The sequence below is a fragment of the Mesoplodon bidens genome, assembly GCF_964165515.1.
Source record: "Mesoplodon bidens genome assembly, chromosome: 19".
In the NCBI taxonomy this organism is placed as follows: Eukaryota; Metazoa; Chordata; class Mammalia; order Artiodactyla; family Ziphiidae; genus Mesoplodon; species Mesoplodon bidens.
This window is the reverse complement of record NC_138179.1, coordinates 36361521-36649878: the sequence shown is the minus strand read 5'-3', so window position 1 is coordinate 36649878 and position 288358 is coordinate 36361521. Positions and strand designations below refer to the sequence as shown.

The 288358-nt window shown below is 43.0% G+C and overlaps 1 protein-coding gene across 1 annotated transcript; it reads right to left on the bottom strand.

Moving 5' to 3' along the window:
* Window positions 1-4936: 4936 nt before the first annotated feature.
* On the bottom strand, window positions 4937-10360 carry SOX9 (SRY-box transcription factor 9). The gene is made up of 3 exons (XM_081220283.1): window positions 9582-10360; window positions 8344-8597; window positions 4937-7803 (listed from the first exon to the last, which is right to left on the bottom strand). Exons 1-3 carry the CDS (start codon window positions 10010-10012, stop codon window positions 6959-6961), a joined length of 1530 nt encoding a protein of 509 aa, XP_081076409.1. The 5' UTR covers window positions 10013-10360; the 3' UTR covers window positions 4937-6958.
* Window positions 10361-288358: the final 277998 nt, after the last annotated feature.

Sequence of the window (288358 nt, the reverse complement as noted above, 5' to 3'; positions counted from 1 at the left end):
CTTAATTCTGCTATATTAGCATGAAAGTCGAGTTCATAGTATGTAAGCTAATGGGTGTGACTATGTTCTGATAAACCATTATTTGCAACAGTAGGTGGTGGGCCGAGTTTGGTCCGTGGGCTATAATTTGCAAACCCCTGGAGTAGGACATGATAGCCTATGGTAAGGAATTTGGATTTTATTCCAAGTGAATAGGTAGCCATTGGAAGGTTTTGAACTATGGCTGTGGGGATGTGTGTCATAGGTCAGATTTTGCTTTAAAAATATTCCCTGTGACATAATCTACAACAAAAGAATTTATTCTCCTTTCTCCATTAAAAACTCTATTTCAAATTCTCTTTTGAAAACAGGACTAGGTTGTGGGGCAGGGGAGACAGGCTGTGGGGTGGGGGAGTCCATGCTAATTGTCTATAATGTTCACTAGTTACGTGACCTTAGGTTCATTGCTTAATCTCTCTGAACCTCAGTTTCCTACTTAATAAAACTGTAACAATAACACCTGTCTCTAAGGGTTATTAAATGGATTAAATGAGATCATGTATATAAAACATCTGTCACAGTGCCTGGCAAAGTAGGGCCTCAATGATGTCAGTCCCTTTTCCTCTTTTTCCTTCCATTGGATCTGTATATGTTACTCTCCCGTCAAGACAGAGGTAAATGTAAAGCTTGGTAACTGAGTTCAAAAAATCAGTTGCACAATGACAGGATTGGTGAGGACTTTCTGGTGATTTGGCTACTACAACAACAAATACAATTTAAATTTAAATTAATAGAAGCACAATTTCCGATGACAAAAGGGGTGAATCTATTTGTATTCCATGTTAGTCAAACGATATTTGGAGTCCTGGAAATAATTCTGGGCATGCTAAATTGAGAGAAATTTTGGTAAGTGAAGTATACGCAAAGAAAAATGGCAAGATATGAAAGGGCTTGGGAACCATATCATAATGTAAAATGTATTGGAAATTCTAACACGGTAAAAAAGAAAAACTAAAAGAAAACTTGAAAACTGTACAAATAGTTGAAGGTCTGTCATTTGGAAGAAAGACAAGACTCATATCATGTACCTGGTGTAGAGGTGGGTCACCTTGGACCATTGGATGGAAACTGCAGAGATAAGATTTTCCAGCATCAAAAATCTCCCTGATAGGAGAAGTGAACTGTCAATCAATGCAAACCTAGGAAACACTGAGTAGTCATTCAACAACTGAGATGCTGATAAAGGACTTTTGCAATGAGAGTCCAGCCAAACTAAGAGACTTCTCAACATACCTTCCAAGTTTCTGATTCCATAAACCTGTGGGGGTGCAGTAACCAAGTCTCTGGAGATCAAGAGACCCTCTTGGATTCCAGGGACTGGATCCTTCTCTTGTTGTCTCTGGTGAAAAAGAAGATTGTGAGATACATGAATCTGTATTTTATCAAGAAGTAGAGAGACTAATACAAGATTATTCTTGGTGGGCAGGAGGGAATGGCTAAGATAGAGTGGGTCACCTCTGTGTAAATTGGGTCAGAGTGAATTTCATGTCAGTGAAAAATGGATGGAGATCAGGAGAGAAAAAGCAAGTTCATGAAGGTCCCACCAAAGTTATTCCTAAATCCATCATCTACCTTGACCCTCTGCCATCCTAGACCAGGCCACCATCATCTTTCACCTGGATGGCTACAATAACCTCCCAACTGGCCCTAATGAGTTGCATTTTTTTTTTCATAGCACGTGAACAAGAAAATATCAGGGAGTACTATTTGTTTTCTCCTGCCTTCTTCACTCCAAGATGGAAACCCCATGAGGGCATGGATTATGTCTGTCCTGTTCACTGCTGAATCCTAACCCACAGGAGATGTTCCAAAAATGTTTAGGAGAAGAATGAGGAGTATAAATCTTCCTAAAGTGCAATATGGCAGCATGAAATTACGGTAACTGGATTAAGTTCAGTATAAAGTCCTGAAATTTCAAGAAACGTATCTAGCAGTAAACTACAAGGGAATGTTCATATTGCCCCACATTTTGCCTGGTTGTTTTAAATAAATGCACATATGACATTGCCTGTCCCATGTTGTATTGGTCTAAAAATGATTCTTCTTCAGATATTCAGAGTCAGTCCTAGTCTGTGAGTGATGGAAAAAGAGTAGCCCAGTCAGGGCCCAGCAAACTTTTTTTTCAGCTGCAAGAAGCAATGGGAGATCCTAAGAAAGCACAGGGGAAAGGTGGTGTAAGAAAGGAAAAAAGAGAAATAAGTAGGAAGAGGGAAGTGAAAGAATGAGCAAGGACAGGTAATTAACATTTCTTGTGGGCGCTTTATTTCATTTAATCTCTATTATGCCCACGAGACAGTATCATTCGGGAAATGAGAATCATTTGAGTCTCAGAGGGATAAGAAAATTGTGTAAGGTCAAGGGGTAGAATGCTATGGTATAGGTTCCCAATAACCTATTCTGTGACATTGCCATCAGGTCTGTGGATATGATAAAAGGTTGGTATTTATTAATCACCTACTGTGTATCAGGCACTGCTGAGAACAGAAAGAAAAGCATCTTGTTTGCAGCCTCTGATGTCATGGTTTGCTGCCCAACAGCTGTAGTCAGGGGCAGACCTAGGTTTTGTGGGGCCTGAAGCTTTTTTTTTTTTTTTTTTTTTTGAGGGGTGAGCTCTTTAAGAACAGAATATAAATTTTAAAAATACAACTTTAAGTACAGGGCCTTCAAAGGAGCCTGTGCAAGCAATGAGTCCTGAAGCTTAAGCTTCTTTAGCAACATAGGAAATCCATCTCTGGTATAGCAATAGTTCATCAATTAATTTAATTTAAAAAGCGCACCATGGTGCCGCAAAAATGTTCATTTTGGAAATCAGGGGAAGGGGAGGGATGGGACGGCGTTGAGGTGGGAAAGTCAAACACACAGCTCAAACTAATCCATAAGCTCCATTTTAATAATAGTGCAAAAGACTGATTCTAAATGAGTTTTTTCAATTCCCTTTTGTTTATCCCATTTTGCTAAAAAATTCCCTTTTTGTTAAAATAGTTAAGAGAGAGAGAGATTTTATTTTGAGTACAAATAAACAAATAACCCCGGATCTGCATACAAGCTTTTTCTGGTCTGGAGGACTCTGCTGTTTCCAATCAAGATCTTGTTGTCAAGGTGATAAACTCTGCATTTCTGGGTTTAGAATAAAAATTCCTCTAACGTATTTTATAATCTGGTGATGTTGGGCTTTGACCAGATCCGGCGGACGGGGGTGAGCCGATTCAGAAGCATGCTCTGCACTCCAGTGTCTGTTGTGTTTTCCTGTGTATCAGACCCACCTGGGGAGCTTGTGAAAACCTTTCTGCCCTTTCCTTCTTGTTCTAATGTAGGAGGAATCCTGTAGAGACCGGTCAGTTCTGATGCAGTCAATTCCCAGATGGCTCCCTGCTAAAAACTGCTCTAAAAACAACCCTGTTTCATGAGGAGGGGGGGATTATAAACGTTCTTAACAAAAAGGGAAACCGAGGAACAGGAAAGTAAGAGACTTGCCCTAGGTCACCGAGCAAGTGTATGTCTCAGCAGAACATTCTGGCTCTAAGAAGGTCTGCCAAAGGTTACATACTGAGGAAGAGAGACATTTCTAGGAGAAGAGAGAGCAATCTGACAAACAGTAGAGGTTTGGGGAAAGGGGTGGTCGTGATGGGATGGAATGTGTTGATTTTAATTGACAACAGGCTTAGGGCACATAAGGGTGTACGAGAACTAATGAACAGCACGGAGACTTTTAAAAAGGACGCTGTGAGTTTTGGCAAGGGGGAAAAATAGAGATTTTGTACCCGTGCAGGATAGACTCTGGGCCTCAGTGAACGGATGCTATGGCACAAACAAGGAACAGAGTCTGCCATCGGGGGGGAGCGCAGGGAGGGATTTGCACAGCACCCCGCAGGTCACAGGCCCTCAATCAGTGTTTGTTGAAGGAATTTGCAAAGGAGGAGAGTATAATGTTGCCTCGATTTGATAACTACCATTTTCCTGGTTGCCATGATCCTCGCGTGGGACACAAGCCAGGAATCCAATAAGCAAAAACAGACAATGTGAGGTAATAACCAAGTTTGGACGCTGGTTAAGACTGTCAGAGACATGGGCCCATTAGTGAAACCAGCCTGAGATGAGAATGCAGACTCGCCCCCTTAAAATCACTTCCCCAATCAGCTGGGGTGTGTGTGTGGTGGGGGGAGGTGGGGTGTCTCAGTGTTGGGGGTGGGAGGGAAGGAGTGATTTCATCTGTTTAATGAAAAATGACCTGAACGATTCTCTGATCCTGGAAACTCCCATGTAACTGAGGCCAAGGAAAATAGGATTAGGTCTTATTATTTCTACAATGGCTTTGCATCTTCTCAGAATGAGTTAAACTGGAGGGAACAGAAAAAGAAGTGAATCTCATGTCATTGTGCCTGCAGATAAACCAGGAGACTTAATGGGACAGATTTCCCCCTGGTCTCCTTTGGATAGTTTTACTTTGGCTTCCTTTGCCTTTTCAGTGGACACCCTGTTTCTTTGCTATGTGTTCATAATCACAGAAGGTTTGCTCTAACCCCCTTTGGCATTCTGTCTTCTGACAAGCTACTGATTTCAGGGCTACTATTCCCCCTCTGACTTCTTCAAGGGAGCAGTTTTTGCCCTGAAGCATGAGGGTGTTAAAACCACAGCAAACATCTTTGCCAGAATGGCAACTACGGACATGTAATTCTCTATGTGACCTAATGGGGTGGCACTTTTCAAGATTTTTCTGCTTTGATTTTTGGGGACACAGTCTTTTCTTCAGAGCAGGTTTTAGGATTGCCAAAAGTGCGCATAAAAAATAAAAACATCACAATAATTGGGATGTCATGATCTCTTTGGTGCCCCAACTCTTCAAACCATCCTTTTTAACAGGAGAACCAGACGAGTAAGTCCACAGGCCATTGTCTTTTTAATGCAATGTATATTTATTGTAAACAATAATATACAAAAAAAAAAGAAAGGAAGAGAAAAAGGAAAGGTAAGTTTCACAGAGAAAACAAAAGGTTTGGGGGGGAAAACAAGCAAAACAAACAAAACACAAACACAAACCAAACCTTACCTAAAGACAAAATATGATTTAAATGCCAGGTTTCTTAAGTTACAGAAATATTTTTTAAAAAAAAGATCTGTTTTTATACAGAAATGGAAAGATGCCATATTATAAGAGTGCTTTAAGATTTTACTCTACTGAATTCTAAAACTGTTAATATATCTTTTTTTAAATAAAAAAAAAAAGTTTGCTGTCTTTTTTAAAAAGCAATCCTCACTCTCCAGCCACAGAATTAAGAATTAAGGTCTGTCAGTAGGCTGACCCCCCTCCCCGTTCCTCCCCCTCTCCAAGAGAACACGTAGGGGAACATCGATGACACACGCGTGCATTGTTTTGAGTCACCACACACACACACACACGCGCGCGCGCACGCACACACACACACACACATTTAGGCAGCCCAAAGATCTGTGGCAGAAAACACTGCAAATGACTCAGTGATACACTACATTTGCAAACTCTCATTTGTACAAAAAGAGAAACAAGTTTCCAGTTTGTTTTCAACAAAACAACAAAGAGGAAAAAAAAAGGACAGACAAAAAGGCATTTATACAAATCTAGGACAAGGAATCCAAAGAAACTTGCTTTTAATAAAAAAAAGATTAAAGAGATAAATAAAAAAAACTGGTTACAGTTAAGGACATAATTTAACAACAGCTGACCATACCCTTTGAGGACGGCTCCAACAACCTATTTTAAAGAAGGTAAATTTAAAAAATAAAAAAAAAGAGAAAGATTTTTTTTTTGTTTTTAATTAAAACCTCTCCTTACAAAATAAATAATTTTAGCACAAGGAATGTCTTGAAGTTAACTGCTGGTTTTCAGAGAGGCACAGGTGACAGTGTAAGTGAGAGGATTCTAGCATCTGTGTTCCACATGGGGCCCGGGCAGGCAACCAGGGGGCAGTGTGCTGGGGCACAGTATTGGCTGCTGAAACATTCCCCAAACAGATTTTGTCTCCTTTGCTTGCCTTTTGCTTCTTAAGGTTGCGGTGAGCTAGCAAACACAGGAGGAAATGCACTAAAAGAGGGCACAAGGATTTTCCAGCAGCATGGTTTTAAGGCTTTAAGGTGTTTTTCTCTTGTTTAAAAAACATACATATGATAAAGCTTACCAAATCATCTCTAGCCTATTGTTTACTTCCGTATTTGCAAAATAAGGCCTTGATTTTTCTAAGGCAACTCCTCCTTGAATCAGAAAGCCTGAGGAATTAAGCAAAGCTAACCCCCCAAACTGATCATGTAGCACAAATCTGTGGCTTCTGTAGGTTAATACAACACACACACTTTTTTTTTTTTGTCTGTTTGTCTGTAAGAGAAAGCAAATCTGTACAAAAATACTCTGGTTGCAAGAAAAGCTAGGGCACACTGTTCAACTAAGTAGTTTAGCTGTTGGAAAAATAAGAGCATTTAATTTTTTTATCTAAAAATATGTATAAATCCCCTCAAAATGGTAATGAATCATACACAGTACATACTAAAAATATTTAAAATAGAGAATATTCCTCACAGAGGACTTTTTTCTTTAATTACTGCTAAAAAATAATTACAAAGTCCAAACAGGCAGAGAGACTGAGCAAACTGGTCACACGAATCTCCATCACCCTCCACGCTTGCTTTGAAGGTTTCCAGTCCAGTTTCCCGTCGGTTCTGCTGGTCCATCTAGCCAAGAGTGGCCTGGCCACTGATTCGCAACAAGGTGGTAATGCGTTTGGATAGTCTATGTTTCTGTCCTGTAATCTGAGTTCGAGTTGCCTTCAGCGTACATGTCTTTAAAAATAAGAAAAAAAAAATGTCCAAAGGAAATTCTGGTTGGTTGCGTTATTTCTTGGGTTCTTTTTATGATCATCATGGCCATCGTCGCTCTCTGTCTAAGCGTTCCTCAAGGTCTGGTGAGCTGTGTGTAGACGGGCTGTTCCCAGTGCTGGGGGCTGTGGGTCTGCGGGATGGAAGGGACCCCGGAGGTGTCGGCGATGGGGGTGTACATGGGCCGCTGCGCCGGGTTCATGTAGGTGAAGGTGGAGTAGAGGCCGGAACCCTGGCCCGCCGCATGGCTGTAGTAGGAGCCGGAGTTCTGGTGGTCAGTGTAGTCGTACTGCGAGCGGGTGATGGGCGGGTAGGACGGGCTGTAGTGCGGGAGGCTGAAGGGGCTGTAGGCGATCTGCTGAGGCGAGTGCTGCTGCTGCTCGCTGTAGTGGCTGGGACTCAGCTGCTCCGTCTTGATGTGCGTTCGCTGGCCCTGGCCCGGCTCGCTGCTTAGCGTGGTCAGCGTGTGCGCCTGCGCAGGCGGCTGCGGGGGCGCCTGCGCGGACGGCTGGGGGGGCGCCTGCGCGGGTGGCTGCGGGGGCGCCGGTGGGGCCGGCGGGGGCGCCTGCGGGGGCGGCGGCGGCGCCTGCTGCTTGGACATCCACACGTGGCCAGCGCCCGCCGGGGTGGCGGCCGTGCTGCTGATGCCGTAGCTGCCCGTGTAGGTGACCTGGCCGTGCGTGGCCGGCACCCCCGGGTGGCCATTGGGCGGCAGGTACTGGTCGAACTCATTCACGTCGAAGGTCTCGATGTTGGAGATGACGTCGCTGCTCAGCTCGCCGATGTCCACGTCGCGGAAGTCGATGGGGGGCTGTCTGCCCCCCTCTGGCAGTGGGCGCCCCTCTCGCTTCAGGTCAGCCTTGCCCGGCTGCACGTCGGTTTTGGGGGTGGTGGGTGGCGTCGGTGGACCCTGCGATTGCCCTGAGGACGATAAAAGAGGAAGAAACAGAGAGCAATCAACCAGGGCTGTATGGAGGCTTTAGTCTCAGGAACCCTCCTGGGACCCCCTCCCCCCCCTCCGCTAAAGTGTCCCGTATCCGCGGGGGAGGCGCACTGCGCCCGAGAGAAATCGTTGAATGATTAACTCGCCGGTACACACTCGGCAGTCTCCTTTTATCAGGGGAGGGTCTGAGGCCCGGAGGGTCCGGAAGACCAAATTGCTACTTGTACAAGAGCCCTGTGTGTGCTTTTGGGCTGGGGGAGCAAAGAGAAAAAGGGAGAAGTCCTGTAAAGCTGTAAAGGCAATTTACCCCGCAATAAAAATTACTGTTAGGATGCAGGGATTAGGTTGGGGTGTGTGTGTGTGCGCGCGTGCACGCGTGTGTGTGTTTTCAGGGGCTTGGCGCAGGTGTTAGTGTGTTTCCCTCCCCAGGGAGCGCCAGATCCCTAAGCAGAGCCCACTAGGTGGCTGGGGACCCGGGGGTGTGCCAGACGGGGTGTGGGGGCCGGGAGGAGACTCACCGGAGTGCTCGCCGGGGGAGTGGACCTCGCTCATGCCGGAGGAGGAGTGCGGCGAGTCGGCCTGTAGCGCCTTGAAGATGGCGTTGGGGGAGATGTGCGTCTGCTCCGTGGCCTCCTCGGCCTCCGCCTGGCCGTTCTTCACCGACTTCCTCCGCCGCGGCTGGTACTTGTAATCCGGGTGGTCCTTCTTGTGCTGCACGCGCAGCCGCTCCGCCTCCTCCACGAAAGGCCGCTTCTCGCTCTCATTCAGCAGTCTGGGGGCGGGGTGGGGGTGGGCAGCAGACAAAAAGAAAGAGAGAGGGAGGGGGGCTCCGTGAAACCGGCTGAGCTGTCAGGTCGGCGGGAGGGGGAGGTGACTCCCACCCCTCGGCTTCTTCGAACACAGCCCCCCCCTTCCTCTCTCCTCCCTGCTTTCCAGCCACTACCGGAACTCGAAACTTTTCTTAAAAAAAAAAAAAAGTAAAAGAAAAGAAGAAAACAAAAATCTCCGTTCTTCTAGACCGACCTGAGCGGACCCTCCCCGCCCCGCCCTCTCCCCTTCTCTCCTATTTTGGAAACCCTGGAGATGAAAATAGCTTTCCGCGGCTCCCGCTCTCCGGGCTTTTGCTACTGGAGTTATACCCGCCCCCCTTCCGTCCGCAACACCCTTTAAAAACTTTCTGAAAAACCACTTAATCTGCAAGGAGCTCCTCCTGCCCCCCACCCCCGCCACCGCACGCACACACACTGCACCCACCTATTTCCAGCAGCCTCCCTTCTCCCCCCTCCTTCCTGCCACGGGGCCCTCTAGCCTCGGCTTCTCCCCCCACCCTGCATCCCATCTCCGTGGGCGAAGGGCTTCATGGGGGAGCGCAGTTCGAGGGAGGGGGAGGCAGACTTCAATTCCTTGGGATTGAACTTCACTGAGGCGGGAGATCCGGCCGGCAGCCCTCTCCAACCGAGTCTCCTGCTGGTGTTCTCCCCTCCTCTGGCCATCTCCCCCCACCACCCGCCCCGCCGCCCCTCCCCGCTCCACCTACCCCCTCCCCCTTTCCCCCAAGAGCAATCCAAGAACTTTGTCAAACTCTGAGCCAAGTTACACCTCGTCCCCATTCCTCCCCCTCGCCTCCCCCACCGCCCCACCCCGCCTGCTCCGGGACCGGCAACTCCCTCCTGCTGGGAGGCGGGGCGCGGAGAGACAGTCCCGGCCAGCGCCCCCCGCCGCCGCCGCGAAACCCACCCTGCCGCGCCCGCCCTACCTCCAGAGCTTGCCCAGCGTCTTGCTGAGCTCGGCGTTGTGCAGGTGTGGGTACTGGTCGGCGAGCTTCCTGCGCGCCGCCTGCGCCCACACCATGAAGGCGTTCATGGGCCGCTTGACGTGCGGCTTGTTCTTGCTCGAGCCGTTGACGCGCACCGGCATGGGTACCAGCGTCCAGTCGTAGCCCTTGAGCACCTGGCTGACGGCCTCGCGGATGCACACGGGGAACTTGTCCTCCTCGCTCTCCTTCTTCAGGTCCGGCTCGCCCTTGGGGAACGTGTTCTCCTGGGGCCGCGTGTTCTCGGTGTCGGAGCCGGAGCCCGAAGGGCAGGGCGAGCCCGCCGAGTCCTCGGACATGGAGGGGCTGGGGGCGCCGGACAGGCCCTTCTCCTGCTCGTCGGTCATCTTCATGAAGGGGTCCAGGAGATTCATACGCAGGCCCGGGGCAGGGGGCGGGTGGCCGGGAAAGGCGAGAAGCCGCGGCGGCTCGGGGGCTCGAGGCGCGGGCTACTCTCCTCTCGGCTGCCCGGACGCGGGGCGAGCGGCTCCCGGGGAGCCTGGCGCGTCACTCGGCCGCAGCGGCGAGCTTTTAGGAAGGCGCGCGGGGGCCAGCCCGCAGCTGCCCGCTTCAAGTGGGGGAAGGCGAATTGGAGAGGAGGGGGGGAAGAAAGCAAAAAGCGGGGGGCGATTGCACCCCTTCTCTCCGCCTCCAAAGAAAAGTTCCTGGAGTGAAACGCAAGTCGCGGCGCCACTCAAGTTCCCAGTCAGTTTCAAGCTCCGCACTCCGCTCTCTAACTCCCAGCCCAGCGGCTCTTTAATAAATACACCCCCTCACCTTAGAGACGTCAGCCAATCACAGCACGGCATTTCAGGTTTCAGGGCTTGGCAGGCAGCTGATTGGATCCACTTCGGGGGGGAGGAGGATTGTGGCGCTGGGCAGGGTGATGAGAGGGGAGGGGCGGAGCGGGGAGGGGAGCGCGGCCGCTGGTCCGCCGGTGGGGGGTTGGGGGGGAGTGCTGCGGGGAAGGCGGGGGACCCGGGACGTCCAAGAGTGTAAGTTTGCCGTGCTCTGGTAATGTCAGAATTCGATGCCGTCTCCGCGCGAATCTTTGCGCGCGCACGCGCGCGCGTGTGTGTGTGTGTGTGTGTAGACTAGGATCTCTCCCCACCCCCAAGCATTTCTGTTCGTTGTTTTCTCCGCGGTCCCGGGGACTTAGTCGGAGTTTGCCATATTCGAAAAGCTGTCGCTCCTGACTTAAATCATAGCCCAGTTTCCGCGCCTGGAGCCGGCCTCCGCCGAAAGCGCTTAGAAATTGTCTTGCGAAGCAAAAGTTTTAGTGACTCAACGCCCGCCGTTCCTCGGTAATAATCCATATAAATAGATTTAACATGCTCTGGTTCGCCGGGGCTGGTGCGGCTGGTCGGGATTCGGCTGCGCTCCTGCAAAGGGAATCAATGAAAACCACAGCGAGGTCCCCGCTCAGGCTGGCGGCCGCGGCGACGCCGCAGCCCCGCGCTCGCGGGAGCTGTCCCGCGCGCCTCACCCACCTTGAACTCTGACAAGTCCTTCTCCAGCCGCCCCCTCCCCAGCCCCCCACCCCGCTGACCCTCCTCCGTGACAGGGCGACTGCTCGGAGGTTCTGCTTTTCACTTCTGGTCGAATCAGAACGTCAGCAGAGTTACCCCTGGAAAGGGTTTGCATACTGCTCTGGCTTTGAGAAGTCGAACTTTGCGAATGTGGCTGTCCTGGGCCGCGAGGCTGAGGCCGGTCCCTTGGTTTGAAGAGGCCAAACCAACGGGCACCACTGCAGACAAAACACTCCACTTTGGTGGAGTCGTGCTGCTTGCCTGCTTTCGCCCTTTTTTTTTTTTTTTTTTTTTTTTTACAAAACACCTGGAGCATTGAAGCGCCTGTCGTCCTGACTTTAGTCGGGTCCTTTCTGACTTGCAGACGTTCGGGAGTTCTGGGGAGGGGGCTGGGGGTGTCTCTGATGTATTTCAAGTGTGATTTGAGCACAACCTTTGTGTTTACACGAACTGCTTAGAGCTTGGTTGGCTCTCTGTTCTGGGAGAGAAGAAAAATCTTAGTCGCCTGCGGGTTGCATGTCTCCAGAATCACAAATAAACGCACAACTGTGGAAAATTCAGTTTTAAATATTTCCCCCACCCTTTTCTGGCTCTCGCCAATGTTCGCCTCCAAATTAAATTTTTGTTAGTGTCCATCGGCCCGCATCATATCAAAGACTTATTTCTAATTTGCAAATTGCGGACACTATTGCAAGATTTCAAAGAATGTTTTCCTTGAAGAATTTTTTAAAATCTCGTTTTAAAAGAACGTCTTTCTGAAGAAGTCAGCATTTGTTACAGGAAATGGAACTCTTCAGAAGGTAGTCAGCTACAAACCTGTTAAACAATATTTACTTTTTAAACGAATGTAACTCACAAGTGGATGTCTTTAGTACCCTGTAGCTTGTTTACCCGTTTGAGAGACGTCATACAATAGCCTTGTATTCATGGCTCCGTGAATACGCTCGGAAAGTATAAGAACAACTTCGTCCTTTCTTAGGAGAAAAAAATCCCGGTTAGTATGGACTGATTTCTGTATCCTAGGGAGGGGACAGTTGTTAGTATAACTGTGCCTTCGCAGACACCTGACCCAAGAGGGGTCTCAGAGGCCAGAACTTCGGGCAGAAGTTTTAACCAGGCCATCTGTATTTAGTCGCATTTTATTGTAATTCCCATGTTTGCTGGCATAAAGGCAGTGAAGACGACTGTGACTTTAAGATATTTTGGAAGATTTCACTAAATATTTGTCAAGATAAATACGTACACATAATATATTCTTAGTACAATTACGTAATAGGAGATAAGTAATATATCGCATTTTAAATCATAAGTTACCGGGGTGTATCCCTTTTCTGTTCGTTTGATGCCAGCATTTTTGTATCTTTTTGAAAACCTGTGGTAAACAATCAGTTGACTTTAAAAACGGACTGCAATTTTTAGCTATATCCAGAGGGGGCGCCAAAAGCCCAGAAACTGTCTGACACAGAAACTGCGGAAAACTTAGATGGTGGTGGAGAGGGGGTGGTGTGTTCCATTCAGTCAGGACTGCGTGTTGCTGCTGAGATTTATTTCGGCAGAAATTCCTACTCGATATCCCCTCCCGTGCGGATCCACCTCTGGGCATCCCAGTTAGGGGAACTGGGAGGTGTGTGTCTATAGGGCACGGGGCGAAAAAAAAAAAAAAAAAAAAGCGTTCGACATGCCTGACGTTTCTGTTCTGCTCAGAACGGGGACACCGAGACCACAGTGACCCCGGGCTCCCAGGTGCTAAGCGTCGCCCTCTGCTCGGCGAGCCGAGACCAGGCCAATTCTGACCCGTGGGCACCGTCCATTAGCCAGTGGGGGCGATCCTGCCTTTCTGCAAGCGGTCGGGTGCCAACACTCCTCCACCTCTCTGCCGGGCCTCTTCTGCGTCGCCCTTGACCTCCCTAAACTGCCCAGGGAAGAACGCTCGCAGTCCCCGACCGGAGCACCTGAGTCAGAGAGAACCCGAGGGAAAGAAACCCGTGCCACAGTGTTCCGCTTACAGATCGGGAAACTGAGGCTGTCGGTCCAGTTTCAGCCAGAGCGCTCTGCCTGGTAGCTAAACAGTCTAGTGGGGCTGAGGGAGGAAAAGGACGCAGATCAAGAAAAGGGGCAGGCGATGGACCGCACTCCACGGATCCCGAGTCGCGCGCTTGGGTCCCGCTCCGCAGCCAGCGCCGCGAGGTCTGCCGCCGGAAGCGGAGCCTTGGAGGTGCGAGCGGATCCCAAGGGGAACCTCGGGAAACCGAGGTCTGGGATACCCCCATCCCCCCACCGCTTCTCTCCTTCTCGGCGTCGGGGGCCGGCGCCGGGCTCAATTTCCCCAGCCCGGGCGGCCAATCTCCCTCCGCGTCTACACGGGAGCCCCGGCAGGAGCCCAGGCAGGAGCCCAGGGGGTGCTGGCGCTGAGCAAGTTTCCCTGGCTCGGGGGGGGGGGAGGGGGGGCTGGCGCAAACGCCGGGGGTCTGTGGGGGGGTTCCGTCTCGGATGGGGGTGGACGGTGTGAGCGGATGGGGTTCCCTTTGCTTGGGGAATTAAGGACCACGACCTCCCTCTACAAAATTCCTTAGCAAAAGTGGGGACTGTGTCTAAATCCGTTTTCTGCCGGGAGGCAAGTCCTGGAAGAAATTGGTCGGGGTGAGAGCGGCAGCATCTCCCAAAGATCTCAGCCCCGGGCAACGTTTTCTACATAAGTGCTCAGGACGAGGGATGCCCCTTCTCTGTGCCAGTTCCCCTGGCCCGGTTCCCTTGAGGTCAAAGACCCCAGTCCCTGGCGGGACACTCAGGTCCCTGGCCCTCCCTCCGCTGCCAACCGCTCCTCGGTAATTAGCACTTTTCACTGGGCGTGGAGGCTGTTTGCCTGTCGCTCTTCGCGCCGGACACCAGTTCTCTTTGAAAAGGAGCGGCAGGTAAGCTTGTCCCAGGACAAGCGTTGGGCCGGACGGCAACAGCACGAGGGCAGAGGAAAGTCCCAGGTCGCTTCGTTAGATACGCAATAAATATCTGTTGACCGGCCAAATAAATGTGATCTTTGGACATCGCAGGCCTCCAGACCTCCCAGCAACGCGTTCCATAAACGCACGTGACTGTATGTTTCTCCATGTAAATTTCTCCCCAAACGGGCGCCCTACTCTGGGAGATTAACCGACCAGTGTCACCCAAGACTATATAATTCCAGCGCCCCTAAAACTGCAGGCCGAGAGGGGCATTTCAGTTTTCTTCCCCTCTCTGTTTTCGAAGAGAAGAGGGGGTGAAGTGGACGGGAGGAGGTGTCGGGTGAAGGGGGCACGAACCGTCAGTGTGCTCCCTAGTGACCCGGCCGGGCAGGGGCCGCGGACCCGAGCCAAAGCAAGAGACTGGATGAGCTAGTCCAGGGCTGGCCGGCTATCCGAGGGGGAACGGAGGGGTGGGAGTGGGGAAGTCCCAGTCCCGGTCCCAAAGGGACTTGGCTTCCAAAGGGAGTGTGCTCTCTTTTTTTTAACCTTACTTTTTCGAAAATATCTGTTTTTAGTCAAGGTACAAGGGAGTCGCGCGTCATTCGGATTGCCTTCACGCATGCATCCCTAGAACGGCCTGCGGGAAATTTCCTGGGCCAAGTTTTTTGCTTTTTTTTTTTTTTTTTCGTCCCACCACAATTTTCCTCTTTTAAAAATCTCTCAGGCATTTTCAGCTGAAGGTGCTTTTGCCTTGATGTTTCAAAAATACAAATAAAATAAGCGCTCGACGCAGCGGTGCCTCGGTTGCCAAGAGCTCCACAGGGTCAGGGCGCTCACTTCAGCCCCCAGGAGTTTCCTCTGTAGACCAGATTCCCACCTGCCTCCCCTCGGGTCCCCTTTCGGTTCAGGGTGTGTTCGGTCCCAGGGGAGGAACCGACAGAAAAGAGCTGAGATTCTCAGGAGTTTTGTGCCGATTCCCCAAAGGGACGGCGGGTTCTAGAGCGAGGACTTAATCTCAGCCTGAGGGGACTCTAACAGTTGCTCCCTCTAAGATGTCCTCAAGGGTGGGCGATTATTTCGGATCTTTATGAATCTGGGAAATGTTTCCATCCAACTACGAAAAGGGAGAAATGCTATTATTGAACAATCACGCAGGTAACTGTCAGAATTAAAGACAAATTATCCTGTGTCTTTCTCGCAGTCCTTTTCTATCCCTGGGGCAGAGCGCATCTCCCTGTACGTTCTCAGGGCCAAGCCGGGCATCCTTCCTGCCGAGACTTGGGCCCCCGCTTCGGAGCGGCGTGAGCGAGGCTCCAGGGCAGAGAGCGCAGCTGGGTCGCCTGCCCTCCGGTCGGAGCTCAGGCGGCAGCGGTAGCGCGTTCTGCCCCGAGGGCCCCGGGAAGGCCAAGGCCATGAGGTCAGCCCCCAACTTTCGAGCTTCCCCGGAGTGAAGTCTTAAGGCGGAGGGTTCTCAGAGCTGTGACGTCGTAAAAACTGCAGCGTGTAGGCGGACCAAGAGTCTGGTTAAACAGCCTTGGGGATTCTCCAAGTGGGGGCCACAGGGAACCTGGGGGACCCCGCTGGGCTTCCTGCCTTGTCATTGTTTACTTTAAGTTAACTTCTTGGTCCCCGTCGCTTTCTGCAATCCTGCAGGAAAGACAGGCAGCATGACTACCTGATTCCCTCCCAGGGTTGCTTCAAGGGAGAAGCAAGGAGTGCCTCTGGTTCTCTCCCAGCTTCCAATAGGCAGATGAGGCATTTTGAGAAAGCAGGTTCTTTCTTTTCTTTTCCTTTTTCTTTTTTCCTTTTTTCTCTCCGTGACATTTTCCTCCCAAGGCCCTTTCACTGATGTAAAAGGAGTAAGTAAACTCTTAAATGCCCCCCCCCGACCCGCCCTTTTTGACAAGCGTGAGATTTGCCCTGGCATAGATGAGAAGAACAGGGTTTTTGTTGTGTTGTTGCTGTCGTGGTTGTTTTTTGTACCCTCACCTTTACATCGTTAAGACCCAGAAAACTCTCACAGTGTCCACGTCTCCATCTTTAGGACAACACGTGTGTACTTGCAACAGGAAAGTGCAGATTGCTTCTGTCTCACTGAGTTCTCGGGCTGGAACCTGCTGCTCCCCGTTTCCTGGTGGGAGGAAACATGAGAGAAGGCCCAGCAGCCTGGACAAGGCAGGAGTGGTGGCAGAAACGACTTCCCTCCCCGGTGCCCCTAAAGCTCACAAAACTGCCAGCTTCTGTTGACAGACGAGGACTGTCCTTTTAGTCTCACCTGCCTTCATAACCACGCGCAACGCAGAGACAAATAGCAGTTCTCCGTATACTTTAAGGGTAGGGTCACTAGAGATTCGGACCTCAGGGCATTTATTATTCTTCAAAAGGGACAGGTAGTCTAAGACAGCCCTAAACGGAGGCACCTTTTCCTTAAATACTCCCTTTCTGGGAGCAGTGGCGACGTCTTACAGGCTGGGAGGTTGTCCTCAGAAAAGTGGTGTCTGATGGAAGGAGGGTTCTATCTCCAGTAGGAAAGGAAGGTAGGGTGGGTAGTCTTGGCTCACGTGCTCTGTCCTGGCTTTCACCCCCTGCCTCCAGGGTCTGCTCCCCCACCAGAGGCCTGGCCTGTGAAGGAGCCCCGAATCCAGCTGTTGTTTGAACCTCAACTGCCCTAAACGCATGAGGTATCCTGGGCAGCAAACCAGGTGCCTCCGGTGCTTGCAGATTTCCAAGATGTGGGTGACCCCAGACGGCTGTGCGGGAACGGGCTCCATAGGTCTGAGTGTTGTCTCCAGGACCCCAGATAGCGGAGTACAGCTCTGGGTGGAGGAAGTACAGCCTAGTGGGGACATCTTGTTCTCTTCATTCCCATACCCTTTCCTGTCATTCTTTCCCTGTCATCTCTGTCCCAGAGACCCCAACCATAGTCATCCTCAGCTCCCACATAAATCAGTTCAGTGGACGCTGCTTGATGGGCCTGCTATGTGCCTGAACATCCAAAGGGGACAAGATTGGGTCCCTGCTGTTGTTGTCTCCTGTTCTGGTTTCCATCAGAATTCAGCCTCTGAATTCCACCCTTTCCCTGCTTTGTCCTCTGGCCTCACTATGTTCTGAGATCTGCTCTCTCTGCCTCTGCCATGATTTCCCCTCTTCCTGCCCTGAAAGAATGCATGGGTCACAGAGAGCTACTTCCCATCCTCGCTGCTCCATCAAAGTGCTGAGGGAGAAGTGGTCCTGAGCTCCGGGCTCAGTGTCCCATCCCTTTCCATCTCCTCCCTCTTGCCCCCAGAGCTCACCTCTCTCCTTCTGTCCCCGCTGATGCTGTTCTGCCCTGTGCCTCAGCCATCATTTTCCCCGCCCCGCACCCCCCTTTCTTGGTCCAAGCCCAGAAATGCCTTGTAGTGTGGGGTATATGCTTCACTCTCTCTTTGGAGGACATCTGCCAACCAGCACAGTGGTGATGACAGTTTCCAGATGATTTTCCAGGAGCAAAGAAATCTTCTGAGGGAGGAGAGGGTGGCATTGGCCAAACGCTGAGTGGGCTGAATGCTGTGGTTCCGGAGAGGCCCAGGAAGGTGGGGTTTTGTGAGGCTCCAAGATTTCTTTTTCCCCTTTCGATTCTGCCGAAAGCAAAAGTCACTAATTGCTTTATAGTTTCCTGGCACGGGGGAGGCTCTCTTGATTCTGACTCTCCTCCAGGAGCTTAGATCTGAGGAAAGCGGGGTTTCAGGGTGATATCGGTGGAGGTGTTTGCCTCCAAGCTCACTTCCTCAGCTCAGCAAGGCCTGAGACCTGCTTTAGCCAAGTCTTGGGTTAGTATCAGCCAAGAGGACTGGACAGGTTCGGTAGAGGACGGCAAGAATGGTCACCGACCCCTTCCTTTGTCCCCAGGCTTCGCCAGCCCACTTCTGCCAAGGGCACTTTGATTTTTAGTCAAACAAACCAGGAAGTGAGGGTGAGGCTGCTTTTGAGACTTAAGAATGGGTTCAGAGAAAAGACCAGGTTCTCTTTTGATTCTAAGAAATCCCAAGCGAAGCTTCCTTGGAATTTCCTTAGAAAGAATTATTGATTTGCCTTCATTTGCTCATTCCTGACAGTAGTCCTAATGCCTTAGGGCTTTTCCATTTTTTTTGGTTGTTTCTCAATGACTCATGTATTGAAGCGGCCCAGCCTTCCTGGATTTATGTACTGGCTCATCCCTCATCTTCAAGAGTTTCGTTTCTCATGGACTGGGGAGCCTTCCTTACAACCCTTGCTGGCAGCACACCTCTCCCTTTTCAGGGAAGGGTGTCTCTCTCAGATAAAAGCGGCCCTCGTCTACTGTTCTCTTGGGAAAGATGTGAGCCTTATTCAAACTATGGAGTAAATGACTATATACTTAGTATATTCTTGGTCTCAGAGGTAGCCAGACGTTAACAGGAGATAGAGATCGGAGGTCTTCACATATCTAACCCCTCTGTGAAGACTTGAGGTCTCCCCAGGAATGGATATTTGCTCTTATCTCTCTGTTTTTATAACATTTTGTTCATGCCTCTTTGTGTTGTCATTTGTCCTTTGTGCGGATATGCTCACCGTTAATCTGTGATCTCCTTGAGGACAAGTACAGAATGTTATTCTCTTTGTATCCCCAGTCTATATGCCACAAAGACTCTGCCGAATAAAGATTCATTTAGAGAATGAATGACCAAAATTTAGCCACAGCAATGAATACCTAATGGTAGTTTCTGCTAGTCATGCGGTGAGACACCTTCGCTGGTTGGATGAGATATCTTTACGGCTCCTCTCCAAAATGTGTCCCGTAGACGGCTGCCTATGCCACTCACAAGGAAGTATGTCCTTGTTCTGGTATCCTCTTTTAAATTTCCTACCCTCTGACTTCTTCCTGTAGGAAAGAGTGTTGGAGACATGCCTTTGGAGAATTTTTGGAGTGATGGATGTAAAGCTTTTAGATTACAATCTTTGTACATTTCTGGCCTGGATTTACAGGTTCTGAGAAAACAAACCACAAACTGAAATCATTATTAACATATCAGAACCTCTAAAACCCCCAGACCTTGCTACCCAAATATACAAGGATAATAAATATTTTTTTCTTCCTGGTTTTCTTGCTTGCTTTTCTAAGCATGAGGTACAGTCCTTTCATGGATGAGCCGCGCGCACTGTGTGGCTGCCTGTCGAATGAATGGTGGGCGGGGATAGTGGGGAAGGGGGGTGGTCCAGAGCAGAGTAGACAGTTATGACCTGGCTTTCCTCTGCAGCTCCCCTAAGAAAGGCATTTTCTTTCCGCTGCCAAGGGCGCTGCTGTTTGTTTGGAGAAGGAGGGCTGTGGGTATGGAATTAGGGGTGTCATGTGGGCTGCACATGTGGCTGGAGCTACCTGAAATCTGCAGGCTAATCAGTCCCAGGAGCCCCAGAAGCACAAACCCCTCCCCTACTCCTCTTTGGGGGCGGGGGGGATTTAAAGGGAAAGAGAGAATGAAAGTGTGTGTAACGTGGATGTTCTATGTCTAAGGACTTGGGGGACTCTTGTAGTAATGTTTGGACCCAACACCCTACATCCTCTCCAACCAAAGGCACTTGAAAAACAGAATCACCCATCTCCACCCCTGCCCCTCATTCCAAACGGTGCCTAACGTGGAGGAAGAAGAAAGAAGGGGAGAAGGAGAGGTAGAAGCAAGGAGAAACAGGAGGAGGAGAGAAACTGGAGCTTCGGGAACTGTTGCCCTGGCTTGAGGGTGGGGTGGGGCGGGGTGGGAGGAGTTAATTTCAACATGTATTTATTTAGGTATTAGGTGTCAAAGCGTCACGGCTCTTTGCTCTTCCTGGGTGAAACTTGGTGCCATACGGGTGGGGTGATGCAGTGAGGGGGTCGAGGACGGGCATTCTCTTCCAGCCAATGGGCGGCCACCCCGGGTAGGAAATGTGGGGTTCCCGGCTTGGGGAAGAGAAGCCTCCAGTCTTTTTAGAGCCTGTATTCTCCCTACTCAGTGCACTGTGTCCATTTCCATCCACACTGTGATTTCCGTCACTCCGCCCCATAAAACCAGCAACTACCCGGACACGGTTCCCTCCGAACGCCTATTCACACGCTGCGGAATCACTCGCTCCGGGGCAGGAATCCTGGGGGTTCACACTCTATCCCCTCTCTTTTTCTCCCATGCGCATGTGTACATGCGCACACACGCGCACACGTGCACACGCGCACACACGCATCACTCTAAAGAATCGGCTCTTGTGCCTTCTCGCCTATTACTGAAAAATAATTTCACCGCTAATGAATACTCCTTGCGGCTGCTTCCTGCTTCTGCTTTTGAAGTGCCCTTACATCCACTCATCAGCTTTATTCCCTGGACATGTTTAGGACGCTGTGAGGGGAAGAAATTATTCTCCCTGCTTTTTCGTGTTCAGAAACAGAAGCCCTGAAAAGAGCGTGTGGCTTGCTCAAGGTCACGCAGTTAAGGGGAGAGGCAGGTCCCTGGATCCCGTGTCGCCAGGGTCGCATCTGCCTCCCCTGGCGCGTCCCACACACGCAGAATGCCACACACTGCTGTTTCCACGGAACTCTGGCTCCCAGGCCCGCAGGCCTCCTCGTCCAAGCAGACCACTCCCCCACGTTCTCACTGTTTCCCCGGAGATCTCCTTGGGCTCTGGCTGTTTTCTGGGTCACACGGAGATACGGGGTGGGGGCTCTACCCTTTTGTGAAATGTGTCTCTGATCTTATCTCCTCCCTTCTCCCCTAATCAGGGTTTGGCCACCTTTGTCTCAGAGGAGCAGAGAACAAAGTGTGACTTGAACCATGCACATCTGACGTGTCTTTCCTCCTCTTCATTTCCTTTTCAGGAGAACCTCTCTGGGTTTGCAGAAGTGGTGCCTTGGTTGACTTTGTTTCACAGCCATCATTTCACTCTGACATGTGTTGGGGTTTCTTTCTTCTCTGGGTGGGTGGCAGCTTTTTTACATCTTGATCCAGGCTTGTCCAGGTTTTCAAAATCATTTTATTCAACATAGCAGAAATGGGAGGTCACTGTCCCCCTAATCCTGGAGAAGTCCTCATCATTCTGGAAGGCAGGACCCTGTGTCATCACCCTGTCCCTTTTTGCTCCACTGGGTCATTTATTAATAAGAGGAAGTGTTTGCAGAGCCCTTACCATGTGCTTGGTAATCTGCTAAGGGCTTTACCTGGATATGTCACCTGTATCCCCCCAAGAAAACCTTTCATGGTATTTCTTCCTTTCCCCCATTTAATAGATAAGAAAGAAAAGGTTTAGAATGGTTAAGTCACTTGTCCAAACTTTTACAGCTTTAAGGGTAAAGGGCTAAAAACCCACACTAACAGCAACAGTGAAACAAGAAAACAATAGCCACCAACGCTTGGATGCTTATTGTGTAAAAACTCAGAAGACCAGATGGGCTACAGCATTGTCATCTCTCTTCTCCAGTGGGGGGAAATTTTACCCATAGCCTTGTTTCTTTTTGGCCTTGCCTTATTTCCTTTGGACTCTGTGTTTTATGAAGCAACCCAGCCTTGTTTGGGAACCCAAAAGTTCCCAAACAAGGGCTGTCAGTGGAAGAGAAGGGTTTGGGAGGGAAGAGGGGCTGCTGGGATTTCTGACTCTCAAATGGCTGTCTTGCGTTTTGCATAAGTCACGACTGATTCAGTAAACCTGGTGAGCTCACTTCCCATCGGTACTCGCTGTTTGCCTTATAGCCATTCTCCCCTCCTGCCCAGACCCTGGAGAAGCACAGTGTAAGAGAAGAGCGCGTTCTTTGGGGGAGGAATCAAGATTAGAATCCTCTGGTTCAAACTTGGTCTGTAGGAGAAAACATTCCATTTGTACAGCAAAGATTGATGTTTGAGACTTGATGGTGTACAGCACGTGGGGAGAGGGTTGTGATGCTGGTTTAAGGAAAGAGGAAGCTGATGCTCCAAAGAGGGGGGCGGGCAGATGCTGCGGAGACTTGGAGCTCAGATTCCCTGATGATGTCCTTTCCACCATTCTCTAGTGTTTTCTCTATGGAGGAGCCAGATTAGAATTCAGCTGGGCTCAGTCTTCATTTCTGGCAATCATTCCGGTATAATTGGTTGGAAAAAAAAAGGAAAGGTGGGTAAAGGTGATTGCACAGGACTATCTCCAGAGAGTATACAGAAAGGGACAGAGACCTCCAGAGAAGAACAAAGATCAGTTATTTTAGTAGCACATTTTATTTATTTATTTTTTAAAACATTTATTTATTTATCTATTTATCTATTTATTTATTCGTATGGCTGCACCGGGTCTTAGTTGCAGCAGGCAGGATCTAGTTCCCTGACCAGGGATCGAACCCCGACCCCCTTAACCGCTGGACCACCAGAGAAGTCCCTAGTAGCACATTTTATTGATGTTTCCTGAGCTCAGATCCTTCTCAGGGGAGCCAGGGAGTCTAGTGGGGATGAGAACAATGACAAATTCAAACGTTAGGACTCCTGCCTCTGGGAAGCATCCAGTACATTCTAACAATGACACAGAGCCCTTTAAAAAAGCATCGCACATTCACTCCACAAACATTTCACGAATGTCTAAGAGAGGCCTGGCTTGTGCTACACAACTACCCAAATGGACCAACTCAAGGCAACTTCATTTCTTAATCCATCACGTCAGGCTGTGCTGCTCTCTTAGCTGAAGCCTTTGCCCGTCCAGCCTTTCGCAAAGAAATGCCACTTTGGGGACCTGATTTTTTTTAAAAAAGCAACACATCCGTGCCACATAACTGGACACTGCCCTCTGCCTTCCCCATGTGTGTTGGATGCTCGTCATAGTCTTTTTCTAGTCTGTGGCCACAGGGGTTTCCATGGATGGTATAAAGTGCTTTGTGTATTGGAAACTGTGAATAAAAAGGTAGGGGGGAAGAAAAAAAAAGACTAACCCTCAAGCTCACCCAAACCCTAAACCTCAGACTCTTGGAAGGAACCAGTGGTGTAAAACTGTCCCAGACTGCAAACATACAGTCAGCAGGGAGCCGTTTCCGAAGAGACTGGTGTTTCTGCCACTATGGAGGCCTCGGCTGGCCGGTCCACACCAAGGAGTTGGGATCCTTTTTTAAGTTTCTGAAAGCAAGACGCTCTCTTCCTGCCACAACCCTCACCCCGCCCCCCACCCCTCCAGCCCCGCCCCCAACCTCCCTGCCTCCCAGGAGGATGGCCCTCTCCTCCAGGGGCTCCTGGCTGCCCCCCAGCAAGAGCTGACACCAGCCTCCACTTGGTAGCACTCACGGCTCTTGCCAGCCCTTATCTGGGAGAGCAGAAGCCCTACCTTTCAGATTCCCCCCAGTTTCTAAAAGAAGGTACTGTTATTTTCTCAAAACTGCCCAGGTTAGGAACAAAGGCAGACTCTGGATCTTCTTTGAGCAGGAGTGAGTTGAATTGGCATTCCTTTAAAATGGCTTGTTATTACAGCCGATTTCTGCTAACAATTACCTGACAATATAGAAAGGGATCTGACTCCTTTAGGGTCCTGTTGGGTTTTGCCTTTTCTCTTTTTCTTTTTGTGGAGCCTTAAAAAAAAATGCATACTCGCAGCTTAGACGGGCCTAGTGTATTTTCATCCATGACGTCTGGGGAGATCTTACTGACAAATAATTATTTTATACAGATGTGTGTGCATGGCTATGTATCTGTGTATGCGCATTCTCCGAAAAAAGAAAATAGGGATAATTTCTTTCTTTTTATAATCAAGTTGTTGCTTCTTGAGAACAGGATGGTAGGAAAAAAAAAAAGAAAGGAGTGAGGTGCTGAATTTTGGAAACAGCGAGAGAGTGTGGTAAGGGATGGTTTGCTTCACAAGGGGGTTTAGCATTTTTTATCTGATTTGAGCAAATGCCTTGAAGGTAATTGGTGCTCAACAAATATTTGTTGAAGGGAATTGCACCTGCTATGCTTGATATGTTTAAGTGAAAGGAAGTCCAGATTGTGTGCTGGAATTGGTTAAGTAGGAGAAAAAATGTTTCACTGACGATTTGGGAGATAGGAGAGTTCTGAAGATTCTAATGCAACAGAGCTTGAGGGGATGGTCAGCATATTTGGTTAAACCTAAAAACTAACTTCTGCCAACACAGTGCAACCTCCATATACCTTTCCGTTAATAATCCAAAATCCAGGGTTCCTTAGACCAAAAATGTGACCTCCATGTTCCTGTAAATATATTGTGTGACCTTTTGAGAAACACTTTCCTTCTCAAGGAGCCTGTTTTCTCCTGTTAGAAATGAGAAGTTGCCTTGTCTGAGTTTCCATAGATATTTAAGCAGCGTTGCCTCAGGCTTACTAGGGACTTTGACCTCTGAGATAAGAGCTGGATTTAAAAAGCCTGGATCCAAACAAGCACCTGGCATGATGAGCATTGTTATTCCATTAGATCTATTTGTTTGACAGAGAAGCTTGGGGTGGAATTGGTGGGTGCCCTAAATGCCCTCGCCTGGTGAGAGGTAAGATACTCCATAAATATCTCTTGCAGCCCAACCAACCTCCCAACTCAGTAGACAACTAAACAGAAAATTCCGTGAATACCAGGAGACTGGGTTGTTTGGGGATGGATGGAAGCTCTCTTGAGACTTCTGACTGATACTAGCCCTTTCAGAGGCAATACGTGTCTAGAGGGGGTCAAGTCCCTGTAAGACTCTTTGTAATATGAGCCTCATCCCAAACGCTCAGAATCCTTTTTGATGAGGATGGATTTGATCGCAGATAGAGGGTTGTGTTTGTTTGTCTCAACCAAAACCAACGTGTCACCTTCCCCTCTCACCCCTTTGTTCCCACCTTCCTGGCTCCCTCTGGCGGGGCCCACACATTGATTTTCATTTTCAACACTGAGAGCCTGACTTAGTGATCTAAGATCACTGACTCAGAAAATGGGAAAGGTCAGTCTGACTAACACCTCACCCAGCGTCCTGGGATTAGCATCCAAAACAAACAGATCTGAGATGGCCTGTAGGCTCCCAAGAGATGATTCCCATGTGTGAGACAGCCTGGGAGAAACGGAAGGCGTTTCTCAAGCTCACTGACATCACTCAAGTTCATGATCCAGGGATTCACCTTATTGAGGTTGGGGGTTGGGATCCTACTGGAAGAACGGAAGAACTGGGCTGGTGGATTAAAAAAAAAAAAAAAAAGGAGGGTAGGGAGAGGAGTTCTTCCTGCTCATCAAAGGAGAAACCAAATAAAACGTAGGAAGTCCAAGAAAAATACAACACTGTTGTTTTGGGGGCATAAGATGCTGGCTCGGAGGCTTCATGGAGTAATCCAAGTCACACCCTTTCTCTGTGGGACTGAAGGAATGTTGGCTGTTTCTCTGAGGCAGGTGGGAGGTGGGTAGACAGGTCTATGGAGATGAGAATTTCTTGGAGCCAGAGCTCTCTGAACACCTCGTGGCCTTGTAGCTGGGAGGCTGGGACACAAAGAAGCAGGAATGTGATGCTGAATTAGAGCCAGGGAGAAGCAACCATGGTCAGAGATGAGGGGGAGCATAAAAAGGTAGAAGAAAACTAGGAAGCAGCAGGGGAAATGACCTTGTTCTTTTTTGTTCTCATCTGAACAGGGCTCCTATGTCCTCAAGAGCCCCTTGGCTCCCTTTCACAAAACCATAGGGCGGCTACCCAGGGAGAGGTAGCGTGTCTGGGTCTGGGGTGCGACGGGAAGCAGGAAGTACCAGTCATTTCACAAGAAGGCTTGACAGTGGAGAGAGAGCCAGCAAAAACTGGCAGACCCCCAAGGTGGGGTAAGAACGTCTGGCCCGGCCTGAAGAACATTTGGCTTCACGTAGTTCTGTGAGTATGTTAAAAAACACAGCAGTCCACAAAGTTGTTGGGCCAGCCCACCTAAAACATCACTTTCTCTTGCCCATCCTTGATTGTTTCTCTGCGAGGCCATGTCAGCTGCTGGCGGTGAACTTCCACGGCCCAAAGAAGGATTAATGTGCCCAGATGACTTGTCAGGAGAATCCTTCCCAAAGCAAGTTCTTAAATATAATTCTCATAAATGTGTGTAGGCTCCTGATGGCCACTGCTACCCCACTGCATCCCTCCTCCCCCCCTCACTCCTTCTCCTTCTCTTTAGATTTTAGCAAGAACCCTTGTATGGTTGTAGATACAGCTCTGGAGTTGCTTGTGACTCTACTTTGGGGAGAGTTTCACGGTTTGATCAGTTGGTGGTCCCTTTCCTTCTGAACATGTCCATCTGTTCTGTGGACCTTTGTCTCTCTCCTGGGCTGGGCATCTTTTAGTCAAACTCTAACTTTTCTTCTTCAACTACTAATGACAAAGACTCAGAAGATGCCCCTTCTTTTTCATCTGATGCAAAATGTATCAGATTCATCAACAGTGTCCTATCTTGGTGCATCTGAAACTGCACTCTTTGATGTCATTAGCATGCTTTCAATTATTTCCAAAATGCTTGTTCTCCAAGGATTTGTTTCAGTACTCGAGTCTCTGGACTTATGCAAATGGGCATTATTCCTTATCTAAGGCACAGCAGTACTCTGGATTCAGAATTCATAAATTCTCTCTCTCTCTCTCTCTTTTTTTTGTTTTTTGTTTGATTGACTTGCTCTGTGACTTTAGAAAAGCTATACCACATCTCTGGGCTTCAGTTGCATCTCTCACTCAAAGGCAATTCTTCATCAAAAGTTAGCATGCACTCACTCTTCTTTTGCCTTTCCCAAGGCCAGAAGACTGACCTTAGCAATCTCTGACATGCTCCCTTATGGAGGAATCTGGTTAGAGTTGTGTGTGAAGGAGCTTAGAAGGAGGGAAGGGTTGGAAACTGTCAAGAGCTTTTTGGCCTGAAAGATGGCAATCCATTTGCTTAAGGAATCCCATGCCTTCCCCTAGAATCAGAGAAGAGCTAATCATCTGTGGGGCATGAGCCTCAGAACTCTCAGGGTTTCAAATTTGTATGGCAGCCACCACGGAAAATATCTTTGGGCTGAAGAGATGAGGGATGAGTCCGTCTGGAAATATTTCCACAATGTAAATAGCCATGTTTACAGTACGGCATATGGACAGAGTTTAGATTTGATAAATTTCCATCACTTAGAAAAAGAAAAAAAGGTGATCCAGCCAATAAAAGGTATACCTTAACAAGTGCTGGTGTCTGAATTCTATTTGTCCAATACAGCATGGCCTTACCCAACTATGGCATTTTAACATTCTCTGGTTCCTATCACAACCATACTGTTCAGTTTTCTGAATTTAAAATCTGAGCACTCAAAGCAGTTCTTTGCACAAAGGTCTTTGCCAGCTAGACAGAAAACAGCTCTCCAGGGGACCCTGGGTTTGGGGGGTGGGTAGCATCCCTAGTGATCCAGCAATAGTAATGGCCTCAATTGTTAAAAGAATGGAGTATGGGAATCTAGGGCAATGAGAAGCATTAATTGTTGGCTATGTTCTCATCTATAACCAGGTGCTGATTGGGGACCCTTTCTAAAAATACTACTGCTGCTAATACTAATCCTTGAATTATTCATTGAAAAGCCACAGTGAGTAAAAACTTTGTACTAAACATGCCACGCTCACGATGGCTCCTTTTACAAGGGCACCACAAGGTAGAGGACCTGGGTGTCCAGCCTGATTCTCTACAACGGGAGGCAACACTAGGGCCCCTCTCACGAGGCCACTTGAGCATTTGAGCTAGCGGATGTCACATGGAAGGGTTCCTGGAGTCTAATAAATGCTCAGCATAGGTTCATTGGGTGAGCTCTCTGCTCATTATAAATTGAAGGCAAACTGAGGCTCAGAGCAATACAATAACACATCCTGGTTCACATAGCTGGTAAGTGGAAGGGTTGAGATCAAAACCCAGATCTGTGTATAATGGTAACCCAGTTTCTTCTTGTTTTTGAAAGAGGATGGCCAGAAGCCCTGGAGATCACCTTGAAGAACTATGGAGTACTGATTTCCTGTGTCATAGGTTTCCCATGACAAGTCTCTTGAAAAAAGTGGCTTGGAGAAGAGGGTAGGAATACAAGAGCCATGCAGGAGAAGGGCAATAACTTAAAAATGTGTCTCATGGGTTGTTACTGGGTGATTCTTTCAAATTTTCTGGATATTTGAGATTTTCTTAATAGAATGTAGGGGAAAACAGGGTGCATTAGAAGCAAGATGAGCTTTGTGCAGAAGGCAACAGGGCCTTTGCCCAGCAATAAAAACTGTAATCTCAGCATTTTCTAGAGGCAAGAAAGAACAGCAGTGACCTGGGGCCCTGAGCACCTTTTCTGGGGGCTCAGCTCCTGAGACTTGCTTGGCCTGATTCAGAAGACATCTGCCCGAGTGGGTAGATAGGTTCTAAGGAACAAAAAGCCTCTTTTCCCAGAACCTTGCTGCTCTCCACATTACATAATGTAGAGTTATGTGCCTGCTGTGAGGTTGGCAGGAACCTGAACATGATATGTTGACAATACATGGAGTCTTGCATGCAAACTTTGTTTATATGCTGGGCCCTCCCTCTGAGTCTGGGGGCAGGTAGCTGCCTGCACCGGCCTCCATCAGAGCCGGGAAGAGTCGGTATTTTATGGGCAATCATGTTTATTTTGCTAACTATGTTGGCCATTGTTAGTTTGGTTAAAGCAAAGCCCTGTAAAGGGATGGAGAAAGCATCCTTTGATAGAGAGGCAACTGCGTTTCCATATGTATCTTCCTTGTCAGATGGCATCCCTGTCCACGGAGGAGGGCCCACCTATGTCAGAAAGGAGACTAGAGCTCTCTTTTGAGGCTTTAACTCATTGCTTAGATGTTTTGTTTTTATGCCGACGCCCACTGAAATATTTAACCAAGTTTTCCGGCAAAGTTGGCTGCTGGCGTCGGAGAACTGAGAAGTGGAATTCCGTCCTGAAGGAATAGCAGAAAGACGCAGTCCAATCTCTCACGTCGAAGCCATCGGATCTGAGTGGGAAAAGAGATCAGCCCTTCTCAAGAAGCCTTCCCCATCCCAGCCAAGAGGGAGTTCAGGCCTCAGGTCAGGGCAGGTCCCCATGAAGCAGCCAAACGTTTGCAAAACAAGCAGCAGGATGAAGAGACTCAGTCTCCAGAGACATCCCAAGGTTGGGACAGTCTTGGGAGGGGCCATGGGAGCTGGGGCCAGGAGGCGGACCTGCCTGGGAAGAGCATGGTCCCCTCCGCTCACCGCCTGGGATGCCGTGTGCCGAGCAAGGAAGGGCTAACTGGCTGGGATAATTGTCCAGTGTTTATATTTGAAAAGGGATACTACACTTCCAGGATAATTCCCTCCAGCCTCCTCTTGGGCTAAGATTTCCAACTGGTCTAGAATCTTGAAGAGAAATCAGGGGCTGATTACCTGGCTGAGTGGGCTGCAATCACACCTTTCAATACTAATTATCTGCTCCTTGAGCTCAATGACATTGAGCGTCCGGGCTCTGGCTGGGGCCAGCCTTGCTCAGTGGTTTGCATCACTGGCTTAAGACAATGATTTGAACAGACAAAGTGCCCGCACGATGCCTTGATAAGCAGGAAATGAACGCTTGTTTGCAAATAAGATTGGGAAATGTGATCAGCTTCTTGTTCTGCTTCGGTCTTTGGGTAACTAGCCTGATAGTACTCATGTAGAAATAATATGTTAGAAGACACCAAGAAAGGGAGCCTTTTTGTATGACCCTCCCCTGAAACTTTCTGTACCTGAAGCCAGGCAGAAGTAAATGAAATTGTTGTTTTGTGCGCTTTTTATCCCCCTGAAATGATTCTAGCTTGAATGTTTCTTTGTGGGGATTTGGGGAAACGTGTCACGATTTGTTATAAAACTTTTTCAGCGTTGGGCCTTATTCACATACATGTCTTTTCCTAGATGCCTGTTTCTGTTCTCAGCCTTCTGTGACCACTTCCACCAGGAAGCCTTCCTTTGCTGAAGAGAATAAAATGTTTATTTCTACTTGGATGCAGCTACACCAAGGCTCCTTAGTGTTACATAAGCAGCTTTGGTGTGGGATTATTTGAGGGGTGTATTACTCTGTAACTGAAGTGCATTATGAGTGTCTGGAAGCTCATGGAGGTTTAAGATGTGGGTTGGGTGAAGGGAGAGAGATTATGGGCCAGTTACCCATTGGAGGTGCCTGCATTGGTGTCCATTTTAATGTATCATTCCTCATGAAGGAGTATTGGGTGCAAAAAGTAGATGTTCACGGCCTTTCATCTTTGGGGAATGTTACTTTCAAATCTTGGCCTCTTGATCATAAGTTAGAGAAGTCTAGTGTTATGGGTTGAATTGGGTCCTCCTAAAAGATGTTGAAGCCCTAAGCCCTGGTACCTCAGAATCTGGCCTTATTTGGAAATAGGGTCATTGCAGATGTAACTAGTTAAGATGACGTCACACTGGAGTAGGGTGGGCCTGAGATCCTATAGGACTGGTGTCTTTTTAAAAAGGGAAAATTTGGACACAGACATATATATACAAAAGGAAGGGGCTTCCCTGGTGGCGCAGTGGTTGAGAGTCCGTCTGTGGATGCAGGGGACACGGGTTCGTGCCCCAGTCCGGGAAGATCCCACATGCCGCAGAGCGGCTGGGCCCGTGAGCCATGGCCGCTGATCCTGTGCGTCCAGAGCCTGTGCTCTGCAACGGGAGAGACCACAATAGTGAGAGGCCCGTGTACCGCAAAAAAAAAAAAAAAAAAAAAAAAGGAAGATACAGGGAGGAGAAAGCAGAGGATTGGATTGATGCATCTGTCAGCCACGGAACACCAGAGGCTACAAAGGCTGGGAGAATGACATGGAGCATACCCTTTCCTAGTGCATTCGGAGGTACCATGGCCCTGCTCAGACAATGACTTTGGACTTCTAGCCTCCTGAACTACTAGACAATACATTTCTGTTGTTTTAATCCATCCAGTTTGTGGCACTTCATTACGGCAGCCCAAGGAAACTGATACACCCAGCTTCTACAGATCCAAATACTTCGGATGGGAATAGCAATGTCAGCCTCCCCAGACCAAAGAACAGATACGTCCTTTGATTTTCCAACTTGGGAAGTGGGAGGTTCTCAGTCGGTGACGACTGACAGTCTCTGGCCTACCTTGAGGGTGTTTGCGTTTCAGGGGACTGAATCAACTTGAAGCGAGCCTCAGGCCACATTACTAACAGGGTCAGGATGCAGCTGAGATGGCCGTATGGGAGGATGGATTTCCACTTTGAATCTCTCCTTCATCCTCTTATCATTACTCCCTTCACCCTGGAAGGGCAGCCAAGAGATAAACGCTCAGGACTGGGGCTCACTTTACAGTCAAGGATGGTTAAAGCCACAGACGGTTTTCATGGATTTTTCTTACCTACTTGACCAATCTTACAGCCCTTTGAAATAGATTAGAGTGTTCCCTTTAGCAATCCTCCCATGCAACTGCCCCCCAAAGTAACTGGAACTCAGGGGAAGTGGAGACCCTCTGGGCTGAAATAGCGAGTGTATTTCACCTTCATCTTTTGGTTACTATCCTTAGATAGTCCTGATGTGTTTCTTTGTCTACTTAGATTCTGCTCTGTGATGGGGAGGACAACCATGGAGGAGATTTCTCTTGCCCAGGCCCTTGCTTTTTGCCATCTTAGTGTTTAAAACCTTTGAACCATAGAGCTCTAAGGACCCTCAGAGCTTAATATTAAAGCTTCCTTATTTTTACTTGAGAAGCTGAGTTCCAAAGAGTGAATCAAACTTGTCCAAGATGCTCTTGCCTTAAAGTGGACTTTGAATCCACGTATTCGGAACCTTTCTCTTTGTTTCATACCATGTCTCTATTCCTTCCTTTTCTCTGGAAGGTTCAAGGCTTGCCTCATGATTTGAGAATTCCTCAGTATTCTCTCTTCCCCAAGCTCCCATCTTTCTGCCACCAGACCACACAAGTTTGTCCTCTTTCTCTGTGCAGCCCGCCCTCTCTCCCTGGAGGGAAAGGAGAACTTGTGTCTCCTGGACACCTGCTCTTTGCCATGCATCATGCTGAGTGCTTTACCTGTGTTAGCAAATGAGGGGACTGTGGCTCAAAGGGGTGAACGTCATGCCCCAAATTTTACAGGTATTCAAAAGTGGAGCTGGAATCCACAGTTCTCTGGGGAGTTTCTTTCTCCAGCTAGAGAAAGGGGACTACACCCACGTGGCCCTGCTTGGGTGTAGTTGTGATCAGCAGAGGGAGGGTGAAAATGGTACCTTCCTGCTACATTTCCATTCTCTGCCACATTCTTCCAGCTCAACTGTTTCTTGTTTCAAGTCAACGAGAGCATTTTGATTCAATAGGAGCAATGCCTGCTATCAGTAATGAGGTGACTTATTTTTTCCTGCTCTGAACCTTCCCAAGATAAACAGGACACTCTATGGTCATGGCACATGCAGACTCTCCCGTGGCACGCTTCTAGGTCTAGCATCATGGTCAAAGCAAATCAACAAATATTTGGTGGGTACCCACGATGCTCAAGGTGAAAGGCGTGATGTATGAGCTCTGTTTGAGTTGGTTCCTAGCCTCGAGAGGGATGACTCAGGAGCCACTTAGCAAGTCAACATGCCCAAAATAAGGATGTTCTATGAGCCACTGGCCAGCCCCCAGTTCACCTCCAAACCTTTCCTGTCACGTCTCTCCATTCCTAGCCTAGTCCTGTTGCTATGGCCACGGCCACATCCTGCTCACTCAGTTTGGTGCCTGAGCCGAGGGTTTGCCCCACCTCCTCCTAAAGTGGCCAGAATGATGCAGTGGAAAGACTGGGCACCTGGGCTCCTTGCTTCCTGAGCCTCCTCTGCTACAGGAACCAGGTAGGGGGAAAATCTCACCGAGCCTCATTTTCTACACTTGTAAATAAGGGGTTCTCCCAAAGGAAATGAAAACAGGATATTGAAAGGAGATCTGCAGCATTATTCATAATAGCCAAGAGAGGGAAACAATCTCAGTGCCCTCACCCATCAATTCAATGAATGAACAGATAAAGGAGATGTGAGATGTACGTACACATACATATATGTGGGGGGGGGGGCTGAACAATGGAATATTACTCAGCCATAAGAAAGAAGGAAACCCTGCCATTTGTGACAACATGGTTAGTACCTGAAGACATTATGCTAAGTGAGATAAGTCAGACAGAGGACAAACCCTGTTTGATATCACTTATATGTTTAAAGAAGTCAGATTTGTAAAAACAGAGGAAAGTGGTGGTTACCAAGGGCTGGGAGGTGGGGGGATAGGAGAGATGTTTTTTTAAGGTTACCAACTTGCAACTAGTAGATAAATAAGTCCTGGAGTTGTAATGCACAGTATAATGAGTATAGATGACAATATTGTATTATAAGCATCAGACTTGCTTAAGAGACTAGGTCTAAATTATTCCCAACATAAAAAAAGAAATGATAATCATGTGACATGATCGAGGTGCTACTGCTACAACGGCAGTCATATTACAATATATAAATATATCAAATCAACACGTTGTACCTCTTAAATTTACACAACGTTACATGTCAAATATATTTCGCTTAAAAAACACTTATACTGGGCTTCCCTGGTGGCGCAGTGGTTGAGAGTCCTCCTGCCAATTCAGGGGACAGGGGTTCGTGCCCCGGTCCGGGAAGATCCCACATGCCGCGGAGCGGCTGGGCCCGTGAGCCATGGCCACTGAGCCTGTGCATCCGGAGCCTGTGCTCCGCAACGGGAGAGGCCACAACAGTGAGAGGCCCGTGTACCGCAAAAAAAAAAAAAACAAACCCCCCAAAACCCCCACTTGTACTAATGAAAACCTATCGTATAGCACAGGGAAGTCTGTGGTGACCTAAATGAGAAGGACATCCAAAAAAGAGGGGATATATGTATAAGTATAGCTGATTCACTTTGCTGTACAGTATAAACTAACCCAATATTGTAAAGCACCTATAGCCCAATAAAAAAATAATAAAAAACACACTTGTAATAAGGGGATTCTATTTACTAATAAAACAAATCCTTCTTCCAGTTCTAAAACTTTATACTTTTTCTGTGCCAATCCCTATTCAATCACTCTTTTCAAGACTTTAGCCAAAACTCTTTTCTTTTCATTTTTTCCTGATTCTAACTCAAAGCATTTAACTAAATAGTTTCATTATACTATTTTATGCTTTGTAATTGGCTCCTAGAATAGTTTCATAAGTATATATTTCGTTTTCTGAGCAAGTTTATTAGCTATTGAGTGTAGAACTGCATCAATCATTTATTTATAATCTCAGGCACTTGACAAATCTGTATCATATAAATAGAACTTAAGTGTAAATTCCCATGTATTAGCTTGTCACTGATAATATTTTTTCATCCAGCCTTCTGTTAAATTCTTCGATGATTTATTGATAGATATTTTTATAAACACACTTCCATACTTATGCAGGTAGAGAGGATTCCCAAGCAGATGTGGGAAAAAAGTTATACAATTGGTATAGTACCCAAATTATAGAACACACAACAAAGAGTTTGTGATGTCTTTTCTGGCAACAAGATCATTAGTCTCCTTGGCCTTTTGGGCTACACATCTTTCTGCCACTGTTATTTATCATTCACATGAGTTCAGTTGGAGATAAAATTGCCCACAGGATCAAGGATTCTGGGTTCTGGTGGCTGTTATTGATCTTTCCTTTGAACTAATTAAGCCTGGACAAAGCAAGGACATTTATTATGATTTAAACAGATATTGATTGAGTCCTCATCACATTCCAGGTACTGTGCTCGCACAGCAGAAAGCAGCTCCCAAGGAGCTTCAAGTTTGAACAGGAAGACAGAGCAAATAAAGGGTATTCGATATTGTGACAAATACTTGAAGAAAACCAATGAATGCCCAAGATAGGCAATAATTGGTGTGGGGTGGGTGGAGGATGACCTCCTTTAGACAGGGTAGCTGGGGAAAGGCTCTTTGAGAAGATGGTGTTTAAGCTGAAGCCTGAAGTATTAGGGATGCCATTCATGAGAGTCAGGGGACGTGGGGAGAGCATCACAGGCAGAGACAAGAGTACTTTCAAAGGCCCTGGGGTGGGGAAGACTCTGGTATGTTGGAGGAACCAAAAGAATGCTGACTGGCTTTCAAATGTGGAGCCTCTGGTGTAGAGAGTAAGTAACTTTTTCAAGCCCACCCTGCTAGAAAGTGGAGAATCCAAGTTTGTCCTCTTTCCCACCCGCCATGCTTCAAGGCGTGCAGTTGGCTGGGTGTGTGTCTCTAAGGAAGTCAGAATGGATCACCTGTCAGGACTAGGAGGCCGGGGCTTGGCTGGCAGGATGTGGAGTGTGTGTGTTTTCTGTTTATTCTTGAAGTTTACTTCCCCGCAAACACATGCCTAACTGCTGTGCACCTCTCACGAGGAAGCCAAGGCCAGCACTCCATCGCTCATGAGCAATCCTGAAAAAACAAATCCGTGTCCTCCATGCAACTCTAGTGCCAGCCTGTCAGGCCTGCACTGGCCAGGCAGCCTGGAGCTTAGGAACAATCTGGTCCTTAGGAAGGGAGGGAAGAAAAACAATTTCGAATTCCAGGCGCTGAGGGCCGCTCACAGACGGCCATTGTCAGGGGCAGGAAAGTTAAACTGTGGAAAGGAGCACGGTGGCGCCTCTGAGAAGGGCAGAGGATATTGAGTTTAGGGGCTGCTGCCCTGGGCGTGTGGGCAATGGGGATGGGGATGGGGGAGAGTTTACTCCTGTGAGCTTGCCTAAAGGGACTCAGTTTCCTCATTTAAAATTATAAGAGTGATATCTGCCCCGCCTCCGTCAGGTTGGACGAAGGAAGGAGGATAGCCTTAGGAAAGGGCAACGTGCTTTTTAGGGATTGCAAAAGGGGGCTGCTTCCCTCTTTAATTCGGTGGTTGGCTAGACCCTCCAGAATGTCCTAGGGATTTCCCCCCTCCTGGGCATAACCACGGGGGAAGACTCCTGCAGTTTCCTTTTTCCAAATGTGAAGGTGGTGGGTGGAGGTCTTTGGAGTGATCTAGGCTAGGTTTACGCCCCACATGGTTTTGGTAGCTGCAAAATGGTACCAACTCAAGTTTTACAGCACCAGGAGCTGCCACAGAGAGATGCGGCAGGGCTGTTTTAACATTTTGATGAGAATGAGGATGGTGACGTTGATGATGGTGACTGTTGTCATTAAGTTGGTTGAATGCTACTGCATGCCTGGTGTCTTAGTCTGCTCAGGCTACGTAAACAAAAATACCATAGACTGGGTGGCTTATAAATACCAGGAATTTATTTCTCACACTTCTGGAAGCTGGAAATCCAAGATCAAGGGACTGGTAGATTCAGTGGTGAGGGCTGGTTTCCTCATAGCTTTCGTCTGTGTCCTCACATGATGGGGAGGTAGAGGGTTCTCTCTAGGGTCTCCTTTATCAGGGCACTAATCCCATTCGTGAGGGCTCTGCCCTGATGACCTAATCTCCTCCCAAAGGCCCCACCTCCAAATACCATCACATTGGGAATTAGGATTTCAACATACGAATTTGGGGAGATATGAACATTCAGTTCACTGCACCTGGTAAATAGCACTAAGCACTTTATCCTTATTATCTCACTTGAGCCTCACCACAACTCTATCAGGCAGGTGCTAAAGTCATCCCCACTTTGCAGATGAGAAGACGGAGCCAAAAGGGGGTAGATAATTTTCCAAGGTCATACTGCTAATGAGTGGCAGAGCTGAACTGCAAAGCCATGTGTATCTGACTTCAAAAAGGATGATCTACCAATTACATATGGATCAGTTTTTACAAATGCACCTTAAAATTTGAGTAATTGATGTTCATGTTTTTAACAAGCTTGTACAAGTACTTGTAAACTGTATTTAACATTTATTGCTTAAAAAGTATTTCTTATATGGCATTGCTTGATTTGTGGCTTTGCACATTCTTTAGTTCTGGGAGCTTTCAGAGAAACGAAGTATTAATCTAACGTAAAAACTCAGCTGAGAGCTGGTACTATTTGTTTTCTGCCCTTTGTTTTCTAGTCCAGTAGATGTTAGCCAGAGAAAGAGAAGGTGGGGCAAATAAGTTCCAGACAGAGGGGAAAACATGGGCAAGACCCAGATATCAAGAGAAAAGCTGGCAGGTTCTGGGAACGCAGGGTGGATCAAATGTAGAGAGTTACTGGGGGTGAGGGCTGCAGTGAGAGATAAATCTGGAAAAATAGGCTGATGTCAGATCAGAAAAGGTCTTAGATGCAGTGTTAAGGACTTTGGAATTTATCCAAAACCAATGAAGGCTATGCAGCTGGAGACCTATATGATCCGATTTACATTTTAGAACGAGGATGCTTGATGTATCAGTAATAGACCACGTCCCATGCTGCAGACCTAGATTCCCTTCCCTCCCCAGCCCTCACTCAGATAGTGAGAACAATGGAATTTTTTTTCATGATGTGGTTCAATACTCCGGGGATTAGTCCTAAGGGTGATACCATTTTCCTCTTTTAGGAGTTGAGCTACCACAGAGGGTGGGGCAGCCCTGCCCTAACCCCATGAGAACACATGCTCCCTTCCAGACTTTCAGTCCAGGCCTGTGCTTCCCCCTTTTTTCAGTTATGGGACACTAAAAAGACAGGTGCTGAGTTTTAGGACTTTCAGCCCATTGACTGTTAGCCTTGATGCTGTGTTTTGGAGAATGTATAGCTGAAGCCATTTGGATGCAGATACCGATGTGAGACCCTGAGTGATTTTTCACCACAGTTATAACTCCTGCACATCAGGAAGGAGAAGGTTGAACGGAACCATGGCACCTCAGTACTTAACAACAAAATAGAAATGTTTCTTCATCTCCTACTGGCACTTACATCCCTAAATGGGTTCTCCACCACCACCACAGCAGAATATACAGTTAAGTGACAGATTTATGGGCATTTAATAAATTGGGTACATTAGACTTGAAATGGGTCAAGTCTGCTGACTTCGCTTCTTGACTTTGCTCTTCCCTGAAGTCAGTCTCACCAGCTCCTCTTTGTTTGGTCAACTCCAGAGACTGCAGGTCAGTGTAGAGGCAGAAAGAGAGGCAAGATTGATGCTTTTTCTGATCCAATTGTCCAATTCACTCAGATCACTAACTACAAATTTCCTGAGGCTCAGTTGTGAAGATCCACTAATCAGAATAAAAGATCCTGGCTCATGACTGTGCCAGGAAGCAGAGCCAGAAAATTCCTTCCTTGCTGCTTCATAGGGGTCAGGTCTCAGAAGGTAAAGGACTGTTGTTTGCAGGGTGGACCTTCGTCACCTGAATGGAGCTTGGGAAAGTTCACAGCTCCACTTCGAACTGGCCTGTAAGAAGTCAGAGCAAACACTGGAGGTCAATGACTAAATCGTGTCTCAAACTCTTTCCATGAGAGTCAAATTCCACTCCCAGCTGTTTAACCAGGACACCTAGGACCTGAATGTGAACATTTTGACATCCGTGTTTGAAGGGACAGTTCATGACAACCTACCGCCACGTTTTGGCCAAAGGAAAAGGGGGAAGGAATAAAAATGGTGGAATATGCTGTGCTGCCTTGAATTTTACCAGATGGTTTCACAGCCCCAGTGGTATATTTGAAAGTTGGTCACTAAAAGATGGATCGTAATTACGGATTTCTCTTCCATTTTATTTTCTCAGTTTCAATGTATTTCAAGACCTAAATCTTATCTGTGTTAAAAGTCATGGTTAACTTAGGCTGAGAGCAATATAATGAGATTAAGCAAACCTATGGAGTTGCAGTTTTGTACAGCAAAAAATTTACTTTGTAACTCTGAGCTCCAGTTCTCTTACAAACACAGTGGAGAAATAATTGAAAAGGTGGAGGCATCATGAATATCACGGTAGGTATCTTTACATTAACTTCTTAAAAACCAGTAATCTGTTTGGAAGGACATGACGACAGATGTATTTGTTCTTGGTATTTCAGCCTTTTTTGTCCTTCCCTTTGATAGCTGTATTGTTACTGAGGTGTATTAAACCATTTGGAGATTATGCGTGAGGCTTTGTGTCCATCTCTGCGAGACCCCTGACAGTTTACCTGCAGCAAGGGGGATGAATTACAAGAGTTGGTGTGTGTTCAGGGCAGAAAGAGATGCTCTCCCTTCCATCATGGCGTCTGCCTGGATCTTAGTAGACCCAGAACTGTGAGGTATGTCAACCCTCACATAGAACTGGACTTCAGAGACTAGTCTTCTCTTTGTTTGCCTAACAGTTGTACTTCCTGAAAGAAAGGATTTGATTGGGCTCGTGTGCCACCATCCTACTTAGACAGCCTTATGGGGCAGAACTGGGGAACAATGGGCTCCAGAGACATTCAGACTTCTTCATGCCCTGTCCGTATGTGGCTGTCTTTGACTTCTTTTTTTTTTTTTTTTTTTTTTTTGCGGTACGCGGGCCTCTCACCGTTGTGGCCTCTCCCATTGCGAAGCACAGGCTCCGGACGCGCAGGCCCAGCGGCCATGGCTCACGGGCCCAGCCGCTCCGCCGCACGTGGGATCTTCCCAGACCGGGGCACGAACCCGCGTCCCCTGCCTCGGCAGGCGGACTCCCAACCACTGCGCCACCAGGGAAGCCCTGTCTTTGACTTCTTGACCATTCAAAGGAGCAGTTGGATGTGGTTAGAGAACAGGGTTGGTTTATCCACACAACATGGTAGCACCTACAGCATATCATGACATAGGGTAGAAATGAACCCTTTTAGCCATTTTCCTTATATGTGTATGGGGAACGTGGGCATCTGATGGCTTGGGGCTCCCCCCAAAGTCCCCCCCACCAGTACTATTCTCATCTTGTCCACAGTCTTGGAGTATAGTGTCATTGGCCTGCCATTCACCAATGCATTTTGATGTCATGATAAAATTTGGTCTTTATAGGTATATCTAAAAGACCTTTCTTTGTACAATGTGTATGGACTAGTCTATAGATATACCAGGTAGAAGCCCATGGGAATGCAACTAAGTCTGAAGATTAGCTCTGAGAACCAGCAGTCTCATTGTCAATGAGGATTTTGTCCAGAGACCTCAGGGAAACCCTAAATTTGCCAAAACATGAATGTTGCTCCTACTGTTGTATGGACCCTGTTCTTCTCTTGAATCACGTTTCCTCTGAGAGTTATGCATGTTCTGTAAACATCATTGCAGCATGAGACAAACTGCATCTAACCTTCTTTCTACACTAGTTTTTTTTTTGTTTTTTTGCGGTACGCAGGCCTCTCACTGTTGTGGCCTCTCCCGTTGCGGAGCACAGGCTCCGGACATGCAGGCTCAGCGGCCATGGCTCACGGGCCCAGCCGCTCCACGGCACGTGGGATGTTCCCGGACGAGGGCACGAACCCGCGTCCCCTGCCTTGGCAGGCGGACTCTCAACCACTGCGCCACCAGAGAAGCCCAGCATAGTGTTTTTATTAATTTTTCAAATAACAAAATTAACAATAACTAGTACCTATTGAGTGTTCCCTTTGTGTAAGAAATATAACTTACATGTACTTGTTTATTTCTCCTTGCATAAAACCCTATGAAGTATCTTCATTCCTGTTTTACATACAAGGAAACTAAGAACATGGAGATGTTAAAATACACATCCCAAGGTGACTCATCTAGGAAATGCCAAATCCAGGAGTTGGACTTGGGCAATCTGATTTTCAACTATTGATCTCTAAATTTCAACTGGATACTTCTTCAAGGGCAGTTGTGTCCACATGACACACAGAAAGCTTCCACGGCTGGTTTTCTAAGCAGCTAAGTCAGATACTCCCTAGCATTAGCCTAATCATAACCCATGGGATTTGCAGCTATGAGTTGCCAAAGGTAAGAATTTTCAGGGTTGCTCTCCAACAAGAGAATTTCAAATAACAAGCTCCAAGACTGCTCATTCTCAGCATGGCCTTTTAAGTGAGTGATCCATTGATCGATTCATTCAACAAATATTTATCTAGCCCCTCGTATCTCTTGTGTGCTGAATACTGTTGAGGACGCTGGAAACACAGCTGTGATTAAATTAATTAATGACTCAGTGCTCATAGAGCTTACATTCTAGCAGGGGAGATAGATCATAAGGAAACAAACAAATATATGATATGATGCCAGGAAGAAAAATAAAGCAGAACTAGAGGGTTTGGAGTGTTGGGTGGTAGAGGGTGTCATTTTAGAGAGGGTGACCGGGAACGATCTCTCTGAGAAAGTGGCATTTGAGTAGGAAGTTGAGTGACACGAAGGAGGGAGACAAAATGCAAGCCTCACATAGTAGAAGTGCTGTAGTTATTTTGTAAAATAAATTCTTCCTACTGTGCATTTGACTTTATATGAAAAAAGAACACAAGATCAACAGGGGCAACAATGTTAATAACGAAAATGTCACTCACCAAGGCAAGGCTTTGTGAGTTATTTTAATCTACTTGCTGTGGCAAGAGGGAATAGATGGGGTAGATGGTACATAAAACTATGGGCTCCAAGGGCGTGTTCTTCTGACTGGCGACTTGAGGTCTGCTGAGTGATACCCTGTTTTTTTGTTCTTCTGAATTAAGCTAGAATCAGGCAGCCTCCGTTTTGTGGTTTGGTTCTGCAGTCTCTGGTGGACCAGAGCATCAGCCCGTTTTCATTTGTGTGGATTCACTCGGAGGAAAAAGTTGTGGCAGAAACTGCCCGACGTGCGTGAAATAAAACCGTTCTTGGTTGATTGCTGCGGACTCTGTTTCCATTATTCTTTCCCAGGGGCAGTGTTTTCAGGTCTCTGATTTTGAGCATCGCACCAGACAGTAGGACTCATGCAGTGAATGTGTAAGTCCTGCCTAAGGCTGGGTGAGGAGAAGAGCTGCAAAGACAGTCTTATATGTAATTTACTGGGAAGGCAGATAGGTTAGCCTGGGTGTGGACTCTTCTTCCGTGAAGATCTAGAAGAAGACAGAGATTGAGTTGGGCAGTATATTTTGGCCTCTTCTGGCCTGGGACTGGGAGGAAGTTGACATCACACTGTGATCTGGGTAAGTGGACTGTGAATGAAGGTAGATGCTCCCAGGGCATCTTTGGCCCGAGGCAACATTTTAGCTCTGTTCAGAGCCAAATTTTAAGTTTTGGCAAAAACATGTTTTGCAACTCAAAACGTCTCTTCCTGCTTTACCCTGATGAGTTGTTGGTTGAAAACTCTCAGCATCTCAGCTCTGCCACCCCTCCCTTTAGTCCCCCCACCCACACACCAGACAGCTGCAAATTTCCAAGAGAAGGGCTATGCCCAGAGTAGACATTTAAGACAATTGTAGGAAGGTAGATGGGATGAAAGCAGGGAAAGAGGGGCGGGCAAAAGGGAAGGAGGAAAGAAGAAAATCCCTAATCCATCCAGTTCTGGTCTTGGAGATCCTGCTCTACGGGGCATGTGAGATGCAGGAGTTAGCACAGTCCTGTTCAAATCTTGATCGTCCATATAGGTGTGTTGGCGTACAGTGTTTGTTTTTCTCTTTCTGACTTACCTCACTCTGTGTGACAGACTCTAGGTCCACCCACCTCACTGCAAATAACTCAGTTTCGTTTCTTTTTATGGCTGAGTAATATTCCATTGTAAAAAAAATGGTACTGATGAACCTAGTGGCAGGGCAGGAATAAAGAGGTAGACATAGAGAATGGACTTGAGGACACGGGGAGGGGGTGGGAGGGGGAAGCTGGGACGAAGTGAGAGAGTGGCACGGACATATATACACGACCAAATGTAAAATAGATAGCTAGTGGGAAGCAGCCGCATAGCACAGGGAGATCAGCTCGGTGCTCTGTGACCACCTAGAGGGGTGGGATAGGGAGGGTGGGAGGGAGGCTCAAGAGGGAGGGGATATGGGGATATATGTACACATATGGCTGATTCACTTTGTTGTACAACAGAAACTAACACAGTATTGTGAAGCAACCATACTCCAATAAAGAGCTATTAAGAAAAAAATATTGATCCTCCACTGAAAGCACTGTGTGACCTCAGACAAGTGTCTTAACCTTTCTGAGCTCTGAATTTTCCTCATCTGCAAAGGAATAACGTGAGGATTCATTTCAGTGAAATAACTTTAGTCAAATGATGCTGTTAAACTACTTAGCAAATTGCCTAACACATAATAAGCATGAAACTTACTATGAAATAATTTCATAGGTTCATTATGACTTGATTGAGACAGTGAGACCCCCATTTCCAGGGTGGCACTGCCTGGCTTGGGGTAAAGTTGCAGCCGTGAATCCCAGGTCCACAAAATCTTTGGCTTTCCATAGCCAAGAGGTTTGAATAACCCCAAAGCTTCTTAGGATACAAGAACTTCATAGAAGTTCAGATGCCAGCAAAGTCGTCAGAAGCTGTGATAGTTAATTCTAGGTGTCCACTTGGTGAAGCTAGAGCACCTAGCTATTTAATCAAACATTCATCTAAATATTGCTGAGAAGGTACTGTGTAGGTGTGGTTAACACTCAAAACCTGTTGGCTTTAAGGAAAGGAGATTACCTCAATAATGTGGGCGGACTTCATTCAGGCTGTTGAAGGACTTGGCAGCAAAAACTGTTTCCCAGAGAAGAAGAAATTCTGCTTCTAGAATGCAGAATCAGTCCACAACTGAGTTTCCAGTTTGCTGGGCTGCCCTATGAATTTGGGGCTTTCCAGTCACCATAATTACATGAGCCAATCCCTGAAACAAATTTCTTCATATATATATGAAGAAATATATATATAAATGTATGTATTGCTATATATGTATATATATGTATTTTGTATATAATATGTACATATGTGTATATAATTATAAAATTATATATCTTTAAATTTATATATTTATATATCATATATAATACATTTAAATATGTATGTATATTTAAAGTATGTATATGAAATATATATAAACATATATAATAAAATAACATATAATAAAAATAATATATAATAAATATAATATTTGTACATTATATAATTATTATATAATAATATATGGTGAATATATTATATATAAAATGTCCTATTCCTTCTGTTTCTCTGAAACACTGACTGACATAAAAACCCATGACTTAAACATGTATGCAAACAATTTTTAGCAGGAAGCTTTTTTTGGCTTATCTATGATAGGAATCCAGACTTGAGTTCTTAATGAAAGCAACCAAAAGGGATGAAGGCAGGAGCTTCTGGCTCAGTGGAGACTGGTGTGGGGAAGGATTTCCTAATCTTAACCTGAAAAGGGAATTTCGGGGTAGGATGGACAGCATCCCAAACCCCAGCCCTGTATTCCATCCCTGAAAGGCTCAGGAGAAGTAAACAATCTGGGTGGGGCGTGCAGTTTTGCCGGCTCCATTGCTTTGTGAACCTGGCCTTTCCCCCAGGCTCGGTCATGGTGGTTTGTTTAAAATTAGTTCTTGTTTGGCCTGTGGGGAAGAGTGAACTGCAGAGTCTGGGATTTACTCTGAGCCTTTGCATTTCAGGTTCTGAGGCCAGATCACTTGTCTATTTTAAAAGTGGAGAGACGTGGGCCCAAGACCGTCCTGTGACCAAACCTCCATCCTCATGATCAGAACTGGCTAGAAACCCTAAACTGAATCAGAGGCCGTCACCTGGGTCTGATCTTCTCTGTCCCAACTAGAACTCCCTATCTCCCAAGCTGAGATGCCTCCAAACTTCTGGGAGAATTGTCCCTTTTAGGAATGAACTGTCAGCTGCCCCACTGCAAAAGTGTCCTCTCAAGGCCGTCACCGGCCATAAGCACTCACCATCATTTCATTTCACCTTTAGGGGTAACTCATATCCCCTCAAGCAGGGTCACCTTGGAACAAGACGCAGGATGGGTAAGCTTGGAGGAAGGAAGGTGGAGATACCAATTGCATATAATAGCCTATTTGGAAAAGAAGTGCGGGCTCTCTGGAACTCAGCATACAATCACTAGGGGCTAGGAAGGGGAGGACACAGATAGAGCCAGTTCTATAAAGGGACAAAGGAGTATGAGAGCTGACATTCATTCACTTCACAAATTTGTTTGCAGTTGGCATGAAACCTTCTTTGATTCTGGAGTGTTTTCTCTAAATATATTTGCTTTCCCCTTTTCTGTGAAGTTGGTTTTGATTCCAATGTCAAAATAAGGCCACACATTGTTGACTACACACATTGCCTGGTCCTTGGGAAGATATCTAAACTATTCTTGAGCTGAGGGGTACCGCTGATGGCTGTCCTTAGGGGACTAACATGGTGCAGCTCTATTTGAATCAAGAACCATATCGACCAGCCATACTGCGAACATGTGTTGTCAACTCGGGAAGTTGAAGACTCATACTACACATCCTCACACACACTCGCTCCCCGTATGTTGATAGATATGCATACACACAGAACATTTTACTACACGGTAAGTTGAGCTTAGTTATATTCATTTCAAACTCAGCAATGCCTGGTTTCTTTGCCAGATATCAATGGTAAAAACTGAGGTGAAGAAAGGTGATTGGACCCCTAGTCACATGACGGTACATATTTAAATCTTTGGTTGGCAATTCAGTCTCACGGCCCCCCAAAAAGAGTGATCCTTAGGGTAAAGATCAGCTTGGTCAGAATGGTAGGATTTTAATACTCTAGATATGATAAATAAACAAAGAAGTTAGAAATAATTGGAAAATTTGCTGCAAATTCACTTTAAGTTATAATAAAAGACTTCCACATACCTGTCATATAGATAGTTGATTTCTGTTCAAATTACAGATAACTATGTCATCTGTTATTGAGTTAAGAAAGTTTATATAGTTTCTGTTCAAATAGACAGATTTGAGCAATGAAAGAAATATTGTAACTGGGCATCTATTGGTTACAACAACAGCTCAGGCCCCAATCCCTGCTATGTCTTCCCAACAGAACCCTGATTTGGTTGAGGTTTAGGGAAGCAATGTGTCAGGGAGGGTGGAGTAGGAGGTTTTCAAGGGAGACAACTTGATTGATCTTAGCCAATCATGAGATTCCTAAATTTCCCTTTGCTAGTGATTGGCTTAGAGGTGGGCATCTGAAAGATGATAGGAATCTGTTAGATGCTCTGGGAAAATACTGCACAACAAGATTCATCAAAATAGGTCTTTCCTTTTTGCTTTGAATGTTGTCAGGTAGGAAGTAATGCTTGAAGCTGCTATAAGTTGCAATTATTAGGGAAAGCCAAGACACTCTGAAAGAGACCATTGATTGAGCCGCTGAATTAACCCCTCCTGGAGACAACCTACCCCACGTCTTTTGATGTGTCCTTACCATTTAAACCACTTTTAGTGGGGTGTTTGCAGCCAAAAGCATTCCACTGATACACTGTGCCCTATCAATTCAGAAGAAAAATAAACATGGGTAAGATTTAGTCTTTATATCTTTTTTGGTCCCAAGTAAAAGGTAAAGTAGTGGACAGAAAGTTGATTGCACTTTTTGTAGCTCTAGTAGCCATTACATAAGAATAAAGCAGTTTGGGGGAATTCCCTGGCAGTCCAGTGGATAAGACTCAGCGTTTTCACTGACGCAGGCCCGGGTTTGATCCCTGGTCAGGGAGCTAAGATCCCACAAACCGAGTGGCACAGCCAAAAAGAAAAAAAAAAAGAATAAAGCAATTTGGAAAGCATGTGTACACTTGTGTGTGCACACACACACAGTCCATACTTGAGGTTGATGTATTGGAGTTTCCAGGCATAGATTGTTTCATCATTTCCATGAATAAAACATTGATGAAGGATCCTAAATACCCAGATCTAGTATTTGTATAGCTCCTTGTATGTGAGTGTGATAAGGTGGGAACGCATAAATGGACAGGGAAAGAAAGCAAGGGGTACTGGGACCAGCTGAGGTGAATAATGACCAGGGGGGAAGCAAAGCTCAGCCTTGTTGGGGTCCCCCTCTACCCACATCACTTCCCAAGCTCAGAAGTCATGTTTGCTAAGTGTGCTTTGCAGACAGAAAATTCCAGGTGTAGAGAAGTTAGGACCTGCTCACAGGAACGGAATGATCCAAGTTCCTAATGCTTCCAGAGAATTTTCATTACTGCCCATTACCTCTGGCTCATCTTATGAACAAGGAAATGCATGCATGCTCAGCCCTCTGAAGATCTGTTGCCTCTTTATAAGCTTGAGTAGAAAAGAGGTCAAGTCTGCTGGGTCTGCTCGACTTGAAACTATGAGTTTGTCCCAAGAAAAATGGTTTTCATTTCAATTAACCCAGCCATCTTGGCCGCTTGGGCCTTAATAGCCAAATGTAAGGAACTGCATTTGGAAGAGATTTACTTTTGTAGTTTAGCCAGGGGGTCACAGGGGTCCCTCTCAGGACCTTACCAACACCAGACCAGCCACTGATGGAGATCCTAACTGTGTGTGACAGGTCTGTACATCATGCTTCCAGGTTGCTGCAGAGACACACTTCCTGAAAATCACCCCTGATTTAAAACTTTCCCTGACAATCCAGCTATGAAAGCACAGTATCCATACCATCCACCGAAGGAGCTAAAGAAAACATCCACAGGTTATCATGCACATTCCTAGTCCAGCTGTCATTGGATGATTCCTCAAGGACAAGGAAATGTATGGAGACCAAGATGGTTCGGGTACCACTGCTGCCTGGGGTTGGGCACTTCTGTGGAGCAAGAGAATCAGAGTTAGGGACCGTCACGAACAAGGCCCCCCCTCAGTTGACGAGGGACAAGAAATTAGAAGCTTGTGATGGAGACAGCAAAATTAAGAGCCTCCTGCTTTCTACCGCTTACATTCTGCCTTCCTCTTGGCGGCTGCTGGGGTGGTCACAGCCCATGGCGATGATGTTCCCTCTTCCTTGGAGGAGTTGGGGAGGGTGAGGAGACTTTTTCCATCTTTCTTCAAAACCAAGACAGTCTAAAAATTTTCAAAATATCACTATTTTTAAAGTAGATTTTTATCAGAAGAAAAAATGTAAACATATGAATAATAAATAACAAGGTCCTACTGTATAGCACAGGAAAGGATATTCAGTATCCCATGATAAACCATAATGGTAAAGAATATGAAAAAGAAAATAGTGAGATATATATAGATATATATATATATATATACACACACATACACACGCACATATATATATAAAACGGAGTCACTTTGCTGTACAGAAGAAATTAACACAGCATTGTAAATCAACTATACTTCAATAAATTTTCTTTTAAATTAATTTCTTTATATATTAATTTATGGCTGCGTTGGGTCTTTGTTGCTGCGCGCAGGCTTTCTCTAGTTGCGTCGAGCGGGGGCTACTCTTCGTTGCGGTGCGCGGGCTTCTCATTGCGGTGGCTTCTCTTGTTGCAGAGCACAGGCTCTAGGTGCGCAGGCTTCAGTAGTTGTGGCGCACGGACTCAGTAGTTGTGGCACACGGACTCAGTAGCGTAGGCTCAGTAGTTGTGGTGCATGGGCTTAGTTGCTCTGCAGCATGTGGGATCTTCCCGGACCAGGGCTTGAACCCCTGTCTCCTGCATTGGCAGGCGGATTTTTAACCACTGTGCCACTAGGGAAGCCCCCAAATTTTTAAAATATATATGAATAACACGAATTGGTTGAGTCTCCAAAAATAATTCTTAGAAAACTAAAATATCACCACAGAATAGCTCATGTGACCAATAGTTTTTGTCCTCATTTCTCTGGCTTCCTGCTTCTATCCCATCTGGTCTGGGACTTTTTTACTCCTTGGAAACCAGTCAGCCTAAATTTCCTGCTCTGATTAAAGTTACATGTGACTGTTTCTTTTTGTTTGTTTCAAATATATGTATTCCTCGGCATCTATCCTCTGAGGACAGGGTTATGATCCTGAGGAAGCAACTTGTTCTCTGTGTATTGATACAGCATCTGTAATTAACATATTTTTATTTTTGCTTCTCACTTCCACTGCTATCTGGATCGTTCTTCAGATACCTTAGTCCCCTCCTTCTGGGAATATTCTGTCTTGAGTCTAAAGGAATTTAGTAACTGCTGCAGTGAAGTATCATCTCCCAAAATGTATTCCATGGAACACAATCCCCTGTAAACTGGTATTTCACATTCCACCTAATAACACCTTCCAGGATTCACGTTCTCAGGGAAGTACTTTTGGAAATGTTGAAGTGATGCAATATTCTGGCAGCACTGACTAAAATTGCCTTGGAATATTGGAGGTTTCCAAGAGGAGGTGACCTTTCATCTTGATCCTGAAGACTTAGTAAGAACTCAACCAGGAATTTGACCGGAGAAAGAGGCTAATGGCACACTACTCTAGACTGTGTTAAAATAAGGACTACTTAGAGAACTTGGCATATTTGGGAAGTTTGGAATGTCCATCATGGAGGGTATCTGTGAGTGAGGGGTAGAGAAGGAAGGACGAACAGTTTGGATCAGAGCTTGAAACGTCTTCAATACTCTGTTGATTTCTTCTGTTTGTCCCACCACATCACCTTCCACCCTTGCCCTCCTTGTTCTTGGAAAGATATCAACGGGTTGCTTTGCCTTCTGGCTTCTGGTTGGATTCCCCCCATGGAGAGCCTTGGCAGGAGATTGGGAAAAGGGAGGAGAGTGAGGTCAGAGTTTTTGCTCCATTGGCTCCCTCCATGAGTATGGAGGCATCCTCCATCCTCCATCTTGGGATGGATGCTTTTCCCAATGGAAAGTCATTGGCCCTCTAAACCTGGTCAACTCAGCTTGTCTTTGAAAGGTCAGGTAACTGCTGCTTCTCCTCATCTTTTTGGGTCTAGAAATGGTAAACCCTAGGCTTCTGCACTGTCTCTTGTGATTCTCCTATATGCACACCTTTGTAAATGGTCGCTGTGTAGATAAAGCCTTCTTAAATTGTCCTTTTTCAAATGTGTCATCTACTTCCTGTTGTGCATAAATGTGATGCTAAAGACTTAGAATATAATGTAGACAAAAGAGAACAATGAGAATTTTTAGTAAGGGTATGGTATTACCTGATTTACATTAGCAAGAAATCATTAGTAGTCCCAGAGTCAGATCCTGTTTATCTTGTTAATAAAGAAGTGTATATACCACATATCACAAATTTGTTTTCTAAATAGCTGGATAACTGCATTTCAATATAATTTATTTTTTATAATTATATATATTCAAGTAATGTATTTAAACATACAATTCTTAGAAAAAGCCATCAACAAATTTCCAAAAGGGCTAATGGTACACAAATTGTTAACCTCTGTTCATTCACAGATACTCAGTCAAGAAAATATAGCAATAGCTGGATCTCAGGGATATCCCTTTCTAGAAAAAAATCCCCAGTTACAAGAAAGTCTGAACAGTTTCTATATTGTGCAGTTTCTGGACTAAATCTCTTTAGTTCAATGTGTTGACTATATCTAAATTATCTTAAATATTTGATCTACTTCTGTTTTTCTCTAATTCTTTGTGTGTTTCCTAAATGTATTTCCTATTTACTGTTTGTTTCTCAAGGGTTAAGGGCAAAACTTGATATCTGTGGCCTAATTTTAATTTTCATTAGGTAAACTTATAAGAAGTAACTCACAGCTTGGTGTCTCATAACTCACTTCTGAAATATCCAATGAGAAACTGCCAACTTCTTCATGGTTGTTTATTTTGGTCCCAATACACTGTCCATGCTCTGGTTGAATATCTTGCCAAATTTCCTCCAATTTATTGCAAAACCAGTTGGCAGAATAATGAGGAAACATGTTTGGGCCAATTTTAGGGAATTGATGGTGCTGCCTCTTTCCCCCTCCCCCACTTTCCACTAATCCCTCAAGTTTCTTCCAGATCTAACCATTCTTCACAGGAATATGACACCTTGGCATGACTCCAAACATGAAAGAAATACATTCTCTCATCCTCATCCCACTTCTCCCCTCCCTTCTGCTTCCTATCCTTTCCTCAAAACCCACATCTCCCAATATTTACTTCTCTCAGCACAGAAACTGGTCAACCTGTCATTGCAACATCCAGAATAAATCTTATTTTGAAAATGGGTGATTATGATCTTATCAACAAAGGAACAAGAGATTTCAACCTCTTTCTGTCAAGGTGAGTCTTTCACAAAGCAGCAAACCTGGACTATTTCCTATGTGTTTGATGTAGGTGGGAGGAGCTGTCTAGGAGAGCCTATTGAGATCAAAACTAGCAAGTGTCTTTACAGCCTGTTGATATTCAAAGTCGTTTTGTACAGACGATGATGCCTTTCTAACATAGACCTTAAAGCTCTTTCAAATAGACTCCCTGTAGTTCTCACTGCGTTTCTAGGACAAAGCAAGAGGCTAAGATTATTTGCCCCCATTTATGGTCTGAAGGCTAGAGCCTCAAGAAGATTACGTGACTTGTTGAAGGTTATTCAGACAATTAGTATCAAACGTATAGTAACATTTTTTTCTTCTCTTAGACTCTGCTGTCATTTTGAGCAAAGAATCTGATTCTCAGATTTTCCCTAGGTGACAAGCAGAAAGAATCCTTGGATATTGTATTAGTTGAGGGTGTGGACAGAAAAACAGAAAGCACACTAGGTATTTCAACAGAGGGAATTTAATATAGGGGACTGGTTATATAGGTGTTGGAGGACTGAAAAAGTGAAATAGGAACAGAGAGGTAACACAGTAGCTGATGGAAGAGGCTCCCCGCCAAAGGCTGGGGGAATATGGGAAGAGATTCAGTCTATGGATCCTAAGAAATCAGAGGAAGGGCCCTGAGAAGGTAGAGCCTAAAGCTCTGAGGGGGAGATTCTGTCTGGCTGCTGATGGCATCTGCAAAGCTTGGAGGAAGGGACCTATGGAGCTGGAATTCAGATCTCTGAGGAAGGAGTACTGTTGCCTTGTGGGGACTTGTACTTCTGAGAAAGCACTTGGGGCTGGCTCTGGGAGATGGAGGCCACGTCCAGCTGTTGCTGTGGGGACAGAGAAAACACTGCTGCTAGGCGGCATTGGCAAGAACGGCAAGTAAAAAGGAAATGGGGGTGCATTCTGCTTTGTCCTGCTTTCAGTCTCTCTCTAGTGTCCCCTATTGCCAGACCCTCTCAAGAAGCAGCCAGCAGCAGTGAAAAAACATTTGCAGAGTACCCCTTAGCACCCTAAGCGATGTACAGGAGTTTTGGAGCTGAGAAACAGTAGTGGACTACCTCACACAGGTACGTAGGACTCTTTCAGATTACCAGAGGGTGCGCCAGTCACCTGTAGGGACATTTGGTATCCGGAAGAGGCTGATTTAATATGAAGTCTTTGGGTCCTGCAGGCATGGGAGTCCCTGGGACTTCAGATTTCCTAGGTCCTCTCTCTTGTCTGTGCAGTCCTGTTGCTTGGGGAAGAGAGTGTGGTTGGTGTGAGACGAAGGAGACTGCAGCACCCAGAGCTGCATGTGGTGGTGCCAGTGCCTTTTGTCCAGCCATGCAGGTACTAGAGACTCTATAGCAGTTGGGCTGAGCTGCAGCCAGGTCTTAGGTGGAGAGGAGACTGACAGAATATCTGAAGGACCACACCAATATCATTTTCATGTAGCACAATCAGCGTATTGGTCTACAGAAGCACTCACGCCCACTTATGGCTCAGGTTTCTGGAACTGTAAGGAATTGAAAGACTCTTAACAATATAAATATACAGATGCATGTGCTCATCAGATAATTATGGGGCATCTACTCTATGCTACTCACCATGCTAGGGTCTGGGGATATGAAGATGAATTAGATAAAGAAGAATCTGTCTCCAAGGGAACGCAAATATTAGTAAGTGTGTACAATAGAGCATTATAGCCACTTTTTTTTCCTGGCAAAGTGGGAACAAAGCTGAGGGAGAGGTACCTTAACTAGGACACATCAGGGAGACACATCACTAAGTGCTGATATAAGGATGGGAGCTCAGTAGGTGTCAAGGGGGTGGGGGAAGAGGAAGCAACATGACTCGAAGCCCAGAGGGATAGAACAGCCTGGTGCACATGAGAAAGTGGGAAGAAGAGGTGGAGAAGCTTAGGGTCTTCGTTAAGGTAGCAGCTTCATCCTCCTTCTCTGCTCAAATGTGCTACCAGGGAGCAGCCTGACCGGCTTGCGTTTCCTCTTCTGCTCACCTCTGATGACAGCAATAATCATCACTATCCCAGAGAGCAACCAAAGAGAGAGGAAATGCAGATTTGGAAAACACACCATTGGGTTAATCAGCTCTTGGTTAATTGAGAGAAGATGGATACATGAACAGTCCTGATTTACTTATGAAGGGCAGGACCCAGTACCCTTGGCATTTGCCTTTTTCTGGAATCAATCCATATTTCCTTGTGGCTTTCCAAGGTAGAGAGGGTCTGTTGGGAACTTTGGGGCCTTTTTCACATTTTAGAGGGAAGGAGGAACCCACAGCATCTCCATAGGTGGAGTGTGAGAGGCGGTCCCTTCTGAATGAGCTGGCCGCTAGAGCCAGCTACTTCCAGGAAGCTGTCCTATGATTGAAGCCACAGCAGCAACCTTCTCTCAGCCTCCCTCCCCCACAGAACCTTTGGCTTCCATCTGACCAGCCTTGACACCCAGTGTCCAAACGCCGATAAAACTGATCCCCCCAAGTGTGGGAAAGTCCTCGAGCATCGATTGTTTCCTCCTCATCACCCCCGTGCCCTGGTGTTAGCGCTCTCCCAGCATGTACCTTGCTTGTTTGGTTGGACGAGGTCAAAGACCTGATGAAAAATGAGAGGAATTCCACAGGATCAGGCCAGTCTTGATAAATGACAGCAGGGGACGGTGTGGGGAGGGGGAAAGGGTCAGGGAAGCAGGGAGGACTGATTGGCTCCCAGACAATCAACCCGTTGCCTCCCCTTGTGCCATCCGTAGGCCTAGTGCTTTTAGAGTGACTGAAGGCTTGCCCTTCTAAATATTTGGAGTTTCAAAAAATGACCTATGGAATATGGGTTTTTTAAGGTGAAAATTTTTTTATTTGAATTTTATTTTTTTATTTTCATACAGCAGGTTCTTATTAGTTATCTATTTTATACATATCAGTGTATATATGACAATCCCAATCTCCCAATTCAACCCACCACCACCCCCTCTGCCCCGCTTTCCCCCCTTGGTGTCCAAACGTTTGTCCTCTACATTTGTGTCTCTGTTTCTGCCTTGCAAACCAGTTCTTCTGTACCGTTTTTCTAGGTTCCACATATATGCGTTAATATACGATATTTGTTTTTCTCTTTCTGACTTCACTCTGTATGACAGTCTCTATGTCCATCCACGCCTCTACAAATGACCCAATTTTGTTCCTTTTTAAGGCTGAGTAATATTCCATTGTGTATATATACCACATCTTCTTTATCCATTCATCTTTCAATGGGCATTTAGGTTGCTTCCATTACCTGGCTGTTGTAAACAGTGCTGCAATGAATATTGGGGTGCATGTGTCTTTTTGAATTATGGTTTTCTCTGGGTATATGCCCAGTAGTGGGATTGCTGGGTCGTATGGTAATTCTATTTTTAGTTTTTTAAGGAACCTCCATACTGTTCTCCATAGTGGCTGTATCAGTTTACATTCCCACCAGCAGTGCAAGAGGGTTCCCTTTTCTCCACATCCTCTCCAGCATTTGTTGTTTGTAGATTTTCTGATGATGCCCATTAAGGTGAAACTATTTTTAAAAATAGTTTTGAGAGTATTGTTGTTATACTTCAGGGAACTAGAACCTAACCAAGCAGGATTGACTATCATTAGTTTGAGGCTACTGTTTGCTCTGACACTTTTTTTTTTCTTTATTGCCATGAACCTGATCAGTCCATTTGAAGCTGTGACTAGACCATTGTACTGTGTCTTTAAGTAGCTCATGACTGTCTGCAACTCGCTATAAAATGAGGAGTTGGTTGGTGGTCTCTTATGCTGTTTCCAGCTTTGACTTTTATGGTCTCTAACTTCAAGATACCTCATCGAGTCTGCGGAATTAGACATAGGTGTGTTCTAACACCAGATGAGCCATCTGGAAAGTGGTACAAGGACAAGATGGAGAGTTCTTGCACTATCCTTTACATCTTCTCAAACCCAGCCAGGGATCACAGTGGCAACACACCATGGAAACCATGGAGATGTTTTTGGTTATTCTTCCATGGGATGTCCCTTAAGAAGAAGATAACTGCCCACACTATCAGGCCGTCAGACTAAGATATAGATACCTTGATTATAGACACTACTCAGATCTCCTAGTTAGGATCAAAGATGCAGAGAACCTGATGGCTTTTGAACATGTGGCCAGTAGGCTTCTCGGGAAGGCCCAAGCCTGGGAAATGTCATTTTATTGTTTAAGCTTCTGCACAGACCAAGAAAGAACATCCATTTCTGTTACCCCTGTTTTTTTTTTTTGCTTGTTTGTTTTTTGCGGTGCGCGAGCCTCTCACTGCTGTGGCCTCTCCCGTTGCGGAGCACAGGCTCCGGACGCACAGGTTCAGTGGCCATGGCTCACGGGCCCAGCTGCTCTGCGGCACGTGGGATCCTCCCGGACCGGGGCACGAACCCACGTCCCCTGCATCGGCAGGCGGACTCTCAACCACTGCGCCACCAGGGAAGCCCCTACCCCTGGGTTTAAAGTCATGCTGAAAGTTCAACGAGGCGCTTTGGCATATAAGATAGAATAAAATGGGATTGTACTTACCTACCCTCCTTTAATTGAGGATGAAGATTCCTGTCTATTTAGTGCAGGGGTTCTCATCTGGGACAATTTTAATCTGGGGACATTTGCAATATTCATAGATATGTTTGATTGTCAAAGGGGGCGATGGGTGCTACTGGCACCTAGTGAATAGAGGCCAGGGATGCTACTAAACATCCCACAAGACAGACTTATCTGGTCCCCAATGTGCTATAATTGAGGAGTTCTGGTTTATTGATTCCAGGTGCCAGAGCAGCAGGCTGGTGGTGGTGGATGGGCTAAAGCTTTCCTGTTGTCTGGTGGGAAGACTCAAATTCAATCATTTATACCATATTCGGTTTTGCTTAAGGCTGACAAGACTGGCTGGCTGTGGAGTGAAGGGAAACCCCTCCTTGATCAAAAGTGGCTTCAAAATATGTCTGCCCCCCCTTTTCTGGTGAGTCTTCTGTCCATTCATGAGTGGGAGGTAGGAAGGAGGCCACTGAGAGGCTCCCCAAGGATACGATAGGAAACAATGGATATGATACGATAACTGGATGAGGAAACTCTGGAAATGACGGCTCCACTAATGACCGTTTCATCCATGCCTCTGCTTTGAAGCACCAACCCAGGGACCATCCAAGGCGAGACTATGAATTATGCAATTTTCAACATTGCCGTTCAGTCTGTCTACACTTCCCTCCATCATTTGCACTATTTTTGGTGCCTTCTTTGCTTTTCTTAATGTTTAAAAAAATTTTTTTTATTGAAGTATAGTTGCTTTACAATATTGTGTAAGTTTCAGGTGCACAGCACAGTGATTCAGTTATACACACACACACACACACACACACATACACACACACATACACATACATACTAATTCAGGTTCTTTTCCCTTATAGGTTATTACTTAATATTGAGTATAGTTCCCTATGCTGTACAGTAGGTCTTGCTGGTTATCTATTTATAAAATAGTGTGTATATGTTAATCCCAGCCTCCTAATTTATCCCTCCCCATGCCTTCTTTTCTTCTGGACCCTTCTTCCTCTACTCTGAGCGGTATTCTGGCTAATTTGGATCCCTACATCTACGGGAGAACACAATCTAATTGGTTATCTCATGCACGACTGTCAGCAACTCATCCTGCTCTCACTAGCAACTCTATTAGCCTTTGGAAATGGAGTTCATGAAGAAAAAATACAGCTTAGCCCACTTTCCAGTAGTGGAGCCCTAAGTGTGATAATACCCAAAGGAAGAAAACATTTTTGATTACGGGCCTCTTATACCTCTCTTCAAATTGCAGTGTATAGGCAGTTACCCACTCTTAATAGCGACTTTATTGATGCTAACATTCTGAGCAAGATATTCTATAATCTCCCTTGGAAACACACCTGAATATTTAATAGGATGGAGTCTGCAAGATAACATCACCACATTTGCCTAACTCTAAACTCTTGAATGTAATGGAAAAATATCTCATTTGGACTGACTGGGAATATCTATGGTTTAGAGGTGCTAAACTACAAACCAGTTGAGTCTCCTGGAATTAAACATGATTTGCCTTCCTGGGTGCCTTCTTAGCACTCTTCCAGCCCTCTCTGATGTAGAGTTACAGGCTATAGATGAGGTGGACTGCTTTCTGGCTTTGAACTCAGCAGAGGGAAGGAAGGCAGCACCTTCCTGATTAGGGAATGGAAAGTCTAATGAAGTTCAAGAGCCTGTCTCCCCCACACCCCCGAATTCCCTAAGAAAAGGACTAGGACTGGGGTTCTCGGTGATGAATCAAAGTCCGTTTCCATCTCTCCAGCCCTCCCTCCATCCTTTATGGCGTTGTTTTAGAGAAAGAAAACCACCCTACAAAAGCTCTGCTCTAGGGCTTCCCTGGTAGCACAGTGGTTAAGAATCCGCCTGCCAATTCAGGGGACACAGGTTTGATTCCTGGTCTGGGAAGATCCCACATGCCGCGGAGCAACTAAGCCCGTGTGCCACAACTACTGAGCCTGCGCTCTAGAGCCCGTGAGCCACAACTACCGAGCCCGTGAGCCACAACTACTGAAGCCCGCGTGCCTAGAGCCAGTGCTCCGCAACAAGAGAAGCCACCACAATAAGAAGCCTGCGCACCACAACAAAGAGTAGCCCCTGCTCGCCGCAACTAGAGAAAGCCTGCGTGCAGCAACGAAGACTGAACACAGCCAAACATAAATAATAAATAAATACATTTTTTAAAAAGCTCTGCTCTATCAGTTTCCCCTACCTACTGTGTGTTCTTAGATGTTTATAACACTCTTTAGCTTAGGATTATGATGTTAGGACTGTCACCGATTAATAAAACATATGGTAAACTATAACTTACCATTTTGATTTTTTTAAAACCTGGGAATAACATACATGGTTCTAATCGTTTTCTAAGACAGCCCAAAGTATTCTCAACATCAGTAAAGAATGTTAGCAGGTCATGCTATTTTCAGGCTAGAAATACATTGACTATATATTTGCTGGTGTTGGGGTCACACACCTTGCTTGTTGTGAGAACATGTGAAGTATTTTCTGAGACTTATAGCGGGACAGCAGTTACGGACGTATTTTAGATGTTTTCCAATTGTCTGTAATTTGTCCTTGTTAGACAAATATGGCCACTTGAATTCCTTTACTGACAGTATTCTAGCAGAGGAGTAATATATGTTCAGAGATCTGCATGAAAAGCATATGATAAATAAGCTATTTCCATGAAATATTTTGACTATCTTATAATTAATTATGCTCATTGTAAAAACTGGAGGAAACATTGGAAATGTGAAGAAGAAAATAAATACAACTGATGATCCCATCACCCATTTGTAACACTGTTGACTTTCAGATATACACGTGGATATGTGAATATGTAACTATATCATATACACACACACACATAAACAAGGAAACTAGAAGTGCTTTGGTAATTCTATTGCATATACAGTTCTGTATACTTCTGTTAACATTATGCTCTGAGCATTGTCTCCGGTCAGTACAGAATTTTTTATAAACAGTTTTAAGGGTCTGGTGGTAAAGCATTACGTGGCCACAGCATTATGTTACTCTCAGCAGTTATACAAGAAGGCTGTTTTCAATTTTTCATGATTATAAACAAGGCTACAATGAGCATCGTTGTCCCAATCCTGTAGATTTTGTGAGGATGAAATGAGATGATCCATGTAAAGTTTCTAATATAATAGTGATAAACTTTCAAACTGTTGTCCTTTCCAACTCTCTCGTTTCACCTACTTTTCTCCTGCTGTCATTAGTGCATTTTCCCCCGAGAATAAGACCTCAGAATTGTGGCTATTTAGTTAAAGCAAATACACATCTTTTAAGATCTCAGTATGGGTCACTAGGTTACTTTCCAGAGAGTTCGTACCGATTTTTCTTCTACCTTGAGTGCTGTTATTTGAATCAGATTTTGGTTGGTTTGTGCAGCTTCTTATCCCCTGCTGCAGTCTTAGCCTCATTTGTAAAAGAATGGATACATGTCTATAACTGAATCACTTGGTTGTACACCTGAAACGAACACAACATCGTTAATCAACTATACTCCAATATAAAATAAAAAGTTAAAATATTAGAGGGCGGGGGGAGGGTGTCAGTCGTCTGAGTGAGGAAGCTTGTGAGCTGGCCGCCATGTCAAATCCTCGCCCACTTCTAGCTTTATCCAACCCAAACCACCGGAGGTTCCTGAGCCAATCTTCATGAGTCTGGCTGTACATCAGGAGTCCCACCTGCTCTGGGGGTCTAGAATCAGGTTCATTGTGGGTGGTGTCACCCAAACACCCTCCTGTCCACCAAACCCATTTTATGTCACCGTATTTATTGGACCTTTGCTCCCCCAATTCCTGGCTTAACACTTTACTTCCCTCCTTGCAATGGAAACCCTGTCCTAAACGTTAGCACACTTCTCTGGGGCCTGGAGACCCTGTCTGGTCCCTGCTGATCCCTTACCCCTGGGGAAATGCAGTCTGTTTCCAACTGGATCGGCCACATGGAAACACATTGCTGTCATTCTGTCACATTAACTTAGAAACTTGTGTTCCTCCGTCCCACCCACAAGGACCAAGCTCCTTGAGTCTGTACTGTATTCCAGATCGAGGTCGAATTTTCTATTCCTCTTTGGAGTTTTGGTCAGCTCCCTTCCCAAAGCCTTGGCCCTGGGGCTGATTTGCTCCAACTGTCTTGAGCCCACTGTTCCCAGCATCCTTCTTGCATCCTCAGCCAGTGCTGCCGAGTTCTTACTCTGCTCATGACCAAGCCAGCTCACAAAACAACAGCCTCTGGTGTACTTCTGGCTATTTCATGGCTACGAGGAGAAGCAGCAGCTGGCAGAAAACATGTTAAATAGACCTGGCTCCTATGGGAATCACAGAGTTAAGCGTTCTCATCCCTTTAAGCCACCTTTCACATTTGATTGATTTTTTTCTATTGGTTGTTTGCCTGATCTGATCAGAGAGTTTGGGCAGCAGTTTCTGTTGACACTTTATTTCACTTTGGGTAAACTTTAAACATGACTTATCACAACTCTGACACATCTGGAAGGCCATGGTTTGCTCCCCTCCTGTTTTCTACCTCTTTTGGTTATGAGAACACGGGGTATAAAGGCATTTTAAAAAATATATATACATAAGAAGCAAACTCATTGCTTTGGATCTCTTTGGAGAAAGGTCTTAGACATTCCAGGTTATAAGCATGGCTAGACAATGCTTCTTTTTTACTCTAGAGTTTAAAACTTTCATATTTATTTCATTTCCCACAGGTGAAAAACATCCATTTCCTAGAGAAGCACCTGTGGGATAGCAAAGTCCCAGGACCAAGACTTCTGTATGTCTCTTTCCAGTGAAGTGGCTGCAGGTCTGGAGCTGAAGTTGCAAATTCCATAGTGTCCTTGATTCTCAAGTCTAAATTGATAAATTTCCTAAAGGCCCTCTGGTTCAACCTTCTCCTTCATATGGAAATCTCTTCTACAGCATCCTTGTATGGGAATCATAGGTCTCTGTACCCATCTAGCATAGCTTATTTGGGGGCTTATTCTCATAATTAAAACATCTCTCTCTCACTAAATGGGAAATTACCTCCAATTTTTATTTATTCCCTACTTGTTCAGTACCTATTATGTGCCAGGCATGCTGCTAGGCTCATGGGATGTCAAGCTGGGTAAATCCCAGGATGTGTCTTTAAGGGGTTCAGAGTGGAACGATGGACATGGTTACAGAGTACAATGCACAAAGTTCCTGGGGGGACACAGGTGGAAGAGTACTTAGTTTTGCTAGGGAAGGTGGGAGAAGACTTTGCAGGTGATGTGACCTCAGAAATGAGCCTTGAGAGACTGGGTCAGATTTCATTAACCTGAAAAAGTGGCAGAAGAATCCACTGGGGAGGAAGGAAAACATAATCGCCTTTCCCCAAACTAGAATCATCCACTGCATAGCACACCTGAAACAGAGCAGGGGTGCGAAGGGATTGGATGACTCTGGAAAGGTGGGGCTGGAGTGAGGCTGATGTGGACCTTGAGTGCCGTGTCGAGAGGTCTGAACCTTAGGCTGCTGAGGAGAGGAGCTGTAAAAGTGAGGAATGTGCCAGCATTAGCAGGATGACAACCAAGAGAACCTGGGATCTGGGGCCGAGGTAGTGTTGAATTCAAGAAATATGTGGGGCTTCCCTGGTGGCTCAGTGGTTGAGAGTCTGCCTGCCGATGCAGGGGACACGGGTTCGTGCCCTGGTCCGGGAAGATCCCACATGCCACGGAGCGGCTGGGCCCGTGAGCCATGGCCGCTGAGCCTGCGCGTCAGGAGCCTGCGCTCCACAACGGGAGAGGCCACAGCAGTGAGAGGCCCGCGTACCGCAAAAAAAAAAAAAAAAAAAAAGATATGTTTGGAAGCAGGATCACAGAACACAGCAACCGTTGCATCTGGAAGGTGACAGAGAACATGGTTCCCGATTCCGCAGCACCCTGAGCATCGTTCTCCTGCTTCTCCAGGAGCCTCCTCTTCTAAGGCACTCAGTTTACCACATACCACGTGTGTTCCAGAATCTTCAACATCCTCATCACCTCCCTTAAAACACAGTGGTTTGCTGGGGTCCCTCTTGTGGTCCTCAAGAGTCAAAAACATGCAACAAAAGATACATAACTGGGGCGGGGTGGGTGGGGGGATATAGTTTCTTTTTACGTGAACAGGAAATTTCTTCTCCTCTCAATTCCACATCTTGTCCTTCCCTGCCTCCTGATCAGGGAGAACATTCCTCCCTAAGTCTCTGCTTGTTCATCAACACAATCTATGAAACAGAGCACATAACCACTTAAAGGAAAAGTGAATAAAAGTCATTTTTGAACATTCATTTGTCTGCTCAGTAAGAATTTTGTGATACTTATAACATGCCAGGCTTCATACGCATTGTAATTAAACACTATGTACCAGACACATGGCTGGGTCCATGGGGTGTAATGATGGCTAAAGTCAACGATTTGCCTTTAATGAGTTCAGTCTATCTAAATATGTAAAAAGGTGTCTAAAACAAGTGTTCTACTAACAAGTAACTTAGTCTAAAAGGCAAAGAATGATGGCCACCCTTTCATTTGTGTGGTGACATGTGACATGCATTGAATGCTTTCTCTGTGCAGGTATCCTTCTTTTTTTTTTTTTTTAAACATCTTTATTGGTGTATAATTGCTTTACAATGGTGTGTTCGTTTCTGCTTTATAACAAAGTGAATCACTTATACATATACATATGTCCCCATATCTCCTCCGTCTTGCGTCTCCCTCCTACCCTCCCTATCCCACCCCTCTAGGTGGTCACAAAGCACCGAGCTAATCTCCCTGTGTTAAGTGGCTGCTTCCCACTAGCTACTTATTTTACATTTGTTAGTGTGTATATGTCCATGCCACTCTCTCACTTCGTCCCAGCTTACCCTTCCCCCTCCCCGTGTGCTCAAGTCCATTCTCTACATCTGTGTTTTTATTCCTGTCCTGCCCCTAGGTTCTTCAGAATTTTTTTTTTTTTTTTAGATTCCATATATATGTGTTAGCATATGGTATTTGTTTAGGGCATCCTTCTAATTGCTTGGCATGAATTAACTTACTTGGTCCTCATAATAACACTGTGAGGTAGGTGGTAACTCTTACTACCATTCCCATTTAGCAGAGCAGGAAACTGAAGCACAGTTGCTCAAGGTCATACAGCCAAGAATAAGAGGGAGTCAGCATTCAAACACAACAATTTTGCCTACTGGGTCTGCACTCTTTACCCGTATGTTGTAATATCTTGCAAATAACTAACATAAAAGATAGAAAGAGAGAAGTGCGATGAGAGAGAAAGTTCAGACTCTTGTGCCTGGCAAAGGTGGCCAGTTTTGATCCCTTTGTGAATGATTCATCCCTGGTGTGGGTTTCTCTCAGGCACGTTTCCGGGTATGGGGGAGGGAGGGAGGGCATAACTGCCTTACCTCATGCGTCTATCTGCTGCCGCCTGTAATTTACAGCGGGAGGGCTCACACCCAACTGGACCTTGGTGTTAAAGTAATCATGTTCTATGCGTTTGCTTTTAGCAGGTGACAATAAAAAATCAATGGATTATAATTATAGGACCTTGAAGTTTAGCGTTGCCCCAGACTGTAATGAAAATTCATTTATGGTGTGACAAACACAGATTGGCAATTTATCTCTCCCCACATAGCAGGCGGTTTATTATGTTGCTGGTTTGCTACCTCTTACAGAAGGGACCAGATCATGTGCCAGGTTGCCCCAGTGAGTAATAGCCTGGTTTTATTATAAGGGATAAATCAATCTCATTGACTTCTTACATTGGCTTAATGAGGTTAGATCAGCAAAAGCCGAGCTTGGGAAACAGTTGTTGGTCAACAGCCTCCGAGTGCTCACAGAGGGCCCTCGAAGGGTTGAATCTGGAGTGAAAACCCAGCAGTTTGCCTGCAGGTGGGTGGGAAGAATCTGAGGTTTGGTTTGGGGATTGGCTTTCAAGTGGACAAGAGTTCTAAAACACAGCTGAACCCGCAGAGAGTTTTTGCACATTAGTAGATAAGTGACTAAATAAATGAAACAAAACAAAGACACAATTTAAAAAGGAGTCTTTATTTTTTTAAGCTGGTAGTTCTTGTCATTTGCCCATGCAGTGATGGCTTTAAATTCCAGCAGGGAGGGGTGGGGAGCAATGCATAGAAGGGGGTGGATTACAGAACACCACAGTGACCTTCCAGAAGAATGCATCCTGCTTCTCTATGGCTACATGGGTTGGGGTGTGGGGAGTTGCTTTGGCACAATGTGTAGTGACTCCCTGCCTTCCAAGTTCCGAGATGTTGCAAGAGCCTGCCTTCACTGCTTGAGCTAGGGTCATGGCAGGGGAAAGGCATTAAAGTTTCCCTCTGCCCTTGTACCCTGGTTTAGCTCTAGGTGAGTGAGAAGAGTCCTCTGAATATCTCCCAGGCATTTGCCAACAGGGACAGACCAAATGAACCTTCCTCTCTGTTGGGTGAACCCTCCTGCCTAAATGTCCCATGAAGCTATTTCATTTGCCTCCCTGTATGTGTACATTTAATGAGAATACCATGCTCTAGAGATTAAAGTAACCACAGAAGCCATGTTGAGGGCACTAGAGCAGAGAAAAGTGGAGCCAGAGAGAAGCTTCAGGTGATGTCCACATTTTGCGTTCTCTGTTTCAGAGCTGATCATGTCTTGCCTTTTGGAATGCAGCCATAATCCCTAAGGAAATTACGGATGAGAACTTTAAAGGCTTTCTGCCCCAGCTAATCCATTCCATGTTTAATTTTATGTTTCTAACTTTGTCCTTTTCATTGAAAAACGTTGACTTACCAGAAAAAACAAAACAAAAACAACAACAAAGGTTTCAGTTCTCATTTCATAAGATAGAAATTTCTTGACATCTAAGCAGAAGGGGGACCATTGAGACATAAGAAAGCACTTTATAACAGGGACCATGATGGTGATTCAGTCAGGGCTGGCTGCATTGTATCAGTCAGGGCTGTTAGGATGTGGTAACAAACACCCCTCAGATATTTTTTAACCTCGTAGTGTAAAATAAAAACACTGATACAGAGACCCACAGGAAACAAATATTTATCATATTATTATAAAGCTAACATCCTTCTAACCAGCACTCAATTTAGGAAATGGAGCTTAGACAGGCACCCCAGAAATCTCTTCCCACATCCTGTTCCTTCTCACCCTCCAAAACTAACCACCTTCCTTGCTTTCATAGTACTAATCCCCAAACCTTAATGGATTAAAACAATTAACGTTTATTTCTTATTCATACTACGTATCTATCACCAGAAGCCGCTCCCTTGTCTTTGTACTCGTATTGTGGGACCCAGGCTGACAGAACTTTCTGGAACATTGCCAGGGAGGGTGGCAGAGGATACAATGCATTCTGGGGAGATGCAGATGGGCTCAACCTGGAAGTGATCCACATTATCTACTTTCACAACTCATTGGCCAGGGCCCGTCATGAGGCCCCATCCCATCTCAGAGCTCAGGAAATGTAATCCCACCGGGTGCCCAGAAGGGGGAGCTGAGGAGGGGTTGGGAATATTCGGCAAATAGCACTCAAGTTGACAGCAGTTCTGGATTTGGACTCTGGTTCATTTGCTAGTTCTACCAGTGGCTAGACATGTGCTTTGGACAAACAACTTTTTAAACACTCGGTTACCTTAAAATGAGGGACATTCGTAAGGTTCTTGTGAGAATGAAATAAAGTAATGCTTTAAAGCCTTAGGACAGTGCCTGGCAATCATACTCTTAAGTATTATATTATTATTATGAAACCTGTTTAAACCTCCCCTATTGAGTTACGATGCTCAAGATGGAAAGAGCTTCCCTCCAACCACTGTCTCAGATGGGGTTGGGGAAAGGATCGGATGACCTTAGTGGCTTGAGTTTCTCTAACCCCGTGTGTAAACACGAAGGAACAGAGCTGTGGACCACCTTTGGAAGCACTTTGGAGTCTGTCTGTCTTCCACTCCACGACCTATTAGTTTGCAGCGGGGGATGGAGGAAGAGAAGGAAAGACGAGACACCCCCCTTGCTAGATACGTCTGGGGTTTCTATTTTGTTGTTATTGCTCCAGGATGTTGATCTTTTCCCCTTTTTTGGATGAAAAGAAAGTGATTCATGGTCAGGGGAGGGGTCCCATCCCCTCTCTCACTGACAGCAAAACTGTCAAAAAGCCCATCCCTATAAACACTAACCTGGCAAAGGAGACCAAACCTCCATATGGAAAATCAAAGTAAGGGATCTGGCAGGGAGTTGCAAAGATGGTTTGAATCAGAGGCAGAGACAGCCCATGATATTGGGGTGGGGGCTTGGGGGGCTGTCTGCACCCTCGTGCCAAGATGGCTGGGAACCTGGGCCAGTGAGTTTCCATTCACTGGGGAAGGCAGGCCCTGTCTGCACTGGAAGCCAGATCATGGCAGGTCTCTGGTTTAAATTCGGCTCATCGGAGGGTCCTCTGAGCTAATTGGGAAGGAGCCGGGCTGTGTTTTCTTTCCTGCTTAATAACAAGGGGAATTGCTTACAGCTCTGGACTTTATTAGGGGGGAAATTTGACATTGTTTTGTTGGACAGAGGCTCCGTCCAGGGAGCTAATCTCTCACACCTGTTTGGCCTTGTTAAGGATCCAAGGGGCCCCGGACTGCTGGCTATTGGTTACTGCAGAGACTGATACAAGGGGAAGAAAGTATGGGCTGAGAGAGGATGGGGATTTTCCTTCTCAGTCCTAATTCCAAAAATCCAATGCTAAAGAGGATACAAATGCCAGCGACAGAGTTAATCCATAGGATCTTTACACCTGGATTAGATCCACCCAGCAGGACTGATTCCCTAGATACTTATGAAGCATCTCCAATCTGCAAGGCCCTGTCCTGTGCCAGCAGCAAGCCAGACAGGCAGAGCTCCTGCCCTTTGGGAATTTAAATGCTGGTCATCTCAAGGGAAGATTAGCACATCTCTCATGATTCTAGCTAGGAAGCCGGGGTGCTGGTGGAGGGGGAAGGGGGTACCTCTAAGAACTGCTGCTGACTCCTTGCCTATGCTTTTCCTTTCACTGGAGTAACTCTTAACATTATAGGCTATTTCATAAGCCCGGGGAACCTTGCCCTTTATCCTCTGGGGGAAACTTTATCCTTGTTAGTGGTCTTGAAATAATGGTCCATGGAACCTTCAGGAACTCTTCAGAGGATACATGTGGGCATAGATTCCTGCAAGAGAATGGAAAGTCCTTCATCCTATGGGATGAGCAGAGGGCAAACCCAGGGCCTTTTGGTTGCCAGTCACACACATTCCCCTTTTTCCATACAAGGGCGCTGGCAAAGGAGGAGGCTCTTAATGCCAGTTGAACAGCTGAGGGAATAAGAAACAGATGCTGACCCTCACGGATAGAAGAGGGAGACATCTGCACAGTGATCAACAGCTCCATCTCTTGGGTTTGAATCTTAGCAGGGCCAGCTGCATAGCGCATGGGGCCAAGTGCAAAATGAAAATGCAAGGCCTTGGCCAGGGGAAGGGAAGTCACAGGCCCATAGCCCAGACCCACCGTGGACACGCAACCTCCTTTCCAGGACATGATTAGAATCTGGATCGGGGGAGTCCAAGAAGACCCCCTCCTTCCCCCAGATGGGAATGGCTCAGCTTTCCTTGTGTACCTGCCTCTGCCTCTCTGAGTGTTTGTGCCATACGGGTACTTTTCCTTGTCTGCAGGACCCAGGCGCGCCCCACGTGGTGGGCAGTGGTCAGGGGCAGGGCTGGCAAAGGGGGGGACAAGGAGGTCGTGGAGCGTCAGAGGTGGGAAGCAGGTGGCCGAGAAGCCATCCCAGGAGGCCAACAGGCAGCAGGAGACTAGACCACACGTGAGCAGAGGCCCCAAGCCTCCAGGAAATGCTCCATCCGACTTGACTTACAAAACACAGATTCAAAGATAAAATTATTAAGAATTTTAAGACAGCATCTGCAGAGCATTAAACCCCAAGCAGGGGCCCTTGGAGTTCCCCTGGGCGACTGCACAGGTTGCATGCCCGGGAAGCCAGCCCTGATCTCAGCTCCACTGCTTATAAGCAGTGAAAGCTTGAGAATGTTAGCCGCTCAAAGCATGAATGTCTCCATCTACAAAGCCGTGATGACGAGAGCACTTGTCTCAAAGGGATGCTGTAAAACATTTAAAATGATAATACATTTGAAGTGTTCAGAGCAGTGCCTGGCACTTAACAAGCACTCTTAGCCATTATTATGATTATAGATTCACCTGCTTTGCTCTTCTGTAGTATGATGTGTGATTGGAGTTTTACTTTTTTACTTTTTTCTACCTAGTTCTACTGAGAGGCCCTCACTTTTTCATTTTGGCCTTTTGTTGCCAGTGGCAGGAGATTTCAAGGTATCTAGCTGAGCTTCCGGAGACCTACAGGGAAGAGTATGGAATCCTCTGCCCCTGCCGATACACATACACACAGCACTCACACACACAGAGACACACAGAGAGGCACACACAAACAGACACAAACACTGCCCTCATTAATTGTTAATGTGGATTTTTTTTAAAAAGCTCTTCAAGGAGACTAGGGTTCTTTTTTTTTTTGCGGTACACGGGCCTCTCACTGTTGTGGCCTCTCCCGTTGCGGAGCACAGGCTCCGGACGCGCAGGCCCAGTGGCCATGGCTCACGGGCCCAGCCGCTTTGCGGCATGTGGGATCTTTCCGGACCAGGGCACGAACCCGTGTCCCCTGCATCGGCAGGCGGCCTCCCAACCCCTGTGCCACCAGGGAAGCCCTAGGGTTCTTTTCTGATGCTTTAAGGGTCCCCGTGAGCAGACAGCTGCTATAACCATAAAATAGCCATCCCCCTCCCACTATCCCCACAGAAAGGTGCCTTTTGGTCTGAATTATACTTTGCTATTTCAGATAGGATTTTGCTTGAAAAAATAAAAACAAGTTTCTGTGATTCTAAAAAACAGAATGTGTGAAAACCAGGGCTCTAATGAACGGAGCTGTAGAACCTGGATTCTGCAGCTATCTGTCTGCTGAGTTTGAGTCTCTGGCCAGGTGGCTGCCTACCTGGGGAGCAGGGGGCTGTATGTGGGCCTAGAGATCCAAACCTGGACTCTGACATCTAGGTTCCTTGCCCAAGGAAATACAGTTAGGAAGTGTGGTTGAGTTGACAGCAGGATTTTCAGATTCCCAAGTGCCTTCGTTCCCCACTGCACTGGCTCCTCATTTAAACTCATGTTCAAGAGTGAGGTAGCTTTGTAGAAGAGCTAATCCAAAGTGGGTATTTTGATCCTCCCTTGAGAAACACTAGGCTGGGCATCAGAAGACCTATGTTTTAGTCTCATCTTAGCCACCCACAGTCATGTGACAGTAGGCGAACTACATAAGCCTTTGGAGCCCTGATACGCTCATCTGTTAGGTGAGAATACTCTCTGTCTTGCTTTTTTCACAAAGCCCTTATGAGGCTCCCATGATATAGGTTGTGCAAAAGTCCCTTTGGAAACTATAAAACACGACCCAGAGGTAGGAAAATATTAAGAGTGGGCTCTTGCCGGCTTTGCCTGTCCTTTGATGAGCTTTGTTCTTGGTGGCCTCAATGAAAGAGTAGGGCAGGTAGAACTAGCTCGTACTGTGTCATTTTTCTAGCAATAGTTTTCTTTTACTGTTTTGTGATCCGCCTCCATTAAACCAAAGTTAAGTGACATATATGCAAAGATGCACACATATTCATATACTTCTATTTAATTATCATCCTTTAAGTCATTAAAATTACCCCCTTTCCTTACATGTAGTTATGCTATTGGATAGTCATGTGCTGATAACTATTTAACCACCAGCTCTCTGAAGAAAATGTATTCATGTTTACACACACAGATGCTGATTATAAATCTTACTGATATAAAGGTGTAGCATATGATTTGCAAATAATTATAAAATATGCAATACCCTTCATCGTAAATTCCATATAGCTAATTGACTCTTGAAAAACATTTCACTGACATTTGCAGTTGACAAAGGAGTGTAATTCCAACATGAGCACTGGTCGATATTTTCATTTTTGTTAAGGAATACGATGAAAGAAGGAAGACATTCATTGGAACCTCACTTCCTTGTCGATGATGTGATTTCTTCACGGGATCAGAGAATGGTTTTTGAATCCTGGAAGAATGTTTCCTTGATGCATATTTGTTGGCCACTCGCAAGGGAACAACTAAAGACGTGATATACTTTCATGTTTAATCTGCATTAACATTTTCTTCATCACTCAAGTCTAGACAATTGTAAAACCATAAATCGAACCCTGTTTCATAGCATTTTTAGATTTTCATGGTGTTCAAGTTCCCATTATGGCTAACTCAGCTAAAAAAGTGACATCACTGAACACAGAGTTGGGGAGAGATATGCAGTCATCAGCCATCAGACAGTATTTCCACTATATGGGCACAAGAAATAGAAATAACGTCAAGGGCATGGTCAATAGTGAAACATTACAAAATAGTAAGGAAGTGATATGCTTATTTACCTTTCATTAAGATATAATTTATTTAATTGTAAGTTTGTAGAATTTAACTTTTACTAGTGGCTGTGTTTAACAACCGACTTGAAAAATTCTTGTAGATTTAACAATCGGCACCCGTGAGTGGGTACAAGCTGGCTCCAGCATGTGACTGCATGTTTGTTTTTCTCTTCCTTGTGAATCTGGAATTTTTCAGCATTCAGAAAGAGTTATTGAGTGCTTATATGTGCTAGATGCTGGGGATTCAGTGCTACGGTCCCTATTCTCCTGGAGTTTACAGTCTTCTTAAAAAAGCAAATAAATAGAGCCGTGATTTAGAGCCATTTTCTAAGTATGTGTTTTATAAAAATTTTTATTTAAATTTTTATGTTATATTGGGGTATAATTGACTTACAATGTTGTGTTAGTTTCAGGTGTACAGCATAGTGGTTCAGTTATACATAGACATGTATCCATTCTTTTTCAGGTTCCTTTCCCATATAGGTTATTATAGAATATTGAGTAGAGTTCCCTGTGCTATACAGTAGGTCCTGGTTGATTATCTATTTTATATACGGTAGTATGTATATGTCAATCCCAAACTCCTAATTTATCCCTCTATGCCTTTCCCCTTTGGTAACCATAAGTTTGTTTTCTATGTCCATGAGTCTGTTTCTGTTTTGTAAATAAGTTCATTTGTATCATCTTTTCTAGATTCCACATATAAGTGCTATCATATGATATTTGTCTTTGATTTATTTCACTTAGTATGATAATCTCTAGGTCCATCCATGTTGCTGCAAATGGCATTATTTCATTCTTTTTTATGGCTGACTAATGTTTTTGAATTACGAGATAGAAAAATCGTGTTTGACGTTCAAGGGCATATTTGTCCCTCTATTTCCCAGTTACGTTCCAGGCCTGGCTTTTTCTCTTTGCTCTCCAGACCTCTGGTAAAAATTCATTTTCTTAATGAAGAACTTTGGGTAAGGCCGCGGAGCTAAGGACAGTGAGGCGTTGTCTCCAAGTTGGCCTTTGAAGTCTGACTATCATGGGCAGGGAACCCGCTCCATTTAGAGAAGGGGTCCTCTAAACTCCTTATGATTTGTTTAGATTTCACTTACCCCCTTCCTTTACCCTCAGAACGTATTCCTGAGACTTCCACCCTCTTCCACGGGCAAGTGCAAATTCTGGATCCCAAGCAGAAATGGATCCAGAAACACATGAATAAAAATTATAAAGTGCCCACTTACCCTTCGTTAAGAATAATATAGGCTTCGTCATTTTGTAGATTCCCTTCAAATCAGGGACTTTCCAAGCCGTGGTGACACCTTTGCTTATGTGAGGTGGTACAGGGCTCTGGTCATTTAACTCAGGGATGGATGCTCGTATGTGTGCATATACACTCACATGCACACACACAGACACATATGCAAAGAGAGAAAAGCTCTCATCACATACTGAGAAGAGACTGTTCACCCAAAAGCGCCAGCAGTGAGTTCTCTGTCATCATTTGTAATAGCTCCTGAAATGACTTGGAAAACTTTAATTATGTGAGGGCTTTATTTTCAACTCCTGTTATCTTTTGAACTCCCGGAGGGAGGGGGAGTGGGTTACCCCGCAGCCCAGGCTTTTTCTAAAGAGCCTTTGTCTCTCTGCCCAGGTATTAAGTTGGCGGTGCAACCATCCTAGGTATATTTGGTTCACTTTTCTCCCTCCCACTGCCCACCCCCTGCAAGCACCATCCTGGGGCTGAATGTGTGCCTGTGTTCTCCAGGTCCACCGTCCCCGGTCCTGCACAGGGGACTGAAAGAGAATGGGCCGCAGGAATGCACCCAGAACAGAGCCAAATTGTTCAAGCTGCGTGAAGAAGAAAGAAAAAACGGACAGGGAGGGGGGCAGTGGCGGCTGGGAGAAGAAGAAAAGCTTTTCTTGTCGGTTCAATTTCGGTGGAGATATTTGGAGGATAACACAGCCATTTTGTCGGGGGGGACACCACGGGAGCAAACAAAAAAAAACAAAAAAAACCAAAAAAAACCCCCAAAAACGAGAGAGCCGAGTTTTATCTGCACAGTGGCCTATACAGAAAGGTGACATTTGAGAGAACAATTGCTAGGTTGTTTGGCCACGTTTGCTGCTATGAATGAAGCTTAAGAAACGCTGACTTTGGATTGCTGCGAATAGTCATCTTCATCATTCCTGCGAGCGCTCTCTCTCTCTCTCTCAGTTCCCTTATGAAATAAGGGCACACAGGTAATAAACAAAGCACTATAAAAGATCAGATCGAGGTATTCCGTGGGCTCATTCAATGTCGGAAGCAGGCATTCTGCACACCACCGCCGGGGCTTTCAGCTCAAAACTGAGGAGAGGCAGGATTAGGCGGGACCCCTGGCTCTCCTTCTACAACCTGGCTGAATTTATCGGGGCCGTGTCCTCGGTCAGCTAACCCACGCCTGAGGACGGAGGGACAGAGGAAAGCATGGCAGAGTAGATCCCCTTGGATTTTGCTCATTTGGAGTTTGGATTTTGACCTGACTTTGTCAATCCTCATGCCAGATCCAGGTGAGTAAGCTGCCTGGATTAAAAAGCTGTTTGTCAGTCGAATCTGACTTATTTTCCCTCTACATGGACAGATGATTTGATGGTGATTCTTATTTCCCTCCTTTTGCCATGGTTTAGGTACTGGTGGTGATTGCAGTCTCCCAGCTGAGTCCTGTCTGGCTGCCTGCTGCAGGAGAAGCAGGCCAAACTCTGCAAAGGAATTGCGTTGATGTGTACGAATGAGCAGGGTGGGGTCCTTTGATTTGGGGGGATAATCAGCAAGGGGTGTGTGGACAGAGCTATAAAGGATCCTCCTCCTGACAAGCAAGCTTTCTTGCCCTGAGTCCTGGCTGGGCCTCTGCCTCCTACTTTCACCTCCTCTGTAATTCTCCTCTGCTTTCAATTTGCAAGATTCACCAGAAGTGAACATGGGAACACTTGGCCTTGTCTGGTTTCAAAGGTATGTAGCTCAGGCACCAGTGAGCAATGGGCACTAGCTGTGGATCTAGTTTCCTCCCATGAGTTGGTACCCAGGGAGTGCCCTTGTCTGGAAAGTTCATCCACATGCAGGTGCTCGTGAGCTGGGCCCCTATAGGCCGGACCTCTGGGTCGACAAGTAACTCTGTGCCTAACTGGAGCCTAGTTATTCTTTGCTCTGCTATTTGTTCTCCTTTTCCTGGATCACAATCACCATCACAGGGAACATAATCTAGTAATAAAACAGAACGAAATGCTATCAGTTTTTCAGAGAGGAGTATAAAGTTTGGATAGGTTTGTGGCTGTGTTTGTGTGTGGACAGGCCCAACTGAATGTGATGGGCATATTTCAAATATTTGCTTAACAAAGCCTCGAAAATGCCCATCTTGCTTATGGACAGTGTAATAGCATCAGGTGTTCAGTTCCAGGCATCCTAAGGAGAAAATTGTTTTAGCAGCTGTGTCTTCGCATCTGTCTTGTCATTAGTGAACAGTACCGAAGAGTGGTTCAGTGTATACATTCTATAAGATTAGGCTCTTTTCTGTTTATCCATTTAGCCTCAGGATTTTAGGTACTTTCCAAATGACCCGTTTAGTATTCTTAATTCTTTTTAACCTCCATTTTGTGACACTGATTCATCTGGGATCTCAGCTGTATTCCAATTATTACAAAAGAAGGCTTTCTGGAGTTTAACTAAGATCTTAGACTTCCCATATGGGAAAGACCATGTGTGTGTGTGTATGGGTGGTGTATCAGAACACACACTATAAAAGTTATATACCAACAGTGATATACTGCTTGTTCTGTTCAGGTGTGTGCATATGAGTATAAAACAATCATACTGGAGAATACTGAGTCATTGTGGCTCAGTAATTTAGATGCAGGCTCTAGATCTTTCAGTGGAGGCTTTTCTGATAGCCTGCTGCATGAGAAATGAGGCTGAATGCTGCAAAGACATGGTATAAATTCGTAGGAACGGGGTTATACTTAATACTTTATAAATGTATTTCATAGATATGTGCAGGTCTTCTCAACAATGAACCATAGATGCTTGAAATCTTTCCCAATTTGCCATTGCATAGCAAATGTCCTCTTCTTTGCTCAACCTTGAGGCTTCCTTTCCCAGGACTGTGTTTTCCAAATGGTACTGATTTCTCTGGAAATAACAGGATTTTTAACATGGCTGCTCTAAGAGAAACCTGCCTAATGGAGTAGGGAATCACTAACTGTTTGAAGAATAAAGGAACGATTGAATCGTCCCTGAACTGCAGGTAAGGGTCACCTCTATATTTATTTACACACATATGTACTCTCTTGGGTAGAATATTCACAGAGTTATTGGACTAGCAGTCTGGACTCACTTGGCAAATTCTTTTAATGTCTCATTTCATTTATCAGTAACTTAAATTCAGTTAATCAGTTAATTGGTATTAGGTAAATATATCACCACTGTTTCCATCCTCCAACTTTCCTTCTTTGTAGATCTCCCATCGTCACCTATATAATCAATATATTGGGTAGGCTAACATTAAAGACCTCATTTTCTCGGAGATTACGGTTTGAAGTATGTCTGCAGTATTAAGTACGTGTGTACCAAGTTTTGGAACAATTTAATTTCCTTTCCAAGACATACCCATAACTCCTGAATGGAGGCTAGAACAGCCAGCAGAGTGGTAGCACAGGGGTCAATGATTGTTATTCACATAAGATGCAAGGGGGAGGGGACTTCCCTGGAGGTCCAGTGGTTAAGACTCTGTGCTTCCAGTGCAGGGGGCTCGGGTTCATCCCTGGTCGGGGAACTAAGATCCCACATGCCCTCTGGCCAAAAAAAAAAAAAAAAAAAGGTGCAAGGGGAGAAAGCACATCATTGAACATTAACTACAAACTGTAATCTACAGCAGCATCCTAATAAGCATTTTGCCCAAACAACATTGGGCACAGCAGTTGTCAGTGATGTCCGGCCCCGGACATCTGCCTCTTACAGACTTACGGGGGCATGGGGACCCAGGGCTCAGACACATGCATTATTCACTGCTTTTTTCCTCTGCTTATTAGCCTTGTGGGTGAGGGTGGCATTAAGCACTGGCCCAGTCATGGCAAAATGCAGGAGAACACATAGTCTTGTGTTTGGGGCTTTAAGGGACTCTGAGATGACCTGGTGCTCGGGAGGATTTGAGAGCAGATTGGCTTATAGCCATCACTGTTGGCTAATAATCGCACTAATCTTTTCGAAGGAAGTTTTGTGTGCGTGCGTGTACCCCCTTTCCTCAATCCCCAAGTCAGAGAACAATAGAGGAATTGTGTTTCTGCACTATTCCATGAGATAGGTCAGGGGGCAGGGTGCATAAGGTCTGCAATGGATGACCCACCAGGCATTAGCCTCGAGCCATCCCAAAGGCACCCGAGACCTGGGCGATATGGCTTTGGCCAAATTATAGGGAAACATTTCACTGGCTGAGCCGTTTGGAAAGCAGCTGTTTTGGGGATAGCAGATCCCGTACCCTTTGGGGAGACCTCAGAAGCAAGTGTAAGGTTTGCTGGAGGAGAGGAGAGGATGTGTGTGCATGTGTGTATGTGTGTGTGTGTGTGTGTGTGTGTAAGGGGGGTGACAAGCATGTTTATCCTTAATGTCAAGTTGTCAGTTCTATGAGGAGTTAAAATAATCTACAAGGTTAATCTTTGATGTGGACATGCCCTCGGATGTAGAAAACTGTTACTTAAACGTTCAATCATGATGAGAATACTTAGAAAGTAAGTGCTTAGTAACTACTTCTGCCTAGAAGTTCAGAACAAGAGGCCGAGGGCCCTAAGATCCAAGGGGCAAGTTAATGTCCCAGGACGTCTGTCACAGTGTGTGCTAATTTCCTACACTCTCCCCGAAACGGGGCACAAGATCATGTCAAACATCCTGCGTTCACCATTTGCTTTTCATGAACTTCCACGGGCTGGCTGTTCGCGTCAGCATTGTGGAGCAGGGTCCTTGCTTCCATATCAGCTGGGATAAGCACAGAGTATCTTAATTCTCCTCTGCCACTCGGCCGTGGGTTTCCCTCATGCCCACTTTGGGGGTGCCAGTCACCTCTCTCCACCTGCTCCTTGTTTAGTAGCAAGGCGGCTGGTGGGGCTGGTGGGGGGAGGATGCTGTTCGTGTCGTCTGGCAGGGGTTTCACACTGCTGGCGTCAAAGGGCAGTGAGAATGAGAGGAGGTGAGGATGTTTCCACGGGGCGGGGGGCGGTGGCAGGGCTAGGTAACCTAGCTGCCCTGGCGGTGGATGCCCTTGGGGAGCTGCTGATCTGAATTAGACTGAGAGCCACGCAGGGACACAGTTTCCCCCCTCTCAGCCCCCGGGAGTTCTCCAGCCTGCGTTTTCCTGCTCCCCACGAACATTTCCAAATTTAGAAAAAAAAAAAAAAAAGTGTGGAAAAATACAGTAAAAGTGACAGCGCCTTCCAGTTTCCGACAGTTCTGTTTTGACTTCGCAATCAGCCAAACTGGAGCCCCCGAGTTGCTGGCTTAATTTGTCACCGTGAGTTATTAACCATTTTCCTGCCTCGCTGGCTCCTGGTCCCCGGCTGGCCGGCTCAGTGACCTGTTAATCCTGTGTCCTTCCTTTCTCTCGGGCTTGTGGCTCTGCCCAAAGGGCTCGTTTTTTCTTCCTGGAGTCAAGTTTGAGTTCACTTCATTGTCACCTCCCTGTTGGTTTTTGCCAAGTAGTAGCTGAAACAGAAGGGTGATGGGTCAGGGCAGGAAGGAATGGCCCCAGAGTCAGCTCTCATATGGTCCGGAGTGCCCTTCAGAAGTCCAACAGTTCAGTACATTTTTCTTGCTTATGGGTCAGAGCAGAGAAAGGCTCGTTTTAGAACTGGGATGATATAGGATCTAGTCTATTGGGAAGCCGAAGGAGAGTTGATCTCATGTGTGTTTCATGTCAGCAAAGTTAGTCTTTGTGGCATCCAGTCACCCTCTCTGGCCATCTTCTCTATTTCCCACCATCCCTTTGGTACCAGGTACCTTCATCTTTTCCCAAGGGTGCTCAGAATCTTCTTAGGCAATTACCCAAGGCTTTACCGAAGGCTTTCTTTCCCCTCAACCCTTGCATATACCCGATACCAATGTCCTTGAAGACCTGTAATTTGGGACCATCCAACCTATTAATATGAGAAATTAATTCAAATTAATTAATTCCTTGGGGGATGATTTGGTGGGTTACGAAATCTGATTTGATGGGTTACTAAAAAAAGAGTGGATCTCAAAACTAATGTGTCTTTTAGAAGCAACTTGGATTAAAAATTCCGTTTTATTTTTGTAAAATGCAAATTTTATTATTTTTTAAATGGTAATAAATTTGCATGATTCATAATTCAAAATATAAAAGTGCATGTAGTGAAACCTTCCCCTCCAATAACTCAGATCCTTCTTTGGAGGCAGCTGAAATTATCAGTTTATGGCCGGTTCTTCCACAAATGTTTTACGTGCATGTGAGCCATTGTATAATCTCTACCCCCTTTTAATTTTTATGCGTTTTATTTTAGAAAATTTAAAGTTGCAAAGCTATTACAGAGTTCCTATATATGCCACCATGCAGTTTCCCCTTGTTAACATCGTATATTCCTGTGGTACATTTGTCACAGCTAAGGAACCAACATCGGTACGTTATCAATAACTAAAACCATAGCTAATCAGATTTTACTAGTTTCATCTTATTGTCCCTTCTCTGCTCTGGGATCTCATCCAGGGTACCACCTTGCCTTTAAGTGTCGTGTCTCCTCAGCTTCCTCTAGTCTGTGATAGTTTCTCAGACTTACCTTCTTTTGATGACCTTGACAGTTTTGAAGAGGGCTGGTCAAAGATTTTGTAGAACATTCCTCAATTTGAGTTGGGCTAATATTTTTCTTGTGGTTTGCCAGGGTTATGGGTTTTGAGGAGGATGACCAAAGAGATGAAGGGCTCTTCTCCTCATCATATCAAAGGTTCATAGTATCCACATGACTTACCACCGATGGTATGAACCTGACTGCCTCGCTGAGGTAGTGGTAGTGTTTGCTAAGTCTCAACCCTGTAGTCTCAACTCTTTCTCCCTTCTATACTATGACTCATTGGAATAATGGCATTAAATTCAACCCATACTTACTGGGGAGGGGGTTATATTCTACCTCCTTGAAGCCCCTTTAATTTTTAACAATGTGGCACCATATTTTACAGGCTTTCCTGTGCCTTGCCTTTTTTTTAAAAAAACAATACATTTTAGAGATTCTTCTATATCAGTATTGAAAGTTTCCACATTCATTATTAATTTGCATTTATTCTATGAATATATTAATAGCATAACAGATTTAACTAGTCCCCTTGTGATGGGCATTTAGGTTGCTTCAATATTTTGATCTCATAAACAATGCCAGAGTAAATAACCTGGCTCATGTTCAAGTATTCCTGCAGGATAAACTCCTGAAAGTTGAATTTACTACTTAAAGAGAACGTGATTTGTAATTGCTCAAGCTATTGCCAAATTGCCTTCCAAAGACAGTGAACCAACTTATACTCCCTTAAGAATGTATAATCAAAATGATTCAGTGCATGGAATTTCAGGTTGGTGGAGGAAATGTTTTTAAATTGGTGGACCATTCAATGTTTTTGAAAATCTTCTTAAATCATAGTACAATAGGAAAAAACATTAAGAAATCCAATTATTTCGGTGCAATCTGGTTTGTGGGTTAATTTAATGAGTCTAGAGTGCAGCCAACCTGGTGGAGACTTCACCTATCACCCACCTAGGTCCTTCATTAGGCTCCCCTTCATGCTGATTTTCTGGCATGTCCTCAAAACCTTCCTATCTTTGCATAGAACGTTATTTACTCTTGCAAGATTCTTGCCTTCTTCCCCAACTTTCCATGTACCCATTGAAAGCTCACATCTTGGTCAGGCCCATGTGGCCCATTCTCTGTCACTGTAGCACAAATGAACTCCATCTGCCTCATATTTATTTGCACGTGTATGTGGTTATGCTCAGCCTCTTAAGTCATTGCCTTATTGAAGAATGATTTTGCCTTCTAGGTGTATTGTGAATATTCTGGGGTAGGGAACTGTGTCTTTATTGCATCATTCCCCAAAGGCTTCTGAATCCAACATGGTGAGTCCATATTGTTAGTAGAATTACTGATGGACCCTCTGATCCTTCATCTGTTTCCATCAGCTGGTACAGGAAAGAGCCACGTGGGAGGAAGCCACTGCTGGGAGGGTGTCTGCCTATCCCTGGCTTCTTGGTGTCCATACTCTTTCCTCAGAAGAACATGAGAGGGACAAATATTTTCTTTGTGGCTAAATGATTATCTCCCACAGGTGGTGAGAAATAGCTATAAAGGTCACTAGTGAGATTTAAAATTATCTGGAAATGTTGCAAATCACCAAAGACTAACTCTAGGTCCCCAAAGTCTTCGTGGATGGCGGGGACTGTGGCCTCTCTGATGTGTCGGCTCCAGGATGCCGTGAATTTATTTACTGCAACTAAATTGGCTGCCAACTGGGAAGATTCTCCCACTTAGCCTTCCTTAGGCTCCTTTTGGTGCAAATCCAAGTTGAGGCAGAAACACTCTGCTCTCACGTCAGTTTTGTCTAAGTCTCTAAAACCCAGGCTTCGTAAGATCAGAGCATTGAGAAGACCAGAGTCTCCTGCGGTACGTGGGCCTCTCACTGTTGTGGCCTCTCCCATTGCGGAGCACAGGCTCCAGATGCGCAGGCTCAGCGGCATGCGGGATCCTCCCGGACCGGGGCACGAACCCGTGTCCCCTGCATTGGCAGGCGGACTCTCAACCACCGCGCCACCAGGGAAGCCCTGGAGCAGCCTTTTTTGTCTACTGAAACATCCTCCACTGCACTTCTGCTTTAACTCCCTTACACATTTCCACTGACACGGTTTTTATTCCATTTGGTTCTCATCCATTCAATCTATTTAAGCTGTGAGATTTTAGAATTGGAAGGAAGCTTGGAACCCCAAGGAAAAGACGTTCAGAAAGATGAAGTCTCTCTCAAGGTCACAAAGTTGGTGGAAGAAGCTCAGTGGTCAGCTCAGGGAGGTCTCTAACAGCCATGAGCTTGTTTCTTTCTATCACATCCCCTTATTTATAAAGTATCCAATAATAATAATAGTGATAAGAATAGCTAATATTTATTGAGTACTTTCCATGAGCCTAGGATAGAGTAAGTGCTTTACCTGTACTGTTTCCTTATACCGCCTCTCTGAGGCAGGCAGCTAACATTTTTTCCCATTTAGTAAGATGAGAAAATCCAGGAAACAGTGGTTAAGTTACTTGCCCAAGATCACGTGACTCATAATAGGTGAAGGCAGGATAGTCAGATTGCAAAGTGTGCACTCTTATCCCAGTGATTACGCCTTCTGTATTGCATTCTGTGGCAAAGTAGCACATGGAATGGGCAACATTAGGTTTTGCAGAGAGAACCTGGCAGAAACAGTTTCTGCCCTTGAGGGTTTTCACTCTGGTTGAGGGGGCAAGACGTGGATGGCAATAGGGTTGCTGATAAAACACAGAACACACAGTTACATTTGAGTTCCAGGTAAACACCAATTTTTTGGGGTATAATTACGTCTCAAATGTTGCAAGAGACATATTTATACCAAAAATCACTGTTTATCTAAAAGTCTAATTTAGTTAAATTTCCAATAAAAAAATAATTTTAAAAAATATAAGGGCTTCCCTGGTGGCGCAGTGGTTGAGGGTCCACCTGCCGATGCAGGGGACGCGGGTTCGTGCCCCGGTCCCGGAAGATCCCACATGCCGCGGAGCAGCTAGGCCCGTGAGCCATGACTGCTGAGCCTGCGCGTCCAGAGCCTGTGCTCCGCAATGGGAGAGGCCACAACAGTGAGAGGCCCATGTACCGCAAAAAACAAACAAACAAACAAACAAACAAACAAAATATATATAGGTGTATGCAAACACCTCAGGGGACATACTTATCCTAAAAAATTTAACTGTTGTTGATCTGAAATTCAAAGTTAGCTTGGTATCTTGCATTTTTTTATTTGCTGAATCTGGCAACTTAACACATAGAGCACTTAGGAAATATTATGCTGATGCAGCATATAATACTAGACAGTCTTCCTTCTCCTCACCCCAGATCACCTTCTCCCTGACTTTCTGCTCTCTATGTACATCTCTTCCTGGTGGGCCCCCTCCGCACTGCACACACGCCATCAGGAATACACAGCCTTACGACCCAGCAGCAAGTTCTAGTGCTACGGCCCAGGGTCTCCAATGGTCAGTATGGAGGCGCTTTTCTTTCTGCCTGGGGTGCCCAGCCCTGGGGAGTGTCCTTCAACTCCCCAAGCTTCCACTCTCCTCCAAGAAGGCTCTTGGCTCTGCCCCCGTGCTCTGTCGAAGCCTCCACCCCACCGCAGAGGTACCTTTCACTAAGGTCCCCACCCAGCCCAGGGGTGCGCACCGCTTTGCATTGATCAGGTCACTTCGTGTTCATTAATATTCACCGAAGTCATGGGGTGGGAGTGGGCGTGGGCCGAGGGGATGCGGCAGCAAAGCCTACGTCCCTGTCCGCTCTGACACAGGCTTTCACGGGGACTGGGGCGAGCTGGTGGGGCAGGCGGGCGGGCGCGCTGAACACACTAGTTAACAGTCACTGCCTGTGTACCCGCTGGGATGGGGGCGTTCCGCCGGCTATTTTAAGGCCAGACTGGTGAATGTTGGGTTCCCCTTCGTTTACCTAGGCTCTCAATATTTTCCCTGGCATGCTCCAAGGTGGTCACAGAATGTGGGAAACCAGGCAAGGGAAAAAATGAATGCTCTGTGATGACGCCCCTGGTAGCTGCTGCTAAGTTCCACGGAAAAGAGGGGCTGGGGGAGTGGGGGGCTCGCTATCTGTGTCTATGGGCGTCTGCGAAAGCTTTCAACCATCTTGGCACATACTCAACTCTAGAGATGGTGGAAAAGGAAAACTGGCTGCACACTCGGTCCAAGGACCGCCTGGCAGCCCCGACCCCACCCACCCTGTGGAGTGCCTGTGCCCACAGTGAATGCCCCTTTATCGTCGGCAAGCGATACTGAACTTTTCAAAAATACTGTGTAGGTCCTTGTGTCCCAGATGCCTGTGGCATGCAGGCTCTGCTTCCTTTCAAGGGTGTTGGCTTAAAAACCCACCCAGAAACCTGAGAAAAACTTCTCCACTTGGCATCTCGGGAGGCTGACACCAACTGCCTTCTGTTTCTTGGCCCACTGGCCACAAGCTACCTAGCAGACAGTTATTATAAGGAAAGGAAGCAGCTTCAGGCCTGGGAATTATGCCGTGGGCACATCACAGTTATTTAAATGTCCTGCAGGGAGCATCCCTGCCCGTCACTTAGGCGCACATGGCAAAGATTTAGTTCATCACCTTCCATGGGCTGGAGACTGGCTTTGCAAGAATGTTCCCCTTGTCCTTCGGCAGACTTGGCCCTCTTGGTTCGTGCTGTTTCATCAGAGCCAACAGTGGAGGCTGCGTCTGAGTGTAGGTCTGAAGCTGGGTGTCTTGTCGGGTCCAGCATTTGTAAATGCTTTCTGTACACCAGATACGTGATCCATCACACTGAGTACCTTATGTCATTTGACCATTACAGCAACACCATGTGGTAGGTATCACTGGATCTGCTTTACAGATGCCAGGTTAAGTGCAGCTTGACTGTAGCCACCAGACAAGATCAGCCTGGACTACCTCCTGTGCTGTATGTTTCTTTACGCTAAATCTCACGAATAGAAGAACTTTTCTCTTGAGTACTTGTCTATCCAATTGCAGCTTTGTTTCACTCTTTCCGGAAAAATTGATCATACCCGAAGTCGAGAGGTCCACCGGAAGATTTTTCAGTCATTTATCAAATATTTGTAACTGAGCTCTGTTCAGATACAGGTGATGTATTCTTACTGCTCTTTCATCAAGTAGAGTAACAGATGCCCCACTCCAAAGCTGGTGTCTTTCTGTCCTACCTGGATGGGCTCTGTTGAATGGAGGACCACTTGTGTCTTTAACTGGTCAGAAGATAGACTGTTAAGTGTGGTCTCCGGTTGATTCACACTGGACTTCAAGACGTCACAAGCAACTTACATGAGACTAGTAAGAGTGCATCCAGAAGGTCCACGAAACAACATTTCACGTGAACTCTTGTTCCTGTAACGTCCAGCATACAAGTTCTAAGGGTTGCTTTCAAACTTCCTAGTTAGATGTGAGTGCGCAAAAGTGCTCAGAGTCCTTGGTATTTGACTAAGTCTGGACAAAGTCATAATTCCAGTTTCGATTGATCACTAGGTCTGCATCATGATCCCAGTGCCCACCATTTCTTCTATCAGTCAGCACACTCTGCCTTCAGTAGATGCTGCCACTTCTAATTGTGGTGGCTGCTGGCTTATCTTCATTTTGAAAGTACTGATAGCATATAAGTGAAAAAACCCACAGGCCACATTCATTATTAATACAAGTTATGATTTTTAATTAAGTTCTTAACAACCCCAAAGGCCATAGCCTCCTCATAATAGGCAGACCTTCCCCTGGCCTGGAGGACAGGAGTTAATAAAAACCTAAAACATCTGGAAAAAAAAAATCACACTTCAGTTCTTACTCCAGAAGACATTGACCCAGCACTGTGGAAAGTAAGGAGGGGGGACAGGGTTTACAGAGCCAGTCTCGGTCCTGGTCCCCGGATCCCCAAACCTGCCCATCATTCTTCATCAGATGGTTTTCCCTCCCTCTAGGAACATTTAATCTAACCTTATACATATGTGGGGGACAAGTTGGCTGTTATTTACTTTAACCGATTAGCTTTTCTCCAAATTCTTTTGCTTATGCTCTCTGTATTATGCTGCAAATGACATTCATTCCATAACATTTCTCAAGTAACTACTACAGGCAAAACTCTATGCTTGGGGCTTTGAAGGACACGGATGAGGTCAAGTATAAACAAGGGAGACTCAAAGACCATGCCTCCAACTAGCCTATAACTGCAAGACAATGAACAGACTGCACAAGCCTGATACCGACAAGGTCTCCTAAGCATGAGCACTTTGCCCAAGTATGCAGATCACCTAAAGCTCATGGAAATGAATTTTACAAATGCAATCACTCATTCATTCTTAGGTTCATTCAACATATATTTTTTGAAGGTCTGAAATGTCCAAACCTTTGAGTTAAATACTAAGAGGAAAACAGAATGGAAAACAGACATTTCTTACCCTCAAGGAAATCATAATTAGGCCATTAGAAGAGATTATAAGTAGCTCCTGTTTATAACTTTATTGAAAAACATAAATATGGAGTCTTATTTCTCAGGAAATATGTGATTTGTGACATGCAAATTTAAACAGACATCACTTGTTTCTAGCCATCAGATTTTAAAATTATAAAAATTTAAAATAAGAGGGAAGAAAGCTTGGCTCTAAAGTGAATTTTTAAAAAAGATTTATTATTTATTTATTTTTTTGGCTGCCTCAGGTCTTAGCTGCGGCACATGGGATCTTCGTTGAGGTATGTGGGATCTTTTGTTGTGACATGCGGGCTCTTCATTGTGGTGATGAGGCTTCCCTCTCGTTGTGGCATGCAGGTTTTCTCTGTCTAGTTGTGGTGTGCGGGCTCCAGGGCACGTGGGCTCTTTACCACTGGACCACCAGGAAAGTCCCTAAAGTGAATTTTTTTAAAGCATTTCTTTGTGTGGACAAGGCAGGTACAGGAGGAGAGGCTGTCACGGAGGATAATTCATCAGGGAAACCCTCATAGGTGGTTTGATTTCGAGACTGCGTTTGAAGAACTTCAAGGTCACAGAGAGGCCTCCAGGAAGTGGAAATGCCCAGGTTTGTGCAGAATGTACAGGGTGTGAGGAAGTTGGCATGGTGGTGGGTGGTGGGAATGGGAACTAGAAAAAGACTCACTTATCATGATGGGAAGAGCCAGGCTTTGTGGTAAGTAAGGGGAAGAATAAAAAAGCAACAAATGTAGGATCTGAGTGCTTGCTAGGCTGACAATTTTCTTTATTAAAACAAATTTTTGTGTAGGTCTATCAGATTGCAAGGTTGTGATCTTTCCTTTGCAAATGCATCATGCGTACTTTCAAAAGGGAAGTATGAAAAGCCACCGGATATACAGGGCCCAACATGGAGAGTCCAGTTACACATTTTGAAACAAGTGAAAAAACATTTTAGCGTAGAAAGTAAAATGCGCATATATTCTAAAGATACAACTAACAGGTGGAGAGAAATTTCATATTTTCAGCTTGCCACTCCCAGACCCCTAGAACCCTTTTCACTTTTCTCTACTGTTAGCAGTTATTTTGTTAAAGACTTTGAGGAATACTGTCAGTCACCAGCACTTACCTCTCAGTTTGTACACTTAACACAAGACATGCCATGAAAAACATTAGTACCTTCAAAACAGCGTGGTATCAAAACACCTAAAGCAAACACTGTTAGAAGATGCAAGAACAATTTGGGCAAAAGAACACACTTGTAAACCCAAACAAGCACAAAACCACTAAAAGCAGCAAAGGGAGGAAGTCCTGTCTAAGAGTTCTCCTTCTGGGCATCTCTTTGCTTCCTTTCTCAGGTGGTGGTACTCTTGGAAATCTCCAAAAGCAGCTTCAAGAGCCAACCAAACCAGTAGTGCCTACAGCTGGAAAATGTATGCCAGTGGAAGAATCTGCAGCATCTCACAAACTCTGAGCCTGAGAAATGTACCTAATTTCTAGAGCTGAACAAAAGGGCGGCTCTTTTTCCTTCCAGGAAAGGAGACATCTCAGGGGATTGTAGGTTTCCTGTCAGACTGCTGTCAAATTAATGACCTTGCCCCTTTTCAGCTCTTTCTATTGAAAGGATGCAGAAATGCAGCATTATTTTAAAAAATTCAGTGAGAGAAAGGAGCTGTCATCACAGCCGGGTGATGCTGCTGTTAGTAGTAATTTTAACGATAATAAAAATAACATCTGGGGACTTCCCTGGAAGTCCAGTGGTTAAGCTGCTGCACTTCCACTCAGGGGGTGTGGGTTTGATCCCTGGTGGGGGAACTAGGATCCCACACGCTGCGAGGCACAGCCAATAAATAAATAAATAATAACATCTAATATTTATGGAACAATTACTATATGCCAAGCACTAGAATAGCAGTTCTCAACCAGGGGTATTTTGGCCCCCTGGGGACATTTGGAAATGTATGGAGACATTTTTGATTGTGACAATGGAGGTGTGGTGGCACGTGGGTGGCTTGCTACTGGCATCTAGCCGGTAGAAGCTAGGATACTGCTAAACATCCTACGATGCACAGGACAGGCCCTCACAACAAAAAATTATGCCACCTGAAATGTCGATAGTGTTAAAGTTAATCAACCTTGCAGTAGATTGAGGCTTTTACACATATTTAACCTTCAAAATAACCCTATTATTGTCCCCATTTTACAGATAAGAACATCTAAGCTTAAGGTAACTAACAAATTCTAACAACTTGTTTTGACTTTTGAACTTTTAGATTTCTTTTTCTGTTTTTAGGGCAAACACAGGATTTTATCCATTGTTTTTGCAACCAAGCACAGTCTTATATTGGGATCTACACACCACTTACTGAGTTCTGATGCTCTTTAAAGGCACATTTAGTATTAAATATTATTAAGTATTAATAATTATTAAAATATTTCTAGAACAAACGTGAATGAGATCATTTTGGTGGTTAACAGTCACTGCCTTGTTTTTTGAAATCTTTGCCTTGTTTATTTATTACAACGAATGCTAAAAATTGGAGACACATTATCCTACAGAAAGTTTTTATCAGCTTACATTCCTATGAATCATGCTTATGTCTCACTGAGAATGAGACACAGATTTCTTTCTTGAGATCGATTTGGTTCTACAATAATTGTAGAACATTTAGGTTTGTTCCATCGCTGGGAATTGGTTCTTTCAAATGTCAGCATGAAAGTTATTCAGCTGAAGCTGACCCAACCCCCATCCCATTCTGGGATGAGACTGGGTAACAGCTGGTGACTGGGGAAGGGGAAGAAGATATTATATAATGTCTACAAAAGTAATGAAAAGTTGACAACTGCTAAGATAAGCAACCAGTAAGATACAGAATGAGAATCTACAGTCATTTAAAAATAGGTTTTCTAAGCATAGTATCCAGACTTTCCTTCATATCCTCTGTTCTTCATGCCTGACCTTTGATAGTGGTGTGGCATGGGCTGTTGAGAAAACAGTGGTCCTGATGCCATGAGATTTCAGACAAGAGAGGCAATCTCTCCCTGCAAACCTTGTACGGAATTAGGTCATTGAATTCCAACAGTGTTGGGCCCTTAGGAAGATGACTGCTGTTTTTCTTGTTTTCCTTTCTGATAAATGCCAAGCGCCTTGTCAAAATCTTTATGACTAGAGATGGGAAAAACAGACATTTTCTTTTGAAATCATTTCTCTACGTCTGGCTTGGGTGTTCTGATCACTTCTCTTTCCTCTGTTCTTTTTTCTTTCCTCTTCTCCATTTTTTTCAACCTTTTCACAGTTCTATTTCCATTTTTTCCTCTCTCCTTACATACTATAAGGACCGTGTAAAATATGAAGCAAGGAAAGGGAGGAGAATTGCCTAAATAATTAGACTGACCATCCAATGGGAAAGTTTATATGCATATGTGCTTTTTCTCCCCCTAGGGAGACGGTCCATCTCTTTCAACAGGTTTTTAACAGTTTAAGAATCACTATTGTGGGCAGACATGGCAGCCCATGCAAAGCCAGAGACATGTAAAGAGAACAATACACTTACAGGAGTCAACAGCAAGAACACAACATAGGTTTCTATGCAGTGTAGGTGGAAATGAGGCTAAACAATGTCAACCATGATCAAAGGGATAACCCAGGGCCTGGATGGAGAAGAGGTCTGAGGCTGACTCAGTACAGTTTAAAGAACTAACTGGAACAAGGATACTGAACAAAATTCAGTGGCTCTCAAGTAGCTGATCCATCGAAAACAGCTGATGGGTAGGCCAGCAAAACCCAGCCACCCTACAGAGGGACTGTGAATTCCCAGTTCACTGTGTTAAAGCTGGATGAGTGGGCTAGATGTCCGACTGTTTTATCAATCCTTGATCAAATCTCATCCTCTATCCCCCTCCAAACCAAAATAACATCGACTACATCTGCCTCTGGCCCTGAGAAGGTCTGGCCAACTGGCAAGAGGCTGGCACAAGACTCAGCTCCCTCTTCAAGAGCTGTCTTTATACTTGATTGTATCGTGGGCACATAAAACAACATCGAACTCCCCAGTACTGGGAGAGAAAGTTCTTAGGACCGAAAGGGGTGGAAGCTCTGGACCTGAGGTGTGTTGGGAGGAGGTAATGGTTTTCACTGAATTCCTTTTTATATTTTATTTAGATTAAGTTCTGCTCAGCAGGGTGATTTCTTAATTAGAGCCGCCCGGCCAGGCAGACCTCCAGCTCAGACCCCTATGCTGCCTTCTAAGGTTTCATGAGGAATCTTGTCCTGCCTTATTTCCTGAGTTCTAATATTTGAATAGTATGCAGTGGATTTCAATGGGAGGAAAAGACATGTAATTTAATCATCTTTATTAGATTTTGCCCATGGATGGGGAGAGGGCAAGGAAAGAGGAGGGATGTGTGTCCTCTCTTTGTTAACTTTTTTTTTCTTTTTCTCTACCTTTCTTCCAGTGGTCAAAGGAGGAGGAGACTCAACGGCCTTCTCCTTTCCCTGCATTTTTGAAACAAAAAAGCGAAATAAGAACCTTAAGCCCCCAAAAGAAGTGTGCTCATTTCAGAACTTTTCAAGACTTGGTGGAGAGATTTACATAAACAAATTACTCAGTTCCTTTGGTAACCTCGATCTGATCCTGAGATCCTGAGTGTAAATGTGAGGCTCCCATAGCTTTTTGTTCTCTCCATCACTATAGAAGTTGCAGACTGTGCTCAGCAAGACCTCAGCCATAAAAAAGAATGAAATAATGCCATTTGCAGCGACGTGGATGGACGTAGACATTGTCATACTGAGTGAAGTCAGACAAAGACAAATATCATATGATATTGCTTATATGTGGAATCTAAAAAAAGTTCATAAGTAAATGAACTTATTTACAAAACAGAAATAGAGTCAGTCACAGATGTAGAAAACAAACTTATGGTTACCAAGGGGGAAAAGGGGGGGTGGGGGAGGGATAAACTGGGAAATGGGGGTTTACATATACACACCATTATATACAAAATAGATAACTAATAAGAATCTACTGTATAGCACAGGGAACTCTACTCAGTACTCTGTAATGACCTATATGGGAAAAGAATCTAAAAAAGAGTGGATATATGTATATGTATAACTAATTCACTTTGCTGCACAGCAGAAACTAACATAACATTGTAAATCAACGATACCTGGTGGCTCAGTGGTTAAGAATCCACCTGCCAATGCAGGGGACTCGGGTTCGAGCCCTGGTCCTGGAAGATCCCATATGCCGCGGAGCAACTAAGCCTGTGCACCACAACCACTGAGCCTGTGCTCTAGAGCCTGTGAGCCACAACTACTGAGCCCATGCGCCTAGAGCCCGTGCTCCGCAACAAGAGAAGCCACCGCAATGAGAAGCCTGCGCACCGCAACGAAGAGTAGCCCCTGCTCGCCGCAACTAGAGAAAGCTCGCACGCAGCAACGAAGACCCAACGCAGCCAAAATAAATAAATAAATTTATTAAAATAACCCAATACTCCAATAAAAATGAATTTAACAAACGAAGACCTCACAAAATGGAGGAAAATTAAAGAGGGAAATGGTCCACAGTGCATTCTCTTACCAGCCCTAAATTGGTGTCATTTTGCCCACCATCCAGGGGAGAAAAACCAGCCTATAGAAACAGAGAGAGAAGATGTGAAGCCAATGCAAGGAAGGGAGGTTTGTCATGCTGCTGTCCTCAGGATGGGATAGGAAAACTGAGTAGGAATTAACATGAGCAAAGAGTCAGCAGGAGCTCTTTCAGAGGAAATAAATCTACTGGAGTTTTCCAAGAGAGACAGAATTCAGCATGGCACGTCAAAAAGAGAAAGAAAAATGTTGTGTCCACAACTCTCCCAACTGTCCTGCTAAATGCAAAGAAATGCACACCCTTCTTGGTTTTGGACTCCCACATCGATGGGCACATTTGATGAGGGTCTGCATTCTTTCATTTACATTTTATTACCCCAAATCCACCCGGACGTGTGCTCATGTGTGTACACACACATGCACACACACGCACAGACACATACACCCTGCAGCCTGTAACCCTCTCTCATGCCCCTATCCTGTTGATCTTTCTTCACTTAAAAGTTATCGGCAAAGAATTTATTCATTTGGGAGAATTCCAGGCACTACATTTACGTACAGTTCCAATGAAATGGGATCCAGACTTTTCAAACCGTGCTGTTTGCAGATAAAACACAAAGGCGGGACCTCATTATCTGGAGACATGGCCCCTTCTTTTGCCTCCTGCCTTTTGTTTCTGAGCAATTTTAAGCTTGTTTGGAAAGTCTCATAACAGGGGCAGAACGTTTTTCACCACATCTATTTCAGGCGGGTCTTTAGTTAAGAATAATGAATTTATCTCTAAACCGATAGAAGAGTTTTACCAAAGCTAGAAAAGACACTTTTGCTAATATCCCATATAGGCTGATCTTAATCCTCTCATTGTTCAAAATGCTTGGTCTATGAGAGTCTTATTTATGTGCCAAATGTCTTTATTAAATCATTATATTAACACAGAAAAAAAATCCCAATACAATGTGTTTCTCTGTGTGATCAAATGTTATCCACAGTCCTGTTGATACCCTATTTATTCTGAAATTTGAAAAGGTAAAATTCTGATAGAGCCCACTGTTTGGCTAAGTTTTTCAAAATTCATTGTAATATGGCTGGAGGGGTTACTAGGTCCTAGCCAGGAAAAGGCCTAAATTGTATCAAGGCAGTAGTCCCTAGCACAAAGAAAACTGAAAAATAGGCCTTGCATTCACCCACAGAAATGGATTCTTGGCAACACTGTACTGTGATTTGACCTGTAGAGACACAATGCATCTGTCATATCCACTTTGATTTAAAAAACCCAAGTGGCAAATTTGAAGACAAATTGCACTACTGAATCCAGAGTTGTGGGATGGGAAAAGAGTTTAAAAAGTCAAGAGAAGCAAAGTTTGGTGTGTTTGGATATTGGAATTTGAAAGTGAACTAAAAAAATAATAATAGCAAGATTTTTGAATGCAAATTTAATGCACGTTCATTGTAAGGGGGCAAAGTCACTCATAACCCTACCACTGAGAAAGTACATTTGTTGTGGATTCCTAGACTTGATTTCTGCCTTCAGGTGGAAGTGAGTTTGAAACAGTCAGTGTTAGGATGTAGTCTAGAATCATGGGCCTTATAGGCATTAAGAGAACCTAAAAAGAGAAGAGACCAGGCTCATAGGGTCCCAGGACTCTGGTCTGTCAGGCAGAATTGGAGGGCTAGGTGGATGAAGTAAAGAAGTCAGCAGGAGGGTCCAGATGAAGCAGTAGATACAGTGGGACCATGCATGACTGGGTAGCAACAAGACGTAGCAACAGCGGTGGGATGGATGTGGCTGACGTCAGAGAGAGAAAGGGGAGCATGCAAAGAGCTTGGCCCTGGAGATACATTTCAAATTCTTTAGCCTTTCAAAGATGATTAACCTGAACCACCTTTCTTGCTTCTTCCAGATGCCTTAGTATCTCATATTATTACAAGTACCTGCCATGTTAAAAATACATGTTTGGGAAGCAAGGGTGATTTTTCTCTTTTCTTTTTAATTGCAATTGTGATGTACTCACGGGCTGGCATTCTACGAGGTCTGGCTTAGATTAGTCTCTGGCTGAGAGATGCATGCTAATTTAGTGACTGCAATTATGTCTGTCTCTACCCGTGGCCTGCTCTATGTGGGACATGCCCTTTGAGTTGTTTTTCTCCAGCAGAAGTAGTGGTTAGGATGGGCCATCTATAAGTTTTTGCCCCAGGCCCCTTATGACACATATTGGTGAGACAACTGGCCAGGATTAGAGGTATTATCTGTGATACTGAAATTAATTGGCAATAAGGGGGTTGATTCCACGAAAATCATAAGCATTGGAAGCATGTACTCTAATAGAAGTCCCCAACCATCACAGGTGTGTACCTGTCTCCCAGCCATTATAATTCTTCCAATAAAATAAGCAAAAGGGAAGAAACAAACTTTCTCTACATACCAGTGCTTTTGCCTGGGGTGTGTCCCACCAGCCACAGGCTGCAGGTAGAGGTGTGCACGTCGGCTGAAACTCCAGCACCATCACCAGCCTTTGCTGTTAGTCTGCGGAGATTGACAAAGAGGAAACAAGCTGTATCACCCTGTGCTGGAAAAACTGACAAGTGGGGCAGTGGGGCAGTGGGTGGGTCCCCCTTCCTGCTGTATTAAAAAACTGCAGAAGCCCCAAGTTTGGAGTTTGGACTCTTTGACCCCAGGGCAAGATAGACTATATATTAAAAACATATGAACCTATTTGCAGGGCAGGAATAGAGACGCAGACGTGTGGACACTGGGGTGGGGGGAGAGTGGGATCAGCTGGGAGATTGGGATTGACATATATACACTACCATGTGTAAAACAGATAGCTAGTGAGAACCTGCTGTAGAGCACAGGGAGCTCAGCTCGGTGCTCTGTGATGACCTAGATGGGTGGGAAGGGGGGAGGGGGGAGGGAGGTCCCAGAGGGAGGGGATATATGTATACATATAGCTGATTCATATGGTTGTACGCCAGAAACTAACACAACATTGTAAAGCAGTTATACTCCAATAAAAACAAACAAAAAAACAAACCAATTCTAAATTAGTTTTAAAATACACATTAAGAAGCCCTTTCCCCCTAGCACACCTGGATATTATTCATCAACAGAAAAAAGAATAAGCTACCTGCTCTCTTTAAAACCACCCTCACGCTTCTAGATTCACAAATGATTCCAGGAAACCAACTGCTTGAGTCTGCGGCGTTTGGGGGTGAGGGTGATGCCTAGAGTGAAGGGTGGAAAGCTCACTGTTACAAAGTTCCATCTGCTGCTTCCTGAGATGGGGAGCTTGGCTGTGAAGCCACAGGAGGCTGGAGGGGTGGAGGTTGGGGACAGGAAGAGGAGGAAGTGAGCGAGGGGGCGATGCCTGGGAGGGCTCCGGGAGAGTAACCAATTCCTTCGCTGGGGGCAGGTGGAAGTCTCCAGGGTCATTATCGGGCAACCTGCAAAGGCAAGGGAGGAAAGAGATTTCCGGAAGTCTCCCGCTCTCCCTCCTGCCTGCTTCCCTCCTTCTCCTAGTGGTTGATTGCAAGGAACAGAGGAAGGAAGCATGTATCAAACCCAAAGAAGAAAGGACCCCTGCCATGCCCCGCCACGACACCGACCCTGAATTTCAGCAATATTGTGGCAGCGGTGCTTTGCAGAGTAACAGCAGCCAGGGCAGGACGCAAATCCGATTCCAAAAGGGCTGTTTTCTTTAGCGCTAAGAGAGCAGCATAGGTACAGGTTTCATATCAAAGGAAAAGGGATCAGGTCTGTGCAACCTCACATCAGGTCCTGGACTGGGCGGGGTGGGGATGGGTGGGGAAGGCAGGTTCAAACCCCAGAGACTTCAAACACCAGCTATGTTTCTAGACCTCATTTCAGTGGCTCTTCTTTTGAGCAAACATGCAAATCAGAATACAATCTGGCTCCCAGGCTACAACTGGTACAGGGGAGGGCTGAGCAATGGGGACGGGCTCCCACTCTTCACAGGCTTATCTTCTAGGTCTTGAAAGGTCATTTTGTTTTATTCTGCTAGCTTCCCACCTGCAAGGAATCCCCCTGGGGAGAGGTGGGTCTTAACTAGCATTAAAAGGAGTTTCACTCCCTGAACACAGAATGTAAAGGCCTGGGAGAAAATTCCAGGAACCGGCATCAGAGGTTTTTTTTGTGGATAAAGTAGGGGCCTCCAAATTTGCATATAATCAAGGGGCACCTGGTCACACCAGTGACTTGTGTCTCTAGCCTCTTCACCTACCAGAGCAAACCTAAAGCAGGCAAGCATCTTGAGTCTGAATTTTCAGGTGGAACGAGAGAAACCCGGCCAGGGGGGAGTGATTTGCTCTCAGTTACTTAGGATGAAAAGGGATCACTTTGGGTGAGGAACACTTGCCTATACCTGCACGTTCTTGAGGTTTGCCTGGGAAAGGAGAGTGAGAGAATGTGCTGGGCTTGGTCGTTTCTGATGTCTGTCCTAGTCTCTATTGCTAATATTTTTTCCAGTCCCCAGATCTCACTGAGAGGAAATCAAGCTTTTTAATCAGACCTTCCAGCACCTCCATATTTTTCTGGATTTTTCTGGGTCTGCAAGGTTCCCATGAAGCTGTTACTATTATTGCTTTCCCTCTTTCTTACATTTTCTGCGATAAGGGTTAGGAGCTTTTAAGAACTGGTGGCCACCGGGAAGGTGTACAGAAAAGACAAAGGAACTTTTAGTTTGCTCCTTAGGGGTTGTTTCATTGCTATACAGTTTTGTTACCTACCCTTTCGAGTCAGGCCCCAACAAAGGTCCCGCTGCCCCGTGTCCTTGGAGCTAGTAGAATGACACTGAGTTCGGTTGAGAAGCAAAGCCAAGCTTCAGTCTTCGATCAAAGAACGGAGACGGAGGAACTCCCACCTTAGAACACCAGCTCTCCAGACAGGCCCTGGGCGGGGCTGCTTTATAGGGTTCTTGACCTGGGGAAGGAGGAGGAAGTCTCGCGAGAAGCGGAAGCAGTTCTCGCGGGGAGGACCGGAGTTCTCGCGGGCCTGACCGGAGTTCTCGCGGGTCTGACCGGAGTTCTCGCGGCGCTGCTCACAGCTCCAGATCTCGTCCGGGCGCAGCGTCTCTGCACACGGCCTGCTGTAGCTGCCTCCATCTTGAATTGGGAAGTTGTGCAGCTGCTTTGAGCTAGAAACTCTGGTCTGAAGGTGCTGGGTTTGAGGCCTCTGCCCGCCGCAGCGTATGAGCCAGTGAAACTAGACTAAGTGCAGAAGAAAAGAAAAGAAAAAAAGGTTAGTCTTTGTTTTATTACCCAGATTCTATTTTTATTTCCCGGGAATTGTTAATGGGCTTTGCGGTGACAGCTTTTCCTCTTTGCTCCTTCTCTTTTGTGTGGAGGAGGGGTCTGGTGAGGGGACAGCTGTTGAGGTGGAGGGAATCTGCACTATGCCTGCCTTTGACCATCTTTTATCCGTCCATCATTTATGCGTTTCCTGTGAAAGGCCTGTCCTTTGACCGTTCACTCATTTATTCAACAAACATGTATTCAGCACTTGCTTAGAGTGGAATAAGGCTAAACCCTGTCTTGAAAAGGTATGTTTGGGACTTCCCTGGCGGTCCAGTGGTTAGGACTCCGTGCTTTCAATGCAGGGGGCGCCGGTTCGATCCCTGGTCGGGGAACTAAGATCCCATATGCCGCAAGGCGCGGCCAAAAAATAAAATAAAAATAAAATACAGTAGCAGTAGTAAAATAATTAAGAAAAATAAGAGGTATATGTCTCTAAATATCACCTCCCCATCTCAAGGCCCTGCCGAGCTTTTGAGAGAGCGCTTCTTTGAGAACGGATGAGCAAGGCACAGATCATCCTAAGCAAGCTCTCCGTTGCATCTCCACTCCTCCTGAGCTAGAGCTCATCACAGGCCTCCTCTGAAACCCTGGGGGCCGAAAAACCTAACCGAGGTGGAGGGTGTGAAGTTTGAAAATAACAGTGAAAACAGCTGTGTGGCTGTAGCTCATTGAGGTTCACAGACAGCTTTCACGTGCTTTAGCTGAACGAGAGGTAATTTGGGCGTTTGTCAGGCGTGAGCTCAAAGGCATGATCCCTCCTTGCTGGCCCCTGAGGTTACTGCTGGGGAGGAAGATGCCCAAGGCAGGCCCCCTGACTCCTCGGCAGCACGACCATGCTTGAGGGGCACTGGGCAGATGGCACGTTTCACCAGAAAGTTAGCCACCGCTCCCAATTGTAGTATTTGGGCCCCGCGCCCCCAAATGATCAGATTACAGAAGGACAGCATTGAAATCTCATTCACCTGGCTCAGTCTTTCTAGTCAACTGCTCCGCTAGCGTGGTCACCCATTCACAAAACAAAAACAAAAGTGACGAAAACCTAATTTTAAAAAAATCGGAGGAGGATGATTTTAGAGACCCAGTCTGGTTTCAGGATTTGGGGTTGTTGGTGTTTCTGTGGGTGTTTTCTTGGACCCCCAGTAAGCATTAAAACAAAACAAAACACCCAAACTAGACTGGTTCTCAAGTTTTCACCCTGTGCCATTTCTTATCATACGTCATGGGATCTACAATTATAGGACCCAGAACCTAGTTAATCTTTTCAGGGACAAATTGTGGCACATTCTGTTTTCGAGGGCTGTTTCAAGTCTAAATATCTTTGTCAGTGATTTATGATCTTCCCTGATTGTTTATTTAGTTTCCTTCGTCTTGAAAAAAAAAAAAAAAAAGGGGCACCTTTTAGGGTCAGCCCTCAGAGAACAGCAGCTGGACATCTCTCCAGTGTCAGCCCAGTCTCTGGCTTCTGCTGCTACCCAGGCGTAAGGACCAGGACTATGACATGTCTCCAGGCATTTGGTCACCCTCCCGAGATGCTCCTCCCTGCATTACAGCTAGGGTTCTGCGAGTTGTGGTTGGGGGGGAATCAGCAAACCTGGCTGATTCAAATGCAATTCCGTTCTTCACTTTCAAGCATTTTGGGTTTGAGAAAACCCCATACACTTTGAGCCCCGGGCACTTTTTCCATTAATTTTTTTAAACTGATGTGTATGTCAAGGGAAATTTAATATGTAGGTTTCTGATTCATTTACACTTAACTCATCAAAATATTGTTCTATAAGAGGCATTCGGTGTCCAAGAAATCTTAAGAGCCTTTTTATAAGCTTTTAAACTTCTTTTAAACGTTAAGAAACAGAAGTTGCAGTCTCCCCAAAGTAAACAGGAGTGAATCCCTGGTGGGGGGGAGGGAAGGAGAGAGGGGGAAAGGGGGGTGGAGGGTAGGCGCCAATACACGCTGACCTCCACCCCCCGAGACACCAACGCGGAGCCCAGGATTTTCCAATCCCCTCCTGGTGCTCAGGGTCTCACCCACAATCAGGGAATCAGGGGAACAATGGGTGGTTCTACCTTTTTGAATTCTGAAGGCAAAGACAAGCTCTTTTAGGCGCCCTGCTGCTGGCAGAGAAATCTCCCAAGTGTTCTCCAGAGAAGAAGGATATAGACTCCAAAATTTTACTTCCAGGCAAGACCTTTTTTTTTTCCCCTTCAAAGAAAGTGCTCATAATGTGTCCTTTCATTTATAATTTTATGAAGGTCTCAATTGAACATGTAAAGAAAGTGGAAAAATTCTAAGTTGCCATGCATGTTTGGCATTTTTCCCACTCTTCTAAAATCTACTTTCTCCCCCAAGCAAAATGGTTTCAGAGACTCTAGTAAAAGGGGGAGGAGGACAGTGAGGGAAGCTTTCTGGAATCAGGAGTCTTCATGAAGTACATCTGTACTTTAATTGTTTGAGTGTTTTCACCTTGTTTCACTGGGCTTCCTGTGTTACAAGGAGACTCTTGCATTTCATAATGCCTGTAACTTCTGCAAACAACACTCATGTGTTTTATCTCCTTTTGCTGATTAATCTGCAAAGTAGTAGATGTCACAGAATCTAGCATCTCTTGTTTAGGTTTGTTGTGCATTGTTTTCATGTTTCTAAAAAGAGGAAGAAACTGAATGAAATGAATGAAATGAAATTATCCGTGATAAAAAATTTTGTTCTGTTTTTGGATTAAAAAAAATCCTTATAGACTTGAGCAAATACAGAAAGCATTCATATTCAGAAAAGGAGCCAAGGAAAAATGTTAGACAACACCTCTCAGGTTCATCGAGTATATTATGTATTAAGTGGAGGCTTTTTAACTTGGTCTAAGTTTCAAGTTACTTATATTAGCAATATCTGTTTTCCTCCTGCCTTGTTTAAACAGATTCAGGTCTTCTAAAAACTGATATTTTACTCAGATTGAAATATATTTTCTACTATTATCTTACATGATTTCAGGTGCAGAGACCAAGATCTTTTACACACTGTAGAAGTTGGTGATAAAAGAGCAGGTCAAGAAATAAGAGAAGCTGGAGGCTAAGCCAGGCAAGACCCTTGTCACAGAAGTACAGGGGGAATGTATTTTGTGAATTCAGTGCCTTACCTGTGGGTCCAAAGCCAATATAGATTCTAGGTGCTCATCCTTTGCAAGGACTTTTCCAGTAGAGTTTCTTGGGACACATTTTTTGTAACCTGGTCAAATGTTGCTCTACTGCCAGCCTATTGGGTAAGGAATGCCTGACACTTCTGTGTTGCCTGATATAGATGTGGAGATTTTTGAATAAGTGGATTTAGAAATTCTTCCAGGAGTTCCAAAAGGAAGATGAAAAACAACCTTCTGAAAAACAGGGTAGACTTGTGGGTACTTTAAGATACTCGTCTTTCAGTTATTATTTAAATGTCTCTTTTTTTTTTTAGTAAATTTCAAATAGCATTATTATCATATTCCCAACTATATTATAGTTTACGTCACTGTTAAATTCTTTGTATTCTTTTAATTTTTCTCCTTTTGATAAAAAACTAATATGACTTACATAACTGCTTTTGCTTTTTTTTAGAACTCTTTTTGAATGTTTAATTTTACAGCATTCCCTAAATCGTAGGTGTAGGCTGTGCTTCTTACTATCCTGAAATATCGGTATTATGATTTCCAGTATTGCTTTTGTGCTACTTGAATTATCAGTTGGCAAAGGATATCCTTGTCCATGGAAGGTAAGGCTACCTTTATTTTCAGCAAGTTTTTAAATTTTTTCTTTCTTGAATTGAAGTTCCTATAAAAAAACAACTGATGTGAATACAGTGGACATTTATTGCATAGTTTCTTTCTGTTAGGTTTACTATCATTCCATTTAACTGTGGCAGCTGCCTCATTTCATAACTGAGAAAATTGTGGCTTAAAGAAGTCACTTGATGCAGATTTTTTTTTTTTTTTTTTTTGGCTGTACCTTGCGGCATGGCTCGTGGGATCTTTGTTCCCTAACTAGGGATCGAACCCTTGCCCCCCTGCAGTGGAAGCATGGATTCTTAACCACTGGACCACCAGGGAATTCCTCTGATGCAGATATTGATTAGGTAAACCAATACAGCTGCTTTGGTGCCAAGTTACTTGAGAATGTTGTCTGGGCAATCTCCTTGTGGTGATGTTTGGGTTAATGACCCAGCATCAGAACAGGGCCTTCTGAATTGAGAACATGTGACAGAGCTGGTTACATTTTCTTTGACATAATATTTTTTTAAGTTCATAGGAATAATTCTCATACCCAGAAGCATATTTGCTCATCTGAGTTGTATAGGTATATTTCTAGTTTTTATTTGTTCATTGATCGACTCAGTTAATGAATACCGACTAATGGCTGGATAAGGCTAGAAGCAGATATAGAAAGATTATACACCCAAATACCTGGCTTTGGGTGTATGATCTAGTAGGGGAAATATAGAGAGAATTAATTAGAAAGCGATGTCGGAAGGTCTGATGCTGGTACTTTGCAAAACACTTAGCTTTATCTGATGACTTCCACCTTGGCCATGATATCCTACTTAGGAAACTAGTATCCTATTTTACTAAGAGGACAGAAGCACCTTCATAACATGTACAAACACCCCCCAGAATTAACCTCTTTTCTGCTCTGTAAACTTCACCTCGGGTAGGTCTTTGGATTTGCCACGAAACATCAGATTAGCCCGATTCAAACTATGATTCCTAACTCTGGAAATATGCATATGATGCCGAAAGCTATGCTTGATTTTTGGTTCCCTATGTCTCTTAGTCACCAGGAAAGGAGAGAGTCAATTTCCAGTTTATATCTAATTGTAAAAGCTTTATTGAACATTAAATAAATACTTCTCATTCCAGTTAGAACTGCAATCCTAAACCTTTCTTATAACAATGGCAGAAGCCCCTTCCCCAAATTGCCTTTTTCTTTATGGACCATTAAACCAGCAGAAAATACTAATTAAATGATCATTAGTTTGAAGACAAATAATTATACTTAGATTTACATGTTGCCTTTTATGTTCAAAGAGCTGCTTAGGCATCAACTAATTAATCTACAAATGAAGAGTACTTCCAGCATTACTCTGTAATTAGACAATCTCAGGGGGCCAGCAGAGGATTGCCAAGGGGGAGTTAAACAGTTTTGCAGGCCTCTATGGCATTTGTTTTTTTCATTGCTCAGGTAAAATGGCCAGACCTAAATTCAGTTGCCAACTCATTACTCTCATTTACAAATAGATTCGTTTTTTAAAAGACCAAAGTTACATAACTGATGAGGAACTGGAAATAAAAACAAATGAATAACGAAAAATATTGCCTTTAATCTGAACCGTTTGGGTTATTTTTTAAAAATTTTATTCCACCATGAACAGTGAACTTAAATGAGTCTGTTTCATGATATGTGGTAGACTGTACTTACTCTCTTTTCTTTATTAGCGTACTCTTTTGCAAAAGCTGTTGCACTCTGTGTGTGTGTGTGTGTGTGTGTATGGTTAGGTGGTAGAGAATTAATACTTCTTTCAGGCCTTGGTTTTCTGAGTGTTAAGGTTTTGAGATAAGACAGCTCCTAAATATATATTGAGAAACAGAATTTTGCAAGTGTTTTTGGGAAGCAAATGCTTGTGACCATAAAATTATTATTTTTTGTTTATTGATTAGATGTTAGAAATCTCTTTGGTGTAATGATGGATATAATAAGGTGAAATAGGTCTTTATAAACTCATGACCAAATTGTAACAAAATGAGGATCATTAGTAGTAACAAAAGATAGTCCTGTGTTCTCACCTGTATGTGAGGTTAGGTGGTATGTGATATTAAAATGTTCAGTTTCTGTGACCAAATGGCTACGAACTCTTCCTGAAATACAATCAGTCATCTCAGCTTCAAGAAATAGAGGGATGTAACAGTAAGTGAATTCAGTTCAAGTTTCTGGATTTGGTTGGTTTCGAATGAGCTTGTGTTGAATGCTGACCTTTCTCCAATTCAGTAACTAGCTTGTATATGAAAATGAAACATTTGGGGGAAAGCTTTCCCCATTAATTTTGGGACTTGTAGCTCAGCACTTACTTGTATTAACTTCTCTTCCCTCCCCCTTCACTTACTTGCAGTAAATTAAAATGATGATCTGCTTTTAAATTAGTTTGGTAAGTGGGTGTCTTTGGGAGTAGCAGCTTAATTTTCTCACTATGAACATAACAGTTTCCAACCTGTCAAGACAAGCATAGATTTACCATGCCACACAGGCATTCTGATACGAAATTTGGAAAGTTGGGATTGCTAGAAGAACTAGAAAGCACAGATTGCACTCAGTTTGGACAAAGATAAACAGAAAACATGCTTTTTTATGAAATCAGAGATTAAATGAGTTGATGGACTCAAGCCTAGACATTCACATAAGCCAGAGTGGAAAATTATAGACTAAAATACATCTGATATCAAAGAGAATGACTCTCTCCAAAAGCCCTCACTTTTTACTGGAACCAAGGATTTTTTTTTTTATAAGCTCAGCAACTCCCAGGATTTTAAAAAGAAAAATAAAATCCTCAAAACAGCATGGCTTTTATCCAACACTTTTGTGATTTTTCAAATGACCAGATTTGAAACTTAAATCACCTCACACCTAGGGATTTTTTATGTGTGTTTTAATTTGTGAGGCATGTCCACAGACAAAATGACTCATGAAAAACAGAATCAGCCTAATCTCCCAGTTGGCCCTCTTCCTCCATCAAATCAAGAAAGTCAATTTTGCCTTGGGATTTTAGAGTGTCCCCAAGTAGCCTTTAAATGTATGCAGTGTTCATCTTACAGCTATGATCACTGGTTTCTTTTGAAATGTACTTTAGCTCTTGCTTAAGTAAATCCATTCATGGACAGTTATTTGGGAAATCGGAAAATCCTTTTCCATGTGGCACTTTCTTCCTGGGCCTCCTCCTAACTTGAGATGATGACTGTTTTGGTTCACACAACCCATGGATCCCACTCTGTGAGCTTGTTTTATAGTCAGTGAAATGTAACTTTGAAATACACTTGGAAAGTGTGTAGGAGCTAAGATAATGCCTTTTGAGAGTTACTGGTGGCCTCTGAAATTATAATTCACAGAAAGTCACTGCTGGCTAAGATCTCCCTTGAAGGGAGAAATAGAAGGGGAAATAGATGGATTCTATCATATACTGAAGGGGAAATAGATGGATTCTATCATATATTTTTTTCTCTTAGGGAATCAAGTCTTGATTCTTTTGGAGTTGGTAACGCTAATGTCACTGTTCTTTTTCCTCAAAGATAGAATGGCACTGGTTAAGAAACAAAAGTCTGTTAATTAACATTTCAGATTGTGTCCCAAATCACTTGGAAGTCTAACAACAGTAGAAAGAAAAAGAACAACACCAACAATAGAGAAACACAGTCTTGGAGAATACTAACCCTTTTCTAATAAAGGGAGCAACAGCTCATTTCGCTCCTTTGCTGATGTGCTACAACTCTGCCCTACAGGAAGAGGCTTTTTCTAGCTAGTATCTTATAATGGTTTAAAAATCCCAACTAGACTGGCTAGCTGTGTGACCTTGGGACTCCTCAAGCTTCCATTCTTTCACCTGCAGAATGGGATAGATAGAGTACTTGCCTTGTATTTGGTGATCAGTGGTCCTGCCTTGCATAGGCTTCTCTCAGTTTTAGTTCTGAAAACCCCAGGTTTTAAGTAACTCCTCAGTTCTGCACAAACCAGTACAGTTGGTCACCCTATTTATGAGAAACAAATGAGAAGATGTGTGCAACATATATGGCATGGTACGTGGCACACAAAATATTTATTTTAGCCAATGGATTGGAAGGGATCAAACTTTATCTTTTTTTTTCTTTTCCCCTCCCATATATTTTGGATGTGCTTTTGTAAAACAAGAGGGAAATACGATTTCCCATAACCAGCTCTGAGATTTGGTCAGTCTTCCTGGGGACCATGAGGAACTTGTGTCATCTCTTTTTGAGGACATTCCAGGAGGGAATGTGGGGTATAGAGGAGTTAGGTATTGAACAGCTCTACGAATAAGGGCGTTTTGTTGTCTTTGTTTCCTCTGTGCCATCATGATGGGGATTTCATCTCGGCTCAAGTCTTGTTCCCATGGACATTTTCAGCCCTAATCCTCTTGGGTCCCCAGATTTTCAACTTTATACCTTTCCTCATAATCACAACAGCCATCATATATTCAACCCTTGCCATGTCACAAATGATCTTTAAGTCCTTTTACATATATTAACTCATTAAACCTAACAGCAACTCAAGAAGTAGCAACTGTTGTTTCCCCCCCATTTCACAGGTGAAGACACACTGACACAGAGAGATGGAGAAACTAGCCTGGGGTTTAAGAGTTAGCTGGGTGGAGCTGAGACGCAAATCAAGGTGGGCTGTCCTCCTTCAGTCCTTCTCTCCTCACTTGTAAAATGGGCTAATAGTAACTTCTCACTTAACTTGCAGGGCTGTTGACAGAATCAGATGATTTTGTACATGTTGAAAACACGTCAGCTTCCAAATATTAGATACATGTGCCCTCATTATCCTTTCATCACTTTTATTTGCTCACTTGTGCTGCACACTCTGAAACTGCAAACATTTCGAGCCGTAACAGGACTACCCTAAGTAGGTCCCCTCTGTAATCAAGGACACAAAGCCTTATTTCCTTGGAGTCATCCCCTTGGGGATGAAATTTAGAGCAAAGAACTGTCCCAACTCCTCAGGTCTGTGATGCCTCCGCCTCTACCCCCCTTTTCAATAGCACCGTTGCTATGAGACACAAAACACAAAACGAGGTCCCTGGCATCACTGTTGCACAGGACAAAAGTGGACCGTGCAGCTTTGAAGATGGGAAACAGATGATAAAGTTTAGGTGAGGATTGAATTACCATTATGCAGCCTCTAACTGCAAACTAATTAGAATTCAGGCCAGTTTCTAAGAAGCCGACCAAACAACGAAGTCCTTAGAACACAAAATAAAAGGAGCACGACATTGGAGCTTGGGTTTGCTTTGGATTAGAACGCTCAGCAGGGACGGTATGGTGCACACAGTGCAGAATATTCACTATTCCCCCGTCTCTGTTTAGCACGCACACACACCACACTCACTCTGATTAATGAAGGCTATATATGCACAGTGACATCAGCATTGGAGCTTCAGAATATTGGGAATCTCACCCAATATTGGCTAGTTTATTTTCAGGTGTGGACAAGATAGATGGTCATTAAAAACAGAGCCAGATTTGGTGTCCTACCTAAACTTGGCACCTCTGCTGCCGTGCCCCTGGCAGCATTCTGCAGAGCCTGCCTTTTCCTTGTTGGGCATGCAAACCTTTCACTCATCAGAAGCCCAGAGTACTTTGGAAGCTTTGGATGTGTCAGTATCAGTCAACTAATGGAAGCCATGTGTTTGCAGAATGGAAAAAACCTGGCATCTTAAGGGTGCAGACATGTCTTGCTGTAAATGGGTCTAAAGCAGAGACTTTTTGAGTCCTTTTCTTAGTAGATTGTCGGCCACCCTGCTGATTAACTATTGATAATGCTATTCCGGATAACCCCACTCCTAAACAGGAAGGGCCCTTTCTCCAAGGGCAAGGGAAGCAGCTGAGATTTATTGAGTGCATAGTAGGCCCTATGCAATTTATTACTATAATGATGATCACAGAGATTACATCCACCGCTACGTACTTAGTGCTTATACCCGCTAAGAGCTCTAGCTTGACTGATTTCTTTAATCCTGACCCTAGGTGGGGAAGTAGGTATTGTCATCCTCCTTTTATGGAAACACTTCCTCAGGAGAATCAGGTAACATTTCTGCTGATGGAGAGGAACTGGGGCGAGTCACTACCATTTGTATACTTTTCCTCATGGCACAGCAAATTGGAAAGACAGAGATTATGATGCTAAGTTTATAGCTAAGAAAGCTGAGATTTAGGGAGTTTGAGCAAATTTTCCAAGGACATGTGGCTGGTAAATGACAGTGGGGGAGTCTCAGCACAGTATTGAAAATAGTCCAGTTAGTCTGCTGTGCTTTACCACAGGGCAGAGTTTCTGTGATGAGAAGGATTAGATTTCCTGATAGACAGATGAGGCACATGCTTCATGCACCCCTGTAACAGCATAAACATAAGAAGAGGGAGGCATTTTTGAAAGAATTCGGTTATTTCATGGAAATGGCAAACTATCCAAGCAGTCATTAAGGAAAGAAATCTTTTGGACTTACTGTTATTTTACATTTTTGTATCTTCAGTAAAAAACCAATGTCAAAATCTCAGTGGCTGAAAATAACAAAGGCATATTATTTATTTGTATGACGTAGTCACTGTGGGTCGGCCTGCAGGGCCGGGGTGGGGGATGGCTCTGGACCACTTTGTCTTCACTCAGGGAAGTGGCCTGGCGGGCCTGCCACCTGCTGGAACAGCCTGGCTGCAGTGGTACAGGGCAGGCAGCATGGGCTTCTGTTCATCTTCCACCTGAAGGCCCTTCTCCTATGCTCGTATGCCAATGGGCCAAAGCAGATCTCACGGCATACCTGACTTCAAGGATGTAAGGATTGGCAGTTCCACCATGTGCAGTGCAAGGAGAAAACCCAGTGTCCTGGGGAACAAACAGCCTGGCAATCACAGTTTTATAGACAGACAGATAGATGGACAGAGGGATATGGAGGACAGTAATCTTTTCAGTGCTTGGGTCCCCCAAATGTCTTAATCCTTCCCAGAAGGGAAGGAGGAAAGGCTGGTAGCCCCTCCCTCTATTTGGATACATGCAAATAGTAAGATCCCACAGTCCCCATTTCTCTTCCAGACACTGATTCCCACTTCTCCTTTTCTTTCTTTTTTTTTTTTTTTTTTTTTTTTTTTTTTTTGCGGTACGCGGGCCTCTCACTGTTGTGGCCTCTCCCCTTGCAGAGCACAGGCTCCGGATGCGCAGGCTCAGCAGCCATGGCTCACGGGCCTAGCCGCTCTGCGGCATGTGGGATCTTCCCAGACCGGGGCACGAACCCGTGTCCCCTGCATCGGCAGGCGGACTCTCAACCACTGCGCCACCAGGGAAGCCCTCTTTTTTTTTTTTTAATCAGTTGTTTTTGTTGTTGAAGTATAGTTGATTTACAGTGTTGTGTTAATTTCTGCTGTACAGCAAAGTGATTCAGTTATATATGTATACGTTTTTTTCATACTCTTTTCCATAATGGTTTGTCTCAGGATATTGAATTTAGTTCCCTGTGCTCTACAGTAGGACCTTGTTGTTTGTCCAGCCTAAATATTTATTAAAGCCCACATCTGCTGACCCCAACCTCCCGTCCACCCTACTTCTCCTTTTCTGCCTCCCTCTCAGTCCCAACTGATGAGGGCCTGTCTTCTCTCTGGAGGAGATGGGCTGACGACTTCTTCCACAGATAGTCTCCAGGCTGCTTTCTTGGGCAGCTTTGTAAGCAACGTTGACATCTGTATTGTCTCCATTTCAGAGTGAAGCTAAATAAATGGTCTTGCTTGTGGCTACAAGCAAGGGCTGGTACTTTGCAGGGAGATGCTCTTGGCTTCCCTTTTTCTCATCCCTTTCCCAGCCCTTCCTGTTGACCATCTCGTTTCATATTAGCATCTGAGTCCTGGAGAGTGAGATGAAGGTGACCACCCTGGGGGCCAAGGGGTTCTAAGACATCCAGTTAAAAGGGCAAGTGGACCTTGGGACATCTGTGGGTTTCATTCTTTTCCCCTCGCCTGTGGGACATCCCCCTTCCTTCAGATGTATAATTGTAAGGAACAAAATGCCTTCCCAAGGAGCAGCGGCCCCCCAAGTCCCCCCAGCTCAGTTACCCCACAGTGCAGTCTGGCTCCCAGGCTCTAAGGCCCCTCCGTTTGCTCCATATCACTGGCTCTTACCAGCTTCATCCTTTTTGGAGATGAAAGGCTGTGTCTGAAAGGTCAGTTCTGATGATCCTGGACCCTTTAATTAAAGTCACCTGAATTGCTCACTTCTTTATTGCAGTCATCTGAAGGCCTGGTTTAGCTCTGACATAGCTCCCAAAGGAATAACTCTGACGTTTCTTCAAAAATTGGTTGCAAACTGAGCTGTTTTCAAAAGTGAGGTCTCATTTAAAAAATACTTCCTTCTTTTTCTTTTGTGGTTCATTAGCATCTTCTAAAAAATTTTTTTCTCTCTCTCTTTCTATTGGAAACCAGAAGTATTTCACCCTGGCTTGCCAAATGATTTCTATCTCAGTAGAAAAAGAACTTGCTATTTCCTGAAAATCTACCACCACTACCCTCCCCCCCCCTTTTTAATACGTTTTGTACTGGGAATCTAAGTAACTTGATAACGAGTTAATGAAAACAAATTAATTCTGTCTGCATTTAAGAGAGAGACAGCTTGGCCTCACAAAGTTATCTTATTTGCTCTCTGGACTTGGCACTTTCTGGGTGTAACACTGTTAGAAAGTCTAGGTATTTAGGGGAAATAAACCAGGGTATACTATTTTCCCACTGGAGTAAGGTGATTATGTATGTGTAACTTATTCAGATAATTTTGGGGGTGGGTGGGAGAAATTTCATTCCAACACATCTGGCTAATGGCATCTCAATTATCATTTTGACCCTCTGTTATGTGAACAATTTGCATTAAATCCTGGGATACAGAATAGGAATTTTAAGAAGCGTTTGCGTGACAGCTGCACAAACAGTATTTTAATCATCCTAGGTCTCTCCTTCTGGAATGGGAGTGTATAGCCTTTGGAGAGGTGTCCTGCCCTCTCTCCCCCCTCCCCTTCCTAAGGCCTCGTGCACCCAAGGACAGAACATGCCCACGCCATACCCCTTCTGGACGTGGAGGAGGACTTGCACTTTGAGTAAATGTGTGCCTTTCAAATCTGGCAGCTTTCTATAATCTCTCACTTTAGGAGCGACATTTTTCAGAGTCACTGAAAAATGTCGCTCCTAAAGTGACATAGAAAGGACGTAGTATAGGGCACAAGAGGCTACACTTTTATTTCCAGGCATGTCAATTCCCGTAGCTGTGTGTCTCTGAGACGGGACGAGTGGCGGTAACGCGTTGGAGATAATCACTGGGTGGTGTATGATGGGGAGTGAGGGCTGGAGGTCTAAGCCAGCCAATGACGTTGCTTGAGGGTGTGCTCCTACTCCTGCTTTCCAGAGACTGTCAGATCATAACGTAGAGAGGACCGGAGGGTAATAAATAGTGGCATCCCTGTAGCCTTATGCGGCTTCCGCTGGACAAGAATAAATACCAAGACACCCTTCTTTCCCCTCCCCTTTTCCCTCCATGAGCAGCTCTTTCTAAACTGATAGAGTGAATGACGTTCAGAATTGGAGAGTGTAGGGGGAAGTCTGAATCCACTCCCCTTGATCCATGTACCTTCTCTCTGTTCCTTATAAAAATCTCCAATGAGGCTATACTTTTTTCTTCATCAGTTTAAGGATTTACCTTAAGCTCAGCTAGAGATGTAAGGCTCTCATAGCCCGAGATGCAGTTCTTAGGCTAAAGCTTAAATATTTACAGAAATGCCTAAAGTGGACATTTCACATCCATTTAATTTCAAGGATGTTTTCCAGATCATTTTGCTTCTTTATGGATCTCATTCCAAAAAGTGGGGGGAGGGGCATTCCACTTGTTTATGATCTCAGCCAAGATGTTGTATAAACCTTTCCACCCGCCTCTTTTTAGGGGTCCTTCCATGTGCTGGATAGCTTTTAGCCAGGAGATTCATGAGCAGCTCCAGCCGAAACCACCTGAATTTTCCTCCGGCTCTGGATGTTTTGATGAGGTGACTTGGAATAGGGGTGGATCTGTGGTCGGGTTCTGAAACCCAGCAGACAGGAGCAGTTATTTGCCTCAGGATTCTGGGGTTTGAGGTGTTTGGCTGTTGGTTGAGAATGACAGAGAGGGAGAAACCCAGTCGAGCAAAGGGAGGATGCTAGCAATGCCAATGGAATTAAGAGAGGCGGGGAAGGGGGTAAGGACTGACAACCTCCAGATAAGGCTCCCTTCCAGTAACTGGGCCTTTGCATCTTGAGTTTCTGGATTCCATTCTCAACATGCATGCTGAGTCATTCCATTTTCTTCCTAGGGCTTTTCAATTTGCCTTCCAGGATTACAAATTGATATTATCTGCTAAGGCAAACTCAGGCTTGTTAGTAACAGGGCTATTTAGTGTTGAGAGTGGTCATGAGATCTTGCGAAAAGTGCAGTAGCGAATTATTGAAGCATCAGTTTAGGTAATCTAAACCAAACCCTCCTCGTCCCAAGCATCTGGATGCTTCGGTAATTTTTTGTCTGAGTTATCAATGAGCCAGACAACCAGCATTGCATTTTGATGATGGGACTTGAGCTGCAAATGATCCAGGTAAATGCCTATATTCCCTTTACATGTACTAACACAACATACTTTCTTGTGGCCTATTAAATGTGTTCTTTTAAAATTTCAGCCAGTTTTCATAATAAGTAGGGAATCAGGGAAATGATATGGGAAACTTAGGGTAAGACATTAGAGGACTTGAACTCAGGTTTCTGACCAGCTATATGATCGTAGTAAAGCCATTTAACTTCTCTGAGAGTCAGAGATCTTCAGTGGGAAATGCACTGGCTAAGATGCTATGACCAAATATGTAAGAAAACCGACAGGAGGCACCACTAATTTCTATTACCTATATGTCACGCTTGCATAGTGCTTCTTTTTGCCAACATTAGAAGAGTTAACCACACTCTAGCCAGGATATTGAGGTGAGGAGCTATAGTTTTTTTTTTTTAAATGGAAGTATAGTTGATTTACAATATTGTGTTAGTTTCAGTAGCATTTCTTAAAAGCAGTTGTAAATACAGGTAGACTTAGAGATGGGACTTAGGAATGCTCTATCTACAATTATCTTTCTCTCCCCCCAACACTTATTCCCTTCCCAGTCTATTCTGGAGCGCAGTTGAGATTTATTCATTTGGATGAATAAAGTTTCCTATCAAGAGTCTTTGGTGATTGCCTGTATGAGGTTTCCATTCCTGCCGTAACAGATTACCATAACCTAGGTGGTTTAAGGCAGCACAAATTTATTATCGCATAGTTTCTATAGGTCAGAAGTCTAACATGGGTCTCACCAGGCTAAAATCAAGGCGTTGGCAGGGCTGTGTTCCTTACCGGAGGCTCTGGGGAAGAACCCCTTTCAAGTTCATGCGGCAATTTCCTTGCAGTCGCAGAAGAGAGGCCCCGTTTCCTTGCTGGCTGTCAGCATGGCGTCACTGGCATTCGTTGGCTCATGGCTCTCTTCCTCTTTCCTCCAAGCCAGCAGCATCAAGACAAGTCAAAATTCAAGTTCTGACCTCCCCTTTGGCCTCCTTTCTTGGGCCTCCTTCTTCCACTGCATCCTTTCTGTTGGACTGGTCTGCCTTCCTTGTCTTTAAGGGCTCAGGTGATTACATTGGGCCCATCTGGATAATTCAGCCTATTCTCCCTACATTAAGGTGAACTGATTAGTAACCTTAACTTTCTCTTCAAAGTCACTTCACAACGGTACCTAGATTAGTGTTTGACTGAGTGATCGAGGTATAGAAATCATGGGGGAGAAAAGAAAGCACCTTTAGAACTTCTGCCTAAGAAATTGTCCTGCGTGGTGACAGAAAGCTATTATCAGTCATCAGCATCTCTATGGAAGTAGCCTAATGGGTGGGTTTCTAGTGTCACTACCAGCTAAGGGGAGTAGAATACTTTTTGCTATTTCCGTGCTAAGTGGATATTATGCAGGAGGTTACTTCAGTATTAGAGATCAAGGATTCGAATTTTTTTGGCAGAGAGCATATGAGAGCCGTGGGGATCTAAGCTCAGTGGTACTGTCAGAGAAAGGGTCACCTGTTGGAAAAAGAAATAAAATGAGAGAGATCATCAAGCGGGAAAATAATTTACTTAACACTACTCTGGTATTTTTGAGGTTGAGAGGTACCTACTGACTTATAAATAATATCATAGAAATACACACTACCCTCATTTGACGTATTACTTTGAAAATTTTGAAAATTTGAGTATTTGAGAATATATTTGAGGAAAAATTTGAAGAGATTTTGCATGAGCTGGGTATGGAAGAAATCCTTCCTGTTTTTATCTTCCTTAGATTTTTAAATTGAGCCCAATTGCCCCTTAAGTCTAGCCACACAAAATATGTTCTTTATAGTACTATAAATAGTTTTAGAGACATAGACACATAATGTTTAAATGTAATATGTTTCAAAATATCTTCAAAAGATAAGAATTCATTGCCTTCTTTGGTGAGATAATATATACTACATATGTATTTCTATTTGTTTATATATAGAGATATGGATTAATATAGATATAGATAGATAAGGGTAAATGTAGAAATTGATATACATATGCTATGTTATCATTAAATAGCCATAAACGCAAGACTTTCCATTCTCGAACAGAAGCAAATGCAATATTGCATAAGAAAAAAGGAGTATTACAGGTTTTGTTTTCACCCAGATTCCATTATTACGTGACTTTCTTTTTTTAATCCTTCTTGGGGTAGATGTAGATCTCATCCAAATATCCAAACAGAATCAATCATTCCCCAATTGCAAGTCCTTTCCAGGGCAATGGGAAATGTATTCCTTTTACATGTTCATTTTGTGGTCATCAGGGTTTCCTGTCCATGGTCTTTCTTTGAATTCCCTTTGGGCTAAGTTTGGCCCGTGTTTGCAGGAGTGGCTGAAAGACAGCCTTGCTTTTGATAAAGGCATATCAATTTCATCAGGTCCCACACATTCACAGAGTCTGACTTACCCATGGTACCTGGGGTTTTCAAATCATACATTAATCCAGGTCAACTTGACCATTGTCCGGTGTTCAGTCCTTGAGTGGAAGTAACAGGGCTAAGGAAGAAAAGAAATCATATCCTGTCAATAAGCGCTGCAAATATTTAGTGTGGCAAGCTCTGTGTTTTCTTTCTTATGAAAAGCTGATTAATATTCAGTGGTTGAAGGTTAATACCCCATTCATTTTATTCACTTTACATCCTGCACACAGCAGTGACTGTTCCAATTTCAACTCCTAATTCATACAAATCTGGTTCCAATCACGAGATTAGTAACTTACTGCCTAAGCAGAAACAAATCACACAATTGCTAAGCTTATCTTTCTACCCATGCACAGACACATACGTGAGCTTGAAATGGACTTATTCACGGACAGATGCAAATGCATCAAGACCAGCAAAGTCCAATCAATGTGGATATATCTAGGAAGTTTTATTTGCTTACGCAAGCATGTGATAGGGATAGATGAAACTGACACCAAGATAGCATCATCTAAATATATTCATATATGCAGAGGTCTTCAACCTGAATCAGTAGTTGTCTCTGTGAAGTTTTCTATATCACAGATATTCCTGTATTGAATCATACTTTAAAGATATTAGGATGAGGTATCATTTAAAAACTCTCTATTCTGTGTCCTTCTGTAAAATATGGTATTACTTGGTACATTATCCGCGACAACTTCGTCTATTTTTCTACAAATTCATTTTTATGTTTGAGAGGTTTTCATGAAGTTGGACACACCACTTGTTTAAGAAGGGGAAATTGTAACAGGATGAACCTGAGAGTAATGATAATGAAGGTTTTTCTGATCATAGGAGTAAAGCTTCAAAACAGGTCACCAAAGAGGGAGGGGAATTTGCATTTCCTGAAGATCTTTTGAAATTGTATCTCATTTGTCTGGAAAGGATTAAGGACAGACCTGCAGGGGTCTGTTTTTAGGTTCCTTCCAGCTGAGTGAGCCTGTGACTTGGGAATATCTGTCTGTAGTCACTCTGTAGGAAAGATAAGTTTAGGTGGACATCTGCACTCAGGACAGGAAGGAGAAGAGGGGAAGGACATGATGTTTGCGTTCTTCAGATGATGGCACACACCAGTTGAGCAGCCATCACAGTGATTGGTCATCCAGTGGTGGGGATAACGGGGGCTACGTCTCCTTTTGTATTTACTTCTGCTCAATATAACACAACAGTTACACTGCTGAAAGCTGATACAGTGGGAGTAAGAAGAACATCTTAGTATTCAATACCGTGAGTACTTTGGTTGGGGGCCTTGGTTTTGGTGGTGATTTTTTTTACCAAAAGGATATTTCCCAAAGCGTTGGAGTGATGGGAATCAATGAAATCACATTCCAGCTTATTTGAAGGCCTAAAATCCATTTATCACCTAGAGTCCTATGAATCTATCCTTCCCTTTGCTCTTTGACACTTATGTTAGAGAAAAAGGCAAAACACAGAGTTTGGGGCTAAAGAAACACTGCTACCACAAGCAAACAAACAATCCTGTCAGAATCGTGTCCCGTCCACTTACTAGGCCGAATGATCTTGGCCTCTTTAAACCTCTTAATCTAGGCTGAAGATGAAATAATGCAGTTGATGAAGATGGCAGTTGGCACGTTGCAGGCCTTCAGTGGTGGCAATTAATCATGGATTTGTTGTGACGATTATGTGATTTATGTTTGTGAAAATATCTGGAAATCTGTACATTGATAAACAAATTATGCATCATTTTTATTTCTTGGTGCAGTTATATTTCAGATGGTCTGGGCGTTTTTTATCTGCCTGTGTCTGTCTGCTCACCAACCAAACGCCAGCTCCAGTCAGCTGCCAGCTGTGTTCTCTTTGAATTGTAGGAAACACACCACCATAACTTTTCAGCTAAGTCTTCAACATCTTCTAGCCTGCTGCTGGAGGCCTGTGTTGGCAACAGTCTGAGGAACTGGAGAAGCTTCTATCAGCAAGAACTGCACTTCTAATAACATTTATAACATCGCTGTCAAAAGTGCTTAAGAATATGAAGACCCAGATCTCAGATGAATATCCCTGAAAACTACATTTCATTTGTGGATGAAATTCACACTTACCTGGGGAAGAACTGGGAGTCTTAACTGGGACTTTCCTAGCCACATTCTGACCTGCATCATCCTTGTAAATTGTGGTGAAATACACATGACATAAAATTTACCATCTTAACCATTTTTAAGTGTATGGTTCCGTGGCATTAAATACACTCACACTGTTGTGCAACCATCACCGCCATCCATCTCCAGAACTCTTATCATCTTGCAAAACTGCAGCCCCCTCTCCATTGAGTAGAATCATACATGTTCGTCCTTTAGTGACTCGCTTATTTCTCTTAACATCACGTCCTCAGGGTTCATCCATGTGGTATGTGTCCTCCCTTTCTGCATGAGGCGGAAGTGGTAGTGATGACCCTCAGAGACATTTGGGCGGGTACCAAGGACCCCACTAGTTTAGAGTCTCCATGACGTCACTGGGTACTGACAGCAATCCAGGGTGATAGCAACATTAGCCTCACACCTGACTGGTGATGATAAACCACGATCAGCAGCTCCAGACTTTCCAGGGGTTCTGAAAAGAGTTCTAGGAGACAAGGACTCCAGGCAGAAAAGCACATGCCCTGCACAGTTCAGAGGTGATCCCGTGCGGACTTGGAGGTTGGTTGTGCCAGGATTTCTCCCTGCAGAGGGGGAGTTCCATTTAGCGCTTTCTTTTAATTTCGCAGATGCCATCAGGAGCGACTCTTTGGCTGGTGGAACTACTGCCTTCTCTTCCCTGCCTTCGGGTGACTGTACAAACTTACAGAAAAAGAAAAAAAAGTTCAAGCTCCAACATAGCTTCACACAGGGTGTCTAGCCAAAATGCAAAGTTTTACCACAGCGCACAAGCAGACAGTGTTTTTCAAGTGCGGGAACAGAGTGAGGTGCCTTTCAGCACCTTTTCCGGCACTTCTTTAAAAATGATTTAAATTGGAAGCAATAGCATCGAATGCTGAACATCTGACACTCAGACAAGACTTAATGAATCATACACTTTAACAACATCACTCCTCTCCAGCCACTTCACTTGGCGTCCATGGTGGTTGTTTTTTTTCCCACAAAAACATTTGTTCTGCAGACCATTTGCTTGTTAGAGTATCCTGGGCAACTCTTGGTTCATGGCAGGGAGAACTGGCCCAAGGGAGACTGCAAAGCCTAGTTACTCCTGCATGCAGTCTCTCTGGGTCTGAATTTCAGAGGAAGAAGACAACAGTGTTCCTTAGGAACCCGACTGAGAAACTGGTCTCTCCCCAATTCACAATCTCATGCAAAAAATATAAGCTACACAATCAAATGTTGATCTTAATCCCACAATATCCAGCATTGCCATTTGACTGATTTGAATCGAAATAACAAAAAAGTGAATGATTTTGCAGGGAGGAAAATTCCAGTGCTGGGAAAAAGACACCCATTCTGAATCGCTGTGTTAAAGGAAGTTGTTATCTTTGTTGTCATAAATTAAATGTCTCCCGGTGGCGTCTGGCAGTATAGCTCACAGCTTGTCTGGCAGTTGTTAAGGATGCAGGCAGAGTGGACAGAGGCTGCCCAGCTTCACCAAGGACCATGAGTTGGTGTCTCACCCACCTCTCAGATGGGTCACTGTCTGATGCAGCGCCGTTGGCAGGGAGAGTGGTGGGGCCGTTCCCCCTGACGCTGGAACGTATGCAAACAATTTCATCTTCCAATCCAATCCTTAATGTAAATGTTTAATATAATCCTGATGTTAACATGATGTACATGAATTTACTGGCAGGCAGAGCTGGGATTTACATCGTTCTGAAAATCAGATGTTCTTTGCATCAGGGGTTAGGAAAACCTTTAAAGATGGCAAGGTTTTCCTTCTGAATGGCAGGTGCATCGCTAAAACACACACACCCAGTGCACCATTGGGGAACCAACTGCTCGCAGATGCCAGATTCCAGTGTGTAATCATTTCTTTGCAGACTGTTCCATCAATGGGGAGTTAGGCTCTAACCCAGTGGCCACAGTAAACTAGAGTCTGTGGGCCAAATTGAGCCCACTGTCTCTGTTTCTCTTTAACAGCTTTAGTGGGATATAATTGATATACAAAAAATAGTACATGTTTAATATAAAGTCATACCTCATTTTATTGAACTTTGCTTTCTTATGCTTCACAGTTATTTCGTTTTTTACAAATTGAAGGTCTGTAGCAACCCTGTGTCAAGGAGGTCTGTTGGAGCCATTTCTCCAACAGCATTTGCTCACGTTGCGTCTCTGGGTCACATTTTGAAAATTCTCACAATATTGCAAACACTCCACCAGCAAAAAGATTACAACTCCTCAGATGATGATTAGCATTTTTTTAGCAAGAAAGTATTTTTTATGAAGGTATGTGTATTGTTTTTATAGGTATAATGTTATTGTACACTTAAAAGACTACAATATAGTGTCAACATCGCTTTTATATGCACTGGGAAACCAGAAAATTTGTGTGACTCACATTATTGTGCTTTTGCCTTATTGCAGTGGCCTGGAACCGAACCAGCAATATCTTCGAGGTCTGCCTGTATACAACTTGATGAATTTGGACATCTGCAGACACTCATGAAACCATCACCATGATCAAGGTAATAGATATATTCATCACTTGCAAAATTTTCCTTATGTCACTTTGGTTTTTTGGTGGTGTTGCTGTTTTTGGTGTTTTTGTGTGTGTGTGTTTGTAGTTTGGAGTAAGAACACCTAACATGAGTTCTGCCCTTTAAAAAGATATTTAAGTGAAGTGGTTCAACTGATAACAGAATTTTGGACATACAAGATAAGTATGTTTTAGAGCTCTGTTGTACAACAGAGAGTCTATAAGTAATAGTTGTGTACTTTCCATAGCCTGTTTTTTTTTATGGCCCACAAGCCAAGAATGATTTTTACATTTTTACATGGTTGAAAAGAAAAATAATATTTTATGACACCTGAAAATTATATAAAATTCAAATTCCAGTTGCCATGAATAAAGTTTTATTGGAACACAGCCATGCTTATTCATTTATGTGCTGTCTATGGCTGCTTTTGTGATCCAGACCAACTATCAGCAGAGCTGAATAGTTGTGACGGTGACATTATGGCCCACGGAGCCTAAAATATTTACTCTTTGGCTCTTGGCAGATAAAGCTTGCCATACCCTGCCCTAGAAAGTTCATAAGCAATGATACCACTGGTGATAATGATAATGATAATGGTGGCTAGCAATTATTGATTGCTTCGTTACACCAGGTATATGTATTATATATTACTGCTCTTTTAACATGTGGCATGTAGTATATTAATTTTCACTTAAAAATTATATTTGCTAAGTGTTTATGGGATTGTCACCCATGTGGACCCTACCTTTGTCTCCTCCTCTAGATTTGGGCTTTTTTACATGTTAATGATTATCTGGAAGGATTTTTTTTTAATCTTTCAAATTTTACCGTATTCGTAGATGTTTGATGCTTTATAAATTAGGTAAACATTTCACAAAACTGGTTGATCATCAGTATTATCAGGAAACCTTAAAGATGCCCCGGCTTAATGAAGCAGGATCTGGGGATGGAACTCAGAACTTCTGTTTGTTTGGCTTTCATTTTTAAGTTCTACTGGTGATGCTAAGAATCAGCCTGCCAAGATAATTATTTTATTTATACTTTTCGAAGGGATGCATATTGTAGATACTACCTGACTTGGAACTCTTTGACAGTGAAACTGCCTTCCCTATTTCTTTTACCTTCCAGCTCCCAAAGCTCCCCCATCTCCACCGTTGTCATGGGAACAGGACTTTGTCCCTAGGGGATACCCAACCCTAGTTACTTGACTGACTAGGTAGCACAGCTCCTGATAACATGTATTGACTTCCTTCTGCTCCGTAGGAAAGCAGAATTCTGTTTTCCCTATGAAAATAGACTTGTACCCACAGAACACTGAATTCTTATGTGAAAATATTTAGAGTCTGGGACTGGCCCAGTTTAGCGCAATCCTTTTGTCCCTATCCAGATTTTCACAAAAGTTAGATTGACCTTAATTGGAACTGAAAATCTCCACCTGGCCTTATGTAACCTCCCAGAAAGATGAGGAGAAATTATCAGCAGATTTAATATCTGTGCTTTTATGTTGGTGTTCTAATTTTTTTCCTTCAAGCTTTTAGGATTAATTTCCCTAGTTTATAGGCTGAATGGAAATGTCCCAAGGTCCCTTTGGCTCCTCTGGATGAAATAATTAGCAGCACATGCTATCCAACACGCTTCTATACCTCGGCCCCTCATTAGTTTCAAATCTCAATTTAATTTCCAGGAGAAATAGTTCAGGGTTTCCTGAGACTTAGCAATTGAATCTGACCAACTGCAGGGGGTCTCATACTCAGACTGCTTTTTCCTGGTCCCCTGTCCACCTCTCACCCCACACCCCCCAACCAGATCTCTGTAAGATTCAGTTTTGCTGCCTCTGTGCTTGCAAACGGGACAGACCAGGAATTGTTTCCTGAAAACCAAATGCCTCTATTTGCTCTCTTCCTAACTGCTCCCGGAGTTTCATTTGAAACCAGTAGCTTTCGGGAACAGGTTTTCTTAAGTCGATCTGTGGTAGATTGATGCAACCCTAGAATCAAGCGTTTGAGCTGTTAACTCAAAAAAAAAAAAAAAAAAAAAAAAAGGATGCTGATCTGTGCTGTTAGTTCATTTGATGGTAACTGTATATAAACACCAGTTTTGTCCCCATTGCAGTATCTCTCGTACTATTCCTCAAAATGTGAAGCCCACGGCTAGTCCTTGTTCGGTTTTAACTTTCATATGTGTGCTGTGGGTTTGACCAACATACAGGAACATGACTGGTTGGATCTCATCAGGGTGCTCTGAGTCCCATTTGCAGCACCAAGTCAAGTAGTAGTAGTTTTTTTTTTTTTTTTTTTTGGCGGTACGCGGGCCTCTCACTGCTGTGGCCTCTCCCGTTGCGGAGCACAGGCTCCGGACGCGCAGGCTCAGCGGCCATGGCTCATGGGCCCAGCCGCTCCGCAGCATGTGGGATCCTCCCGGACCGGGGCACGAACCCGCGTCCCCTGCATTGGCAAGCGGACTCTCAACCACTGTATATTCTGTATATTCTATTACTCTGAATAAAAGTTCTCAAAGTGTTTCCTTTGATGGTTCGTTGGCTTGGATGTTAGGTCAATTTAGGTTTTTTTTGTTTTAATTAAAAAAATGTTTTTTAAATTTATTTATTCATTTTTGGCTGCGTTGGGTCTTCGTTGCTGCGTGCAGGCTTTCTCTAGTTGCAGTGAGCTGGGGCTACTCTTTGTTGCAGTGCCCGGGCTTCTTATTGCGGTGGCTTCTCTTGTTGTGGAACTCTAGGCACGCGGGCTTCAGTAGTTGTGGCTAATGGGCTCTAGAGCGCAGGCTCAGTAGTTGTAGTGCACAGGCTTAGTTGCTCCGTGGCATGTGGGATCTTCCCAGACCAGGGCTCGAACCTGTGTCCCCTGCATTGGCAGGCGGATTCTTAACCACTGCGCCACCAGGGAGGCCCCCAATTTAGGTGTTTTTTTTTTTTGCGGTACGCGGGCCTCTCACTGCTGTGGCCTCTCCCATTGCGGAGCACAGGCTCCGGACGCGCAGGCTCAGTGGCCATGGCTCACGGGCCCAGCCGCTCCGCGGCATGTGGGATCTTCCCGGACTGGGGCACGAACCTGTGTCCCCTGCATCGGCAGGCGGACTCTCAACCACTGCACCACCAGGGAAGCCCCCAATTTAGGTTTTAATCCATGACCTTGGACAAATTATTTAACCTCTTTGATACTTATTTTTTTCCTCTGTAAAATGGGTGTGATAATACCATAACTAAAAGGTTGGAATGAGCAGAAAATGAAAAAGCTATTAAAATACAGAGTTTCAGGGCTCCCCTGGTGGTACAGTGGTTGAGAGTCCACCTGCTGATGCAGGGGACACAGGTTCGTGCCCCGGTCCGGGAGGATCCCACATGCCTCAGAGCAGCTAGGCCCGTGAGCCATGGCCGCTGAGCCTGTGCGTCCGGAGCCTGTGCTCCACAACGGGAGAGGCCACAACAGTGAGAGGCCTGCGTACCGCAAAAAATAAAAATAAATAAAAAATAAAAACAGAGTTTCACACACAAATATCAGTAACCACTCTTCTATACCCCGAATTCCCTCCATCTCATGTCTTCCTTCCAGAAAAACAAATACTTTTAATGGGTAGGTTCTAGGCAAACTTTATCCTAAGTTACATGTTGAATTCTGTGACATCAGCTGTCTTCCAATATTATTCCAATTCATGTTTTTATAATGGCTTGAAGAATTATAACAACTGTGCCTTTGCAGACAACCCTTAATATTAGATGGCTTGAGGCCAGAACTCAGATAACCTGGGCTGAGTTCCCCTGCATGTTTTCATCAGCCATGCTGTCTTCATCAACATACTGACAAATCTTCCTTTAAATTATTAAAAACGTGTTATGATGGCTGATTCCAGATGGCGTTAAGATAACTGACTTTTCCTCTCAGCCTACAAAAAAAAAAAAATGAAAATTTTGAGATGTTAAGAAGCCATGAGGAAGAAATAGCACATAAGGAGGACAAGATATAAGGAATGGTCTTACACTGCCTTGCAAAATGCTGAGAGGAAACTAGCCATCTGTCATGTCTGGGAAAGTAGTTACACATCTAAAGTGCAGTGCTTTGTGTGTACAGTTCACATGGAAATGGGGAGGCAAACTGGGTGAGACGTCTCCACTTAGTACTACCTATGGAAATTTCTTTGGCATCATTGATCAAATAGAGTTGTTGTTTTTCTTCTTTCCTCCTGTCGTTTGAGGCCCTTGATAACTGTGTACCTTGCCAGGCAGAGGTCCTATGGAAAAAAGCATAAATTTTAGTGTCTGAGAGAAATAAATTGGATTCTGAGATTTACCTGTTATCAACAATGCCCAATTGGGCAAGGACCTCAGCCTCACTAAGCCCCAGTTTCCTCATGGCTGAATTTTTCCTATATGTTTGTATTGAGAGTTGATGAGATAAGGTAGATATAAACTTAGCATACAATATGCTAGTAAATATTAGTCCAAAATCAAGACTCATATTTCAGTATTTCAAAATGTGGCCACTTTTGTTTTAGGCACTTAAGTCCTCTTTACCATTCCCTGCATATATTGAGTTTCTGGTTTTTGGGTGGTTTTTTTTTTTTGCTTCATAGCTGATCACTTACTGGAACTGATTTTTCTTATCCAGGCTAGTGTCTTTAATCTATATTCATTACTTCATTTGAAATATGGTTCAACAGTTAACTCCTTCAAAAAGCTTTCCCTCGCCAACTACATTTTATGACCCATCACTTACTCATAGTTCTGTTCACACTTAAGTATATAGTATGAACTGTATAACACTTTTGCTTTCTTTCTACTTATAATTATTTGTCACACACCTATTTTCTCTTTCCTTATAGACAATACAAATTCTAAAGGCAGGGATTATGTTCAAATGTTATATTAATCAAAGGAATAATAGGACTGGAACCACACTGATCACATAATAGGCCATTTTGTAATGCCTGTTGAAGCGAATTTGCTTGATTTTATATTTAAAATGACTACAGAATTACTTGTTGGTCTCATCCTTACATTGCTTGGTTCACAAGTAACTTTATTGCTTTAGATATTAGCTGAGAATGGAGGATCTTGATTAAAAATTGCCATTATTATACATTAAGGCCAGCAAAGCAATTATTTCTCAAATATCAGGCTTATTTGTGAACTGTAGTTTGGCTTATTGAAGCTGAAAGAGATGAAAGTGGGATGTGGATACTCCAGAAGTTTGAACAAGCTCTTGGTCCACTGATTTGCAAAAAAAAAAAAAAAAAAAAAAAAAGACGTGGCTTTAGGATTAAACGCCTGTGCTCTATTCTTGCCTAGTAACCTGTGGGTTATGATGAAAACTGGAGGATGCTAACTTGGTGGAATATCCCCAAATGAACAAAGTAATTCAGGGGTGATATCACACCTGGATTTCAGTTCACATGGTAACTCAAGTCCTTTTCCCTCCATATATTATTCTCCAGTGCCCCTTTTCATCTTTGGTCTTCTGCAATCCTGAATCAGTGATCACCCTAGAAGTGGAAAAAAAAGAGAGACATATCAGGTTCCCTTTGGGTTCAGGAAAAAGAAAATTATGACACAACTATCTTAATAAGAAAGATTTATAAAGTCATATAATAAAATGTCCTGTGATAGGGAAATGCAGGTTTGATGAATTCTTCTGCTCAGGGATGCTCTTCATGGGTTTGGGTTCCTTCTGACTGTTTATCATCCTTAGCTTATTATCTTTGTCACATTTGAAAGATGGCTGTGGCAGCTGTCAGATATCACAGACAGACACATCACCATGCTGCAGAAAGGGCTTTTGCAGAATGGTTCTTTTTAGTGACAAAGAAACCTTTCCTTGAAGCCTTTCCCTTTTCAGACTTTTCTTACATCTCATTGGTGAGAAATGGGTCACATGACCTTTTTCAAACCAGTCACTCTCAAGGAGAAAAAGGGTTACCACGACTGAGTAGGAATAATAAGTATTCATACCCTTTGAGTCACATGTTGGAGGAATGCATAGTTGAACAAACTCTAAGGGCAGGCTGGCATGGAAGGGTGGTGGATGGGTGGGTACTTGGGTGAGGCAATCAGTAAAGTACAGTATCTGTCCTACAGATCACTGTACCATGTAAGCGGCTTATAGAATGTTTTCATTGAGATAAGGTATGAACAGTTCTGCTGGAAGATGACAAAGCTAATTGGCTTCTTAAAGTCAATTAATTGACCCTTCCTGAAATACTCAAGACTGTGTGTTCAGATGAGTGGATTCCAAATTCCATATTATTTGATTGCCTTGGTCTCTCTCTTATAAAGCTATGATGTTGGTTCCCTGGGTCCTTTTACAGGAGGTGACATTGAATTCTTGCTATCTGGTCACTGCCAGAGCCTATCGTGGTGAATCGATGTTCTTTCAAGTTTTTTGCTCGATTCCTACACTAACATGAACAACAGTAGCAGTACTATGTAAGACTTGCTTTTAGACTTCAGTTTGATTTAACGCCAAATACTCCAAAAAAAATTAAAAAATAAAACCTAGAATTAGGGGAAATGAAGATAATCAGAAGTTTAGACCTCATATTGAGTTGTTTTTATTGGCTGGCATAATACATGGATTATTTTCCTCTTCATGGAACAGAATGTGATAGTACATTTCTTTACAATTAAATTAAGGCTAAAGAACAACAAAGGCATTATGGTTCATGTGATGCATTGGAAAGATATTGTTTGTGCTCCACTTGAGCAGAGGGTAGAATGCCTTTACTTTGTTGCTTTATGAAATGCCAGGTTTTCAGGGCAAATCCTATTAAGGGGTTTTAGTTCCTGCCTGATATTTTGCTTTCTTCTCTGCCAGCTGCCACTGCGTTGGAGATGCCTCAGGATTGTTCAGCTCTTGGTTGGACTTGATTTAGAAATTAAAACTACCAAATTGGGGGAATGTGTCCATTCATTCTTTCTCATCTATTTATCCATCCAATATCTATCATATCTATAATAAGCTTATTATAATCGTCGGCTTACTTGTCATTTCCCTCCACTAGTCTGTAAGCATCTGGTGAAACTGGTTCCTAGGTATATCTTCAATGCCTGATATATGTACTGAATAAACAGTAAACATTTATTCAGTGTTTGAACTCTCAATGAGCTTTTAGTCGAGGAGAGAAGATAAGACATGTAAATTAAAAAAAAAGAATATGTTGGGCTGGGTGTGTGTTTGGAGGCCATAAGAGATTTATTGGAAGTTTGAACATAGAGATCCTAAATAGTACACTCATTAATGTTTTCGGGGGAATTGATCTGTCTACCTACCATCTATCTCTTCATCTACCTATCTAGTTACTTAGGTAGCACTTTAGTTCTTTATTCATAAGCGGTAAACAAACCAAGCAAATCATTAAAGAAGTGTTTACAGATATAAATGTTGAATATGTGTATTTGGTGGTGTTTACTCCAACTTTTTGTTTAAAATGTAGGAGAACTACATGAGTTTCTTGTAGATAGAAAACAGTTGGGTCTTGGTTTTCTATCCAGTTTAATAAGCATTCTAATTTGAGTGTTTAGTCCATTCACATTCTACATTATTATTAATTTTGTTGCAGATAAGTCGATCATCTTGCTATTTGCTTCCAAATTGTCCCATATGTTGTTTCTTTCTGTGTTCTTTTCCCTTCTTTTTTCTGGGGGGGGGAACTAATTGAATATTTTTATCTTCCATTTTATTTCCTCTGTTGGCTTTTATATTTAGAATTAGTGTTGTACCACCTCATTTATGGTAAAACTCTAAGAACTGTATTAGTCAGGGTTCTCCAGAGAAACCAAGCCTCATTTTATTGTGCTTCACAGATACTGCGTTTTTTACAGATTGAAGGTCTGTGGCAACCATGTGTCAAGCAGGTCTACTGGTGCCATTTTGCCAGCAGTATTTGCTCACTTCCTATCTCTGTGTCACATTTTGGTAATAATTTGGTAATATTTAAAACTTTTTCATTATTATTATGTTGTCATAGTGATCTATGATCAGTGGTATTTGATGTTACTATTGCAAAAAGATTATGACTTGCTGAAGGCTCAGATGACGGCTAGCATTTTTTAGCAGTAAAGTATTTTTTAATTAAGGTATGTACATTGTTTCTTCAGACATAATGCTACTGCACACTTAATAGATTACAATATAGTAAAAACATAACTTTTATATGCACTGGGAAAGCAAAAAAATTTGTGGGACTCTCTTTATTGCGATATTTTCTTTATTGTGGTGGGCTGGAACTGAATCCATGGTATCTCCAAGGTGTGCCTGTATATACATATATATGTATATATTTATGTCTACATATAAGTATATATGTGTGTGTGTATATATATATATATATAGAGAGAGAGAGAGACAGACAGACAGACAGACAAACAGAGGCAGGGAGAGAGAGACTGATTTATTATGAGGAATTGGCTAATGCAATTATGAAGGCTGAGAAGTCCTATGATGTGCCGTCTATCAGCCGGAGACCCAGGAAAGCCAGTGAGGTAATTCCAGCCTGCATCCAAAGGCCTGAGAACCAGGCGAGCCAGTGGTGTAAATCCCAGTCCAAGGGCAGGAGAAGACCAACATCCCAGTTCAAACAGCAGTCAAGAAATGAAAAGAGGAAATTTCCTCCTTCCTTTGCCTTTTTTTTTGTTCTACTCAGGCCCTGAATGGATTGAATTATGCCCACCCACACTGCAAGGGCAATCTGCTTTTTTTTTTTTTTTCCCCTGATTTTGAGTCACATTCTTCTACTTTGCACATTTAGTATTTTTTTAATCATCTGATGAATATTATAGATAATACATTGTAAGGAGCCTGGATTATATTCTCTTCCTTTAAAGCATGTTAGGGTATGTCCTGGTAGGCAAATAATGCACTAGAGGTTCTCCTTGATCCTGTTGGTTTTTGGCTTTGATAGGGCAATCTAGGGTAGTCCTCACTCTGCTGCTAGGGTTGGCAAAGTTTTCTTTAAAAGCCTGATGATAAACATTTTAGGCATATGATTTATATTGTCTCCATTGCAACTATTCAACTCTGCCATTGTAGCATGAAAGCAGTCATAAAAATATGTAACAAATAGGTATGACTGTGTTTTAGTAGAAGTTTATTAACAAAAATATGTGGTCAGTCCATGGGCCATAGTTTGCTGATCCCTGCTCTAAATCATGGGCTTTGTATCTAAGGAATGGACCCACTGGTGTCCAGTTGCATGCCTGAGACTTTAGTAGTGTCTCTCTATTCTGGATGGGATCATAATCCAGTGTCTCCACGTACTCTGTGACCTCTAGGATCTCCATTCCATTCTCAACCCTAAAGCAGCTTCTCTCTACAAGCCCTCATGGAATCTCATCATACACATTTGCAGCCCAGCCCCTGGCTAAGGTCTTGCAGAGAACCCTACACAGACCTCTCACACCACTCCTCACTCCCTGCTGACCCATGTACTTCTACCCTTTCCAGTACCCTGCCCTGAAATTGGTACTTGTGTTAGCATTCCTAAACTTTGATTTCTGCTTCCTCAGCTCAGCAGGACTGCCATTCTCTTTGGGTTCTAACTGCCTGTGCCATGGTTGGGAAATGTACCCCGGCAGAGAGCCCAGGTGAACGTGGGGTTTACCTCATGCATTTCCCTTGTCTCAGGAATCTCAATCCCAGGTCACCTATTTGCCAAATGCCTGAAAACAAGTGCCTTATATATTTTGGCCAATTTTATCATTGTTTACAGGGAAGAACAACTTCAGTACCAGCAACTCCATCAGGGCTTGAAGCAGAAGTCTTCTCTCATTGTTTAAAAAACAAAAAGTGCATGAATGGCTATGTTATAGAAGAAACTGGGAAAATGAAACCCATTCAAATGGTATTTCACGTGGTTGAAGTAAGGAGGGCTCAGATCCAGCAGGGCTTGGGTGTGGCTCCTCTATCACATTCTGCAGTGCTTACTGGAGACCTCTATACCTTCCCAGCCTGAAACAGATACTCTTACGGGAGTTGATATCTTTTCAGCATTTGAATAATGGCTCCTTGTCAGCAGCCAGTAGTCAACAAGAAATTCCAGAGGATTATAGTTGATTAAAACTCACCACAAGAATTTACTTCTGTAGACTGACTGACATCTCTCTACCTATTAATTCAACAAGGACAAAAAGTTCAAAGTGCTAGGCCCTATGCTAGGTGCTAAGAATACGAACGTGAAGAAGACACAGCCCCTCAAAGACCTCATCACCTAAGACAACAGACATGTAAAAAGAGTGTCCTAACAGTGCGAAAAACCCTATAATGGAGGCGAGATTGAGTGAGGTGCACCTAGATTTATCCAGACAAGTTGGAAAATGCTTGAGCTAGGCCTTTGCTAGTTAGGGTCAATTTGTCACACAGCAGGTCCATGCATTTTAGGCAAATCAGAGCACCTGATAACATCCACCAGGTGGTGGAGGGAGAGCGTGTGCTTTATGCTTGAACTTAATACGCAGATGGTAGGAGAAGAGGCTGGTCTGGCAAATAGAACCCGGTTCATGAAATATCTTGCAGGACATAATAGGGAACTCACATCGTATCCTTAGGCAAAGAGAAGCCACTGAAGGATTGGGAAGAGCAGTGATATGATCAAAATCGGGGTTTAGAAAGATCTAGGGGTAAATGGGAAAGGTGCAGTTGCGGGGGTCGGGGGGAGGCGGTGAACCAGAGGGTGATAGTTGTGTAAACACAGAGCAGTCCCTCTGCCCTGGCAGGGCCCAGCGGCAGTGAGGAGGGCTTAGGGCTGAGAAGTACTTCAGAAGGTATATGTTTTTTCTTTTGGTGATTTTAATGGGAATAAGAAGGAGGGAAGGATCTAGGATGATATTTTGGTTTGAGTAATTAGGTGAATGGCCATGATGTTTGCAAGGAAGAGGAAAAGATGAAGGAACAGGTCCTTGGGGGATGATGATTCATGGTGTCACTTATTGAACAGATATTTAGGGAATGCCTACTGTGTGCCAGATGCTCTTCCAGGGAAGTAATGACCAAGGCAGCAGAGATCCTGCACACATGGTTGGGGGAATAAAACATTTAAAGAAAGAATAAGAAGTTTAGATATTGAAGGCCAGAATGCAGGATCCAGTGAGTGATAGAGAATGGAAATGAGAAAAAAGGAGCTTTTTAGGTCAGAAAAATCCTCTTGAAGGATTCGCCATTTGAGCTGAGCTGTGTATGCTTATCAGACCTTAGATATGCCAAGATCAGAGAAGCATCTAGGAAGAGTGAACTGCAAGTGTGAAGCCCCTGTGGTTGAAATGAGCTGGGCAGTAAACAAACAGAAAGGCCCACATGCCTGGAGAGTAATGAGTGGGAGATGGAAACCGACCTTGTAGAGCATGGTTGGAGAGGGTAAGGATTTGGATGTTTTTCAAACTGCAGACTTTCCCTTAATATATACGTCATGGGGCCCTCATTTCCCTTGTTGTGGAGCAGCCTTCATTTTGGCTTTAGAGATCAGTGATTCGGAAGTGCTTGTCAGACACCTAACTGGAGATGTTTACCAGACGGTCAGATGTAGCCCTGGAACTCTGCAGAGATACAGAGACTGGAAAAGCATCAATAGATTTGAGAGTTGTCGGCCAACAGCATACAGATGACAGTTAATGCTGAGGATATGGCTACATTTTCCTAGTAAGAGTGTTAGAAGCAGAGTCTCAAATGAGCTGAGTGTTAGAAGCAGAGAGTCTCAAATGAGCTGCCCCACGTTTGCTGTGAACACAGGCTTTTTTTTTTTTTTTTTTTTTTTTGCTGTACGCAGGCCTCTCACTGCTGTGGCCTCTCCTGTTGCGGAGCACAGGCTCCGGACGCGCAGGCTCAGCAGCCATGGCTCGCGGGCCCAGCCGCTCTGTGGCGTGTGGGATCCTCTCGGACCAGGGCACAAACCCGTGTCCCCTGCATCAGCAGGCGGACCCTCAACCACTGTGCCACCAGGGAAGCCCAAGACGGGCATTTTTAAGTGTTAAAAGGCAATGCAAAGTGGCAACGTCATTCGTAGTTGCAACATAAGTAACCAGGCGCCTCTCTTTATACCTGGCTTGCTCTGCGCATTTCAAAAAAGTGCATATCATCTCTAGGCACTCTAGTTTGGTGAAAAGTAAGAAAGAGAAATGGGTTAGTAATGGAATCCTGGAGAACACAGAGTTTTTTTAGATTGGCCATGCTGTGCATGATGATTAGGTATAAAAAGTAAGCAATTAATACATTCTACAATCTGTTTTACTCATTATTTTACTAAAATAATTAACATCTTATTCTACTATCTTACCCTGCCAAATCTAGCACCACTTAGGTAAGCAAAGAAGCTATTTGTGTGTTCTAGGAAGCTGCAGGCTGTGGTCTTACACCTGTGAATACCTCTGCAGTTACTGGTTCTTAACTCTTGTGAGCAGTGAGTTCAGGATGGATTCCAACCGTCTCTGTTGTCTTTTAAGACTTTAGCCAAGTTTGTTAACTTCTGTGAAGCCATCTTCCATTTATCTTCAATGTCTCAACTGTCTGGAGTACTAATCATCTGTTTGTATCACTTATAGGAATCTCCTTCCTCGTGTAAAAATTATCAAAGTCCCCCAAATTAGATAATTTGGGTTTTGAGATTATAAAAAACAATTGAAGATTATTTAAAAAAAAAAGAAGTTCTGCTTAGTGCTGTCTTTCTATGTCTTTCTGCCAATTCAGTGATGCTTTAGTCTAAACTAAACAGTAAAGCCTATCTGTGAGCCCAGTCACTTGGAAGGGCCTGGAAGGCAACCTGGTTTCTCCATCAGTCCTCTGATTGATTTCTTTCTGCAACTCATTCCATGCTTCTCACCCAGTAAATTGATGTAACACACCAAATTAAATCAAGCTTTCCTGTCTTAAAACTTGCCTAGGATTCTGTGATGTTGATACTTTTGGTTTCTGTGTACTTTCGTGAAGACAGTGTCAAGTAGAATAAGTAGGACGTCAGTAAACAAACACCCTTAATAAAGGAGGAGGTTATTAAAAGTGACTATTTCAAACAGTGTTATGGACTAGAGAGATGGGTTCCTCAAACTTAAAATAAGAAGTGAGAGAATTAATGTAAGCATCTTGCCATCGGGGGTGGCAGATTCTGACAGAGAGAGCATGTCCAGGGTCCCTTCGTTGATATCCACAGCATCTTTCTGCAAGAAGCAGGCTGGGAGAGCAGTCTGTAGGAAATCTTGAGCTTTCCACTGGGAGTTCTGTTATGATTGGTTCTGGCCTTTAGGCAAATTCCAGTGGCATCTCCGGGTCCCCAAGTTTGAGAACAGGATTCCTGTATGGACCCTAACTGCCTTTGGCTACAACACACCCTTTGGCAGATGCCCCCAGAAGTTGTTAGTTGCAGTTTCAGTGTGGAAATAAGTGATGTATCATCCACAGAACATTGGTGGTGGTGGTGGTGAGAGAGACTCTGATGAGACAATTCCCTGCCACTTTAGAGACTGAGAGCGGGCTTGGAGAGTAAGGAAGCTTGCCTTTTGCTTGCTCTTTTTTTTAATATTCCCTTTTAAAATAATAACTTTTGGGGGGGGCTAGAAGACAGAGGAAATATTAAAGTATTGTGGAAAAAATCTATAAGGCAAAATTTTGCTTTGAGCCCACCCAGTAGGTAGGTGATCAGTGTTTGTTATTTCTGATACAGGGATTTGAACATGGGTAGGAATCACCTCTACAAGGCAAAGACTGCTTTTCTCTTTGAAAACCTGCACCTTCTCTGATAGATTCAATGTAGCTAAAAGTGTATCTGCATAGAAATGCCTTCTCTTAGCACACAATGTTGTAGGTAATGGGGGCTCCACCTGTAAAACCAACTGGCAGAAAGTTCAGGAAGGAAATATGATGGAACTCCTTACTGACTGACACTAGAGGCAGCCAGTGGAAAAGCCTTATTGGATCAATGGAAGCTGGTTACCTGGGATTTTTAAATGATTTTCTATGAATTATAGAAACCCATTTCAGGGGTTTAACCCTAGATAAACAGTATTAACAAGGAAGAATCAAGTTGCTTTTATCTTTGAGATGAGCTTTTATCTTTGGGAAGTCAGGGAGAAATGTCAAATGGCTAATTGCTAGTTTGTGACCTACAAATACAGATGATCCTAATATCATTTAAATCCAGGGTTACAGACTTTTAGACCTAGAAGGTAAATTAGAGCCCATCAATTACTATTTTATATCTTTTAGCTTCTTGGAGGCAATATGGGTGAGGTAAGAAAATGAGGATTTCGAAGATAAACAAAAGTAGATCGTCCTCATTCTACTTTCCCAGGATAGTTCTGGACTTCCTTGTGAGGCTAATGGAGGACTGAGTCCCTAAAGTAGGAACTAGGTTGAGCTGTGTCCTTTTAGATGTCCCCAAATTAATGTAGTGTTAGTCTACGTTCTTTCAGTGGAGGAAGAAAAACAACTAGGAGGAGCCTGAGAGGCCATCGAGAAGTACACATGTATCCAGTGACTCTCTTTCTTCTCTACCCTGCTGTCCTAGGCTTACAGGCTCGAGGTCTCCGCAGCTGGGGACTTACCAGTCTTGACTGATGAGGTTTTCTAACTCGGTCCAGACTGCTGGCACAAGTCATCCTTTTCTCTCTACCTTTGACAAAGGAGAGAGGAGTAGAGTGACACATATCTACAAGAGTCACAAAGTGTAGACAGAGGGCAGGAGTGGGGACAGGGTCTTCAGATTAGCCTCCAGCACCAGTATTTATAGAATCAGGGCGATAGTACCATTTATCCAGTTTTTGTGGAGAGTCTAAAAAAGTGTTGCTCCCTTTGAAGTCATGTTGAAAAAAACTGCCTGGGATTCAACAGTTGCATTTTTGGCTCAGCCACTTTGAAAGACCTACAAATACAGGCTTTGCACACTGCACACGACACACAACACGTGCACACACACCACCCCTCTGTCGCCAGTGTCCAGTGCATCCACCAATGTCATATGCAAATGGCTTTCCTCCCAGCTCTGCAAGTAGGCTTTGTCTTTGATCCTTGAGGTGAGTCGTCCTTGGATGTTCACTCACTGGAAAAAAATTTCAGGACCAGTGAGACTAGGCTGGTACAGGGGAGGATGTTGACAAGCCAACCTGGATGGAAATGGGAGGTTGTGTGTTTTTCTGGAGGGCTGGATGTGTGTTTAGAGAGAATTGGTCTTGGTTTTATTATCCCCACCAGAGAAGGGGTTTGGATTCTGAGTTTGACCAACCTTGCTGGCTTCAAAGGACTGCATAATTGTCTTGAGACACTGGTGATCCCACTACGTGATTGTATTTGGGACGAGCTTGAACAACACCTGTTGAGAAGCTGGCTCTCCTGAGTGTGATGCTGGGGCAGGAGCCTCAGTGCGAGGCCTCCCCTTGCTTTGTGTTGGGATGTTTTGTGGCCCTTTGCCACCATATCTGACTTGTGATGGTGTCAGTCCTCATCCAAGAAGCCTGCTTGAGCCAGCGGGATATTTGAGTAGGAGACCGTCAAGGAATTGCTTGGAGAAAGGTGGTTTAATTGAAGGTAGATTGTTCTTGGAAGATGTATCCAACAGTCTATTGGGGGAGACAGTGGAGGATGCTAAATATACCCCCATCATTCTGCCACTGCACAATCCTGTTTATGGGAGTTTGGGTCATATGAGGCTTGGCCAAGAAGATGCCCCTTTGGGTGGAGTGATACTCACCTAACCACACCTCTGGAATGCTGAGACACCCCAAGGAGAATGTGTGTGGAGAAGGTGCCACACCCTGAGTCAGCTTCCCTCCCTGCTGTGAGAAAATCAGAGCCTCTAGAAATCAATCCTGCTTTCCCAGAGGTCTGCCACTACCATCCTGGGACATAATGAAGAGGAAGATAAATGTAAATGACATGTGGGAATGTTGTCCTGGGGAGTTTGAACCTTTACTCTCCTTAGATGTTTATCTTTAAAGAGCTCAAGTAGCTCAAATCTCATGGAACCTTGAACACACTGGCATGTGGGACTTGGACAATAAAGTGTTGGTTGTTTGGATGAGGATCCCATTAATTTTTCTGTAAATGAGATATGTTTCCAAAGTTCTCTCTCTCTCTCTCTTTCCCTTTTCACATGTAAACCGAGATGCTTTTACAGAAGAATACTCATTTTACTTTCTGTCTCCTGGAGAATCAAATAAGGCTAAGAGGTGACATTTGTGAGGCACTTGTTATATGCTAGACACATTGGTTAGCACTTTGCAGACAGTACATATTTTAATCTCTTTGCTAAGGCAAATGCTGCAGTTTTCTCCATTTGATAGCTGAAGAAATCAGTAGACACGCAGAGATGTTCAGAGAGTTGCTCATGATCACTCAGTTAATAAGAGAATATATTTGTCAAAATAATCGAGGTTATGCCATGGTCCTCAGTAACCCTCAAAGCCCACCAAATAGCTTAAATTCCATACCTTAAAGTAACAAACATTTATTTCTCATGTATACTACAGACCCTTATAATTACTCAGAGCCCCAGACTGAAGGAGGCTTCACCGTCTTGAAATGTCATAATCTGGGACATTCCCTCCAGATTGCCATGACAGTGAAGGGGATGCTGAAGAGTCTCTCAACAGCAGTTTTATATTCACATCACTTCTGCTCACAGCACATTGGCCAAAACTAGTCACATGACCCTGCCTAGTGACAAGCAGGCGAGCTGGTCCTCCTCCCCAAGCCTTGATGAAGAGGTGAACCAAGATGGCTGAATAATAGAAGTTACTACATCAGAGGCAGACCTTGAGCTCTTCACCACACTGTGATCCTGCCCTTCAGAAGGATGATTTAATGCTGGATAAGAGGATCAGAGTGGTTGTGTGGTGCTTCATCATTCATTCCCTCCCATCCATCTTAACCGTCCCATGCCTGTCACTGGATCCCCAAGAGACCTCCTCTCAGGAGTCCTTGCCCTCTTCCCAAGCACCTGTGCTGTTCAGACCAATCCTCAGTGCCCTGTGGCCCGTGTCTAACCTTGGGATTCAGGTGATCATCACCCACACAGCTGGGAATCACTGAGTCACAGGCTGCGTTGCTGCTTGCACCGATTGTGCTTGGAAACAAGATTTGCAGGGCAGAGTGTATATGCCTCCTACAGTTCTGGCAGGCTCCTGTGGCTCTGTGAATTCCTGCTGTAAAGCCTTGTGGAACTTATCTTTGACATCTCAGAGAAGCCTTTAACAAATGCACCTATCTGTGGCTGACAGGGCTCAGTAGTCTTAGAACCGGAGGTCTCAGCTGTGGACATCTTGGCGGGAATCTCCATCATGTTTCTGGATATGGGATTTGAGGAATGTGTTCATTTGCCTTCCCATTTATAATCCATTGATTTATGGATTCATTTACTTTTTCAACTTGTCCTCCAGGTAAGATACAGTTTCAGTGAGCTCAGAAGTGAACAGCATGAGAGGCTAAGAAGAGTCCAAATGTGGAAGCTGTTTGCAAATGTTCCTTTTGGATAAAACTCTCCTCCTTCTAGGAGAAGTAGAGAGAGAGAGAGAGAGAGAGAGAGAGAGAGAGAGAGAGAGAGAGAGAGAGAGAGGGAAGTCAACATTATACCCATGGGAGAAGAACAGTCAACACTAAGAAAGCAGAACTTTATCCTAAAAACTAAAAGAAAAGCATGCCTCTGAAAATTACCTTCTGTAAGAAGCAGAATTAAAAATAAACAAATAAAACCAACTTTTTTTCTGTTAACCTTTTCATTCCAACCTGTTCTCTCCTCCTGGTTTTTTCCTTTTTGTTTCAGAGTCCAAGTCATTTTTGTATCTTTTGAGTAAAACAAAGTAAATGAACAGAGGATATAAAGGAAGGATATGAAGAGAAATAGAATTACTGTAGAGAAACAGAACATGTAGTTTTAAAAAATGTCTGTCCTGGACATGGTAAGTAATAGACTTGATGCTGTAGGAAATAGCATCAGTGACGTGGAACAAACTTAAGAAACTCCCAGAAAGAAGAAAAAAAGTTAAAGAGAGTGAGAAAAGCCAAAAAGGAAAATGACTGATATGGAGGAGAGAGAACAAAGACCCATTAAAGAATTACAGACAGTTTTTATAGAAGGAAATGAAAGATCCATTCACAAATGATTATTGATGTAAAAATCACACATGAAAATACTAGTAAACTGTGCTCCTAGATCATCAATTGTGAGTTAATAGCATTTTCAAAATTCTCAATTCAAATAAGACATTAAGAAATTTTTTGATACTAATTAGGATAAATACTAAAGAAAATTTCCTACAGAGGTGCCAAATAAGATTTGGATAGATATTCCTGGTCAGAAGATCAGATGGTATAAAGATATACATTATTCTGATATGATATTATGATTTAAATAATTTTAATAAAAATCCTAATAATATGGGCTAAAAGACCCTTGAAAAAGTGAATGTAGCATTTATTTGGAAGCAGGAATGGTACAAGTAGCCGAGAGATTTTTTTTAAGAGCTATTAGAATAGATTGTAATTACAACAGCCTGGTGGTTGTAGAAGAACTGATAGGCAGAGAGGAGGCGCAGAGAAGATGTCCCAGCATTATTTAGTGATTCTTTTTCCTATAATCTTAAATGCCAAATTTAATCATAAACTCACTCTTCTATATATACCAAAGTCTATTTTGGGGATAAGTGGTTAACTATTTGAAATAAAGTTGGCATGATTTCTTAAAGCATACACCACAATCTAAAGACCAAAAGGACTAGATCGTCAGAGGCACAAAAAGAAGCCAAAATAAAATAGAGATGGATAGATCTCTGATGGAGAGCTTGGGTTGTTTGTCTGTGTATAATGAGATGGGGAAAATTTTATTCACCACAGTTGCACTTATGAATGGAACTCATTTGTTGGAGAAAGTTCATGAAGCAGGAAGGGAGGCAGTAAAGGGGGCTGGGTAATAAACACTGCTCTTTGGGGGACAAGAGAATTCCCTTGACAACAAGGCAGGGAGAAGGGAGACCCAGAAGAAGCAAAAGGAAGCAAAGCCAAGGAAGACATCATGACCTATGTGGAGGGGAAGATAAAAGGAGTGCCTAGGGGGAGCAAGCTGTTGAACTGTTACCAACTTCCAAACCAGAGTTTGGGTGGGTTTTTGGCAGTCTCTACAGGGCAGGAGGTGCCTATCAAGTATCTGTGTTATGAGTATAAAAGGAATGAAGGAAATCTCAAAGACGAGCAATGGAGGATTTCCTAACATAATATTAGACATATTTTTACACCAGGAGTCTGCAAACTACAACCCATGAACCAAATCTGGCCAGGTCGTAAGTTTATATAACATCTATCCCTGTTTTCTGGCTACCACAGCAGCGGTGAGTAGTTGCCACAGAGAACATACGACCCACAAAGTCTAAAATATTTACTCTCTGCCACTTTATAGAAAAAATTTGCTAATCTAGCTCTACATGAAAAAAAAAAGAAACCCACAATTAAACAGGCAAATTGAGAAAAAAAAATGAGACCCTCGACACAAATATGCCAAAGCAAAAATAATACTGTAAGTATGCAAAAGGTCCTTCCAAATTTATTGAAAAACTCCCAGTTGACAACAGACATAGGACATGGATAGGCAGTTCAATGAAGAAGAATACAAAAGTATCAACATACGAAAAAATGGAAGTTCAGCCTCACTAGGTGAGCAATCGAAGAACAGCAAAATTAACCACGATCATGTAACAATGTTTGGAGTAAGGATGTCATGATGTGGACAGCTTCATATACTGTTGGTTGGGGGTGATGCTCTAAAGTGATTTAGTACTGTACATTAGAACCTTAAAAAAAGAAAAGCACAGGTTACACCCTTAGATCCAGAAATTCCACCTCTGAGATGGGATCTTGAGAAACTGTTTGCAGATACAAATACATAAAGGTGAGAATATTCCCTGAAGTAATAGTATTCCTGGCTCTACTTCTTACTAGCTGGGATGATTTTGTGCAGGCCACCAAACCTCAGTAAGCCTCAGTTTCTTCATCTGTAAAATGGGAATTAAAAATAGTACCCAACTAATTGTATGGCTGTTGTGACAATTCAACCTGAGAGTACGTGTAAATTTTTATAAAGACCATTACATAGTAATAACATGTATCAAATCCCAACTACTTTTTAAAAGTGAAATAATAAGGACATAGTTAAATTAATACTGGTATGACCTTACAAAGGAATATTATCAGCCATTGAGTTAATGAGTTTAAGGCATATTCATGTAGAAAAAAATAAAAGTTCATGGGGAAAAGAATATGCAATATTATTCCAACGATGACAGAAAATACATAAATGTATGCATTTGCCCATAAAAGGACTGGAAATAAATGTATCAAATACGAAGAATACTCTGACCGGAAGGAGTAATATTGGCTTTATTATTCCCGTTTTTAAAAATTGTTTTAGATATTATTTTTTCATAATCAACCGACAAACTTAACATTTTCTAATATAAATTAGAATCGGTAAGGAATACCTAGAAAATTGCATATGTTGAGGTAAGAAAAAAATACAAGCACATGTTGACTCTTTTAACTAGGAAAGAGTTGATGAGAAAAGCAAGGTCGGGGGAAATGAGTCTCTAGTCTAAGGTCAAGCCAGTCTCCTATGTGTAAGGTCTGTATGAGGAGTGGAAAAGATGGGAGGTGAGGTCTTTGTTGATCCTAATTCTCTCATGTGACAAACTTCTCATCCTCTATTTCAGAAACCAGGGGTCCCCAGCCTACTCCCCTCTTTATCCCCACCAGAGTCCCTCCATTCCTCTGGTGTCTTCCCAGGCACATTTACCTATCTCCTCCTGTGTTCCCTTATCTCACTCCTTCACCCGAGCACACCTTGAGCCTAGTGCATCCTTCACTCTGGCTCATCAGCCTCCCCCCATTTCATCAGTGGGACACATCCTCCAGTCTCAGGCCTCTGAGGCCGACTTGCCGAATTAACTTGGAATGAGGTTTCTGTCTACTAAACATCCACCACACGCTTCCTATGGATTACCACTGAGCTGCGGTGATAAATTATTTTACTTTATCTACACTTAGGATTGCATGGACTCTTCTGGAGTTCAGTAGCTCAATTCACATCACTGAAGTCTGCAAAACCCTTCAAATTAAAATTAATCTCCTAATCCTCACCAACAAGGCCTTCGTGATCTGGCCCTTGCTAATCTTTCTGAATTCCTTCTGGCCTCTCAAAGACATCAAGCCTGAGCACTTCTGTTCCTTCTTCTTGGAACGCTCCTTCCTTTCCATCTGCTCTTCACATGGCCCCTTCTTAAAGGGCCTTTCTCTGTTCCCCCAGCCTGGCTGTGGTATCGGAACAGCACGAAAACATTGACCAGCTTAAGCTGGTTTTGCTTCCTTAAATACGTTGTTGATTAATCAAACCTTGAGTTGTTTTACAGGGGCAGCACCGTACATGTGTAAGATAGAAACCCCCATCTCCAGGATGACCCTGGAACCAAAATCTTCAGCTTAAGGAACCCAAAGAATAGAAATGTTGCCACCATAGCTTTTGACTAAGGGAGAAGTTCTTCAGTAAGGAAAATCTGGCTTCCAGCAGGCCGAGAGTAGCTTGATTACCGGATTTGACACTAGTCAGTCAATCAGCTTCAGCCCCCCTAACCTCTTAAATTTCACCGTGAACCCTGGATCGGGGAGACAGATTTGGGAGCCTTGCCTCCTGTCTCCTTGCTGGCCCACCTCGCAATATAGCTCTTTTCTCAAAAGCTGCTGCCATAGTATTGGCTTCTGTGCCTGTCAGGCAGTGAGCCCTTGCTCTTAACAGTACCTCCCCAGTCAACCCAATTTTCTCTTCCCTAGAGCACTTCATTATGTTATTCTTATTTCCATGTTTACTTTCTGTCTGCTCCCATTAGGATATAAACTCCTTGAGGGAGAGGCTCTGTCTGCCTTTTGTCCTCTGCCCAAGGACCCAGCCCAGAGTAGCACTTAATAAATGTTCACTGACTGACTAATCGTCATTATTTCTAATGACTTCAGTTTCCCTGAAGAAGTAATTCCATATAAACAGGGGAACAGCTAGCACCGAAAAATAAAACACATTTAATAATATGCCAAAAATATTTTTCTAGGTACTGTTGCAGTGCCATTCACAGCCTGGGATAAAAAGGTGTCACCATAGCATTGAAAATGGGAGAAAGGAAACAGAGTCTTGACAGCTTGACTAGACCATTGGGATCATTGGGTCCTGCTCTTGTCACTTCACGGAGGAGAAACCAAGGCCCAGAAAAGGCCCCACAGATGACTGAGCAGAGCCAGACCAGGGACCAAGCTGATGGCAGATCTTACCTCAAGAACCCACACCAGTTCCAGAGCCTTCAGGAAGTCCTTCCCGTCTGCTCACTTTTTCCTACTTCTGGTGGGTCCGGGAGAGTTCAGGGCATGGGTGAAAAGAAGTCTATGCAGGCTTCTGTTCCTGTTCTGGGGACTGGGGCCCCAACAAGAGTCATCTCTACCCCCAGGAAGAAGGTTTATTGGGCAAGTAAACACAACAGAATGGAATGCCTGCCCTGGGCCTGGCCAAGAATTTGGCTTTCTGCCTCCTAGAAATTGGTTTCACCTAAGCCAAGACACCAGTTATCAGATGGGAATGGCCTTCCGTGTTCCCAGGCTTGGGTTACCAGAAGCCTAGAGGTGAAGGTCTTTGGGATATATTTCCCTTATTAAAGGCATCATGGCATCCTTTCGACATGAAAGTGTGGAGGGAAGGACTGTGTTATGGAGACCCGGTGAACTAATCTTCATAGCACAACAGTGGATGTGAGGATGTGGATGTGTGAACACTAACAACACTTCAGTCAAGAAATATGTTCAGTGAGGAGCCTCCCAGATGCCATCCATGGGACACAGAGGGAACAGTCTGAAGAAACTGCAAGGAGCTGCATTATTTGTAAACAGAAAGTGGGAACCAGTTTGTGTCACTGCTGCTGAGGACAGAATAAAAACAAGTGGGCTTGAGAAGATCAGAAGGAAATACCGGAGGAGGGAGACTGTAGAACCTCTACCTCTCACTGTAGACTTTTAAAACATGGTGATTTCTGCTGCTTTAGGAACTATTTAAGTGTGGTCATTTTTGAAAGCAGAAACCTAGTCCCCAGTTGGGGAATCAGGACCAATGTGGATAATATCACTTAATCTGAGGCAGTCAAGAAGGGGTAAAGCAAGGAAATCAATATATATTGATTGTCTATAATGTGCTACTCATTTTTCTGTTTTTCTCTCTCATTTTTATTTATTTATTTATTTTTTTGTGGTACGCGGGCCTCTCACTGTTGTGGCCTCTCCCGTTGCAGAGCACAGGCTCCGGATGCGCAGGCTCAGCGGCCATGGCTCACGGGCCCAGCCGCTCCGCGGCAAGTGGGATCCTCCTGGACCGGGGCACGAACCCATGTCCTCTGCATCAGCAGGCGGACTCGTAACCACTGTGCCACCAGGGAAGCCCTCTCTCATTTTTTAAATTAATTTTTATTGGAGTATAGTTGCTTTACAATGCTGTGTTAGTTTCTGTTGTACAGCAAAGTGAATCAGTTATATGTATACATATATCCCTTCTTTTTTGGATTTCCTTCCATTTAGGTCACCACAGATCCTTGAGTAGAGTTCCCTGTGCTATACGGTAGGTTCTCATTAGTTATCTAAATATTTTATACATAGTAGTGTATATACGTCAAACCCAATCATTTTTCAACCATTCACTCATTTAATCTTCCTATAACCATGCTGTGAGGTTGCTATTATTATCTCCCCTTTTCGAGGTAAGAAGATGGAGCTCAGAGTGAGAACATACAACCAGGGAGAGGTGGGAAGCAAATCAGGGCTTTGAACTCTTCTAATAAGTTATGCTGAGAGCAAGGACAATCCCCACCCTCAGAACCCATCAGTACAATTATGTCATGAAATTGAATGTCTTCTTAAAAGGAAACAGTAAGCAAGGAGCCCCCCTCTGGTGTACAGTTTATCTGCCAAGTGCCTTTCCATGGTTCTGACTCACAGACTCACAGTCCCTTCTGGCTTACAGAGCTTCTGCTGAAAGATCAGCTGTTAACCTTATGGGGATTCCCTTGTGTGTTATTTTTCCCTTGCTGCTTTTAATATGTATTCTTTGTATTTAATTTTTGACAGTTTGATTAATATGTGTCTTGGCGTATTTCTCCTTGGATTTATCCTGTATGGGACTCTCTGTGCCTCCTGGACTTGATTAACTATTTCCTTTCCCATATTAGGGAAGTTTTCAACTATAATCTCTTCAAATATTTTCTCAGTCCCTTTCTTTTTCTCTTCTTCTTCTGGAACCCCTATAATTCGAATGTTGGTGCATTTAATGTTGTCCCAGAGGTCTCTGAGACTGTCCTCAGTTCTTTTCATTCTTTTTTCTTTCTTCTGCTCTGCAGTAGTTATTTCCACTATTTTATCTTCCACGTCACTTATCCGTTCTTCTGCCTCAGTTATTCTGCTATTGATCCCATCTAGAGTATTTTTAATTTCATTTATTGTGTTGCTCATCGTTGCTTGTTTCATCTTTAGTTCTTCTAGGTCCTTGTTAACTGTTTCTTGCATTTTGTCTATTCTATTTCCAAGATTTTGGATCATCTGTACTATCATTATTCTGAATTCTTTTTCAGGTAGACTGCCTATTTCCTCTTCATTTGTTAGGTTTGGTGGGTTTTTATCTTGCTCCTTCACCTGCTGTGTGTTTTTCTGTCTTCTCATTTTGCTTATCTTACTGTGTTTGTGGTCTCCTTTTTGCAGGCTGCAGGTTCGTAGTTCCCGTTGTTTTTGGTGTCTGTCCCCAGTGGCTAAGGTTGGTTCAGTGGGTTGTGTAAGCTTCCTGGTGGAGGGGACTAGTGCCTGTGTTCTGGTGGATGTGGCTGGATCCTGTCTTTCTGGTGGGCAGGTCCACGTCTGGTGGTGTGTTTTGGGGTGTCTGTGGACTTTTTATGATTTTAGGCAGCCTCTCTGCTAATGCGTGGCATTGTGTTCCTGTCTTGCTAGTTGTTTGGCATAGTGTGCCCAGCACTGTAGCTTGCTGGTCGTTGAGTGAAGCTGGGTGCTGGTGTTGAGATGGAGACCTCTGGGAGATTTTCGCCGTTTGATATTATGTGGAGCTGGGAGGTCTCTTGTGGACCAGTGTCCTGAAGTTGGCTCTCCCACCTCAGAGGCACAGCACTGACTCCTGGCTGCAGCACCAAGAACCTTTCATCCACATGGCTCAGAATAAAAAGGAGAAAAAGTAGAAAGAAAGAATTAGTAGAAGAAAGAAAGAAAGAAAGGAAGAAAGGGAGGGAGGGAGGGAGGAAGGAGGGAAGGAAGGAAAAAAGGAAAAAAGATAAAGTAAAATAAAGTATGATAAAATATAATAAATTTATTAAAATAAAAAATAATTATTAAGAAAAAAAACGGACAGATAGAACCCTGGGACAAATGGTGGAAGCAAAGCTATACAGACAAAATCTCACACAGAAGCATACACATGCACACTCAGAAAAAGAGGAAAAGGGGAAAATATCATAAATCTTGCTCTCAAAGTCAACCTCCTCAATTTGGGATGATTCGTTGTCTATTCATGTATTGCACAGATGCAGTGTACATCAAGTTGATTGTGGAGCTTTAATCTGCTGCTTCTGAGGCTGCTGGGAGAGATTTCCCTTTCTCTTCTTTGTTCTCACAGCTGCCGGGTCTCAGCTTTGGTTTTGGCCCCACCTCTGCGTGTAGGTCGCCAGAGGGCGTCTGTTCTTCACTCAGGACAGGGTTAAAGGAGCAGCCGCTTCGGGGACTCTGGCTCACTCAGGTCGGGGGGGGTAGGGAGGGGCACGGAGTGCGGGGCGAGCCTGCGGCAGCAGAGCCCTACTTGACGTTGCACCAGCCCGAGGCGCATGGTGCACTCTCCCGGGGAAGCCGTCCCTGCAACCCGGGACCCCGGCAGTGGCGGGCTGCCCAGGCTCCCCGGAATGGGGGCATGGACAGTGACCTGTGCTCACACACGGGCCTCTTGGCGGTGGCAGCAGCAGCCCCAGCATCCCACGCCCGTCTCTGGGGTCCGCACTTTCAGCCACGGCTCACGCCCATCTCTGGAGCTCCCTTAAGCAGTGCTCTTAATCCCCTCTCCTTGCACACCAGGAAACAAAGAGGGAAGAAAAAGTCTCTTGCCTCTTCGGCAGGTCCAGAAAAATCCCGGACTCCCTCCCGGCTAGCTGTGGCGCATTAGCCCCTTCAGGCTGTGTTCACGCCGCCAGCCCCAGTCCTCTCCCTGCGCTCCGACCAAAGCCTGAGCCTCAGCTTCCAGCCCCGCCTGCCCCGGCAGGCGAGCAGACAAGTGTCTCGGGCTGGTGAGTGCTGGTTGGCACCGATCCTCTGTGCGGGAATCTCTCCGCTTTGCCCTCTGCACCCCTGTGGCTGCGCTCTTCTCCGCGGCTCTGGAGCTTCCTCCCTCCGCCACCCGCAGTCTCCGCCCTCAAAGGGGCTCCTAGTGTGTGGAAACCTTTCCTCCTTCACGGCTCCCTCCCACTGGTGCAGGTCCCGTCCCTATCCTTTTGTCTCTGTTTTTTCTTTTGCCCTGCCCAGGTACGTGGGGAGTTTCTTGCCTTTTGGGAGGTCTGAGGTCTTCTGCCAGCGTTCGGTAGGTGTTCTGTAGGAGTAGTTCCACGTGTAGATGTATTTCTGGTGTATCTCTCCCTCCATCTTTTTAAACAGTGGTTCCCCACTGAGGCTGGTGCCATGTGATAGGGCCTAGCTGTGGGGCATAGAGATAGCCTAACAGCTGTGCACAGGTGACCTCACTCATACTTATTGGCAAAATGTAGCTTCAACAAGTCACCACTAGTAAGAAAAAAAAAACCCCACAAAGCCCAGGGCTTCCCTAGGAGGTCATGACCACAAACATCAAAAAGGAAAGGTTGGTTGGACCTGAACAAGCTCATGCCAAGACTTCTCCATGTACCCGTGGGCAGAGGTTATCCTGATGTGATGCTAATTTGGACAGTCAAGTAGCAACTATAGGTAATCATGGCCCCATCGTTGAAACTCACGGGAAAAGGCTCCGTGGAGATGGGGATGTGGAAAAGTCTAAGTTCTTTGTCTGAAGGGCCATGGAAGTACTGTGAAGGACTCACAACGCTATGAGACTAGATATCAATTATAAGAAAAGATCTGTAAAAAATACAAACATGGAGGCTAAACAGTACACTACTTAATAACGAAGTGATCACTGAAGAAATCAAAGAGGAAGTAAAAAAATACCTAGAAACAAATGACAATGGAGGCACGACGACCCAAAACCTATGCGATGCAGCAAAAGCAGTTCTAAGAGGGAAGTTTATAGCAATACAGTCCCACCTTAAGAAACAGGAAACATCTCGAATAAACAACCTAACCTTGCACCTAAAGCAATTAGAGAAAGAAGAACAAAAACACCCCAAAGTTAGCAGAAGGAAAGAAATCATAAAAATCAGATCAGAAATAAATGAAAAAGAATGAAACGATAGCAAAGATCAATAAAACTAAAAGCTGGTTCTTTGAGAAGATAAAATTGATAAACCATTAGCCAGACTCATCAAGAAAGAAAGGGAGAAGACTCAAATCAATAGAATTAGAAATAAAAAAGGAGAAGTAACAACTGACACTGCAGAAATACAAAAGATCATGAGAGATTACTACAAGCAACTCTATGCCCATAAAATGGACAACCTGGAAGAAATGGACAAATTCTTAGAAATGCACAACCTGCCAAGACTGAATCAGGAAGAAATAGAAAATATGAACAGACCAATCACAAGCACTGAAATTGAAACTGTGATAAAAAATCTTCCAACAAACAAAAGCCCAGGACCAGATGGCTTCACAGGCGAATTCTATCAAGCATTTAGAGAAGAGCTAACACCTATCCTTCTCAAACTCTTCCAAAATATAGCAGAGGGAGGAACACTCCCAAACTCATTCTATGAGGTCACCATCACCTTGATATGAAAACCAGACAAGGATGTCACAAAGAAAGAAAACTACAGGCCAATATCACTGATGAACATAGATGTAAAAATCCTCAACAAAATACTAGCATACAGAATCCAACAGTACATTAAAAGGATCATACACCATGATCAAGTGGGGTTTATTCCAAGAATGCAAGGATTCTTCAATATACGCAAATCAATTAACGTGATTCACCATATTAACAAATTGAGGGAGAAAAACCATATGATCATCTCAATAGATGCAGAGAAAGCTTTTGACAAAATTCAACACCCATTTATGATAAAAACCCTGCAGAAAGTAGGTATAGAGGGAACTTTCCTCAACACAATAAAGGCCATATATGACAAACCCACAGCCAATATCATCCTCAATGGTGAAAAACTGAAACCATTTCCACTATGATCAGGAACAAGACAAGGTTGCCTACTCTCACCACTCTTATTCAACATAGTTTTGGAAGTTTTAGCCACAGCAATCAGAGAAGAAAAGGAAATAAAAGGAATCCAAATTGGAAAAGAAGAAGTAAAGCTGTCACTGTTTGCAGATGACATGATACTATACATAGAGAATCCTAAAGATGCTACCAGAAAAGTACTAGAGCTAATCAATGAATTTGGAAAAGTAGCAGGATACAAAATTAATGCACAGAAATCTCTGGCATTCCTATATACTAATGATGAAAAATCTGAAAGTGAAATCAAGAAAACACTCCCATTTACCATTGCAACAAAAAGAATAAAACATCTAGGAATAAACCTCCTAAGGAGACAAAAGACCTGTATGCAGAAAATTATAAGACCCTGATGAAAGAAATTAAAGATGATACAAATAGATGGTGAGATATACCATGTTCTTGGATTGGAAGAATCAACATTGTGAAAATGACTCTACTACCCAAAGCAATCTACAGATTCAATGCAATCCCTATCAAACTACCACTGGCATTTTTCACAGAACAAGAACAAAAAATCTCACAATTTGTATGGAAACACAAAAGACCCCGAATAGCCAAAGCAATCTTGAGAACGAAAAATGGAGCTGGAGGAATCAGGCTCCCTGACTTCAGACTATACTACAAAGCTACAGTAATCAAGACACTATGGTACTGGCACAAAAACAAAGATAGATCAATGGAACAGGATAGAAAGCCCAGAGATAAACCCACGCACATATGGTCACCTTATCTTTGATAAAGGAGGCAGGAATGTACAGTGGAGAAAGGACATCCTCTTCAATAAGTGGTACTGGGAAAACTGGACAGGGACATGTAAAAGTATGAGGTTAGATCATTCCCTAACACCATACACAAAAATAAGCTCAAAATGGATTAAAGACCTTAATGTAAGGCCAGAAACTATCAAACTCTTAGAGGAAAACATAGGCAGAACACTCTATGACATAAATCACAGCAAGATCCTTTTGGACCCACCTCCTAGAGAAATGGAAATAAAGACAAAAATAAACACATGGGACCTAATGAAACTTCAAAGCTTTTGCACAGCAAAGGAAACTATAAACAAGACCAAAAGACAACCCTCAGAATGGGAGAAAATATTTGCAAATGAAGCAACTGACAAAGGATTAATCTCCAAAATTTATAAGCAGCTCATGCCGCTCAATAACAAAAAAGCAACCCAATCCAAAAATGGGTAGAAGACCTAAATAGACATTTCTCCAAAGAAGATACACAGATTGCCAACAAACACATGAAAGGATGCTCAACATCATTAATCATTAGAGAAATGCAAATCAAAACTACAATGAGATATCATCTCACACCAGTCAGAATGGCCATCATCAAAAAATCTACAAACAGTAAATGCTGGAGAGGGTGTGGAAAAAAAAGGGAACACTCTTGCACTGCTGGTGGGAATGTGAATTGGTACAGCCACTATGGAGAACAGTATGGAGGTTCCTTAAAAAACTACAAATAGAACTACCATATGACCCAGCAATCCCACTACTGGGCATATACCCTGAGAAAACCATAATTCAAAAAGAGTCATGTACCAAAATGTTCATTGCAGCCCTATTTACAATAGCCCGGGGATGGAAACAACCTAAGTGTCCATCATCGGATGAATGGATGAAGAAGAGGTGGCACATATATACAATGGAATATTACTCAGCCATAAAAAGAAACTAAATTGAGCTATTTGTAGTGAGGTGGATAGACCTAGAGTCTGTCATACCTAGAGTCTGTCATACAGAGTGAAGTAAGTCAGAAAGAGAAAGACAAATACCGTATGCTAACACATATATATGGAATGTAAGAAGAAAAAAATGTCATGAAGAACCTAGGTGTAAGACAAGAATAAAGACACAGACCTACTAGTGAATGGACTTGAGGATATGGGGAGGGGGAAGGGTAAGCTGTGACAAAGCAAAAGAGAGGCATGGACATATATACACTACCAAACGTAAGGAAGATAGCTAGTGGGAAGCAGCCGCATAGCACAGGGAGATCAGCTCGGTGCTTTGTGACCTCCTGGAGGCGTGGGATAGGGAGGGTGGGAGGGAGGCGCAAGAGGGAGGGTATATGGGAACATATGTATATGTATAAGTGATGCACTTTGTTATAAAGCAGAAACTAACACACCATTGTTGAGCAATTATGCTCCAATAAAGATGTAAAAAAAAAAAAAGCAGGGGGGGCAGGTTCACTGATGTTGGTGTCAGCATGGCAAAGGGAGACTCCGTTAAGTAGCCTGAGGGAATTAGCTAGACAGAGAAATCCTCAGAGCCCTCATAGCCATTTTTTTGTTTGGTGGTTCATGTACACAATACAATAACACACGTTCATGCTGACGATGTGACCAGTGGGGACTTAACCAGTCATCCAAACTGAAGGTTGGCTATCTGTATTAGTTTCACGTGTCTGCTGTAACAGATTATCACAAATTTAGAGGCTTAAAACAACACAGATTTAGTATCTTACAGTCCTGAAAGTCAGAAGTATAAAATGGGTATTGCTGGGCTAACGTCAAGGTGCTGGCAGGCCTGAGTTCCTTCCTGACTCTCTGTGGGAGAAGCCAATTCCTTGCTTCTTCCGACTTAGAGGTTGCCTGTGTTCCTCAGGTTATGGTCTTTCTCCATCTTGAAAGCCAGCAATGGTGGGATAAGTCTTCATGCTGCCATCTCTCTGACTTCAAATCCAGGCAACATGAAGGTTTGGACCAGCTAGAATGATATTTTCAGTTTTATCTGTTTGTACTTGTTAGGGACTGGATATTTATATTCCCTCCTCCAAATTCGTATGTTGAAATCTTAACCCCTAGTATGATGCTATTACGAGGTGGTGCCTTTGGCTGACAAATGGGTCATGAGAGTGGATCCCTTGTGAATGGGATTAGTGCCCTTATAAGAAGAGACATGGCAGAGCTGCTTCCTCTCTCTCTGCTCTCCCCCAGGTGAGGGCAAAATGAGAAGACAAATGTCTATAAGTCAGGAAGTTGGCTATCACCATACACCATATCTGCTGGCACCTTGACTTTGGACTAACCAGCCTTCAGAACTGTGGGAAAGGACTTCAGTGCTTGTGCAGTGGTTAAGAATCTGCCTGCTGGGACTTCCCTGGTGGTGCAGTGGTTAAGAATCTGCCTGCCAATGCAGGGGACACGGGTTCAAACCCTGGTCTGGGAAGGTCCCACATGCTGCAGAGCAGCTAAGCCCGTGTGCCACAACTACTGAAGCCCACACACCTAGAACCCCTGCTCCGCAACAAGAGAAGCCACTGCAATGAGAAGCCTGCGCACCGCAACGAAGAGTAGCCCCCGTTTGCCACAACTAGAGGATACCCATGCTCAGCAAGGAAGACCCAACGCAGCCAAAAAAACCAAAAACTGTGGGAAATGTTTAAGTCACCTGGTCTATGGTAATTTGTTGTAGCAGCCTGAGCTAAGACACTAACCAAGGTATGAATTAAGAAAAAAGAAAACCACTCCTTGATGAAGCTATATGTATCTGTTCTGATATAGGTGCTTGAGTCCTTGGATAGTAACTCTTAAGTTGTGGGGTCAGGTTCCTTTTCTTCTAGTAAGTAAATATTTGGCCTAAAGAGTCCACTTACTTAACTGCAGGCCCCAGGTTATTCATCTTTGTAATGGGCACGAATTCCATGGTCCTATCCTCTAGGACTGTTGTAAGGGTCCATGAGATAATGAAAAAGTGCTTTGCAAAGGATGTTACCTAAGCAAGCAGCTTCTGTGGCCCCACCAAGATCGCCGAAGAGAGAGGTCCATGCCTGCTCCCACCCACGGCACACCCACCCCACAACTCACCTCACCTCCTTCCCCAAGCCCATGGGTTGCTCTCTTGCTGTAGATTACTTTCTTTTTGGCATTACATATTTGATTCGATTTACATACTTATCATACAGTAGTGTCTTGTAAGAAGGAGGATACCAATCGGTCCAGAGCAGGCGCTCAATAAATATTTGATGAGTAATAAATGAGTAGGAGAAAGCAAAAAGAAGAAAAGGGTGGAATACGAATAAGGAATGTGCGGCAGGTGACAGTGTCCTTCCTCCCTGCCTCAAGTAGGAGAAGCTTCATTTTTACTCTTTGGGAGAGATTTCTTTACATTTATCTCCTGTTGGGGCCCTCTCTATCAGGGAGAAGGGTACCGTCTTGGGAACTTCTGCATCCTCAGGCACAGGCCATGAGGACCAGGGGCCATCCTCATGCTGGTCCCTCATGGTACAGAGGAAACCACCTTCCCTCTAATACCTTTGCCCCCCGGGGCAGCTTTGTTCAGAGAGCCCTGGTCTTTGGGGCATCAGTGAGCCAACGAAGCACCGTGTGATGTCAGCTCCCTCACCGGCTGTCTTTTTGCGGCGCACTGGTATCCAGGTGGTAATAGGTCCTGACCATAACATCTGACACTGTGTGTCAATGGGTGCAGGCATAACGTGTGGCTGGATGGCACAAAGGAAAGCTGAGGAAACATGGAACATGTTTAAATTGCACAGCATGAGAATTGTTGCTGGAGGTGGGTGGTCTTAGTACTTCAAGCCACTGGGCAGTGCTACGTGGAGTTTGGCTCTAACCTTGCTCTCCTGCCCTTGCTGCCAGGCCTCGCAGGGTGAATCTGAGCTGCCGCCAAAGGAAAATGCTGAGTGCGCAGATTGCAAATTTGACCCATGGTGGGACCTGTGAGCTGCCAGAGCCCCTCCGCTGCTCCTGCCCCCTTTTGAGAATCGAGAACCCTCAAGTAAGCACTCAGTGCCCCTTGCGACCGCTCTTTTTGGCTCCCTCCTGCCCTCCCTCCTCCAGGGTCTTCCTGGAGCTGGGCAGCGGCTTCTCCTGGCTGGGGAGAAAGAACGTCCTAGGAGTCAGGGCTCAGTGAGTAGCTGTTGCTTCACCCCCAGCCCCTGAGGGCTTGGAGAGCCGACCTGCTTTGTCCACAGGAAATTGTAGGGCTCGGGCCAGTGCAACAGAGTGGTTTGATGTGAATAAGCAAAAAAAAGGCTTCCTTCATTTCTCCAGATTGGACTTTGTAAAAAATCCCACCCCCAGCACTCCTCCCTCTGGGCAGTGCTATTGTCCAGCGTCTGCCCCTGCGTCAGAGGGGGAGGCCAAGGCTGGCTCCCCAAATCTAGACGTGGGGGGCCTGGGGTCTCAGAGCAGCCAGCCCCGAAGTGAATCCGCTGCTGAAGTGAAAGCAGAGAGCAGGGCCGAGCCTGGACGGGAGGTAGCCGGGGGCCAGAGAGGGAGACTCTAGGCTCTCCTGCCCCAGCAGACACCCACAGGCTGAGCGAGGGAGCTTCCCTTCCAAACTCTGCAGCGTCTCGGAGGAGGAAAAAGCTCTTGCAGACGTGCCAGGAAGGCAGCATTGGAAACTGCTGCTGGCACGGGGCAGGGTGTGGGCTGGGGCGGTCTGCTCTCCCACCCTCTGGCTCACTGGGAACCCCGTGCCTCTCTGACATCATGGATGAAAATCAGGCCTGGCTTTCAAATATTGGGGCTGCCTCGCCCAGCTCAGCCCAGCCAGCTGGACCCTCCCAAAACGGGATCTCTTTTGTCAGCTGCCTTTTATAGAACTATAAAACCAAAAGTTCAAGTAAGAAGCCCTAGACCAGTCATCAGAAAAGGCAGGCTTTGCCTCCCGTACTCTTCCTGCCTTTTTCCTACTGCGGAGCTTCCCATCCGGCAGAGCTGCTTGGCTGCGGGCTTCCACCTCTCAGCCTCATAAAGATCCTATGACCCCAAAAGGCACATTAACCTGTCTAGGAGGGGCTTCTGGTGGAATTCAGGGGAAGGAAGGGAAAAGGGGAGGTTAGGCTGCAGTGACTTGGGGTGAAGAAAGATACCCCTGTTGTGCAGTGAAGTGGAACACAGAAATGAAAGAGGAAACGGAAAGAGGAAACATAGGACCACAGGCAGTGAGGGCGAGACTTTTGCCAAATAACTGTGACCTTTGTTATTTTGAACGACCTCTTCAGGCATTTGAATCCTTTGGCCAAAGAATAAGTGAATAGGATGGTGGGACACCAGATGACCTATGCTCAGTTACTGACTTTGGAAGGGAGGGAATATTAAACATTTAGAGCTTGAAAGAGGGGTTGAATTCCCACCTCCTTAGGGCAAGACCTGGGCCCTAAATTAATAATGGCTGCAGAAAGAAGCAAATGGATGAAATTGGTTCTTTTTAACTTCTTAACAAAAAATTGGACTAAGATCAATTGACAAAGGTCTCTGTGACTAGAATGAGACTACTTCTGCAGCTTAGGAAGGCCCATTCATGTAGTCTAAGCATATGAGAAGAAAAATCAAAACCAAATGGAACTCACCCCAAGGTCCAAGATGGTGGTTAAGTCAGCACAGCTGCACCTGTGGGACCATCTTTTTCCTGGCCTTACCTTTTAAGCACATAGTTGAGCTGTAGCTTAAAGGATTAATGTGAAGTGGAAGAAAAGGTGTCAGTAAAACCATTCTTTGCTCATATTAGATCAGTTATCTTGACCTGATAAAAGATACTTTTTTTTCAAGGGATAATGCATGGAACCTTTCTTCTCTTGGCCTTGAGACATTAGCATGTACATTGGGTATTAACATTCCTGTGGGTCTTTCTGATTATGTCAGGCTGTTATATAACTGGCATTATAAGATTGGAAAGGATCTTAAAGATAAGACCTAGGTCAAAGTCTTTAATTTATGAATGAGGTTGAGGGAGGTTAAATGACTTATGCTTCGTGTACACTTACATTTATCATCAGTCAAATATTATTGTTCTTCTTATTCTTGCCGTTGTTATTCTGACTTAGCACCTACACACACTAAGCATTGTTCTGCACCCTGGGGAGTCATTGGTGGACAAAAATGGACAATATTCTTGTTTTATGAAGTCTACAGACTAGTTGGGGAAACAACATTAAACAGTGAATAATGTGAAGATGGTACTTTTTCAGAAAATGCTGAAGAAAATAGTGAAGGAGGTGACGGTATTTTAGGTATGATGGCCAGGGAGGGCCTCTCTAAGCAGGTGGCCTCTGAGATGATCTCTCTGTGATGAGACAGCCAGCCATGAGAAGATCCAAGACGAGTTTCCAGGCAATGGGATGGCAAGTGCAAAGGCCCTGAGGCTGGGACAATCTAGGTATTTTTTTGGAGACAGAGAGAGAGCACTGAAGCTGAAATATAGTAAGCAGAGTGAACAGGGAGAGGAGCAGTATAAGACCCACTGCCTACCACCAGCCCACTCACAGCTGTCTTTAAGGAAGTCCCAGCGACCTTTGTGTAGTTCTGGGATTAATGTGTCCTTGGTGATCCTACAACTCCCCTGTTGTGCTAACCACCAATCTTGTCCTATAAACTCTCAGAGAGCAACCCCAGGAAGAAGGCTGCTGACCCACCCAAGAAACCATCAAAATTCCTTCCATCATGCATCCCATTGCAGTTTACCGTCAAAAGTCCATGCCTATAAGAAAATCCAGTTGCTCAGACTTTGAGACCTTGTTATGGGTTGAATTCTGTCTCCCCCAAAAGATATGAAGTCCAAACCCTCAGTACCTCAGGATGTGACCTTATTTGGAAATAGGGTTTTGCAGATTTAATCAAGTTAAGATGAAGTCATTAGGATGAGTGTTAATTCAATACAACCGGTATCTTTTTTTTTTTTTTTTTTCCTTTTTTCTCTTTTGGCTGCGGCGGGTCTACATTGCTGCACGCAGGCTTTCTCTAGTTGCAGCCAGTGGGGGCTGCTCTTCGTTGAGGTGCGCGGGCTTTTCATTTTGGTGGCTTCTCGTTGCGGAGCACGGGCTCTAGGTGTGCAGGCTTCAGTAGTTGTGGCACGTGGGCTCAGTAGTTGTTCACGGGCTCAGTAGTTGTGGCTCCCGTGCTCTAGAGCTCAGGCTTAGTAGTTGTGGTGCATGAGCTTAGTTGCTCCGCGGCATGTGGGGTCTTCCCAGACCACTGCTCGAACCCATGTTCCCTGCATTGGCAGGCGGTTTCTTAACCACTGCACCACCAGGGAGGCCCCCTGGTATCTTTCAAAAAAAAACGGATAAATTCGAACAGTCCCTCAAAATCCTTACACTGTGCCCTGTAACTGCAGGTCTCTTGTTGTCAAAATACCCCATATCCTTACCGTTTTCTAAGAACGTTCTCCTTGAATGCTTGATGCGATTGAAACCAGCCTCCCCTCCAGGTCACGGCTTCCTTTTCAGCCTTCTCCAGTAGCGGCTCTTCATTTCTCCCCATGGACACAGGGCCTAGAAGGGGCTTTTGTGTTTGACTTGCTCCACATTCCAAGCTCCAGATATTTCTTCATCGTCTCCATCACTCTCTCCATCCCTGCTCCTTTGATGCCTATCGTATCAGACGATGTGCCCTTAACCCCCCCCTCCCTTGGTGAGCTAACCACTGCTTTTCTCTCATCACCCCCTCACCTGCAGGAAGCTTTGCACCTGGTTCACCTTTACCTTACCATACTTGGTGCTTTCAATCATCATGTAGCTAAGCTTTCACTACTCAGGTCTCTAGGGTTTGGGGTTTATTCTCTTCCAATGATCTCATCCTCTATGCCTCCTCAGCCCCTCCCTGCAGGGCCACGTCCAGCCAGTCAGTAACTCCTCTTTTTCCTGAATCTCATTTTTAAGGATTCACTTTCCAGCCAGCACCTGCTATCTTCCAGCTGATTCCCTCTCCTACCCTGACCACAGCAATTCGTGGACCCTACTGAGACCTTTAACCCAAGGACTCTTCCATCTGGCACAGTTCCTTCAGTCTTTCGTGCCCTTCATTCCCTTCTTTCCATCTTTATCATCACTGCCTTGCATAAACTCTTAACTCCCATCTTTCCCTCCAGCCTATTGACCCGAAAATCTCCTACTCTGCTTCCACCCAGCTGTCCATGGACTCTGAGCCTGCACCAGAATGTTTGAATATGGCAGGAGGGAAATATAAAGTAGAGCTGTCACGTGTTCGTTTTTGACCACAGACCTCACCCGGGCCCTCAGCACTGCTTGGTAACCATGCTCCATTCCCCCGGTCACACCCCAATCCCACTCTCCAAGGCCACGATTTCACATCTCCTCTCTTCTTGCAGCCAGCCCTCACTCTCAGTTGATGAACTCATCTTTTATTCACTGAGAAAGAGAAGCAGGTAGAAGAGAACTTCCTCATCCATCTCCAGATGGGTTACCTGCCACTTCCTTTAGTACCCATGGATTCTGCTTTCCCTTCAGACCGTCACCTGCTCCCCTCGGAGACTTGCTCCATTGCTGGGGCACCAGATGCCATCTTGAATTACCTACGAAGAGACTTCTCTCCAGGATGATCTGTCCGTCCCTTAATATTGTCTTTACTCTCCAGTGTCTCATCCACATCAGCCTGTAAATGTTTCGCGTATCTCCCGTTCTAGATAATCTCCATCTTCCTTGGTAACAACATCTTTGAGCTGTCTGTTTTGTCTTCTTTTGTCATATAGCAGAACTCTTTGAAATTGTTATCTATACTCCACTTTATCTTCACCTTATAAATTCTTCTCAATCCTATCCCACAAGCCTTTTGTCCTCATTTTCCTGCTCTTGTCTCAGCCCTTGGCTGCATTTAAAGATGAATTCTCAATCCTCACCTGGAGATTATAGCAGCATTTGGAATAGCAGTCTTTCTTCACTTGGCTTCTTGGATATTATACTCTCCTGCTTTTCCTGTTTCCTCAGTTGATTCTTTTTTTTTTTTTAATCTCCTTTCCTTTGTCCCACCTCTTTTTTTCTACCCTCTAGATATTTATTTGCTCTAGGGCTTAGCCCTTGGCCCTCTTGTGTGTCTATACTACCTTTGCAGATCTCATTCAAGACCATGGCTTCCAATATCAATATGTGGCTGACCTACAAATTTCTATCTTCAGACCCCATCTCTCCTTTGAATTCCAGACTTATATATCCAACTGCCTACTAGACATCTCCACTCTGACATCTGATAGATATGTTTAATATAATATGTCCAAAATGGACATCTTGATCTTCCCCTCCCTCACTTTTCCCAAAATATGATCCTCTCACAGGTTTTCCCATCTCAATAAATGGTGTCACCATTCTCCAGCTGTTCATGAAGTCAGCATGATATAGGAGTCATCCTTGAACCCTTTCTTTTCTTCTTGTTGCACATACAAATCCATCAGCATGTCTCTCTGCAACTCATATTAATGGAAGGAACTAATCAATGCTATGAGAAAAATAAAGGGTGTAGGGATAGGATGTACCAGAGGGAGGGGAAGGATGGAAGTATTATTTGTTAGTCATGATCAAGGACAGACTTTCTAAGAAAGTGACAGTAAAGCAAAGACTTTCCTGAAATATAGGAAGGCCTGTGCTCCAGCAGGATCTGAGGAGAAAGCCTTCCAGCAGAGAAAAGAGCAAGCGCAAAGGTCATGAGGTGGTCAGGAACTTGTCAGGTCTGAGGAGGACGAGCGAGTTCAGAGCACCCAAAATAGACCGAGGAGTTACGACTGCAGACAGAGGCCAGATGATGAAGGCTCTTCTCAGCCTGGGTGAGCCTGAAATTTGCATTTTAGTCTCACTGTTATGGGAAACAAGCAGCCAGTTTTGAGCAGGAGAGTATCATGATATGATCTATGTTTTATAGGTAACATTGGCTCCCTGGTGAATGGGTTGTAATCAACCAAGAGAAGATGCAACGGGTCCAGCTAGCAGCTCATTGCACTATTCCAGAGCAAGGGTTGGGCAAACGTCGTCTATAAAGAGCCATGCTAGGGACTTAATGTTCCTGTGACCCCACCCCCAAATTCATACACTGAAACCCTCATCTCCCTTGTGATGATACTCAGAGATGGGGACTTTGGGGAGTAATTAGGTCGTGAGAGTGCAGCCCACATGAAGGGATTCGTACCCTTATAAGAAGCGACACAAAAGAGAGCTCTCTTCCCCTCTCTCTGTCATGTGAGAATACAATGAGAGGACAGCCACCTGTAAAGCAAGAAGGGGGCCTTCATCAACAATCTACCCCTGCTGGCATCCTGATCTTGGAGTCCCTAGCGTCCAGAACCATGAGAGATACATGTTCATTGTGTAAGCCCCCTGTTCTATGGCATGCTTGTTACAAAGCACTTTGAACTGCCTAAAACAGGAACGATAGTATTTTAGATTCTGAGGGTCACTTGGGTCTCTGTTGCAACTACTGAATTCTGCTGTTACAGCGCTAATTCAGCTACAGATAATATTTGAATTAATTAACACATTAACAGTGCCTGGGCTGGATTTGGCTTGTGGGCCATAGTTTGCAGACCTTTCTTCTAAACTGGGCATGGCAATGCCTTGGTCTGGGCTTAAGCATAAGCATTGTTTTAGCAGTAACTTTAGACAGTCTTGCTGCTACTGGATTAAATGTGGGAGCTGAGATCCACCTTTTAATCTTTCCACTTTGTCACACTGCTTGTGCGGATATTTTTTTTTTTTACTCATCATTCCTCAATGCTGTTTATATTCCTGTTAGGGTGAACAGATAAAATAAGGTTGCCATCCATGAAAAAATAAGTACTGATTCCCCTTATTGGAAAAGAAGAACTCCATCCAGAGGTCCCTGGTTTTCTGCTGAAATAAAATACTCTCCCCCAAACCAATCTTCTATCTTCCTGGTACTCAGTAGCTCACCAAAGGGTGGTGGTGGGGAGTGATGGTGGGAGTGGTCTTCTCAGATGGGGAGGAGTCTTTTACCACTGAAATTGTTTAGAATCACCAGTGCAAGGTGCCAATGAAAAGCAGATTGACTGTCACTTGTTTTCTCTGTTGCCTTTAAATTCTCTACCGTCAGTTCAACTTTTTACTGTCTGTGTCCAAGGGCAGACACACCCACTGCCCCCCCCCCCCGCCCCGGTATATCATTGTCCTACCTGCCCGAAGGAAATGGTGAGGACCTTGGTGACTAACACTTCTGCACATAAGCGGTGAGACACAGAAACTTAGTCCTAATTCTACCATAAGCTTTATGTGTGATGTTGGGGAAAAAAACTCCCATTAGGAAAAAGAGGGAGAACAAGAGAGTGAAAAAAGAAATAGCCATTTAAGGAATCAGGTGTCACTAAATATACGAATATCTAGAATTTCCCCAAGGACAGCAACTGTGGGATAGAGAGTATCAAAAAAAGCAGTAGGACGCTTCATACCCTACTGAGCATGAACTGAAGGCACAGAGCGGGAACCCAAGAGGGCAGCTGGTGTCTCCAGCAACTCTCTGCTCCCCCTTCCTGCGCCCGTCCGGGCTGCCATCCCCTCGCTGGGAACAGGCTGTGCTGGGCTAGGCTGCAGAGCATTCTCTGTGCAGTAATAAAGTGCACACTTATAATGCTGGGCTGAGTGACAAGAACAACATGAAGTAACACTCTCCCCACCCACTGAGAAAGCCGAGTGTGTCACACTCCTCTGTGTCATGCTTTTAAAAATATCTCCACTGACGATCCAAGTCTCAGGTTGGGTTTGAGGGGTATTTAATGCCTAACTGTACCAGGTGGAAAATGTTTTCATCAGAATCCCAAGGACCTGGGTGATGGACGTCTCCTGGCTTCTGCGTGGATGTGTGCGCATGAATGCATGTTTCAGAAAAATGGGGGTGGGTGGCTCACTTTTCCCTCTTTTCCCCCCCTTTTCTTCTTTCTTTTTTAATTACATCTTCCTGACAAAGAGTGTGGTCCCTGGCACTGCAGCCCAGACTCTCCTCCACCTCTAACCCACGAGGAGAAGGATACAGAGGGCTTCTCAGCACCCAGCATGATTCTCAGCATCAGTGGAAACATAAACCGAGGGGCCAGCAAGGAGCGAAGGATTCTTGTGAATGAGGGGTCTAAAAGCCAGGGGAATGTCTGGGGAGTGAGACAGGCTCTTCCAAAGGGTCCATCCCTTGGTTTCCCCCTACTTTGCTTCCTTGCTTAAGAAGAGCACAGCCAAGCCTAAGTCTACTGGAATTTTGTCTCAGAGTAGGGGGTTTCAAACAGAAGGGTGAGCCTTATAACCTCTTTGTGGTTTATTCGTGTTTACTTTGGAATCTCTAGCACTTACCAGCAGGGCAGCTCTGGCAAACTGTCTAACCTTTAAGCCTAAATTTCCTGACTTGTAAAAGGGGATAATAATAGCACCTACGTCTTAAGGTGGTAGTGAAGAGTGAATGATGTGACTCCAGGCAAGCACTCGGACAGGACTTGGCACAGAGCAAGCACTCAAGAAATGTTAGCTCTGCTTGCAGCTTCAGAGCTTTATGGGTTACCAACACATGGAAATGAAGTCTTTCACTTGAATATCACAGAGGAAAAATATATGTGAGGCTCCATGGGCTCTGGTCCCCACGTGCACTCTGACCTTGGACACTGGCTCATTCTGCTCCACTGACCTGGAATTTCTTCCTACACATCCAGCATCCAAACCTTTATGTTTGCTGTTTCTTCTGCCTGGGACTTTCTACTCCCAGATATCATCATGACCTCTCTATCACTATTTTGATGCTTGCTTGAATTTCATTTATTGGAGAGAGAATTTGTTCTTCAAACTATCTAAAATGGCATTCCTACCCCCCAATCTCTATCCTTCTTCCCTGTGTTATTTGCCTTTTTACCACTACTTGCATATTATATATTGACTTAATATATTTATTATCTAGTTCCCCTATGAGAATGTAAGACCCATGAAATCTTTTGTTGCTGCTGTTCATTGCACCATTTCTAACATCATAAACAGTGCCCCAAATACAAAAGGCATACACTAAATATCAATTAAATGAATGAACAAATAAAATGTATGTATATATAATTCCTATTTAACAGAGGAAGACTTGCATAGTCACAGAGTCAATAAATTGCTGAATCAAAGCTCATACCAGGATCTGTTTGTCTCTCTGGTTTACCCCAAAAATGAGGAATAATGAAAGCACTCAGGCAATCAAGAATATTCTGGGCCCTGGGGCTTACCTTTATAACTTTCGACATGAGATAACTTTCAGCTTAAATCCATGAAGTTCACATCTGAATCATTGCAATCTGTCCTATCCAGGGTATTCTCAGCCCATGTGAGAATATTTGATTGGAAATATTACATGCATATATATATATATGGGAAACTTCAGGGTTTTTTTTTTTCCTATTGATTCTTCTTGTGATTTATATACTTCGCCACAGTCTCATGACTTTTACAAGCTCCGGGTGATAAAGATGCAATCCCGCTCCCTCGGACTTCCTGAAGTTCCCTCCTCTGAAATAGAAGGCCTCCTCTCTATGACTAGGTGTTTGTACAATATACTTCATGCTACAGGGAAGGTATCTCTCTCATCCTGGCAATGTAGCATCCCCCAAGTTACATGCAGAAATATTCCTCCTGGCCTTTTAGGATTTCTGTGTAATGGAGCAAACCACGTCAGTCTTGGAAACTGCATTTGAATGAACCTATGAATGTTGTCAGGCAAGATACTGAGGGACCAGACAAGTGAATGAAGCCATCTGCTTAAAGTTCTGAAGACACAGAAGATTATTATCCTACTTCCCTTTTGTTTCTACGCAGTTTGAGGAAGCTGAGTTGGTTAAGTGTGATTCTTACTACCATCACATACTGAAACGTAAAACTCCAAGGCCATCAATGGAAAAACCCAACAGGAAATTGGCCCATTGCTCACCTGTCCAGAAGCCAATCCACACTTTTACTGTGGATAGCAGAGCTTAGCTCTGGTCCTTGCCAACAACAAACCTAGCTTTGAAGGCACACGATGTTTCCCATTCTCACATGTCCCAGCTCAGGGTCAGGGACACAAGAATATCTTATTATTTTATTTGTTTCAGTTCAGAAGAGGAGCTTGCCTCACTGCTCAGGGCCCAAGTGTTCTCTGGACTTTTGGGACCTAGAGAATTGAAGACGTATTTTTGTTCGCTGTTGTGTTCCATTTTGGACACAGTAAGTCACGTTCACTTTATATCTGGAACAGAAGCCTGATTGTTTTATATCTGGGCAATAGAACTTGTGATCCTACAGCTGCTTGGCTCTTTAAAAATGACCTATGGGGGCTTCCCTGGTGGCGCAGTGGTTGAGAATCTGCCTGCCAATGCAGGGGACACGGGGTCGAGCCCTGGTCTGGGAAGATCCCACATGCTGCGGAGCAACTGTGCCTGTGAACCACAATTACTGAGCCTGCCCTCTAGAGCCCGTGAGCCACAACTACTGAGCCCGCGCGTCTGGAGCCTGTGCTCCACAACAAGAGAGGCTGCGATAGTGAGAGGCCTGCGCACCGCGATGAAGAGTGGCCCCTGCTCGCCGCAACTAGAGAAAGCCCTTGCACAGAAACGAAGACCCAACACAACCATAAATTAAAAAAAAAAAAAAAATGACCTATGGGCATTTTCCTCTGCCATTTAACTCAGATGTAGTAGGAAACTAGTTTAGTTCATATCTCTTCCTACTGTTGAAAGGGTTCAGAGTATGTTGAGTTCAAGGAGAATAAGCAGCAATCACAGCTCCAAAACCCAAAGATTCCAGTTAGGAACTCCCCGGAAGGCAGGTTTATTCCGCGGATTCTCTCCACCTTCATCCCTCTCCCAAATTTCCCCAGCCTGTTTGCGCCACGGCATCTTTGCTGATGGGCAAAGATCTTGCTCCAGAGAGGCCTCCCTCCAGTGATGTTGGTAGCCCAAGAGGTTGCCATCGGTGACATCAGACCTGTTGGCAGTAACCACAGTGGCGTTCCTGACATTATGCCAAGAGTTCTAGGAGCCAGGCATGAGGGGGTAGTCCACATAACCATTCCTGCCCAAGCTGCCCTCTGCTGGGACAGCCACCACTAATTAACGGCCATCTGGTTAGACCATACTGGCTCTCCTGCCAGAAGCAGCCAGACATCAGCACATTACTCCAGTCTGTGACCTCTTTCATGATATTAACATGGGTTATTTATGCATGGGCTGAGGTGGTCACCGTATCTGAGCCTCCTTCCTGGTGTGCGGCTTAAGTTATTATGTATAACTGCATGACGATACCATTAATTTTGGGTCTTGCCAAGTTCCAGACCTGTATGTTCTGTAGTGGGATTCTGGGCCTGGTTCAACAATAACAATTTTTTAAAACACTCCAGTGTCTCATTTCTCTGTGTTTTCCTCGGGCTCTACGTAAGTGTAGATATGAATACTCTCTTCATGGGGATTCACTAGCCTTCACCTCCTGGCAGTGGTCTGAGAACTGCCGTCTCTCCTTCAATTAGAGAGGGCTGTCAAGTGAGTGCCTCTTTAAGACTAGGAAGAGAATTGGATGTCATCTTTTTTTTTTTTTTTTTTTGCGGTACGTGGACCTCTCACTGCTGCGGCCTCCCCCACTGCGGAGCACAGGCTCCGGACGCGCAGGCTCAGTAGCCATGGCTCATGGGCCCAGCCACTCCGCGGCATGTGGGATCCTCCCAGACCGGGGCACGAACCCGCATCCCCCGCATCGGCAGGCGGACTCCCAACCACTGCGCCACCAGGGAAGCCCCTGGATGTCATCATTTTTGATGGTGTTCTCCTTGCTCTTCTAAGTTGCATGTCAGAATGCCTTCTATCCAAAGCAGGTACTGGGCCAATTAGTTTACCCCATGAGGGAAAGAAAATTGGATGGATACAGAATGAAGAATCGTAAAAGCTGAATCCCAGGCCTAGCTCTGCCATCTACATGTCATGGGCACTTGGGCGAGTTGCCTGCTCTTTCTAGGTCTCAGACTGTTCTTTTCTACATTCCCACTATATATGTCTTACATATCATGAGTGTTGATAATTAGCTCTGAAATGAATATATATTTTTAATAAAAACATTTAATAGGTCAACTAATAACTAACCTTCATGCTGAATCTGCATTCTGTGAAATGTAAAATTTAAAAATGCTGAGTATAGGTAACTCTACATTGGTCTATGATCCTGATGTTACTAGCGTTTGTCCTACTTACCTCAAAGGGACGTCACAAAGAGAAAGTGAGATACCTAAGCAATTCTGATTTGGTACATTTAAAAGGACTGTGTTAGTACATGAGGTCATGTTTTTCATCTTTAAATTTTCCCTCTTACCTTCTCCCCCTTCCAACCAATAGCTAAGGCCAAAAACTCCATTTCTACAATATCTCACCCTTACCATTACAATATCTAATCATTATTAGATTCTCTAATGGCTGTCAACTCAGATAGTACCACCTCCTAAAGGGTGGTTTGAAAATGCCTGTGGGCATTTCGGGGTGTTACAGTACGAGGGTGCCATGGAGATACCAGTAGCTTTGAGCACATAGTGGTTAGTGATGCTGTTCATTCAGCAATGTGCTGGCCAGTGCTTCACAGCAAAGAAGTACCCTGAGTCTTTCACTGAACATTTATATAAAACTTGCTAATATTGGAGCCTCGAAGCTAATTCTATCTCACATGTAAGTACAGTTCTTTATGTTTTTTAACATTCTACAAATATCCCGGAAATGCAACTTTCACGTACATTTTTAAAAGATTATATTGCACATTATTCAAAAATTCCCCAAGAGTTGTTTGTCATTTTAGAAATATCACATCAAAAATGGAAGCGCTGGGCTTCCCTGGTGGCGCAGTGGTTGAGGATCTGCCTGCCAATGCAGGGGTCACGGGTTCGAGCCCTGGTCTGGGAAGATCCCACATGCCACGGAGCAACTGGGCCCGTGAGCCACAACTACTGAGCCTGCGCGTCTGGAGCCTGTGCTCCGCAACAAGAGAGGCCGCGATAGTGAGAGGCCCGTGCACCGTGATGAAGAGTGGCCCCCGCTCACCGCAACTAGAGGAAGCCCTCGCACAGAAACGAAGACCCAACACAGCCAAAAATAAATAAATAAATTTATTTTTTTTAAAAAATGGAAGCGCCATCATGGTACTTGAGCTGTTGATAAAACATGTTTGTACTGGGACTGCTGTGCAGGATAGTACAGCGAGCAGGGCCCTGTTTCTATTGGTCCCCACTTGGCAGTTGGTGTATTCACGGGGACGCATGTCTGACGAGTTCCTTATGTTTGTGGTGGAGTATTTATGTACTGAACATCTGAGTATTTATATACTAGAACAGGCAGGCTTGGTTTCATGGGTGTGGGCCCTGCGCTTGGTTGACTGCTTTGTTATCACTGTCTTGAAACCCTTAATACTTTTGATTAGGAGCCTGCATCTTCACTTTGCACTGGGTCATGCTAATTATATAGCCATTCCTGAGAACAGAGGTTGGCAAATATTTCCTGTAAAGAGCCAGATAGTAAATACTTCAGGCTTTGAGGGCCAAGAGGGCATCAAGGATGCTATATAAGAATTTATATAAACATTTTTTAAAAAACCTTTAAAAATGAAAAGAAACATTTTATCTTATGGACCATAGAGCCATGTAAAAACAGGTTGAGGGTTATATTTGGTAGTTTAATGACCCCTGTACTAGAATCTATGTTTTATTATAAAATAGTTACTTCATTGCTTCTTTATGCTACAATTAGGGCATTATGCTTACTTTCCAGGAATTACGTTTGTAGGCAGGTTATATTCTATGTGAATTTCATTTTGAGATGGTAAAGTAACCCCTACAAAATCTAAGTTACCAAGAGAGGGCGTTGGACCTGATCGCATTGCTCTGGACCATTCCGTTGATGGTGTCTCAACTTCCCTTCTCTTCTCCATACAGTTCATCCCACACACTGCTGTCAGACTGATTTTTCTCAAAATTCAGCTTTGATCATGCCATGCCACTGCTCAAAAATCTTCTTTACCATAGTTCAACTGCATGACGTTTGGAGATTTCAGATTTGGATTGAAATTTCTCTGTAAAAATTAGCCCTACGTTCTCCATCTAGCTTTTATCTCCCAGTTCTCTATCATCTCGCTTTTTATCCATTACCCTTTAACACGTTTCCAAAGCTGGCCCTTCCAGGAAAGCATAGCCCTGGAGGCCCATGGCTCTCTGGATCCTTCTCATGGTGCCCCTCACATTTGGTCCTGCATTTACTTAATTCTCCCCTTCAGAAACACCTTGGTAGCAGAGACTCAATGGGCTTCTGGAATCTTCAACAGCGCCTTGTTGATAAAAAGTATTAAATAAATATTTGTACAATTGGATTGAATTATAATACTTACTAATCCAGGGTTTAAGCCTTGAGATTATTTGTTGGAGAAAGCAACTCATCCTGGAATTTCTCTTCGAAACCCCCTTAATGGACATCTGGTGTAGCATATGCTGATGTTTGCATTTTTAGCATCCAGCTTGCCTTCTTCCTTTGTAAAAATGAGACAGACAGACGCAGCTCGATTTTGTTCCTGTGTCCTCCCTGCCTCCCTCTAGAGGACGTTTTGTGTTAGTCTAAGTCAGTCAGGACTAGAGTTGTCAGATAAAATATGGATACCCAGTTAAATGTGAATTTCAGATAAACGACGAATAATTTTTTAGAGTAAGTGTGTCCCTTATATGGTATGACCTGTCTTAACTCAGGTTAGACCAAAGGGAAAATCTTGTATTTCATGTCTTGGAGAGAGCTTTTTCTTTCTCGTGTTAGATCTCAGCAAGGGAGCATAAAGCCACTTGCAGCCATCCTGTGACCAACAGTCTTAGGCTATAGCGGATGCTGGGTGTGGAAAAGCTGTCTTCCATCAAGAGCTCAGCATTCCAGAAGGTTTCCATGTTGTAACACCTCCATGTCAACCCATGCTTTGTTTTTCCTATTATCACGGCAGAGGAAGAGAACATGGAGAATTTCTTACCACTCAAAATCACACAAGTAACTTCTGCTTAAAGCTTCCTGGACCGAAATAGTCAAATGGCTTTCCTTAATTCAAGGGGACACTAAAGAAGTATCATTCTATAGATACCCCAAAATAGAACAGAAGAAGATATTGATGAATAATACTGCTGTCTGCTATCTGCCAACTTAAAAAGAACCTGGAAGGGAAAACAACTTATTCCCTTGACTTAAGAACAATGATATGTTTAGACAATCCTGTAAGGTCTAGAGGGCTAACACAGGAGACATTTCAAAGCTTAGTAATCGCTATTTAAACATTAAAAAAATAATTTTTGAGGTATTTTTTTTTTTTTTTTTTTTTTTTTTTTTTTTTTGCGGTATGCAGGCCTCTCACCGTTGTGGCCTCTCCTGTTGTGGAGCACAGGCTCCGGACGCACAGGCTCAGCGGCCATGGCTCACGGGCCCAGCCGCTCCATGGCATGTGGGATCCTCCCGGACTGGGGCACGAACCCGTGTCCCCTGCATCGGCAGGCAGACTCTCAACCACTGCGCCACCAGGGAAGCCCTGAGGTATTTTTATACAAATTTTTATATAAATTCATATAATATAAAACTAACATTTTAAAGTGGCATTTATTACATTAAAAATGTGCAGTTACCACGTCTATCGAGTTCCATAATATTTTCATCGCTCCTAAATAAAACATATTAATCAGTCATTCCCTGTTTCCCCCGCCCCTCAGCCCTTGGAAACCATAGATCTGTGTTTAGTCTCTATGGATTTCTGTCTTCTGGATGTTTAATAGATAATCATACAATATGTGACCTTTTATGGCTGGGTTCCTTCATTTAGCATGTTTTAGAGGTTCATCCAGGTAGTAGCATGTATCAGTACTTCGTTCTTTTTTATGATGGAATAATATTCCATTGTATGTATAGACCATAATTTGTTTACCTGTTTATTCACTCTTTCTACCTTTTGGCTATTATGAATGGTGCTGCTATGAATACGTGTGTTTATGTACTTTTTTTTTAGTTCCTGTTTTCAGTTCTTTTGATTATATACCTTGGAATGGAATTATGCAGTCAAGTAGTAATTCTATGTTTGACTTATTAGGAACTGCCAAACTGTTTTCCACAGTTCCAAAGTGGCTGAACCATTTTACATTCCAACCATCACTGTGTGAGGATTTCAATTTCCGTGTATCCTCACCAACACTTGTTATCTTTGTTTTTAAAATTCTAGACATCCTCATGGATGTGAAGTGTTATATCATTGTGGCTTTGATTTTCATTTCCCTAATGACAAATGATGTTGAGCATATTTTCATTTGCTTTTTGGCCATCTGTATATCTTTTGGGGGAAAACGTTTATTCAAGCCCTTTGCTCATTTTAAAATAGAGTTGGTTATATTTTTGTTGTTGAATTGTAAGAGTTTTTTATATATTCTGAATACTTGACCCTTATCAGATATTTGATTTGCAAACATTTTCTCCCATTCTGTAGATTGCCTTTTCACTTTCTTCTACTTTTCTCTTCCTTTGTTGAAGAGACTATTCTTTCCTCATTGAGTGGTCTTGGCACCTTTGTTAAGAGTCAATTGGCCATAATTGTATGGGTGTTAGTAGCCATTTGTAACATATAACAGACTTCACAACTATAAAAACAGCTTTTATACCTAAATCTCTCAGGCTTCAGGTTAAGACATTTTCTCTTTCCTGTAGTCTTCAGAGAAAATGGAAGAAAATTTGGCCTATATATGCATATAAACTACAATAAATATAACTACCCAAATTGACATTCAGCCAATATTTGTGGACAGCTTATTAAGTGAAAGGTAAGGTACTTGACACTAGGGGGATAAAATATGAATAATATGTAGTCCCTGACTTACAAGAGCATCACAGTCCAGTAAGGAAGAAAAGCACATATACGAATAACTGTGCCCAACTTGCACAGAATGATACAGAAGCAGCAAGGAGAGAATGATTCATTTTGACTGTGAGTATTGGGGAAGACATTGTGAAGAGGAAAGTGGGTAGCATGAAGTGTCTTGGGTGATATTAATAAAACCTTTTCTGATGAGATTGTTTTAAAATTCTGAAGCAGGTCATGCTATGTTAACTCTAACCTTAGATCCCACTAAAATGGCCAAGAAATTGACCATTCCAATGGCTGTATCCAGATTACAGTTATTTCACCAGCATATAAAGAATTAAGTCTTCCAAAGTTTTCTCCTGGTTTGTGTATTTCATAGAAAAATGCTTCAGTATAAAACACACAAGAAATATTTTTAATAGTATGTTTGGTTTGATGTTTGTGGGATGGGAGTGAAGAAACAAAACTCTTACGGCATGTGTCATGGATCCAGGTGACTTCCAGGTGACTTTGCGATGTAGAGTTGCTTATGTGTGCTTAATTCAGGAGGGCTCTTGAAGAAACCACCCAAAAAGAGTGAGGAAAGCAGGATTGGGCAGAGGGAGACATTGACTTGCAGTGTAATTACAACACAGGCATTGGCTGATCTTACGGGGAGGTCTGGAGCCAGAATGGCCCCTCGGAGATGTCCTGAGTTCAGATAAGGATACTGGACCTTGGTATACCACATACCCTAGTCACTGAATGTGGGCTGCTCTTGGGATGAGGCCTGGAGCCAGAATGGCCCCTTGGAGATGTCTTGAGTTCAAATAAGGATACTGGACCTTGGTATACCACATACCCTAGTCACTGAATGTGGGCTGCTCTTGGGATGGTGCGTAAACCTGGGTAAGGTGTCTCCTTTAGGCTAAAGGCAATTCCTGGACAAGATTGGTGTGTGAGCTGTCAACAGACAACACTTCTCATACCTGGGAAAATAATTTCCTTGGTCAAAAAGGGGTAAGTTGGGCCACATACCGCAGTATCCAGTACAGAAGGTAAGGCTGGTGATTACCGTGGTTACCATTTTCAGAGGAGGAGAATGAGACTCGATAGTTTAATTGCCTGTCTAGGTCCCACAGGCATGCATGGCAGAGTTAGTACCGAAACACAAGTCTTCTGATTCCAGGCCAGGTTACCTTTAAGCAACGTTATTGTCCCTCAAAATGTGCCGTACCATTTCACCCCAAAAAATACTGAAAGCCAGTTGAACTTCAGTCAGTCAGATTTCACAACTTGTACCTGGGAATCCCCCTTTTCCTTCCAAAATATAAAATTCAGTTCTCAACTTGCCCGTGTCAGGGAATTCTTCTGAACCTCCAATCCTAACAGCGAGTAGTTTTCTTTCACCACAAACACAAGCACCTATGTGTACTCTGAAAGCAGCATATAGGGTGAAAGCAGAATATTATTAGAATTATTAAATTAATGGAGTAATACAGCATCCAGACATCTATGCTATTATTACATTGATGAAATAAAAGAGCATCCAGACATCTATGCTGTTTTCAGACTGCAGTATAGAAAAAAGTATTAACAAAGAGGATATGTGTGAAGATCAGGGGAGGGATGTGCACAAAGTGGTTAAAGTGTCAGCTTGAGGCAACAAATAATGAACTTGAAAGCCAGAGGGAAGGGAGCATTTCCAGGCAATGCTCCCTTTATTTTCAATATGCTGCCCTAAGAACTAAGAAACTAGGCGAGTCTCTGCCTCCAAGGGTCTGCAAGCTGGTTACTAGCTACTTGAGTTCCAGCCCCTACAAATCTGTCACGTTGGAATTCAGAAGACAGTCACATTTTAATTACCATCAGCATCGAAGCCTGATGGAAGAAAGTAGGGTATGGTGCTTAAGGGGGAGGATGAGAGAAGAGTTTGGATCTTTCCTCCACCACCTCCAAGCTGTATGATTGGGGTAAGGGTCTCAGTCACTTTAGGAGACTAAATAGACTGCTTATCCATACATGGTAGAACATAATACCAACTTCATAGGGATGTTGTGTGATGAAATTGAGATACTATGTATAAATTTCCTAGTGCTGAGCCCTTATGAATGGTTGATTTCATACTCTGTTAGCTCTTAGTTTATGTATTTTTAAGTTATGTGTGTGTATGTATGTGTGAAATGAACCTAAAAGGACTGGGATATATTATAATAGTATTATAGGGCAGTGCTGTCAACAGAACTTTCTGTGGAGATGGAAATGTTCTGTATCTGTGCTGTTCACTATGGTAGCCATTGGCCCCAGGTGAGTTTTGAACACTGTGGCTAGTGCAACTGAGGAATTGAATTTTAATTTAATCTAATTAAACTGTTAGTTTAAATAGCCACATGTGGCTAGTAGCTACCATCAGAGACTGCAAGGTTATGTCAAGATGGAAAGATATTTTAGGTATTATCTGATCCAAAGTGATCATGATGGGGGATAATGTACATATTTCGGTGAGATATGAAATAACATGCTCAAGGTTTCACAACCAGTAAGGGGGCCGAGCTAACATTTTGGCTTGGCTGTTCCCTCTCCTTACTGTTCATTGTGATAATTATGCTCCCTTGGCTTTTGGCAGTTAAGCATTGTAATTTAGTCCCTGTTATTTAGAGGTTTTATCATTTCATTGCAACTAGTGAGCTCCGTTTTCTCTCAGCATCTTCTCCTGAGGACCCTGTCCTAGAGAGCAGAGCCATCACTGACCTACTTAGAGAGGCTGGTACCCCTCTCAGAAAAACATTCCTATTGCTTTGGAAAATGTTGGTTCTTCTGGGCTGCCCTGTGAACGTTATTCCCAGGTGGGATTTTCAGCCATTCTAGAATGTCCCCTTCTCTGGCCTTTTATCCCTTCCTCCATGTTTGCCATGGGAGTTCGTGTACTTCTACCTGCCTTAGTAGGGGGGGCCGTCACTTTCCCCATACATCCGGGAGCCATTCGTGGGATGCATTCATGCCGTTTCCCACAGTCCTTGACAGGATGGTTAAATCCTGTCTTGGGGGAAAGGGCATGCACATCAATAAGACTCTCTTTTATCCAGTGTTACGCTCTACGCGCTTAGTCTCACGTGCTCATACTCCAGTCCTGTGAGCGCTGTCCCGGCTCCTGGCAGGGCATGCTGGCGGGTCCCCAGCCCCCTTGGGGCTTAGTTCTCTCCCCCCTTTGGCAAACCCAGCTCCTCCTTGGTTGGGTTGGGCTGTGCCTCGTCCTTAGATGTCACTCCAGTGGCCAGGACAGGAGGTGGGGACAATCCTGAATGTGGAACATGTTGTCTTGCAAGGAAGAAGCCCGGGCACTGCCTTTAGGCAAGGAGCAAACGTTAGCTTACTGGGAGTTGTGGATGACTTCTGCAGACTCAGAGGGCTCAGGAGAATCTGGAGGGGGGGCAGTATTTGTGGGTATCATTACCCAAATGTCCCCATCCCAAGAGTCAAGGCCCCGTCCTTTTTAACTAGGGCTTTGGCCTTGGCCTGGTCTCCTTGACGGGGAATTAACCTCCTTTGGCCTAGTCCTCTGCTTTGTCTGCCCTCTGGAGGGGGCCGAGCTTCTGTCTGTGCCACCAAGGACCTCTTATGGTTTCCCCACGTAGCTTTTAATTGCTGACCCATCGCACTCAGCTTTTCCATTTCTTAGGGTGTCAGTCAAGCTTAGCAACGGCCAACCCACTGCACTCTCCCTCTAGTTGCTCTTCCTTTTTTTTTTTTTTTTTTTTTTTGCGGTACGCGGGCCTCTCACTGCTGCGGCCTCTCCCGTTGCGGAGCACAGGCTCCGGATGCGCAGGCTCAGCAGCCATGGCTCACGGGCCCAGCCGCTCCGCGGCATGGGGATCTTCCCGGACCGGGGCACGAACCCGTGTCCCCTGCATCGGCAGGCGGACTCTCAACCACTGCACCACCAGGGAAGCCCACCTCCTGTATTTTTAAATGTCTAATACTTTGCACCATCTCATGCAGACTCACAGATACAGCCTCCCCCGTCCACTCCTGGTGGACCTTTAACAATAGCACTGCTCCATCGTGCTTCATCTGACACCAGTAAGGGGTCCTCATCGTTAGCTGGGTGGCAAGTGATCAAGTTCCAGAATTCCATCTTGGCACCTGCTTTATCAGCCCGTTCCTGGCACCAGCCATCACAGTCAGAGTTCCCTGGGAGGTTGACTACCAAGTAGAGGGGGTGTGCAGGACGGTTCTTAGGGAGAACTCTTGGGGTTCGCATCTTGTGGCAGAGAAAGGAAGGAGACCTGGGCAGTAGGAAAAGCTGGGTTGCAATGCAGAGCCAACACCACAGGCAGCTCTGGAGCTAGTAGCATCTACTGAGTTGTCCAGAGTTAGAGAAAGTGGGCCTTTATAACTCTCGTTAGTCAGTTCTTGGATGCGAGCTGCCATGGAAGAAAGCACAGCCTTGGGTGAGGCATCTTTCTTCAGTGGAAGCCATTCTTGGAGGAGGTGGACAGCTGAGGTTCATCTCAGCCCAACCAGCACCTGGGGAAATCCATTCCTTCAGGAACATCCCAGCGTTCACCTCCCATGATTATGAAATGTTACCATATTGCATTTAAAAAAAAATAAATTTATTATTTATTTTATTTTTGTCTGCGTTGGGTCTTTGTTGCTGCACCGTGGGCTTTCTCTAGTTTCGGCGAGCGGGGGCTACTCTTCGTTGCCATGCGTGGGCTTCTCATTGCGGTGGCTTCTCTTGTTGCGGAGCATGGGCTCTAGGTGCACGGGCTTCAGTAGTTGTGGCATGCAGGCTCAGTTGTTGTGGCTCACAGGCTCTAGAGTGCAGGCTCAGTAGTTGTGGCACACAGGCTTAGTTGCTCCGTGGCATGTGGGATCTTCCCTGACCAAGGATTGAACCTGTGTCTCCTGAATTGGCAGGCGGATTCTTAACTACTGCACCAACAGGGAAGTCCCAAAGATTTTTTTGATGTGGACCATTTTTAAAGTCTTTGATTGAGTTTGTTACAGTATTGCTTCTGTTTTATGTTTTGGTTCTTTGGCCCCAAGACATATGACATCTTAGCTCCCTGACCAGGGATTGAACCTGCACCCCCTGCATTGGAAGGTGAAGTCTTAACCACTGAACTGTCAGGGAAATCCCTTCATTTTTTAATAAAACCCTAAACATAGAGCCTTGCTCGACCTATAATTTGAACTGTGAGAAGCCCCATCAGCAGCGAACACTGAGAGAAAAGAAGCATTTTGAGCAAAAAAAAACATCAGTTGACAGAATGAGCATGGGACATGGAACAACTTTTGTGTACCAAACAAAGGGAGGGGAGGCATGGAGAGGAAGTGGCACTGAGAGCATGGTGGCCAGGCGAATCTAGTCTAGCAAGACACTAAAAAAGAAATCTTTTTTTACAGCAGCCCCTTCTTACTGAGACCTCATAAAATAACGAAAACCAGGGAAGCAACATGCTATGCTAAGTGTCTCTTTCACTGTTTTACAGACTGGGGTAAGATTTTATGAGCTACTTGGCTTTCCCTTTGGATGCTTCTTTAGGAGAAGTTCCTGTTTCTTCAGCCAGTTATTTTAACTTTGGGCCAGAGAGTGAGAAGATTCCAAAATAGGATAATAACCATTTAGGCTTTCTGGCAACGTTCTCCAGATGTTGACCCCAGCAGGCACTTGGCTAACTTATAGATGAATTTGCCAACAGGGGATCAAGTCTGGTGGCTATGGGAATATGACACTGGGTTGGGGGGGGGGTCCCTCAATTTCTTCAATCATTTCCGTCAAGGAACAAGTCATCAGATAATATTTATACGGTTCCTGGATACTGAGCCAGCCTCAGAATAGGAAATGGAGTTTTAAGTTCTAAGAACTCAAAATACCCTCTCCTTTCAAGATGATTTGGCCATCAAAATTGAAGGAAAATAGAAGCCAACCTCCATTACCTATCTACATAGAAAAACAACCAACCAAACAAACAGTAGTCTCTTCATGGGTAGTTCTTTGGTTTACTCTAGGGCTGACAGTGATCCAAGGAACATAGGTCATTAGTTTAAAAAATCAGGGACTCACCCTGATCTTCAGTGTCCTTCTCCAGTTATTTAAGGGATTCCAAAGCATGTGAGTCACCCATCTCTTAGATGATGGTTTTGCAAAGGAAAACATCAAGCTAGAGGGCATATCAGCACTCCAAGATGCACATGGGTCCTAGATCCAGTTTGAGACCCTCTCATTAAGTCAATTCCATACTTAGGTAGAATTTTCTGCTTCAGGTGGTAAATAAAGGAATCCTTTAACGTTCACCCCTAGTTCACTGAGATATCACATAATCTTCTAGGTTGAAGAGACATGAATGGTATAAAAACTGACCTCAATCCTCTTCTCACTCAGAGACACTCTGGGTTTATTCCTAAGTCCAGGAGTATATAATATTTTGGTGACCTGAGGCAAATAGAACTTGGCAGTAGCAAGAATGGCTAGGGAATTTTCAATGTCATCCACAGGGCTCCCGCATAACCTGAATAAAGGGCCTAGGAGCGGACTCTATTCCCATCACTTAACTTTTCTAAGCCTCTCTTCTTTTCATTACTGCTTAAGTTGGGACAATACTTTTTTCACTGTCAACATCATAAGACTTTTTCTGTGTGTGAGAATTAAGTACTTGTGATGATACGAGGCGGCATGTTAATATAAGGTCTTGTTTTATCACCCACTACAATCATTTAATTCACTCCTGGGTTTCGAGTTGCAAAACATCAATTTATATGAGAGAGAGAGAGAGAGAGGAAATGAATGAATGAGGGAGAGTGGGAGAAGAGAGAGATTCCTTTTATAAGAAATGTCAACAAAATCTTTAACGAGGCTCAATGTGATTTTATTACACTCTCTGATGGCTTTACACTCATAGAGCATGACATCTACTGTATGCTGGATTCTGTATGTTGCTCTGCCCTGCTCTCTACAAGACCCCACGTTGCCTGCTCAGGACCATAATCTACAAGGAGATGATATTTGCATAACTTTCCCTGTATAAAATCACTCACAAACCGATTTTGGAAGAGTATCAGTAAATGCTTTTGAGCTTTGTTTAAAGTGGAATTAATTGTGTATGTGATTTCAGTTCACATCTTTGGGGGGGAAAAGAGCCATTCTAAATAGCCCAGGTTTGTTAAATTAAAAACACACACAGAAACATCACTTGCGATAGGATAATAAAGTTGGAGAGGACCTTCGATATTATTTAATTTTTTTTGAGAGGTAAAGTAACTGAGGGCTGTTAAACTTAATTAACTGTTTAGTAGCAAAACAGGCAGGGGCTCTGCCTGCCTTGCTCACTGATGTATCCCTGTCCCCTGGAGCACTGGTTCTCAGCCAGGGGGCATTTTGTCCCCATAAATGCCCCAGGGGACATTTAACAAGGTCTGGAGACATTTTTGGTTGTTACAACTGGGGCTGAGGGATAAAAGTGCTATTGGCATCTAGAGGCCAGGGATAATGCTATGCATGCTAACATCCCAGGACTGCCCCTGCAGCAAAGAGTGACTTGGCCCAAAGATCAAGGGTTCAGAAGTTAAGAAGCCCTGCTCTATAGGGGAAAAACAATTGCAGTGGGCACATAACTGTACTCCCAGGATCTAAGGAGCTGGTATGGCATATGCATTCTCAGCAGGAACAATATCACTACCAAGGGGGTGATAATTTGTTCTTTCTAGGCCAGAGCAAAGAAAGAGAGAGAGAGAGAAATAGAAAGAAAACATTCTTCTTGTAAATATATAAAGCACAGATATACATACAATATATAAATGGATACACAGTAAGTCTGTGACAGTAAATTTCATGTAGAAGAGGGGCAATTAGGAAAAAAGGCAAAAAAGTTTTCTTGGAAGAGGGTGATAGTGGGGAAAAAAAGGCTGGGAAACACTGATGTAGCATGATCGCACCTTCTCTTCCCCCAGCCTCTGCATGGCACCTGCCTTTGGGAACAAGTGCCGTGCACCTTCCACTGCCACTCCTGACCATGCTGTCACCAGGATGCTGCTCTCCGAGTGTTTCTCTGCCCATCACTTTGCATTCTGGGAAGCAGAGACATGGCAGCAGGTCTCTCAGTGACTGCCTATCCTTTTGTTTTCTGTGAATTAAAGACAAAAAGATACAGGATGTTGCGGGGCGAGGGTGGTGAGAGAGAGCTTGAAGGCACAGTGTGTTGGTCATGTATGTCCAAAATCAGGGAACACTGGGATGGAGGAGGCTGCCCCATTTTCCAGTAGCTTGAGTGTTATTTCCCGGTGGCCGAAGTTGGATGGTCTGCGGGCACATCGATCTCATGAAACGAATTCTGAGAAAGTTTTTAATTGTCTTATTTTTCTCAACCCGTCTGTGAGCTCTTATAGCTTACGAAAAAACTATAGTTTATGGAAAACTGTCTGGACTCTGCCAGTAGGTGGTTTATCAGTCTGAGTTACCTTTTTCTGGGTCTTTGTGAATCTTTTCCTGGCTGGTAGTGAGAGCCTACTGCAAAACGCTACTTGGATGTTTTACTTTTCAACTGAGATTTAATAAGTATGTTTTGACTCCTTTGGGATTTTTGGGTGACCCCAACCCGTCTTTTGTTTGAAATGATTAACATCATTTTGTGGCTTCTTGAAGCAAGTTTTGGGCTTCAAGTAAGCAAACCTGGGTTTCTACGGACGAGTGAGTAGTTTGAGGGACGTCTCTTAAATCTAAGTGCGTATTCCAGTGTTAGTGGGATGCAAGAGATGTATCTGTGGCCGTCGCTGGAAGTATGTTTCACCCCAGAGAAGTTTCTGGAGGTGTAGGTAGAGAACGCTCACCTAGGAATTGAAGGGTGTAGAGGGAGTGTTGAAGGGGTGTTCTGGTATTCTTTATCCCACGTTCCCTCCCCCAACATGGAACCCACGTTGACTTTATCCATAACAGTGCCTATTAAGCCACAAAACCTCGAGAAACAGGGCAGTAAAAAAATAACGAAATGCAATATTCAGAATACATGGAAAAGCAATGATTTACTCTAATCCTGGGGACCAGCAATAATACACCTGCCTTGGAACAGGGGATGGCATAATGTTGGCATAACATTGGGGGTTTAATAATTTTTGACCACATTTTATAGACCCTTTCCTGCAATTAATGCTAAATAAAGTCAACATCTTCTCCACCTGCTGCTGTGTTTGGGTCTTGCATGGCATGCATCCACCCTCCTTCATTACCCGGTCTATCACAGTTCTTGTTTAACTTGTTCTTCTTTCATTTTTTTCTCCTCGATAGTCCCCAGGACTATCGCATGCACTGTTTGTGGTTTGTAAGGTTTTCCATTCCTTTTTAAAAAAGAGTTGAGCTAGTTGAATTCAGTGCCACCCGTCCCATAGCTGTGATCATAAGGCCACCTCGGCAGAGCTGGTGCCTCAGTGCATGTTCTCCCTTAATGGTTTGGTATAATTTTTCTCTCATCTTTATTTTTAATTAAAATATTTAAAATACATAACCAACAAGGACCTACTGTGTAGCACAGGGAACTCTGCCGAATACCATGTAATAACCTAAATGGGAAAATAATTTGAAAAAGAATAGATACATGTATATGTATAACTGAATCACTCTGCTGTTCACCTGAAACTAACACAACATTGTCAATCAAGTATACTCCAATATAAAATAAAAAATTTAATAATTAATGTGAATGGCTATTCCTACACACACACACACACACACACACACACACGCTGCTATTCTTTTATTCTCTATCTTTCTTAGGTAGAGTCTCGAAGCATTTAGAGTTTTCCTAGAGAATAAGAGTCTCTATGTTCATGTAAATTTTAGCCCTTTTTGTCACACTGATGTCTTGTTTTGAGAATTATTCGGCAACCACTGGAGGCTCTGGTCCAAGATCTCAGGATGAAATAAACACTGGGCAGGTCATAAAATGTAAGTTTGAAGGTTAGGAAAGGGAAGATCACCGGCATTGTAGTCTTTGTCTCTTCTTAGCCATGTTGAGAAGGAAAGCAGTGCAAGACTAACATGAACCTTCATTTTGCAAGATCAAGGTTAACCCACAGAGACACAACTGACACAACCCTATTCCTGAGTTTAGACGTGTGTGTGTGTGTGTGTGTGTGTGTGTTTGCTTTGGGGGGGGAGGGAGTTGAAAGCTGCAAAAAACATTAGCAATTCCTAGTTGATTCAAATCAGTCTCAACATTTTTCAAAATCTCGTCTAGATTCTTGCACTATTTTAGACTGCAGTGAGGCGATTAATTCACACAAGGGCCTGTTTATTTAATTGTAGTAATGGTAAATAAAGCCAATCTGTCTAATCTCCTATTTTTGAGTTTTTAAATACCAAATGGTGAATGGTAAGCAAGGCTGCTAGTTTTATAGCTTCATGAATTCGTTCAGCTGAAAAATATTCTGCCCTTTTCCATTTGGGAGCCAGCGGGGGGCCGGCGGGGTAAGGGTAAGGGTAGGGCAGGATGTGTTAGCCAGCACTAATCAGTTCTTGGCCTCTAGCAATCCTCTGTGGCAGAAGAAAGGGAAGAGATAATTATTAATCGTTGCATCAATGACTGCATTTAGAACCCTCTCCTTAAAGGCTGAGCAGATTTGCCAGAGAATATTCTCAACCCTTCGCTGATCTGATTTTGGAATAAATGAATGTTCCGAAAATATCTGCTAGTGGGGTTTTGTTTGCCTGGGACTCTCAGAGACAAGGATGCTCCAGTGGCTTCAGAGGGGTGAACTTTCTCATATCTGTCACCAGGCTGTTAATGAGGGTGGGTTTTTGCATCTTTGCAACGAGGTCTTCTGGCAGGAGTGACCAAGGAGTAGGGTCCAAAGGCCACTTTCCTTATTCCTTTTTCTTTCTCCCCATCCTGGCCTCCCACCCTCCCTTGCTATGTCATTCTCATCTGAAGTTGTGGATTTGTGACTTTAGGAATAAATGAGTGAGAAGAAAAACAGAGGAGAGAAAGAAGACAACACAGAGGCCATAATTACCAGCTTCCTGAAAGGAATTTGAGGTCTTTGTGGGTATCTCACAATACATGCCAAGAAAACATGTGGCTCTAACTGATTTTCCTCTCTTTGATCTATCAGTATTGGAAGGTCAGTGTCTTTGGGTTCTGTGAAAACGAGCAACCATTGCTCAGGAGCTCAATTTTGTCAACAGATCCTGAAAAATACACTAGCTTACCCACAATTCCTGTTTCCTGAGATGCTTCCCCAATCCTTTGAGGTTGACCTCTTCCAGGAAGCCTTCCTGACCACCCCTCCTCAGCAGGTGACTCCCTCTGCTCTGTCTTGTGGTGAGTTTACCGACTGATCCCTAAGTTTAGCATGCCTTGTTTATTTTTGTGAGTATATTAATTTTTCTGATTATAAATATATATTTTCATGTTAGTTTCCAGAGAAAGAAGAGTGCTTAAGAAAGTCTAAGGAATAAAAAACAAAACAAAAAAACTGCAAACCCTCTTCCTTTATTTCATAGCCCAGGGGTCGAATGAGAAGGGGTATCAATGTAGTGACTTGGGAAACCGCTTGGAATTGAATGCTAGCCTAGCTAGGACTGCCTAGCTGGGTGCCCCTGAGTAATTTTTTTTTTAATCAATTAATTAATTTATTTATTTTTTGGCTGCGTTGAGTCTTCATTGCTGCGTGAGGGCTTTCTCTAGTTGCTGTGAGCGGGGGCTACTCTTTGTTGCGGTGCGCAGGCTTCTCATTGCGGTGGCTTCTCTTGTTGCAGAGCACGGGCTCTAGGTGCTCGGGCTTCAGTAGTTGTGGCTCGCAGGCTCTAGAGCGCAGGCTCAGTAGTTGTGGTGCATGGGCTTAGTTGCTCCACGGCATGTGGGATCTTCCCAGACCAGGGATCGAACCCATGTCCCCTTCATTGACAGGTGGATTCTTAACTACTGTGCCACCAGGGAAGCCCTGCCCCTGAGTAATTTAACTGACCACTCTGAGTCTGTGTCTCCAATGTAGTTTGGGGATAATAATAGAATTACTTCATAGTTTATCATGAGGTTAAATGAGTTAATCTGTATGTAAAAGTCTCAGGATATTTCTTGCCTGCCACATCACACAGCAAGCCCTATGTAAGCCTTAACTACTGTTATGATGATCCTGGTAACCATGCAATGTCTATCTTTCCTTGTCTCGCCCTTCCTCTTTGAACTGGCTGCCAAAATGCTTAGTTAAAGATGTAGTATATAGCATCTTATTGAATGAATCTGGCTTATCCCTACCTTAATCTTATGCTTGTATTTGTCATTTTGTTTGCATTGTCTTTCTAATTTATTTTAATGCATTTTAATTTTTTATATTATATGCAGTTTTCTAAACTGACATAAACCCTTTTTGAAACAAAAAAGGGCATCCAATTCATAACTAATCAAGCTTTCTATTTTCAGAGATCTTTGTATGGGCATGGCTTTTCTCTCCTACCACATGGCAGCAATGCTAAGGCAGAAATCATATCTTAATTTTCTTATGTCCCCCATTGCTCTTTGAAATTCGTTTTTTGCACATGATAAGGCTGAATAATTTGTTTGCTGGATGTTTCTAAGGTCTCTCCATTTTTATTAGTTTCTATTATTGATATATATCAGAATAAAAGCATGGGGATAAAAGGAAAGAGTCACATTTTGCATTTTGATTCATCTCATTTCATTAGAGTTGAATGCAAAGAAATATCTTGATGTCCTTTAGGCTTGGCCCAGTGTTCTTTTAGGACTTAGGTTTTCTCATAATGTCAATGGTAAGACATCCCACAAGCAATACTGACAGAGTATAAATCCTATAATCAAATGGAAAAGAACTTCCAGTTCATTTCATTTAACCTCTTCTTTTACTAAAGAGAAAACTGAGTTCTAGAGCGTTTGGCATTGTTCGGGGTTGATAATAAAGTGAGAATTAGAACTTGGGGCCCTTTACTTCACATCCACTCTTCTTGCCAGGAGTACATTGATTTGAAAATGTTCCTTTACTTTGATTTAGATCCTGTAGTAGCATTTCCAGCGTGTTCCTTGGGATTACTTAAGTAAACTCATTAGTAAGATGAAAATAACTTTTCTATGTGTGTGTGTATGTGTGGGGGGGTGATATTTCTTTTTTTCAGAAAATATTTCTTTCTGGTTTCTTACATGAAAACCAAAGCCACAAAAGTTGTGTGTACAGAATATGCATCACAGATCCACCTCGGAGAGTAAGAAATTAGAAACAACATAAATGGCCATCAAGAAGGACATACTAAAATATGGTGGTCTGTCCATACATACAATAGAATATTTTGCTGTCATTATAAAGGAAGACACAAATCTATATGCACTGATGTTAAGACAATAGTTAATATTTAGTGAGCATTTATTTAAGTTTAACTACTAAAAGGCTTAGATAGAGTATTTCCTTTAAGTCTCAGAACCACACCATTGATTGGTTGTATTTCTACTGGGACTTAAAAAGGTTGGGTAGTTTTCTCAATCCACTCTAAAGTTCCTTTCTAGAACCCATGCACTTCACCCTTCTGCTCTCCCAACGTACATGGAAATATCTATGATATATGGTTGTGAAATATAAAACAAAACTGGTAGCATAAGGATTTTTTTGACTGTGTGTGTGCTTAATTATGTGGTGTGTGTGCCTATCTGTAGACACATGCCTAAAACGTTTTGGAAGTATATACGCGGAAACCACTAACCAGTTATCTGGGCAGTGAGTTTACAGATAATCTTCACTTTCTTTCTATTTTCAACATCCCTGGAATTGTTCCATAGTTATTATATCTACATGCATACCTATGTGTGTTTAACGTTTAAAGTTAAACATTTAAAGTTAAATAAAATAATAACACTAAAAACAGCAGCGAAGCTGCCAGTTTGTAGAAAAGGAAAACCCCATCAACTGAATTATTAAGACCTTGCCCTAAATAAAAGCACCCTAAAAACTTGAATTTCTGAATTCAATTTGGATTTTGTTTTCTATTTTTCAAAGTGGCCTGTGGGAGTAAACATAAGCTTTGGTCACTTTCCAGATGAATCCAGCCCTCTGAATATGCGCTGCAGAGAGGCAAGGCAGGGGGTGGGAGAGCCTGGGACCCCCACCTGAGCACCCAGCTCCCGAAGTCTCCTTATGACCCTGGTTCAACCTGCCTTGATTTTCCACAGGGAAGCTGACGTGGAAATGACTCTTTTGGAAAGGGATTTTCAAAGTGAACTTTGCTCCAACTCGGCAAATAATTAACTTTTCATCCTCTCATAAAATTGAGACTGTGGCTGGTTCAAAGCCCAGGACCCCGGGCCTTAATTGAATTAACTCGGTTTTCCATCCTTGTGAAGGATCATTCCAAACCATAACATTTAGCAAGGGCTGCCCTTCCTGGCGAGAACATAAGCGTCCATTGAGAGGAAGATCGCAGACTCAGGACTGTGGCACGCAAATTGGGCCTGAGTGGAAAATGGGACACTCTCCGAAGGGGACAAAACACTTTCTGTTTCCTACACTTTAAAGTTCAATTTGAATGCATCTCCACACGACGCCGAGTCCGCCAAAGCAAAGAGAGCAGCCAGTCCCCTGGGTTCCCGGCCGCGGCGCACACCTGGCTCTTTACCCCTGCGCTTCTCATGTGCTACTTTCTTCACCTGGAATGGATGCTCTTGCCTCTCTTCTCCGCACAACTGCCTGCCCGTCACCTCCATTCAGACCTCATTTGCCCCAGTCCTCCTTAGCTCTTGCGCCTTGATTTTGACTTCATTCGTGTCCCCTCTATGTATGCATTTGTACCCTTCGCTTTCTGAAACGAAATGTATTTCACCAACTTCAGGTTAAAACGCTGTCATGCATAGAGGAGGTCCGAATGGTCAGTGATGGAAGTCATTCTCCAAAACTGAATGAGTTGAAATAAGACAGTCTTCGATGATGTGTATGTCCAACAACTGTATGTACCGAGGAGCTAAAACAACAACAACAACACATAAAATAAAGGGCTTGCAATTAAACTGTAAGTCCCTGGAGGGCAGAGAGAGGTCTCCTCTTTATTAAGATCTCTGCTTGCCTTTGCATACTGCTGTGCATGACTAAAACACTCAATAAATACTTGGTCGATAACACATTGTCTGCAAACCAAGAATAGGACATCTCCCATGCCTGAAACCTGGCACAACTTAGATTCAAAAATATGGCTTAAAGTAAATTTAAATTCTTGAAAGTGAAATTATAAAGCAGTTGGAAGTGTTTTTCTTTTCTTTCAAAATCTTTCTGGTCTTGTTTTGAGAGGCTTTTGCATTTGAGGTAATCTCTTAAAGACCACTAAAATCTACTCAACCACAGAACATTCAGGCATGCTGAACCTTGGAATTAGTGATCCGCCGAAGGAAATGTAGAATTAAGTTCTAATATTGAAGCTGACACTTGGGCTTCATCTCTAGGACTGTGCAGGGAAAAGTCTGTCTGTGTGGGATAAGAAATATAATTTGTGATTCAAGGTCAGCGGAGGAAAACCCTGGGGTTTATTTTATTTGGATTGTGTTTCTGAAATTTTTATTTGCACTGGCTTACTCGGTCTCTCTCTGTAGACCCCATTTCTAAAGACAATGTTTGGATGTATGAAGGCTTTGGAGGTGACGCTCCAGTTTGTACACATATGATCAGGAGGCTCTGCTTATGGATGTGTAAGAGAGTAATGAGGTTCATATTCTAGTGGAGTACCTTCCTGAAGCAGGATGGGAAACATCTAGAAACTCAGCCAGGCTTTCAGGGAATCAGGACCCTTTTCCCTGCTCTGTCCTCTAACCTCTCTTCAGCTAGTGCCCGCCCCACCCCCGCCCACTTTGCTTCTGTGTACGTCCCTCCCTGTTATTCCAAGCCAGACATCTTGACTTCCAGCTCTGGTTCTTAAGAACTGCATTTTGCCAGACTACATTTTTCCTCCAGATTTTCTTCAACAATTTGATCAGTTTTAAGGAAAAGTATGGGAGACTAGTAAAAGCCCGTTGCAGGTGGCAACCTTTATATAGAGAAAAAAAGCCCTTTCTAGGAGATGGTCCCTCAGCATAAATATCAGACACCTGGATGTGTGTGGCTGACATGCAAAGTTAGGAGCTGTTCGTGGTTTTTAATTAAGGGAAAAAAATGGGGTTGAGAATAGCTAGTTCTTCAGGATTCCATTCTTTCTGCTTCTACTTCAGATAAGGAAGTGGTGAAAATACGATCACTTGTTATTGGCCATATCTGAAAGCAAAGAGGAAAGCCGATTCTCTCCTATTTATCATAAGCCCAACTGCCATTTCTGCATAAATAAAAGGGTGTGAGACTGTGATGTGGGGAGAGGGTAAGGATGCAGGGAGCATCGTGGTTGCTAGAAGGGGAGCTGAAGGAACATGATGTTGATGATGATGATGCTGAGGATGAGGATGACAGTAACAGCTGTCCTATGTTGAGTCCTTTTTACCTGCCAGGCTCTTTCATGTGTTTTAACTCATTAAATCCAGACAACAACCCGACCCAGTAAGTTCCAGTCTTAACCCAATTTTACAGGTGAAGAGAAAAGTTATTTTTTCCAAATTACAGAGTCTGCATTCACACTTAAGTGTAGCTGACTCTAGACTAGCTTACATTCTTATCCAGGGTGAAATTTAGGGAGCCCACTGCAACATTACTTTTTCTCCCTTTTCGCTTCAAGTGCTTCTCATTCTTTTTTTTTTTTTTTTTTGCATACTTTCCCATCTGAACCTGATTCTTTTCTTCAGGAATAAATATGTTTAGAGCTAAATTAGGAAATGCTGGGAGTGTGCAGTGGCTCTGGCAGTTCTTCCCAGGAACAAGGGTAGAAAGGCAATTGCCTGCAGCCAGCCTAGCCCAAAGGAGAGATGGGCATGGCTGTGTGCTTTCCCTTCCTGAGCTTCATAACGTGTGGAAGCCACCTCAGAATATTCATCCTCCCCACTCCAGATGCTGCCATGGAAAACCTTTCTTCCCATCCTGGTTAGCTACTAGCCTGTCAGTCTAAGATCAGCATTATTAAAGCTGAGGGATATTCTGTGTTTTTCCAGTAGGAAAAATGGACTGCACAGGAACAAATACCCAGTCTTTCCTAACTTTCTACCAGTGTGCTGCTGCATTCAGAGTGGCTGGGTTTTCAGTCACAGAGTTCACTGAGTTCATATCTTCTCAGTTTATGTGCAGATCCATAAACCAGCAGTAGTAATAACTACTTCAAAGGGTTTTTAGGAGGACTACATGAGATTTTTGAATCTGAAGCATCTTTATAAGTGTTCCTGACACGTCACAGGCACTCAATGAATGTTATGTGCTATTTCCATTATTATGGTAGTTGTTATTAACACTATTTTCGGCAAAGGTTAAGGGTGGGGCCGTGGGACGGCATGAAGGTTCTTTAACTAAGCCGACCAACCAGGAGCATCAGTCTGTCCAGAAATTGGAATGATCAGCTGTCACGACAACTGTGTGATTTCCATCCGAGAGGCAACTCTGAGTAACCTGTGTGGTTGCTTGTAGGCAACCCCGGCTTTTACATGACAAATGCATTTTTTAGACCAATCCCTTCCCCAGACACTGATTCCAAGTCAATAAAATAACTACAGTTCTGCCCTTGAACCCCTTGTTAATCCTCAGCATGTACCCAATTTTAACTTTCCCAGGACTTTTATTTTCCGAGATTGATTATTTTCAGCAGATGGATGGGGTGTCTGTGGCAAAGCATGGCTCACTGTATCCAGGGCTCATATTTCATTAGATAAATATACTGCATGGTGTAACCCAGGGTTCTGCTGGGTACCCAGTCCTGGAAGAAGCTTTGAGGAGAGAAGTCAATCAAGTCCCAGGGAGGGAGAGTTATAGACATCGGACTTAGTGTTATGAATGAATACATAGCTGGGAGACTTCTTTATTCAGATATTAGGTGTGTGGGGAGTCAGGCTACCCACTTAGTTACATGTGTCCTCTAAGCTATCATGGAATCTATATGGAAATAATCTTTGGGGAGAAATAAAGCATGCTGTTTACCTTTTAAATAGCCAAGGAAAGATTGTCAGAAAAGGGGGAAATATAGCTGCAAATATTTTTGTATCAGGAAAATTTTCTTCAAATGGACACACATTTTTTTTCGAGTGTTGTAGTTCTGAAGTCTTTTTCAGGTAGTATGGGATTTTCAAAAAAGAAAGCTATGGTGCAGAGAAATCACCCCTGAAGGTTATGACTTGGTTCATGTAGGGTCCCAAGAAGTATGCCATGATAACATTTTGACAGATTCAGTTACCTCGTCTTCTATGTTATAATTGTGGAGAGAGAAAGAATTGTAGTGTAGACTGACATATACATGTGTGTATCAAGACTGTAGGTAGCTGTAGGTAGAGGGTAAATCTGCAGGTGTGTCAACAAATTAAGGTGAATCCAGGGGTTCATTGGCAACAAGTAAATGCTACCAAAACTTAATGTTCTTGAAACATAAAGATCTTAAACAAATCCATGAATAAAACCCCAGATAATGGAAATAAGACATTCCCCAACTTACGGTGTTTTGGCTTATGATTTTCTGACATTACAATGGTGTGAAAGCAATACAAATTTACTACGAATCATACTTTGATTTTGGAATTTTGATCTTTCCCTGGGCGAGTGATATGCAGGACCATCCTCTCTTGTGATGATGGGCAGCTACAAATCAGCCAGGCGATCCTGAGGGTAAACCACCGAATCACCCCATACCCAGACAGTCATTCTGTTTTTCAGTTTCAGTACAGTATTCAATCAATTATATGAGATATTCAGTACTTGATTATAAACTAAGTTTTGTGTTAGATGATTTTGCCCAACTGTTGGCTGATGTAAGTGTTCTGAGCACATTCAAGATAGGCTAGACTAAAATGGTTCAAGATGGCAGAGTAGAAGGACGTGCACTCACTCCCTCTTGCAAGAGCACTGGAATCACAACTAATTGCTGAACAGTCATCGACAGGAGGATACTGGAACTCACCAAAAAAGATACCCCACATCCGAAGACAAAGGAGAAGCCGCAATGAGACAGTGCGGGGGCGGTGCGAAAACACAATAAAATCATATCCTATAACTGTTGGGTGGGTGACTCACAAACTGGAGAACACTTTTACCACAGAAATCCATCCACTGGAGTGAAGGTTCTGAGCCCTACGTCACGCTTCCCAACCTGGGGGTCTAGCAGTGGGAGGAGGAATTCCTAGAGGATCAGACTTCGAAGGCTAGAGGGATTTGATTGCAGGACTAGGCCTAGGGGAAACAGTGACTCCACTCCTGGAGGGCACACACAAAGTAGGGTGTGCAATGGGGACCCAGGGGAAGGAGTAGTGACCCCATAGGAGACTGAACCAGACCTACCTGCTAGTGTTGGAGGGTCTCCTGCAGAGGCAGGGGTGGCTGTGGCTCACGTGGGGACAAGGACACTGGCAGCAGAAGTTCTGGGAAGTATTCCTTGGCGTGAGCCCTCCCAGAGACTGCCATTAGCCACACCAAAAAGCCAGGTAGGCTCCAGTGCTGGGTCGCCTGAGGCCAAACAACCAACAGGGAGGGAACCTAGCCCCACCCATCAGCAGACAAGTGGATTAAAGTTTTACTGAGCTCTGCCCACCAGAGCAGCACCCAGTTCTACTCACCACCAGTCACTCCCATCAGGAAGCTTGCACAAGCCTCTTAGATAGCCTCATTCACCAGAGCTCAGACAGCAGAAGCAAGAAGAACTACAATTCTGCAGCCTGTGGAACAAATTCCACATTCATAGAAAGACAGACAAAATGAAAAGGCAGAGGACTATGTACCAGATGAAGGAACAAGATAAGACCCCAGAAAAACAACTAAATGAAGTGGAAATAAGCAACCTTCCAGTAAAAGAATTCAGAATAGGATAGTGATGATGACCTGGGACCTCAGAAAAAGAGTGGGGGCAAAGATCGAGAAGATGCAAGAAATGTTTAACAAAGACCTAGAAGAATTAAAGAACAAACAGAGGTGAAAAATAACTGAAATGAAAAATACACTAGAAGGAATCAATAGCAGAAAAACTGAGACAGAAGAATGGAGAAGTGACCTGGAAGACAGAATGGTGGAATTCACTGCCGCAGAACAAAATAAAGAGAAAAGAATGAAAAGAAATGAAGACAGCCTAAGAGAAATCTAGGACAACATTAAACGCAACAATATTCACATTATAGGGGTCCCAGAACGAGAAGAGAGAGAGAAAGGACCTGAGAAAATATTTGAAGAGATTATAGTCGAAAACTTTCCTAACATGGGAAAGGAAATAGCCACCCAAGTCCAGGAAGCACAGAGAGTCCCAGGCAGGATAAACCCAAGGAGAAACACACTGAGACACATGGTAATCAAATTGACAAAAATTAAAGACAAAGAAAAATTATTAAAAGCAACAAGGGGAAAATGACAAATAACATACAAGGGAACTCCCACAAGGTTGACAGCTGATTTCTCAGCAGAAACTCTACAAGCCAGAAGGGAGTGGCACCATATATTTAAAGTGAAGAAAGGGAAGAACCTACAACCAAAATTACTCTACCCAGCAAGGATCTCATTCAGATTTGGTGGAGAAATCAAAAACTTTACAGACAAGCAAAAGCTAAGAGAATTCACACCACCAAACCAGGTCTACAACAAATGCTAAAGGAACTTCTCTCAGTGGGAAACACAAGAGAAGAAAAGGACCTACAAAAACAAACCCCCCAAAATTAAGAAAGCAGTAATAGGAATGTACATATCGATAATTACCTTAAATGTGAATGGATTAAATGCTCCAGCCAAAAGACACAGGCTCACTGAATGGATACAAAAACAAGACCCATATATATGCTGTCTACAAGAGACCCAGTTCAGACCTAGGGACACATACAGACTGAAAGTTAGGGGATGGAAAATGATATTCCATGCAAATGGAAATCAAAAGAAAGCTGGAGTAGCAATTCTCATATCAGACAGAATAGACTTTAAAATAAATAATGTTACAAGAGACAAGGAAGGACACTACATAATGATCAAGGAATCAATCCAAGAAGTTATAACAATTATAAATATATATGCTCCCAACATAGGAGCACCACAATACATAAGGCAACTGCTAACAGCTATAAAAGAGGAAATCGACAGGAACACAATAATAGTGGGGGACTTTAACACCCCACTTACAACAATGGACAGATCATCCAGACAGAAAATTAATAAGGAAACACAAACTTTAAATGACACAATAGACCAGATAGACTTAATTGATATTTATAGGACATTCCATCCCAAAACAGCAGATTACACTTTATTCTCAAGTGCACATGGAACATTCTCCAGGATAGATCACACCTTGGGTCACAGATCAAGCCTTGGTAAACTTAAGAAAATTGAAATCATATCAAGCATCTTTTCTGACCACAGCACTATGAGATTAGAAATCAATTACAGGGAAAAAAATGGAAAAAACACAAACACATGGAGGCTAAACAGTTTGTTACTAAATAACAAAGAGATCACTGAAGAAATCAAAGAGGAAATCAAAAATACCTAGAGACAAATGACAATGAAAACACGATGATCCAAAACCTATGGGGTGCAGCAAAAGCAGTTCTAAGAGGGAAGTTTTTAGCAATACAATCCTACCTCAAGAAACGAGAAAAATCTCAAAAATTCTAACCTTACACCTAAAGGAACTAGAGAAAGAAGAACAAACGAAACCCAAAGTTAGTAGAAGGAAAGAAATCATAAAGATCAGAGCAGAAATAAATGAAATAGAAACAAAGAAAACAATAGCAAAAATCAATAAAACTAAAAGCTGGTTCTTTGAGAAGATAAACAAAATTGATAAACTTTTAGTCAGAGGCAATAAGAAAAAGAGGGAGAGAACTGAAATCAATAAAATTAGAAATGAAAAAGGAGACGTTACAATGGAGACCTCAGAAATACAAAACATCATAAGAGACTACTACAGGCAACTCTATGCCAGTAAAATGGCCAACTGGAAGAAACGAACAAATTCTTAGAAAGGTATAACTTTCCAAGACTGAACCAGGAAGAAATAGAAAATATGAACAGGCCTATCACAAGGAATGAAATTGAAACTGTGATTAAAAATCTTCCAACAAACAAAAGTCCAGGACCAGATGGCTTCACAGGTGAATTCTATCAAACATTTAGAGAAGAGCTAACACCCATCCTTCTTAAACTCTTCCGAAAAATTGCAGAGGAAGGAACACTCCCAAACTCATTCTATGAGGCCACCATATCACCCTGATACCAAAACCAGACAAAGATATTACAAAAAAAAGACAATTACAGACCAATATCACTGATGAATATAGATGCAAAAATCTGCAACAAAATACGAGCAAACAGAATCCAACAACACATTAAGAGGATCATACACCATGATCAAGTGGGATTTATCCCAGATGCCAAGATTCTTCAAAAAACACAAATCAATCAATGTGATACACCATGTTAGCAAACTGAAGAATAAAAACTATATGATCATCTCAATGGAGCCAGAAAAAGCTTTTGACAAAATTCCACACCCATTTATGATAAAAACTCTCCATAAAGTGAGCATAGAGGGAACCTACCTCAACATAATAAAGGCCATGTACAACAAACCCACAGCTAACATCATTCTCAATAGTGAAAAACTGAAAGCATTTCCTCTAAGATCAGGAACAAGCCAAGGATGTCCACTCTTGCCACTGTTATTCAACATCGTTTTGGAATAGTTTTGGAAGTCCTAGCCACGGCAATCCGAGAGGAAAAAGAAATAAAAGGAATACAAATTGGAAAAGAAGAAGTACAACTGTCATTGTTTGTCGATGACATGGTAGTATACATAGGGAATCCTAAAGATGCCACCAGAAAACTACTAGAGCTAAGCAATGAATTTGGTAAAGTTGCAGGATACAAAGTTAATGCACAGAAACCTCTTGCATTCCTATACACTAACAAAGAAAGATCAGAATGAGAAATTAAGGAAACAATCCCATTCACCATTGCAATGAAAAGAATAAAATACCTAGGAATAAACCTATGTAAGGAGGTAAAAGAGCTGTACTCAGAAAACTGTGACACTGATGAAAGAAATCAAAGATGATGCAAACAGATGGAGAGATATACCAGGTTCTTCGACTAGAAGAATCAATATTGTGAAAATGACCATACTACCCAAAGCAATCTACAGATTTAATGCAATCCCTATCAAATTACCAATGGCATTTTTTACAGAACTAGAATAAAAAATCTTAAAATTTGTATGGAGATACAAAAGACCCCGAATAGCCAAAGCAATCTTTAGGGAAAAAAACGGAGCTGGAGGAATCAGACTCCCTGACTTCAGACTGTACTACAAAGCTACAGTAATAAAGACAATATGGTACTGGCACCAAAACAGAAATATAGATCAGTGGAACAGGATAGAAAGCCCAGAGATAAATCTACGCACCTATGGTCAACCAATCTATGACAAAGGAGGCAAGGATATACAATGGAGAAAAGACAGTCTCTTCAGTAAGTGGTGCTGGGAAACCTGGACAGCTACACGTAAAATAATGAAATTAAGACGCTTCCTAACACCATACACAAAAATAAACTCAAAATGGATTAAAGACCTAAATGTAAGATCAGACACCATAAAACCCTTAGAGGAAAACATAGGAAGAACATTCTTTGACATAAATTACAGCAAGATCTTTTCTGACCCTCCTCCTAGAGTAATGGAAATAAAAACAGAAACAAATGGGACCTAATGAAACTTAAAATCTTTTGCACAGCAAAGAAAACTAGAAACAAAACAAAAATACAACCCTCAGAATGGGAGAAAATATTTGCAAACGAATCAACGGACAAAGGATTAATCTCCAAAATATATAAACAGCTCATGCAGCTCAATATTAAAAAAACAAACAACCCAATCCAAAAATGGGGGCTTCCCTGGTGGCGCAGTGGTTGAGAGTCCGCCTGCCGATGCAGGGCACACGGGTTTGTGCCCCGGTCCGGGAAGATCCCACATGCCGCGGAGCAGCTGGGCCCATGAGCCATGGCCACTGAGCCTGCACGTCTGGAGCCTGTGCTCCGCAACAGGAGAGGCCACAACAGTGAGAGGCCCGCATACCACAAAAAACAAACAAACAAACAAAAATGGGCAGAAGACCTAAACAGACATTGTCCCAAAGAAGACATACAGATGGCCAAGAGGCACATGAAAAGCTGATCAACATCACTAATTATTAGAGAAATGCAAATCAAAACTACAATGAGGTATCACCTCACAGCGATCAGAATGGCCATCATCAGAAAATCTACAAAAAACAAATGCTGGAGAGGGTGTGGAGAAAAGGGAACCCTCTTGCACTGTTGGTGGGAATGTAAGTTGATACAGCCACTATGGAGAACAGTACTGAGGGTCCTTAGAAAACTAAAAATAGAATTACCATATGACCCAGCAATCCTACTCCTGGGCATATACCCAGAGAAAACCATAATTAAAAGGACACATGCACCCCAACGTTCATTGCAGCACTATTTACAATAGCCAGGTCATGGAAGCACCTAAATGCCCAACAACAGACGAATGGCTAAAGAAGATATGGTACATATATACAATGGAGTATTACTCAGCCATAAAAAGGAACGGAATTGGGTCATTTGTAGAGACATGGATGGATCTAGAGACTGTCCTACAGAGTGAAGTATGTCAGAAAGAGGAAAGCAAATATCGTATATTAACGCATATATGTGCAATCTAGAAAAATGGTATAAATGAACTGGTTTGCAAGGCAGAAATAGAGACACAGATGTAGAGAACAAATGTATGGACACCAAGAGGGGGAAAGCGGGGGGTGGTGGTGGTGGGATGAATTGGGAGATTGGGATTGACATAAATACACTAATATGTATAAAATAGATAACTAATAAGAACCTGCTATATTAAAAAATATAAAATAAAATTCAAAAAAATAAAGGTAGACTAGACTAAGCTATGATGTTTGGTAGGTTAGCTATATTAAATGCATTTTCAACTTAATGATATTTTCAACTCAGGGTGCATTTATTGGGATGTAGTCCCATCATAAGTCAAGAAATACCTATACAGGGAAATGTTAAGGTCATTCACAAAGAGAAAAGTACAAATGGCTAATAAACGTCTGAAAAATGTTCGGTCTTAATAGCAATTAAAGAAAGGAAAGTTAACATGGCATTCTGTTTTCACGTATCATTGGAGATTTTAAGTGACCTTTAAACTTTCACTTTAAGTGCAGGCTGACTGTACTGGGATGACCAGGTGTCTATTCTTGCACCAGCACCACTGTGTAAAGTTATTATGGCTTCATGATACATTTTATTATGTAGTTGTTCTCTAATGCAGATTGCTGGTATTTGTTTTCCAGGGATTTATTAGTTATTTTTGCACATTTTTTCCCAAAATAAACTTGAGAATCATTCTTTCAAGTTTCAAAAGATACCTTTGATGTTTTGATGGGACAAGTATTAATCATCTATATTAATTATAGATTAATTTAGAAAGAAATTACACTTTTACAGTATTGCCTTCCATCTTGAAAGCATTTAGGTTTCTTAGTTGAGCATGGCTTGGTCCTCCATGCCATCACCTCATCTAGAACAAGGAGCACCTTAGAGGCAAGGAACTGTGGATAAGCTGCTGTGCAGTGACTGACACATCACAGTTACTTCACTCGTGAATGAAGGAGTGAGCCAAGTGAAAACAGTAATTACAAAAATGAGTTCACCTCAGTTGCATCACCATTGAGCTACGGCCTGTCCATTGGGGATCCTGATCGATGGTGATCCTTCCATTCCTGGCTCACGTCATGTTGTCTTACTCCTCTGGGTCCAGGCGCTTGAGGTCCCCTTTGCTGGAATCACTTCCCTGGACTCCTTCTCCCTGCAACAAACTTGATCTATTTCCTATTGGACTATCAGGTCTCGGGTCAGGGTTACTCGTTCCAGGAGGCATCTACAAATTCTCCCCCTAAAATTAAAGTTGACATCCACCCCATAGCATCAGTATTTCCCCTGTGATTTAACAAACCACCCCTGCCCTCGTTCCCAACAGACACACTGTTTTCTAAAAGACAACCAAACATGATGGCTTTGAAGCCAAGCTGCCTGGTTGCACACGTCTCCATTATGTGCTACCATGTGACTTTGGAGGATAGTTGTTAGACTTCACATATATAGGAATTTAACAGGGGTAATAAAAGTACCTCCTGCATAGGGTCATTACAAGGATCAAGCATATTAACATACATAAAACGTTTAGAAGAAAATCTGCCACATTGCACTCCAGAAGTGCTTGCTATCATTATTACTTACTTATTCTTATATAAGGTATTCTTGTATAAGCTATTCCTATAAGTTGCCGGAACATAGTCTGTTTTTTGTTGTTGTTGTTGTTGTTGTTTGTGGGGTTTTTTTGTGGTATGTGGGCCTCTCACTGTTGTGGCCTCTCCCGTTGCGGAGCACAGGCTCTGGACGCACAGGCTCAGCGGCCATGGCTCACGGGCCCAGCCGCTCCGCGGCATGTGGGATCCTCCCGGACCAGGGCACGAACCCGTGTGCCCTGCATCTGCAGGCGGACTCTCAACCACTGCGCCACCATGGAAGCCCCATAGTCTGTTTTTTATTCATTGCTTTATCCTCAATGCCTAGAGCAGTGCTAGGTATATAAGTACTCAATAAATGTTTGCTAAACTAATGACTTAGTATATTAGATCTACCTTGACTCTGCTCTTCCTTAAGGCAATGTTCCATTGATTTAACAAATGATTTATTTGACTATCCTTGTAGAATGCGGTATTGTATTCTTGGTAACTTGTCGATTCTTTACATTGAAGGTAGGTTGGAGATTCTTTATATCTTCCTTCCTCTTTCCCTTTCTTTCTTTCTTTTTTTCTTCCTTTCTTTCTTCCCTCCCTCCCTCCCTCTCTTCCTTCTTTCTTTCTTTCTTTCTTTCTTTCTTTCTTTTCTTTCTTTCTTTCTTTCTTTCTTTCTTTCTTTCTTTCTTTCTTTCTTTCTTTCTTTCTTTCTTCCTTCCTTCCTTCCTTCCTTCCTTCCTTCCTTCCTTCCTTCCTTTCTTTTTCTTTCTTTCTTTCCCTCTATTTCGTTCTTTCCTCCTTTTTTCCTTCTTCCTTTCTTCCTTCCTTCCTTCCTCTCTCTCTCTCTCCCTCTCTCTCCCTCTCTCTCTCTCTCTTTCTCTCTTTCTTTCTTTCTTCACTTCTGGATTGAAGCAAATTACAGCTGCTTAATGGACTGCTTAAGAGGTAGTGAGACCCTTATCACTACATAGTGAGATCCTTATCACTAGAGGCATTTCAGTACCTGATAAGGGGTTATGCTGGATGATGTTTCCAGGTCTGCAATTTGTGATTCTATATCGTTTCTTCTCAGTGCACTTAATAAGGGCAGTTACATGAAACAGTAGTCTCAACTGGTTTTCCACCTATAGCTTATATGAGGTTAAACGCATTTTGCATATGTTTAAGATGACTCTTGTAATGGCAAATATAACCATACCATTTTCCTGACTCTCATGGGGGATTCTGTGACGTCAGGTACTGGAAATGCATTTAAACCCACCCTGCAATTGTTTGGTGCCATTCCATATATTTTACCAGTCATTTAACTTGGTCAATTTTTAATAACAAATATATTGTATAAAGTGACACTGCAATTTGAGCAAGGCACATAATATTTTACAAACCTCAAATTTGGAAAGGAGAAAGTACATTTTTTTTTCCTCTGCTACCCACAGATACAAAGACTGGGAAGAATTCTGGGCAAGAAATCAGGAAGCCTGAGTTCTAACGTAGGTTCTTCTATTGATAAGATGGGGAAAGGGATTTTCATATTTTTTCTGCATATGAAAATTCAAAGTGCAAAGTAGCCTTTGCCAATTATGAGGCTTTCACAGACACCTGGAGCTGGGGCTCTCTTGCATAATGTCATTTGTAGTTGACCTATGATGCATCAAGGGCTACTAAAATAGTCCCCAGCCTAGTACAGAGACCCAGGGCTGAGAGGAACATTCTGACTTGGTCTGGCTATGCAGATGAGTTCAGAGCCTGGGTGAAAACAGGATGTGGGCTCCTGATTATTGTGCTAAAGACTGAAAGCATCTGCCTAAGCACTGGAGCTTCCAGGTGAGGTTCTGTCTCTGTCTCCCAGTGTCCCTTCCCCAGGACATAAACAGAGAGAACTCTTACCGCCTAATGGCAGAAATTCACTGAGTTACCCCATGACTTCTGGTGTAAGTCGCCTCCTTCTGCTCTCCCGTTGTGGATTCTGTTTTCTCCAAAGAATGCTGCATCCTGTCAGCCTAGAGAAAAAAACTATTCTTGCAAAAACATACAATGAATCAAGTGACCTCCACCCCCTGCTCAACCAGACTGTGTGATTTTGAGTCTGCTGTGGAAAATGAGATTTTTGCAACAACATATTCAGACGTTCCCTGATACTTTCACCCTCCTGCCTTATGTAAGTCAGGGTCCCCGATCTACCTCTTAGGATATCCAGTGCTTTCCTTTTATAGTACTTGACACAGTTTAGGTGATTACTTGATCATTAGCCCTCTCCCCTTCTAGATGTAAAATCCATAAAGACAATAAGTGCGTCTGTTTTGTTCACCAGCTTTTTTCTCAGCAGCCAACACGATGCTTGGAACATTAGGCATCCAAGAAATAACTTGTTCAGACTTTCGTTTTGTTTGTTTGTTTGTTTGGCCATGCTGTGCAGCTTGCGGGATCTTAGTTCCCCAACCAGGGATTGAAGCCAGACCCTCGGCAGTGAGAGCGTGGGGTCCTTCTGGTTTTGTTTTTGTTCAGCATATAGCAGTATTGGATTAGTTGGGGGTGGTATGGGCCTCTAATCCTGAGAAAGTTTTGATCCAAACAAGACTTCACACTTCTCTCATTGACTTATTGCTATCAATTAAGTGCCAATTCTTTTGGAATTTCTGGGTTTTTTTTTTTTGTTGTTGTTGTTGTTGTTGTTGATTTTTTCGGTACGCAGGCCTCTCACTGCTGTGGCCCCTCCCACTGCAGAGCACAGGCTCCGGAAGCACAGGCCCAGCGGCCATGGCCCACAGGCCCAGCTGCTCCGCGGCACATGGGATCCTCCCGGACTGGGGAGGGAACCCGCATCCCCTGCATCGGCAGGCGGACTCTCAACCACTGCGCCACCAGGGAAGCCCCTGGAATTTCTGTTTTGCAATTTTTCTGCTAAGGTGAGTATGGGTGCAGAAACGTTTTTAACTATTGTATGGTCAAATGCATTGAGGGGGAAAAATGTACAGTGCCTACCATTTACATCCTTTGGGCGTGCAGTAGGTTTCAATGTGTGATTGTCCTGTCAGTTCTTCAGGATTTCCTAAGAAAATGAAAAGAATTGGGGGTTTAGCTTGAATCAAGTAGAAGAGAGAGTAAAGTGAGTTCTTCCAGCTCTCTTAAGTTCAGCTCATGTGCTATATGTAGCTTGGGTTTGACCTGGGGTGGAATCATTCCTTAGATAAATGGCATGCAGAGGCTGGATTTAAGCCACACGCATAGAGCTATGGTGAAGGGATCAAGCTGGGAATTTCTTTTTTTTTTTTAATATTTATTTATTTATGGCTGCATTGGGTCTTCGTTGCTGTGTGGGCTTTCTCTAGTCGCGGTGCGCAGGCTTCTCATTGTGGTGGCTTCTCTTGTTGCGGAGCACGGGCTCTAGGCATGCGGGCTTAGTAGTTGTGGTTTGTGGGCTCTAGAGCACAGGCTTAGTAGTTGTGGCACACGGGCTTAGTTGCTCCACGGCATGTGGGATCTTCCCGGACTGGGGCTTGAACCTGTGTCTCCTGCATTGGCAGGTGGATTCTTAACCACTGAGCTACCAGGGAAGCCCAAGCTGGGAATTTCTTGACAGTGATTCGTGGAAATACGTCACCTCTTTCTTGTGTCATAATGGAACTTTTCTTTTTTCTTTCTTCTTTCCCTCCCCCTGCCCCAAGGGTGGTACATCTTTTCAAGTGCTTCTTTGCCATTCCTTTCTCCTTCTTTTCCCTCTGCATTATCATGTTTTGTCTGTATAGAACAAATAGTAGAGAGCATCCAAAATTTTTCTGAAATGTTCTACAGTCCAGACACTTGACCAAATCAATTTTCGTTGTTTTTGATCAGGATGAAGGAAGTTCAATTTTCCAAAGCAGAAAGCATTAATAGGGCAAACCTATATGGAGTCCTTTCAATTCCTTGTGAAATAGTCAGAAAGAGGCAACAGGCAGAAAGAGCTTTCTTCCTTTTTTTTTTTTTTAAGTGACTGCAACCACCATGCTAAACTGATTATATCATTTCCTAAATTATTTGGAATGTGTATTTGTAGAACTATACATGTGTACTGATCTATCTATACTTCTAGGGAAAACAAGTCAGTAGTTAACCAACTTCTTTTTAAAGTTAAATAATTCCAAATGCAGCAGATCTTTTCCAAATGAATAAGAACCGGAGAAGGGTGGATTTGCGTGCTCAGAGGATCTGATTTTATAGCTCACTTACTTTACTCACTGTGCCTCCATCTCAGGGCTGGGATCACACCTGATAAGGTACTTGGGCAATTGGTTCTGTTTTCAACTTAAGTCTTATAATCCAACTTCATTTATTTAGATTTTTTTGGGTTAAATATTACAGTCTTTGCTAATGCTAACTTACGAGATTTATGTTGTCCAGGTTTGCTGCCTTCCTTTTTCTGTTGTTTGCAGATTGACAAGGGAGACTCATCCTGAAATAGGGAGTTTTTTCCTGCTGGCAAATGCAAAATGCCATGAATTATTTAATCACAGGATCTTGAGGCATGTCAGAGTCATGACTGTTGTTTCCCATTGGTCTAGCCTGTTAGCTTTCTTTTCAAGGTTCAAGACATTGAACTGTCTGATGGATACAACTGCTCTAAAATGAGGTTCCTTAGGCGTTTTATAAATAAGGGATTATTTTTTGGATAAGAACCAAAATAGTCCTGCTTGTGTTGAATTCAACCTCATACAAAATTTATTTTAAAAACACGAATTCATATTGGGACCTTATTTTCTCTCTATTTGAAACCATGGATGAATCAAGAAACAGTTTAATCCAAATTCCAATTCTTTGTACACATGTAGGAAATATCCCACTTTCAAAGGGGGCTGGGCAGAATTCAATAGACCCTAAGAGCCTGTGTTCTCATTCATATCACCCCCACTCCTGTCACCTCTCTCTCTCTCTCTCTCTCTCTCTCTCTCTCTCTCTCTCTCTCCCTCTCCCTCTCCCTCTCCCTCTCCCTCTCCCTCTCCCTCTCCCTCTCCCTCCCTCTCGCGCGCACGCGTGCACTTTCTATCCCAATGTCTCTCTCTCTTTCCTCTCTTTTCCTTCCTCTCTCTACAAAAATGTGGAAGAAGGATAAAAGGGTTATTTGGCTGGAACAGATTGGAATTGAGTAAAGTTGAACAAACAGGAATCTTCCACAATGAAATGTAAATTTGTCTAAGCAATGATGCCAAATATGTTTTTTTCCTTTCCTTCTCAATGGTAGCAATAACAGAGCAGCATATTGGCCCAGCGATCAGGAGGGAACCTTGCCCAACTCCTGGTCTTAATGAAATGGAGCCTTAAAAACAACAACAGCAAGCTTCTCGTGGACTGGCAGAGGTTCAGAGTCTCAATCAGAGCGAGTTCGGTTAACTCTCCCCACCCTTCTGTCTTCCCTAGTCCTCTTCTTATTTCTACTCCTCTGCCTTCTCATCTTCTTCTTTCCTTTCCCATCCTCCCTCTCCTTGCCCACGCTGCTTCATCAGTGTTTTCTGGGTGAAATTTTCTGGATATTTCTCAATGAGGTGATCATTTTGACTTGAGATGACATCAGATCCAACATATAAAGACTAGTATTCCCAGATCAGATCTACCTAGATAAGGTTATCAAAGGGTTCCCTTACCTCAAAGGGGGTAGATAAGGCACAGAGATTCTGCATTCTTATTATTTGAGCTTGATCTTTGTGCTCCCCCTCCCCCTCCACCCAGCAGATAAACCAAGAGTTTTGATTTGAGCAAATTGAGGTTTTGCATCCTGATGAGATGCAATGTTTTAACACACCTGGCTGATACCCAGAAGCCTCCATACCTGGCCTATGTATCCCACTGCAGCCATGTGTTGTGTTTTCTTGTATCCACTGAGAAGACTCTGTGGCCTGGATGATGGTGCTGAAACAGAGCAGGTATTCCTCTTGTTCCTAACAGTAGTTAGACTGTCAAGAGTCACATGGGTTTGAGGCTTCTGGCACTTTAACTTAGGAACATAGGGCATTGGTATCCAAAGGCAGTGCCAGTGGTTTTCCATGTTTCTGAAGTGCTAGATCCCTCAGCTCTGTTTCCTGAGCCCCAGAACACCAAGTCTAATGGGCTGATGCGTGGGTGGATGCAGGCAGATGATGGAACAAAAATTAAAACATTCATTATAAATTGAACTGAAAGGCTTTGATATGAAATTCAAAGACACTTAAGAAAGAAAAGTATCATTCTGGCTATCCTTATCTGCCTAGTGAGAATTTTGCTCCATGTCAGATGGACAATTATTAGCTTTCTTTAAAATCAGCTCTGAAAAAAAATCCTGGGATATAGTTTGAGCAGCCTTCTTTAGAAATTTGTCTTGTATTGGCCTTTTGTAGTATTTTTTTTTCTTTCTAACTGGAGGATCTCATGGTTTAACACATTATTTTTCCCCTTGAAACTGGCTTATTACAGCTGATGAATTGCCCTTACGAAGTGTCGATTCAACCTTACCCCTCTTCCTTCCAGCCATCAGTCAAAGTAGATTAGATTTTCCCAGTTGAAAATTTCCAGTTCCAGTTCCGTGGATCCAGCTTTCTCAACTTGTCATCACCTAAAATATTAGTTTTTAATTGGATAATAAAGACACATTACATCTCTATCAAATGCAGATAAAATAGCATGGTGCCTAATATTTATATAGTCCTCCACGTGAAATGACTTTAGGGAACTTTCCAAAAATACCCTTGTCGCCCCAAATGTAGATGCTATGAGTCACTAGAAATGACCTGAGTTGTCTTTAATAAAAGGAATTATGCCCAACTTTCTAGGTGTATCTATTGGATATGAATCTCCAGTCTGAGAAATCTGTACCTCAGTCCTCACCCCCTGCACCCAACAAGCATACATTTCAAAAAAGAAATCTTATTATACTGTGTTAATTGCACCTATTTTTTTACCCTGTCCTTTCTTCTAGAGAAGAGAGTTGGTGGTGGGGGGTTACCTTGATAACCTCTTAAATTTGGGGCCTAACTGCACTGGGAGATTCTTCTTGTATGTTGCTGTCACCATGTTGGAAAGCCATTTGCAGTATTGGCTGAGTTATATAGAAGTGGGTGGTGAGGGAGAAGTTGTAGAAGGAAAAGACCCACACAAGGTCTGTTCAAGAATACTATTGGTGTGACTTTCCTGGCAGTTCATTGGTTAAGATGCCATGCTTCCTATGCAGGGGACACAGGTTCCATCCCTGGTTAGGGAACTAAGACCCCATGTGCTGCATGGCACGCCCCCACCCCCCACCCCCCAAAAAAAGAAAAAGAATACTATTGGTAGTAGAGAAAGAAGGCTAGGGCATGAAGAGTAAGAACTCACTTATTTCTGGAAGCAAAAGCTATCTGAGTCAGTATAGTTGGATACATACTATCATTATTTTTGAGCTACTGTGTAGCTGAATAGGTAGGATACCAGCTTTGGAGCCAGACTGCCTGCGTTCAAATTCCAGTTGTCTTAACAGCTGTGTGATCTTGGGCAAATTACTTAACTTCTCTGTGCTTCACTTTCCTCATCTGTGAAAGAGGGAACTCCTCTTAAACTTCTGTTTAAGAAACTCCTGTTAAACTCCTACCTTATAGGGTTCTGTGAAAGTTAAATGTTCATATAAATATATATTGGGCCATAGTGAGCATTCAATAAATGGTAGCTACCCATGGTTGAATGGAACTTCTTGGTTTCCTCTCTGGGGAGGAATTCATCCCAATTCAAGTACCAACCTGCCAACTGTAGAAACTAACTATTGTATTAAATAGTCTGGTATGAAGTCATGCATCTGAAAGTTCTTATTGACATTTATTTCCTCAATTAACTTCAATTTGACCATTTTATGTGAGATAGTGGGGCTTATAAGAATTAATGATTTGGGTTATGTTAGTAATGGGTCTATCCATTGATCCAATAAACATTAGTAGATTATCCTGTTCCCGGCTGTGGACTATGCCCCACGGGGAAGTAAAGATTAAAAAAGACAGACTGACCATGAAGAAATCAAGGCATAGAAATCAGTGAGTGATGAGTACCAATGATAGGGTTGCCAGACAAAGTTCAGGAAACCCAGTTAAACTTAAATTTCAGATAAACTGAGTAATTTTTTTGTATAAGTATGTCCCAAATATTGCATATGCTTTTGGGTGATCTGATGCATTCTTCTGCCCTTTTGCTCTCTTCTTTTCTCTCTAAAGCCACTGTGGGCACTTGTAGGACCAGGAATGCCAGGTGGACTTACCAACTGGAGCCTCCTAGGAGATGATGAATAAGTCAAGCTCACCTTAAGGAACTTCTCCAAATTCTGACCAGAACTGTGTATATGACAGATTTTTTTTTCTGTCTACAAAATCTGATGTATATTTCTTCCCTCACACTCACTTAATTTTTAACCATTGGCACTTTCAGTCAAAATGAAACATCTTCCTTAAAAAAAAAAAAGACTAAATCTAAGGTCTCCACAAGTTCCCTGGGGAAATCCATGGGAGATCTACATGGAGAGGAACAGGGGGACTTGTGAAATGTCTTTTAGATCCACCCCTCACATATTTATATATGTATACATACATATATATGTATACACATACATACAAATATACATGTGTATATGTGTGTGATATATTTACATACATACATATATACATATACATACAAATATATATGTGTATATATCCTATATTTATATATATATATACACATATGCATCTATACACATACATACATGCAAGTGTATGTATGCCACATATTTACATACATATATCATATGTGTGTGTGTGTCTGTGTAAAAGTGTTAATCCCTTGGAGAAACAGTGCCTGCTTGTTCACCTCTTTAGTGGTGCATGGTGATTAACCACAACATCCCTTGCTGCCTTGAAGGTCTCGTACCTGAGTATGTGCTCTTTTGGGACCTAACTGAATCCTCCCAGACTTGGTGGTTTCCTGTCTGGGCTGCTCGCAAAACAAGGGAGCTGCTGCAGCTGAAAATAGCCCTTGGCCTGATGGCTCGGGCATTGACTGAGCCTGGAAAAGTTCTGGATTTGGGGGGAAGAGAACACCCGAACATCAATAACGTACTGAATGGATTGACTAATGATATCACAATCCTAGGGAATGGGAGTTAGAATTTCTCTGGCCAGTGGCTTCCCTTATTTTACAAGGTTCCATGATTTAATTTCTTGTTTTATCTTGTGGTTCTTCTATCTCCCACACCCAACTCTGTCATCACCCACTGCTGGCAGCTTTAATGTGGTGACAATGCTATAAAAAATACTTGAACTGACAATTTCAGGAAATGCAGTGGCTGACATACAGTTGATGTTCAATGCGTGTGCGTTGGATGAATTGCAAACTATAAAGTTTGCCACTATTGCCACTCATTGTTGGTCAAAGTTGGGTGTTATGAGTGAGAAAAAAAAGAATTGTAAGTTCTCAAATGAAGTGGGAAGAGTCTCTCTTAATCCATGCTGGTAGAGAATGAGCTTTTGATAACATAAGGCAAATCCATTAGATTTATTCTGCTACTTCTCTAAGTAGCTTAAAAAAGGAAAGGTCTTGGGATTCCCTGGTGGTGCAGTGGTTGAGAGTCTGCCTGCCGATGCAGGGGACATGGGTTCATGCCCCGGTCCGGGAAGATCCCACGTGCCACGGAGCAGCTGGACCCGTGAGCCATGGCCACTGGGCCTGCGCGTCCGGAGCCTGTGCTCCACAATGGGAGAGGCCACAACAGTGAGAGGTGTGCATACCACGAAAAAAAAAAAAAAGGAAAGGTCTTTCCCCACAAAGTTCATATATGGCCTTTATCTGTTGTAAAAGTTTTTATGAAATTCCCATGTCCCAATACCCTCCCCAAAATGTTACATCCTTAAAAATAACTAGGTTCAGCAAGGCTTTGCTGTGATAGGGGGTAGAACTGCCTTATGCATGTGTTGTGGGTCTTAATTAATTGTCACTTGTAAAGTAATTTGCAGTCTGGACAACAGATTCCATTAGTATATATATTTTTTCCCTTCAACAAAAGTTTCCACTGAGTAATGACTAATCTTTTCATTTTGGTAGAAACACTGGGAACTGGTGAAATGAGAAGCCAAAGCTCAGTAGCCGAAATTTTTGCTGCTATGGTCTTGAGCTGTTTCCCTTTCCTTTCCAGAAACATCAGGCTGCATAATGTTTTAGTGTGTCTGCTGAAAAACTCTGGTTTGTCATTTCTTCTTTCAAACTCTGTCATTTCTTCTTTCAAACCAGACAAAATTCTGGTTTGCCTTTTCTTCTTTCTGGTATTTTTTCTTGGCTACAATTGAAGTTTTTTCTTACTAGGTTACACTGGAGGTGATCCAATAATTAAGAGAGAGAGAGAAAAGAACAACCACTTATTTTCAAATAGTAAATCAATGGACAGGTTGTAATTGGGGTCTTTTGACATAATAGAGGAAATGATTTTTGAATATCAACAGATATTTACGCCTTCATACACTTATGATAATTTATCTATAACACTTTTTGCTGTGTACTTATTCACATGAAGAATATACAGTTGTCAGTGAACCCAAAGGTAAGCTAAGTTTCAAATCTCTTGCTCGTATAAGAAAGACAGATGATAACAGGTGTTGGTGAGGATGTGGAGAAAATGGAAGCCTCGTGCACTGCTGGTGGGAACATAAAATGATGCAGTCCCTTTGGAAAATACTTTGGCAGTTTCTTAAAGATAAATGTACCATACGACACAGCTTTTACTTCTGAGTATTTACCTAAGAGAAATGAAAGCACTCTTCAAAAAAGCATTATTCATTATGGCCTAAAAATGTCGATCAATTGATGAATAGATAAAGTGTAGAATATCCCATACAATGAAATACTCTTTGGTATTCAAAAGTACTGATACGGTTAAAACATACAGATGAACCTTAAAAATATTATGCTAAATGAAAGAAGTCATATATAAAAGATACAGATAGAATTATAATTATGTCATTCTATTCATATGAAATATAAAAAAAAAGGTCAAAAATGTATGAAGACAGAAAGTAGATTATGGGTTGGCATGTCCTGCACAGGATTATTACTATTATTGCTATAACAGTAGCAATATTGTAGCTAATAGTTTGGAGTTAACCAGCCTGCAGGATTCGATTAGTAGATCTGTAACTTACTGAGATTCTCTGGGTTTCCATGTTTTTGAAAGCTTTGGTGGGGCAACCATCAATAACCCAATTTGCTTTGCATACCTAGAGTATAATGAGACTTGCCAAGTGGGAAAATGAAAATACCACTCTGGTGTACAATTCTGTAAGTAATCAGGCCTTACTATGATCAGAGCAGTTTTTGGTCTTTTCCTGATGGGCAGGTTCCTTGGGTGATGTGGTCTTCTGTCTACAGCTCAACCTACTAGGAATGGAAACTGGCAGGTTTTTCTAGGGGCTGTTAGGCAATATCTTTACAAGAGCGGCTCCTGGCCTTTGCCCAGGGGATACTCAGGAGGTTTCTTCCATTGGGATACATTTGTAAACATTTGGGTTTATTAGGACAAGGTTGCTTAAACAATGCAAGACACATGCTGCGTTTATCTAGGAATTTGTGAAAAAGTAGTCATTGTTCCTCTTCATTTTTTTACTGTGTGAACTTGACATGTGCTTTCAACAGCATCTTCATCGTTATTGTATTTTACACATTACGCCTAATAAGATAGCTGGGGAGTGACATAGTGTGACCCAAGGAGATATGTTTGCTTTATTGACATGCTTTCATCATCGCAATGTCTTGTGGGTGTTTACTGTTGTCAACGTGGGGCCTCCTGATGAACGGTCCGAGTGTCTCTGCTTCAGCAGGTGGGTGACATGGGGAGGATCAGAGAATCCTGCCCACAATCATGGCTCCTCACAGAAATGGTGCACCTGAGACATTTTGTCTGATCATTGTACAGTGCTGTGTATTCCTGGCGTTTCTTCTCTGTTCAACCCGAGCACCCCATGAAATAGTCAGTGGAGCTTCCAGGAACTGAAGGAAGGTTTTGAAATATAATGCAAATTCATGGAAAAGTTTAAGTTCCCCAAAGTTCACAATTTAGCCTTGCCTCAAGGATGGTTATCACTTCATCTATCCTTTCTTCTGACAGGTGAAGATACTGAAGCCCCAAAATAATATGTGAGTTATCCCAATTCACACAGCAAATGCCTGCTAGAAACAGGGCTATAACTTAAACTTCCTCAGCTAATTCAGTCCTTTTTTTCCTGAAAACACTACTTCCTATTCTTAAAAGTTACTGCAAGGGTTATTTTGTTTAATTTCAGAGATTTTGGGTATTCTAATTTCTTAGAGATAGCTGCTTGATGACATTATTCCTTAAGCATAAAATTCCAAGTGATCTGCTTTTTTTTTGTTTTAAACTAATGAACTAGTTTTGTGCGCCTCAGTCTCACTGATAGAGTGTGTGTTCTTTTCAGTAACAGGAAATCACAGTTTTGTTCACAAATGCAAACTGAAGAATTTAATTAAGGACTGAATTTCTACATAGAAGATCTTTAACCTGTACTGTAAAAATCAGCCATCTTCTGGCAAATTAAGAATTCTCTGTGTTGCCAGGCTCACAACATTCATTACTGTCAATCTCCTAAGACACTTTTCTAGAGTTCTCTCAACTAATGTTTTCTCAAGTTGGAATCCTGTATTAGCAAGAGCATTTTTACATTTTGACTGATATACACAATTCTTGTGGTTTGGAGAGAGCTTTAGAAATTCTACAGTTGAAGTAGAGGTTGTCAAAGATATCATGTGCTTCCAAATCAACACAATTGATTCCAAAATCAATTATTTTGAATACAAAATAGGCAGGTGCTAACTTAGTTAGTTAGAACATTGTTCAGGTAGAAAGTCTCCTTAAGTCTTGACCACACCTTACTTATTACCATGTGAGGCTGTTTATGCAAGATTTGTCCTCACTGAAAGTTACAAGGATGCTCAGTTATTGACAAGCAAAATGAAGACTTAGTTTATTCTCATTTGCAAAGAGCAACTGAAGAAGCAAATCTCTCCTCATCTGGGAAATGATATTTAGGAGAGCAAAATGGGGGGAAAAGGAAAAGGGATAGGCACAAAATTGAGAAAAATTCAAGGGGGTCATGTTGATTTGACAGTTGATCCAAAGAGCAGGGAAGGAGGGGGTCATGACAGTCTTCATCCGAAACCTTGGTTTCTGTGAGACTGTGCTCGGAAACATGGTGTACTCAAAAGTCTTTGAGAGCCGATAGGTCTGAAACTATGCTAGATTGCTTGGGCGTTACGCAAATGGATACAACCAAGTGTCTGTCCGGAAGAAACTCACAGCTAACAACCTGGAGTAGGTTGTAAGGTCCCTTGGGGTAGCTTGAGGGTACATACCTGCTATGGGCTAAATTTGTCTCCCCAGATTCATATATTGAAGTCCTAACCTCCTGTATCTCAGAATATAACTGTTTGGCGATAGGGTCTTTAAAGAGGTAATTAAATAAACCTGAAGTCACTACAGTGGAACCTATTCCAATATGACTGGTGTCCTTCTAAGGAAATTTGGACACAGACACACAGAAAAAAGACCATGTGAAGACACAGGGAGAAGACGGCCATCAACAAGCCAAGGAGAGAGGCCTCCAAAGACACCAACCCTGCCAACACCTGATCTCAGACTTCTAACCTCCAGAATTGTGAGAAAATAAATTCTTAACAAATTTCTGTTGTTAAGTCACCTGGTCTGTGGTACTTTGTGATGGCAGCCCTAGCAAATGAAACAGCACCCCAAATAAATATAGGGCAATGTAAATGTAATGTTCATACTAGAGGCATAAGTCACATGCTGAGTTAAGAGGAAGGAAAGGGTATGTCCTTGTTTGAAAATCAGGAAGGGCTTCATAGAGGAAAAAACATTTGAACTTGAAAGTAAGTAAGATTTGAAATGAGAACACTTTGAGAGTAGGCATTCTAAGCAAATGAAACAGGATAAGGACAGTTAATATAATTCTGTAGGGTGTTGGGAACAACTGAAGATAATCCACATTAGCTGGATGTGTTTATCAAAGGGGAAAACCAAAAAAAGGGAAGAGGAAGATGATACTGAAAAGGTAGATTAGGTCGTGTTTGACCTTGGACTCTAGGCTAAGGAACATGGAATTGATGTGCAATGGATGTCCACAGGTTTATTTTCAATTAATTACTTAATTTAACAAACATTTTTTAAACGTCTACTTTGTGCCAGGCACTATCCTAAATAAGCTCGGGATACTTTAATAAGCAAAACAGACATCTCAGCCCTTGTGAAACAGAGAGAGGCAATAGATCATAAGCATAATAAATGATATAGTTATGATGCCAACTTAATACATCAATCAAAATTATATTAAGCATAATAGCCTTCGTAGTAGGTTAGAAGAAATAAATTCTATAGAAAAATATGTGGCAGGTCATGGAGTGTACTGGGCCTGCGGCGGGTAGAGGGGTACGTTGTGATTTGAATAGAATACTCAGAGCACTTCTCACTGGGAAGAGGGCATTTGAATGAATCTTGAAGGAGAGAGGAAATCGGCAGTGATGCTCTGGGCTGAGGAGCATTCCAGGCAGAGGGAACAGTCAGTGCAAAGGTGGGGGCATATCTGTTGCATAGGGAGCAGGGTGTGTGTGTGGGGGGGGACTTCACAACATCCACTGACGACAGTTAAAAGGATGGTGATACTCTTACCAGAACGATGACAACAATTATGATATTAATACTTACACTGCATTAATTCTTACTTTTAAGTGCTTTTAAGTGGATGATCTCAACGTTTTGCCCTTAAAACAACCCTGTGAAGCTAGGAGGAGCACATAGGATTAATCCAATTTTATAGACCGTGAAACCAAGTCCCAGGATTTTATGTGATTAGCCCAAGGTCAAAACACAAGGCCTGGAAGTCTCTACACCCAGGGTAGAACAGCACCTCTCTGTTGGTCTCTGGGGCCTCTGCAGCAGGGGGTACAATGAAGTTCTCAGACAAAGAGTGGGAAGACTCCTATAAAAAATAGTCCTGGGACGTCAGGACTTCAGGAAATGCCACCCGCCACCCCATTCCACGTGCTGCATGAGGTTCACGAAACTACTGACTCTCCCCTTAAAAGCCTCAAGTTCCAGTGCTGGTACCCTACTGAGAACAGTCGCTTGTCATACAAAACAACCTGGTTTCCCAGTGTTGATAGGAGGTGGGAGGGATGAGTGTGATTCTCTGATCTTTGAAGCTTGGTGTTTTCTTGGACTTGGAACAAAAAATTATTTGGGAGACCAAAGCTGGTGAACCCTGTCCTTAATTTGAGTAAGGAACTTGCTCTTATCTTATCATTCTCCCACAGTCCCTAAGGAGAAAACTGTGAGAATGTATAATGACAAACAAAAAACCATCTGAAAACACAGAGTGACACACCAGCAGACACATGTTCCCTTGGGGTAAAGGCTACTCTGGTTTTTAAGGTGGGGAAGTCCCCACCCAGCTAAACCATCTTCAGTAGCAGAGTTCTCTTGAAACTGGGAAACAATATGCCGTCTGCATTGGCCTTCCAGAGACTGGTCAGCATAAGCTTCGTTTCTACGGCTAAAATCAGTAAAAATTGATCTCACTCAAGATCAGTTTTGAATTGGACTTGAAAATGAATCACAGAACATATAGTCTTTTCTTGTGGTCCTACATCCCTAAAGCTGTATCTATTGACGTTTTACCGTAATTAATTATCGCTTATAAGGACTCTTTGGATAAGAGAAATAAGTCTACTTCACTGTTTTCTCTAACTCCTTTAACAAAGTTGGCTAATGACAAAGACAAGGAAAAAAATGCATTTTACACTAACAACTTGGTGAGAAAAGATCTTTTATTGTCTCTTTTTCTGTTGTTTTTTCCATGCCTTGCCTGGCTATTGGAACCCAGAGCATTCCCAAGTGTCTATAGGCAGTTTTCTTGTGTGGGGTGTGTAAAAGGAGGAACAAAGTAAATTCCTCCAACCTCCTTTTTTTTTTTTTAATCTTCTTCACAAAGACAGGCTGAAATCCCTTAGTTCCGCTTTAATCATCTGCCTCATGACAAGTCTGTGGATTCCCTAAATAACTGTGTCAAATCAGATTAAAATTTTAATTCCACGTTGGAAGATTGAGCCGGAATGCCCCTGGTGAGCTCTGAGTACCTTCTCACTCCACTCTGAAGACAGCTCCGATGACCCTAATTCAAGGATCCGTGGCTGGATTAGAGAAAAGATGGAAAACTGTTGCTGTAAAGGTGTCAACCACTTGGAACACTGCTGGCAACGATATCCTGAAGTTGGTAATGGGTGTTTGTGAGGGATGACGTGCTTGCACTTGGCTGAAATACATCCTGAGGAGCCACCTTGTCTGCGCTGCAGTTGAGTTGCATCCAGAAGAATGGACTTCTCGGCCAGCTTTCTTCTGTAGGCTTCCTTCAATAGACCAGACCAGGGATGGCATTTGAACAGTCCAGGGCCTCCCTTCTCCTTCGTATTAAAGTAACATGGTCATTGTTGAGCTTCACCGGCAGGCTGTTGACTTTGTTGACAATTTATTCTCTCTCTCTACCTACCTACTGTCTCCCATTCAGCCTCCAAATTCTCAGGGCTCCTTGTTCAGCCACCCACCCTCCTCCTTAACCTGCTCTCAGGATGTCTGGGAGAGTGGCCCAAGGATAGAGAGTGGGATGCAAATAAGGGGTGATATCAGGGTGGACAAGGGGTCACAGACTAAACAGGAAGGGTTATGTGGGCTACAAGAAATAACTGTGTACTCAGCGGAACTCCTCCAAGCTCTCTGAAAGCATCTGAATGTCTGTTGAATTGCAAGTTACGTGATGGAAACAGGAATACTCCGAGGGAGTTTTCAAGTGTGCAGGCTAAGGCTGCCAGATTTAGTGAATAAAAATAAAGGGTCGCCTGTTAATTCTGAATTTCAGATAAGCAGCAACAACAGCACAATTTTTTTTAGTGTCAGTATGTCCCATGCGATTTTAGGGACTTATATATTTTCTTCTAGTATATGTTCCATCTAACATCTGGGACATACTTATATTTTAAACAATGGTTTATTTGAAATTTAACTGGACACCTTGTGTTTTAACTGGTGACCTCGATCCAGACCCTGTACTAAAAGAAAAAAAAAATTCCTTGCTTGAGTTCTATTACCAATGGACTTGAAGATATATATATATATATATGTGTGTGTGTGTGTACATGTATGTATATATATTAACTACATATACACATACATGTATAGTATATATATATATACTATACATGTATATATATATATATATATATATTTAATTTCAAAAGTCAGTCCAAGTTTTTAGTTGCTCTTTAAGATGCTTCCTGTTGTCCCTCTTCAGGAATCCTCAGCTCCGTGTGATTTCCCTAGTAGTGGCTCATTTTTATGCATCTACTCCGTTTCACAGATGGTTTGCTCTCCTGAGGTCCCTTCCCCTCATCAGCATGGCTACTGTACAGTCAAGGTTGAGCCAGCCTGAATGCCACTTCTTCACTCCCTTGTGAACTCAGCCAGTTCTCTCAGAGGTCACTTTGTCACCAGCAATGACCACTCAAACAGATGAAGGTTGATTACATAGGGTAGGGAGTGTGGCACACTGTAGTGTTCATGCCTTAAATGTTCTCAGATTCAGAGACAGGTTTTTTTGTTTTTCTTTTTTTGTGGTACACGGGCCTCTCACTGTTGTGGCCTCTCCCGTTGCGGAGCACAGGCTCCGGACGCGCATGCTCAGCGGCCATGGCTCACGGGCCCAGCCGCTCCGTGGCATTTGGGATCTTCCTGGACCGGGGCACGAACCCGTGTGCCCTGCATCGGCAGGCGGACTCTCAACCACTGCGCCACCAGAGAAGCCCCTGAGAGACATGTATTTTTATTAAGTGTTCCAGCTATACGTCTGGTTCTAAGACTTTCAATCCCCACCCAGGCATCCTTGCCCTTCCCTTTGTGTTCCCATGCATTCCCATGTTTACTTTTATCTCAGCACTTAGCAGACTTGATCATAATTCTGAACTGGTCTGTAACATTTTACTGTAAAGTGCTGACTGTAGGAACCTTGCCTAAGTCATCTTTGCATCTTAGGAGCGTAGGATGTGCTTGGCTGGTATCTAATGGGGGCTCAGTGGATGTTTGCTGAATGTCCGATGGCTGGATGTGCAGATCATGGAATGAACTCCAGACCCTACTTTGCCTTGTGCTGATTCCCATGAGTGCTCCAAGTCTGGGATTGGGGATGGTACCAAGGAACGAAATGTAGTCTCCACACTTAATATATCCCAAACTCCATATATGCTTGTGTGTGGACTGACATGGAGGCTTCCTTACCCTGAACCAACAGAGGAATAAGAAATTCTTCCACGACTTCCCTGGTGGTGCAGCGGTTAAGAATCCGCCTGCCAATGCAGGGGACACGGGTTTGAGCTCTGGTTCGGGAAGATCCCACATGCCACAGAGCAGCTAAGCCCTCACGCCACAACTACTGAGCCTGCGCTCTAGAGCCCTCATGCCACAACTACTGAAGCCTGTGCGCCTAGAGCCCATGCTCCGCAACAAGAGAAGCCACTGCAATGAGAAACCCGCACACTGCAACGAAGAGTAGATACCGCTCGCTGCAACTAGAGAAAGCCTGCGCACAGCAACGAAGACCCAACGCGGCCATAAATAAATAAATAAATAAATAAATAAATTTATTTTTAAAAAATGAAAGAAATTCCTCCAGTTGTAATATTTCCTTCTCCTGGGGATAAAGGACTATGTGAGGGTGACTACGGTAACGGCAGTTTTGGTTCCTTCTCCTCCCCACAGGTACCTACCTGTAGGTGAGTGTAAATCGAGCCTGTACTGGCCTTGGCTCTCATCCCACTTTGTATTAACTGCTGCTGTTTAGACTCCTCCCAATGGCCCATGTCAAAAGAAAATGCTCTTCACCCTATTTTGTCTAACACCGATTTTGTTTTCTTTTTATGCAACTGCTGTAAGTGGCTGGAGCCATTATCCATAAAAGTGTAAATGTGTTTAAACAGTTCTCATTTTAATTCATGGAAGCATTTCACATGCAGTTGTGCAATCTTCCACCCGGTTTCGTTTCTACTTCCCTCTCCACAGTGGTAGCTTTGGCCACCTTTTGGTGCTAATAAGGACCAAGGCATGGGTTCAATCCTTGTTTGGGCTATTTGGATTTCATGGGGAAATTTTTTGATCTGGAGCCACAGAGCAAAGCCCGAATCCTGGTCAGTCCTCTTGGAAACGCATCAGAGGGAGACTGTACATGACTCAGTGCATCGGCTCTGCTGGGAAGCAGCTGAAAAGAGAACTTGGAGTCATGGTGCTGGTGGTGGTGGAACAGACAAGGCACATGGGAAAGAATGGCCCGCTTTCTTGACCCACCTGGCTGGGCCCCCTGTGTTCCCCACCAAGCAGGTCAGAAAATATGCTCTCCTCAGGCTCAGCCCCAAGGCTGCTCCCGGGAATGTCCTCAGGCTTGGTCCCCAATCCCTTATGCTGGGTCTACCTTTCGTTAGCAACTTACTTTTAATTTAATGACTTGATGTTTTGACTCCTTCCTTGTTCCTTAGTCTAGGGTAGGGTACACCAGTCCTTCATTCATTCACTCAGTAATTTATTCCACTATTTATTTAGTATCTCCTATGCCTCAGCAAATGAAACAGACACAGCTGATATAGTCAGGCACTTTGCATTTAGAGGGAAGACACACACAAGTATATGAGCCCATGCCAATTTGCTCATGAAGTGGGGATCGATGCCATAAAGGAACATAAATCAGAGTAAGGAGGGCATCGAGGAAGGACAGAGTGCTGTTTGGGGAGGAATATAGTACCTGGGAAAAGTGACAATGTGAGTTCTGTCCCAGGTTCCACAAATGTGTGACCGTAGCAGAGTTAGTTAACCAGCCCTGTGCCTTTGTTACCACATCTATAAAATGGGCTGATAATGACGCTGCCTCATTGGCTGCTTGTGAGACTTAATGAGTAAATATATGTCAAGAAGGTAGAATGGAGCCCGGCTCTGTTTGTTGTTCTGGTTTCCTTTGTTCTGATCCCACACCTTTGTCTGCCTACGGCTCTGCCCCACTTCCCACATAATCCCAACGTACTCGGAAATGATGGGTTCTTTCTTGAAGTGAAAATTATTCTAGATGCCTAGTGAGGAAGACATTATTTCTAAGATGTCACCCCACACTCATGGTAGGGGAACACAGGATTTAACTTTCATGCTTTTCTTTCACAGATAATTTGGGAAGTAAGGGGAGATATTTAAATTGTTCTATTAAGTAGTTTTTGTGCATATGATGCTATTGAACTAAACCATGTAAAATTGTTGACATTTATTGTTGACCTATAAACTCAGCAATTTCACATTGGTTGAACTTATTAAACAAGCAGGTATTATATTGGATTTCTTTTTTTTTTTCCAACTTAGCAGCTCACGGCATCAATGTGATTTCTTCATTTTTAATAAATAAGTATCCACTGAGCCTTCTTAGTGCTCCATGCCATGGCTCACAAGTGAAGTTAGGTTCCACTGTGTTTCTGAAACCACTTTTTTAAAATTCTCTCAGTTTACGTGATGCATTTTTCTCAATATAGTTATTTTTCATCTTTAAATTATACTTAACTTTCATCAAGCAGTGATTAATTTATTTCCAAGTACAGGCTGGCCTGCCAGAAATAAAAAATGACTAATATCACTGACCATAGGAAGAAATGCTAGTATAATGTTTTTCTGCCTAATAAAGAATACACACACTCACACACATATGTATACAGAGAGAGAGGGAAAGGGAGAGGGAGGGGGAAGGGGGAGAGAGAGGAATTTGGTTTTGTTACACATCTTTAAGTTCCGTTCACAACCTTATTATCCTAATATTCTTCTTTTATTTATTATAACCTTTAAAAATTGTTTATAATAATGGAAAGTTATGCTAGTCTGAAATCAGTAATTTAAACAAGATGACCAAGAGATTGTGAAAGATGGTTTCTACATATACTTATGTACATCTAGCTAGATTAATTAATATTTCTTTGTTAAATGACATTTCACTCTTCGTGTTTGTGTGAGTGTGAGAGAGAGAAAAACTTCAGCAAAAGTCTGAAAATTTCTATCCCAGCTCTGGTCTACATTTGGTTTCTCTTGTTCTGGGTCTCTCGGGACCTCTTTCTTTTTGTCACTGTTTCTCTGGCTTCCCTGCCCTCCTCCAAATTCCTGACCAGAAAACGCAAAAGGTTAGAGACTTGTGGATGGGCAGTTGATGTGTGAGCATCTCTGAGTCAGAGTGGCAGGAAGTGTGACCAAACAATTTATTAACCATGTGTTTTCCATCTCAGGGGTTAGATGGGTTACCTGCCAGCCCCTAATTAGTGGTGTGAAACATCTTTGTTACCTCGGGCTAGTGAGCTGAAGTTCACAGGGACCTGAGAAACAGCATAGCTTGGGGAGAGCAGATGACTGTAGTGGCGTGTTCCTCTGAAGGGCACACACGTACTTCTGTATCTGCAAACAGTCAGTGCATCTCACTGAAACAGAGCCAGATATGAGACTAAAATGCCACAAAACTCTCTACTATTTCAACCAAGTCTGCATCCTTAAAGCCAAATAATTTTTTAAAAATTAAGCTTCTTTACATTAGGGAAAACTGAGAATTTTGTTGCTTTAGGAAAGAATTTTTCTCCTGTTGGGCATTTTAGATCTTTATTAGAAAGAAGTTATGTGGGCTTCCCTGGTGGCACAGTGGTTAAGAGTCCTCCTGCAGATGCAGAGGACGCGGGTTCGTGCCCCGGTCTGAGAAGATCCCACATGCCGTGGAGCGGCTGGGCCCGTGAGCCATGGCCGCTGAGCCTGCGCGTGCGGAACCTGTGCTCTGCAATGGGAGAGGCCCCAACAGTGAGAGTCCCGAGTACCACAAAAAAAAAAAAAAAAAAAAAAAAAAAAATTACCTAAATTCTTAGGAAGACCTCTCCTTCAATACTTTATTTTTTATTTATTTAAAAAAAAATTCTGTTGGAGTATCGTTGATTTACAATGTTGTGTTAGTTTCAGGTGTACAGCAAAGTCAATCAGTTATACATATACATATATGCAGTCTTTTTAGATTATTTTCCCATATAGGTTATTACAGAGTATTGAGTAGAGTTCCCGGTGCTATACAGTAAGCATCCTTCAATATTTTAAATAACATTGATTTAAAAAAAAATAACTCATTCATCAGGTATTTACTGAGTTCTTATTGTGAGCAAAGTGCCAGGTCAGGCATCAAAAAGGTGCTTCCCTTCTAGATGGTGCCATCATTCGTTTTTCTTTTTGTTGGTGTTTGGTTGGTTTAAATCTCTAAATCTAGATCTCATTTTCAACAATAAATGTACTCCATGAAAATTATGCGTAAATTGAATTTTTATAATTTGAGTCCACTTAGAGTAATAATTAGTAATCTCCCCAATATGCTTCATGTGTCCATGGACTATTGTTTATTGAATTAATGGACTACAAGCTGAATAGTTAAAGGTCTCTTCTGAGTAGGGTTTATCAACCTTAGCACTACTGACACTTTGGATTGAATAATTCTTGGTTATGGGGGATGTCCTGTGCATTATAGAATGTTTAGCAGCATTCCTAGCCTCTGCCCTCTAGATGCTAGTAGCAACCTCCTGCCCCGGATGTGACAACCAAAAATGTCTCCAAACACTGCAAAATGTTCCCTGGAGGGCAAAATCCCCCCTGCATGAAAACAGCAACTATAGAATAAAGTGTATGAATTAAAAATAAGAGTAGGTAGGGGAAATATTCTCTTATGGTCTCACTTAGAAAAAATGACTTTCAATTAACAAAATAGCTCTTCATTGTATTTAAATAAGTATATATACGTATTTCCTCAGTAACCAAGTTTAATGATAATGAAAGTGATCTTTCCTGTGATTAGATAGCATCAGCTTTCAGTTTCAAAGATTTTTAGTAGTTGTTTTAACAAATTACACAGCAATCAGTCTGGAATGTTTGATTGGCCAATAAAAATAAAAAGTCTCTACATATGTCATCCATTTTATCACTCATGTAGTCACAGACCAACTCTAAGAAAGAATTAGTTTTTTAGTTCCTTAGCCTGCAACGTTCTAAGCTGCTTGGAAGGTGCACTTACAGTGGACTGGGAACTGGCGGCAAGAATACTGTGCGTAATTTCATTCCCTCCCATGCCTTCCAGCATTTGACCTTTCACTACAAGGACTTCCTGGCCCTAACTCTTAGGAAAATAAAATTCCTTCCTAGGATTTATTGGGAATTCACTTGATGAGTCAGAAAACCCATCAGCATATACTTTTATGACTATAGAAAACCTGGAAGAAGACATCTGTATAGCTAACCAAAATCTAGTAATTGCCTGGATTTTAAATAGTCTTTAATTACTGGAGAACTACCACAAAATTCTCTCCCAAATGAAGATTCCATTATTATAAGACACCTGGTAATGAAGGTTTTAATATGTTTACTATAGTCAGTCAAAAGTGAAGTTCACTCAGTAGTAACCAGCCTGATGGAGCTAATGGCAGACCAGTTAATAAAACCAACACATTCCAATTGTTTGATATAAGAGCTTGTTGGGAGTGTGACTTTTTTTTAAGGCCATTTAATTACATACCCTAATGTCTTCACTCAGCCATTCTCTAAAATATATTTTCCCAATTTCAGCATATACCCCTTCTCCACTCTCAATTAGCTCTTGCATCGGGCCTTGGCTTCCAAACTCCATAAGTAATAGTAACTTAATTTTCCAAGCCATAAATCAGGTAGGCTTATGCTCCATAGCCCATGTTCCATTTGTTTTTAATCAGGGGCAGCCTGGTACTCAGAGGTCGGAAGCTTTAATTCAGAGGGCTCCCATGACTTTTGGAAGGAGAAACCTTTGGCTTTCTAGAATTCCCTTTGTGAGTGTTTAAGTATCCTTTTGGAAAAAGTTGGAATATATATAGCATCTCATATAGAATCCTTCTTTAATTTACTGACCTACGCACACTCCCTTCTACTGTGGCTCTAAGATTAAAAGAAACATTTAACAACATTCCTACACGTATGTAGTCTGATTTTTAATGTCGTCCTATTGAAAGAAATGTAGTTGCAGGGAAAAGGGACTCGAGGAAGGGAGTTAGGAGGTATTACATTTCTAGAAATCATTTTAATGAAATAGTTCTAATAAGTAGTATCATTGGGATAGTTTAGGTTCAATATCATCTTGTGAAATAAGAAGAAATTAGCATTTTTTAAAGTTTATAAACATTCAGAGTTCCTAGCACACCATTTTATAACTGAAAAGTATCTTAGAGATATTTTCTATAACCTCCTTATTTCATCTGTGAGGAAAGAGGAAAGTGATGCTCAGAGAAGTTTTAAACCCAGACAATAGTCACAAGCCTATTAGTGCAGAGCTAGAACCAGGACTCAGTTATTTTATGTCCTTTTACATTAATCTAAAATAAAGTCTAATAAATATTTAGTCATTTAGATGGCTTATCCACCTAACATAAAACATCCAAATATTTAGGAGTTTCTTAATTATTTCCCAACATCTACTGTTTCATTTAGATATATTGCATTTAAATTTTAGAACATCAAGTATAAAGAGAAACATCCTAAAATCTATCAGAGTAGAAAAAAATACAGATTAATTACAATAGGTGGAGAATCATATTGGCACATGAGTTCTCATCAACACTGGATGTAAGAATACAGTGAGCATTTTAAATGCTGGAGGAAATTTAAATTTTAAAATGCTGAAGGAAAATTTCTTTCAACCTATAATCTTATACCTAGTACTATTATTCCAGAATGAGTACAAAAAGATTATTTTCTATATATGGATAAGAAGACAGGTAAACTTCTGTAAACATTCTGAAAGAATTACAAGAAGGTATACACCAGCAATAAGAAACATGAATCCAAAGGAAGTAATGAGATAGAAGAACTTAAGATGAGCAACAATATTTGGAAAACTTAACGCTAAGTTTAATAAACATTTATTGTAAAAAGAAATACCTGAAACTAAATGTTCAGGATATATCAGTGAGGACTTTAGTTGGGGTGAAATGGGAGATTAGAAGAGTAGAAAGAAAGAAAATCACTCAGTGTGTCTAGTGTTAGGGTACATACAAGTAGCTATGTTTGTAAACCAATAATGTAGGGTAACTCAGTAGAATTATTAACATGTAAAATGTGCACTTCCAGTGACTTAGCAGTTCTTCTTCTTGGGTGTTACCCTTAATAAAAACATGCATATGTGCACAAGGAAGCATATCTGTTTGAGAATTTCAGAATAGCAGTTGCTCCTAATGATGGAAAAAATAAATTAGAATCCACCTAAGCATCTTTCAGCCAGGGAGGACAGCTAAAATATCTGGGATATATCTGGTCTGTGGAATCCAAAGAAATAATTAGAAAAGCAGGGCTTCCCTGGTGGCGCAGTGGTTGAGAATCTGCCTGCCAATGCAGTGGACACGGGTTCGAGCCCTGGTCTGGGAAGATCCCACATGCCTCAGAGCAACTAGGCCCGTGAGCCACAACTACTGAGCCTGCGCGTCTGGAGCCTGTACTCCGCAACAAAAGAAGCCGCAATAGTGAGAGGCCCGCACACCACGATGAAGAGTGGCCCCCGCTTGCCCCAGCTAGAGAAAGCCCTTGCACAGAAATGAAGACCCAACACAGCCAAAGATAACTAACTAACTAACTAAATAAATTTTAAAAAAATTAAAAAAAAAGAAAACAAAAACAGACAAATAAATACAGGAAGGCCTGACTCAAAAAGATCTTTAGGACATATTTTCCAGTAAAAAAAAAAAAAAAAAATGACCATTGCATGTGGCATGTATATACTCAAAGAGTATTGGATTTTTTATGTATCTATATGAATTGTGTCATCCTACATATGTACGTACATGCACAGAATTGGGTGTGGATTAGTCACTGTTTTACATTAGGCATGCTACATGTGCTCTCCATTAGTGACACTGAATGTCATTTGTTCATTTATTCATTTTTTTCAGATATTTATCAAATATTTGTTAAACACCTTTTACGTGTCGTGTTTTATGCTAAGACCTAAAAATGTGGTCTGTGCTCTCCTCGAGCATATTTTATATCATGGGAGCCAAACTATCAACTTAAGATGTCAATAGTTTACAACAGAAGTAGCTCTGTGTGAAGGGCTTTGGAAAACCTTACAGAGCAGATGACCAAATGGGTTGGCCTTTGAAGGATTAGCACTTTGCTAATACAAGAAATGGAAGAACACTCCAGAAGGGGCAATAGAATATGCTAGAATAGAAGGAGCAATGCAGTGGAATATTGGCATGGACATAACAGTATGGGTGGGGAAATGTAAATATTTTGCATGTTAGGCTATAGAGAAGAGAGTGCCATTAAAGACAATAAACATCGGGCTTCCCTGGTGGCGCAGTGGTTGAGAGTCCACCTGCCGATGCAGGGGACATGGGTTCGTGCCCCGGTCCAGGAAGATCCCACATGCCGCGGAGTGGCTGGACCCGTGAGCCATGGCCGCTGAGCCTGCGCGTCCGGAGCCTGTGCCCCGCAACGGGAGAGGCCACAGCAGTGAGAGGCCCGCGAACCGCAAAAAAAAGGACAAGAAACATAATTAGATGTTTGTTTTCAGAAAGATAGCTAGGCAACAGCAAGGACTTACTGTATAGCACAGGGAACTCTGCTCAATATTCTGTAATAACCTAAATGGGAAAAGAATTTGAAAAAGAACAGTTACATGTATATGTATAACTGAATCACTTTGCTGTACACCTGAAACTATCATGACATTGTTAATCAACTGTACTCCAATATAAAATAAAAATTAATAAAAAGATAGCTGGATAATTCGGGAGACAAAGATATTAGAGGAAAGTAGAACACTGAGAAAGATTTTACAAGAATCCAAGTGAAAGATAATGAAAGGGTCATGGAATTGGAGAAAAAGAAAGGGGTGTGCTAGATACTTCAGAATTTTCAGGATGAACTTGAAAAAATGTTGCCATCTAACTAGGGAGCCGTTTTCAAGCTACTTCTCAATTTTGTTTTTTATTGCTACTCAGTCATTTTCTCTTTTGTCCCCGTTTTCCCTGGAATCTGTGGTGTCCAATTGATTTAAAGAAATGATGGGTAGTGGGTGGCCCAGAAGCTTCTTCTTGGTGATTGATGGTTTTAGTGACCTTCGTCTGAAAGAGGCAGTTGTAGATACTGGCAGGAAGGGAAGATAATGCTCCTCTGGGTAAGTGCCAGCTCCAGGAGGACTCCCTTCCAGATGTCCCAGGGAGCCCAGTGGTCTCTAATCCCAGCTCTGACAGCATCCAGGGAATAGACTCCCACACACAGATGCCTTCAGCCACAGGATGGGGACTCCTGTAATTGGTTACGTTTGGAATCCGAGGTCTCACCACACGTTGGCAGAGGCTGGTCACACACAGAGAAAGACGTGTCTGTGGGCATGACCCTCTCCAAAGCCATGGTCTCAGGGGTGGTGGCGACTCAGGGTGGAGGGACCACGTGAGAGCTCTGGAGTCACCAGGAGGGCCTGAGGTTTGGTTTATATCAACACCCTCGGCTTTGGCTACTTTGGCAACTTTGCTAAACCTCAGAAGGGTGAATTAAAGGCTGGAAATGTTACAAGAAAAGACCTCCCGGGGAACAGCCTGGACCTGTGGACCCTGACCTTTATGTTCTTAATCTCCGCTGAGCCATTCCCATTTCTGATCTGCATTGTGCCACAAGGAGAGGAAAAGCATAAAAATAAATCTATTCTTTAGTAATGCATAGAGAGGCAGCTACATTTCTTACGATGCCTTAATAAATTTAAAAAAAACATGTATAAAAGGAAGGTCAGTTTTTGGTGGCATGTGCATTTTGGTTTTCTTTTTAATCCCAGTAACCTTATTCCCCTCTGTCATCCTTTGCAGGGGAAGAGGGGGCAGCTCTCACCCAAAAGGCAGAGCCATGTGTGTGAGTCTGTGTCTCTCCGTGGACATGTTCGCTGTGCGCCTGGGTGTGTGTTTGTATATTATCCCCCCACTCTGGATGACTGCAGGGCTGAGCTGAAGAGCAGGAGACACAGCTCCCAGGGCGGGAATCTTTCTCCGTTAGGACTCACATACTCTCCACTTCCTTGAGCCCCTGTGATCACACGGGCAAACGCACCACCTACTTCACTTGTTCTTTTCTTTTTCCTCTTACTACTTCTGCTTTTTGTCTTCCTGTCTCTTGCTTTCTTTGACTTTCCTCTTTTCCCTCTTTCATGTTTTTTTCCACGTCTCAGGGAAGAGTAGGATTGATTGACTGCTTCATTGGTTTCCGTATTTACCACTGTGTGGCTTTTAAAGACAATATGTGAGGGATGGAGTGAGTGAGTGTGTGTGTGTGTGTGTGAGAGAGAGAGACAGACAGAGATAGACGGAGGGAGAGAACATAAAAGTGTGAGCACTTGTGAGAGAGATGTTAGATGGCCAACAAAGTATACTATTAGAAATAAAACAAAGCATGTTGTACAGGGAACTCTACTCAATATTCTGTAATAACCTGTGTGGGAAAAGAATTGGAAAAAGAATGGATATATGTATATGTATAACTGAATCACTTTCCTGTACACCTGAAACTATCACGACACTGTAAATCAACTACACCCCAATATAAAATAAAAACTTAAAAAAAAGAATAAATGTAGACAGATTTAATAGTCCTGAAAGACCTAAAAGCATGCTTTGTTCACCAGCTTGGAATACTACATTTGACATTATAAATGAATGTACTGACACAAGGGTATTAAGTTTCAATGCAACTGTAAGTAAAATTAAATAATTAAAATAAGAAAGAAAACAAAATACCAGTGGACCTGACTGTGGACAGTTCTGCCTCCTGAGGGTACTCATCTAATCCGTATGGGGAGATGGCATTTCCTGTTCTTCTTCTTTACTTGCAGAGACTGGTGGGGAAGCTTCATGTGCCTAAGAATTCGGTCATGGAGAAGGTTAAACCCATTTTGTTTCCGAGAACACCTTTGATGAATTTGGGGATGGGCTAAGGTGGGCCAGAGCCTCTGAAGGAGGGAGTGGAGGGCTGCGCTATTTTGCATGAGAAACAGCTCAACAGGAGCAGAAGGAAACTGAGGCTAGCCATGAAAGAAAGAAGGAAGGGCAAAGCAGGGCAGCGGCTGCAGCACGGGACAAAGAGATAGCCGGTGAGAAACTTCCTGATGTGGCATCAGGCAGTGGAATTTCCACCCAGGGACAGGCTTGGTTGGTCACTGTGATACCTTGCAGTGAAACGATCTTGTTTCATTGTTTAAGTTCCAACTTGTTTAACTTCCAACTTCCTTATGTGTTGATCATACAGAACTGGCTTTAGGATGATGATATTTGGGGAAAGGCAAGGCATGGGGGATGTGTTTTCAAGGCTGACACTGGGTAGAGAAAAGAGAACCCTCTTGTGAGACAGAAATGAAACAAAGGAAAGTTCAGCAATAGCAGGAACTTGGAGAAAGCATACACGTTCCTTTAGAAGGCCCACTGATCTTAGGAGAGAGGCCCTTGTGTCTCTCATAAGATGGGGGTGGAGGCAATTTAAGTAGATATTTACTGAAAGGTGTCCTCACAAAGTTGAAGGACCGGGGAGATCTTGGAATGTGAGGCGTAAGTTACACACACACACACACACACACACACACGCACACTCACTCACTCTCAGTAACCAGCCTACCTGATATTGCTGGAGAGACTTGTTAACTGTTGTCAAATAAATTAATTCCTGCTGGTACAACCAGAAATGCTGGTCTACACTGAGTTGCAGATTTGAGAGGCAGCTCAATAGAACATGAAAGGCCACTAACAGAGGCTGCACCCTATGACTTCAGATGCAGGCTTTTATTTAACTGCACTGAATGCCTCCACTGTCCCTGGCATCTTAGGATGGTATGTTTCATTATTTATTATTATTTTTTAAATTTATTTTATTTTTGACTGCATTGGGTCTTCATTGCTGCACATGGGCTTTCTCTAGTTGTGGTGAATGGGGGCTACTCTTTTTTGCCGGTGCCTGGGCTTCTCATTGCGGTGGCTTCTCTTGTTGCGGAGCACGGGCTCTAGGCACGCAGGCTTCAGTAGTTGTGGCTCGCAGTCTCTAGAGCGCAGGCTCAGTAGTTGTGGAGCACGGGCTTAGTTGCTCTGCAGCGTGTGGGGTCTTCCCGGACCAGGGCTCGAACCCATGTCCCCTGCACTGGCAGGCGGATTCTTAACCACTGCACCACCAGGGAAGCCCGATGATGGTATGTTTCTTTCAGTTCAGTTCCCACGGCAGTTCTTGCTGCTTTGGAGTCCCAAGTCTTGATGTGTGCCTCAGTGCCCCCAAAGTAAATTTAATAAGAATATCCCTCAAATGCTCTCCAAACTTTGTCAAATTACTCTCACCATTTTGGGGGCTTGCCAAACAAGAGCCGAGAGGTTAAATCGTTTATTTAGATTTCCTTATATAACTTTCTCCAATAATAGGGAAAAAGGTGAATGAGAATTTGGTAAAGATAAGCCGCTCTCAGATCCCTCTGTCCACTTTCAAGCTCCTCACTTGCCACAGCCCTGGATCTCACAGGAGGGTGAAGTTTTGTGTTTGCTGCGTTGACCTGACGTGACGAGTAACCCATTTATCTTTGTCTTCATTCTGTCCCACACTGTTCGCTCACCTCTTCCTAGAAAGTACCCATATTTCTACTACCCTTTGAAATGGAAAAGTGAAGAGAAAACAACAAAATTTTCTTGTTTATCATGACCTGGTAAGAGATGGGGTGAACTGAGCTCTCTACAGGGTCCTGAATGGATGAAAAGGACCCAAAACATATGGAATATATGGAGAATAGGGTATAAGTCATAAAAATAAAACTAAAATAAATTGGGAATGCCAGTTTCTGGTAATGATTTGTTTTCACAGTAACTGAGAGCTCCCTTAAACCTGTGATTAATCACACACTTATGGTGAGGGTAAGCTGGCAGAATTAGGGGGCTTGGGTTATTAGTGCAGCTGCTTTCCATTGATGAGAGCTGAGTTCAAATCTCAACCCACGTTGCAAATGAAAATGTCATTTCGAAAGTTAATTAGCTCCATGCAATAAATACTGGCTACTTGATTGATGTACCTAAAAAATCACTACCTGGAAAAAAAAATTATATATATGGCCCGTTAGCAGAGTCAAGCCGTCAAAAAGTCAGACATTATTTAAACAATTTGCTTTTCTTAATAGTCCAACCACCTGCGAGTAAATAGAATTTATTAAAAGAAGGTGGAGTTTTTAGGAGTCAGAGCATGTGAAAGAAAGTCTGAATGTATTAAGGACTATAGAATTTTAGAACTAGGAAAAATAATCTTTAAAAGCCATCTAATCTAATCCTTGTTTTTTTTTTTTTTTAATAGAAGAGGGAATCGAAACTTGGGAGGTTAAGGGACTTGCTTAAGCCACACAGTTAACTAGTCGGGGAAGCAGGGGCTGGATTCCAGGTGTCCTGTTCATTACATACGTTCTCTGAATTATTCTCAGGGACCCTTAGCTCGGTTCTCCCCTCACTGCTGTGACACTTAGCCTCTCCCTATGGCTTGTCCACAGGGTCTTGTCTTTAGTGTATTCTGTGCTTCAGAAGATTCCATTTTCTTCTGCTAAGGCAACTCAAAACTTAATTTATCCACACTTTTTTTTCTTTTTAAATGATAATGCTTCTATCAGTGTAGTCATCCCTGCTCTTCCAGATAGAGGAAGGTCAGCAGTCCACACGACTGTGAACCCTTTACACTAGATGTCCTAAAATTGAATCCAGAGTGAACTTGACCAAAAGTAGAGAAGTGTGAGGTATTACATTTAGTAAGAGGGCAATTCTGCCTAAACCGATATTCTGCGAAGAGTATTGTCTGAGCCAGTGAGATGCAAGTAAGTCATCTTACTAGGTTAGTCATCTTCAGTAACCTAGAAGTCCTAGGTTACTTTGTTAACATGTTTATAAGTTAAGTTGCTCCTGATCTTGAAATAATGTCTCTTATGGGGCATTTCATTTGGTGGCAGCATGAGTTTACTAAGCCTGTTAAAGGCAGTTCTCGTGAGAGCTCAAGGAGAAAGAAAGAGAGCTCTAGAGGCAGCCTCTATTGTCTTAGAGAGTACATATGTCATCACGAACCGAATGATGGCAGAGATATGGATATTAAAGGCCTTTCTGGTGAGACCTGAAATTGAAATGAGGAACTTGCTGTTGGAAACTGGAGAAAAGACATGATGACAGGGACTTGCCATGGGGTTCCCCAGTGCTGACCACAGCAGCTCAGCAATATTTGTCATATAAATTAATAACGACATGAAGTGAATGAATGGCTCCTAAAATCAACAGGATGTTTCTTTGGTATATTGATATATTGATTCAGAAGACAGAAAACTAGGTGAATAAAATACAGATTACCAGTGATGTTACTTTTCTCCCCCAGTTGTTATTGTCAATATATAGAGAGCAACTATTAATTCTGTATATTTATTTAAAATTCTATTTTCTTCAAACCCGTTATTTCTTTTTTTTTTTTTTTTTTTTTAATGTGAGTCACTTTTTTGCAGTACATGGGCCTCTCACTGTTGTGGCCTCTCCCATTGCGGAGCACAGGCTCTGGATGCACAGGCTCAGCGGCCATGGCTCATGGGCCCAGCTGCTCCACAGCATGTGGGATCTTCCCGGACCGGGGCACAAACCCGTGTCCCCTGCGTCGGCAGGCGGACTCTCAACCACTGTGCCACCAGGGAAGCCCCTCCATGATAATTTTTAAGATTCTTCTTAAAAAGTGATTTCAGATCCAATGAGTACTGATTGAGAACTAATTATATTCCAGGTTCTGTGCTAGATATTTTCACTCATAATGTCTAATATAAGTTACTGGATTGTTAAATTTCTGTGTGAAGTATTTGCTTTAACTGGGAAGAGGTTTTCTCTTCCAGGGAAAAGTCACCTCCCCCAGTTTCTGCATGCTGGAAACTAGACATGACAGTGAGATGTGTTTTTATATCTTGAGGGGTCGCTACCAACAACAGCAACTTTGAGAAATGCACTAAGTCATTTCAAGAGCAGTTGGGTCAGTTGGCCAATCTCAGAATTTTGTACCTTGAAAAGAAATAAGGCTCATTTCAAGAGCAGTTGGGTCAGTTGGCCAATCTCAGAATTTTGTACCCTGAAAAGAAATAAGGCTATGCTTAAAAGAAACTAGGCTGATGATTCAACTGGAAATTCACAGTAAACTCATAGTACTTGAAACTGTATATTTCTACACTATAAATGCTTTCTAATATCAGACAAATTGTCTAGATAACTTGTCTCCCTTATTCAAATTCCTGATCAAGACATATTTCCTGAGCAATTTCTTTCTACTCAGTTTACCCCTAGCGTTAAGTGTCATTAGGCCCACCCACTAGTTTAGAAATTATTCTCCCCAACCTCAAGTGCCTCTCAAATCTATCCATTCCTCTCCATTCTCAGTGGCACTGCATTAGCTCAGGCCTGTATCATTTTTTTTTCTTGGATTACTGTAATTGCCTCTATTCTTAACTGCCTGAAGTCTTGCCCCTTTTCCTGTACCCCTTTCAATTTATTTTCTGCATTGCCTGAGTAATCTTTGTTAAATGCATGCCCGAGCATGTCATTCCCTGCTTAAAATCCTTCAATTATACTCAACTGCATTTATAATACAATTCAAACTTTTTTAGCAACAGCCAATTTAAATCCTCTCTGGAATAAGGTGGAGGATATACATACAAACATGGACACATGCTTACATGAGTTCCTTAGCATGGCATATAAGGAAGACCCTTTGAGTCTAGCTTCTGCCTCTCTGGTCTTCACCCCTGCACCTCTCACCCCTTAGACTTCACACACTCTGCTCTGCGGCCCATGCCTGTGACTCCATTTTACTGCTGCTCCGTCTGCATAGAATCCACTTTACTTGGGATCTGCCTAACCCCTCATCTTTCAAACCTTAGCTCAGATGGAACCTGCCCTGGGAAGACTTCCCTAGGAATGGGTGTGGGACACTCTTCCAGATTCGTCTAGCATTCTGAGCATTTCTCTATCAACTACTTTCCTTCCATATTATTCTCAGTTTACTTGTCGATTCCCAGACTGGAAATTCATTGAGAGTAAAACCTAGCATTGACATCTGTAAGCATCCCAGTTCAGATGTAGAGCTGTCTTATTTATCGGTTTTGAAGTGCCACATCATTTTTGCAACTCTGAGGCTCTTCTACAATAAGTCATATATTGCTTTATAATTTTTCATTTATCTTTTATCTTTTTAAGTCTGTTTTTATTTTTGGCCATGCCACGCAGCATGCGGGATCTTAGTTCCCCGACTAGGGATCAAACCCATGCCCCCTGCAGTGGAAGTGTGGAGTCTTAAGCCACTGGACCGCCAGGGAAGTCCCCATCATAACTGTTTATCATAGACTCCTAGACGAAACCAGGGAGACCTGTCAGGCCCAACCCAGACTTTCAGCATGGGAACACTTTCTCTGACAACTGGGCCGGTGGCCATCCAGTATCTGCCTGACACCGATGGGCTAAAGCTATGCGCTTTCCCGTTCCCAGGGGAACTATGACTTTTCACTGACTTTACTCAGTCATTTCCTGAAAGTCGTTTAGGGAAAGGTCATCTTGGGCTTTTGTTCCTCTAGAGGTATTGACCATGGACCATTCCCCTTGTTAGGGTAATTTACATAACTGCAAAACAGGTAACCGAGGCCTTGGATAACTGCTTATTTTCCCTTTTAGTTTTCTTTGAGTTTCTCTTCCCAAGATCCTCAGTGCCCTGACCTTCCCCGATTTCCTTACTCCCACTTGGCTTCCTTCCATTTGGCTGGTGCATAGGTGTATATTTTCACCTTCTTCTACATAAATCTTTAGGACCTTTGTTCCCTTGGAAACATTTAGAATAGGAAAATTCATGGGAAGTGGTTGATGACTAATAATGATTTAATTATCTGTCGACATACACTTTGCATGGTAGTAGATTTTTCTGCTTTAACCCAGAGAAGTAAACTTGCACTGATGGAATTTCTGACATCAGAAATAGACTTGTGGGGATTTTTATAGGTGTTTAGGCTGAGGTTATTCTCCTCAGCATCCTTACTAAACATGCCATCTGCGTTCTCATCTCTTCTACTTAAGCATTGATTTGTTACATAGCAGTGATTTGTTACATTGCACTGATTTATTATACAGTAGGAACAATTCAAATTAGAGCGTCAAACAGAGTAAGCTCAGGCTTGATTTAAATTGTTGGCCACATGCAAGGGATCTAATCTTGTGGAGGAAACAGGACAGAAAACTGTTTGGGGACAGGGACACAGGCCGGTGGGTAGACGCTCCTGGGAGGACCTTCCTAGAATCCAGGAGTTTTCCATCAGTGATGCCTTATAAAGGCGAAAAGGAGCCACATACAGTCAAGAGGGCAGTAAAGATCTCTGAGGAGTTTCTGTTTCAGAAACCTGTTGATTCAGACAATAAAACGCATCCTCAGGACAATTTTAAAATTTTGCTGTTATCAGAGGTTTTACTGTCTGCTCCTTCAATTCTCGAGATTTCTTCGGTGCAGCTAGTTATGATGTGATTTTCCACACTGATACAAGCTTTGGCAGAGCTTCCCCTCCACTTCTTTTGGCTGACAAGACCTTGAGGGCTCAACTACACCCATTGTCTTTCTTCCCTGCAATGACTGAGGGAGAGGCTTCGTAGAATTTTCTGGCTAGGTTGGGACAGCAAGACTCATTCCTGGGACTTTGTTTCAGCTTGAAATACACCACAAATTAATTGGGCTGATGCAGATAATTAAGATAGTCACTTGGATTGTGTGCCTTTCCTCTGAAAAATTTAAGTTGCCAGATCTAGTCTTGGTGTATTGAAATGTTAATGATCCATGGCCTTAAGAAAAAAATCTTTTCCTTTAAATGGAATTCATAGCTAAAGAAAATGTCCAATTGTCCAAGGCCTCATTTACCTGTTTTGCATTTATGTAAATTACCCTAACAAGGGGAATGGTCCATGGTCAATACTTCTAGAGGAGCAAAAACCCAAGATGACCCTTCCCTAAACTACTTTCAGGACATGACTGAGTAAAGTCAGTGAAAAGTCATCGTTCCCCTGGGAACGGGAAAGCACATAGCTTTAGCCCATTGGTGTCAGGCGGATACTGGATGGCCACCACCAGCCCATTTGTCAGAGAAAGTGTTCCCATGCTGAAAGTCTGGGTTGGGCCTGACAGGTCTCCCTGGTTTCGTCTAGGAGTCTATGATAAACAGTTATGATGGGGACTTCCCTGGCGGTCCAGTGGCTAAGACTCCACACTTCCACTGCAGGGGGCATGTGTTCGATCCTTGTAAGATGGCGCATACTGCGTGGCGTGGCCAAACATAAAAATAAATTTTAAAAAAAGATAAATAAAAAATTAAAAAAGCAATGTATGATTTATTGTACAAGAGCCTCAGAGTTGCAAAAATGATGTGGCACTTCAAAACCAAGAAATGTTAGAAAAGAAGATGCCGATGATTAATACAGTAATCAGAGTCCTTTGGCATTCTGTGCTGGTGGTTAAGATTCTTTAGCGTTACTGTGTTTGTGCTTATGAGTCTAACAGATCATGATACTGCCTCTCCTTCTACTAAGAAGCACCAGTAGTACTTTAGTCTTAGCCCTTCCTCAGACACAGATCTACTGTGTGTCTCACCTTAATTCCTTTTTGATGCATATGCTTCATTTCAGATCATGAACTTGTTTCCTGATTCTTACTCCTCACCCGATTCCTTAGGTTTAGAAGTCAACTTGGGAAGGTACCCTACCTGATTTTGCTAATTTCCACCATAGTAGCTCAGCAGAGCACCTAATGTTGCTCTGATAGGCCAGTGTTCTCTGTGCACCAAAGCTTTTCTGTTCTCTCTTAGAATTCAAATCACTCTTGATTGGAGAAGAGTATTAATGTAGATAGCCATTGTTGAGTTATACAGCTGAGTTATACAGCTGTTTTTTTCCACTAAAGCTTTTTTAATCTTTCTCTTTTTTTTTTAAGTTTGTTTTTAAATGGATCAGATGGTGGGAATATGTGCATTTAAATATTTAAAAAGTAATTGACCTTAGCAGAGCAGATCGATGTTACCTAAAGTTACCACTGATGTTTGATATACAGTTTGATGTTTTGATACATTTCTATATTCATGTAAACATCACCCAAATCAATATATATATAGAACATTTTCATCTGCCTCAGAAAGATTCCTTATGACCTTTTGCAGCCAATCCTGCTCCAAGTAAATATTGGTCTGATCTCTATATTATAAATTAGTTTTAATCTAGAATTTCCTATAAACAGACTCACATAGTATCTACTCTTTTGTATTTTATTTCTTTCACTTAGCATAAAGATTTTGAGATACATCCTTGCTGTTCTTTGTGACAGTACTTTGCTCATTTTATATTGCTGAGTTTATTTCCTTGTATGAATATATAAAAATTTATTTATCTATTTACCCACTGAAGGACATTTAAATTGTTTCCAGTTTGGGGCTGTTATGAAGAGAGCTGCTATGAACATTCACACATAAATCCTTTTGTGGATTATCCTTTTGTTTTCACTTCTCTGGGGTAAATATCTAGGAGTGGAATTCTTGGATCACAGAGTGGATGTACATTTAAATTTGCAGAAAACTCTCAGTCTGTTTTATAAAGTGACTGCACACTCCCACCAGAATGTGTGACAGTTTTAGTTGCTCCAAATCTTTACAACCCTTGCTATTACAATTCTTTTTAATTTTAGCCATTCTAGGGGGTATGTGGTATCAACAATGAAGTGCTCCTTTATGGTTTGAATTTGCAACTCCATGGTGTCTAATAAGCACATACTTACTCTAATAAATATGTGTGTATCAGTCATGCATACATCTTCTTTTGTGAAGTGGCTGCTTAGATAATTTGCCAATTTTCAATTGGCTCGTGTCCTTTTTTTTTGTTTTTTTTTTTGGCTGCACCACATGGCTTGTGGGATCTTAGTTCCCCAGCCAGGGATCAAACCCTCGCCCTCGGCAATAAAAGCACCGAGTCCTAACCACTGGACTGCCAGGGAATTCCGTGTCTTATTATTGAGTTGTAAGTGTCCTTTATATATTTTGGATACAACTTTTTGGTCAGATATATGTAATGAAATTATTTTCTCCCAGAGAGCTTGCCATAAGTTGTCTTATCTCTGTTCATGGTTCCTGGTTTAGCCTTGTGGATCTCCCTTCAACCACAAGTAGCCGAAGACCCAAGTGGACCGCATGCAGATTTCTGGGACTCTTTCTGTGTAGATCCCTCCTCCCTGCTGTACTCAGCTACACAGATTCCAGCCACCTCAGCCTCTCTAAAGCCTGATCTCCAATCTCTTCAGATCAAGGAGGCCCCTGTGTTCCTGTGTTTCCCCCTCCCTGAACCATGACTCAGCAACTGCCTCCAGGCAGAACCATCACAAGTCTCACCTTCTTTGCTTCTCTTCTTGTAGGGATCAGAGTCCTGTACCATCTGTTGCCCAGTGTCTGAAGACTGCTGTTTCACATATTTTGTCCAGTTTTCTAATTGTTTACTGTAGGAGGGCTAGTCTGGTACTAGTTAATCCTTCCTTTATGACCTCAGGCAGAAACTTTTAGCAATTACTTGGAAACAAACAAGAACAAGAACAACAGCAACAAAATGGAAAAGTAACAGATTAAGGGATTTCTGAAAGTGTAATTAAATGCAGCGCTAGTATACTCTAAAGATATTTGGCCAAAGAATGACTGAAAGTTTTATACTTTATTTTTCTCACATTAGAAGGAATTATTCCTACTCTTCTGAAAGAATTACTAGTTCATCATTGAACAACGTAGTTTGGTTTCATGGCTACTTACAAATATTAAAAGAAAAATCCAAAAATCAAACAAATGTAAGCCCTATAACCAAATTGATATAGTCACTGTTGCTCCCATTGGAATGCCATTATTCCCTGGTTGAGCATGGTGCATCCTTTCCCCTCAAGTATCTTTCTATCTTTTCCACTTTCCCTGCAGAGCTACCTATGCTGAATTCAGAAGTTGCAGAATCAATAAGGACCATATGTTTAATCATGAGAAACAACTTTTTTTTTTACTTGATTATAAGACAATAACTATGCGAAGTGATTTACCTTATTTAATACTCATAAAACCCCTGAGATATAAGTATAATTTTGTGACCTGAACAACTTATTTAATCATTTTAAGTCTTAGCTTCCCCATCAGTAGAATGAGATAACAAACAGAAACAAGGGTGTGCACCTAGGCCATCAAATTTCAGAATGCAGTTTGCTTGCTGGCAGTTTTAGAAGAATTCTCTTGAACTTCTGGCTAAACATTGTTTGAACATGGTATGAATAAGTGCAATACAACATAGCTATGTTTCTTTTAAAACCCTACTCAGATGGCAGTAAAATAATTTCAAAGAAAGTATGAGGTTAAAAAGGTAGGAAAAGAAAACACTATGGACTAGAAATTTCTTCAGCAGTTAGGTGATGAGGCTTGAATGGCTAGTTTGGTAAATGACTCAAAAGATGGTAGGGCATTGAAAACCATGTGCCTGTGGATGAAGATATTAATTAAAAATAAGCTGATTTATGTTAATGAGGCATAGTAAATTTCAGGTACGCAGCACCAAGGAAGGCGTCAGGGAGTGCTGGAGTGAAGGATAAGGTGTAAAAAACAAAACTATGGCTCCCGACCTTCTATCACCATATTCCTACCCCTCCCCCAACAGGAGGCAAGGGGTTACTTTCTAGAAAAGACCAAACAGAACTGGGAGCCAAGGGTAATGTTATGCTGTATATGGAAAACATAGGACTAAGGAAATTTTTGGAACTCTGTTGTGGTGACTAGTTCTCAGCAGGTACATCTTGGCAGCAGATTTAGTCTCAGAAAACTCTTGATGATCCAAAGATATTCTGAGGGAAAGAAATTATCCAATACCATATGATATCACTTATATGTGGAATCTAAAATATGACGCAAATGAACCTATCTACAAAACATAAAGAGACTCAGAGATACAGAGGACAGACTTGTGGTTGCCAAGGGGGGAGGGGTGGGGAGGGATGGATCCGGAGTTTGGGATTAGCAGATGCAAACTATTACATATAGGATGGATAAACAACAAGGTCCTACAGTGTAGCACAGGGAACTATATTCATTATCCTGTGATACACCATAACAGAAAAGAATATGAAAAAGGATATACGTATGTATAACTGAATCACTTTGCTGTAAAGCAGAAACTAACACAACACTGTAAATCAACCAGAAAAAAAAAGAAAAGAAATTATCCAAGAGATGATACAAGAAAAATATTCTGAGACACAGTTTTTGGAAATAGTGTGATCCATTGGGGTCATGCTTTTAAGCTTTATTAGGCAAGACCAGAGCAGCATTTAGTTCAGGGCTGACTTCACCCTTTTTACTCAACCTGGTGACTTGTGAACTCTGAGGATTTCCTTCGGGCTGGTGGGAACAGGAACTATTCCTGGCCCTAGGCGAGCTCTAGAGATTGTTCCCTTGTAAGTGTTTCTTTCCTCAGCCTCAGGTAGTTTTCTCACATGTATGCACTGTACACCTTCCATCTCTGAAGCTCTCTGCTCTGTACATCTCTGTCCTCTTGAAGACTCTGTCTTGCAAACTCTAGCTGCCTTGACCTTCCCAGACAACCGATTTCTCTCTCCTCAAGTCAAGGAGATTGCTCAGCTCCACATGGGTTCCCCGAATTCTCTCCTGGCAGTGAGCTAGCTAAGTGGTAGGGCTCACCTTGTTGATTCCTTTCTCTCAGGGTTCACTGTCCTTCACTGGCTGACGTCCAATGTCGTCAAGACCACCGTCTCATGTATTTTCTTCCCAATTCTAAAAATTTCTTTCAGGTGAGAGGGTAAATATGGTCCCTTTTACTCCATCTTGGCCAGAGGTAGAACTCACGCATGTACAACTGTGATAAAATTAAAATTGCATTAAAAAATCATGGCCTCAGCCGTTGTTAACAAATCTAATCTTCTCATGTGTAGCTGAAGTTACGATGACAAAGCCTTCATGGTTTTCAAGAGAAACAACTGGAGTCTCTCCCAATAATTTTAGTTAGAGAACAGTCTCCTCTTTCCTATTTACAGGTTGCTATTTTTGAGGGAATTGTCATTCTACTTTGAGTTGATCATACAATGTTGAGGATACAGGAGACAGGTGTATTCCTCCAGTGAATACCATACCTGGGATGCTTTTTAGGCAAGGCGTTTCACCTCTCTGATCCCTAGTTTCTTCTTCTGTGCAGTCAAGTTGATACTATGTATTTGTTCTGTCATTGTGAGGATTAAGTAAGACATTTATAAGAAAACTAGCACAGAACCTGATTCACAGTTACTCTCAGAACATACTAGTTAATTTATTCTTAAGCACATCAATGAAAAGCAATCTAGTGATAGGCCTATTATTATCTCTTTCCTTGTCTTGTAGTCAAAGCCTCCTGGCTGTTTTCGTTGGCATGTCTTAAGTTATTTCTCAGTCACTGTAGCTGGCTCCTGAAGCATATTACATACATTTCAGTGCGCCATCTCCTACTAGCAACCAAGGCACATAACTTGGCACAGAGGAGGGCAGGCCTGCAGTGAGTCTCAGGTCCAGGCCAGCGGTGAGGAGGTGTACAGCTTCCTGCGTCTCTCCAGCCGAGGGCCAGCAGTTGGAGACACCCATCTATGGCCCAAGATCGGCTGCTTTAGTGGCTAATTAATAAGAGGGGGCTGAGCATGACGTTTGGAAGTTCCTAAGTGAGCACCTCTGCGGTCGTGTGAAGATGAATAGCATCCTTATGCTGTGTGTCACATCGTTTATGTGCACGTCTCTTGGCCTGGCCTTAGCACACTGCATAGATCTACAGCTGCAGAAACCGAGATCTCATATAAAACTGAAGGATTTATTCTGAAGTACTGAAAGGTTTATAGTTGAAAAAGTTAAAATTTGCCGAATCGGCATTTGGAGGACTCTCTCCTGTATGCCTCACCCCTCTTGGGCTCTCCAGTTCTGTTCCCCGAATTCCTGTCTCCACAGGGAGACGAGGAAGCCAGGGGGAAATAGTGACACGAATGGAATTGTCCAGACTTTACCTACTCCTGGCCTTTGTGGCTTCATATGTCAACCTAAGTCGCCCTTGAAAGCTGTCACTATGATGCTGAGACCCCCACACAAGAAAAAACAGTAAGTTCATTCTCCTCTGGTGCCCGATTGCATTTTGGACTCCAGAAAACTCTGTGAGTTTTCACATGTTTTTGAGCGCAGTGTTAGGTTTTCAGTGTCTACTTCCCTGCATCCTTGGTGCTTTGCTGGAAATCAGTTGGAAGGTGGATTATGTCTTCTTCCATAGAATAAAAATCTGAATTATGCCTCCTGTATTTAAGCCAGTGTTCAGCATCTCCTCATCTGGATTCACTAGATCATCTCTAGCGACTTCCTAAATTTCCAGCTTATGGTCTGATTCAGTTATTGAGCTAAGAGGGATGGATAGCTCTTCAAATCTTAGAATGCTTGCAGATAGACTATCTAAATTAAAAAAAATAATAATGAAAATAAATGCATATGTGAAATGCCATTAAGACAAAGGCTTGAAAGGTAGTGTGGCATATTGGTAAGACTAGTAAGTAGAAACCAGAAGTCTTCAGATTTGGTAGTGGTCCACTGAATTTTCCTACCATCTTGGGGGTGGGTTGGGGAGGGAAATACGTGCCTTAATCATTCCGTCTGTAACGAGTGAAGTATCCAGTCTGTTTATGAATGACACATACTTTATATATCTTCCAGGGACTTTGTGGGAAATGAGTGAGGTAATATATATAGCCTTGAAAGCTGGAAAGACTTAAAAAATACCAGGCATAATGAGTAACTGGAACATCAGTTCAGTTGATTGGCTATTATTGCTTTTTTCAGTTTCTGTGTGCCTCCCCACAAATCGTTAGCTGTCCCGTCCTCCTTTTCTCCAGCCCTCTCCAATCCAGGAGACAAGAAAGTGTTCTTATATGAAGGCAGTTGGAGTTCCATTAGCTGGTACAATCAGGTCTCTGCATCTGCAGGCTTGGGACCTGTGATGCGGGGCCAACAGTACTAACCCCTTTTGTGTAATGAACTTGAGCATCCCTGGACTTTGGTATCTACACTGGGAGGTGGCAGGGATGGGTCCTGGGACCCATCCCTGCCCATACCGAGGGACGGTGACACTCTCTTTCTTATATGTTCCTGCTGCCATTACAGTGCTCTCGGGGTCCCGTAGTCAGAAGTTATGCCATTGTGTTGGATCAGCTGTGACCTCAGAGTGCAGTGGTGGCAGGACGGATGTAACAAGTGGAAAAGGCCATTAATCTACAAATGAAAAGTCTAAAACTGGACCCTGGTGGCCCCTTAGTCTGGTGGTCTCTTCTGGGAATGGGTTCACTTTCTCGTTGAAATACACCTCTTTGGGCTTCTCTGCAGAGTAAGCAGCAGTTCAACTGTGTAGTTGCTGAGAAGTCAGGGGATCGATCGCTGGTACTGTTTTGTAAGCACGCGCATCTGAACTCTGCAAGGGCTTGGTGTTTTGTGAAATCGCCTTTATCCTGTGAGAAGAGAAAACTTTACCTCTCTCTGCTCAGTGCCAGTTCCAACAGCTGTAACTATTTCATGTTTAATTTGCTCCTTGCGGCCTTCTCTCTGCTTAATCCATTAAGACAACTTTGAATGTTCCCGGCTCATGTATTTATAAAGGGGGGAAAAAAGTGAAGGGAAAAGACTTTGAATAATGGTATCTAAATTGTAGCCAAATGTACTCAGAACTCTCCTAGGTTAAACTGCAAATAATTTTCTTTCAAACATCACAAACACTCTCTCTAACTTAACTCAACAAATTGGACTGAGGGGTTTCATTGCTCTCGGAAACATGATTCATTCTCTTTTTCTCTCCGTCTGTTCCTCTTTCTCTTCTCTCGTCCCTGTTGCTTTCTTTCTAGAAATGTTCCTCTGGTTCTGTTTTAGCTGCATTTCATTATCTCTAGGTTTGCTTCCTGGAGCTCCCATGAATAATTCGCCTGTCTGTTGAGAGAGCCATTTTGGAGACCAACCCCATCCTCACGGTGCTGGGAGATGGGAGGACAGACGGCTGCTTTAAATCAATCAGTTGACACTAATCTAATGTCTAATTAGCTCTGGGTGGGCGTGTGCTTTGATTATAGGAAGTGCCTCAGGCAGTGGCTGGGTTTGAAGGGCTGCTCCACACATATCAATCATCCTTTGACAAGGAGATCTAGAAGGAAAAAAACAAAATGAGGAAGGGGGGTGGGCACATTTCTCTCCATCATCTGTTGATTATCTGTTTCCAGTGGTCCAAACCAATGCTTTGAAGCTTCTCCGTTTGCTCTTAGCAATGAGCCCCTGACCACAGAGAGAGACAAACTTTCAAAAAGCAGCTAAAACTGCCAGTTATGTCAAATAATTACTTCCTATGTCACAAAATACCTAATCATATCTAATAAGTTATGTGCTTTTTTTAAATCTAAGGTAAATGCAGAAGCTCTACTTCTCAATATTCAGCTGAACCTCCCCCCCCAAGATAATTCATTATTATAGAATTCTTCCTGTTTACAGTTTACATGAAATGATTGATGACTGAACAAAAAAGGCACAATCTTTAGTTAAAATAAGAAATTGTTTTTACTGGAAATGGCATGCCTGTGATTACTCTCTGATTGTCTTATTTTCTTTCTGTCTGTCCTTTAACGAACTCTTTTGGGGGTGGGAATGGTTTAGAAAATTTCCCAGAAGTGCCTTTGGTATATTTAAATGCTGCTGCTACTGTTAGTATTCCTAGCAGAAGGATGGGAAGCTGGTCTCCTTCTCATTCTTTCTTCTGTGCGACCCAAAGGCTCAGAGGATGATTAGATCAGAATTAGTGAGGCAGTTTGGGTGCCTTCCAGTTTTTAAACAAAGAAAAATCTAACTGGGGGAGTTAATTTCACTCTCATTCTTATTGATCATGAGAGGGAAAGAGGTATTTTAAAATACCTTTTTAATTTCAGATCTATTTGATTTGCTTTTCTGGGTGCTTCATTTTTCTGATAATTCCGAGCTGTTGAATTGGTTGGATACAAGGAAGTGGAGTGATAGTAAAAGTAATACTAAAGAGATTCATATGCAAAGCCTGGTACAGAGCACAACCTGGGGCTTTGCAGACGAACTGTTAGGTTTAAATCCTGGCCATGCTACTTACCAGCTGTGTGACCTTGGGCAAATGGAAATCACGATAGTGCCTACTTCACAGAGTGACTCTGGAAATCAAATCATATGATACATGTGGTGTGTTTAGCACATGGTAAGCACTCAATAAAGTGTTAACTGGTAGTGTTGGTGTGGATAAGTGAGTGTTTTCCCAACAACCCTGGCTGAGTTTAGAAATCCACAAAAGGTGCGTCTTTTTTTGGAGGCAGAGACTTGAAAAGGAAGTTCTCCTAAAATTTTAATGAGGATCAAGCATGATACTTATTCTACTGTCTCATATACAGGCACTGTAGGCTTACAGGAGCATTGCCTGCTTGGATTAACATAAAATATTTGTTAAGATTACAGACCTACTTTGAGTTAAGGCATCTCTAAAGAATTTTCATAAGGCTAACCTTTCTTATCATGATATGGGAAGAAATTCTGGTTTGACAACTTTATTAGAAAATTTACATTGGAATGTTCATTGGAATACTCCTATCCTTGCTAACTTCAAGAAAAAAGCCCCCTTTCTCTTTCCCTCTGTCTAACACAAGACAGAGTAAGGGAAACAGTGACAGCTGTATTGTAAAAGGCACTAGCTCACTTTTTTACCCTCTAGAATTTAATGCTTTCAAATTTTGTCAAAAAGTTGAAATAAACATGAAATAAAATGACTCAATTATAAAATTTCTTTTATATTGTCTCTCATTTTTATCAATGTGATACCTTTTAGAAAGGTAAATGTTAATATGAACACGTACATTTTAGTATGAACTTATTCTTGTAAACTTTATTTTGTTTTTCAAAAATGGGGAAAATAAGAATATCATGAAAGTAATTCTGATTTCTGTCCTCAAAGCATCTTGTTTGGTAAGCATATTCTGAACCAGCTGATTAAAAGTCAGATAATAGAGTTGTCAGAAGCGTAAACTCAGGTTATGTATTTCCAGGTTCCTTACTGAAAGACTACTGAGGCTTCATTACTCTGAACAAATTTTGAAAAGAGCATTTAAAGGTAATAAAAACAAATTGTTATGTGCAGAGACGTTTTATTTCATTACTTTCAATTACTTATCCTAACTGAAAGTAGGATGATAAGAGATTGCCCATAAAGGTTCTGTCCTCTTACCTATTTCAGGTAATAGAAGAATAAATAACAATGATGTATAATTAGCATACTGTGTGGTGAACATTTTAATATTTGAAGGTTTTTACAGACTCACAGACATAGAGAACAGACTTGTGGTTGCCAAAGGGGATGGGGGGTGGGGGAAGGATGGATTGGGAGTTCGGGGTTAGCAGATGCAAACTATTATACACAGGATGGATAAACAGCAAGGCCCTACACAGGGAAGTGTATTCAATATCCTGTGATAAACCATAATGGAAAAGAAAATGAAAAAGAATATATATATGTATAACTGAATCACTTTGCTGTGTAGCAGAAATTAACATGACATTGTAAATCAATTATACTTCAATAAAATTAAAAAATATATATTTGAAGGTTTTTAGACTCCTGATTTTACACATTTAATTGGTTTAGTAAATCTCTTTATGATTCTTTCAGTATAATAAAATAAGGTATGAAAAAATAAAGAATCAAATGGATTTGCATCACACTTAAAATCTGAATTTGTCTCAGTCAGGAGAGTGCTATTCTATTTTCAATGTTGCTTACATAACTAATCAAAATAAAAAATAATGCCCGTAAATAGCCAAAAGGAAAACAACCCTTGCCTTCCAAAAGCCCATATCACCTTTTGTTTTGATAAACTCGGGTATGAAAATCCTGGCTAAAATCAAGACTAGGCTACAAGAAGCAATATAGAAGGAGCACTATTAAACTGTCCTTCTCCACAGGTTCACACAATGCATCGGGGATGACAAACAGTTCTCCACTTCTGCGGGAACATGTTTTTAAACTGTGGTGGGAGGGGTTTTGTCTAGACTGTAGAAAACACTTTCTCCATGAGGGTTATGTGTCATGGGAAAGCACTATTACAACAGGGGTTATAGAACTTCCTGCTCTGGGAATTTTATAATAAGAGCCAGGCTGGTGTCATTTCACACAAGACCTGCCCGGAGGTAGGGGAATGGATAAAATGACCTTTCCTGCCTCCTCCAAGGGCTATGACTGGTCCTTAATGAAAACCTGGTACCAAGGACTAGTTGGGTATGGAACAATGCTTTTAAGGCCAAAGTTTAATTTCATAACAGCAGTCGGATACTGTAGAGAGATGGATTGTGCTCTTCGGAGATGGATAAAATGACTTGGTCTTCGGAGCACATCCCGAGGGGCGTTTTAAGGAATATTCTCTGCAAAGTGCATTCTGTGCTGGCAAAGGCATTACTTGGTGATTTAATGGGCCTTTTCCATTTCCAGGTCTTATGATGTATTATTACCACCATCGAGCGGGTATAGTCTAACATTTTAGTATCCGCAGGGTAACGGACACCAACTAAACCGTTGGGCCATCTATCCTCACAGTTTGGTCTTGCTTCCTCGCTGCCTGGTCACTCAAGCTGTAGCCACTCTGCTTCTTTTCCCATCTCTTTTGTATTTGGGTGTATTCTCCACTGTTGTCGTGAAGATCTGTATGTAGCGTTATTCAGTTTCAGTCGACATTCCAAGGAGGTTGCTGTGAAAGGTTATTGGTATTGCAGCCCATTCTCTTGGAAGTTAAAAGTCCCTGCTGCCTTTGATCTCAAATCTATTTACTTTCACTAAAGTAACAGATATGGTCAACTTGAGGATACCAAATAGGAACAGTTTTGAATTAGGATACCGAATATGAATAGTGTGTGTGTGTGTGTGTGTGTGTGTGTGTGTGTGTGTGTGTGTGTAGCGGATTCACACCAGCCATGCTCAATGGACCGTCCAAATAAATGCCTATGTTGTTGCCTTTTGCTGATTCTTACATGCTGTAGCTCTGAAAAGAGATAGGATTGCTACACTTACTGTTGAAATAGGCCACTGGGCACTCTTTGGGAGGGAAAGAGGTACAAGGAAGCTTTCTGGCCTCCTTTTTGTATGTGTTCATGTTGAATGCCAGCTACTTTGACTCCTTTCTGCTGCTACTGAAACAGAATAAGGCGGCGCACAATGGGAGCTGCAGGAAGGGAGGGTGATGGGCAGCTCCCGCAGCAGGTGCGAGTAATATGGCGCCACTTTCCCACATGTATCAGTTGGTCCCCAGTGGCCTGTGTGCTCCGAAAATGAAACGGTTGTGCAGATCAAGTGTCTGCCAATTAGAAGCTGGACGCAAAAGAGCAACACGGAGGTGGATGCAGGGGGCGAGGAGGGGTGGAGCGCGGTGAGAGCGGCTGTTTGTGTCCCTGCATCTTGTTACTCCCATATCCGAAGCTTGGATGTGAAACCCTATCTGTGTTATTTTGCTCCCAATAATCATGCTCCACTGAGGTTCCGAGATGGTATCTGGGTGATGAGCACAGAGAGAAGGTCCATTGTTCTTCCCTTCATCTGTGCTGAGGAGCTGCTGCTAAGTGTCTTCAGGTGGGACTGGAACATTCCCAACGAGGCAGACACCCTACAGGACCTGCAGTCGGGCTCCCAGCAGTGGTCTAGCCCCCCGTGCCAACACCTCTGCCCTCTCCCTCATATATCATTCATATTTAATGGACTGATAGTGCCTGTCATATCCTTAAACCCGACCTGAAATTGTGATACTCCCTTGGAACGATTTGAGATCAGACAAGTAGAAGACATGTTTGTGGTTAAGGAATTATTTTCAGGGGCCTGTCAAAGTGTTTCCATATGAGGCTAATGCCATTTTCGTAAGGAGAAAATGCAAGAGACACAATAAATATTACTTCGTTTCCTTTGGTCCATTAAAAAGAAAAAGAATCTGATTGTGGAGAGAAGGCATTCACAGAGAGATTTTATTTTTTCCAAGAGCAAGTAAAATATACTGTTATCTAAGCAAGTATTATTTTTCTTTTTGCTATTTTGGGGGTCATTTTTTTAGGCTTGAGGTTTGCGTGGGCATCTCTGGTCTATGTTTTAAGTCATTTTCACTTTCTGCATAATAGGGGAGGGAAGAGATCCATTCCCAAAATTCCCACTCGAAACTTACTTGTTTGATCCCTGCAATATATCTAACCCTTTGGTATCTGCTACTCCATATGTAGAGTCCCTTTTTTTTTTTTTTTCCTCCTTTTCTCTGTTCATTGACTTCTTCTCATCTTCCAAAACTTGGACCCCATGTCTCTTCTTGTGTCAAGCCTTCTGCAACCCCCTTAGGCATAATGTAAGTACCCTCCTCTTTGTTGCCATGCTGCTTTCTGAGGCCAGTGCAATGCATTCATGCACGGTAATTATTTGTGAATATGGCTGTCTCCTCTCTGGGTGATGCGTCTGTCTGGGGCAGGGGACTTCCCTCCTTCTTTAATTCCATCACTGTCTGGTGTGGTGTTCCATAAATACTGATTGATGACTCCAGGGATGAATGGTGCTTTCAGAGGTTAGGATGGACCTGACTGAAAGATAGAATTCTCAGTCTCCTTTAATGATTTGCCACGGATGAGCATTGGAGCCCAGAGTTATAACGGCAGTTCTCCATATGAGGAATTCTCTAAGAATTCCTTTCTTAGTAATCAGTTTACGTGACATGTAAGGTTGATGTCAGATTTATGGTCAGACTTCTTTATGTGTGTTCGGTTGCAAATGACTAATGATGATGATGATGACATGATGAAGAGCAATTCAGTAGCTGACATTTCAAACTCAGCAGTGTTTGCTATGTTCCAGGCACTATTTTAAGCAAATTTGTATGTGTAATCTTATGTTCTGCTAATAAGAACATGAGTTATATACTATTATCCTCATGTTATGCGTGAAGAAACTGAGGTAAGGCATGATTGAGTGACTTACCCAGGATCCCACTGGCATGCATAGCAAAGTCTGGATGTGAGCCCAGGGAGCATCATACAGGGATGTTAGTGTAAACAAGGACCATGAGAAACAGTCAAGGATGCTATCACAGTCCTGAGCAGGTGGAGGGAGTCAGCCTGGATTCCTCGCTCTACTAGAATTTGAAAGGCATTCAGTGCTTCCTATTTCCATATTATCTGTAAACCTCCTCTGATCTTCCAAGAGTTCAGAAAAATGTTGACTGTACATCCTGGACCAGTCTGTATCTCGAGACTGAGTGAAGCCCGTCAGCTGGGATTCTGTCTGTGCATCTAGACTCAGAAGAAACTTGTGGGACTAAGTGGTTTTCTGGAAAATGTTGGCCAAAAACCACATTCACCCCAATTGCTGTATGAATGAAACACATGGGTTTTCTTTGTGTTTTTTGAATAATTCCACTGGTGGCCTCAAGCTTCTGTTTCCCTGTATTTGTGTGGAGTCAACCAAAATAGCTTTGTATAAACAACAAAAAGTATGAAAAAGCATATGTACCTTGTCACTGCTTTGCCAACTGGAAATACTCTTAGGACACATCTGCGTTCACAAAAAACCTGTGGCTTTAATATCGACCAGCTTTTAAATGCTAAAGACATTGCTTACTCCAGGTGTCTCTGTCTTATACTTAGTTACTTTTCAGTTTTTGTATTTGCTCATTAGCTAGTATTTCAAGCATTACATTTTTCTCCTCAAATAGAAAAGATTCAGTTATATTCTTCAAAAATATTTTTAATTGTATCTGATGCTCAAATGCCAAATTCTAATGGGGGGGATTATGTTGGTTTTAAGTTGGTAATATTATATTTTTGCAGTTGATTATTGGGAAATTTCTAACGTATTTCTTCATCTTGTATCTTTAAATGATTTGAAGTTTCTGAAAGGTTTATGGAAATGTTGAGCATGAAAGTAAATCTCTTTCCTATAAACATCACTAGAACTCATTCTAAAATGTAAATCAATGGTCTACATCTGTATGTCAATTGCATTTTTCTATGGCACAATGTGTATGAACTATAATAAGTATTTTATCTTATTTTTTTATTTACCAGCTATTTTTTTGGATAACACAGGAAATGAGACAAGAATTACCAAGTTGCTCTACCATCTTTGATCTCAAGTATTTCTCTCTTTTTAGTCATATTAATCTACCAGCATTTAAAGAGGATTTAATCTACCAGGATAATAGGCAGGATTTAAACATGACTAGTGGAGAGTAAATACAGTATTAGAAAACATTTGTATGAAAAAGCATTCTCAATATTTTCACAGGCATATTATAAGAAAAGTAGTGATAAAGTTTTTATGGAATGAAATTATTCTTTTTTTGGTGCAGCTAAAGATTTGTCTCTGGTTAGTTTTTTCAAAGCCACGTACTGACATCAATCTATATTGTATAACTTGGGTGTTTTTACTTATTTAGATATTTTGAATACTCAAAATATTAAAAAAAAATATATTCTAAGACTTCAGTAAGTTACAGAGGTTGCAACGTTAGTCAGGTATGTTGGTAAACTGAGTCCACTTAAAATTGACAAGTAAATTTGGGGGATTTTTTTTATTTCTGAAGAAAGGCTAATTGAGACTCAGAATAATTAAATGATCAACAAAGAATAGCAGGCACCTAGTATATAATCTCAAATTTTTCATATCTCTAGAATTCAATTGTGACTATAATATTTTAGATTCCAGGCTATGCAAGGATCTACCTTTTTTTGTATAATGACTAGATTAGGACCACTTTTAGATTAATATTTACATATTTTTAATTGTGATGAAGGTGTCCTCACCATTAATCCAAAAGGAGGTAGATAGTAAATGTTACAATAATGACGTTGGGGTTAATTAGCCCCAAATTATGGTTTGACCAAATATGGTAGTGAATGGTGGTAAGTAGAGTAGCTAACGTAGGAAAAAAAGTCAGTGGAAGTCAATGCCTATGGGAAATTACATAGCACTACCAAATAAGTAGAGAGACATATTTTTTTTTTACCATTAGAAAATAAAGATCATAGTTTCAGCCATACTAGTGTCTAAGTATAGTCAGTTGTCAAAATGTTCCTAATTCTTCATACTTAAAAAAATCCATATACATTACAATGTGACTTCACACCTGCTTTCCTCAAGAGATGGTCTCTATTTCCCCATCCCTCGAATCTGGACTTGCCTTGCAACTTGCCTCCACCAGTAGAATGTGGTGAAAGTGACAACATGCCAGTTCTGAGCATATGCTTTAAGTGGCCTTGTTTGTGTCTCTTTTCTCTCTTGGAACCCATCCCATGTGCTGTGAGAACAAGCTTGTGCTGTTCTCCCCGATGATGAGAGACATTTGGCTGTGTGACCTCTGCCACTCCAGTCACCAGACAATGAATATGAAGCATGTAAATGAGGCCATCCTAGACCCAGTCATCTCCCAGCTGGTCCACCAGTGAATTGCAAACCCAGCTGAGGGCAGCCAAACCTGGTCCAGATCAACAGCACTGCCCAGCTGACCTGTAGACCCTTGAGCAGTAATAGATGCTTATTGTTTTAAGCCACTGAGTTTTGGAGTGGTTTATTAGACAGCATCTTTGTGGCAATAGATAACAGATATACATAGTCAAACATTAAAGATCCTACAGGAATAGCGGGACTCAGAAATTCCACAAACCACATGAAATACTCTTTCACTCAGATATGGTCAAAGTCATTTTTGTTTTCAGTTGCTTGGCTACTTGTTACTTAGTTCAATGCTCCATTGATTTGACAATTATTCTTTTTAAAATTCCCATAGAATTTTAGTGAAAATTTGGCTTAGAAGTCACTTAGTCCAACAGTTAGCTTTACAGAAAAGGAGTTAAGGCCAGTTGAGTTAAAGGACAAATCTACAGCTATTGCTCTAGTTACTTACAGAGCTGGAGCTTATATTCTTGCTATTTACCATTGGATGCCTTCCTTTTGCTTCTAGAAAGACAATAAAAAGACAAATATTATGTGAATATTGTATCTTCTGGAGGTCACAACTACTGCCACCGTATCTTTTTAAAAAAATAAGTCTATGTTTTCCATTCTGATAACCTCCTTCGGCTACTAAAACGAGCAAAATGTCTTCAGTCCTGCTGTGAGCATATCTACCACACATAGATGTGTGTCTACCTGCATCTTTTTCTCAAGTTGATTGTGGGATCAAAGCCTGTTTATTGGAGAGGGGCAGCTTAATGATTTTAGTGAAGAAGCAAATCTTTTCCTTTTAGATCAAGGCCTTAGATACCTTGCCACTTAGATGGTTTACCTTGTGACACCCTCTTTTCAGCAGGCACTTTCTTGCAGTGTTCAAGGACTGCAAATGTGTCCTGCAGTCTCCACACCATGCCTGTGAAACATGGCTCCGAGCAGTTTCCTACAGGGAATAAACTTTCATTTTTCACCACATTAAATTTTATAAGTTTCAAGCGAATGGAAAATGGATTTTATTATTTTCTCTCTCTCACTCTTTCTCTTTTTCTGCCACAAATGTTTTATGGCTGCAAAAACAGAATTTGTGGTTTCAACTGTTCAAGTTTGATGCAGAAAGCTATGGAACCTCTTATGTAACCTGATGGCCTGAATAATTATCCAAATATTTTGCTTTCCACCCTTTCTAAGCTTTAGCAGCAGAAAAAAAAATAGTGTATGAAACCTTTTGACCACAAAATAATGAGAAATCCCCTTTTACAAGATCTGCTCTTATACCTAAACACTAAAGATGCTGTAATTGAGGGAAGGCCAGTGCTCCTGCAGCTGTGCGTACGTTCCTGCTCTTATCAGGTGCTACCTTTTGCAAGGTAGAAAACAGAGCCTATGAGAAGAAAAGCCGGAGTTAAGAGTAAAGAAAAAAAGTGGAATGGAGATCCAGAGCCATATGGAATCTTGTCCCTTCTGAATCCAGAAATCATGTTATGCTGATCTAAACATTATGGGGTATAAGAAGTGTGTGTGTGTGTGTGTGTGTGTGTGTGTGTGTGTGTTTTGGCTTAAATCAAATACCATTTCTCAGTGTCTACTGAGAACAGAATGTCCTATTAGCTGATTCAATATAGTATCACCTCGGACATCATTTCAATAGAGATGAGCTTCACGTTGTGGAATCTGGGATCCAGAACATTATGCTGGTGAATCAGATTCTTATAATGAATTCTATAATTTATATATACACATATAAATTATAGTATATATATATAAAACATATGTAATTATAAAATTACGGTTCTATTTGTTTAACTTCAGAAGTTTTAAAGTTCATTTAAAGTTGTTTTTTTCCCTAAATTTATTTATTTATTATTTATTTTTGGCTGCTTTGGGTCTGTTGCTGCACGCGGGCTTTCTCTAGTTGGGGTGAGCGGGGGGCTGCTCTTTGTTTCAGTGAGCGGGCTTCTCATTGTGGTGGCTTCTCTTGCTGCGGAGCATGGGCTCTAGGCGCGCGGGCTTCAGTAGTTGTGGCTCATGGGCTCTAGAGGGCAGGCTCAGTAGTTGTGGCACACGGGCTTAGTTGCTCTGCAGCATGTGGGATCCTCCCGGACCAGGGATCGAACCCGTGTCCCCTGCATTGGCAGGTGAATTCTTAACCACTGTGCCACCAGGGAAGTCCCTAAAGTTGGTTTTAAATGAGTAGTAGTTGTCAGTCTGTATTATTTATGTTTCTTTGCAGTAATATTTCTTCATGAAGTTGAGGATCCACATATGTCAACATGAACTGTAAAGAGTCCTGCTGTAAAATAAATATCCCCACTCCCCACTCCCCAAAATGAAAGAAAAATTATCTGTTTTATCTATTTCAGTTTTGATTATTTTCCCCTTGGTCACATTCATATATTCATAAATGCCTTTTTTAGCATGATATGCTGCTTAAGGAAAGAAAAAAAAATCTAGCTTACGTTACTTGTAACCAGAAAACACTAACTTATTTGCCATTAATTTTCCCACCGTGTTACATAATATAGTGGGTGTGTGCAAAGTGTAAATGTTATTTGTAAATGCTCTTGCTACATTTATCATTAGAATATAGGGTCCATGAGAGCAGGGACATCGTCTATCCTTTTCTAAGACTTTAGCTGTGGTCTACTGCCATGCTACCATGCTGGTATGCAGTAGAAGCTCAAGAAATCTGTTTGCTGAATGACTGAATGAACCAACCAAGCTCTACTTCTAATAAATGGCATACGTTTAGCAGATACCAGCTCACTTGTCTGACCCAGAGACTGAGGGGCAATAATAAAGTGCCTGTCTTTAAATTTATCCGATACTATAGGGATATGGGGTTTCAGTAGGAGAAATGACCAAATTTTAATTCCAAAGATAGTATTATAAGTTATTCAAACTCTCGAAGTCTGTTTCCTGATGAAGTGTGTACCCACTTAATGGAGTAGCTTCTTAAAAGAGATGGTGTAAGGGAAACATCTATATCGGATTTGGGATAAAATATAAATATATAATATTATCTTAAGAATCATATAGATACGCTAAATTTGATCTAGCTGTAGTCCTAAAGAGGATTAATGGAAGAACAAATGATATTAGAATTGATAATCACTGCCAAAGATTTAGCTATGACCCAAGACCTTGCAAAAGTGGCTCTTTGCAAAGCCTCTGCAGGGTTTTTCACGGATAAGGTCAGGCTTTGGAGTCTGACAGACGTGGTGTGCATTAGAAACTTCATTTACTTATAGGATATCTAAACTTGAATAAGTTGATTAATATCTCTATGCTTCAAACTCCCCACCTAGAAAGTGATGAGAATATCTCCCTTTTTGGGGACTTATGAGCGTATGGAGTGATATAGTTTATCAAGTGGAGAGATTTGAGTCTATTTTTTTTAATTTATTTAATTTATTTATTTTTGGCTGTGTTGGGTCTTCGTTGCTGTGCACGGGCTTTCTCTAGTTGCGGCAGAGAGTAGGGGCTACACTTCGTTGTGGTGCGCGGGCTACTCTTCGTTGCAGTGCGCAGGCTTCTCATTGCAGTGGCTTCTCTTGTTGAGGAGCACGGGCTCTAGGTGCACGGGCTTCAGTAGTTGTGGCACACGGGTTCAGTAGTTGTGGCTCGCAGGCACTAGAGCGCAGGCTCAGTAGTTGTGGCACATGGGCCTAGTTGCTGTGTGTCATGTGGGATCTTCCCGGACCAGGGATCGAACCCGTGTCCCCTGCATTGGCAGGTGGATCCTTAACCACTGTATCACCAGGGAAGCCTCAAGTGGAGAGATTTTAAATGGTAGGCTCTGGAGTCGGGTCACCTGGGTTCATATTCTGGCCTGGTTACTTAATAGTCAGGTAAATGTGAGCAAGTTATCCAATTTCTCAGTGCCTCAGTTTAGGACAGTTTTGAGGGGACTGAGTTAATGAAAAAATAATAATACTTAGCATTTCCTGCAACATGGTATAGGTTGAATAAATTTCAGTCACTCTTATTATCATGATTGTTGTGTTATCACCTATTACATGGAAGCTATTTTGACCTTTCTACTAAGCCATTCAGAAGAGGCAAGTCTATTTGGAGAAGATGAGTAATGGTTGTTTTGTTTTATTTGTTTTTAAAGAGATGCTTTATCATACTTAGAAAATTATTCTAATGAGGGAATTGGTTTACTTTCATGGTAGTTTCCAAAAGGGAAGTTTCCTTTCCATACTGAGTCTTGCTACATTACAGCCAGGGAAACTTCAAGTAGGGAATGGTACTGTACTGGAAAATTCTCTTTCTTCCTATTGGATTAACCCCATGTCCATCAAATGTGAACTCTAGTGATTAGCCATCCATGCTGCTTGGTTACTAACAGTCCTTCTATTCAGGGTGTATTGAGTTTGGGGGCTGATGGAGTTTCCTTTTCAAATCAACTCTTTTGGAAATCCTTCCTAATGGAACTTTGTTCCTATGGCCAAAGAACAATGCAGCCAAACAAGCCATCAGCTGGAGTGAAAGAGATGGCAATGCTAAAAGGCATACCTCATTCTGAGGAAAATTAACCTCCCAATTTTGCTCAGTAATTGATTCCATCTGACTGAGGAGTTTCAGTCTCGATTGTGACTGTCATTTGGATAGCTGGGAAGCGAAAGCCTGTAATTACAGTCAGGCAACCCTGTTATCAGAGCCCGGGAGGGCGTTCATCTCTTCCTACCCTGGGTGATCACAGGTGAGGCTGGACAGGGAGGGACGAAGGAGAGAGGGGAAAGAGCCCCTAAGGCAACTGCGACCCTGGAGCAAAGGTCAGAGGTCTTTGGGAGTCCTCTTGAGTTTTCCTGAGATGAACATGAGAGGCTAGAGCTTCCTGCTTGCTGCAAATTTTTCTTTCCAAGGAGATGCTTTGCCTGGAGATAGCTAATAAAGCCCTGGGACTGTTATGACTAATAGGTAGTGGGGAGAGTCATAGCGATGCCATCTATAATATGCCATTAGCAGCCGCATAAATAATTTTATTTTGTTCAGATGAGATTTGTGAACTGACAGTGTGAGCACTGAACTTTACAGAACACAATAAATGAGGTAAATTAAAAATTGGATTTGTTCTCACCTTCCACATGTGTGTAAAGTGAATATTGTTGAAACTTCTACGCACTGTTTGACTGTCATGATTAGACTAAGTGCAATATCACTGTGGTTTGTCAGTATAAATGCTTGTTTTATTAAGGACTGAGTTGAGGCTAGTAAGAGCGGAATTACCTGTTTGAAAAATGTGTCTAGTGGGATGGAGAGGCATGCCTATCAGCCTTTCTTCTATAGCTAGGACCCTTTAGTCATGGAAGTGAGGCCCTTGAGTAATAGTTCCAATGTAAGATTTCAAGTATCAGAACACATAAAACTTGTACACTGCCTTATTCGTTTGCTTCTTTGATGAACAGAGACTTGGAAAGAGAATTGGCACTGTTCTTTATACACCTACAAGTAATCCCAGAGAAATTAAAATGGTGGCCTTCATTAACTTCATACAACTCTAAGAAATAGGTTTCATTGAAGCTACTTTTACTATTGTGAAGAGATTGGCTGCCTTGGCAGACTAAATCCTAGTGGCTAGAGAAGAATAACTCTTTTGATACTATTAACCTAATTGCAAATACAGATGTATGTCTATAATTATTATTAATATTTATACCTAATATGTGCATGTTATTTTACAGTTGAGAAAACACATATATTGCTGGTATCATTTAAAGATACTTAGTTATGGGTGTGAAATTGAAGGGTATGGTTAGATCAATTCAATTAAAATTAATTTCTTAGTTACCTACAAGGTGACAGATATGTCTTTGGAGATCCAAAGCTTTCACGAATGGCAGAAGTTTGTAAGAAGGTGTAAATTTATAGTATGAGTGTACTCAGAGAGAACAATGTATGATAAAGATACATTTTTGTTTTTTAATGGTCAATTTCATGGAGGAAAGAGAACTTAAGCTTTGTATTAAGAGACTCAAACATTGGTTGGTCTTCTGAATATTAATTCCATATATAAAGAATAATCTTCCACTTAAATATCATTCCAAATCCTCCAAATTTTTTTTTTGATTTCTAGTGTATGATGGATGAACCTATGTGAAGAACATAGTGAAAAAAATTTGTTTAATTTTTTTCCAGGTAGCAGCTTAAGAAAAAATAAGATGCCTAGGCTCTTTCATACTATCTCTTTAGGAAAGCACAAGACTCCTGTCAAGGTTTAAAAAGTGAAAAATAAAGTGTAAGCCTTCACCTTCTTTCATTACAGAACCCAAAAGATTGCTGTTAATCTTGAATTCGGGAAGAGTAAACAAAACGTATTTCTTACATCAAAAGTATAAAAGTAGTGTGTCTGTTAGCTACCGTGTGTCAACACACAAATACTGCTGGTATTAACCTAATTTCTTCTGCTCAATAGATTTATTTGTTAAAAATGAGAGAGAAAGGGAGAATGATACTTAATTTGCAGAATTGCTGTGAGTGTTAAATGAGGCTATATATGGTTTGATGTGGAAAACATTCTGTAGCTGTAAACATAACATTTCTCATATCTTTTTATTGCTCATGCTGTATGAATAGACTCCATGTTGTATCAATGGACCGTGCTTTATTTAACCAATCTAGGACTGCCATTAGGTTGAAACCAACTTTTACTATTACAAACTAGGTTGAATATATTAACCTGCCCCATTGTTTTCAGTATTTCCTCATGACCGCTGTTTTATCTTCTGAAAATAAAGGCTGTTGGTCATTGGAGAAGGCCCAGGTAAACAGCCTACATGGTTATTTTCCATTTTACTAAAGGGAGTTGGAAGGGAAAGTAGGCCAGAAAGCCACCGCGTGGGCACCGGGGCAATCTAATTATTGAGGTCAGGCAGCGCATTGCTAGGACCCCTGGAAGGCTGAGGGGCTGGAGTATGGAAAAATCCCAATTAGATGATTAATTTAGGTTCTGGGTGTGTTTTTAGCCTATGGCCATGGAGTTGGGAAAAGAAACAATTACCTCTCCAATTACCATGCTGGGCTGATTAATTTTTAATTGAGTCTTGCTAAAAGCATGGAAAATTGTGACATATATCACTTGGAGAAATAGTCCTGAATCAGTGGGAGCCACTCTTCTCCCTGCAGGAACCTACAGATGTAACCAGAAAGGAAAGTGATTCAGATAGAGCCCGGAGGCAGGGGTCAGCAGTGATGCGGAGAGGACTCAGCTACCTCGGAGAGAAAGCTGGGCTTCAAAATAGTGTGAGAGGGATGGCCCGTTTTCCTTCTTGCCCTTTACAGCCAGGCTGCCCCTGCAGGGGCCTTGCGGTGCAGCCAACTCTTCTTCTTTTCACTGCCTGAAATCTCATCGCTGAACGATAGTGACTGCAACTTCTTTAAATCTCATCGCTGTCTAGAAAATCCAGGTTAGACAGGAGCCCTAGTTCTTTATGTTTCTTTGGCTCTGCGTAGTTTGTGGAGAAAGAGAGAGAGAGGGAGAGAGAGAGGTGGGGAGAGAGAGGGGGAGAGAGAGGGGCAGAGAGAGGGAGAGAGGAGAGGGAGAGAGAGAGAGAGGAGAGGGGGAGAGAGAGAAAGAGATAGAGGAGAGGGAGAGAGAGAGAGAGGGAGAGAGGAGGGGGAGAGGAGGGTGGGGAGAGAGGAGAGAATGTCTCATCCTCAATGAATATTAAAGCTGGAAATTTTGGTCTAGGTTGAGAAACAAATTGAGTATTGGGGGAGAATTGCAAAGGTAGCAGGAAATGACTTTAAAGGGAATGTAGATTTATACCAGGATGCAGCAAACCAGAAAATCCTCATGTGGCATCCTGGAGTTTTTGAGTTTTCTGAGGTTTTATGGAGGTAGAACCGTTAGTGAACGGGAGCTCATCTGCAATGAGCATCAATTTGCTGAAGATATTTCACGGCACCTTTTACAGATGTCAAGCATTCCTGGTTACTTGGAAATCTCAGGGATTAAAGAGTGTCTGTGAATAGACTCAAAAGCCGAAATTATTTACACTGATCTACCATATACAATTTCATCTAAATTAATGGGCATTATTTCCTTATTAGGTGATTTAAATCTCTGATTAGCATTTTTAATTTGGTATCAAGGAGATACACCCTTCCAAGCCAGGGATCAAGCCAGTGGTCCAGTAGAAATTACAGAAGCATGTGAAGCAGCCACAGTTTAGCACATACAAAGTGTCTGAAATATTACTAATGATAAAGTGCTGACGGTGGTAAATTAGATTATTGTTTAAGAGTGTTCACTCCCTTCTATCCCTTTCATGGGGATGTTGCGCTGCCAAGGAAATTGATTTGGGGTGTGGCCATATGGCTTTTCAGCTTCATGGTGGGGAGAGTGTACTTCTCCACCCTTTTATTCAAGCTCAGTCATTGACTTGCTTTGGAACATAGGATTAGTAGAAATGGCATGGTTTACTTGTATGGCTGGGGTTTGTTGTCTTGCTCCTCTGCCATTGCCATGAGATGATCTTGCCCTGGCTAGACCCCTACTCCATGTGGAGTGAAGGTCATGGGGAGAAGATCCAGACTTAACCTGCTTCTCAGGCTGCCCAGCTGAACTCAGCCTCGAGCTCAGCCTAGACACTCAACTCCCAGCCCACCTGCAGATACGTGAGCAAGAATAAATATTGCCAATATACACCGCTAAGCTTTTGGGGTAGTTTGTTCTGCAGGGTTTCCGTACAGACAAGTGGTATACTAATGAAAACAGTACTAGTTGTATGACAGTTGTACAACCCACGTTAGAATGCGTCTCTGGTTTTATAGTCAAATAATATGGGCTTTAATCATTTAAAGAGAGTGTCTCTGCGTTTTCTTTTTTGTGAGCTGATTTGCTTGAAGCTGGGGATTGCCTTATGTCCTTGGACAAGTCACTTGGGCCTCTCTACATCTGTTTTTCCATTTGAGGAGGAAAGATATTGTCACCTACTTTTCCCCAGAGGTCATAAATCAACAGTTGAAAAACTCCTTGAAATCTTCCATGAAAGGAATTTAAGCAGAAGCATGCCTATTATTTATTTTTATTATCCATTTTAAAATTGAATACTTAGGGCTTCCCTGGTGGCGCAGTGGTTGAGAGTCCGCCTGCCGATGCAGGGGGACACGGGTTCGTGCCCCGGTCTGGGAAGATCCCCCATGCCACAGAGCGGCTGGGCCCGTGAGCCATGGCCACTGAGCCTGCGCGTCCAGAGCCTGTGCTCCGCAACGGGAGAGGCCACGACAGTGAGAGGCCCGCGTACCGCAAAAAAAAAAAAAAAAAAATTGAATACTTAAATAGATTTTCCAGCCACCAAAAAGGAAGTCTCTTCTATGCCACAACGTATTATGTATTGGGCACTCTCCAACTATAGACTATATTTCCCATTTCTGGCACTAATTTAGTTGTTTATGGGTCTGTAAATGTATTCCATTTCTCCTGGGGCTTCTGAACACCTATAAGAGTCTAATATTTTGGAGCAGTAAATGATGCCTTGAGCAAAGTATAAAATAGGGGAACAAGAAAGACAGGGAAAGAGTTGGGTAACAAGGGAGATACTTTAAAAAATAAAATAATTTTAAACTCCCAGAATTACTGTGCACTGTAGTCTAATTTGTGATTATTGTCTCCCTCATGTTAAAAATTATCACTTTTATATTGAGCTTCTACTGAGTGCTCAGTACAAAACTATTTGTGGAAGAGGATAGAATCATAGGAATAGCTCATACTTACAAGTCTTCACTCTGTGCCAGGCACTGTGCTGGGTGCTTTTTAATAAGTATCAATTTATTTCTCTCACTAGCCTGATGAGATAGGCACTAATATTATGCTCATTTTAGATCCTCAGAGAGGCTAAATGACTTGCCCAAGATCACTCAGATGTGGGTAGAATCACTGTCTGAATCTAGGTTCTTCATTCATGAAGTAAACCTAAGGTCTTCACCGTCATGCTGTACTTCACAGTGGCTGATGTGGTTCTTATTTACAACCTTTGAGGGTGATGAAACCAATGTAAAAACAGCATAAGATATTTTAGCTTCTATAATGAAAATCATTGCGATGCCCTCAACAGGACTGTAGGGAAAGAGTGGCGTGGGGGAATACGGAAATCAAAGCCTGGTTTGACGTTTCCAGTTAATCTGCAGCTTTTGTTTATTTTTGCAATCCCCGTTCTAACACTGATGTAGCTAATCAAGTTTTTAGTCTAAACACAACTAAAATAGCTCTTTCTTGATAGACTCTATGGAATTTTCTACTCAGTAATGTACAATAGAATGATTACTTAATTATTGTTCTCACTCATAAAGGCTCATTGTTTATAATTTGAAAGATGGTTAGCATTATGAAGACTAGTTGAATGAGCAAACCTACACTAACATAAAGTTCAGAGTTGGAGGGAAAACCATGGATGAGGGACTCTTTCTAACTTGGATTCCTGCACAGGGCCCTAGTCTATGTCAAGCCATGAGAGCTAGTCTCTTTTTAGGAACTGGAAAATTCAAATGGCATTTTCAGAAACATCTCCGTGTTGTTGAAATCCCCAAGTGGAGGAGTAATATTTTCATCACTCTCATCTATCCAATAAAATGTTTGATTTGAAGGGAGAAGAAGTTGCTTCTAGGCATGGAGCTTCTAGCATACTCAGGAATCACTCAACTAATTCTGAACTTGGCTTCTTTAACAATATGCCCTGGAGGCTCATGACACTGTTAACTATTCTTCTAGTTTTCAGGGACTGGGCTGAAGCCAGCCTGCTCGGGCTTCCTGTCAGGGTGTGAAGTTCCAGCTTTGTCAGTACATTCAGTTGGTATGTACCACTTCACGTGAAAAAAAAGGAAACTCGTTTTGAGGAGACATTTAAAATTCTCCTGTCAATCAGCCATTTATTAGTTACCATCTCTACACTATGATATATAAAGAAATAGGGGCCTCGACCCATGCTTGACGTTGGTCTTAACATTCAGGTCATTCAAAGCAGGTTTTCCAAGGCCAGTTAAGCTGTGGCCTGATGTGGGCTTGCAGAGGCAGTGTGAGAGGGTGGTTGAAGCTGGGGGTCTCTTCCTTCCTGAGCTTAATCCTGTCTCTGCCACTTGCTAGCTGTGTGATTTTGGGCAAGTTACTCAACTTCTCTGGGACAGTTTCTTCAGTTATATAACCTGAGTATAATACCAAAGTGTGTTTTTTGGGGGGATATAATAAATCATTGAGCACACAGGAAGTGGACAATACATTCTGTCTATCTATCTATCTATCCATCCATTAATCTTCCTGTCGTGCTCATCATCAGCCTTTTATCAAAATAAGTGCTTGAAGAAGGTTGTGCTTAGACTGGGCGATCAATGTACCACCAAGAGAGTTGTTCAACCCATCACAGAGCATCTCAATTTTTATAAGTTCTTCCAAACATTAAGGAATATATATTATGTTAACATAACTCTGTATATGAGAGAACATCTTTTGAGAGTCTAGAGGTTTACTTTATGGCTCTATAGGGAAGAGGGGCAGAGAATATGTATGATGCAAAAAGAAAGCTGTATATTTTCTTTTCTCTCAATTCCTTCTGCTAACGGGATCTTAAGTTGATTTTTAGATCATTCAGTGCAAGAATCAAATGCAAGGATCCTCCCAGTACTACGCCTGGCAGGTGTGGCCCAGCCTTCACTGAACACCCAATGGGGAGCTTAATATCCATCTTACATGGGAGGCTTATGCCCAGCTTCAGGCATGACAGAGTCTTCCCTGTGTTAAGCCCACATCTCTCTCACAGCCTCTTCCTTTCAGTCTCAATTCTGTGCTCCATGGCCACAAAGAACCAGTTACTTCCTTAAAGAAAATCCAACATCTCATAACTAATGTCAAATGTGGCTCTAGAGAAAGAAGACTTATTTATGTTTCTGCAGAAAATAATAAGGGTACCTAGCCAGATTTCTTTACCAGACACCTTAGTAAATTGTGCCTTCCAAGGGCAGACAGCTAAATCTTTTGGTCGAGGCCAGGTGGCGTTGGTGCCACAGTGAAAACCACATGTTTCACTAAAAGGGGTGATCTAATGAGTTTATTTCTCTGCCTGGGTTCTAGTGACAGGACCCTTGAGTGACTTCATTGCAATCAGTATTGCTGACTAATGCCTGTATCAACACCTACGCCACCACCACCGGAGCTTCGGTGATTTTACGTTTAGTTTGATTTCTCCAGACAGAACTTTTCCACATCATTGGAACTAATTGAGGTAATGGAGAAATTATTCTGGTGCCAGAACACTCTGACTTTCTTTTGCCCACTTCCCCCCTTGGTATTGAAAGAACAACAATGCTCAGTCTTTCTTTAGTGTTTCTTTACAGCAAAAAGGGGGGGAGTGGGTCACGTTGCCCTTGCACCCAGCCTGCTCTTGGATAATTAAGGCTGGAAAACACACCCTGAGCTCCATCTTTGCCTCCCAAGGCTGCACACTACAGCACTGTTGCCATGCCATACTCCTGAGCTGCTTCTCAGGGGAGATTTGGGAATACCTCCTCCTGTTATCCAAACTGACCACAAGAAATCTCCCCATACTTGCTAAAACAACTAGCAGATGGAAGCAAACATTTATGAGAGCGTACTCCACCTTAATGATATGCATTGTCTGCCAGTGTTTATAGTGTCTCGGAGGGAGTTTGGAGGTAAGACCGAGCTGGCTGAATATGGTTTTGATTATAGGGATTTGTATCAAAGGTGGAATGGTGCTTTTTACCAACTCCCCATCCCCCTGCTTCATGTCCTTTACTCAAGAAGGTTGACCAAACCATTCTTTAGAGAGCGTGACGTACTGGAAAATCCCTGGGTTTGCCCCATGTCAACAGTCAGGGGCTCAGTAAGCATTTGGGGTTTAATGTTGGTAGACCACAGCGAACCTCTCCACTGAGGGGCCTGTCTGGTTTGGATTTAGGGAGCTTCTCGGCAGTGTGGGAGGGTAGAGTGGCCTTTCAACAGTTCGCCGAGTCCTCTGCTTGGCGCGTGAAATGTTGGTTCATCTGCAGGGTTGGCAGGGCAATTAAAGATGAGTAGGAAGTGTGCATACTTATTTGAGGTTGGAGGAAAGAATCTAATAAATTCTAAATAATAATAACTGTAAGAATAATATTTAGCTTGCCTATTACTCCCCTATCCCTTTTTTCTGCTTTTTTCCTTCTCTCTCCAGTTGCTAGTCTTCCACATCTTCCCTTATCGATCTGTCCACTGGAGGCGGGTAGCAGAAATGATGCGATTTTGAGCGACAGATTGCAAAATGTGAGTTACTACTGGCTAGCAGCTCTGGTCTGTGTTTGGGAAGCAGTGGCCATTAGAGCTCGGAACTGAAATGGGTGTTTTGTGTTACTTGCTGATTTTATTTCTCCACATCACCTCTGACCCCTTTTGCAAAGTTAATTGAGAGTTGGCCTTTTTCAAATTGACTGCAGGAAATTGACCTTTGTGTTCACGCTATGTCAGGAAAGGCCTGGATGAAGAGCAAATCAGGAGGCAAAATGGGAATGATCTGGCCTTACAGTCATGCTCCAGCACCATGTGAAATGACCACAGACTCCTTGGTGCGAGCCCACGGGCAAGGGAGCCCGCAGAGTTGTTTCCCTACAGAATCAAACCATCAATCAGAAAATCCCGTTTTAATTTGCAATATACTCTGATGGCTCAAAAATGCAACAATCTGTAGGTAGCTTTTAACATAACCTTTATTATGCTTATCCTGCTTTGACTGAAGCCTGTTTCCTCATTTTTTAGTCACTGGTAGAGATAGCCCTTGAGGGCAAACATTTTTTCTTTTTTCTTTTTTAACTTATTTTATATTGGAGTGTAGTTGATTAACAATGTCATGATAGTTTCAGGTGGACAGCAAAGTGATTTGGTTATACATATACATGTATCTGTTCTTTTTCCATTTTTTTTCCCATTTAGGTGGTAACATAATACTGAGCAGAGTTCCCTGTGTTATACAGCAGGTCCTTGTTGGTTATCCCTTTTAAATATAGCAGTGTGTACGTGTCAATCCCAAACTCCCTTACTATCCCTCCTTCCCACCCTGAGGCCACTTTTTTAGGCTCTAACCCTAGTGGTTGTCTGACAGGTAAGCATATCTGTTACTCTGGGGAGATTAGGAAAACGATGCATCCATTTTGACCTCAACAATCCTGGCTTGGAAATCTGACTCTACCACTCACTCTCTGAGTTATTTTAGGAAAAGTATATAAAGCCCTGACTCAATGCTTCATGTATAAAATGAGGAAATTTGCAAGAAATAAGATTGTGTGAGGATTAAATGAGTATTTTAAAGAAATTAGTACCTAGATGCTTAATACCTGCACTTTCTTATTCCGTGTCATATGCCTCTTCTGTGGTCTGGGGATCCAGTGGCAAAGGAAATAGACAGTGGCCTACCTCCTGAAGGTTATTACACCCTTTGGGGGCTGATAGTTTCCTTACGCTTTCTGGAGACAATGAAGAATCTTGGTTAAACTAGCAGTATTTGAAATGCAATGGGAAATGAATTGTTATTTTTAACTAGAAAGCCAGCATGTGAAATGGCTCCCTAAGTCTCACAGCTGGATTAAATAATTCTGGGTCAGAAGCTAGATTTTATGGTCTGGTGGTGAGGTCAGGCTGAGCTTGCAGGCAGGGTGTCTGATTCACTGTTTGATCCCAGACAGGTCCCCTCTATCTATCTCTTGTCTTGAATTTTGTTTATTTTACCTGTAAAATTAGTATAGCGATACTTTTTTTGACCTCGTAGTAATATAAATACAAAACCAGATAAAATATGTGAAGGTGGCATACAAAGCAGTATATTCTTAAGTTTATTCTAATTTTATTAGTGAACCAAGGTGTGGAGACTGTCCATTCCAGCGACGTAATTATATTGATAAATTATTTGAAACAGAACAAAACAACAGTAGGCCGTCGTGGAGGAGTCTTTAAATTTAAATAACAGCGATCCAGAATAGATCTCGAGTGGAGACAGAATGAGTGCTTTCCTATGAAAAGCACTTGGAGAGAGGGACAGGGAAGGAGAATTCAGTGTAAAGCCTGTAGCGAGGTCACTAAGTGCCTTGTGGAGACAGAGGAGGCTTGAGGACACACAGAGAAGCCTAGACCTGGGCTGGAGCCACAGCTCTTCCACTTTCCATTGTATCAGTCAGCTATTGATGTGTAACAAACTGCTCCAACCTAAGTGTCTTAAAATAACAACGACTAAATATGGGTCAGTGGGGCAGTTCTGCTGGTTTTGGCCAGTTCACCTGATCTTGGCTGGGTTTGCTCTGGAGTCTATATCAGAACAAGGCAGCCAGCGCCTAGCTGGTCTAGGAGGGCCTCACTCCATGTCTGATGTTTAAGGGTCAGCTGGCTGTTGGCTGGGGTGATGGACGCGGCTGGGATGCTGTCTCTCTCTCATCCAGCGCTCTGGCCTGTCCTTATTGATGTGACAGAGGGAGGACTGCCAAGTGAGAATAGAAGGGGCGTCTGATGCATCTCCAAGCCCAAGCTCTGAACAGCCAGCCACCACATCACATCTTCCCCATTCTCATGGCCAAAGGAAGTCACAAGACCAGCTGAGATGCAAGAGGCGGGGAAACAGACTGCTTGATGCGAGGGGCTTAAAAGTCACATTGCAAAGGGTGTGAGTGTAGAGAGGGATGGAGAAAAGAGCTGTTTCTGTCATTACCACACTAGTCTGTGCACTTGGGCTTGCTCCTTTTTAACTCTGAGGGTAGTAAGGACCTCATAGGACTGTGGTGAGGATTAGAGACACCTGTGAAACCCCAGCTATTGTGTAAAAACTAGTGGTAGATACTACAAATGGTGGCCATGATTATTTTCCCCTTTAGTTTTAATTGCACAAGACTGACATTCTTGGTAATACATATCACTGCAGAATAATTAAAGATACATATACAATAACATTTATATGACTTATACAATAAAATAAAATACATATAAAAATAAGCAAGAAAATAAATCACTGAAATCTCACCTGTCCAGCTCTAAGCACTATAAACATGTAGGCAACTTAAAAATTTCTCACTATTAGCTGTCATTTTCCGTATTGGCTTGCATAGATTGCTCTTGCTCATGTGACACTTGTAGGTCAGGCTGTCTGTCTTTCCCTATAACTGGCAGGTAACTGCAGTGCCTAAAACCGCACTCTTTATCTGCCCCTCTACCTCTGTCCTAAGCCATCATGACTCATCTGCCCACTGACTACAAGCTTCATTTGTTCACCCATCATTTCCTTTTTCTGTTTGCTAATAGATCCACCTTTACCTGTAACTCAGGCCTCTCTGACCCCCACATTCCAGTCACTAATCCACTCTGTGGCTGGTGCCACAGTCAGTTTCAGTTCTGCTGCTCAGATCATTTCAGCACTTCTGGTCGCCTTCGGGAACAATTTGGGTGGGCTCCTTAGCATGAGGGCTAAGGCTCCTCATTGCCTCCTCCACCTGCTTCTTTCCAGTCTTATTTTCCACTCATTGACTCTGTGCTTCATTCCTTTTACCCCAAACAGTGCAGACCTTCTGAAACACACTGTGATCCTTCTGCCTGGAAGCCGCTTGCGCCTCATTTTCATGGCCAGTCCCTTCTCATTCTTTAAGGTTTAGCTTGATTATTGTATTATCTGTTACAAATAAGCCTCAAAATGAGGCTTCTCTTGGGCTTCCCTGGTGGCGCAGTGGTTGGGAGTCCGCCTGCCGATGCAGGGGACACGGGTTCGTGCCCCGGTCCGGGAAAATCCCTACATGCCACGGAGCGGCTGGGCCCGTGAGCCATGGCCGCTGAGCCTGCGCGTCCAGAGCCTGTGCTCCACGACGGGAGGGACCACAACAGTGAGAGGCCAGCGTACAGCAAAAAAAAAAAAAAAAAAAAAAAAAGCGTGAGGCTTCTCGGATATGCGCCCAATCTATTATAGCACTTCTTATATTTATATAAGTGCTGGTTTATATATTTTTATATTTCTATTGCTAGGCCATGCAGTTATCGAGTGAGGGGACGGAGTCATGGTCATTCAGTCCCTAAATAAGCACTCGCCGAGTTCCTCCTGCACATGAGCATGGCATCTGAGAGTGAAAATAAAGTCAATGGATGAGGGAGAGATGGGCAGATCTTCCCATCCAGCCTCCAGGGGCTCCTCGTCAGCAGCACAGATGATGGGTTAAAATTGCTGTTTGAAGCCACAGAAGAGAAGGAAGTTGGTTCTCTCACACGGGTGCAATGATGCCTTTTCCTCATGATATTCTTCTGTCTCTTGGGGTTTATGGGGAACATAAATGAGAGCTCAGCCTTAGTCTCAGCAAGGACTCAGCAAATAAACGATAAGACCTGAGGAATGGTAGATACCCCGAGAAAGCCATGCAGTCAATGTCCTATCTAACCCATTCTGACTCTTTGAAATATGAGTTATTACCCGAGATGCAAATTGTGAATGGATATAGGGAAAAGATCTGGTAAAGAAATGCAAATGAAAATATTCACCTCCTTTGAAAATAAACAGTTTTGGAATAGACACCACTCAATGATGACAAAGCTGCTGTGAGAACGGTTATTTCACACATCATTTGAGGGTGTGAATTAGAGCACTTTGACACTAGGTACTGGTTTCCTTAAGTGTTATAACTGCAAGTCAGCATCTCCATCTAAGAGCCTATAATAAAGAACGCATAAAATATGCAGACAGCAATGTATGTTCAAATAGCATATTTATGTGAGATTATACAATGGATTTTAGTCATGAAAATAGGAATAAAACCTATGACATTTAAAGTAAAAATAGTACACAAAATATATATATATATATGTATATATGTATGTGTCAATATACATGTCAATATATCTAGATATAGCAACTTTAATATTAATTATCTATCTATCTATCTATCTAGAGAAAGAAACAGGAAGGGGAAAAACAAATCGGTTATGCTTATATATATATGCATATATGCTTATATATGACTTAAATAATTATATTTTATTTATTTTTAATATGTTTTAAATGTTTCACATAGAGAAAGCATTATTTTAATGTAAGAAAGTAGCTAGTAATCAGTGTAAAAGATAATTGAAGAAAACAACACTATTATATAAACGAATATATTCTGGCTTTCATGCTCAGATGTGGGGACTGTAGGACTACAATTATACATTTTTAAAAAATTAATTAATTTATTTTTGGCTGCGTTTGGTCTTCATTGCTGCGCACAGGCTTCCTCTACTTGCGGCGAGTGGGGGCTACTCTTCGTTGCGGTGCGCGGGCTTCTCATTGCGGTGGCTTCTCTTGTTGCGGAGCACGGGCTCTAGGCCCACGGGCTTCAGTAGTTGTGGCTCGCGGGCTCTAGAGCGCAGGCTCAGTAGTTGTGGCGCATGGGCTTCGTTGCTCTGCGGCATGTGGGATCTTCCCGGACCAGGGCGCGAACCTGTGTCCCCTGAACTGGCAGGAGGACTCTTAACCACTGCGCCACCAGGGAGGTCCTATACATTTTTTTAACGTGGCTACTTTTATGCATAAGTTGCTAAATGGCCCTTTGGATGCTTTTTATTTAGGAAAAATAATACTGCTACTGCCTCCTTCCATGGAGAAGGCTCCAGAAGAGCATTAAAAAAAGACAAGTATTAGAAACAAATGATATAGTTTTCTTTTAGAAACAAAAGCTGTGTTTAGAATCCAAAAATAATGTAATCGCTCTGGAAACTATTATCGTAAGTAATTCCATGTCGACTAGTTCACGCTCCCAAGTCTCCAGGACGTGGTAAAGTCTAGCAGAAACAAAGGTTTGGACAGGAGTGAGAATAATCTTAGATTCTCAGCCCCATCCATGTCCCTGAGTAAGTCACACGTGAGCGGTGACAGAACAGTCTTGATAGCCTTGAATTCTCTTAAATTTAGACTTTTTCCATGACCTCTGGGTTCGCCCACCCTTATTCTGACTTCCCAGTTGTTCCTATTTTGGAACATTCTACGTTTGGAGGAGTTGCCTTTTGGTCAGAATCCACTTTTACTGTTTCCCATTTTCTTAATAATGCGCCTTCTTCCTGTGGCTCATTTGAAACCCTCAGGCTCCAGTGGGTCTGAGGAAAAGACTGGGTGTTTGTGGACTAAGTGGAGGGGGCAAAGTGCGAGCCTGGCGTGTGTGCTAGCCCCTCTCTGTGGAGCATTCTGGCCGTGGTGGCCATCCAGATGGAGCCTCCCTTGGGGATTCCTTCATTTCTCCATGCTGAGATGAAAAAGGGTGGGATAAATGGCTGACATGTCACAGTGGCTTCTTGGGCTAACTGGTTGTGTGCTCCTTCACAGCCTATTACCTACCTAAGAATAATATGAGCAAGAGCCTTCAGTATATTGCCTGGGATACCCTGTCCTTCCCACTTTTGTTCCTTATACACTTAGTTGCCACTCTTTGAGCTAAGCTCAATGTGACCACCTGAAGACCAGATGGAACTTGGATCCAAGCACACCTGGGTGGGATGTTAACTCTGCCACCCAGCAGCCTGTTGCTGAACCAAACTCGGGTCCGCTTGCCCATGCGCAGTAAAGCCAATCAGCTGGCACTGCGTGTGGTGGAGGAAGGTGCAGCGTTTATTGCAGGGCACCAAGCAAGGAGTCCAAGGCAACCAGTGCTCAAAACACCCGAACTTCCTGATGGGTTTCAGGAAAGCATTTTTCTTTTTTTTTTTTTCTGCGGTACGCGGGCCTCTCACAGTTGTGGTCTCTCTCGTTGCAGAGCACAGGCTCCGGACGCGCAGGCTCAGTGGCCATGGCTCACAGTCCCAGCCGCTCCGCGGCACGTGGGATCCTCCCGGACCGGGGCACGAACCCGTGTCCCTTGCATCGGCAGGCGGACTCTCAACCACTGCGCCACCAGGGAAGCCCAAGAAAGCATTTTTAAAGGCCAGGTGAGGGGAGAACATCGTGGAGCATGTGATCAGCTTATGCCTAGTTCTCTGATTGGTTGATGGTGAGGTAACAGGGCCGTGTTGCAGTGGTTCACGTTATCAATCCTTAGGCTCCAGGAGGCCTGGGGACTGTGGGGCTTATGGTCATAAAGTAGTTAATGTCTTCCATTTGGAGTGGGTTTTAGCATCTGTAAAACAACTCAGGAGTGTGCATCAGACGCTATATCTAGGTATTACTGAGAGGAGCTAAAGCAGAGGATGTGGGGGAGGGGCCTGTCCCCTGGAGGGGCCCTGCTCCTTTACAACCAGGTGACCCTGAGCATTCTGTAAAATGGGAATAAAAATGCCTACTTTCTCTGGTATTCCTGGCTTTTCAAGCCCAGGCGGCTCATCTATGCACCACATCCCAGCGTGGGCCTCCAGTGAGGCTCCAGTGCTGGAAAATGGATAGAATTTCTGCACCTCCTTCTCTCCTGACTAATGGGGCATCAGCTCCTCTTGGCTTCTTGTTAAAAGCCCATTGGTGGCTTCTGAAGAGTTTACAGGCAAGTTGTCACACCTCTGATTCTCGTGTGATCCCATTCTCCATCTTGTGACCAGTATTGAGCCATTTAACACAGACTGGCCTGGTCATGCCGTTCTCCTGCTTGGAACCCTCTTGGGTCTCCCCTCTGGTCCAGCTCTCTCATCCTGTTACTCAGGACCCTTCATGCTCTTCCTTTATCTTCTGACCACACATGCTTCACTCCAGGGAGGGTCAACAATCTGAGGTGACCCCTAATCATTAGGCTATTGTTGTTAGGGGAACCACTGACCAAAACTGCCTGCCCTGGCCAGACCTGGTAGTAACCAGGCCATCTTACGTGAGTCGTCTTACAACAGGAAGTCCTGGTAAGGAACGCAGACCTAACAGGCTACCACCAACTGGAAGAATTCGGGAAAGGTCAGAAGGAGAGAGGAGTTGCCAGTCCGTATGTCCTGCCAACCTCCCAGAATCCTTCTCACTGGAATCTATCTTGGCTGAGTGATGCATGTGCCACCAGGAAGGACCCTAAGTCACAATGATTGGCCAGAGACAACCTGGAAGCTAACCCCATCACCGTAAAACCTGAGATGGTGAGCCACATGGCAGAGCCGTTCTCCTGGGTTCCCTTACCCTGCTGGCTATCCACCTGGGTGCCCCTTCCCATTAAAGTCTCTTGCTTTGTCAGCACATGTGTCTCCTTGGACAATTCATTTCCGAGTATTAGTCAAGAGCCCACTCTCGGGTCCTGAAAGGGGTCTCCCTTCCTGCAACATTATCGCTGCCGAAAATAAAGTACCATGGCCGGAGTCTATTCATCCTCCAGACACACCTGGAATGTCTCCTGCTGGACCTGCCTCAAACCTCATCCCCTGTTCCCAGATGCCTGCACCTCCCTCCTGAGTACGGTTTTCTCCTTCTTTATATTCCTAATTTGGAGACACATCCTACTGTCTGGAGCCTATCAAGCGTGGGATCTTTCCCTAAGAAATCTGATTCCTTGGTCAAGGTGAAAATTCTGAGAATCTTAGGCGAGCTAAGTTTTTCATTCATTTTTGATTCTGTTCTTTGTATTCCCAGTTCATTACAATGTCAGGTATTATCCAAACTTTTCCATGTTTCTCTGTCTTGAGGCACTTGTTCATAACCACCTGGATGATCTCACACCCGTGGGCTGGTGTACAAGGACCCTCCTGGGGATGGGGGTTGAGGGGGGCACAGCAGCGCCTGAGATCTTGTAGTTGTGATTTTAGGGAGCAAAGGGTGTAAAGTGAAGGTCCACCTTCCTTTAGTCTTTCATTTCCAGTGGAAGTTGTAGGCCCATGGTGGCATTGAATCACAACACTTTTTTACCTTATTGAGGTCACCAATGAGCAGGTCATGCTTTCTTATATTTTCTTCCTTCTAGATTAGAGGTATAAGCTGCAGGCCAACTACTCCTATTGCCTGTTTTAGAGCAGTGTGTGAGTTAAGGATGATTTTTACGTTTTTCAATCATGGAAAAACATCAAAAGAAGAATGATACTTTTGACGTGAAAATTATATGAAATGCTATGGCTGCTTGTGCATAATGGCAGAGCTGAGTAGCTATGACAGGGACGGTAAGGTCAGCAAAGTCAAAACTATTTCCTCTTTGGCCCTTTACAGAAGAAGCTTGCTCTAGGAAGCTTATTCCTTGAGCTCTAGTTTGTGTTATGCTCAGTTTTATGATCCCAGAGTTTGGGACATGCCTGGCACGTAGCAGGTACTCAATAAAGATTGGATGAACTTATGAATGAATGAATACATGGATGAGAGGTGGTTGAACTAACTTGTATTCCAATATCCATTCTGATTTTAACATTCTGTAACTCTAAAACACACTGGAAGTCACTAGCTTCTGAACATTTTTTCTTGCACGCAGTCATTTTATATTTAGATTCTGATCTCCATGAGCATTATTTTGGAAAAGGAGAATTATGAAATATGATTAGCACCTCTTCAACAATTTATCCTTTTTCTAGTTGCTATTTTTTTTTTTTTTTTTTTTGCTGTACGCGGGCCTCTCACTGCTGTGGCCTCTCCCGTTGCGGAGCACAGGCTCCGGACACACAGGCTCCGCGGCCATGGCTCGCGGGCCCAGCCGCTCCGCGGCATGTGGGATCTTCCGGGATAGGGGCACGAACCCGTGTCCCCTGCATCGGCAGGCGGACTCTCAACCACTGCGCCACCAGGGAAGCCCCTCTAGTTGCTATTTTTTAACGAGTATATTTTCCCTTTGTTTGATAAGCAAAGTAAATAAGGCAAGATAAAGCAGTTTCAATCTACTAGCAAATGAAAGAAGCTAAGTTCTTCAAGATGGTAGGAAGTGGGGTGGGTGGGAGGAATGAAAGTTGGGGATGGAGTAGCAGGTACTTTTAGGATCTGTCACTGTTTTAATAGCTCTGCTGTTATCACTTCAGAAAGGTCCACACTTGGGACCATTTACAGCTAATGGACATGTGTTGAGAGGTGTATGCAGGATGATACGTCATGCAAAAGTGAAAGCTAAATGTTTGATTTTGCCTGACCAGAATGTGGACCGAAAGGGAGAGTCTATGCCAGTTCCTTTAAGTGCCTCTCCTCATAGCTAACAGGTGTCCTAAGTTCATTTTGGGCGTTTCTACGTATACCAAGATTGTTCCTTTGAAAAGGAGTTTGCCGAGAATGAGAAGTCAAGATGCTGTTTTAAATCACTCAGTTCCTACATGGTCCCAGACTTGGCCTCAAACAAAGCCACTGTACTTTCAGCTCCAACATTTAGACAGCCTTCCTCCAAATTCCCGGTCTCATGATTTGGGTTCATCTAGTTCTTGCACGTAAATTCTCATGTCTCTTAACAAGTGCTTGAAATCTGAGAATTCCTTATTCTAGCCTCTGCTTTCCAGTGAAATTATTTCTCTGGATATGCTTGTGATTTAACTACTTGTGATGAAAAGAAGTCAGAGGATCACCCAGGGAGTTCCATGAATATCTCCAGCTTTGTTCCTTTCATATACTGTATTGATAATACTGACAGCTTACTGTTTTCATGCCTATCTTGGGCACTGCTCTAAGAGCTTTTCATGTACTAACCCATTTACTCCTCGGGACAACCCATGACATAGACATAGAAACAAAAGCACTGGTAGGGCTTCCCTGGTGGTGCAGTGGTTGAGAGTCCGCCTGCCGATGCAGGGGACACGGGTTCGTGCCCCAGTCCGGGAAGATCCCACATGCCGCAGAGCAGCTAGGCCCGTGAGCCATGGCCGCTGAGCCTGTGCGTCCGGAGCCTGCGCTCCGCAAGGGGAGAGGCCACAACAGTGAGAGGCCCGCATAACGCCAAAAAAAAAAAAAAAAAAAAAAAGCACTGGTAACTTGTCCAGTATTTCATTTACAGATTTTTAAAGATTGCACGTCTGTGTTCTGCCAGGCGCTGTTCTAGGCACTTGGGATATCCTTCATAAGCAAAACACATATGACCACCTGCCCTTGTGGAGTGTATGTTCTCTTATCTAATGTCACAGAGCTGGTAAATGGGCGGAGGCAGGATTTGAACTGGGCACTTAAGACCACTGCAGGGTAATGCCACTCAAAATTAATCTCCGTCTTCCCCTTACGACTCTCTGCTTAACTCCAACACACCCTCGTGTTTCAGCTCCCTCCCAAGTTCTACGCTATCCTGGTTTCATGCCATCTAATTTATTTTAACTCTTGTAAGGCTCAGTTGCCAAAACTGATTTTTCTATCAATGGATTTATCTCCCTTCTCTCTTCATAACCAGATTTTTCTTTCTTTTCTAATTACTGTAAGTCATCAGAGGCAAAGAACGAAAGCAACGGGTTACAGATGAATGCAGGTAAGGATAGGGCTGGGGCACGGAATTGCCCTCATTTATTCGTCCTCCGCCTCCTTGATGACGTCCGCCTCATTCTCGTGCCTTTACGCTGGTCCAAGGCAAATGTGTGGTAAGACCAGTGTTCGCAGCCTTGTTCTAGATCCTGCCCTGCTTCCCCATAGGGCTCCCCTGCCAGTCCTCTGCTCATCCAGGGTTGGCCTTTAATTCTGCCTCTTCTTTGATTGGGGAGTTTGCATGTATTTCTGATGAGCTCCTATCACTTACATCCCTTCAAGAACAGTGGATTCAGAATTGGGGTTACAGAACAACCATAAGTCTCAGCTTGCCTGTTTTACTTTTGTTGTTCTAGCATGATTATAAATAGCACCCTTTCCCTCTCACAAGCATCCCATTTTGATAAGTTCAAGTGATATCATAACTATAGGTCATACCTTTCCCTGTCTCAGGATGCCCAGAATGATATAGCACACCCCAGGGGTTCCTGGGTCCCCAACAGTGACTTACAGGTTTGCAACTCATCCTGAGAGGGAACTGGAAAAATGCCCCCTTAATCATTTGGATCCACCATTTCTCCATTCAGAGAATAGAAGTAAATCACATTTTCTCCCCATTTTCTTCATACATATGTTGCTATAATGAAGCTTGTGCATTTTCAAGAGACTTTACCCATATCTTTCCTCTGTCTCTTTGCTGAAAATTCCAGCTTTTTTGGCATCTATATTAAAGATAAAAAGTGAGAAATGAGGGCAAGGGAACATAAACTCTGTATACAGTCACTTAGAAGTTTTTGTAAAAGTTTGAAGGGAAATGTTATTGAAATTATTGTGTAAAATGAGTTGTTTTTTTTTAATCTTAAGCTGGTGATTTCATTTGTCTTTGTGAACCCAGCAATTGATAGGTGCTCATAATTTTCAGGGAAAAGATTTTAAGATCATTGGAGTATAAACAAAAGGTCAAGCCGAAGCTATATTCTAACAATAAATAACTTTTAGAGATTTATTGAATCTTATCTGCATCCAAGGAGATGCCTCAGGGACACTTCTTAGGATGGATCAGCCTGAATTTGTCTCTGCTTAACCTCTAACTAGCAGTGCAACTATAAACATGATACTTAAATTTTCTGAGTGTGAGTCCTAATCCATTAATTTGGCATGCACAGACTATGATGAGATGTCTGTCATGTAGCTTTAACTATCTCAGCATAGGTTTTTTTAATTAAATTTTTTTTTTAATTTTTTAAATTTTATTATTTTTTAAAAATTTTTGGTTACATTGGGGCTTCATTGCTGAGCGCGCGCCTTCTCTAGTTGTGTCAAGTGGGGGCTACTCTTCCTTGTGGTGCGTGGGCTTCTCACTGTGGTGGCTTCTCTTGTTGTGAAGCACGGGCTCTAGGTGCGCAGGCTTCAGTAGTTGTGGTGCGCAGGCTTCAGTAGTTGTGGTGCGCAGGCTTCAGTAGTTGTGGCTCAGTAGTTGTGGTACATGCGTTTAGTTGCTCCACGGCATGTGGGATCTTCCCAGACCAGGGCTTGAACCCGTATCCCCTGCATTGGCAGGTGGATTCTTAACCACTGTGCCACCAGGGAAGTCCCTCAGCATAGGTTTTGATATTGTGTGAGTGTGTGTATGTGTGTGTGTGTGTGTGTGTGTGTGAGCTGAACGTACATCCTATATACTGTTATCATTTTAGTCAGAGATCCACACCCAAGGATGGTTGATGGAAATATATCAGAAAATTCAAATCCAGATGTGATTCCAGATGTAGATTTTATAAGCAGGTTGGTGGCACAAATCTTTGCTCAATACCAGACTTTAGCTAATTACCAACCTGTCTGTAAATGAGTAGTTTGTTAATTAGTGTCAAGGCTGTTTGGAAGCATGTTGATTTAGAGCATTTGGTTAAAATATTTTAGAGACCTCCGTACTCTCCCGGTTAGAGAGTGTAAGAATCCAGCAAGGGCTTAGCTTTTACATCGTGGGTTGACAACCAAAGTTTAATATTTCCTTGGCTTTAAGCAGGGTTTCTCAACCTCGGTACTACTGACATTTGGGGCTGGATAATTCTTTGTCTTGGGGGGTGTCCTCTGCCTTGTAATGTGTAGTAATGTCCTTGGTCTTTATTCACTAGATGCCAGTAGAAACTCTCTTTCTTCCTCTTCTGTTTTGTCAACCCATGATGTCTCCAGACATTGAAAAATGTCTGCTGGTTGGGGGGGGGCGGGGGGCGGGGGGGGTGGGAGGCAAAATCGCCCCAGTTGAGAAAGACTAGTTTAGAGGATACAGTGACTTGGGACCAACTATAAGGACAAGAAAGTTCTGACAATGGGTAATCATCATGTCCAACTTGAGTAAAGCTTTCACAGAAGATGGATCCAGATCCCTTAAAGGACAGAGCCCTGAGGTGTCTTTGGGCTCCCAGAACAGGTCCTCTGAGCTTTTCTGTGCCTACTTTCTAATAAATGTTTGCATTCATATATACATATTAACGGGGGAAACAGATTTGGTCTGCCACTTGGTTTGATTATAATGGGTTAATGAGTTTGTGGGGGGAATAATTAAACCTCTTCCACCTTGAACTTCTTGGTGCTTACCATTGTCTACCATAACGAACCTAAGAATTGTGACCACACTGCCTCCGGTCAGTTCTCAGCAAGGTGGACAGTGGCAAGTAACTGAATTGGTTGATACGAAGAGTTGGTCAGATCCCTTCAGCATGAAGTTCTAGGCTCCCAGGGGTAAGGAAGCAGGACACAGGGATATCCAAAAGGTAATGGAGATGCCCTCTCCCACCCTCCTCCCCCTCAGCACACACCTACTTGGGTCTCCTTTTATCACCGATTTGTCTAGAGATGCCCTGAGCCATCTTGTAATGGCTCTTTCTGTCCAAGCCACTTGTTACTGTCTGAGACCACGGAAAGGAACAGTCCTACAGAAGCACTTTTTTGCTGAGTTAAAAAGCCTTCAGTTATCTGACTGTAGGTTTCAAGAAGATACAAGGCTGAGACTTCACTGCTGGTGCCCGTGCACCGCCCCCCCCCCCGCCCCAATCTCCCAGAGTCTCTGTGGTAGAAATCTGGAGTTCATCCGCAGCTTCCTACATAATGAAACTGAATGCATGCTCATCATAATATAAAATGTCCATCTGCGGTTTTGAAGCACCGCGGGGACTTTATACAGACCCCTAAACTAAATTCAAATCGCCCAGTACTTGCTTAGCTCCGTCTTCCTGGAATCCTCCACGGGAGCTGCTTCTGCCCTCCAATAACTTGGCAGGGCAGTGGGGTTCTGCTTTTCTGAGCAGAGAGACCCCCAGCCCAGCGCCTCTTTGCAAATCGTTCCCTTTCGCATCAGCTCCACCAGGTGGCTCTCAGCAGAGAGGACCACCACTGTCCCGTGGCCCCCGGGGGCTCTGCGGCTCTCCCGAGGGGAAAGTTAATGATTTCATTGTGTCTATGTGGGATACTTAATGAATGGGCCTGAATAATTCAAGACAGGATGTCAGGGAAGAGGACACAGCCGACACCTGGGCAGGACAAAGATTTCTTTGGCTGCTTCAGGGGCGGGGGAGGGGATGCGCAGTCTTCATTTTACCATATTGTGTTCCCAGCTGCAAACAGTCCAAACGACAGGGACAGGCTCTTTCTTTTTTGAGGAGACAACTGTGGCTGTCTGGATGTGTGTGTGTTCGCGCATGAGAGTGTGCATGTGCGTGTGTGTGTGTCTCTCTGTGTGTTTCCTTGCCAAGGCAAATTCAGATGATAAATCTGGCACTTTAAAAAAGACACTGGTCTTGTATCCCCCTTTACGCAACCTCAGACTTGGGTCTGAAAAAAATATCAAGCAAATTACATTCTTCTCCAAAGTTTTATAATAATGATAATAAAATGGTCCCCTACCAAGTTCAAAGAGGCTTTTCAGCTGGATACTGTGACGGGATCTTTGCAGAGGGGAGAGTGGGGATCCACTGAAATTCTGCTGCTTTACGAGGAGATGGGAATAGTAAAGTCAGATGCCTGGCTCACCGGAGATAACCCTGGAACTGAAATTACCCGGTGGGTGACTTTACCCTGGCTTTTTGCAGCTGGGGTGTTACATTTTTTTTAAGGGGCTGTGGATTTGATAGCTCCTGAGAGTTTATTATTTTGCTTTTCTTCTGTTAAATCTCAGAAAGTAATGAGATGAAGAACTGAAGTCAGTTCTGCAGATAATTTCCAGATTTTATCTTGGGGGGAGAGATCACAGTGATTATTTCAATAATCAAAAGAAGAGATGACCATCCATATAGACCTAGGGTCTCTCTAACTTTATAACCCGTGCCTCCCCAACAAGTTCTACTTTCCATCTTCAGATTGCTTATCTTAAGACAGTCACTGTTACCATCTAGTTAGCTAAATGGAAGTCCTGGACATTCTCCCCAGTAATATGTACGATACACATGTTCAAAGTGTATACAATTTCATGGAGCTCACAGACTCCCTGAAGAACCATCGCCCAGTTCCCCAGATCTCTTGGTGACTCTGGTCTCTATAAAAATAAAATTTGTCCTGGGGGAAAGATGGTGCCATATTGTCAATGACCATCAACTCACAGTGACTATGATTTCAAGAATAAATCCACACCACTAAACCACTTAAAAACTTATTTGACTCTAGGAAACGCTTGAAAGACAATTTCATATCTCCCTAGTGGCCCTACAAAGGTTGGATACAGGGGACAATGGGACAATAGGAACTGGAGGCCAGGATGCAGAGCCACTCCATTCTCAGGATTCTGTGCACACAGAAACGTCTCCTAAAGTGATGCTGTTCTTATTTCTGTTCACCAGCTGCCAGCCTCTCAGGTGCCTCAGAATCAGTACGCGGTGTCTTCTGTGGTCTGCTTCATTTGGACATAACATCCAGAATGATAAAGAACCTTCATTTTAAAATCTGAGATTAAATATGGGAGTCTCGTTCTTTTAGAAAACTATTACATTGCAAATTTTCTGGCACATTAGCACTTATGTCCCATGTCAATTAGAAAAATGTGACAATCAGTCATAAAGTGTCTTTTTGACCACAGGGACCTTAGAAATGATTGAGTTCCTCCGTCCCGTTGGACAGATGAGCAAGTGGAGACACAGGCAGGAGAGGAGGACAGTTTCTTGCCCAAGTCCCTTACTGGGCTGGTGCCAAAGCTAAACATCCAGTGCCAGTCTCTCAGTTGGCACTTCCTCACGCTGCCGCCATTCTGAGCATTACACTGTCAACTTAAATGATTCAAATGCTCCAGCTTTAAATAAGCCCTCGTGATTTTTTTTAAAAAGAAAAAAAACTAAAATCAGACTAACTTTCCATGACTCACTTTTCCAAAATGTTTTGTATCAATGTATCATGTACAAGGCAAAGGTACGAGCTGTAGCCAAGATTCTCCAAGGCAGAGAGCGCATTAGGGAAACCCTGATACAGAAGAATCGGTTGCAGAGTCTCTTTTAGTAAATGGTTGTTTATAAGTTCCATGTTTAAGAGAAAGAAAAAATTAAGACTTCATGCAAGCCCCAGAACAAAAGTTGAGATTTCCAGTGAAGCAAGAAAGCAGGGACTTTTTAAAAATGGGAGTGTGTGGGGCGGGGGTTGGGGGGGCAGTGGGAGGAAGGAAAGCTATTCTTAATGGTATATTGTTTTCAGAGCTCTACCAATTAGCAAGCGTCTCTTATAAAAGGAAGAAAGAGGGAAGGAATTTCATGCACTGAAATAGCCCCAGTCAGCTGCAAACGCTCCAGGCTTCTGGTGCAAGGCTTTCATCCCCCCTCCATAACCCTGGCCATTACATCAGTCCAAGTGCATCCTGGGGGCTATTGTCATGCTGATGAGACTGGATTCTCCCACTGCCCCAGGAGACATTCCCACCACAGACTGGCTCTGGGGCTCATTCAAGCTGCGCTGAATTGCCCTGGAGAATAAAAGATGCAGCCTTAATTAACTACTGCGCTCAGCTCCCAATCACAGCTTGATTGTTGTGCTGGCTGCACTTTCTGCTGAAGAGGAAATGCCAAGGCTCCTCATGCAGACCCAGTGCTGGGAAGTAGGGCTCTCCTTAGGGAGCTGCAGTTGGGTTCTGTCTTGTTTTGAAAATAAAATATCGCAGGGTCTTATATCTCTGGTGTCCTGTTTTTCAGAAAGAAACAAACCTCAGTGTCTATTGTTATTTTCCTGCACAGCCCCTGGGATCCACTCACTGCATGCATCTCCCGGTGAAGGGTCTTTCCATGCTTTTTGTAACTCTGGCAGAGAACTCAACTTTATTCTTAGCATGGTCTTTATTTCATTTTAATAGTTTCTGTTGATGCTGATCCTGGGTAAAACACAAGATTCCGATTTTTTTAACCTATTAAATTTGGGATGAGATCTGTTTCTTTGCAAACTCTTTACCAAGAGGTTGGGTGGGAAGGCAATGCAATGGTAACATCTTTCGACTCTGTGGCATCTCACCTTTAATATCCCCTAAAATCATAGCTTTAAGTTGACAATGTAATGCTCAGAATGGCGGCAGCGTGAGGAAGTGCCAACTGAGAGACTGGCACTGGATGTTTAGCTTTGGCACCAACCCAGTGAGGGACTTGGGCAAGACACTGTCCTCCTCTTATGCCTGTGTCTACATTTGCTCGTCTGTCCAACGGGAAGGAGGAACTCAATCATTTCTAAGGTCCTTGTGGTCATAAAGACACTTTATGACTGATGGTCACATTTTTCTAATTGACATGGGACATAAGTGCTAATGTGCCAGAAAATTTGCAATGTAATAGTTTTCTAAAAGAACGAGACTCCCATATTTAATCTCAGATTTTAAAATGAAGGTTCTTTATCATTCTGGATGTTATGTCCAAATGAAGCAGACCACAGAAGACACCGCGTACTGATTCTGAGGCACCTGAGAGGCTGGCAGCTGGTGAACAGAAATAAGAACAGCATCACTTTAGGAGACGTTTCTGTGTGCACAGAATCCTGAGAATGGAGTGGCTCTGCATCCTGGCCTCCAGTTCCTATTGTCCCATTGTCCCCTGTATCCAACCTTTGTAGGGCCACTAGGGAGATATGAAATTGTCTTTCAAGCGTTTCCTAGAGTCAAATAAGTTTTTAAGTGGTTTAGTGGTGTGGATTTATTCTTGAAATCATAGTCACTGTGAGTTGATGGTCATTGACAATATGGCACCATCTTTCCCCCAGGACAAATTTTATTTTTATAGAGACCAGAGTCACCAAGAGATCTGGGGAACTGGGCGATGGTTCTTCAGGGAGTCTGTGAGCTCCATGAAATTGTATACATTTTGAACATGTGTATCGCACATATTACTGGGGAGAATGTCCAGGACTTCCATTTAGCTAACTAGATGGTAACAGTGACTGTCTTAAGATAAACAATCTGAAGATGGAAACTTGTTGGGGAGGCATGGGTTATAAAGTTAGAGAGACCCTAGGTCTATATGGATGGTCATCTCTTCTTTTGATTATTGAAATAATCACTGTGATCTCTCCCCCCAAGATATTCAGGTGAAGTTTTGGGGAGGTCAGAGGTTATTATGTGTTTTTGCCACTTAACCATCAGTCTAGAAGAATCCATTTGCAGGGCCGCTATCAAGGGCCGTTTGTTTCCTTTTGAGTATTTTGGCTACTATAGAACCTGCTTCTAGCCAGTAAATGGTCCCATCTTGTCATTCAGCCTGCAAGACTTCCCATGGTTGTGGTCAAGTAAGAGAAACCGTAGCACATTCCCTGTTCAGGGCTTATTTGTAAATAAAACATATAACAAACAACTCAGCATAAAATAATTTTTAGTATAATGGATCACTGTATATGAAAAAATGATATAAAATTAGACCAGAACTTTAAGAAGTTCTGGGTATAACTAGGTGCTTTAGTCACTAATCTTGAACTAATTAAGCTTGACTTCCTTATAAGCTCGAGTAAAGTTATTTATTTCCCTCATCAAGAATCTTTATAACCCAAAACAAAAGTTTTTTTCTGAGTTTTAATACTTTAACAGTTTTACCAGGCATCAAACCATGCAGAGTTTCTATTCACATTTCTAACAATAGAGATTTAACTGTTCATGTTTAACAAAAAATAAGCATGGCATATCAAGCTATACACTTTGGAATCACACAGACCTCTCTTCTAGTTACAGCTCAGTCTCTGTGTAGCCTTGGGGAAGCTAATTATTGTCTCAGATCCTAAAGTTTGTCCTCTCTAAATTGGGTATAATGATACCTACCTTAAGAGATTGTTGTAAGGGTTGAATGGCATAAGATGTGAGACAGTATCATTTTGAGTGTGGACTGGACATCAAGTAGGTGACCTGTAAGTGCCAAGTCATTTTTCTGCCCTCTCCTGTGCTCCCACAATGTGCATTTTCTAGACCGCTGATTCCCTTCTCTCTTGTCTCCACTCTGTTCATAGACAGAAGCAGAGAAGGACAGCAGAATTCATGGAGCCTATTTTTATTCTTTCCAGAATGAGAAACCCTATGATGTTGAATGGCTTCCTGATAGTCTAGTCAAAAAGCCCAGCCTGAGATCACACAATTTGGGGGCTGGAATGGAATTTAGGGAAGTAACCCAGCCCTTTATCTCATAATCTTGCTCAGTTATTCTGTGGCAGTGGCCAAAAGTTGAGTCTCAGCCCAGAGCTTAGGTTGCTACCCCAGTTTACCTTAACATTTTCTTTCTCAAATTAGTTCCTCTGTTATTACGCAGTTATTTCTCTGCAATTATTATTTTTTTAAGATTTTTTTTGATGTGGACCATTTTTAAAGTCTATTGAATTTGTTACAGTATTGCTTCTGTTTTTTATGTTTTGGTTTTTGGCTGTGAGGCATGTGGGATCTCAGCTCCCCGACCAGGGATTGAATCCACACCCCCTGCATTGGAAGGCAAAGTCTTAACCAGTGGACCACCAGGGAAGTCCCTCTCTGCAATAATTAAACATAAAGAACTTGATATAAAATGTATTGGAGTAAAAAAATGTCAAGTCCAGCAGAGATAAACTTAAGACACAAACACAACAACTTAAATAGAATTGAACATACTTAAAATAGCTTTCTCAGAGCATCACCAATAGCATCACTATCTAATAGCATCAGTACCAGGAAACATCGAGTGAAAGGATGGCTCCATTGACAGAAGCAGCATGTTGACATGGGCAAACATATGGCTAGGAAAACATGGTGGTGTTGAACTGTGTTTTTTTTGTTGGGCAGACTTTTATAAAGTGAAATGTTACATAGAATCCCAGTGTCATGAAGGGGATAAAAGGAAGATGTTCAGATAGGAGCAGAGGTCAGTGGAATAGAGTTTCAGTTTCTCTGCCATCTAATCAGTGTCCCCTTATTCCTCAACTCCAACTGGTGATGTGCTTCCAAAAGAACATTGGACTTTATGGAAACCAGTTGGAAAGACAATGCAACGACAGGAAACTGAGCCAGAAGGACAGGAGGTTTGCTTCCTTCCCTGCCCACTAGGAGGTGGAAGCAAAGCTGTGATCAATACAGCCTTATGAAGAATGAATCATTCCCAAACGAAGCCACTTATGTAATTAATGATACTTAATGTTGGTAGGTTGGGGAGAGGATAAATGGTAACTTCAGTAAAGTATCAGCCACATGTTACTTGAGATACTTAAAAGATGTTGAAACCGATATGGAAAGATATTGGTTAGATGGATTTACAACATCTGGTTGAGCAATTAATCACATTTTCTGTGGATTGTCAGGTGAACCAACGGAAGCAAGAAATCAGACTATTTTAATATGCTATTTGAATTCATTAAATTGAAACCACAGCATGAGAGTAAAGAGAGGCATCCTCCCAAATTAGGGGAAGACAGGTTAAGTGATCAAGTCAATTCTATTTAATTAGTGAGTGACTCCTACCATATCATGGTTTCTTTAAAAGGTGGCTTCAAACTGTAGTCATGTGTGTATCCTGGGGCTTAGCTCAGTTTAGGTCTAAATATTTAATCCTCCAGCTCCATCTCAGCTGTTCTGTGTGTGATCCTGTTTGCAGGGGTTACGCTTCCCTACAGAGGGGAGCGAAATATGTGCCTGATGGTGGTTGGGTGACTGTTCTCTCTGCCTTAAATTCCATTCTAATTTTTTACCTTTTCACTTTTTAAATTTAATTCATTAAATTATTTAAAGCTAATCTATTTATTTATTTTCCTTCATTTTTATTGATCTTTCAAGGTTTAGTTCAATTATTTCTTCCAGGAGATTTCCCTGAATCCCCAGCTTGGATTCAGTACCTCCCTTCATACTTTATACATACTTTGTCTTTGTACTGTTGATGTTACAAATTTTGTGTGTTTTCGTCCTTGGATGTAAGATGCTGATAGTTAAATTCAAAAGACAGTGACCTACCCATCCATGTACAATTACTCTACCATCTCTGTACCATACATATACTACTGGAATATGTATGGTAGGTGTTCAGAAACGTATTTGGGAATTGTTCAGTTTAATGAGACGAGCACAGTTTGTGCATTAGACAAGTTTTCTGATATTTTCCCTTTGGGGGATACTCCTTTGTTTTTCAGTACATGAACACAGGATGATTTGGTTAGCAGGTTAAATGCAAAATAAGGGTGTCTTATAAACGACAAAACAAACTAATTTAGAGCACCAGATGCTCCCCCCATGGAAAATTAGTTACTCTCTCATTGTCTTCCCATAGTACTTTGAATGTACCTCCCTTAATGCTAGGGTGACCATATAATTTACCAAATGGGACTATTTCTGAGAGTGGAAGGTGGCACTATCAGTAATTACACTGAAATAGCAGACAATGACCTGGTGTTCTCCCTGCTGATCCAGAATGTATGGTTACCCCACTAAGAGCACTGAGTTGCACTACACAGTTGGTGCTAAGGTGCCTATTTCTCGCCAGACTGTGTGTTCCTTGGGAGTTAGAGTGGCACTTGATTTATGCTTAATAGCATGGCTTCCATGTGCTAGAATTTTGTTTCCTGTATGTGGAATGAATATACTTTCTAAAGCTATTACTATAGTGTCATTTTCTTCACTGAAGTACACGCTTAGGGTGCCTGGCTCTGCATTCTCCATCACTCAGCTATGCAGTAAATGGATGGAATGTCAGAATCTTAGGGACAAGAAAAAAAAAGTGTTTTTTATTGTCAAACACCCCCATAGGCCTTCAAAAGTAACTGATAGAGACTAAATAAGTGAAACTCTCAAGTCCACAGGATACAGCATTTGGATCATGGCTGTGACTGTGACTCTAACTGAATCAAGGGGCAAACGTGGTTATATTGAATTCCTTCTGTAATTTATTTGTTCAGTCTCCTATTGATACAGTAGAGAATGGAGGTTATTGTGTATGCTGAAGCCCAACTCAAGCCTTAGAATTTTCGTCCCACTAATTACAAATATCGTGTACTTGGATATGTTCCTTTACCTCTCTATGCCTGTTTTGTTATTTGTAATATGGGGATAATAATACTTCCTTTCTTCTCCTGCCTATCTTCTTCCTTCTCCTCTTCATAATTATGATCATAGGCTATTTAGATTGTCCTCAAGGGCCTAGGCCTTCTTCATCTGTGCAGCATGAGTATTTCAAGTAGTGAGTAGACATGGTAGGTGCTCACTAAATGATGAATAAGTGAATAAATGAATGAATGAATGCTGTCCTTTATACGTGAAGTCTGGTCTCATTGTGTTCTGCTTGGATTGTATATGTTGTAAGTAAAGCCCTGGTTGTTCAGTCTTTTCAGGTGTCTTGATATGTATATACTTTTAGGAGCGCTCAGAAAGGTCCACTTAGAAAGTGATGAGGTGCAATGGTGAGGGTTTTCAGGATGACAGGTTATGATGTTGCCTTTGTCATCTCCTCTACTGACAGGCCCAGAATCAAATAAAATCCTTTAGAATTTTCAGAGAACAAAACAGTTTCCAACATCTCACCAAATCAATCAGTGCAGTTTTAATGCTCTTTTAAAAGTAGAGATTCTTGCAGTGTTTGGTTTAGAGTGACTCAGACATTTTTAACCAAGGAAATAAAACAGGCAAATAAATCCACAAGGGAAGATAGCTTAGTGGTCTAAGACTCAGGTTAGAAATGGGGAGACTCCCTAGAACTGTAAAGTTCAAATTACAGCCACATTGACTCACTCTTTCATCTTTTTTGAGATAAATTGAGTTGCAGTTGGTTTATGGTGGGAGAGTCTTTTGGATAAGGTCTCTAAACACCCAAGGTTTGTTTGCTCTGTTTGGACATTATAGAACTCTAGAGGCTTTTTTTTTTTTTTTTTTTTCTTTAGAAAATGGTTTGCTGTAATTTGTTTGGCCCCAGATTCTGGTACTCGGCTGAAATGTTGGGAAAACAGAGAATTGGCTTTCTCCTATAGTCTATTAGACACTTAATAAAATACAGATGATTAAGAGACCTCTTTCTGCTCCCCAGAGGAGTGCTTGAGACCGGGTAAGAAATAAAAGCAAAGGAATGGGGTGACAAATTTCAAGACGGTACTTTAAACATAAGGCTTGGTGTGGCTAGAAAAATAGCTCTTCGAACTTTTAAACTGACATTGAGAAGCATAAAAATATTTATTTCCAGTATATTTTCAGATAAAAAGGTAACAGCACCAGTGATATGGCACCTAGGCAAATAAAATAAATAATGAGAATAGTAGTGATTATTAGATTATTGAAGATACAAAAGGAGGTTCAAATCTATAACTAATGAGACTATTAAATTTCCAGGTAAGGTTATTTGAAAAATACAGTAAAAAGAGTAGGAATTTCACATAAATGTACAAAACATCTGCATTTCACGGATTAAAAAAAATTCTCTATGTATTCAAGCAGAAAATTTAGGTTATGTAAAAGGAACAAAAGGAAGTCCTTTCTTAGTAATACTTAATGCTAAGGTAATTTTGGAATTCCTAGAGTTTGGAGTGGTAAAAGGCAAGATTCAAACAGTCCATATCATGTTATGTAGTCACTCTTGAGCCAAAGCCAAAGTAAAATGTTCTCAGAGGTGAAAATATAGAAAATATGAACTATTTGTATACACTTTAGATAAAACTACTTAGACTTACTCTAGAAATATTAGAGGTAAATGAAATTAATGGAGAAAACATAGTATACAGGCTGGAAATGAGAATTGAAATCAGGTATTTCTATCATCTAATACAGATGAGAGTAGGAATTTAGTAAATTCTTATTGAACAAATTATATGTAAATGTATAATATCTGCATATATACACATATATGTGTATCATGTACGAAATGATGCAAAAGCCAAACTGAACACTTTAAAAATATAAAGTAAATAAATTGTGTCAAGCAAATTTGGGAAACGTCACATGTATATGCACATGGCTTTGGGATCTTTATAGCATTCACAGGAAGCCATGCTTTCCCTGGGCTGCATCCAGCCAATGACTGAGCAAAATGGCAGGACTGTATTTGGGCCATTTCTGCCCAGTTGTCTTTGCTCTATGGCTCTCCATTGGCTGGCTGAGATGTTCCAGAGCTATAGTGCAGTCTGAGCCTCTTCCTTCCTCCTTTCCTTTTGTAGGTGTTAGAACTGTATGGAAATGCTTCTCCCTGCTTCATCTCTCTTTTGTCTTTCAGTCAATAAATCTCTCCACTTCTAGTTCCACCTTGGTGTCCCCTACCTGGAGGACCTGAATTGACATAGAGTGTTTATGTGTGTGCTTGCTTGTGATGAATTGGTAGGTGGAGAAAGTAAAGTATACTCTAAATTCTCATTTTGTAGCAGGGACTCAGAGGTTAGGGAAACTAGTAAAACAACAAACAAGGGGGCTAAAACAGGAAGCACGAGATAAAACGGCAGAGAAGATCAAACTATTACAACTGTAAGGTGCTGCAGCACCCATCCAGCTACATTATCTTCAGTTTACTTCTTTATATCAGAGAGAGGATCTTCAACTAAGATGGAAGTCCAAAAATTCCTGGGTTCTAGATTTAGAGCTGAGTGTCTTTGGAATGTTTTGGTAAATCCTTCCATGAAGGTTTCAGAATGTTTTTCTTTCCCTCTGGGTACAGAGTTTCATTCTAGCTTAGGGGAGAAGACCTAAAAAAATTTCTATCAGGCTCTGAATATCAGCTTCCAATTGTCCAACTTCTGACCGTAGAGCTACTTTAAAATATATATATATATATATTATATGTAATATATATATATATATATAATATATATATATATATCCTTTCAAACATCTTGTCAGGTTTCAGCCATGACAAACACTAAATATTCCTGGCACTATCAAAAACCCCCGTGGATACAAGAGGTGTCCCCATATAAGGTGCAAAAGATACAACCTTCCCAAGATCCAGAGCCACTCCCAAAGATAACCAAAAGAAAGAAAGACAAAGCTAGCAGGAGTTGGTAGGATCCTAGCTGAAAACAGACTGCAACCCACATTCCTGTCCAGCCATGTCCCCCCACCTCTCCCCACAACCTCATGGCGCCAAGCCAAGTTCTCAGGACACAAAAAGAGACAAACAAGAAGGCATAAGCTATCCCTGAGAGAGAAAGAATCAGCCACCAATGGGCACCCGAAAGCAAATTCACAAATCACAGTTCAGATCAGATTCTCACACTTTTTTCATGCCAATCTGAATTTGTTCAGAAAGGGACAACGTAAAATCCTACTTTCCTCTTTGACCAGGCACCACAGATAGAGATCTGGGAGAGCTGAATTTGGTAAGGATGCTCATCCTTTGCCCGTTTCTGCCAGTTTTCCTGGGATTCCGTGTGCAGGTTCTGGAGCAAGTGGGGTGTCCCAGCAGGTTTCAACCTGCTCACCAGAAACTGTGGAGGAGGGAAAATAATTTTCCTTCTGCCCTTTATAGAGAATGCTTGGCTGAGACCTCTTTTTCTCTAGGGGACCTCATTCACTGATAAGCTTATTGAAGATGGTTAAAAGTTCTCCACCCTGGCCCAGTATAATCCAAGATTATCTTTGCTAAGGGTATTCTACTTGTTCAACTGTAATACGGAATTTTACTCACGTGAGGCCTTACACTGGACCCAGTCCAGCTTAAGTTGGAGCCAGTCTGACCTAAATCCCCTTCAGTTTGTAAGTCAGACCAGTCTGACCCAAATTCAGTCCGCTTTCTAAGTTGGACCCAGTCCGACGCAGAACCCAGTCTGACGCGGGACCCAGCCTGACGTCGGACCCAGTCTGACGCGGGACCCAATCTGACGTGGGACCCAGACTGACGTCGGACCCAGTCTGACGCGGGACCGACTGACTCGGACCCAGTCTGATGCGGGACCCAATCTGACGCGGGACCCAGCCTGACGCCGGACCCAGTCTGACGCGGGACCCAGTCTGATGCGGGACCCAATCTGACGCGGGACCCAGCCTGACGCCGGACCCAGTCTGATGCGGGACCCAGTCTGACGTCGGAGCCATTCTGACACGGGACCCGGTCTGACGCGGGACCCAGTCTGACGTCAGAGCCAGTCTGACGCGGGACCCAATCTGATGCGGGACCCAGTGTGACGCCGGAGTCAGTCGGACGCGGGACCCAGTCTGACGCAGGACCCATTTTGACGTCGGAGCCAGTCTGACGCGGGACCCAGTCTGAGGCGGGAGCCAATGGGTTTCTTCTGTCAGGCCTCGTCCAGCTCTGGCGCGTGTCCAGAGCCCCGCTAGAAAAAGAAACGTGCAAAGTCTGGCAGCTGATAACGCAGAACCTGCGGAGCCAGGACGTGAGGGGCCGCGTCCACCACCCCCAGGTGGAGAGGAAGCACCGGCTCCAGGGCTCAACAGGTACCTGGGCCTGGCTGCTCGTTGCTCTTGGGGCCCCGGGGTCTCCTTCCGTCCCCTCTTCTGACAGCAGTGCTGTTAAAAAGGAAACTGGGGCATATTAAAATTGTAGGAGTTTATTTGGGCAAAAATTACTTTGAATCACGCAGCATCCAGTCTAACTGGAGGAACTGTACAGGCAGAAGGGGTGGGAAGGAGGAAGCTGTACTGGCTTTTGCAAAGTTACTTTCCTTTAGGTGTTGGCGGAGTCTATCAGGCAGATGACTTGATTAGTGCTGGTTGACTGGTTTAAGATTCTTTCCTGGGAGAGCTGAAACTGTAATTGTCTCGGTTTGGTAACCTGAGGCTTAGCATCAGTGACTCCATTTGGAGCTTGTTGTCTTGTATATAACACAGTTATATTAGAGGGGCCGTTTAAAAGCCCTGCATATTCACTTACCTTGGGTGCTTGAAGAGCGAGGAGAAGACATTTAAAGAGAGAGTGTTTTACCATTTGTTAGAAATGTGATTGTTGCGTTTTCTACTGGTGATTTATATTTACTGTTCAATAAATCAGCCTTTGACAGTTGTATTTTGGTTTGTCCATTTGGCGAATTCTTTACCCTTTAAGAAGAGTATGTGCGATTTACAAATATCCAACAATTGTTTAGCAGATTGTCTGTAGATGAAATACTGAAGCCAGCAGTGTTCACACGTCAGGATCCCTAGGGAGTCAGGTGTCATTTAAACCAATTCATATGTCTGTTACCTTTTTCAATACTGTTCTACGTGGTCTCTCTCTCTCTGTCTCTCTGTCTCTCAATCTCTCCATCTCTCTCCTTTGCCACCATCTGTGCAGCTGAATTTATTTATGGACTCCAAGATGGCAGGGCCATAGGACAGAAGGCGTCCAAATCCATGAGACATTTAGGGGAGAGGCGCCCAGGACCACTTACAGTGAACTTGACATGTGTGAGAAATAAATCTTCCTTGCACTAAGCCACTAATGCTCAGACGTTGTTCATTTCAGAAGCTAGTATTAATTATTCTAACACAGGTCTCAAAACTGTTGCTTAATCTTTCTGTTGATGCAAATAAATACACGTTTTAAACATTACTCATTTTTATAGTTTAAATTTTACTCTCTTTTTATAGGAATATGATGAGATCCCATTGCCCAAGTCTCTCCTTAAGAGATATTTGGCTCTTTGGGTGGATCAAATCGAATTTGATACCAATTTTGTCAGATACGATTCTCGCAGCAGAATACCATTATTGGACCAGACATTAGGGAATTGAAAAGTAAAGTTTGTTTTACAAGAAAATGTTAGCAGTTAAGATCAGATAAGTCTTCATGAGAGCATATTCTTTTATATGAGTATGTTTTGTATGAATATATTTTAATGGACAGTTTTAGACCATCCATCACTAAATACCCAAAGAAAATAGAGAAGATTAGTTAGTGGCTGGGTGAGATTTTTCCAAATTCTTTAAATTCTGTATTAGAACATATTTGGAATATTTATTAAATTTTTCAGTTTTCTGTCAAAATTTTGGAGCAATGTACACAATGCTGTCACTGGTCTCTCAGGTAAGAGCTGAAAAAAAATTAGGTCACAGAAGTAATTTAGGTTTTTTTTTTTCCCTTTTAAAAACGTTAGTGCATAAAACATACAAAGTCGTCATTTGTTGTGTTGTTGGTTGCCAGAAATTATCTTTCTTCCATTTAGCAAGTTGACAACTACCCAGAATAATCAAAGATAAGAATTGAAATGCTGAAGAATTAGGACAGTGTATAAACCGTGGGATTCCAGTCTCTTGTTGACGGGAACCCAGTTACAAGCTCAGGTGTTCTGGTTAAGTGACATCGCGTCTCACATGGTGTCTCTTTACCCTGTAGGTTTTACATAGAAACACGCTGTCACATCCTCTCTCAGTCCTGGTGGACAAAGTTGGATTAACACCTACGTGAGTTAGTAAAGATGTAGCAGGCTCACTTACCTCTACGTGGTATTCTGTACCAGTCGGGGCCTTGCAAGATGCTCTGGTAGAACTTGGTGGGGAAAATATATTCTTTTAATGAATGAAGGAATAAATTACCATCTCACCATAGTCGTGCTTGGTAAATGCTGTATGTGAGAAAAAGAAACAAAAAACGTATAGACTACCCAAATTATTGTTTGCCAAACATGAAGTACTGCCGTGTGGAGCCTGCTGATTGTGTACCAGCTACTAACTAAATGTAAAGGTCATCTCCCCTTTTGCCATAACATTGTGATCAAAACCATTCACCCATGCTTTTAAAAATAACTCCTCTGGCACTGAGGAGGACAGAAGAGAGAAAAAGAATAAGAAAGTAGAGTCATAAGTTTCACTGCTCTTCCTGCCAATATATACAAACCCACATCCAAAACACATCTCATTTACATGCCTGTTTATTTTGTTTTCATGGCTGTCTGGAAGCTGGGACCTTTCTTCATCTCTAAACTGAGACAAAGAGATATAAAGATAAACTCTGACCCT

Excerpts from the sequence above, each read along its gene's own strand:
- SOX9 (XM_081220283.1), bottom strand. The coding sequence starts at position 10,012 with ATGAATCTCCTGGACCCCTTCATGAAGATGACCGACGAGCAGGAGAAG. Across the intron at positions 8,598-9,581 it reads ACGCTGGGCAAGCTCTGGAG|ACTGCTGAATGAGAGCGAGA; the intron begins GTAGGGCGGGCG and ends CCCCGCCCCCAG. Across the intron at positions 7,804-8,343 it reads CTCCCCCGGCGAGCACTCCG|GGCAATCGCAGGGTCCACCG; the intron begins GTGAGTCTCCTC and ends TATCGTCCTCAG.